The sequence below is a fragment of the Sceloporus occidentalis genome, unplaced genomic scaffold (genome assembly GCF_023333645.1).
Source record: "Sceloporus occidentalis isolate IW3139 unplaced genomic scaffold, rSceOcc1.0.p SCAF_6, whole genome shotgun sequence".
NCBI classification, from domain to species: domain Eukaryota; kingdom Metazoa; phylum Chordata; class Lepidosauria; order Squamata; family Phrynosomatidae; genus Sceloporus; species Sceloporus occidentalis.
The window spans coordinates 41,416,109-41,672,500 of record NW_028316986.1 but is presented as its reverse complement, the minus strand read 5'-3'; the positions used below and the strand labels follow the sequence as shown (position 1 = coordinate 41,672,500).

The following is a 256,392-nucleotide window of genomic DNA, read 5'->3' as shown; positions in this document are numbered from 1 at the left end:
AGCGCACAGCACCAAGGAGAGCATGTAGCAGAAGGCGGCAAAAGTGAAGGCCATGGCGGGAGAAAAGTCTTGTGGAAGAGGCAGCCTCTTAACCAGGTTCCAGGCAGGAAAGAGGGACCCCCTTTTGTTCCCCTTTCCAGAAGGGAAACCCAGGCAGAGTCACCTCAGAAAACTCTTCTTCCTCCTCTCTCTCTCTCTCTCAGCATCCCTCAGGCGCCTCCAGTTGGGAGTTGGGGCTTCTTGGAGGAGGGCTTTGAAGCCTTCAGGGGTCCATTTTGGGGGAGAACAGCAGCCCCTTCCCCCCTCAGAGAGAAGGGTCCCTTCTCTGAAGAGAACAGCCACAGATGCAGCAGGCGAAGCGTCAGGAACAAGCTCTTCTAGGACCTGGCCACAGAGCCTGGGAAAAAACACCCCAAAACTATGCTTCCCTAAAACTTTTTCGGCTCCAGGGAGAGAAGGAGGAGGAGGAGGAGGAGGAGGAAAGAAGCACTGGGGGGGGGGGGATGAGGGCGCCAAGGTGAGCCGCCTTGGGTCTCTTATGGAAGAAAGAAAGGCGGCATGCAAAGGAAAATTAAAATTAAATAAAATTTAAAATAAATTAAAAATAATTAAATTAAAATAAAGTGCAACAAAATGAAATAAAAGTAAAATAAAATATAAAATGAAATGAAATACAACCCGGTGCCCTCCTGCCCCACAGAGAGGAAGGAAGGAAGGAAGGAAGGAAGGAAGGAAGGAAGGAAGGAAGGAAGGAAGGGTGGTCCCTGCCCCCTCCCCAGCCCTGGGCAAAAGGGACGGGGCTCTGCCGAAAGGGGCCCCGGAGGAGAGGGGGCCTTGGGGCCAGGATGAAGAAGGGCACCCACCCACCCGCTCCCTCCTCCTCCTCCTCCTCCTCCTCCGTCCAGGGGCTCTGGTCCCCAACAAGCCTGGCTCCTGAGAGGCTTCACGGGGGCATCCTCTCCACCACAGAGCAAGGGGCAGGCAGGGCTCCTCTTCCCCGGCTTCTCTGCCCACTTGCACTGCTGCCAGGGGCTTAGAGCCCAGCGGAGGGTCTCCCCAGCCTCAGCCGGAGCAGGAGCCGGAGCAGAAGGAGAGCGAGAAGCCGCCGAGTGGCTCCTCCCGACAAACCCTCCTCCTCCTCCTCCTCCTCCTCTTCCTCGGCGTCGTCGTTGGGTGCCGCCTTTAAGTCCTCGCCCCCTTTATGGCCACCCTCAGGAGGGACCCCTTCCTGGGCAAGATTTCTTCAGAGAGACAGGGATGGAAAGAGACCCTGGAACGGGAGGAAAGAAAGAAAGAAAGAAAGAAAGAAAAAAAGAAAGAAGGCGGCAGCAGGAGCTTTCCCACACTCCAGTCTACTTCCATTTGGAGAGGAGGAGGAGGAGGAGGGTGGTGGTGGTGGTGATGATGTAGAGATCTTGTAGCGCTTTAGAGACTAAGTGAAAGAAAGAAGTGGGCAGCGTGAGCTTTCCGACACTGAAGTCCACTTCCTCAGGTGCTTTTGGAGAGGAAGAGGAGGAGGAGGAGGAGCAGATCCTGCAGCACTTTTGAGACTAAAGAAAGAAGTTGGCAGAGTGAGCTTTCCGACACTGAAGTCTATTTCCTCAGGAGCAGTTGATAGGATGATGATGATGATGATGATGATGATGATGATGATGATGATGATGATGATAGAGATCTTGTAGCCCCTTTGAGATTAACTGAAACGAAGAGGTTGGCAGCATGAGCTTCCGTAGGCTTCAGTCTACTTCCTCAGAGGCGTTTTGAGATGATGATGATGATGATGATGATGATGATGATGATGATGATGATGATGATGTAGAGAGACCTTGTGGCACCTTTTAGACTGACTGAAAGAAGTTAACAGCGTGAGCGTTGGTAGGCTTCAGTCTACTCCCTCAGATATATTTCAAAGTGTGTGTGTGGGGGGCTGCCATATCCATCCTCTGAGGCTGAGAGAGTGTTGGGTTTTTATGCTGGAGGAGGAATTCGAACCCTGGTCTCCAGAGCCCTGGCCCAAGGCTCAAACCAGGACTGGCTCCTTCCCTGGGCGCCAGGGGGTCCCTGCCATGCAGCTGAGAGGCGAGGAGCCTTGGCTTGAGGTGGTCTCTCTTCTGTCTCCACTCCTTTAAGGGTGGTTTCATGCAGCATCCCTTTTGGACCACCTTCGCTGGGAAAACTGTGCCCACGAATCAGCTCCCTGCTCCAGACTCTGAAAACCTCCTCAGATGCATTTGGAGATGATGATCATGATGATGGTGATGATGAAAAATATGTAGAGAGAGATCTTGTACCTTTGAGACTAACTGAAAGAAATGTAGACTTTGGTGGAAAAGGAGCTTACCCTTTTATTTAAAGACAGGATCAGAACGTTATTAGCATGCAGTAAAGGCTGGGTCATGGAAACTCATTGGCTGACCTTGGACAAGTCACACTCTCTCGGCCTCAGATGATGGCAATGACAAAGCCCCTCTGAAGAAACTCACCAAGAAACGACTTGAAGGCAGGCATCCACAGTAAAGGAACAACTGAGAGCCAGCATAGAACGGTGGCAGGGCAGAAATAATCCAGTTTGACCCTGCTTTAACTGCTACGGCTCCATGCTATGGGATTCTGGGAATGGTAGCTTTTGTCGTGGCAAGGTTTGTTCAGAGGAGGGTTGCCATTGCCTCCCCCTGAGGCTGAGAGAGTGTGACTTGCCCAAGGTCACCCAGTGAGTTTCATCTGTTATCTTTTCCTTTTAATATGTAGAGAGAACTTGAGGCACCTTTGAGACTAACTGGAAGAAAGAAGTTGGCAGCAGGAGCTTTCATAGAAAAGTCTACTTCCTTAGATGCATTTGGATATAATAATAATAATAACAGTAGCAATAATGTAGAGAGATCTTGTGGTACCTTTGAGACTAACTGGAAGAAAGAAGTTGGCAGTATGAGCTTTCATAGACTAAAGTCTTCTTCCTCAGATGCTTTTGGTCCAAATGCATCTGAGGAAGTAGACTGAAATCTACAAAAGCTCATGCTGCCAACTTCTTTCTTTCAGTTGGTCTCAAAAGTGCTACAAGGTCTCTACATTCTGATTCTACAGACTAACACCGCTATATTTTTGAATACTTCCCCTTTTAAGTCAACAGGCAGGCAGGCAACTTTCTTTCTGAGAGCCTACTACCATTCCCAGAATTCCATAGCATGGAGCTGTGGCAGTTAAAGCGGGGTCAAACCCCTTGAGGATGCAGCCAAACTCTGGAGAGCAGGGTTTGAATCCTGGTTCAGTTATGGAAATCCATTGGGCAACCTTGGGCAAGTCACAGTCTCTCAGCCTCAGAGGATGGCCATGCAAACCCCCCTCTGAAGAAATCTTGCCATGAAAAATCCATGATAGGGTCACCTTAAGTCAGAAAAGACTCGAAGGTACACAACAACCACCACAACACTCAAGGGACAGGACTAATAACTTGATGAAGCACCGAGCATTGTTAGCTTTGGAAGCCAGGCATAAAAGGCAATGTCTGAAGAGTGTGAATGTAAATAATAATCCATGTGTGACTTCTGTTTGTTTTATATTTAATTTTTTTTCAAGACTTTAGTGGAGAAGGACCAGAGGCAGAGGGATACACAAGGGCAACTTGTCCAAGCACCACTTCGGAGAAGAAACACCCCCTCTTTTCCTCAAGAGTCAAGAAGGGTTGGAAAACTGGCTTCTGAAAGATGCTTTTGGAAAGAGGCTCTCAGAAAGAAAATTGTCTCTCTGAGGAAAGGTAATAGAGGCTGTATCTGCACTGCAAAAATAATCTGGTTTCACACCGCTTAAACTGCCATGGCTCAATGCTATGGAATTCTAGGAACTGTAACTTGGTGAGACATTTAGCCTTCTCTGTCAGAGAGCCTTTGTGCCATAACTTAGAATCATAGAATCATGGAGTTGGAAGAGACCACAAGGACCATCCAGTCCAACCCCCAGCTCCCTAAGTCGTTCCTCATAGGACATGGTTTCCAGACCCTTCACCATTTTAGTCACCCTCCTTTGGACACACTCCAGTTTCTCAACATCCTTTTTGAATTGTGGTGCCCAGAACTGGACACAGTATTCCAAGTGAGGCTTGACCAAAGCAGAATAGAGTGACACAATTACTTCTCTTGATCTAGACACTATACTTTTATTGATGCAGCCTAAAATTGCACTGGCCTTTTTAGCTGACGCATCGCACTGTTGACTCATGTTCAACTTGTGGTCTACTTGGACTCCTTGATCCCTTTCACACATAGTCTCGTTCAGCCAGGTGTCCCCCATCCCATATCCATTCATTTTGTTTTTCTGCCCTAAGTGCAGTGCCTTACATTTCTATGTATTGAATTTCATTCTGTTAGCTTTGGCCCAACTTTCCCGTTTATTCAGGTCAACTTGAAGGCACACAACAACAACAGAGAGAGCAGTGTCAAAAGATGGGCCATTAATGGCAATGTGGGGTGAATGATCCTAAAATTGTTTGGATTTATGTGTATGTGTTCATGTTTCTCTCCCTCCCTCCCTGTTTTTATTTGTTTATTAATTTCTTCAGTTTTCTAGTTGTTCTCTAACTCAGACTCTCTGGGTGGCATAGGCAATAAACACAAGCACAATCAAACCAATAGCAAGACCAACAGTGTCAATTAAATGTAAAAGGAAAGTAACATTTTAAAAGCAGAAAGTAAATATCCAGACTTTTAAAACATTGCTGCCACTGCTTTTGATTTCCTTTTACATTTAATCGATCTCGCAGGCTTAAAGTGGACAGCGGACTTGGCAGAACTCATACAGCTGGCCCTCTATATCTTCACATTCCAAGTTAGTTTTTCAGACTGATTAACTCACATCAAATGACAAAAGATAACCTGGTTTCAAGAGCAAGTGTACCACAGTGGTTGGAGCACTGGATTATGACTCTGAAGACTAGGGTTCAAATCCTTGCTCAGCCCTAGGGGTCGTTCCCACTCGCTTATACACCGGTTTACAAATCGAATCCAAGGTGTATCGTTCCCACTCAATCCTGAATTAACTCTAGAACAGTTCTAGATTAACCCGCTATCGTTCCCACTGCGATTCGAATCTGATTCAAATCGTAACATTTAACCAGGCACAAAAAAATAGTAGGTTTTACCCCGGGTTACCCCTTGATCCGAGATAGGAATCGCGGTATTTAAATGGGAACGTTTCGGCGTCTGATTTGGGTTCCACAGGATGGGAGGAACAGCGCTCAAGGGGCTGGCCTGGGGTGTCACCCTCTTTGGTTTCTTTCTGCATTGCTGGCGCCATTTTCTTCCATTCACATAATAGCCTTTCCTCCGGTGGATTGCAACCTCCCCTCTGCTCCTCATGTGTGAGGAGAGCCATTGAACACCATTTTTAACTATTCTTTCTTTTTCACCTCTGCCTGAGCACCAGATGGGCTTTGGAGGACAGCCCAGAGATCAATGGGGCAGGCAAAGCGAATTTGGGGAACCGAGGCTCTTTCCAGAGGAACTATGGGATGGGTTTTGCAGGACATCCCCGCTTCATGGCTCCCAAGACAGCCCAGGGAGCAATCTTCCCCAAAGATTCTATCCCCATGGGGCGGCCAAAGCAAATTTGGGGAACCGAGGCTCTTTCCAGAGGAACTATGGGATGGTTGTGTTGTGTTTGTGAGACATTTATCCTCCTCTGCCAGAGAGTGCTGGTGCCATAATAAACTACCATTCCCAGGATTCCCTCTGAGTTATGGCAGTTAATATGGGGAGACACAGAAGAGGACGAATAAGCTCCTCTTGATTGGCTCTTTTAAAAAAACAAACACAAAATTTATAACGAATTAAAAACGGCCAGGTAGTGGGAACGCAGGTACAGGCTACATCGGTGTATGTTACTCTGAATTAATGTGACATCATGATGACGTCGCTTTGATTGACAGCGAAAACAAGTGAATGTGAACGAAAAAGTAACAAAACCGGTTTAAATATACACCGATTCATCCTTGAATGGGAACAAAACAGGGTCAATTACAGCGAATTAAAATAAAACGTTATGTAAATGGGAACGATACAAATAAAGCGATTTGAAAAGTGGAATAACACTCGCTTTATTTTGAATCGCTTTAAAACGAACCGCTGTATTTAAATTCGTTTTAAATCGCAAGTGGGAATGCCCCCCTAGAAACTAACCGAGTGACCTCAGGCAAGTAACACCCTCTTAGCCTCAGGAGAAGACAAAGGCAAACCCCTTCTGAACAAATCTTGCCAAGAAAACCCCAAGATTTGAAATATGATCTCTACCCCTGTTTGTGGCTGTGCAAATTACAATAAGCTTCACAGTCATGTAAGAATGTGACAAACACACTTGTATTCTTTGATATATTTGTCTTTTTTTACTTTTGAATGCCCTTTCCCCCTGGAAAACATGGAAGCAAAATTACAAACTATGCATTTTAGATAGACTATTAAAAGACTGCAAAACAATGAATCTTTGAAGAAAACACTCTCTGTCATTTGTACAGTATTGTGTTACATTTCCTCCAACACCTGAATATTTATAATCTACAGATGAATGTGGATGAAATAAAAACCCAGCAGATGGGTTGTGGATAATCTATGAAAAACATTCTGTTCTGAAGCGAATCTATGGTGCGAATACACAGAATACAGATGAAAGGTCTACAACATTGTAGAACAAATTATTTTTAAAATACATTTCCTGTTATTATTTGTTACATTTCTGAGCATTGCAATTTATTTGCTACAGTACATGATTCCTAAGCACTGGTTCTGTCAGCAGCTCTTCCAAAACGACATCAGAAATATTCTGTTATACTGGTGCTATGGCAATGCAGTGGGCAAATGGCCAGCGTAGCAGAAATGGTTTTCCTTTGTTCATTCACACAATTTATAAACTACCATTCATCCTGCAAATACTAGGGCAGTGTACAAGTATGGTTAATTTAAAAAAAAAAACACTACATCACAGTGACAAAACAGAGAAAGCAGAAAATACAATAGGGCAGATAAAATAAATCAGGGGCAATGGCTGGGTAAAGAAAAGGGGCTTGAGCAGGTGACAAAACAATTGCAATGTTGGCATCAGTTGCACCTCCTTGGGGAGGATAAGCCATATTAGTGCTCCTGCTGACATCTGGGCACAAAGCAAATTGTGGCTTTGCTTTCAAGGAAGCAAACAAGGCAGCCAAGGTATCTCCTTTAGAATTAGTGGCCCATAAGGTTTAATCTATGCAGATGTGATGCAAGGGCTAGAACTGTAATTGGTCCAGCCAGATGGAATCATTTTAGACAGTTGGAGAAATTTTCTATTTCATACAGTTGCAGATATCCTCGTCATCATTACATCTTTACTAAGGACTGAAACAACATGCAGGCATCTGACTAATATCTCCAATTGGTTTTGTTTGTTTTTCTCCTGTTTGGTTTGTAACATCTTGCCTGATGAAGAAGACCGTGGAGTTTCGAAAGAATGCAACAAGTATATTGTGCATTTCGGTTGGCCAGTAAAGGTATAACTGATGGATTTTTGTTTGTAGTTTCAGAAATTGTATCAGTCTTCTGAGACTGGAAAATTAATGGGCAATGGAGTGGTTAATACATCAATAGAACACTTATCTGTTTCTCTGGTCTAGCATCATGTACAACAGTCTGGGAAATGCTCTGAAGGTAAAAATGCCTCTCCCCTCCCCTGGTTGTATGACCCCTCTATAGGCTGTACCAGCTCCTCCATGTGAACCCACATAAACCTAGAAGTGATCACTTCTTTTGATCTTGATATCCCCGTAGTATGTGCATGTGCCTTTATACCTGGCTCTAGAGGGAAATCATTGCTCCTGAGGGCTTCCAAGAGCTGCAGTTTTCATTTGGATGGGAGGGGGAAATTGGGTCACTCATTCCCACCCTCAAAGTATAAACCACCTAACCTGGCTCCTGAGAATCAACAGAATTAATAACATTACCTTACACCATGCTACTCTTAAAATCTCATCTAATTTGGGAAGCAGCATGGATTCTCAAGTAGGGCTAAAAAAGAATCCCATCTGAAACCAAGGAGAGTTGTTGCTACCAATAACAATACTAGGGCTAGGTAAGATAATAGGCTTCTATACTCCTGTTTAAGAAGGAAAGTCAATACACTCCTGTTTCATTCCCAGCTTCACCTGTCCTCAGACCCATTCTCCATAAGGTTAGGGAAGATATCTCAACCCACCATTTCCATTGATGCTATTATTGTTATCATCATCATCATCATCATCATCATCATCATCTGTATGCTACCTTTTTCCAAGAAGGAACCAAAGATGGCTCACAACATTACATTTGGTTACATTAATTGTTGATTGCTGGTTTTTCTTAAACCATCCTCTCCACCATGTGAGCTAGAGCCCTTCATCAGAAAATGCCTTCCTAGTTCATTTCCAGGCACAATTCAAGGCTGGGGTATGATTCAAGGTGCTATTTGTTCTGGTTAAATAGAATTATTCTATATAAATAGAATAATATATGTGTTCACCTACCCACCACATTAATAAATGAAGGTCTTGTTCTGTATCCTTCTATTCTTAGAAGTCGCTGGCTGGACAGGACACTTGGCATAACCTTTACAGTAGCAGCCTCAAGGTTGTGGAACTGCCTTTGGTGGGAAATTAGTTAACTTTTTCTCTCTTGGCCTTCATGGTAGTAGTGAAGACATTTCTGTTTTGCCAGCAATTTGGTTTAATTATTGGCTTGTTGTTGTGGTTTGTGCTATTGCTTAATGTGTTTCATTTATTCAATCTGCTTTCAGGATTGTGAGTTTACTGTGTTTTTCGGTCTCTAGCAATCTGGTGGCCTCCAAATTTTTGGGGCTACATCTCCTGTCACCCCAGACAACATAGCAAATTGCTAGAGGTCACCAAGCTGAGGAAGGGCTGTGCACAGAGTTTTTGAAAAAGCTATAACTCACCTTGAGAGACTTTGGAGATTATCGCACTGCGTTCTGAGAACGTTCCTATCATCACGTGATGGGAACGTTCCTGGAACAGATATTACTGCATTAGTAAACTAGAACGTGATCAGAACGTGATCAGAACTGCATTTTACCGCACAGCGATTCCTGAAACCGTTCCGAGAACATATTCCACCAAGGCCGCCTCCGTCTCCTGATTGGCTGAAAGAATGACAGGCAGGGAGGCAGTGAAGCAGGCAGGCGAGCGACTGCAGTGAGGGAAGGGGTGTGTGTGAGAGAGAGAGGGGGGAAAGGAGGAGGGAGGGAAGAAGGAGGGATCGGGAGGAAGGCAGGGAGAAAGAGAAATGGAGAGAGATGAGCCTTGCAAGTTACATCCCAAACCTCCTTTGCAAGGCTGGGAAGAAGGAGGAGCTCCATGCAGGTCTCTTCAAGCCGAAGAAAAGCAAGTTGCCAGGGAGGGGACTGGGCCAAGGGCAGAGCCCCGGCAGCCATAGCAGCTCTTTAAACCGGTTAGAAAAGAAGAGTCCTCTGCTGTCATCCCAATTCCCCATTTTGGCTGCTTGTCAGCCTTTTGCCTCCTGTGTGTGTGCGCATGTAATGTGTGCCTTCATAGAATCATAGAATCATAGAGTTGGAAGAGACCACAAGGGCCATCCAGTCCAACCCCATTCTGCCATGCAGGAAATCACAATCAAAGCATCCCCAACAGATGGCCATCCAGCCTCTGCTTAAAGACCTCCAAGGAAGGAGACTCCACTACACTCTGAGGAAAGAGTGTGTTCCACTGTCGAACAGCCCTTACTCTCAGGAAGTTCCTCCTAATATTGAAGTGGGATCTCTTTTCCTGGAGCTTGCATCCATTGCTCCGGGTCCTAGTCTCTGGAGCAGCAGAAAACAAGCTTGCTCCCTCATCAATGTGACATCCTTTCAAATATTTAAACAGGGCTATCATATCACCTCTTAATCTTCTCTTCTCCAGGCTAAACATCCCCAGCTCCTTAAGTCGTTCCTTGTAGGGCATGGTTTCCAGACCTTTCACCATTTTAGTCGCCCTCCTTTGGACACGCTCCTTTTTGAATTGTGGTGCCCAGAACTGGACACAATATTCCAGGTGGGGCCTGTGAGCTTCCCTCCCCGCTTTAATTCTTGTCTGGCTCTTTGCTATGGAATTCTGGGAGTTGTTTGCTTGCTTTTGTGTGTTGCTCCAAACAGAGGAGCTTTTGTGGGTTCCTTCCTGGAGGGAAGGAGGAGAAGGTCATGGGCATCCCTGCCATCCTTGCCTCCTGCAGGCTGCCAGCACAGGAGCCCCGCTGGACATGACACTAGAGGCCCCCGCAGAAGCAGCCAGACCCTCTCCCTCTTGCTCTCTGCTCTGGCCCCCCTGTTTCCCTCTCTCTTTCTCTCTATTTCCCTTCTTTCCTCTTCTCTCACTTGTCCCAACTTTCCTCCCTTCCCTCCCTCCTTCTTTCCCCCCTCACACACACACACCTTCCCTCACTGCAGTCGCTCGCCTGCCTGCCTCCCTCCCTGCCTGTCATTCTTTCAGCCAATCAGGAGATGGAAGAATGAGAGAACGGATTTGAGAACAGATAAGAATATCGCACACACCTCTGTTGGAACGTTCTCATCACGTTTCAGCTCTCTGGGAACACATTCATATCTGTACCCTCCTGGAACACATTTGGAACACATTTAAGCGTTCTGAGAACCCGATTGGAACACATACGTGCGGTATACTCAAATGCGTTCCGTTCTCATCACGTGATGAGAACGGTCTCAGAACGCAGTGCGATAATCTCCTTTGTTTAAAAAGGTGAAGTATACATTTTTCTACAGTAATTAATGAAATGTGTGTCTATGGCTGCAACACTTTAACTGCCATGGCCCAATGCTATGGATTTCTGGGAATTATAGTTTGTTTTGGCACCAGAGCCCTCTAACAGAAAAGGCTGAACATCTCACAAAACCACAATTCCCAGAATTCCATAGCACTGGACCATGGTAGTTAAAGGGGCTAGTCACACCTACGTTTTTAGCATGGAGAGATTTGCATCTGTGAATCAATTCAAAATCTATTCACTGTTCCCACTACGTTTTCAGGCAGCAAATCTCTCCGTGGCATTTAAATCTCATCTGAAGTTCCCATTTGCCACCATTCCGGATCAAAATGGATCCTGAACGGTAGCTGTGTGATCCGAATTGATCAGATAGCTTACTCTATCGGAGATGCAGATCGGTGTGGTTCTAAAAACGAAAGAATCGCTAATGATTCCGGTACCAAATGCAGCAGTTTAAATGGGCATTTTGGTTGGCCCCACACACACACACACACACACAATCTGCACCGAATAGAATCAGTGCAAGTCTGAACTACAAGGAAATAACCCAGTTTCCAAAGCGGGTTATTTTGTAGTGTTAATGAGTCCCAAGTGGTGTCAAAATGAATTATTTCTGCAGTGCAGACACAGCCAACGTGTGTGTCTCTACATAGTTCCTAGACTATGAAACCTAGGAATATGAAACTAAGCAGCCAACGTTTGCTTTTATTTGCTTTTTTAAAAATAGATTAATTGTAGCTACTAAAAATGTTTATGGCCTGCAGTACTATTTCCAGCCACAAGAAGGCAAGCTTCCCTAAACGCCATAGAGAAATCACATTTGGGATACATTTGTCCCTCCATATTCACTAGGGTTAGGGGCACAAGTCCCCCATGAATATGGAAAAACCGCCGTATTTTTACCTGAGAGGACATCTCTCTAGGAATCTCTAGGTCCTCCAGCGCAACTCTGTGGCCAACATCCAACAGACACTGACCATAGAACTGTGCTGGAGGAGCTACAAATGTTTAGTAGAATCTTCTCTCTAGGAATCCCTAGGTCTTTCAGTGCAACTTTGAAAACTGACCACAGAGTTGCACTGGAAGACCTAGAGATTCCTAGAGAGAACATATTAATCAAATCTGTGAATAATCAAAGCCGCAAATATCAAAGCCGCAAATATGGAGGGATGAGTGTATTTATTTCTTCAGATGGCCTGCAGGTAACTCCATGTAATATTTCTCTACAAGGACCCAAACTCTTCAAACACAGAGGTGGGGAAGAGAGGAGAGGGAAGATCCTGGAACCTGGTAAGTGGAAAGTGTATTAGTACTGCAGTGGAGGAAGAGAAAGATCAGTGAGAAAGAAAAGAGTTGGAGTGGGGAGGGGATAGATGAGAAAGAACAAAGGGGGAGCACTGGCATTAAGAATGAGGAGTTTATGGATATCTGTGAAGCTGGGTATCTTTTCTAGTTTACAACAAATAACATTACTCATGATAGTGATAATAGGCACAATATATTGGCAGGTGTTAGGATGCTTAACAATGCCTATGCTGCATGATATACTGTATAACTGCTGTCTTTGTTAAGGAATTCTCTGTTGGTGAGGAACCACCAGTGACAGCAAACTTGGATTCTGAGGCTGTGCAACTTTCCCAACTCTGGTTGAGATCACTTGTGAAATATCCAGCCATGTTTGCAGTTTTCATTCATTATTCTCTAACCTGTTTCTGAGGCCAAATAAAGGAATGTTGGGTGCAATCCATACTGGATTATTTGAACATTACATACTCAGTTTAAAACGACATATGAAGAGGGAAATACATAGTTGTGCCTCACTCTATTCTTGCTTTCCTAACATGTAAGCAACAGGTCTGAAGATACAAACAAAAATCCATCAGTGATACCTTTTATTCGCCAACCGAAATGCACAGTATACTTGTTGCAAGCTTTCAAAGCTCCATGAGCTTCTTCATCAGGCAAGATGTTACAAACCAAACAGTAGGGGAAAAAACAATTGGAGATGTTAGTCAGATGTCTGCATGTTGTTTCAGTCCTAAGTAAAGATGTTATGATGGAGAAGATATCTTTTGCAGGCCGGCTCCTCCTCCTTCTGGCCATGTGACAATAAGGAGCTTTTCAAAGTCCAGGAAATTTAAAGTCCATTTGCTTCTCAACAGGGACCCCTCTTTGGCAATCCAATATGTCTCCATTCTAGTGAAGTCACAGGCCTCTTTGGAGTTTATTACACTATCGAGATCCTGCAGGAAAACAGGAATTAAACACAACATAATGCGAAGATAACCAGGAAATGCCCAAAGTTTATCACACGATGTCGTAGTTAACGTGAAATAAAGCAAAGTTAATCCACAGTTAAAGCAGAGGAAACCAGTAACTTTTTAAATTCGGAACAAACCGAATTTTAAAAGCTGCTGGTTTTCTCCGCTTTAACTGCAGATTAACTTCGTGTTATTTTGTTTTACCAGCAATTACTGTGATAAACCTTCCGAATTTGCAAGTTCTGTTTAAATTCGAATTTAACTTAACTCTTGTCTAATTCCTGTTTTCCTGATCTCGCTAGTGTGATAAACTCCTTTGTAATGATAATAATAATAATAATAATAATTATTATTATTATTATTTATATCCTGCCTCTCTGTGGAACACAACCGGGGTGGCTTACAGTTAAAATAATACAATTCCATATCCCAATATCCCACCCCTTTAAAATAGCAATTAAACAGTACACAGTTAAAACATACCTTAAAAGAAAACAATCAATCAACAAAGAGAACAATGGATTCCTCAAGAAGTCTCCATGTTTTTGCATCAGGAACATTTTGGTTTGTAACATCTTCCTGATGAAGATGCCCATGGAGCTTTAAACGCTTGCAACAAGTATACTGTGCATTTCGATTGGCGAATAACAGGTATCACTGGTGGGTTTTTGTTTGTATTTGTTAAATGGCCAACACAGCTACCCCTGAATGACATCTGAAGATAGTTCCTGTTCACATGGAAATCTCCACACAAGCAAAATCTCTGATTTTTAACACCTTTGCTCATACGGACATCTTCTACACAAACAAGAACTTCTCTACTTCAGACGTGTTACTTTCCATGTGATAAAAATGACAATGCAGGGAGTGTACCTTAGAGTTTCCGTGCTCACATCCTGGGTCAGTGGCTGAACAGGGCTGTAGTATTTTTAGTGCCAGTCATGGAAACATCACTTGATTAAATAACCTTATCCTATCCATCTCAAAACAGGGGCCCAAAACAGACGGGCCGAAAGTGCCGTGTCGGCGCCAAAATTAGGGTTGCAGAGCACGTGGCAACCGCACACTCTGGAACCCTAATATGTATGGATGGCACCATCTTTAGGTGGCGCTATCCATATGTGGTGCGCGTCGATGATGCCACATGCGTGCCATGTCCAAACAGCTCTGTGCCATCCCAGGCAGCTTACGGCAGCCTGGTATTGTTGCTGCAAGAAGCTCTGAGACGGAGCTCCTTTTGGGAGCAGACTATCCCGCAGTAACCGCATGGCTGCGGGAATGATCCTGAGGAGAAAGGAGCTGCCCCTTTCTCCTCTTTAGTGCCAGGGCGCAGTGGGTGCCTAAGGCGTAAGGGCACGCCTTTTGCAGGCCAAACCACTTCTCTTTGGCCTGGAAAAATGCCGGATTGGGGCCGCAAGGTTGCTGGTGAGGTTACCCTGGCCCCAATCCAGCACGAATAGGAGCAGCTGCAGGCCGCCCCTTCGGGGTGGTCTGTTCTACTCCAGGGATAAACAGATCTACCGCACCATATGCCTTTTACAATGGCAACTCTCATTCAATAAAAATCACTTACCAAGAAAGTTGCCCTCCTTAGAAACAAGCATAGCCGCTGCCACACTAGAAGAAGCAAGCATATCTGGTGTCTCATTTTATTTCTTACATAGCAGGTGCTCAGAGATAGAGAAAGATATTATGTTGCTTGAAGCAGAACAGCAAACAACACCTCACGCCCACTCACCCACAGCAAGGTACATGCTAACCAAAGGCAGCCATGTGGTTTAGGCACAGAAAGGAGAAAAATTACACAATAATATCTCCTGCTCCTTGGAAATAAAAATGTAATAATAAAGTAAACAACTTGTAATTGTTTTGGACATTATCTAAAACCTGCTCCCTCGAGTGGCTGCTTCAATCTGCCTAATGACAGGGCCAAGTCTGGTAGGTCCCCACACAGATGGGGAATACACCTCAAAATCTTTTGCAAGATCAGTATATTTTTCTCTGCACAGGACTGCAGTACACGTTAAAACAGCTCTGCCTGAGACCAAGAGATCTAAGGCGAAATAGGCAACAGCTGTCTACCCTTCTCCTTCACGTTACCTTCAGGACATGAAAAATACTTTAACAAAAAGGGCTAATGGAAAGATCCAAGTGGAATTTATTACTGTTGTGTTTTTTCACAATGCAAGCAAAAGTATAATAGCACTGAATCACTTATATATAACAATTACAAATACATGGATTCAGAAAAGTTACAAGATGAAGCTTTGATGCACATATGGCATTATCTGTCTTTGTTGTTGAATGAGATGGTTAAATTCCAAAATAACAAGACTTTGCATTAGCATATTTGTCTGTATTTAATTAAGCATTGTTCTGAAATGAACCAAACAGCTTGAAGATAAAAACTAGCTCATTTTACCTTTCAAAAAGAAGAGGAAGAGGAGCAGGAATCATAGAATCATAGAATCGGAGAGTTGGAAAAGACCACAAGGGCCATCCAGTCCAACCCCCTGCCATGCAGGAAATCTCAGTCAAAGCATCCCCGACAGATGGCCATCCAGCCTCTGCTTAAAGACCTCCAAGGAGGGAGACTCCACCATTCTCCAAGGGAGTATGTTCCACTGTCGGACAGCCCTTATTGTCAGGAAGTTCCTCCTAATTTTGAGGTGGAATCACTTTTCCTGTAGCTTGCATCCATTGTTCCGGGTCCTGTTCTCTGGAGCAGCAGAAAACAAGCTTTCTCCCTCCTCAATATGATATCCCTTCAAATATTTAAACAGTGCTATCATATCACCTCTTAACCTTTTCTCCAGGAGGAGGAAGAAGCTAAAGTTCCAGCCACCAAATCTTGTATCTGAATAAATGATTTAGAGATAGACGAGGGGGCCATTCCCACTGGGCATATAACATGACGTATATCGCTGCAATTCTGACTCGGAATTTTTTTCTGAGTCGTAATCGAATCTGACCCATCGTTCCCATTAAAAACGGATGCAAACAGACCCAGGGTTTTTTACCCCTGTTTTCATTCCCATTGGTATTTTCCCTGTGGTAATTTGAAGCGAGTTATTTTGCTCCCTGTTCCCCTTGCCCTTCTGGGACCTCTTTTTTTAAAGCAGTTGTAAATCAAGTGCCTAAGCACTTGTCGTCACAGCCAATCAGTCACTTAGGCACTTTTCCCCTCCGGGAAAGGAAGAAGGAGCCTCTATTCCCCTCAAATCTATTCTCTGGAAGAGAGAGAATCAGCCTCTATTCGCCCTAAACCCCTTTGTGTCCCAGGCTCTTCTGTGTCTCCCCAGACTCCCTCTGGAAGAGAGAAGGAGCCTCTATTCGCCCCAAACCTCTTTGCATCCCAGGCTCTTCTGTGTCTTCCCATAGTTCCTCTGGAAGAGAGAAGGAGCCTCTATTCTCCCCAAATCCCTTTGCATCCGAGGCTCTTCTGTGTCTTCCCATAGTTCCTCTGGAAGAGAGAAGGAGCCTCTATTCACCCCAAATCTCTTTGCATCCCAGGCTCTTCTGTGTCTTCCCATAGTTCCACTGGAAGAGAGAAGGAGCCTCTATTCACCCCAAACCCCTTTGCCTCCCTCATTCCTCCCTGGTCTGTCTGGGGGGCGATCAAGCAGGCATGTAATGCAAAGCCGATCTGCTGGTCAGGTGCTCAGGTGGAGGCAAAAAAAGAACAGTAAAAAATGGTGTTCAATGGGTCTCCTCACACATCGGTCTATGAATGTGGAGTAGGGGGGAGGTTGCAGGGGGCGTAATGTGTTTACTGTGTTTGGAGATCGATGTAGAGTGATTGCCTTACTCTGATTCCCACTCCACCGGTGGAAAGGCTATGTGAACAGGAGAAAATGGTGCCGGTAATGCAGGAAAGAGAACAAGCGGGTGACACCCCCAGGCCAGCCCCTTGAGCGCTGCTCCTTCCATTCCCAAGTTCCTGAATCAGACACCCTTGTCGTTCCCATTCATATGCCACGAATCAGACTCAGGAGGCACAGGAAAACTTGCTGAAAATGCGCTGTTAAATTAAACCAGTTTATCAACCACTGATTTGGGTTTTTTCAGGATAATTCAATCACATGGGAGTCAGATTTGAATTCCAATGGGAACGATGTCGGAGCGATGCGGATCGAATGCATGCTCAAATGGGAATGATGCACCAATGATTTGTGTCCTGATCCATGTTATAAGCCAGTGGGAATGGGGCCGAGGTAAACTAACATGATTTGGTTCCTTCCTCATGCCCCCCAAAATAATTAGGGATGGTCATGATAACCAACCATTATTTTAAATACATTTTATGTTACCAGGTAAGTGTTTAGCAAATGATTTTGTTAAATTTGTTATTTCACCATGTCTGAAATTTAATTTACACAAAGCCAGAAATAACCTTTTGTTTGTTTAAAAAGTGCCATACTGTGTTCCTTGAGAGGCAAAACCAGAGGCATAGAAAAGAGCTCATTTCCCAAGAACAGAAAGAGTGCTCTTAACCTGGGAGACTATCACATGATGGCCAATTCAGCAATAATCATGGCAATGAAGATAAAATGAAAATAAAAAGCAATACTAGCACTATTGTGCTCAGTGGTTTCACAGTCATGCAATTGCGCAATTAAAAATAATATCACAATGGTGTTTCACACACATCCATAAATGAATTGTTAGTATATCACAATTAATTGTTTTGTGCATGTGCCATTTTCCTGCAACTGCGCATGTCTCAAATCCTGTTCCATACAGAATAAAGACAGAAAAATAAAATGTATTACTGCAGCATATTGTTATCATCCAGTGTTAACTAAATTGTGCCCCATGGCTAGAGAAAAGACTGAAATTCACTGCAAAACTGAACCTGGCAATGAGAATGGATTGCAAGCACCACAGTGCATTCTGGGTATCTCTAGTTGCTTGTGCAATACCGGTAATGAAGTGTGATTGACTTTCACACTATTGAAGTCGTGCTTCATTCCTGCTATTGTGAATGCGTTCATGGGAATTCCTCATGAATGGTTTGTTGCTGGAGTACTGCAGATCATTCACGGGAGAACTCCCCAACGGTGTGACGCTGTGTGAAAAATATTCCTTGTAATCGCATGATTTAGCTGGGATTATGTTTTTGTGATAAAGAAGGTTTCAAATCTTCTCCTTCAATCCATACAGAAACCTTCACAGGCCTTCCCTCTCAGACATCAAAACTCCAACATGGTGCGGGACAGATGGGTCAGTATATGGTTCCTGAATGAATAAGGACAGGCTTTGGACTATATAAATGAACGTATTTTCTATTCCTAAACCCACACACTACAGCACAAGAGGTACTAAAAATGGGCAGAGGAAAATGGTAAAAGTGAGAGGGAAGCATGACAGTCCTTCCACCATGTAGGATTCGAACTATCTTTGCGGCTCTGAATGTTGAAGTTCTCTGGAAGAGTAAGACTGCTTTGCCCAAGTGGGGTATTTTTTGTGATTGGCTGTTGGGCTTCTTGCTTTAATAATTCCTTTAGTCCTTTAAGACTAAGAACTTCCTGAACTACAAATAAATTTGAGTGACACTGGCTAAATCTGAGAACTATAATAATTAAAAGCAGACACTGGAAACAGAAACTAGCTAACAGAAATAATTATTGTGAAGCATCAGGACAATTCATTTTTTAAAATAAGAAATCATAAAATACTCATCTAAGACATTGCTAAATATAGAATACTTTCCCCTATCTTGTTCTGAAAGTTTTAACCCACAATGGATTTTGCTAGTAAATGTCTGAATGTCTTCATAATTAAGGTTTAACTGCTTTACTTAGAGAAGTTCATACTCTCATGACACAGCAATCACAGGTATAGCATTTCTTTTCACAATGTACCAATATTATATAGTTTCCTGAGGCCATCATGAAGAGTTGTTGCCACTCAGAATTCAAAAGGAAATGTTGATTGGAAGATCAATGAAATATTCTTTGTGGAAAAATTAAAGCACTAAATATAATCATAACTATTCATTACCTGAATCAGGATAATGATACTTGTCAACATGAGAAGCTTCGATAGGCAGTAATATACCACTACTTGCAGAAATGTCACAGACATAAATATATATGTAGTGATTTGAGTTCCATTCCATCTAGAACTGTATAATGACATCCTTTATGCTACTTTACCCATTTAGATGGAAGCAATTTCATCTTCACATTATGTTCATATCCAGACTCTTCTCTTGGTCCAGTTACTGTTTAGCATTACAACTGACTGAACTGCATTGGTCTTAAACATCAACTAATTAAAAAGTAAAATATCTAATTTACTGGGTATGACAAAAATCTTTGAATAGTGTTTTTTGCATTCTGCACACAGTCAAGATCATTTGGAAGTCATAGAACAAACAGTCTGGACATGATATTAAGAACAGAGATTACTTATCTGAAGTCACCCTGTCCTTAAAATGTGAAAATTAAGCACTTTTTTATTTTATGGATTCATTCCATTAAGGTTTTGTAAAGTCACGGATTTATTACATATCCTATATTATTTCTATCTGGATTACATACTCTCTCAACAAACTAGTGGTTTTATATTTATTTAATTTTCTAAGGGAATATTTTGGTCAGCCCACTTATATATGTGTGGGCTGTCAGTGTTTCTTAATCTAATTTCATGTCCCCCTCCTTTCTAATCTCATTTTATTTTCACTCGCACATCCATCTTAATTAGCTGAATAATGATAATTTATTTATACCCTGCTCTTCAACCAAAAGGCTATCACCCATATATATATATATATATATATATATATATATATATATATGGAACCCGTTAGTGTCCTTTATTTGTGTTGAAAACATAGCCTCTAATTTTGAATGGTAATATGGTTGATTTAGTAATCTTGACATATAATATTGTGAGGCTAAAAAATAAGTTCAAAGTATATACATAAGATAGTAAGTGAGTCTAATCACGATTTTGGTTCTTTATTTACCTCCTCTTGAAGGGACTGTAGAGAACCTAGTTAAGCAAGGAGTGAAGGAAAAGAGAATTTGATTTGAATGTATTAAAGGTCAAAGCCTGGCAAATTTGTGTCTTGCTGTTCCTCTTGGAAGTCAATTTGTCTTGTTATATGTTAGTTCGTAATAGGTTAGTTTGTTAAATTGTCAATAATTAGTTATGTGTTTGTTACATGTTTGATTTTGTATTTTTGCTGTTATGTGTTTTTTATTCTTATCTATAAAATATTTGAATAAAGATTAATTTTATATATATATATATATATATATATATGAGAGAATGAATGATATATGAGCTATCCACCCATAGCTTAGAAATTTAGTATGTAGAAAGAGCTTGTAGCACCTTTGAGATTAACTAAAATAAATAAGTTGGCAGCACTCTACATAGGGCAAACAGGCCAGTCCATGCACCAAAGGATAAATGGATGTAAATCAGACATTAGAAATGGGAATACACAAAAACCAGTGGCAGAACATTTCAATCTCCCTAGGCATTCTATCTCAGACCTCAGAACCGGAGTTCTTGAACAAAAGAACTGCGAAGATAGATCGGAAAAAGAAACAGCAGAATTTGAATTTATCCATAAACTACAGTCCCTCAGCAATGGATTGAACAGGGGAAATGGCTTCCAATCCTGACTCACTACAACACATTTCCACACTATCTGACCCCCATCCTCAGGGGGGCATCCTACACACATCTATTCTCTCCACCTACAGGCTAGTTTCCAATGCCAAACTTGTCTTGCCTCTTCATTTCCATACACATTGGCCAGTTCACAATGTTTTTGTTCACTAATGACCATCGTTAAAACTGGACTTGCTACTTCATTTCCATACACACAAAGAATTTTGAATTTACAGTCTCACATACCAGAAGTATGTATATGTCTGTCCCTGGTTTCCACTATGCATCTGAGGAAGTAGACTAAAGTCTGAGAAAGCTCATGCTGTCAACTTCTTTTTTTCAGTTAGTCTCAAAGGTGCTACAAGATCTGTCTACATACTGATTCTACAGATAACATGGTTATATTTTTTAATTCTACCACTTAGAAATTTAGGGCAGTGTGAATTCATTTTGTAGAGGCTCACAGGCGAGCTATCCCCAGTGGTGCCTTCTCTGTTCATTGAACCACTTTGCTTTTGCTTTCACTTGGACCATATGCTCTTCTGGGTCTTAACTGCACTACTGCTAGAGAGAGAGAGAGCACAGTGCAAGTGAAAGATGCTGTTTCGTCCCCTCATAATTGTCAATGATTGCATTATTTGAAACAGGCTTGCTTGTTGAAAGGGATGCCATACAGACCTATAAGGCCAGGTCTAAAAGAATTACGCTGGGTGCAATACACTTCTAGTCTGAATTGAGATGCTTGTGATAACATTCAAAGCCCTAAAAGGTTTGGAACCTTGATTCCTGAAAAGCATCACTTCCTATATGTACCAGACTAAGGTCTGTTAAGTGGGCTCCTTTGTGTCCCACCAGCAAGATGAACAGACATCATAAGGATGTGAGAAAGGACTTTCGTCTCTGCTGTCATCCCACAAAAGAAAACCTTGCAACTATGATGGGGATAGGTCAAACTTTATTGCTGTGTTTACTGCAGATGCACTACTACAGCCTAACACTGAATATCTGTCTTTCTTCAGTGTTCTTTCATCATCCTCTCAATGTCAGTGTTGCAAAAAAAATTTCAATTAGACAGAAGACAAGAAATAGTGTGGCCTGGGCTGGGTTCCTGTAAAAAGACTTTTTTAAAAAGAGCTTTTTTGTCAAGGGCAGTTTGAGAGTTAGTGTGGTGTGGTGTTTTGAGCATATGACTCTAAAGACGAGGGTACATGGCTCTCTCAACCATGAAAGCAGTCTGGAGCAGGCATCCTGGACCTGGTGAGACATCACCATATGGTGTTTTTCTTTTGTTGAGCAGACAGGCGCACAAGTGGCCAGATGCACCATCAATACATCACACCAGTGAACTGTCACACATCCTATGAAGTGAAATGATGACAAACATGGCAGGTTGCCAATAATGCAATAGATGTAATAAAAACATAAACTGGCCAGTCCAACAGGAAACCATGCGGTGAAGGGGAGAAAGGAACATGTATGGGGAGGGGGGCTCCATGATTGTGCTTTGCCAATGTATCGCTGGGCACACCAGTGCACTGTACAGTTAGTGTATTGCTGGTGTGGCTGTGTGGCTCAGTCACACGTGGTGTCCAATGGGATGGCAGCTTGGTGGGACAAGAGAGGTGACTTGCAGTCACAGTGACTTAAGTGTTTGTGTGATTGTGCGCATTCATGAGAGGAAGGAGAAAAAAACTGACACGTCTTGATACCACACAGTGCAGACTGCCTATGGGTGTTCAGCCTGCCTTGGGAACTGGCGGTGTTTACAGTAGGATTCCAGCAGAATTGGGGCAACCCAGTAATGGTCCAATTTTTCCTCTCTGTCTGCTCAGCCTTAAGTCACTTGAAGGCATGGAACAATAACAAAACTCCTGTATATAGCTCTTCAGGCTGCAATGCTAAACACATTTACTTGAGTGTAACTCCAGTTTAACATAGTGGCACATTGCTGAATAAACACTCACAGAGCTACATTGTTAGCTGTTTTCCAACAGTCTGCTTTAGTACTTGAAATACACTCCCTGATGTAAGGTGCTCCTACAACTTTAATACCTGTGCAGTAGTGACATCTGACAGGTGTAGCATATCACATAGTTCTTAAATAATGGGTCTCCAATTTTTTATTGGACTGCAGTTCTCAACATCCCCAGTCAGCATAGTCCATGGTGAGAAATGCTAAAAGTTGCAATCCAATAATATCCAGAAGGATATTCCTCTCTTATAGGTTCACAAGCCTTCTCTTCATTGGTTTAGTCTGCCCACCTTATTTAGGATATCTATGAGGAGATTATTTTCTGTTGAACAATGTCTCCTAATTCAGAATGAAGAACCTGACTGAACTTCTTCTTCCTCGATTCCCAGTAATTGCTTAAAAGAGGATATAACATCATGTTTTTAGGTTCTTCTTTATAGTGTGCTAAGTATCAAGTGGCAAACCAACAAAGGACAACTAGTCCTTTTAGGTATGTCACATTAATCTGGCCAATCATTATTAATTGCTATTAATTTCAGGAACATCTGTGGAACAAAACATTTCTGCTTCAATTACTTTGATCTTTTGTTATGTGTCTGCTCCTACTAGTGGACCATTAAAATTGTTCTGATGGAAAAAGTAGAAATGGAGTCATTAATAACAGAATAATGAATTGTTTGGGTTGTTTTAGACAAAATAACATCTATAGGACCATAACAGCAGTCAAACAACATCTCGCTAGAGAAGAAAATGGTATGGCATGGTAAGAGAGAACATATGAGAACAGAGGTAGGAAACCCGTGGCTCCAAGGCCAAATTCATTCCTCCTGATGTCTCTGCTGAACTATGAAGGCTTCTCCAGATGGCCAGATTCACTTTCCCCATAATATCATTCTGTGGATTCCCATGTTTTTGTACTGAGTATTTTCTTCCATTCTAAAATGTTGAAATGCCTTTCCTAAACCTTAGTTACTGGAAAGAAGACCTTTATGTTCATGTAAGTGGGTATGTGGTTAAAAAGAGCCTGCATCTTTGTACTAAAGCTAAGTATAGGTGTAGATATACGAGCCCTGGTAGTGAAGTGGTTAAATGCTGGTACGGCCACCACAATGTTGTAAGTTCGATCCTAGAGGAGGGCTCCAAGGTCCACTCAGCCTTCCATCCTTTCAGAGATCGGTAAAATGAGTACCCAGGTTGTTGGGGCAACTGGCTTACACATTGTAGACTGCTTAGGGAGTGCTAGTTCACTGATAAGTGGTATAGAAATGTACTTGCTATTGCTATTGCTGTACCCTGGTGAATAAACAGAGAGAGAGAGAAATCTAAAAGGAAAACATGGATGTTTGATGACTGGCATCTAAATTTGAAAAAAATAATAATATGGTGATGATCTTTGTTCTTTAGGCAGGTTGGCCTTATTTACACAAGATATTGTTTTGAAGAGCAATTCTATATGTGTGTGCTAAGGCTCACTGCATGAAAAGGACCTTATTCTCAAATAAACTATACATAGACTTACAAATTCAGGTTAAAAATACTTGTAAAACATTAGTACTTTTAGACTGGATAAAGACAATACTTTTTTTAAACATAGTTGAGAAACATGGGTTCATCCTGCCTGTATATCTGTACTGTGGAATGCAGGAATTTGTTGTCTGCCAGCCACAGGTAGCTGGAGCCCACTAAAGTTTGAGGGGGCAGAGGGGACCCGTTGGTGGGGCCAAAACTGGTATGGGGGTTTTTTGAAAAGATTTTTGCAGTTAGTCCATTCCTGTTCTTTCTAGTGCATGCACCATTCTTTCACATCAATACACCACTTTCTTTTTCCTTCATGTTGGGGTTGGACCTGATGGTCCACAGGGCTCCTTCCAACTCTATGATTTTGTGCATGTGTGCATGTACATGCACATGCACACATATGCATGCATGCACAGACACACAGTACTTTGCAGGGGACTCCAATGTGGAAAGGATTAAACATTATTTTTATATGCACAGCATTGTCTTTCCCGCTTCTACCATTTATACTCACTCGCCGACCTAACTCCCACAAATACATCATTCACACCTGTTCTCTCTTACACAAAACAGTGCTTTGCAGATTCCCCTCAGCTTATCCAAGCACATCATTTTCTCACTCCTTCTCTCTGTCTCCCCACTACGAATTAAATCATTCCCTCACATACATAAAATTCTTTCTCACCTACCATTCACACTCCACAAATCATTCTTACACTCCATATTCCCTCTCATGTACACACAGACACTGCACAACAGACTGAGGGTAATCTTCATCCCCAACATGCTTCATTGAGGATAAAGACTCGAACTGTGTAATGGTCCAATCCATAATTCCCCTTGTAGTGCACTGGGCTGAGAACTTTTAAGTTCCCACCTCAGAACACCACAATGAGGATAAAAAGCAAAACCAGATGCACTTCATCTTCTTATCTATAGAGAGGTTCTGGTATCTCCAGTGCTGAGCTAGGCAGCAGCTCTCGTTTCTATGTTCAGTGACTAGCAGTAACTGGGGGTTTTGTTGTTGTTGTTCTTTGCTGGAGACCATGGCAAGCTAGATGATGTGGAGATTTTCTGTCTTGCATCTTCAGTACATCCAGGGAGGAGGGAACTTATCTGTGTATAGATGCTGCTGTTGCCACCACACTACTCACCTATTAGCTCCGGTCTGATGAGACAAGAACAGCTTAAGGTTTCTTATCTAAAAGAGGACCTTTCTTCTCATCTCATGATTCAACAACAGCTCATGATCCTACAATGGACCTCACTCCAACATTTTAGGGCCAAGTTACCTCACCCCAATCATAGACGCACCCACCTGCCTGCCATTATTGTTATGTTTGTACCATGTTCTTTGGTATAGAACTTTGCCAAACATTTTTTGAAAGACCAAGGTAAACCTAGTTCATCACCCATGATTACTGTGTCAAATAACTTTATCTCTTGTTACCTTTATTTGCCTGAGTTCCTCTCATGTAGGTAAGATAAAACACCTGAAATGGAAAATACAAAGTCTCAATGTTCACCTTTCAAAGGGAAATAAACAAATGAGTCTCCAGCTGGTAGGCTGCACAGACTAAATTATTTCAATTTGAATATGACAATGCACCAGGATCAATTTTAATTCTTGAACAGACCTAGCGGTTCCTGATAAGACTGCTGTGTGAATATTTGTGAAGATATTCAGAAAAACAAGCTAAGACAACAGTGGCATATAACAGGTTTGCAATTTATACCCAGGACCTCTCTGCTTCAAACAAATTTCAGTCACTTTCTGTTCTTGGATAATATAGTAGCCAAAGCCAAAAGAACACCACTCTCCTCAGCCTTTAATAGTTGTATACACTTTATGTGAAAGCTCCTCTTCTGAACAAATATTAAGTGCAGGAGTCCTATAATTGTTTGCATCTGTCCACCTTATTAAATAATATGGACACCAAAATAAAGAAAACATGAAGTAGAATACTGGCATGTTTATTTGCTTTATTGTCCTAAAACATTTAATAATGATCAAGGAAGGCATCTAATTATGTTTCCTATGTAGTTTAGCCTGATAGAGCCCCAGCTCACAATTATGTCAAAGCTAAGGACATAAATTGTATTCCTATTTTAACTAGAGAGATATGGACATTTCTTAGTTTCCCTCTTGAAAACATGTGAGACTTAAACGTTCATAACTCTGCATGTTCATGCCCTGATTTTCCACTTGGGATAGTCAAGTAAAAGAAAAGAGAGCAGAGTTCCTAATCTTTTAAGAATTGTATAAGAACTATTTGTGTGATACAGTTGTGAAAAGGTACATTTATTGAAATTCCCTCATCTATATAACTACAACAGGTGCAGCAGCCCTCCTCTTTTCCATTCAGCCACATTATAAAACCATTTAGTAGATTGGATAATTGCAATGTGCTATATGTGCTCTTTGGAGTGGTTTAGAAGCTGCAGTTTGGGCAAAATGCAGCTGCTTAGGATGCTTAATGGAACATCATACTGTGCACACCTTACATAATGCTGAAAGAAGTGCACCAGCAGAGTATTGGTCAGAACTTGGGAAGCTGACATGAGTCAACAGTGTGATGTGGCATCTTTAAAAAATGTGATTCTAGGCAGCATCAATATATAATATCTAGATTGAGGGGGAAGTAATAGTACCACTGTTCTGCTTTGGCCAGACCTCACTGCTAGAATACTGTGTCCATTTCTGGGTAGCACAATTCAAGAGTATGTGGACAAAATTGAACTTGTCCCGAGGAGGGTGACTAAAATGGTAAAGCATTTGGATACCATGACCTATGAGGAGGGCTTAGGGAGCTGGGTATATTTAGCCTGAAGAAGAGAAGATTAAGAGGCAATATGAGAGCCTTGTTTAAATATTTGAAGATATTCCATCTTGAGGATAGAACAAGCTTGTTTTCTGCTGTTCCAGAGGCTAGGACCTGGAGAAATGGATTCTCTGAAAGCGGATTCCACCTAAATATTGGGAAGAACTTCCTAACTTTAAGAGCTGTTTGAGAGTGGCATATGTGACTTGGAATGTAGTGGAGTATACCTCTCTCGAGCTTTTTAAAAAGAGGCTGGATGGCCATCTGTCAGGAATGTTTTGTGTATTTCTGCATGGCATGGGGTTGGACTGGATGGCTCTTGTGGTCTCTTCCAGTTCTAGGATTCTGAAACAGACTGGCATAATACACCGGCTTGGGGGTGGTGTGGGGGCATGGCATTTAGATTACACATACTCAGACACTGCCCCCAAGCTGGTGTCATGCCGCCTGCCTGACCAGACGGCAGGCAGCATTGTGGCACTCCGGTGGTGCAGAGTTTATATGCTGCATGCCATAGGAGCACCGAAAAGCCACCACTGCGTCAAGAAAGCCACCCTTTTTCCGGTGCAAAAAGAAGCAGCATTTTCCCGCTTCTTTTTGCATCAGGAAAAAAGACAGTTTGGGGCCATGGCATTTGGTTGCCTCAGCCCCAATCCGGTGCTCAAAGGGACAGCATCAAGCTGCCCCTATATGGCCATCTTTTTCAGCCCTAAGTTACTTTATAAAAAATAAATAAATAGTTCTGTAGTTACCAGGTCTTTAAAATTTACTAGTACAGCTATGATTTAAAATAGTTAATGTATATACTCATGTATAAGTCTAGAAATTTAGGTTAAAAAATTGACCCAAAAAACCTGAGTCGACTTATCCACCGGTCAATGCAACTACTGTATCTTAACACTTATTTAAAAGAAAGAACTATCCTCTAGTGAAAAGCAAGAGTATAATCTATCCTGGAAGCACCAATCCCCTCTACCCTCATCCATCCAGCCTTAAGAGTGAGCACAAAGAGTTATGTCTGCTGGGATTTTGTAAGTTCTTTGACATGTTTTGCTTCATCTTTTAGATCCTTTGCTATATGCCCCTAAGTTTCACCCTTGACTTATCCATGAGTCTTATCAAAATCCATAATTTTGGTCTCAAAACACTTTAGCACTTTGATTATAATTTCTGATTAATAATAAAGAAATCTTAATAGAAAAGGGTGAAAATCAATTTCTGAAATGTTGCATGAGTCTAGATGTGATGCATGATCATAGAATCATAGAATTGGAAGAGACCGCATGGGCCATCCAGTCCAACCCCTGCCATGCAGGAAATCCAAATCAAAGCATCCCTGACAGATGGCCATCTAGCCTCTGCTTAAAGACCTCCAAGGAAGGAGACTCCACTACACTCCGAGGGAATTTGTTCCACTGTCAAACAGCCCTTACTGTCAGGAAGTTCCTCCTAATATTGAGGTGGAATCTCTTTTCCTGTAACTTGCATCCATTGTTCCGGGTCCTGTTCTCTGGAGCAGCAGAAAACAAGTTAGCTCCCTCCTCAATATGATATCCCTTCAAGTATTTAAACAGGGCTATCATATCAGTGAATGGGAAAGGACACAAGGGAGAGGGGAAAGAGGGAAACTCAGGATAGTTCAAGAAAGAATTTGGATAGAATCCTGGGAATATGCAGGATAAATGAAAACATTGAAAACAAGAAGAAGGAAATAAGAAGAAAGAAATCTTGTAACAAACTTGCTTAGAGCAGCGAGATTAATTATAGCAAGAAGTTGGAAAACGAAAATAGATGTGGAACTGGAGGATTAGTATAAAGAAGTTTGACAAATAGTGATTAATGATAAATTAACATGTAAATTGAAAGTGAAAAAAAGGATTATGGAAAAGTAATGATTTTGATGAAATATGGGGGGGGGGGGGGATATTGAAAAAGTATTAAGAAAAGAAAGATGAAAAGTTACCTTCATGAGATGAATTAAAATTTTGGTTGGAATATATGGATGGGAATGGCTCCGGGGAAGGGGTGCACTGAGGTGATATTTAGTATAAAATAAGTACAGTGGTACCTCGGGATACGAAATACCCAGGTTACGAAATTTTCGGGATACGAAAAAATCCCATAGGGAATTATTGTTCCGCGTTACGAAAGTTTTTTCGGGTTACGAAAAAACTTTTGGTGCTTTTTTCGGCTTTTTCGCACCAAATCGCGGCTTTTCCCCATTAGCGCCTATGGTTTTTTCGGCTTACGAAGCCTTTCGGGTTACGAAAGCGGCCGCGGAACGAATTACTTTCGTAACCCGAGGCACCACTGTAAAGTGTAAAGGCATATATTTGTATGAAGAGTGTGTTATAATTTGTATTGTAAAATTTAAAAATACTAATAAAAAAAAAGAAAACAAGAAGAAGCAGAAACTTTCAATACTCCAGGAACATTTTCCCTTCTGTGAAAGAATATACACATATACATACATGAGAGAGAGAGAGAGAGAGAGAGAGAGAGAGAGAGAGAGAGATGTGGGAAATGAAATGTCTGGTGTTATAAGTACCTGTTTGAATTTTATTTTATCCTTCTGGGATCCAGTTTCAGCTTGAATACAGTGTTGTTCTGCTGTTTTATTCGTGTATGTAAGGCACTGTACATATAATGTGTGTGAGAGAGTGGGGGAGGGAGAGAAGGAGAGGGAGAAGGAGGGATACTTGTGAAAATGTGATTCTTTATGCATGGTAAATAAATAATGGAAGGTAAGTTTCCTTAACCTAAGTTAGAAATTTATTATTTTCTCTATGTTCCATTTATTTGATCTTCATATCTGAAGACAGATTAACACTTTTTGTGGTAGGTTCCATCAATATAAACACCTGTGTGTTGTTTGTAATTTCATTTTAGGGGGAGCAGGAGAGGGTTGTAACCTAGTGGTGCTAATTTTCCTAATTGTAGCCAAGAATTCTTTCATAAAGAACATTTGTGAAGATTATTTCCAATAACTAAATAAAACAGCTGTATTCTGCCATTCACTTTTTTGCATTAACTGCAGTTTTATAAATGGAGGGGGTTTTTTCCCAAAAAATATATATGCAGATTTGGTGCCCCCTGCTGTCCTTTTTAACCATCCAAGTGTTGATTGAAGTGAAAAGAAGATTGAGGATTTGAAGATAGAGTTCAGACTCCAAATATGAGTTGGAAATCTTTACAAAAATATAGGAATAAATTCTCACCAAGAAAATTTGTTTTCTCACCACCATTCAGCTGAAAATTGTCACAAAAAAGACAATCCATCTAGTTTTAATTAGAGATGGTTCCAAACAAAGGCATCTGGTGCTACCAATTGGAAGGTATTATATGTAACTATTTTTATTTTTCCTCGTTAATGAAAGTTTTCTGGCACAAAAAGACAGGGGCTGAAACTTTGACCTATAATTCCCAGACTCCTCCAGCCAGACAACTGCAGGGGGAAACTGTTTCCTTTCTTGCATACGCTGAACATGATCCAGACCTGGCCATACACCAAGAAAGCCCACTAAAATCACTGGCACTTAAATCTATAGAACTAACTTAAATCCCACATTGTTTTCAGCTCAATTATAAAATGTGGAGGGAAGTCTCCAAAGACAACTGTAAGTCCAGAAAGTCCTTCTCTATATGATTGGAAACCTGAGTCCTCTGCACATACATATAAGTTTATCACACGGAAGAAATCCCAGACAAAAACGAGATCTAAAAGCTGAAAAAAAACCTGCAAAAGGGGGTTGATTTTCACACACATTGTTGTTCAGGTGGTTTTAACCTGAATGGAAAGAAGACAAAAGCCACTCCTTTTTACTTTTGGGATTTTCCGAAGGTAAAAAGAAGTGGCTTTTTGTCTACTTTCCGTCTACTTTCCATTTGGATTAACACCACTTTAACAATGACGTCATGTGAAAATAAACCCACTTTTGCAGGTTTTTTCCAATTTAAACCCCCATTTCTGCACAGGATTTCCCTCATGTGATAAACTCCATAGAGTTGTCATATTCCACTTCCTCAAATCAGGCCATCAAATATGCATATTATGTAAATCATTCTATATTATATTCATTTGCATTCTAGTTATGTAAATTAAACACATTAATTGCTTCATTTTATTTCTTCCACAAAGTTTTAACCTTCATTCCATTTTGTGCAGTTACGCCCGATACAGACTAGTGCTATGTGCCGGCCTGGGGCCCATTTTAGGACTCAGAAGAGTGGAGTGTCCACACGCTCCCGAGCTGTATCATGCACCGTGGGCACCATTTTGGAAAGCCGCTACTCACAAACAGTGTGCAACGATGACGTGCCTCATGCGCTGCATCCAAACAGTGCGGTGCATGAGGGACGTCACTGTGCCACTGCAGGGCGCTATGGCACCTCAGCAATGGCTGAGAAAAAAGCCGCATTTCATGGCTCCTTTTCCCGGACACATCATTGCCACGATGCGCAGTCACCATGGCAATGATCCGTGGGAGAAAGGGGCGGCATCTCACTCCCCTTCTCGTATTCTCTCTCTTATTTCATTTCACACCCTGGGTGCATCCCTCCCTTGCCTCTTGCGCACCTGTTTTCACTGCTCGCTCTCATGTGCTTCCTACTCCCATTGCCTCAACTCATGACCTTACAGTGCTTTCCTTCCTTGCTTTCTAGACTCCTTCTCCCTTTGATCCTACTTTCTCCTCACATTCTTGAAATGCAGCCTTCTTTCACTTCTTGCACTCCATCACTGATCACTCCCCTTCCCTCTTATTCCCTCCTCTGTGTCACCTTCCACCCTCTCACTGAAGCCCTCCTTTCACTTTTTGCATTCCATCACTCACATTGTTCATTCTCCTTCCCTCTTATTCTCTGTGTCTCACCTTGCATCCTCTCAGTGAAGCCCTCCTTCCTTTCTTACACTCCATCACTCACCATGTTCACTCCCCTTTCCTCTTATTCCTTTCTTTGTCTCACCTTGCACCCTTTCAGTGAAACCCTCCCTCACCTCTTGCACTCCATCACTCACTTCCCTGCTACTGCCCCTAGCTTCTTCTCACACCCTCTTAATGCATCCCTCCATTGCTTCTTGCATTCCACTACTTGCACAGCTTACTCTTGTTTGCCGCCTATCCCCTTCCTTGCCTCACCTTGTACTTTCTGTGTGCCCTTCCACCACCCACGCTGCACATTCTCCCTTCTTCTCTGTGTGAAAGGTAGGGGGAAATTTGCTTCTTGCAGAAAAATTTAATAAACGAGTGCCCCCATGTATTTGCCTCATATTTTGGTTCCAACAATGGCAAGAAGAGACATACTCTTTTTGATGAAAACTGGCAGTCTGAACTGGATGATAGTCCCAATAGGCATCAAATGCCATGCCTAAAATCAGGGTAACATCTGTCCAAACTGGGGGTATGGCAACCTTATATCAACAGCTACAAATAGTGGGTCCTCAGTATTTGCAGACTTGCCATCCATAGATTTGAGCATCCATGGACAGCAAGCCCACGTTGTCCCCAATGGTGGTGCGTGCACATGGCCACACCACCATTAGGGACAACCCGTGTTGTTCCCAATGGTGGCATGCACTTGAAGCCACACAGCCATTAGGGACACCCCTACTTGTAGCACATGCATGTAGCCACACCTAAAGTCCTGTTGTCCATAGTGCTGGCATGACCACATGCAGGCACTGCCACTGGGGACAATGCAGGCTTGAGTATCCAGAAATGTTGGTACGGAAATGTCTGTGAAAGGGGGGCGGGCGGAATGGATCCCCTGCGGATACCAAAGTCCCACTGTATATGCACATTTTTACACACACAATAATGAACATGTATATAGGAAGTGGTAGAAACCAACATGTTGTCATTGATAGATCACTCTTTACCTCTCAGGCAAATCTCCCCTTTAAAAGGCTTTGATTAAAAACCTGTGGCCCTAAAGATTTCAGTTTCTTCCATCTCTAGCAACTGGAGATGATGGATAGAGCTCATGAGTGTCAGTTCAACAACATCTGGAGAAACACAAGTTCCCCAATCCTAGACTAGGATGAAGGGCTGAAAAGAGCTTGTACAGTGTGTTGTGCTCCTCTTATATATGCAGTACTGTACACAATAACATCATCTTGCCTTACATTTTGTGTCAAATACAAGAGAGAGTACCTTCAGGGACTTATTTAGTGTAGGTGATAACGTGAACAGTATTTCTAAAGGAATGCACAGAGAATTCAATTACTACACTTATTACTGTATGCCACAGTCCCCTAATATGATGCTTACTACAACAATACTGTCATATTAGAAAAGGCTCAGAAACACCTAAGGCCTTCTTAGGCATTACACTGTATTATAAGCAAGCTCCAAATAAAACAGTTTCCAGTTTACATTTTGTGGACAAAAGCATGTATACCTAACTACAACTCCACAACAGAAAGGGGAGGAAGCAGATTTAGATACATCTGAAACAATAAGGAGGAGTACTGTCTGGGTTTGCACACTTAGCAGTTATTTTGGCTGACCCCCCTCTCATCATATCAACCCCTAAAGACAATCCAGCTCCTGAATTTCTCATAATAGACCATACCTGCTGGTGGAATTCAAGCTGGAATTTTGTATTTCCCTTTCTTCCCTATTATCCCCTTCATCCATTCCAACTGTCTGCCTCATTTACTTGAAGTAGCACCCTTTTTAGATTGAAACCAACAAATGCTTAAAATGCTAACACCAAAGAAACACAAGACAGTCTCAAAAAGATGACTGTTCCTAACAAAGTAGGGGGTTTATCTGGTTATTTATAAATGGTTGTCATGATAATGGTTTCTCTTGTTATGGGGCTGTTAGATTTCACACAGTTTTGTTTTCAAAGAAGCATGAGTTTTGTTTTGTTCAAGAGATACCTACATGGTTTTCCCCGTGTTTGTTAGGAATGATGTTTAGAATGTGCCTCCACACCACTGCTTGTTTTCCTAAATTCATTCTGCCTGGGTCATGGGGTGTAAATTAATTAATTAATTAATTAATTAATTAACAAGCCAGCTGGGCTTGATGTTGTTTACTTGTTTTCTAAGAGATGCTGTTTCCCAGGGAGCAAGAATTTAGGTCCATAACACCTTGGTTTAGGTTATGGAATTCCAATTGGAAGCAAAATGGGAGGTGTATGGGAGATGAAAGGCATGTGGGTTTTTTTTTTTTTTTTTTTTTTTTGGTAGAGGTTATTATGTATTTGCCATATTTATTTAAAATATTTGTAAACTCCATAGAACCCAAGAGGGAAGTACAGAGAGAATGACAATATTTGCTTTGTTTTATTTTGCCCCAGTTTACTTGAGTATTATGTCACTTTCTGCTACACTTCCTGCAGCACACAATTAACAACATAAATTAAACTTTTGTTTTGTACAAAAACATCTTGTCAGTTAATACATTGCTCATACAGTCTTATAATGCAAAGTATATGATTAATTTAAATAGTACATTCGGTTCTGGAAATACATTGGATAACTATATTCATTATAAGGCCACTAGGTGTCATAATTTCTAACTATTCATTTTACCTTATTAAGACCATAAATAGCTGTATCCAGGGGTTGGAGTGTTAGCATTAAACATTGTTCTTAAATGCTGATATATAGGTAATAGAAATTAGGCCATTAGCTGGATGTTGCTAATATTAGACTGGGTAGAATTTAGTTGTGTGTTATAATGAAATAATTAATTGGTAATGTTTTTTTTTTAAAGACGATGGGATTTACAGAGAATGGAGGATTTATAGTTTTTGTGGGGTTTTCGGGCTATGTGGCTATTTTCAAGAAGAGTTTATTCCTGACATTTCGCCAGCATCTGTGGCTGGCATCTTCAGAGAAGATGCCAGCTACAGATGCTGGTGAAACATCAGGAATAAACTCTTCTCAAACATGGCCACATAGCCAAAAAAAACCACAAAACAATATGGATGCTGACCATGAAAGCATTTGACTTCACAATGGAGGATCTGGTTGTCATCATTGTTCCCTGGTGGCACATTTTATTTTTAGCGCTTTCAAAAATGCACATTTTGTTGTTCCTAAATTCTCTTCCTCACCATATGCTTGGATTACAAATTCCCAAATCTGAGTGATATCTAAGGGTTGTGGGAGTGGGTTGGGTAACATAGTCCCAAGCAAGAGCTCTAACAACCTGTTTATTTAAGTTAAGCTGCGACCTGTATCTCTTCCCTTTCTTTCCCCCAACATATATTTTATGCACCCATCTTTCAGTACTGTGGATTGTTTGAAACAAAAAAAGACTATTCACCAGTGATGTGTTTCATTGCAGTTAGTGGACACTCATCCACTGAAATGCTGAAGTGTGGTAAGAAATGTGTAGAAAGGACCATAGTAGAATCAAGGCTTCAGAATTCTTAGTGAGAAAAATTCTGAGTGTCTTGGGGATCTATATGTAGAGTTATCCCTCTATCCTACCTTTGCTACCCAATGTGAGGACCTTTCCTGTCATGTCACTATGATAGCAAATGTGGTAACCTTCTAGATGTCCTTGTAGTTCCTCTGCAAGACTTTTTTGTTTAATCCCACCACTTGACACCAGTACCGTTAAATAACTACTGCCATCACAGACACTGTGTGTACGAAGCTGAGCATTCCAATAATTCTTATGTAGCATTGGGAGAGATACAAGTCTCTCTCTCTGGCTTTTCTTTGCGAACGAAGATTCAGGAAGGACTCATCCCACGCTTTCTACAAGTGTGTTGATGACTAAAAAGGCCAATCCAAGATAAACAAGTCCGGTTGCAGAAAGCACAGCAGAAACTCTCCTTGGGTGATGTTTCTGGGTTGTGGTTCTTTCTGTGTTGTCGTTTCTCTTCGAGACTCATTTGGCGTGAGTTTTCAAAATAGGCTGCAGCATTGTGGATAGTGTGTCTCCATGCCTCCCAATGTGAGGCTAGGGAGGACCATTGTTGGTGATCGATTTGGCCAAGCCTGAGATGTTGTTTCAGGGAGTCCTTGTATCTCTTCTTTGGAGCGCCCCTCTTACGCTGACCCGTGGCAAGTTCACCGTAGAATACTATTTTGGGAGGCGATGTTCCTTCATCCTAGAAACATGTCCTGCCCAACGCAGCTGCATCCTCAATAGCATGGCCTCACAGCTAGTGATCCCTGCTTGCTCAAGGACAGCAACATTTGTCACATAGTCGGTCCTGTGTATATTTAGAATTGTGCATAAACAGCGCTGATGAAAGCATTCGAGGAGTCATAGATGTTGGCGATAGGTGACCCATGTTTCAGACCCATAAAGGAGAATAGACAGTACAATGGCTCTATACACATTGATTTTTGTGCTTCGCCTCAAGTGTTTGTTACTCCAAACTCTTTTGTAAAGCCTTCTGAATGCACTATATGCCTTTGCTAATCTGTGATTGATCTCTTTATCAATCTTGGCGTCTGAGGAGATGATGCTTCCCAGGTAGGTGAACTGCTGGACGGACTTAAGCACAGATTTGCCTACAATGATGTGGGGATGGTAGTGTTCTTCCTGTGGTGCAGGCTGGTAGAGAACTTCCGCTTTCTTCAGACTGACTTCCAGCCCCAATAGCTCTGCAGCTGTAGCAAAACAAGATGTTAGGCGCTGTAGAGCTGCTTCCATATGGGCAACAAGGGCAGCATCGTCAGTAAAAAGCAGCTCACTGACTAGATAGTTTAGAGTCTTAGTGTGGGCCCTCAGGCGGCTTAAGTTAAACAGGCTACCATCAGTACAGTAGCGTATATAAATGCCGTCTTCTTCTTTGAGATCTGCCGTAGCCCTATGGAGCATCATGCTGAAGAAGTTTGTAAAAAAAGTTGGAGCAAGAACACAACCTTGTTTCACACCATTAGTTATTAGAAAGGGCTCCGAGAGAGCGTCGCCATATCTGACTTGACCTTGCTGGCCTTCATGTAGCAGGATAATCATTTTGAGGAATTTGGGGGGGGCATCCTAGTCGTTCCAGGATCTGCCACAGACCTTTTCTACTCACAGTGTCGAAGGCTTTGGTGAGGTCACCAAATGTTACATAGAGTCCTTTGTTCTGCTCTCTACATTTCTCTTGCAGTTGTTTAAGGGCTGTAGTGCTCCTGTTAGCTCTAAAGCCACATTGGCTTTCAGGGAGAAGTTCTTCTGCAATAGCAGGAACTAATCTGTTCAGGAGTATCCTTGCAAGGATTTTCCAGCAATGGAGAGCAGTGTTATACCTCGATAGCTGGAGCAATCAGATTTTGCTCCTTTTTTCTTATACAGGGTGATGATGACTGCATCTCGGAGATCTGATGGCAGTTCACCTTTTTCCCAGCAACTCACAAGGAGTTCGTGGAATTTAGCATGACCTCCACGTTTCCAAGCTTCAGGTGGAATTCCATCAATCCCGGCTGCCTTACCTTTTTTCATCTGCTGTATGGCCTTAAGGGTTTCTTCCAAAGTGGGAGCTATGTCCAATTCATTTTTAATTGGTTGTTGTGTCATAGACGCCTCCTTGTCGTGGGGGAGAGGCTTGCGTGCCCTAATGAAATTGTGAGCTATGCTGGAGGTGGTGTAATAGCCACTGGCAGGGCCTCCCATGCTAGACAGGTCACAACCAAAGGGTCTGACCAAGAGTGCCAAAGGGCAGGATGGGCTCTCTAGCCTTATGGCAATCATCCTAGGAGAAGGAAAACTCTAATCCCAAACCCGGGCAGATGGTGCTCGTCTAACTTCATAAGGTCAACCATCTAAGAGAAGGAAACTCTAATCAAACCTATGACCTGAGGACCTTGCTGCCACCGTCCAAGCTTGCTAGGCCACAGCAGACGCACCTTTGGTTTAAAAGGTGAGGCCAGTTCTGTGCACACTGCGCTCCACCAGAAAAATCCACTGCACAGGCTCGAAGGAGACACAAGTATATACTACAAAAATAATATATATAATTATTTCCATAATTTCAACATAAAGTTCAAGATTATTTATTTAACACATCTAAATCGTGACTGACCTACATTAATTCTAATTCACCCCCTCTCTCTTTCATGTATCTAACTAACAAAGTCCTAACTGACTTGACTCTAACTAATCTTAACACTCACTACATCTCTAAATCGTATTCTGAACAGACTTGTATTTCTCACTCTCTGACTCTGCCTTACACACCAGCCTTTTTAAAATCCCATCAAACTTTCTGCCAATCACCAGTCACTCCAGACAGTCCATACTCTCAGTTATCCCAGCAGATATTCACCTTATAACACATACTTACACCCATAACCATGAATTACTTAGTTCTCTTAAAAATACATAATTTTTAACCAAAGTCCATAACATCACAGTGCAAACTTTTTTTTTGTATTATTGAATAATGTATTCCTCTACCTTCTGACTCACTTAAAATCAAGAACCATAATCTGCAAAATCAATGCTAGAGGATATTTTATGTGCAAGAGCCAGGAATCCAAAATTCAATTCCTACCATCCCCAGCTTCTAACATCCCCAGTACTTTTCCAGTCCTTCTCCTCCTGCTGCAACACAACGTACAAGCAGCTGAAACCTTTAATTGATTGTATCACAGGTGCTGTTCACCAACAAATTTACTTGTAAAGCCTTGTTGAGGAAGAGGAAACATATTTTCTAAGCATTGATGGTAGGTGCTGTTAATCAACAAATCAAATCTATAATCCTTGTTAGGGGAGAAAGATCAACTAGATAATTTTAATTCATTATTTCCAAGCTTTGGCTTGATGAGAAATGCTTTTACCTTTTCTTTGAGTACCAGTTATGTGTATTTTGTGAATGACTGCTATGTAATTTACTGTGTGCCAGAGACTGACATTTTGATCTAGTGAAAATGTCTATCTGAAAGAAAGAGGGATTTTAAAGAAGCAGTTTGCTTTTATCCATTAAAAGGACTCCCAAAGCGGTTTACAATACATTAATATAATAAGGAGAGAAACAGTCTCTGCCCTCTGGCTTAAAATCTAACACACATATCACAAAAGGGAAAAGGGTGTTGGGGAGAAGTTGGTATCAGTTCTTATAGCATTCTTTTACCAACCAGCTGGGAATGAAACTCATCAGGAAGTGGAGAGGCTGGACTCTTAGCACAGCAGATGGAGTAGCCTTGCTTCCATTCTTTCTCTCTACTCTGTGCAGCATAATGCAAAGGCTATTGTTTAGTGGCAGACGAGTGAAAACAGCAAAGCCAATGGACTGACCCAGCTTCCCATACATTTGGATTTTTTTTAAAAAAATGGATGTACTATATATTGTTCAAGAAATAATAGATTTTAATTCAAACAAAACCCAAACCTAAGCATTTAGGGTCTCCTTCCCTGGGATTTGTCTTCGTTCATTCTAAAAACTGGTGAAATTGATTGAGGGATTATTCAGACGGTAAAAATAATCCGGGATGAACCCAGGTTGAATCTTTGTTGTTCACATCTGCACCCGATTCAGTTTGCTGGGGAGGGGTGCTAAAAAAAACCACTTAACCCAGGATAATCGTTAACAGGGTTTGTTCCTGAGTTTTTTTGAAAGATTTGCATCGTTGGCAGTGTGAACAACAATGTGAATAGACCTAGGGCTGAACCCTGCAGAGCATGTCTGAACAACCGAACACAGAGAGATGCAAAGAGAGGCAGTTCCGATGGAAAAAACAGTGTGAATAACAAACCCGGAATGCTTAAGTTGGCTTGTTTGAATCATTGCACTGAAAAAAATCCCAAAGTCTAAATTACCGCTGAGTATAAGAAAAAAATAAATGCTAAATTCTGAATACTCATGATGAGTATTTTAGAATGCTACAGGAATTATTATTATTATTATTTTCTTATATCCCACCTTTCTCCCAATATAGGGACTCAAGACATCAAACAAATATCGAACAATACGATGTAAAAACAGCACAAGAATATTAAAATATATAAATATAAAATTTAAAACAATTAAACAATTTTAAGAGTTCAATCAGTTATAAGTTAAAATATAACATGTTAAAATGTAAACCGTTAAACTTTATATAGCACATTAAAAACCCAGTCCTTATCAGCTTAAAAGGCCTGACTACACAAAAACATCTTTCCCTGATGTCGGCCTCTCTAGGGAGGGAGTTCCAAAGCTTGGGAGCAGCCACTGAGAAGGCCCTCTCTCTTTCCCAGCAAACGTGGCTGAGAAGGTGGTGGGACAGAGAGAAAGACCTCTCTCAATGATCTTAATACTCTGGTGGGCTCATACAGGGATATACAGGAATACTGTATATGAGTAGCACTTCAGTGGTTTCACTTGTGAAAATGCCCTAAACTAGGAGCATAAATCATGAAGACCTCTAGATAATAGACTGCACACCCCAGCATCTCCAGCCAGCATAACCAATGGTGAAGAATGCTCCTGGGCTCATGCTTTCTACCCCTGTCCTAAGCAAATGATCCACACAGTAAGGATATATGTCCCGTGGTTATTAAATACATACTGTTTGGGAGTGAGGATAATTTTAAAGTGGAAAAAGGGGATGGGTTTCCTTCTACTCTTCACAATATATTTACTGAAGGTTTAGTAAAATTTTAAAATTGACACAGCGGAAACATTGGGGGAATGCAGCCATGTTTCTGAACAGAGCTTGGAGAGTTCAGCACACATGAGTTTCTTACTGATGCAAATGTTTCCAGAGTGTATTTATTTATATATTACATTTGTAAATTGGTTAAGATCTTCAAACAAACATAATACCAAGACCTGAAGTGTTTCTGTTAAATATGATTGCCTATGGAGAGAAATCAGAAAGAGGGAATACTATGATTTGTTATATGATTACAGTGACAAGATTATTATACACAATATATTGGAAACAAAAGAAAATTCCAAATTTGGAAGAGTGGGTAGAAAAACTAATCTTGCTGTGTCAGATAAAATTGACTCATTTGTTAAAAGAACTCGATTCAAGTGTGTATGAACTTGGCATAGTGATAAGACAGTGTAATTACTGGACTTTATGTTTAAATATGAATTCCTTTCTATACAATAGGGAAGTTTGTTAATAGAAGAGGAAGCTAGTTAGAGAGGAATAATTATATGCTAAAATTGTTGACTGCAGTTCAGGAAAGTGCTAGAAGTCATATGGGCAAGATAGGGGAGGGGTAGTGGAGTGATGTTATGTTAGATATTCTTATTTGTTCATATTAGTTAATTTTTCTTTCTTTTTCTCCCCCCCCCCCCCCATTACAATTCATTGCATATCAGTATTTTCTATTATTCCCTTTTTGTATTACACCCCGCCTTTGCCATATGCAGGGGATCCATTCCAGACCCCCTCTCGGGTAAGGCAAAAAGCACAGACCTCAAGTCTCATTTGTGTGAATGGCATGTACTCTCATGCGCTGTGTGGCATGGACGCATGTCCCATTCATTCTATGGGGGCTTGCCGTCTGCATGACCTTGAGTCTGCATATGGCACAGGTGACTTATCAATAAAAATAAAATAAAAATAAATTGGCTACCAACCAGAGTTCTCTGGGTAGTGTCCACTTTCTTTTCCTTTACCACCACCAAAAAACCCCTATTTATTTATTTATGCCATTTGTTTACTTTGACCCACCAAGGCCCCAAGGTCCTGTGTACTCATTACATAATGAATAAAAATGTTTAAATCTAAAAACCAATTAAAAACATTCCAAAAATAGTTTTGAAACCAGACAATTAAAAATAGTTTTTTAAAAAAACCAACCAGAGCAAAACACCTGTAATATAAGAAACAAAGGCCAAGCATAAAGTCTTCAATGCCTGCAGAAAACTCAGAAGTGATGGAGCCAGTGGGACCTCCTTCAGGAGGGAGTTCCACAATCAGGGTGTGCTGCTATAGATAAGAACAGGTTGCTTACCTATAACTGTGTTTTTTCAAGTGGTCATCTGTGCCCTCACACAAATGGGGCTTGTGTCTTTGCAGACTCCTATTTGAATGTTCTAGAATGGGAACTCCAACCCTTCCTGCCTACCATGCATCTCCAGTCCACCAAGCTACTGTCCCCTCAGTTTTAAAGTCGGCCATAAAATATAAAAAGGTAAAGCTATTCCCTATTGACAAGGTTGTCGTGTCAGACCATAAGGGCCAGCGCTCATCTCCGTTACTAAGCCGAAGAGCCAGCATTGTCAGAGACTACTCTGGTGGTCATGTGGCCATCATGACTGCACAGAACTCTATTATCTTCCCAATGAAGTGGTCCCTAATTTATCTACTTGCATTTGCATTCTTTCGAACTGTTAGGCTGGCAGAAGCTGGGACTAGTGATGGGAGCTCACCCCATCATGTGGCACCCGGGCCTTGAACTGCCAACCTGCTGATCTTGCAATCAACAGTGTCAGTGTCTTAGCCACTTGAGCCACTGCATCCCTATAAAATATACAGGGACCTAAAAGAGGGGAGATAGGGCAGGTTGTGTGAGAGCACAGATGGCCACTCAGAGAAGCACATTTACAGGTAAACAATCTGTTATTTTTTGTGATCTATGTGCCTCACACAAATGGATGACTGTGAAGGTTACCCAAGGCTGCTGGTCAGGTCAGTGAAGAACAGCAGAAAGCACAGCACATCCAAACCGAGCATTTGTCCTGGCTCCATAGTCCAGTCTCTAGTGATTTTACACAGGTCAGGCAGAGGAACAGCATGAAGAATAGCCATGAAAGTGGAAACAGCTCATGGAGTGCACCCTCAGGTTGACCAGGATGGGTTATGTTTGTATAGGCAAGACATATAGTCTGTACAACCCATTTTGAGAATTCTTGTGAATTAATTTGTTGTCCTTTCCTAGGTCCACCATAACAGATGAGCAATCTGTTGGAATGACAAAATGCAGCAGTATGCTGAATGCAATAGTGTCACTAAGGTTGGTGTCACTCCCTGATGGACCTGCTCTCATACCAGACCATACTGAATCCTTAGTCATTTTTTGTACTGTTACTCAAAAATTGTAAATCCCATATATCATTGAATGTAATGGCAATAGTAGTGATAATTACCAATATTGACCACACACACACAATGTTCACAAGATGCTTTGATTATAAAAGCCAGCATCAAAACTGTGTGACTAATGAATATGCAAGTGCTGGACATAGCCTTTCTTGTACATGAACAAGTCTATTACGGGGCCTTGAAAAAATATTGTAAGTTCTAAGCAGTCAGTTTCAAATTCCTTCAACCAGTCAGAATGAACTCAGAAAGAAAAAATAATAATTCCAGCCATATAAAATTTCTAGCCCAGACTATCATCAACCTGGAACTTTTCCAGTCCTGAGCAATAATGATTTATCTTACAAAACTGACATAAAGATAAATGAGATTTATTTTCAGTTAAGTATGTTATATAGGCGGGTTACAAACGGCCCTCAAGGGGCCGTTTTCCCGCCACCGCCATTTGCTGTGTAAGGAAGCCCCAGCGGCCAGACCGCGAGGCTTCCCTGCGCAGCGAAAAAGGAGCGCTGAAATGGCGCTCCTTTTCGGAACGCAGAAGTGGCGCTGCGAGGGGCGGAGCACGCCCTCGCGGCGTCACTTCCACTGCGACACGTCTGGAAGCACAGCGTCCAAGACGTCAAAATGGCGGCGCCCATGTGGATGGGCGCCGCTATAAAGTCCGCACTCCACACGTACTGGGAGGAAGGGCCGTCAGTAAGGTAAGAACCTTCCTAACCCTAATACGGCCCTTCCTAACCCTAGTATGCGCAGAGCGCGTACTTTATGGCAGTTTATAACCCGCCATAGTTGATTATTCATCTCTCTTACACACATAGACAGGTTTAAAAACAGAATCTTCCAAAGAAGGGTATAAGATAAACCCAATAAATAAATCCAGCTAAATGCACAGAATGGGAATCAAACACCATGCCGCTGGGCAGCAGTATGACACAACCCGAACTTTATTAAGCTCATGGGAAACAGGAGTCAGAAAATGTAAGCAGACTATCAAAGAGTCACACAAAGGCCACACTAGAACAGAGATGGGAATTGTGCAGCTCTCCAGATGTTGTTAGGCTGCAGTTCCCACCATTCCTCACCACTAGCATTGCAGGCTGGGTCTACTGGATTTGCAGTCCAATGACTTCTGGAAGCCCACAATGTTAGACTTGGGATGCACAGCCTAGTGCTAGCCTTAGAATGCATGAAGTAGGTGGCTGGCTTTTACTTGGTGTTTTATCTGAACCCCTCTCCCTCACTCTGCATGGATCTGAGGGGAAAGCCAGCTGTTCCTACCAAAAGAAAGAGGTGGGCAGCTGGCTTTTTCCTCACATCTGTGCAGGTAGAAGGATGGGGGCAGTGAGGAAACTCAGCAAGGAAAAGCTGGCGGCTGGGCTGCTGGCTGCTCCTTGCTGAGTTTCCTCCATGTCTCCTTTGGCAACCCCTCCCTCAACCCCATCTTTGGCTGCAACTGGCTCCCAAACCCCAGTGCCACCGCTTGCTTCTCTGTCACCATGGGCAGCAGCACTCCCCACTAGCCACAGCGGGCAAAGGGACCAACCAGTTGTCACACCCCGCTGAGGCACCACATAGTGCAGTCTGCACCCCACTAGTGATAACCTTGGCTGAAAAGGCCAGTGTTCACCATACATCCAGACAGTGGAAAGATCTTCCTAAAGGCGATGATGGTTGTGGGTAGAATGTAGAGAGGACAATGTTCTGACTTAGATGGAACTGAGAGACTACTTTGAGGAGAAAAGCAATATCAAGGCATAGGACTAGTTTGTGTCATTGAAAAATCAGAATCAGTGTCGAGCTAATAGCAGTGGGGATGGAAGAGACCAGTGCCAAGGGAAAATCCTGGAAATAAAAGGCAGTGCTATAATTCCTCTTTATTCATGGGATAATTGCAGGATATTTGCAATACCGTGTGATAATCTTTGCTAAATCGTGCAATACTGACAAGAGCATCTCGCTATGCTTCCATCTTTTTTCCCACTGTGATAAACTCCTTAGAAAAAAACTATCTGTAATGCATTATTCTCTTTGTCTCTCTTTATTCCCAGCTGTATTTTTAAAAATCTATTTTTAAAAGTGTAATTTTATAAATCTTAGTAAAATTAGTAACACTTATTCATTACACCTAACACATTGCGTTTAGTTTTAGTATTTTGTGTGTTTTTTAATTAAAAGGTAACTGAAAAGTAATGTGTTAATAACATGACTGTTTTTAAAATGAGTAATGCTAATGATTTATTAATTTAGAAATTAAAAAAACTGTTCAAAAATAAAGCTGCAATCCTGTTGGGGTGTTGCATCTTATGTCTATGGGAATTAGAATTGCAAAGTTGTGCAATGTTCATATCCAACAGAGTGCTGTTGTTACATTATTACATAGCATAGCTGGCAAAGTGTGTGATAAACAATAGTGCCCAATGCACGGAACCCATGTACAACAGAATTGATGCTCATTATTTCTGATGTGCACCCCATCAGACCTGTGCATCATATTTTGCTAGCTCTGCTACACAGTAGTATAACAACAGTCTTGGTGGTATCTCATCATTCATCCTCACAATTCAGTAACCAGATTTCTTAGTGCTTCTGCTATTTAGCTAGATATATGCAAAGTTACATTAGATTACATTAAAAGTCATATAAGATTCCGGTGCATATCTCCAAGATGTTTATATTGTGTGTGTCTGAGTGAGGGAAAGAGTGACTGAAATTAAATGCTAAAACAAAGTGCTGTTCCACAAAAACTATATTCATGGCAGCAAACATTACAGGAACTATTGAGCTAAAATAGTAATACAGATATTCTTATTCTTAAATGCTATTTTCATTTAAACTGGAAGCAGACTGTTTTATGTTTGCGTATGACCACACTGGACAAAACTTCTACCATCTTGAGCACAAAAATATGTCATGTATATTCCAAATAATAACACAACAAACAGGCAAGATTATGATGTGTGGGTGATTAAATTTAGTTGGAGGTTTGTGTCATGATTCTTACCATGGTGTCATCTGATGACTCATTTTTAACTTCCCTGCATTCATTCATTCGTTTATTTATTTATTTATTTATTTATTTATAGATTTATTTTTGAATTACTTTTCTGCCCTTCAGGGCCTCCAAAACAACATCCAATAAAATCACAATATTAAACTGAACAGAAACAAAACATTTTAAAAGGCTAAAAACAATTTTAAAAGCCAAAGGACTGAACATATACCCACTTCTACCATTTCAATGTCTGCCTAATGGCAGAGCATTGAAGATGGACCCATTTTGAGACATTTTGCTTTCAAAATTAATACTCTTAACAGAATGAGGCAAGTATAGAAGTAAACATATTTTTATTTTTATTTTATTTGCTTCTCTAGCTAGAATAAGGTGGGGAATAAACCTCTGAATATATACATACATGAAGAGAGCCGCACAATTATGTGTGAGTGACAAGGGAAGTCTGCATGCATGCCTGGGTGAGAGACGAATAGGAAAATAGTGAGTAGCTGGCCAATGCCAGCCCAATCATGTCCCCCCTGGACAACTATCCACAGGTAAATGTAACCTTGGAGGTAAAAGGTTTACCTGCAAACTTGATATTTGACTATGCACTCCAGGTTCAAATCCCACCACTTACTTTTCTCCATGTTGCTTCAAGATCAGCAAACTCAATATCATCATCCTGCTCTAGTTACTTCACTGAGCTGACAGCATAAAGACAAGTGATTGAAAGGTGTTCAGATACTATTGCCAAATTAAGTCACATACAACTTTCTTCTCTTGTGTGTGAGTGTGTATATCAAATTAGAATTAAACCTACATAGCTCTTTTATTCTCTATTGTACCAGTTTTATTTTGTGGCTCCTTCGATAATAAGTCTGTTGTCTCCTTGAATCTAGGAAACAATTACAATGCAAGAGCAGGTGCAAATATAAATAAAAAGAGTATTAGGATCATTATAATGCCAGGACAGGCCAATCCGGTTATAATTGGATCTAATTCATACCCATATAAATTGCAGCATGAATGAGTAGTACATGCATCATAGCAAAAGGGTGAGGCATATATCTATGTTTCTGAAAACATCTTCTTAAAAAATATTTGTGAAAATTTTCTTTCTAAGCAACTGTCCTGGTTCAGTATAAACAAGAAACAAACACCAGATAAAACTAAACACCCTTTCATATGATACAGTTATAGAACTATATTCCACTTTAACTACCATGGCATCCTAGGAAATCTTGGGATTTGAAATTTAGGGAGGGATACTGTGGGCCCTTGGTATCCCCTGGGGATTGGTTCCAGGATCCCTCATGAATCCCAAAATCCATGAATACTCAGATCCCATTATACGCCATGGTATCCCTTATATCAAACGGCAAAATCAAGGTCTGCTTTTTTGGAGATATATGTGGGTGTGGGTGTGTATACACACAGACACACGCACTGTGTGTGTGTGTGTGTGTGTGTGTGTGTGTTTTCAAGCTGTGAGTGGTTGAAAATGTGGATTAAGAATGCATGGATACAAAATTATTATTATTATTATTATTATTATTATTATTATTATTTTCCCATCTCTCCCAGATGGATTGAGGCGGGATTACAGTCCGCTAAAACACATACAGCAGTAATAAAATACATATAAAAATACATCAATAAAAATACAATTAATCTTAAAAGCTAACTCATCGTCAAGTGGTAATGCGGTAGATTCATAGAATGGTCTGAAGGTGTCTCTTACATAAGGTCAGATGGGTAAGCTCGCTGGAAGAGATCCGTCTTAAGTGCCCTCTTAAACACCTCCAAGGAGGTAATAAGACGGATCTCTTCCGGAAGACCGTTCCACAATTTCGGAGCAGCTGCTGTGAAGGCTCTCTGGGAAGTCAGTATGAGCCTAGTTGATTGATGTTCTAACACATTCTGCCCAGTTATTCTGAGAGTGCAGGGAGGATTGTGTAGGGAGAGGCATTCCCACCAGTAATTCGGGCCCAAGCCATATAGGTCTTTAAAGGTAATAACCAACACCTTGTATTGTGCCCGGAAGCTAATTGGCAACCAGTGAAGAGGTTTTAGGACAGATGTTATAGGGTAAAACCTGGACGAACCGGTGACCAATCTGGCTGCCGCATTTTGAACCAGTTGAAGCTTCCAAACTTGGTACAAGAGTAGCCCCATGTAGAGCACATTACAGAAATCAAGATGAGAGATTTCCAGTGCGTGTACCACTGCTTCCAAGTCTTTTTGGTCCAGGTAGGGGCGCAATTAGTGTATCAACCGAAGTTGGTACCAAGCACTCCTGGCCGTCGCATCCACCTGAGATGACAATTGTAGCGACGAGTCCAGGAGTACTCTGAAACTGCGAACTTCGTCCTTTAGGGGAAGTGTGACCCCGTCCAGGACTGGTTGACAAATCTCCATCCCCAGACTTCAGGTACCTATCGAAAGTACCTCCATTTTCTCTGGATTCAGCTTAAGTTTGTTTTCCCTCATCCAGCCCATTACCAACTCAAGGCAGACATCCAGAGGAGAGATGTCATCCTTAGTCACTGCAGCAGTCAGAGACATAGAGAAATAAATGTGGGTGTCATCAGCGTACTGATAATACAGCGCCCCATGTCTCCAGATGATCTTGCCCAATGGCTTCATGTAAATGTTAAACAGCATGGGGGACAGGATAGTGCCCTGAGGGATGCCAGATGTCAGCTCTCTTTTACAAGAGCAACTGTCCCCCAGCATCACCATCTGGAATCTGCCTGAGAGTGTGAGGAATGGATGGTTGTATGAGTGAAAAGTGGCACTAGAAGCCTGAGCAAAATGGAGATTCGCAATGCATGATATGGGAGTTACCTGGCAAGCGAAGCGAGGATTTTTGAACCTGCTGGTGAGGTGATGGTTCATCTATGAAAACCAAGATGTAGCTGCCAAGTGTTATCTATAAGGAAAGGACATTCCATCCAAGGGTTGGTACGAACTGCAAGAAGTTACAGAATGTTTGGACATGGACTGATATGTAGAGAACTCATCACTCAAGGAAATTTCTGTCCAAAGGCCAAAGGGCGGTGGACATTAGAAGTGGAGAAGCAGAAAGCCTTAAAAGAGAGAGCTTTCCAAACCAGAGGTGTGCTCCTGAATCCGCGGCAACAGGACTCCCACAGTCTTCATGTAGGGCAACTGATCAACGACTTCAGTGAAGTGCCACCATGTGTGTGAGTATTGTATGAATGGTGTGTGAGAGAGCTCTCTTGGTACTTGTATTTGTTATGTCTAGGTATCTCAATAAATGTTACACGCATAGTGTCTAAAACCAAATTTAGTGTCTCTTTGTCTGTATCAGCCCTACTCTGAATAAGTCCACTGGGAGGGAGATTTCCACCACATGCTCTCAGGCTAAACGGGATCACGGGAACTTCTAGGAATGACCATATAACACCGGTCTTGAAGTCCCTGCATTGGCTGCCTATTAGTTTCCGGGTAAAGTACAAGGTGTTTGTGATTACCTTTAAAGCTCTACATGGGTTGGGCCCAGAGTACTTGAGGGAATGCCTTCTTCCCTATTGTCCGTCCCGCACACTAAGGTCCTCTGGAAGAAATCTACTACAGCCAAAAAAATCTAGGCTAACATCTGTCTACTACTGCTCCTAAACTATGGAACGACCTGCCGGAGGAGATCCGTCACATTTCCACTCTGGCAGCTTTCAAGAAAGCACTCAAGACGGATCTCTTCCGGCAGGCCTTTCCAACTTAGTTACCCTTCCCAGATATAGATATTTGTCCCCTCATCTGTCTATTTCCCCCTGCCAATGTTTCTGCCTATTTTTTGTTTGATCAATGTTTTTAATGTTTTAAATGTTTTAATATTATTACTGTTTAATTCTGTTTTAGTACTGGGAATGGGGGGGGGGGGGGTAGGTCTAGGGTTTGATTTTTTAACTCTATTGTAATTTGTTGTATTTTATTGTTGTAACCCGCCCGGATTCTTCGTGATTGGGCGGGCTACAAATAAATCTATTATTATTATTATTATTATTATTATTAAACAGGTTGCCCTTAAGATCTGGGCATAACAAGAGGTAGGAACGTAGCCACTGCAGAGCAGAGCCAGGCGTTCCAGAAGGATACCATGGTCTATGGTATCAAAGGCCGCTGAGATGTCCACGAGCACCAACAGGGTCACACTTGAATTGGATACAGAGCTCTAGTGCCTCACTAAACTACAAACTTGAGGATTCCAAAGGATGCTGTCATGACAGTTAAAATGGAATCATAGAGCTAAAATTGTGAGTGATCTCCCATTCTGAAGGAAAAGTTTGTCTTTGGAATCATGCAAATGGGCCCAAAAGAGCAGTGTGCGGTTGCACCAGTACTGATCATACCAAGGCCTTAGCAACCACATGTACCTAGCCTCTATCCAGGCTGCTGCTACAGTCCTCAACCTGGCCACCAGCAAGGAGTGGCTTTTCGCTGCCCTTTTTGTGCCAGTTCTTCCAGATTGGGGCAGGCTCGGCACAACTTCTGGCCACATTTGGAGCCTGTATCATGTAAACGCCATGCCCCCAATGCGGCCCAAAGCTGGCACTTTTGGCCTGTCTTCTTCTGGCCCTTGTTTCAATGACAGATCCACAATACTAGTTGAGTTAAAATATTAGGAGAAATGTTCACAAATATAAACATTTTATATTTAAAAGGCTAAAATTCCTCAAACTGATAGTTTTAATTAAAGTGTTCAAGCTGTAGTGATTTGCATGATTAGGAACCTAAGAGTAATTATAAATAGCAACTTTAATAAACTTCCTCAATGTACTTTCATTTGTGGTAACTACATTAAATCTCATAGTCATCTGAGTAAATAATATTGTTTACCACAGTACCTTCTTTGATTTTTTTAAACTGGGAATTGCTTTCCACACAAAAATAGAGCTAAATTAGAACATGAGCAGGGTTAAATGGAAACCACATCCTTCTTTGCACACCTAGTTAGGAAAGAAAATATATTCAGAGGTAGACATGTTGGCTATACAGCAAAATACAACAAAATACAAAATCCAGAAAAGAGCAATATCTTTACTGGCCAACCAAAATACAGAAAATGCATCATGCAAGCCTTTGAAGTTTCACTGGCTGCTTCATCAGGCAAAGATGTTAAAAATCATACAGGGGAAAAAGTGAAGATGTTACAGGCCTATATTCTGTCTCACATGTCACTCTGTTGTCAGTTAAGATAGTACTGAACGATTTTGATGCAGGCAGAGGCCACTCCTTTTTGGCCATGTGAGGACCAAGAACAAAGGGCAATAAAAGACAGATAATAAAATTTCAGTTCCACTAGCAACAGAAAAGTAACTTCATTTGAGATCCAACTGTCCCTCTCCCTATAGCTTTTGGATCTAGTTAAGAAGTGGCTGATCCTGTATTACAGTGGAGGTATCTGTACTTCCTCTTCCTTATTTTCTTTCTGCCTCTGTTTTAACTATTTGGTGGATGTAAGATTTTGGCACTGCATGGGGTAGTAATTTGAGTGTTGAACTATGTATGATTCAGGAGAACAAGGTTCAGTTCCCAGTTGGGCATAAAACCCAATGGGTGACCTTGGAATAATCACATTCTCAGCTTTGGAGAAAGGGAATGGCAAACCCCCCTTAAACAAATCTTGCCAAGAAAACCTGATGATAAAAACCCAAGGCTTAGGGTCACTATAAGTCAGAAACAACTTGAAGGCACACAACAACAACAACATTTGTTATATCGTCAAACCATAACAGAACAATCAATCCTCCTTAGAAAAATCTTAACTCTTGATAAAGAGTAGGCCTCAAATAATAAGTAATACTTATGTAATGAATATATACTATATATACTGTACTCATATATATATATATATATATATATATATATATATATATATATTTTAATCAAAAAATCGACCCAAAAATCCTGAATTGACTTATCTACGGGTCAGTGTAAGTACTGTGTTTTAACTCTTATTTTAAAAAGAAAACCATCCCCTGGTGAAAGACAAGAGCGTAATCTGTCATGAAAGCACTGATCCCCTCTACTCTTTCATCCATCCAGCCTTTAGGGTAATACAAACAGTTATGCCTGCTAGAATTTTCTAAGTTCTTTGGTATCATTTTGCTATGTTCCATCCTTTGCATCCTTTGTTACAGCCCCCTAACTTTTATCCTCAACTTAAAGGGTCATGTCAAAATCAATACTTTGGACCCCCAAACCTGCCCTCAACTTATACATGAGATCAACTTATAGTCTAGTATCTACGGTAAATAGAGGCTATAGAGAATAAATATTTGTGAAATATCTGGGACAACAAAACCTAGTTTGCACTAATCATAGGTAAAGGTATTTCCCATTCACAAGGTGTTCAAGTAATGTCCGACTGTAGGGGGCAGTGCTCATCTCTGTTATTAAGCCGAAGAGCCAGTGTTGTCAGAGACTACTCTGTGGTCATGTGGCCAGCATAATTGCACAGAATGCTGTTTACCTTCCCACCAAAGTGGTACCTATTTATCTACTGCATTTACATGCTTTCAAACTGCTAGGTTGGCAGAAGCTGGGACTAGTGATGGGAACTCACCCCATCATGCAGCACCTGGCTCTCGAACTGCCAACCTGCCAATCTTGCAATCAACGGAGTCAGCATCTTAACCAGTATGCTTATACTACCAGCACTAATAATCCAGCATGCTTATACTTCTTATACCATAGACCAGTGATGGCGAACCTATGGCACGCGTACCAGAGGTGGCATTCAGAGCCCTCTCTGTGGGCACATGTGCCATCGTCCCAACACAGAGTTTGCCAGAGTTTGTTACTAGAAAGCCAGAGGGAAATGGCACTTTGCAATAAATAAGTGTGTTTTGGGTTGCAGTTTGGGCACTCAGCCTCGAAAAGGTTCACCATCACTGCCATAGACCATGGTATCCTTCTGGAATGCCTGGGGGATTTGAGAATCAGAGGCACTGTGCTTCAGTGGTTCTGCTTCTACCTCTTGGGCAAGTTCCAGATGGTGGTGCTTGGGAATAGCTGCTCGTCAAAAAAAGAACTGTTATATGGCATACCACAAGGTGCCATTCTATCCCCAATGCTATTCAACATCTATATGAAACTGCTGGGAGAGATTATCCAGAGGCATGGGTCGGGATGCTCTCAGTATGCTGATGATACCCAAATATATTTCTCTATGTCTTCAGATACAGCTTCAGCTAAGGATAGTGTGTCTCCTCTGAACGAATACCTGGAGGAGGTAATGGGCTGGAGGAGGAAAAACAAAGCTGAATCCAGACAAAAGTGCTTACTGTCAAAGGTCCTAACCTGGGTTTAGAGGTGTGTCAACCAGTCTTCGATGGGGTTATACTCCCCCTGAAAGACTGCGGTTCGCAGCCTGGGGAACTTTGTCCCTCCAAATGACAGCTCAGATGGATACAATGGCCAGAAGTGCTTACTATCAGCTTCAGCTGTTACGCCAGCTGCATCCCTACCTAAAGCTGGAGGACCTAAAGATGACAAAGCACATGCTGGTAACCCCAAGGCAGGACTTTTGCAATGCACTGTACATTGGGCTACCTCTGTACCACATTCGGAAACTGCAGTTAATTCAAAACATAGCAACAGATTGATTACTGAGACATCAGTGATCACATTACACCAATATTAAAACCACTCTACTGGCTGCCAGTTTTATTGGTTATTACCTTTAAGGCCCTACCTGGTTTAGATCCAGGTTACCTTCAGGATGCCTCCTCCCATATAACCTGCCTTGTACACTCAGGTCCTCTGGCGGACATTTATTCCACTCAGCCAGAATTAGGTTGGGAACGTCAGCAAGACTTTTTCTTCATCCACCCCTAGACCATGGAATGACCTGCCAGAAAAGACTTGACAGCTGCATATGCTGTCTGAATTTGAAAGCACATGGAAGTCTAGTCTCTTAGAGCAGGCTTATCCAGATTATATTTAAATTGTGAATTTTAAATGGCTAATTTTAGATGTGGATTGTTTTAATAGGTGCACATCTTATTTGTTCCTTTAAAATTATGTGTGTTTTAATCAATATGTTTTAGCTGCTGTTGTTTGTTAATTGTTATTGTCCCCCATCTCAATCCATAGGAGGAAGGTGGGTAAGAAATAAATATATTATTATTATTATTATTACATCCATTTATTTTTTTACTCTTTATGTATTTTGTTTCTTCTTTTTACAATCATACTTTAAAAATCCATTTAAAAAGAAAACTACTGTAGTATGTTTTTCCACAAAACATCATTTTTATCATTATCAGGAAAAGTACTGAGTTAACTACCTGTCTCTATGTAGACTTACCTTCAAACTTCTGATCCACAGTGCCAGAAAAAGTGAAAAAAAAATCTATTTCACATCTGCAGAGCACATCAGCTATTGAGCAGAACAGAAAACTGCTACAGGCATTTTGGAGACACTCATGCAGTCTACACGTGGATGCTGTTTATTGCTACCTACTGATATTACACAACAATATAATGACAGGAAGTAAGAAAAAAATATTGTTTTCTGTTGAAGCTGCTGGTATTATTTATGTAGGCTGCTGAGGTAATTATACTGTATAAAACTGAATTAGACAGGGCATGAGCGATAACACCCATACTTTGTAAAAAGCGTAATGGAATCTTTGTTAAAAAGAAGTATTGTAGTGCAATACAATGTGGCTTCAAAATTATTATAACTAAACAAAACTCACTCTGTATAGTTGGTTTCATATCGTGGAACTTCATTCCCTGCATTATTTGACCAATGATCTAAAACAAGAGAATGGTAGCAATATACAGTGGCAGAGTGGAGCCAGTGCTTGCAGGGTTTAAGCACCAGAACTTTTTTTTAGGCAGTAGAACAATGGTGGTATCTCTACTGTACTAAACTTCCTTGTTCCCTCTGAACTTAGCTGTAATCTTCATAGTAGCAGGATGCAAGTAGAGATAAAGTTATTGAGCAAAAATATATTTTGTGCCATCCTTTTTGAAATGCAAAATATTTGGGAGTGGCTTAGTTGTGAATGCACAATTCAGGTCCACCAACTTTTAAAAAAAGATCTGCTCCTGGTGAAAATTAAAACTGCTGGATCTAGTTTGTTGAAATGGTTCAGGACAATCCTCCAAGGTGGTATAGATATCTGAAAATGATAATGTGTGGCTGCATCTCAACATTTAGATAACTGGATATTTATAAGACAGACGTGCAGTGCAGGACACTCCAAGTTCACAAGACAAGAATTAAAGAATGTGAGAACAGAAAATATATTGTGGTTACCGATATACAAATACAATGTTATATAAGAGGATGAGACCCAGGATAAAAGATAAAACAAAATGTGGTTGTTTCAGTTACATGTTCAGTCCTTTATGGTGACCAGTCAAAAGACACTGGACAGCTATGGCCACTTCCTCTGCCCTCCTTGTTAGAAAAACTGATTATTACAAAGGAATATATTATGTATACTCATATATAAGTCTAGAGATTTTAATCAAAACACTGACTCCAAAAAACTGAGTTGACTTAAACACTGTTCAATAAAGGTACTGTACTTTAACTTTTTTTTTTAAAGGAGCCACTCCCTGGTGTGTAATATGTCCTAGAAGCATCTCTCAACCACCTAGCCTTTATTGTGGACAAAAACAGTTATGCCTGATGGAATTTTGTAAGATTTGTGGCATCATTTTCTTTTCCTTTGTCCTTTACATCCATTGTTATATGTTATTATAAATTTCACCATCGACTTATCTATGGGTCATATCAAAATCCATTATTTTGACCCCCAAACCTCCTAAAGTTGATACATTAGATCAACTTATACAGTGCGCCCGTGTTATATGTGGGTGTGGCTTATGCGGTTCCCAGCATATGTGCTGATAGAAGCCTCAGTGAGCCAGGAAGAAGTAATGGGGTGCGCCGCATGCATGAGCCCCATTACTTCTAATGGGGCTTGCGCATATGCGTTTTTCCCTTACGCGGGGAGTCTGCATTGCCATGGCTCAATGCTATTGAATTCTGGGATTTGTAGTTTGTTGTGGCACCAGAGCTCTCTGACAGAGATGGCTAAATATCTCACAAAACTATAAATCCCAGAATTCCATAGCATTGAGTCATGACCAGCTCCACCAGGGCTAGCCTGAAGAAAGAGGCTCCTCCCTCCTTAACTATCATCTTTCGGCCTGTGAGGGAGAGAGTAGGCTGGCCCAGCTCCACCAGGGCTAGCATGAAGAAAGGGGCTTCTCTCTCCATAGGAATGCCATATCCTGCCTGCAGACAGGACAGTCCCGTTTTTGGCGGTACCGGCCCGGTCCCAGCCCAGTTACCACCAAATCACGGCTTTGGGCCCGGACCCTGGGCCGAGCCCGCTCATGCAGTCATAAATGCGGCTGGCCGGCTGCTCATGCAACCAGCCCGCCAGCCACCACCTCCTCCGCCTCCTCCTCCGCCTCTGCGTGCTCCCCCCGCATGCTCCGGAGGCAGGCAGATACCCACCTCCTCCGCCACCTCTGCGCGCTCTGGCGGCAGGCAGGCAGCCACCCACCTCCTCTTCTGCCTCCTCCGTGCGCTTCCGTGTGACCACACCAGGCAGTTGCCTGGGCTGCGGCCGGAGACAGCACACACTCGCCCCACTTGCGCACCAGCGCGCAGGGCTATAAGGGGAGCTCGTCCCATTGACGCTTGATAGCCAGCATCAAGGAGGAGGTGGAGCCTTGGAGGAGGAGGTGAAGCGGAGGAGGACTCTGGGCCACAAGGAGGGGAAAGGGCTCTTTCCAAACGCATGGCACCAAGGAGGAAGAGGAGGAGGAGGAGGGTGCCCATTTCCTAAGTTTTTTTCTAAAGTGTACTTTTTGTGTATTTTTGTGCTTTTAATCTTAACAAGTCTGCCTTGTTGTGATAATGATAGTGATGATGATGACAATGGTGAAATTGATATCAATCAGTTTCTAAGGCAGGCGCTCATTGTTTCTCAAGCCGAGACAGTGTGACTTTCCAAAGTGTGCTTTTTGTATATTTTTGTGCTTTTAATCTTAACAAGTCTGCCTTGTTGTGACAATGATAGTGATGATGATGACGATGGTGATATTGATATCAGCAAGCCTCTGAGGCATGGCCAATGTAAGTTGCTCTGATTTTTATAAACTCATGTGCAGAGAAGAAAAATCAAAGTACCTTGACCAAGTACACACTTCTGAGAAGTACAGTTGGTGCAAGAAACCTGAAATAGCAAATCCACTTCTTGTTAAACCACCTTGACATGCTAGATATGCATAGCCATGTTAACCCATGTTCAGTGTGAAACCCAAGGCGTTTGGTTATGCAAAAAGCCTCTGAAATATGCAAGAGGCCATGTTAAATAAAGCCATGAATGCCCAAAAGTGCTGTTGTGTGTTTTGGAATGGGGGGGTGCTTGGCCAGAAAGGGAAGCACATTTCTGCCATCTGTCTAGGAATAATGCCAAAATGTCCTCCATTTTGAGCATGCCTAAGAAATATGCATTTATAGTAATGCTTTTTTAAATTATTAAATTTTTTTAGTTGTTTGCGTGTCCTTCATTTTAAAATATATCCTACATTTGGGGCTAAATTTTGTCCTACATTTGTCCTACTTTTTTACATTTGTCCCGGTTTGGAGGTTGACAGTTATGGCAACCCTATCCCTCCTTAACTGTCGTCTTTCGGCCTGTGAGGGAGAGAATAGGCTGGCCCAGCTCCACCAGGGCTAGCCTGAACAAAGAGGCTCCTCCCTCCTTAACTGTCATCTTTTGGCCTGTGAGGGAGAGAATAGGCTGGCCCAGCTCCATCAGGGCTAGCCTGAAGAAGAAGAGCCCTCCCTCCGGTCCATCTGCCTTGGTCCAGGCCTCAGAGGGAGAGAAGAATGCTGGACCTGATCCCCTCCCCCCCTCCCCATTCCCTTCTCCTTTTGTGTCGTGTCTTTTTAGATTGTAAGTCTGAGGACAGGGACCATCTATTATCCCCTGTTTTGTAAGCCGTCCGGATTCCCAGTGATTGGGCGGTATATAAATAAATCCTATTATTATTATTATGACAGTTAAAGCCGTGTATTCAAGATGTATTCAAGTCTTTTACTCCAAATCTCAAACAAGTGTCAAGATTCTACCTTCAAGTCTCAAGTCAGATCTCAGGTCCTTGCAAATTAATTTCAAGTCAAGTCTCAAGTTGAGTCTCAAGTCTGGGAGCCAACCTTAACAGAAAAAAGGAGCTAGGGATGGTGTGTAGGGGAGTGGAGTTTCAATAACCAGAAAATCAAGGAGATGTGCACAAAGGCCTTGGACAGACTATCTGAAAAGGGCAGCCTGCCAGCAGCCTTTTTTTCCCCCGGAGGGAAGCCACAGCCGCCAAACCGTGCAGCTTCTCTGCGGAGGAAAAAAGGCCGCTGCTCCCAAACCGTAGTTTGTACGGACACCGCCATGGTGGCGGCCTCCCGTCCCCATTAGTGTCGCCATGATGATGCAAGCACGACACCACGTCCGTATGTCGGGGTGCAATGGTTGCATCACTGACCCACCACAATATGCTAATCCGGGTTCTTTTTGGTGCAGAGGGAGCCTGCGCGGTTTGGCTGCTATGGGCTCCCTCAGGAGCAAAAACGAGCAGCTCCAGCTTGCCCTTTTGGGGCGGTCTGTCAAGCTCTTCAGTAATAATAGGGTTGTATTTATTATTCCATGAAACTTTGGCTCTATGTACACTGCAAAAGTAATGCAGCTTGACACTGCTTTAATTGCCATGGCTTAATGGTATGAAATTCTGGGAGTTGTAGTTTTGTGAGCTATTTAGCCTTCTCTGTCTCAGTGCTCTGGTGCCACAACAAACTACAAAACCCAGAATTCCATAGTATGGCACTAAAGTGGTGTCAAACTGCATTAATGTGGCAGTGTGGAAGAAGCCTTTGATGTTCCCTTTCACTCTTCCCCCCAGTCTAAACCATTAGAGCCTTTTGCAATGGCAAACCTCTTCTCAATAAATCTTGCCAAGAAAATCTTGGTATAGCATCACCATATGTTGGAGTCTACATAATAACAACAAACGGTTAGTAATTTGTAGCATGGGATGCAAATTTTAGTGTCCCAGGTAACTATTTGAAAATATACTTTTGTAGAATATGGCAACCTCTCTGTCCATCATAGTAATCTATATTAACATCAGGCTTTGTGTTTTATCTCTCTGGCATGGTCCACAATACTGATTTTAATTTCTAATCCCTTTAATGGATATGAGCTGAGATGCAAAAAAAAAAAAAAAGAAAGGAGTTCTTAACTGCCATATTGGTGTAATGTTTTGGGGGAGAGTTGGTTTCTCTGCAGAAAATCCACCTGTAGACCAATAAATAAACAACTGTTATTATTTTGTTGTGTGATATTAAAGCAGGTATCTAAAAGAAGGGTCATAACATTTTTCCAAAATTCAAGTGACAATATTTGGTCACACCAATAAAAAATGCAATTCTTGCCCTAGCACATACTTTTACAAGTGTTACAGCTATATGCCATATGTTGGTGAGAGAGTTTTAAGTATCTATAGAACAGATGTCTGGAATGTTATAATGATATCTTATGGCTATACTGCTTTTTGGTAATGGAAATACATTTCCATTTTTAAATGCATGACAGCCCTTTTTATAAACTGATCTGATAAATTTATGGAGTATAAGGTTAGCAATGACTACAAGTCATAACTGTTATATGTTACCTCCTATAAAAGAGGCAGTATACCTTTCAATATCAGTTGCTGGGGAACATACATGTGAAGATGCTATTTTGCTCAAGTGCTGTTTGTGGGTTTCCTACAGGCATTACAGTGGGCAACTATGGGAAAAGAAAGCTTGATATAGCATCACTATATGTCTTTGGTTTAATCCAGCATAACTGCTATTCATGCTAAGGCAACCTCCCCTTCTGCCTTGAAGAAAATTTCATTTTACTAGCCCTTGAAAAATGTATGTATTACCTATACAGTCAGCCCTCCATATCTACGGATTCTGCATCCAAGGATTCCACCATACAATTACTAAATAAAAATATTAATTCCTAAAAGCAAACTTTGAGTTTACCATTTTATAACAGGGACACCCTTTTACCATGCCACTGCATTTAATGGGACTTGAGCATCCACAGGTTTTGTTAGCCACAGCGGTCCTTGAACCAAAGCCCAGTAGAGACCAAGGGTCTACTGTATTTTGTTATTTGAAAGTTATGTACATCTCTTCTCCAATACTAAAGACCTGCTTATTAATATTCTTTTATTATAGTAAGACTTGCCATAAGGCTTGTCATTCCTTAGTGAAAATGAAATACTGAATTATAAGACAGGGTAGGGGCTGGGACCCTTTATGAAAACATTTTAGCCAACAGTTTTTGCACGCTTACAAATATGTTTCGTGACTTTGAAATTTAGGATGTATTTACAATCTAGCAATATATACATATCACATTCAGGCTTGAAATAACTTTCAGGCTGTAGCCATGTTAGCCTGTTCCAGCAAAAACAATAAAGACTTGTGACACATTCATTTTTGTTGTTGTGTGCCTTCACGTCATTTCCAACTTATGGCAACCCTAAAGCGAACCTATCATGGGGTTTTCTTGGCACATTTTTCAAAGGGAGTTTGCCATTGCCATCTTCTGAGGCTGAGAGTATATAACTTACCCAAGGTCACCCAGTGGGTTTACATGGCCAGGAATATTCTTTAAGGGAGGCCCTGCTGCCCAGAACATGAAGCATTCAGACCTTTAAAAAAGTGGACACCATGTCAAGCAAAAAGTTTTCAAATATGAAACAGCTGGCTGACAACAACAAAATCAGGGTGGCCAGACTGCCTCCTTTTCTAGGACCTGTCCTCCATTTCAGTCTTCTGTCCAGGACAAATTCCAAAATGTCCTCCATTTTGAGCATGATTAAGGAGCATGAAATTACATATATATCAGTGTTTCAAGCTTTTATTTGGTCACATCTTTCTTGAATTTCCCACATTTTACAATGCCTTGTCCTCCTTTGTGGTGAAGACATCTGGTCACCCCCAACAAAATGAATACGGTAGTTCTTTACATGCCCTTCATCATAATGAATGAGTAAGAAGCATGAATTTACATTCATATCACTGTTTCTTGTTTTATTTTGGTCATGTTCTTAAATGACCTCCATTTTGTAGCACCGTGTCATCCTTTGCAATCAAGACATCTGGTCACCCCAAACAAAATGACTAGTTCTTTATGTGCCCCATCATCATCATCATCTTGACTATGAAACATGAATTTACACACACACACACATTTGAGCTTTTCTTTGGTCACGTCCTCCATCATTTCTTGAACAATCTCCATTTTGTGGTGCCTTGTCCTCCTTGGCTGTGAGGACATCTGGCCACCCTGAAGGAAATGAATAGCTCCCCCTATGTGCCCCATTGTTGTTGTTGTTAGTCCATTATGACTAAGAAGTATGTATAGCATTTACGTTTCTATTAGTGTTTTTAGCTTTTCTTTGGTCAAGTCCTCAATTTTGTTTTCAGTGTCCCACATTTTACAGTGCCTTGTCCTCCTTGGTGGTGAGTTCTTCTTTATGTGCAACATTATTGTTGTTGTTGTTGTTATTAAAGGCACAGAGGCCCTCAGTGACCTAGTATTTATCTCTCCCCACCTCCCCCCAGCTGTCCTCCTATAAAGGCATCTGAGCTGAGCAAGTTTGGATCATAATAATATTAATCATAACAGCAACAATTATTATTATTATTATTATTATTATTATAGGCCCAGAGGCCCTCAGTGTCCCCTGGTGTTTACCTCTTCCCTCCAGCTCTCCGCTATACAGGCATATGAGCTCAGCAAGGGAGGATCATCATATTAATCATAATAATAAGAATAATAACAATTAATATTTAATTAGCATTATTATTATTACAAGTACTACTACTACTAAAGGCCTAGCGGTCTCCAGCCCTCCCCCCCCCCTTACATGGTCATTTGTATGAGCTCAGCAAGGTGGGATCATCATACTAATCATAATAATAATTACAATTATTTTAAAATAATCATTATTATCATTATTATTATTAAAGGCCCAGAGTCCCTGAGTGCCCTAGTGTTTACCTCTCCCTCCAGCTCTCCCATTATATGAGCATATGAGCTCCCATTATATGGGCATATGAGCTCATATCATCATCATCATCATTACTACCATTACCATTATTATTGTTAATAAAGGCCCGGAGGCCTCAGTGCCCTAGTATTTACCCCTTCCCTCCACCTCTCTTACTATATGGGCACATGAGCTAAGCAAGGTGGGATTCATCATCATCATCATCATAACGATAATAACAACCATCATAAGGAGACTCCGCCCTCCATAACTGCCATCCGCGGCCTGAGAGGGAGGTCACCAGGCAGATCCAGTTCCATCAGGGCCAGCCTGAAGGAAGGAGACTCCGCCCTCCATAACTGCCATCCGCCGGCCTGAGAGGGAGTTCACCAGGCAGGTCCAGCTCCATCAGGGCCAGCCTGAAGGAAGGAGACTCCGCCCTCCATAACTACTTTCTGCCGGCCTGAGAGGGAGGTCACCAGGCAGATCCAGTTCCATCAGGGCCAGCCTGAAGGAAGGAGACTCCGCCCTCCATAACTGCCATCCGCTGGCCTGAGAGGGAGTTCACCAGGCAGGTCCAGCTCCATCAGGACTAGCCTGGAAGAAGGAAGAGCCCTCCCTCCAATCCATCTGCCTTGGTCCAGGCCTCTGAGGGAGAAAAGAACCACTGGACCTCATCCCCTTTCCCTCCACCATTCCCTTTTCCTTTTGTTTCGTGTCTTTTAGATTGTAAGCCTGAGGGCAGGGAACTGTCTGGTTAAAAATAATTGTAAGCCGCCCTGAGAGCCATTAGGGCTGAAGGGCGGGGCATAAATACCTAAATAAATAAATAAACCATCATCATCCTCATCCTCATTGTTATTACCATTATTATTATTAAAGACCCAGAGGCCCTGGTGTTTACCTCTCCCCTCCAGCTCTCACTCTATATGGGCCTATGGTAGGAGCATCATCATCATCATCATCATCATCATGACAGTAACAATCATTATTATTATCATTATCATTATTATTGGCCCAAAGGCCTCAGTGCCCTGGTGTTTACTCTCCCCTCTACCTCTCCCCCATATGGGCCTATGAGCTCAGCAAGGTGGGATCATTATAACAACAACAACAATTATTATTGTTATTATTTAGTACCATTACCATTATAATATTATGATTATTATGATTATTATTAAAGGCCCAGAGGCCTCACTGTCCTGGAGTTTACCTCCCCCCCACCTCTCCCCCTGTATATCCACATGAGCTCAGCAAGGTGGGATCATCATAACAACAGTTATTATTGCTGTTATTATTGTCATTATTATTAGTAGTAGTAGCGTCATTGCCATTATATTGATGATGATGATGATGATGATGATGATGATGATGATGAAAGGCCCAGAGGCCTCAGTGCCCTGGTGTTTCCTCTCCCCTCCAGCTCCCCCTCTATATGGGCCTATATGAGCTCAGCAAGGTGTGATCCCCATCACCCCCACCATCACAATCACAATCACAATCACAACCGCCGTCAAGCTGAGCTCAGGGGCCCAGTGCGTGTGTGTGTGGTGTGTTGACAAAAGACAGCTGTTGTTGTTGTTGTCAGTGTTGCGGGTGTGTGCGCCCCATTCCCAGGAGGGCAGGTCCTGTGAGGGAGGCCCTCCCGCCTAGGCGCCCCTGAGGAGAGCGAGCCCCCAAGCCCTGCTCTCCTCCTCTTTCCCGGTGGCTCCGGGGAGGAGCGGAAGTGAGCGTCGGGGGCAGTGGAGGAATTTCCTGTGACGTCCCTCCCGGACTCCATTAGGGCTGCAGCTCGCAGGCAGAGAGAGAGAGAGAGGAGCCCAAGAAGAAAGCCCCGTCGCCCGAGGAGGAGGAGGGAGAAGAAGGGGCTCAGAGAGAGAGAGGCCTGGGAGGCCCGGGGAGGGGGCCTCTGGGGCGGCTTTGGCGGAGGGTTGAGAAGGAGAAGAAGGAGAGCCCCGCTCCTTCCTTCCTTCCTTCCTTCCTTCCTTCCTTCCTTCCTTCCTTCTTTCTTGCCTCCCTCCCTTCCTCCCTCCCTCCTTCCTTCCTTCTCCCTTCCCTCCCTCCTTCCCCAGCACCACGGCCGCTCTCGGCGAGGAAACTCTGGCCTCCGCTTCCTCCTCCTCCTCCGACTCGGACACCGGCGGCGGAGCCTCCCCGCCTCCGCGGAAGAAAGCCCGGGCGGCGGCGGCGGAGGGAGCAGGAGAGCCCGGGGCTTCGTCGGGAAGAGCAGGCCGCACCTCCTCCTCCTCCTCTTCCTCCTCCTCCTCCTCCTCCTCGCCGTCCTTCTCCGCCAACATCAGAGCCAGCACCAGCACTAGCACCAGCAACGCCATGCAGGCCAATGGGGCAGGAGCGGGGCAACAACAACAACCACAGCAGCAGCAGCAGCAACAGCCGCCATCTCCTCCTCCTCCGCCGCCGCCGCCGCCTCCAGACCAAGGTTGCCTCCTGGCCCAAAATGGAGAGGCCTCCTCGGCTGCCGGAGCGGAGCAGCAGCCCCTGTCCCACGCCAACGGGCTCCTCCTGCCCTCCTCGGCCGCCGGCAATGGCAGCAGCAGCGGCGGAGGCAGCGGGGTGGTCGTGGTCGGAGGGGGCCCCGGCGTCAACAACGGGGTCTCGGGCTCCTCCGAGATGATGGGCTCCGGAGGCAGCGCCCTCAAGAAGAAGAAGCGCCTCTCGCAGGCCGACGAGGACGTCATCCGGCTCATCGGGCAGCACCTCCATGGACTGGGCCTCAAGTAAGTGGGGGACCCGGAGGAGAAGGGAAAGGAGGCTGCGTCCGCACTGGAGGCTTAACGCGGGTTGGCACCGCTTTAACTCTCTGTCTGGCCCTCTGCTATGGAATTCTGGGAGTTGGAGTTTGTTGTGGGGCCCAGAGCGGTCCGCTCTGGGCCCCACAACAAACTCCAACTCCCAGAATTCCATAGCCTTAAGCCAGAAAGAGTTAAAGCGGTTCCAAACCGGGTTAAGTCTCCAGTGTGGACGCAGCCCGAGTTTCCTCTCTTCCTTGACACCTGCCCCCCTCCTTCTTCTTCCTAACCTTGTTATTTGGGGTGGGAATGCTTTTTCTGCGGGGAGGTTAAAGGCCTCTCTGGGTTTGGGCTCTTGAAGGAACAGCCCTGGCAGACTGGATCCACAGATAAAGATGGAAAGGTTGCTATGAGGAGATTGAAAGGCCTCTGGCTTTGGGCTCTTGGCAGTAATCGTAGCCCTGGCAGACTGGTTTGTTTCAGCAACAACAACAACAACAGCAATTCATTTCATTTGTCTGCCGCCTTTCTAAGGACCCAAGGTGGCTCCACAGATAAAAACATATATTTTTTTTAAAATCACAATAAAATGTGAAATAATAACTTTAGTGATGATGTTTATTATATTTGTTTCTTCCATCCGCATGTTGGCTTTCTCCCAGAAGGGACCCAAGATGGCTCCACAGATAAAACAGTATAAAATGACACAACTATAGCTATAATAGCACCAAAAATAATTGTTGTTCTTTCGTATCCGCCTCTCTCCGTGGATGGAGGCAGGGCACAACAACAATTAACAGACAAACAACATCAGTTAAACACACACACACAGCAGTTTAAGAGGACACACAATGCTGTACACGCATTAAAACAATCCACATTTAAAATTCATCGTTTAAAACCCACAATTAAAAAATCATCTGGATAACTAAGCCTGTCAGGAAGAGGAGGAATAGGCCTTCTAGGGCCTATTGAAAGCCCAAGGGGAAGAAGCCAACAATTTTATACTGTGTGTGTGTATATATATGTGTGTGTGTGTTGATCGGCCTTTCTCCCAAAGAAGGGGCTGTCCCTGTCACGGATTATTCTGCCATAGCCTAATATCAGAGAGAAAGACTGACAGGCAGAGATAAATCGAGTGAAGGAGGGGATGGAGGCAGTGAAACTAGGCCTATTTTCCAGGCCTAGTCTAGTGTTAACTTCCTACTGAGAAAACAGGTAGATCTTCAGCCATCCATGACAGTATGGAGGCCCAACAGCATATTATTAAAGCTGGATTGATAGAACTGATAAAAGAGGCCTTTGAAGACAATAGTGTATGGAAATCGCTTTGTCTAAGCCAGCCTAAAACACACACACACATCAGTACATTTGATGAAAAGAATAAATCGACATATAAACAGGGCTGTATTTGGCTGGTTTGTAAATTCTATATTTGGCCGGTTTGGGTTGACAAGTATGCTAAAAATTTAATTTTGGCCCAACTATGTCTCAGAGCATTCAGATATACTGTGTACTTAAAAAATTAATGTCAGATGTGTTGACTGTCTGTAGCTTGCAGCACTGCAGTACTTTGAGCTGAGTAATAGGCATGCAGCTGGACTGGGGGAGGGAGAGGGAGGGAGGGAGGGAAGCAAATAAATGCAGGACGCCAGTAATTGGAGTTAGCAAAACAAACCTGACATGGAACAATGTACCATAACACTGAGACTTTATGGTGGGTCTCTCTCTGTACATGCACAGCGTCTCCTTGGAAAACTAACACCCCCTCGTATGGTGAGAGCTTGTGTCAGGATGAGAATGGATTGGCTTTAATTAACCTAGAACACAAAATAAGTACACCAGTGACACAAGGCAAGTTTATAGCAGCAGCAAACAGCTCGTGACTTTTCATAGCATACATCATAGTAAATCTGCTATTTTTAGGTGTAAAAACTGGGGGGGAGGTGGAGGTTTTATAGATCGAGTGGCTTATTTTATTAAGTATTTAACCTAACAAACAATTAACACGAAAGCAGGAGAGTGTGTTGGTTGGTAGAATAACACAGCAGTTAACACATCGACTGATTAACTCTGGTGATACAAACAAATTCCAAAGGTAGTCCTATTTGTCAGCTGCTTTTTTTTAAGGAGTGGCTTGATAATAAAAACAACTATTTTTATAGCACAATGATTTTCCTTGATTATCAAAATAATTGAGGAAAGTGACTGTCTGTGTTTGACTGGGATTCACAGTCCCATCTGTAACTTGTGGATCTGAGGGCATGAGTTTGGATCCTGAGTTTCTGTACCCTGAACTGCTGGGATTGTTATGTGAAGTTCCAGATTTTTGTTTTTTTTCTTAAACTGAAAAAACGTTTTTCAAGCATTTTGGTCTGTGGCTACAATGGATGACTTCATCATATAAGATTGGTCAGTTATTTTTTTTCATACTGTACCTCTCTCCTGCAGCCAGACTGTTGATCTTCTCATGCAAGAGTCAGGATGTCGTTTAGAACATCCTTCTGCTACCAAGTTCCGCAATCATGTCATGGAAGGAGAATGGGATAAGGTAATGGAAGAGACACAGGACTGCCTAATTATATCTAGGGTTATGATCCTATGCACTGTTACTTGAAAATAAACCCCTTGAACTCAGTGAGACTTAATTCTGAGTAAACCTATAGGTCTGAGCTGCAGTTTTGTAGATTGTGGTGTATTTTGCGTGGTGTATTTTGCAATCTTTGGCTTACCTTTTTTTCTTCTCTTTTTGTTTTCAAAAACTGCTGCTTGTAGGCTGAGAACGACCTGAATGAACTTAAGCCTTTAGTACACTCTCCTCATGCAATTGTGGTAAGAGACTTTTGAACTTTTTCATCTGAAATAACTAGGAATGTTTATGTGTGTGTCTGTATATTTGTTGTTATTAGTTGGCATGCTGCATAAGTGGAATAATGCTCACCCATGCCACTAGGAAATGATTGAAATAAAAAGCCTCAAAATATTTAAAACTAGTGCTTAGTGCCAGAGATATTTATGTCTGAACTTCCTACTGTGATCAGCGCAAGGGGTTACGGGACTAACATTCTGTAGTGTGAACAAAATACATATATGTGTAAGTATTATGTGTATATTATATTGTAACCAAGAAATATGTATGATTTTCAGTTAAATGTTTTAATTTGTCCTTAAGTGTGAGAGTGATAACATTCTCATTGTGAAGCGGGTGATGTGTTTGAACAAATGTCATTGAAATGTAGTGACTAACAGTAAACAATACTGCTGTAGTTTCAGTATAGACATCTCAAACAGATCACTATCAGTAGTTTTCAATTTAATGAAAATAGATCTGTCTTGTGATACCTTGAGATCTTCTATTTTATATTCACATTGTAACTATTACACTTGCTGCACGCACATTTATGCGCACACATACAAGTGTAGACATATTGTGTATTAAAGTAAAGGTAACAAAAAACATCTCTTTACTACCTCCATATCTTTTATACATTCAGCTGCCCTATCATTACTGGTACATGTTTTTCCCCTCTAATTCATGGCACTGCTTTTGAAGTGGCTATCAAAACAGTACAGATTCAGCTGATGTCTACTTAGCTTTCTTCTGGTTGGTTTATTTGTCGTCAAAAGATTATTTTTCCTGTTCTCTTTTCCAACTCCCACTCACACCAGGCAGGAGGTGAAGTGTAGAAAACTAATGTTTTGTTAAACTTCAATTGCAGGCTGAAAGTATTTGCATTTTGTTCTTTTACTCGGGTCAAAGTCTGACTGTCCAAACCTTACCTTTCAAATAAATAGACTACTTTCTTCTTATGAGTGGATATCTGACAATAGAATAGCCAGCACATTTTAAAATATTAATAACTAACAGTAGGAAAGCGCCCCCCCCAAAAAAAAATTTGTTTTGCATATAAGTCTTGTTTGGAGCTCAGATTGGGAGATACCTTTGTAATCAGTTCAAAATGAACTGTTCATTAATGTAAAAGGCTGTTGCATGTACCCTTGCTATACTTCTGAAAATGAAAACAAAACTATTACCCAGGCAAATAGAAATTCATCTGTGTATCTTTAAAATATGAGCAGTAAGGGATAGATATGTTAAATTATGCTGCTTGGGCAGCTACCTGATTGTACTAACTCAGATGTTTTTGAGTTTGTTTGTTTTTTTAATCAGAACATTTGTAGAAAAGTTTGACAGCTTTCAAAATAATGATTTCAGAAATGGTTGACATGTTTTTGTTGAGAGTGTGGGCGGAGGATTTTAAAAGTGGCACCTTAGGAGGAGGGGAGTTGGTTAATTTTTAAAATCCTACTTTTGGAAACTATGGCACAAATCCAGTGCTAGTCCTAACTAGTGGACTCTCACTCAATCACTGGAATTAAGTGTTGTTTTACTAAGTTCCCATTGATACAGTGTCTTTATTTTACTTAGCATTAGGAATTGGCTTTTGGCCCATCTGTTTGATGTCACTTCAGTAAAGCATTTAGTAGCTTTAGGATTTCAGCTGAGACATTCAGGTCCATGATGGTCATTTCAGAAAAACTGCCTTTGAGATAAGGTGTAGAAGTAGGAGAATGAAGACCTCATTAGTCTACATGTCTGTTTTAATAATAGATACTTAAGACAGGCATCAAATTCAGCCTTTATGTTTGATTCCATTTTGTACATTCCCATCATAAAACTTTGCTAAATGGTGGCAGACCTCTAAAATAGTTGCTTTGGCAAATTGTGCAATTGGGTAGTATCTTCTTGATTATAATGAAATAGATTGTCTTTATTATCTTGGTTCTACACTGTGATATCATTTCTTTTTTTTTTATCAAGTTTGAAATGTACCCTCTATATTTTTTCTGACATATCTTGACAGTAAATTAAGATCTAAGCTTGATATTACTTCAAGAAGCATTGCTTATAAACTAAGAGAAAATTCCCCCAAATGCCCCAGAATAACAATAGAACACCTATTACTTTGAATGCCAAAATAAGAATCAATGCAGGAAAAAAGAGGCCTACATAATCATATCTCCTTGAAAAGCTAACTATAGACACTCTGCAGTCACCCCTCGTTTCTCGCGGACTTGGGATCCACGTTCTTGACAGAGGGGCGACCTCTGTTATCATCAATGGGGCGCATGCCCTCGCGGGGGGTGCTCCATTCAAGCCTATGGGGCTTGAGTACGCACAAGCCTCCATTTTCGGGGGGTCTGGAATGGATCCCCCGTGAAAACGGAGGGCCAACTGTATTCTTTTTCTCTTAAAAGATCCTAAGGGCAAATAATACTCCCATGGCACCTATAGTAAACTGTATGTTCTGCCTTTTCCTGCCTACTCATGATTAATACTGCAAGGGGGGGGGGGGGGCGGGAACCACAGTATTTCCAAAAGGTATTTAAGTCTGTTTTTATTAAAGCCTTAGGAAAGGAACTCTATAATTAGCTTGATTACAGAGAAGTCCACTACAGGTAGAGTCTCAGTTATTTGGAATTCCGAAATCTGAAATATTCGAAAACCCAAAACTTTTTGCCTGAGTGGCTGAGATAGTGACACCTTTGCTTCCTGATGGTTTATTGTATACAAACTTCATTTCATGCACAAAAATTATTTTAAAATATTGTATAAAATTACCTCCAGACTAGATTTATATGAAAGAAAAGATGAATTTTGTATTTAGACTTGGGTTCCATCTCCAAGATAACTTATTACATACATATATGGAAACATTGGTGTCCCCAACCCTGGTGTCACCCATTGTGGGATGTGTTCCAATGGGGGGTGGAAGTGGCAAAAAAGGGTGCACTGAGCCTTTTTCTGTGCTCTGGTGGTGTAGAGGACTCCTCATGAAGAGGATGCCATCATAGCAAGCCAGGAAAAGGTCACTGGGCCTTCTCCTTTGCTGTGGTGGTGGAGGTCTCCTTGTTAGGAGGCCTCTGCTGCAGCAAGGCTGGGAGAGGGTCTCTTGGTCTTCTCCCTTCTCCTTTGCTTTGATGAATGAGGTCTCCTAATGAGGAGGTGTCTGTTGCCACAGCAAAGATAGGAGGACTGAAGTGGGAGGAGGGCCCGACTGAGTGTCACGCCTCTACTGTGATGTCAGCTGCTGTGGCTCACACCCCTCAGTGATGCCACTGTATGCAAATAAAGGTGTTCCAAATCCAAAACAACCCAAAATACAAAGTATGTCTGGTCCAAAGCATTTCGAATAAGGAAGACTCAACCTGTACATACAAACAGTGTCCATAGGCTGCTCAAAATGTATCACTTAACAGGCTGTGCTCACTGATCAACATTATGTGGATTTGGGAAGAATTTAGGCTTATTTGGCACTGCAACTTATTCTTTGCATGTTTATTTAGAATTCCTACTGAAGCTTATGAAGCTTCTTCCAAGTAAGTATGCATAGGGTTACATCTTTAAATATTTAAGTCAGTGCTTTGGAGTGTGCCAAATGTTAAAACTATTATTCTGTTTATATTCTGTTTTGTAGATGGGCAACCACAGATAAACAAATTCCAGAAATTTTGAAGCCATAGGGGGAAATATATTTTTTTCTTTTTTGGGAAAGATGGAATGAAAATTTTCAGGAAGATTGAAAAATGGAATACTTGCGCTCTTTACCGATTGGAAGTCACTTTATTACTTTAGAAATATAAACTGTATTATGTTAATACAGTTTGTATAAGTTGGTTTGGCATAAAATTATGTTTAGTATATTAAAAGTATTAAGTTGAATAATAAATAAATTTAATTTTTCTTCAAATTTCTGTTGTTTTTTTAAACAAGTAGAACTGCAAGTTCCTGAACTGTAAGGAACTTTATCTGTGTATTAGGAGTAGGCAAAATAATTTTGTCTCTTCTAGTACTTCGTAGTGTCAAATAGATATAAAGCATTTTTTTCCTACACCAGATAACGAAGAACAGGAAAGCAACACCAGGAGAAAAAAAAAATCCATAATCCATTTTTTTCAGGGAAAAAGTATTGAGGAAAAAATGTGAAAAATCTTCTTTTTTTTTTCTTCATATCTTTCCTGGCCTTTTCATCTCTGTGTACCTAAAACACCATGCAGATATATTCACTGGACCTTAGGAAATCCTGTAACACAAGGAGACAGTGTACTTGTGATTGTACTAGTAGATAATCATAAGCAGTCAAGTGTAATCCTGAGTAGAGCCCATCACAAAAATAACATTAAACTATTGATACTTCCCCAATTAAAATATGTAGAGAAATCTTGTAGCACCTTTGAGATTAACTGAAAGAAAGAAGTTGGTAGCGTGAGATTGATACTACTTCCTCAGATGCATTCCTTTAATGCATTTATTTATTTAGGGAAGTACAGTCCTGATATTTTACAGCAGACCTCTCTTCTGATGTGTAGACCTCTTTGAACAGTGGGCTGCCCTAGCTAAAGGTGAGGGTTTCCCCTTTGACAATATCAATTCTTGTCTGACTGTAGTAGGTGATACTCATTTCTCTTACTAAGCCAAAGAGCCAGCGTTGTCAAAGACAACTCTGATCATGTGGCCCGCATGACTGTTGCACAGAATGCTGTTACCTTTCCACTGAAGTGGTACCCTTTTATCTACTTGCATTTTTACATGCTTTCGAACTGCTAGGTTAGCAGAAGCTGGGGTTAGTGATGGGAGCTCACTCTGTCATGCAGCACCTAGGCCTTGAACTGCCAGTCTTGCAATCATCAGAGTGAGCATCTTAACTGCTGAGCCACCACGTCTGTCTCAGATGCATTGAAGTTAAGACACTGAATGACTATTACAAGATCGGCAGTTCAAGACCCAAGTGCCACGTGACGGAGTGAGCTCCCATCACTAGTCCCAGCTTCTGCTAATTTAGCAGTTCGAAAGCATGTAAGAGTGCAAGTAGATACCACTTTGGTGGGAAGGTAACAGCATTCTGTGCAGTCGTGCTGGCCACATGACCATGGCATTGTCAAAAACAATAGCTCCCTCGGTTTAGTAACGGAGATTAGCACCATTCCCTACAGTTGGGCACAACTAGACAATCTGGCCAAGGGAAAACCTTTGCCTTTTTATTGGTGAAAATACTTGTTTCCTTGCAAGCTGACTAAATTGAAGCTGTTGTATTTTGGCTGTATCATGAGAAGACATGACTCACTAGAAAAGACAATAATGCTGTGTAAGTTAGAAGGCAGTAGGCAAAGAGGACGACTGCATTCCATATGGATAGTCAAGAAAACCATAGTGCTGAGTCTGGAAAATCTGAGCAGGGCTGTTGAGAATAGGGTAACTTGGAGGTCTCTCATTTATAGGGTCTCCATAGGTCGAAGTGGACTTTAAGACAGTTAACAACATCTGATGAGATGGCCATTAAGACTGTGGGGCTTCTGCCTGTACTAGTTTATTAAACAAATAACATCAATACCAGGAAAGATTCTGGAGCAGATCATTAAACAGAGAGTCTGTGAACATCTAGAAGGCAATGCCATAATCACAAAAAGTCAACATGGGTTTCAGAGGAACAAGTCATGCCAGACAAATCTGATCTCTTTCTTTGATAAAATTACCAGCTTGGTAGATGAGGGGAGTGCTGTGGATATAGTATATCTTGATTTCAGTAAGGCCTTTGACAAGGTTTCCCATGACATTCTTGCAAACAAGCTTGTAAAATGTGGGCTAGACAAAGTAACTGTTACATGGATTTGTAATTGGTTGACCGGACGAACCCAAAGGGTGCTCAACAATGGCTCTTTTTCAGTGGGGTCCCACAGGGCTCTGTCCTGGGCCCAGTGTTATTCAACATTTTTATCTGGATGACAGAATTGGGAGCATACTTATCAAATTTGCAGATGACACCAAATTAGGAGGAATAGCTAATACCCCAGAGGACAGGATCAAGATTCAAAATGATCTGAATAGACTAGAAAGCTGGGCCAAAGCTAACAAAATGAAATTCAACACAGAGAAATGTAAGGTACTGCACTTAGAGCAGAAAAATGAAATGCACAGATATAGGATGGAGGACACCTGGCTGAATGAAACTACATGTGAAAGGGATCTGGGAGTCCAAGTAGACCACAAGTTGAACATGAGTGAACAGTGCAATGCGGCAGCTAAAAAGGCCAATGCAATTTTAGGCTGCATCAATAAAAGTATAGTGTCTAGATCAAGAGAAGTAATAGTGCCACTGTATTCTGGTCTAGTCAGGCCCCACCTGGAATATTGTGTCCAGTTCTGGGCACCACAGTTCAAAAAGGACATTGAGAAACTGGAGCGTGTCCATAGGAGGGTGACTAAAATGGTGAAGTGTCTGGAAACCTTGCCCTATGAGGAACGACTCAGGGAGCTGGGGATATTTAGCCTGGAGAAGAGAAGGTTAAGAGGTGATATGATAGCCCTGTTTAAATATTTGAAAGGATGTCACATTGAGGAGGGAGCAAGCTTGTTTTCTGCTGCTCCAGAGAACAGGACCCGGAACAATGGATGCAAGCTACAGGAAAAGAGATTCCACCTGAACATTAGGAGGAACTTCCTGACAGTAAGGTCTGTTCGACAGTGGAATGCACTTCCTCGGAAGGTGATAGTCTCCTTCCTTGGAGATCTTTAAACAGAGGCTGGATGGCCATCTGTCAGGGATGCTTTGATTGGATTTCCTGCATGGGAGGGGGTTGGACTGGATGGCCCGTGCGGTCTCTTCCAACTCTATGATTCTATGATTCTATGAAATGCCTGTAAAGGAAAAGCAGTATGCAAAGGGCTGTCATAGTACCTTTGAGACTAGCAGATGCTACAAGATCCTTTTGCATACTGATTTTCTAGGCTAACACAGCTATGTCTTTGAATTCTGGAAATGCTAGATTTAGGGCTAATATTATATGGATTTGGAATTAGTCAGATAGGATGGGTGTGAATCCAGCTTGGAAATAAGTCATCCGTAAAGATCCATGAACATCATCCTCACTTGTAGGGAAGATTTTATTAACTGCTTGGGCTTCTTTGGTTATAGCAGTATTTCAGTTTTAAGTCATTAATTGGGGTTGGAAACTGAGAATGCCATTTTAGAATTAGAATAACAACATTTTAGGCCTGCAAAATATGTCACTGCGATCTGTGTTTTGTCATGGTTGAACTGAGGGTTTGCCCAAAGCCAGCTGAGTCCAGGCTTGAACTGAATTTTCCAAGGAAACTAACTGAACTGTAAATTTTACCATTATCAGTACCCCATAGGTAGTTAGTGTTCTTCCTTGTGCAGTTTGACATAGTACAGTGTAAGAATCTTTGCTTTTCCACAGTATATCCCTTTATTTCTTTGTATTCCCTTTTGTTCCCAAGAGCAAGGAAGGGGAAAGTGTGGCCTGTGGGTTACCTCAAAAATGTAAAATTCCTCCATTCCCCCAGAGGGTACTGGTGCATTTGGGTTTTTTTTTTTTTGGGGGGGGGTTGAATGTAATGCTCCAAGGTCCCCTGTGGGAGGCAATTTGGGCTCCTAAGCCCTAACAGTTATCCACCCATGCCCTAGATAAGCTGCTGTGTTTATGAAGCATACTGGAGAGGTGTGGGCTGAAGCCAGTTTTTGAAATGGGAATATTTTAAACTTCTTCTTTGAGAGAAGAGAGAGAGAGAGAGTACAATGAAAACATGTTCCATTACTCAAAGTTCATGGGGTATGTTTGTAGGTGAATTTTTTTTATGGGGGAAGTTTCCCTCTGACTTCAAAGGACAGACTTTCTTTTTGGTGTGTGGAAGTGTGTGAAGCCATCATTTCTGAACTCTTTTTATTTATCAGTGTTTATACCTAAACAGAACAGATGTGAACTAAAGAATCCTTCATAGGCTTCTTGTACTTTTCACTTTTTTCTCCCTTCATTTTGTTGTTTTATTGTGAGGTTATAGTTCACAGTTAGAATGATAGAGTTGGAAAGGACAGCATGGACTTTAGTGACTTCCAGTGTTTGAATGGCACACACACCTTTCCTATTTTATATTTTTAAGCTTATCATTTATCACACAAATGAGTTTTTGTTCATGAAACCTTAACAGTTTTGATCTGAAATTTTGGATACCTCACAAAACAGTACATTAAGAATATGCAAACTTGGCAGTTCTGCAGTATGTGTGTGTGTATATATATATATATATGCATGCTTAGATTTTTATAAGAGTCATTTTTAATGTTATGTTTTATATCATACCTCAGAAGTACAGCATGGGCAACTTTGGTGAGCCTGGTGTGTCTGTGAGAGCGGGGAGAAAGAGAGCTATTTAAAGGTGCATTGCTGGTCTTGGATCTTTCCAGGAGAGACATTTTATACTTTTTGCCTGGTGCTTCAGGATTGCACAGTGCTTATCTCTGCAGTAGTACTTGTAAAGTGATCATTTGTGTTTTAAATCATGTTTTATAATTGTGGGATGAGAGTTCCCTTTACACACAATCATTGTGTAATGCAATCATCACTCCCTTTTCTTTGTGCAGTCATACTGAAGGAAATTCTTCCTGCAGAAAGCAACTGTGAAAACCTCTAGAGCTGCTCACTGTAGTCCTACCAAAAGGTGGTAGTGGGTTGTCTTTTTTTAGCATCTTCTTGCTCATTTGTACTTGCTCAGTTGTTCTCAGTCTTCTGACTGTTGTATGAGAAGCAGATTAAGAATATACTCTGCAGCAACACACATTCAGACTCATTTAGAGTGCCTTGGGAAATTTCAGGGGTTGCCATGTTGCTCATGCAGTAAAATACAACAAAATCCAAAACCCACAAGCAGTGATGCCTTTATTGAGCTAATTCCAAATACATTATGCAAACTTTCAAAGCTGCATTGGTTTCTTCATCAGACAAAGATGTTAAAAATCATACAGGAGAAAAATAGTAATATTAGAGCCATAGGGCTACATTCTATATGAGATGTTGTCAGTTAAGATGTTATTGAGGGATTTCAGTACAGGTAGAGGGCACTCCCTTTATTGGCCATGTGAGGACTAGAGACAAAGAGCAATAAAAGACAGCTAATAAAATGTCAGCTCCATTAGCAATAGAAAACTTTTCTTGAGATCTTGCTTTCCGTGTCTCGTGTGAAACTAACTGCTCCTTTCTTCAGCAGAGAACATTGAATTGCTCAAGTCTCTGTACTGCTACATCTAGAAAAACATTTAGGTGCTGTATAGGTAAAACCTGCCAGTGAAAGGGGTTTACTTTTATTGGAGGTATAAAATCACAGAGAGTTAGAGAGAGCTGACTGTATATACAGTAGTTTTGACCAGTTGCTTTTGGACATGTAGAAATGTATGTGTGTTGCTTATGTGAAAGTTGTTTTATCACACTGGTTTATGCAGATTTTTGAATTTTTAGTATGGTAGGTTTTACCGTTCTGGGATAGATGCAAAGTTTCCCCCATCAAGGGAGCGGGGAATAGAGCCACCTCAGCTTGGTTCTTCAACTCATTGAAACCAGGAGTCAGGTAAGTTTGTGAGTCATGTGATGACATCAGCTGCTGTTGGTGAGGAATGTAGCCATGCGAGGCCCTCCCAAGCCCAGCACAGTATCAGATTTCCTGTTTTCTATTTTCTATATGTTTTCTAAACAAGTGTACATGTAAATTAATTGCTTTAATGATTAAAATAACATCTATTTGCAACTGAATGGAGCCTTTTATTCCGTCTAGGAGCACAATCTGTAACCTCTAGTTACCATACCTTTTTCACTACAAACTTATAGCTACACAGAGACAGGAAAGCCATTGTGAAATTGAAGATTTATGTGTGATTCTCTGTGCACATTCCTCTGTGTGAAAAAAAAAATACATCCAGGATCTTTGCTAGAGGGGAGTTCAGCCAGGCAGTCTCTTTGCTTGTCAGTAACCTGATTAAAGAATTCTTAGGGTGTATTTTTTAGTTGATCAGTTAAATGTGCAAAAAATTGCACATCAGAAAAGGCAATATTTGTGGAGCAAGTTTTTTAAAAATGTTGAGAATGCATGCATGCATCGTGATAATCATCTTCTGAGAACTATGAACCAGAACAGATCAGCTCTAAAAGCCAGCTTCCGGGCAGCTTGAGGACATGGCATTTATATGCCACCCCCACCCCGCAAGACATCTTGAAGCCACCCAGCTGTTTACAAGTGGGTGGCTTCAAGATCTTCCGGTATCACAGCGTTTATATGCAGCACAAATGGAGCGCCTTGCAGCCAGCTTCAAGCCGCTTCAGGGCATGAAAAGCTGGCTTTTTGCCGGACAGAAAAGGAGCAGATCTTTAATACTCCTTTTTTGACCGGGGAAAAGGTGGGTTGGGGCCATGGTGTGTGTTCACCACACCCCCAATCCATCTTCGAAAGGGGAGCTTGAAGCTGCCTCTTCTGTCCATCAAATATGCCCCTATAACTGTTCTCTTTTATATGATATTCTTTTAAAATGGCACATTAAAATATTATTTGGTTACCCACGTTGTGATCTAAATCAATTTACTTTTCCCAACCAGCATAGGCCCTTCTTTCATAAAAGAATGCAGCCGATTTAATTTTGAGTGATTATGGAAGTGTAGACCTGTTGAAGGCAGTAAGGGAGGAGAAACTGCATTATCAGTGGATTGACTCATGAAAGAAAGTTACAGCCCTGAATTTGCAAGAGCAGTTCTCTTATAACAAAATCTCTTTTGTAGAGTTGCCATAAGTTGATTTAATGGCATATGACAACAATGACAGACTCCAACATGTATGTACAGTCTGCCCTCTCCTTACATGGGGGATCCATTCTGGAACCCCCACACACACATAAGAGAAAGAAACACGGATGCTCAACTTGTGCCTATGGTGGCGCGTGGCACATGCGCCATATGCGCACGCACAATTGCTTCTTCCGGCGCATGGCGGCGCTCCTTCCAGCACGGCTTCCAGCATGTGCTGGAAGCTGCACAAGAGGCGCCTGTGTCTGACATGGGCGCACTGTATTATGGTTTTTAATAACTGACATTTATTCAACCTGTGTTTAGTCTAAATATTCTTTCCCCACTCTCTCACTCCATTTCATTTATGTACTTCTGATCTGGCTGTGGTTTCAGTGATAAACACAAATGCTGAATTCACAGCATTCTAACAACATGACTCTTATGATATGAGGGACTATTTATCTATGAACATTCTGAAAAGAGAAAATATGAAGCTTCAAACCTGTCTGGATGCTACACTGACAACCATTCCCACTCTCACATCTGATCTGGCAGATTGGGAATGTGCTCGACCTGATTCCAAACTTATGGAAGCTCCTGATTATTTAGTGGCAAGAGTTCATGTGAACATATTCAGAGGTTATTCACATTTCAGATGTTTTGCTGTGACATTGAAATAGGAGTAATGCTCATGAGCTTGGATCAGAGCGAACTCTTCCTTCTTCTTTGTGGTCTCTGTGAAGCACACAAATGGGTCATTCTGCGCCTGTGCCGCATTTTTGGATCTGACTGAAATTGCTAGGGAAGACTTTTTGGTGGTAGCTCTGCCCACCCTGTATATAGGCAGGATGTCTTCCCGCCCTTTCTCAGTTCCTTTTGTCCACCGTGTGAGCAGCTTAGGAACCACGCTTAGAATCGCTCTTTCCTTAGCTTTCGTTTCCGTTTCCTGTGTTTGCTCTGACTTTGTTTGACTGGGATTGTGATTTGGACTTGATTTTGGACTCTGATTAACGGTAACACTCAGACTTCTTGACAATTCTTTCTCTTCGTCCCTTGGCTTTGGTCTAAAGATGTCTACGCACTCTTTTAAAAAGTGCAGTAAACGTGGGATGAACATCCCGGCACTTGACGGACACTCCTTATGCCTCCTCTGCTTGGGCGAGGGCCATGTCCCTGCTTCCTGCCCTCACTGCATGGCCTTCACTCCACAGGAAGAATAGGCAGATACGCCCGAGATCCATGCTCTATGCGCAAATCTTGAAGCCTCCCTCCACCTCTAGAGCCTCTGTCAAGACTGCGGCCGCCAAGGGCAAGTTCCCATCTCTGGCCTCAGGGTTCACTGCCAAGGCTACTGCTGCCGGGGGCACTACTTCTTTGTCTCCTCTGAGGGTCCTTGCCAAGGCAACTGCTGCCAAGGGCAAACCCTCTCTGGAGGCTTCTGGGTCACCAACCCCAGACAAACGGAGGTCTTCGGACCAGGATGTGGCTGGCCACCCATCCTCACCAAAGAGGAAAAAGTCCTCAGACTCCAAACCGGAGAAGAGAAAGCACAAATCTCGGGACAAGTCCAAGGACTCATCCCATCACTCTGGAAAGTCCCTGTTTGGACTCCCACTCCGACCACCAGTCCCATACCGACACACCCGCCCAGCCCGCTGACACCGAACTGGGCTCAGTACAATGGGACCAACCAGCGCCTCAACCTCAGTTGTCTCCTCGTCCCGACTCCCAGGCCCGAACAGACACCTTTCTGGATTCCTTGTCTGAACCCTACCAACTTTCGGAGGGTGAAGAGGAACCTTCTCCTTTCACCCAGGTGGTGATACCGGACCGACTCTCCCAGACTTCGGAGGTCATTTGTTTCGAGGATGAACAGGACTATGATACATCCTCTGTCCTTGCAGAACCCCCCAGACTGGATGTTGTTTTTGACCAAGCCACAGGCACTTATATTTTGCCTCTGGATCCTTCTGAAGTCCACGGAGGCCATTTTGTTTCAATCTTCCAACCTGTTGAACCTCTCTTGCCTCCTCTAAGGTCATCGGCTCCATTCCACTTCAGTCTCACCTCACCTCAACTTCCCAAGTGGAACCAGTCCGACACATACAGTTGGCTTCTGCTGTCTCCCTGCAAATGCGCCCCTCGTTCCTGGTACCGGTAACCACTCAGGCCCTCTTGGCCCGCACCAGGACCAGGTCAGCTTCCACTGAATCTACAGACCACTCCATCTCCGACTATGTTCCGGCTCAACAGTCACAGGATCTCGCCTTTCTCGAGGCCCCCTCTCCTTCAGATGACATTTTTTTCCTTTTCAGAACAAATGATCCGGATGGACAGGGCCCTAAACATTGAGGTCCTTCATGCAGACTCTCAAGCTCTTGATCCCATTGATGAGAGGGTTCGGGACAAGGTCCCAACTCCGACCTCCATTGTATTTCTACCATCGATGTTCAGGATTGCAAAGAGTTCCTGGCCCACTTTGTCCACGGTCCAGCCTTCCACCAAAAAAATTTGACAATCTCTACCGTATCACACCCTCGGAAGAGATTTGCCTCTTTGAACACCCTCACCCTCACAGATTCGCTCAGCCCCGAAGACAGCTTTGCCCCCTAATGACAAAGGGGGCTGTAAGCTCGACACCATGGCACAGAAATCCTATGCCTCTGCGGTCCTGGACCTCAAAATCCAGAACTACTCAGTGTGTATGGCTGCCTACCAACAGCAGCTTTGGGAGAAAGCTCTTCCCTTGTATGAAGACCTCCCTAAGGACAAGAGATGGACGGCTATGCCATCCATGCAGAAGCTCATGCACTGGCCTCACACCAGATCTCAGCGGCCCGACACTCAGCTGACTGCACTTCCTGACAATTCTCGGGCTGCCTGGTCCTCTGACGCCATGCCTGGCTAAGGTCTTCGGACCTAATGCCTCAAGCCAAACAGGCCACCAAAGAGCTCCCCTTCGACGCCACAGGTCTGTTTAATAAGGACACTGATGAGAAGCTCGACTTCAAAAACAAAATAAAGAACATAGCCTGTAAATACGGTATGTCTTCTTCCTCCACTTCTCGCCCTCCTTTCTGTCAACACCGTTTGGGATGGCAAACACCTCCCTACCCCCCAACCAGGGCAGATCCAACCTGTCCGCAGACTACTATCAGCAGTGCTTCCCTCCCCAACAACAGGGGAAACACCAACAAAAACAAAAATACAAGCAACCCTTCCATAAGAAGGATGCAGAACAAGGCATGTGCCGCTTCTGAAGTTCCCCAGCGCACTTCGTTCTGTCAACTCCCTTTGAGGATCGCCTGGCCCACTTCCACCACTCTTGGGCCTCCATAACATCCGACTCCTGGGTGCTTTCCATCGTCTGTAGGGGTTATGCCCTGGAGCTCCAATCCTCTCCCCCAAGGGGCCTCATCTTACCACTCTACCTTCAGACACCTTTCTCAACAAAGTGCGCTCCTTGCTTCAGAAAGGGGCCATCAAGCCCGTCCCTGCTTCCCTGACCCGACATTACCTTTTCTCCAGATACTTCATTGTCTCGAAAGCCACAGGCGGCCTCCATCCCATCCTGGACTTGCGTTTTCTCAACTCCTTCATTGTCTATAAGCGTTTCCGCATGGTAACCTTGGCTTCCATCTTGCCTCTCCTGTAGAAGTCAGACTGGTTCACCACCTTAAATCTTTGGGATGCTTTTTTCCACATCAGCATCCGAGAGGACCACTGGGACCTCCTTGCCTTCTCTGTCAGCCCTAACTGCTTTTGGTATCGAGTACTGTACTGCCTTTTGGACTTTCCACTGCACTGAGACTTTTCACAAAGTGAATGGCAGTTGTAGCTGCATACCTCCTCCAACAAAGCATCATAATCTTTCCTTACCTTGACTATTGGTTGTTCGTGGCCCCGTCCAGACAGATGCTCACCTCCCATCTTGAGTTGGCACTCTCCCTCCTTCACCACTTGGTACTCATGATTAACAGAGAAAAGTCCACCCTCTGCCCAAACCAGCAAGTGTGCTTCATAGGGGCCACCTTGGACTCCATGACCTGCAGAGCATACCTTCCTCACGACAGATTCCTCAACCTCAGGTCTGCAATTCTTTGCTCCCTTGCCTTCCGGAGCATCACTGCACAAACAGCTCAGGTCGCCCTCAGCCACATGGCATCCACAGCATATGTCATGCCGTGAGCCCGCCTCCGGATGTGTCCCTTCCAGTCATGGCTCCTCTCAGTCTTCAACCCTGCCTTCGATGACCCACGGAAGTGGTTCACCATCCCACGGCCTGTCTGTTGCCCACTGTCTCCGCTGGTGGCTCAACCCACACAATGTCTTGGTGGGCATTCCCTTTGTGCCTCCACAACCACAGACCTCACTGACCACCGATGCCTCAAACACAGGCTGGGGAGCCCATTTCGACAACCTCTCTAGCTACAGGAGATGGTCTCCCAAAGAACACGAACTCCACATCAACTCTCTCGATATGTTGGCGGTACAGAAAGCATTGAAGGCCTTCGAGCCCTCTCTGCGGAACCAGGTCATCCTCCTCCTCACGGACAATACGACTGTGATGTATTACATCAACAAGCAGGGCAGTACCAGTTCGACTACTTTTCTCAACCTCACCCTTCAAATTTGGAACTGGTGCATCTGAAAACAGATCACCTTGCAAGCCATACACCTTCCTGGAGAGGAGAATGAGCTTGCAGACAAACTGAGCAGGACTCCAGATTCTTGTCACGAGTGGCAACTGAATCCTCAGGTTCCTCTCCACCTCTTCTCTCTGTGGGGAACACCAGATGTCAACCTTTTTGCCTCTCATCTCAACACTCATTGTGAGCACTTCTGTTCCACAATCCCTTCACCTCAGTCCCGAGGGGATGCCTTCCTCTTCCAGTGGTCAGGCAAAAAGTTCTACGCCTTCCCACCATTTCCTCTGATCACCAGAATGGTAGCAAAGCTACGAACAGACAGATCAGGCGCGATCCTGATCACCCCTTGGTGGCTGAGACAGCCGTCGCTCGCCCCCCTCCTTCATCTCTCCAACGACCAATTCCGGCCTCTGCCGCTCAGTCCTGATCTCCTGATCCTTCACGACGGTCGGGTTTGCCACCCCGACGTGGACACTCTCCATCTCGTGGTATGGTGGATCTTGATTCAGCTCTCAGTACCGGTCTGAGAAATCATCCTGGCTTCTTGAAAACCTTCCACCCAGCGTTCTTATGCCCTTAAGTGAGCTACATTTTTTACTTTCCTGTCTTCAACAAGGCTCACCTCTTTGGAAGTCAATGTCCATTGTTTTTGACTTCCTTCACCACCTCTCAGCATCTGGACTTTCCATTTTGTCCCTAAAATGCTACCTCGCAGTAGCATTTGTCCCCGCTACCAATTCTCTGGCCCCCCATCTTTCTTCACTGACTTGCTCGTGAAGGAATTCTTCAAGGGCCTTGCCAACCTAAGACTGCCGGCAGTGATCCCTATCCCGCTTGGGACCTCCAGCTCGTCTTGGCAGCACTCGCTACCTCACCCTTTGAACCTCTGGCTTCCTGTGACCTCAGGCTCCTCACCTCGAAGACAGCCTCCTTGGTAGCCATCACCTCAGCACGCCGGGCCAGTGAACTTTGTGCCCTCCGTACCGACTCCCCGTACCTGAAATTTTTTAAGGACAAGGTTATCCGTCTGGACATTTCCTTTCTGCCAAAGGTCATATCCACCTTTCATCTCAGTCAAGACATCATTCTCCCAACACTAGCCCTGAACTCGACCACTGACACCGAGCGTCGACTCCCTCAATGTCAGGCGGGCACTAGCTTTCTACTTCGAAAGGACTACGTCCTCTAGTTGTTCCCTCAGACTTTTTGTCTGCTACTCCAACCCCAAAATGGGGCTTCCAGTCACACCTCAACATTTCTTCAAATGGGTGACTTCCACAATCCTACTCTCTTATATGAGATTTTTGGGAAGACTCTGCCTGCTCAAATTTGAGCCCACTCCACCAGGGCGGTAGCTTCATCTTCAGATTTCTTCTCTGGAATTTCCTTGGAGGACATTTGCAAGGCTGCGGTATAGTCACAACCTCTGACCTTTATCAAGCACCACAGACTTGATACCAGACACCAACGTGAAGCAGCCTTTGGCAGAGCTGTTCTCCTTTCTGGAATGCATTAAGGTTATTTGGCAGCTGTCAAATAACTGACACTCACCCTGTTTTTCTGGTTTAATAATTTATTTATTGCCAGGACACTCCCTCCTCCACAGAGGAACAAGCTTGCCAGTCTAACCCATTTGTGTGCTTCGCAGAGACCACAAAGAAGAAGGACAGGTTGCTTACCTGTAACTATAGTTCTTCGAGTGCTCATCTACAAATCCACACAAATCCCACCCATCCTCCCCTCTGTCATGTCCTTCTCTCTTCTTTGTCTGCTCTTACAGCGGACCTTTTGGAACTGAGAAAGGATGAGAAGACATTCTGCCTATATAGAGGGTGGGTAGAGCTACCGCCAAAAAGTCTTCCCTAGTGATTCCAGTAGGATCTGGAAATGCTGTGCAGGCGCAGAATAACCCATTTGTGTGGATTTGCAGATGACCACTCAAAGAACTATAGTTACAGGTAAGCAACCTGTCCTTTTTTTCTGGCCAACTATGGCCCGTTCTACACGGGCCTTTAAGTACGTACTGTGTATGTACTAGGGTTGCCCAGAGGCATCTCTTCCAGATGCCTCCTACCCTAGTACGTACAGAGTATGTACAAAATGGCGGTGCCTATTCTACATGGGCGCCACCGTTAGGACGTCACGAACGCGCGTGGCTTGAAGTCCTGACATGACAAAAAAGAGATGTTTGAAAACTAGCCATAGAATTGAAGGCAGCTGCCATGGATATTGGACTGAATGCAGAGATAGGTTTGCCTCTCATTGAATAGTTCAAGTCACAAAAAGAGAAGAAGAAAATTCTTTCCTGGTGTAGTGTAGAGGTCTGGTCGGTTCTCAGGATCAGTGTGGGAATTGATGCAGTGGAAAATAAATCTGCAAAAATCTTTGCAGAACCTCCCCTATCTCTTTTACAAGTAGCTCCTTCTGTTAGATTGCTGGTCCTGGAACAAAGTGATTCTGGATAGCAATGTGATTAAGAAAAGTAGTTTTTCTATTCAGCAAATGTTTAAAACTCAAGAGGTAAAAGAAATAGGGTATTCTGATCTTTGTTTTGGTAGAGCAAAGTATGTAAGGTGTTGCCTTTTTGTTTCTGCTGATTCAGTACCTTAAAGTTGTTCATCACCAACAGCCATAGTGTAAACACTGTGAGAATGAAAAGGCTGGTGATTATGGTTCATATGTCACCAGTATATACTGTCTATAAGTCGACCTCGTGTATAAGTCGAGGTCAACTTTTGGGGCCAAAAATGTGGATTTTTATATGACCTGTGGGTATGTCGACGGTCGGACTTAAGGGGGCAGCCCAGCTGGGGAGAGGCTGCTGGCGGCCAGTCTCTCTTCCAAGCCTGTCCCCAACTGGGCTTTCCCCCACGGAGGAAGTCAAGTTGGGGAGAGGCTCCAGGGCGAGTGCTCACCCTTCCAAGCCTGCCCCCAACTGGACTTTCCCCCACAGAGGAAGCCCAGCTAGGGAGAGGCTCCAGGGAGAGTGCTCACCCTTGAAAGCCTGTCCCCAACTGAGCTTTCCCCTGTGGAGGAAGCCCAGATGGGGAGAGTCTGCAGGGCAATCACTTGCTCTGCCCAGGCTCTCCCCAACTGGGCTGCCACTTGCGGAGGCAGCCTGGTTGGGGAGAGGCTTGGTCAAAGGACCTATTGCCCTGTGCATAAGTTTACCCAGGATTTTGGGGTCTATTTTGGGGCAAAAATTTCTTGACTTATAGTCAGGTATATATGCTAAGTTGGAGAAGTTAGCTTTGCTCAATTATGCAGGTTTTTAAAATCTGGTGTTGTACATTAGCAGATTTTGAATAGAAATAGGGGATAGTGTCTTATTTCTAAAACTGAATTATTAGTGGGATGCTGTTGTCTGCTTTGAAAACTCAGAAGATTTGCAAATTGCATTTTTGCTTTTCTAGTTCAAACACATTGCAAACACATTTTTCATACAACCAGGAAAAAGGCTATACGCATGGACATCACCAGATGGTCAACACAAAAATCAAATAGATTATATAACTGGAAGTAAAAGATGGCGGAATTCTATACTGGTGGCCAAGTCTAGACCAGGTGCTGACTATGCACAGATCATGAATTACAGTCCTCATATCAAAAATAAGAATAAGACTCAAGAAAAAACAAAACCAGTGATCATACCAAAATATGATCTAAATAATACAGTGGACCCTTGTTATACGCTGGGGTTTGGTTCCAAGATCCCCTGTGTATAACAAAATCCGTGTGTGCTCAAGTCCCATTAAATATAATGACATAGCAAAATGGTGTCCCCTATAAAAATGGAAAATCAAGGTTTGATATTTGAAATTTATACTTTTTTGAACATTTTCAAACCGTGTATGCTTGAATCCATGTATAAGAAGGGCCGACTGTACCTCAGTAGAATTTACTGACAACATAAGAAACAGATTCACACTACTAAACATAATAGACCGAGAACCAGAGGAACTATGGCCTTGAAGCCAGGGACATAATAAAAGAAGAAATGCAGACATATGCTTTCAGTAAACAAAAAGAAAGAGGAAAAAAACATGGATGACAGAAAAAACACTACAAGCAATAAAAGAGGAGAAGAAAAAAAGGGAGCTAGGAACAAACTAAGAATGCAACAGTACAACAGCTTGTGCAGAAAGATAAAGAAAATTACTACAATGACTAATGCAGAGAAATAGAAGACAACAGCAAAAAGGGAAGAACAAGAGATCTATTTCACAAGATCTGGGAAATCAAAGGAAAATTCAAACCAAGGGCTGGGACACTCTGTGACAATAAAAATAAAATAATTCAAGACCAGGAGGGAATAAAAAGATGTTGAATGCAATACAAAGAAGAATTGTACAAAAGAGATGACAAAATGAAGGACACATGGAATGAAGAGTCATATGAAAATGAACCCCAAATTCTGAAAAGTGAGGTGGAAATTGCAGTGAAAATGAACCCCAAATTCTGAAAAGTGAGGTGGAAAATAAGAGAAATAGCGAAAAACAGATCACCAGGAACAGATGATATTCCAATTGAACTGTTGCAATCCACATTGACAGAGTCACCTCTAGTGCTAACAAATGTATGTCAACAGATATGGAAAACAAAACAATGGCCAGCAGATTGGAAGTGATTAATATACATCTCCATCCACAAAAAGGGAGACACAAGAGACTGCAGCAACTATAGGATCATAGCACTGATCTCCCATGCAAGCAAAATCTTGGTCAAAATTCTGCAAGATAGACTCCAACCATACATGGAGAGAGAAATCCCAGATGTTCAAGTGGGATTCAGGAAAGGAAAAGGCACTAGGTACCACATTGCAAACATAAGATGCCTAATGGAGCGCACCAAGGAATTCCAAAAGAAAATCAGCACGTGCTTTATAGACTATAGCAAAGCATTTGACTGCATAGATCATGAAAGGCTATGGAATGCCCTTGAAGACATGGGAGTGCCAACACATCTGATAGTCCTGATGAGGAATATGTACTCAGGACAAGAGGCTACTGTCAGAAGAGAACAGAACAAGGATAAACAGAATGATTCCCAATTGGCAAAGGGGTCAGACAAAGCTGTATCCTTTCACCCTGTCTGTTCAACTTATATGCAGAACATATTATAAGAAAAGCAGGCTTGGACACAGAAAACGGGGGAGTGAAAATAGGAGGAAGGAATATAAACAATCCAAGGTATGCAGATGACACCATAGTACTAGCAGAAAACCTAAGAGATCTGGAACACCTACTAAAGAAGATCAAAGAAGAAAGTGCAATGGTAGGTGTACTGTTAAATATAAAGAAAACAAAAATAATGGGCACCGAGGCCCTTTACAAGTTCAACCTAGACAATGAAGAAATAGAAATAGTAAAAATTCCCATTCCTGGGATCAAACATTGATAGAAATGGGCACTGCAGACAGAAGATCAGAGGAAGATGAAGAATGGGGAGGATGGCTGTGAAAGAACTAGAAATTATGCTAAAATGCAAAAATATGCAACTGAGCACAAAATCACATAAGCCATTGTATTCCCTATTACCCTGTATGGATGTGAGAGCTGGACAGTTAAGAAAGAAGATAGGAAGAAAAGCCATTCATTTGAGATGTGGTGCTGGAGAAGAGTGCTGAGGATCCCATGGACAGCCAAAAAAGACAAACAAATGGGTCCTAGAGAGATCAAGCCGGAAAGCTCCCTGGAAGCCAAGATGACCAAACCTAGGCTGTCATACTTCGGACACATCATGAGAAGGAAGGACCCCTCATTGAAAAAGACAAGAATGCTGGGAAAGGTGGAGGGAAGTAGGAAGAGAGGAAGGCCACATGCCAGATGGATGGACTCTGTTAAGGAGGTCACGGGTTTTATGGGGTTGCAGGAATTAAGCAGAGCTGTGGAGGACAGGTTTGTTTGTTTGTTTGTTTGTTTGTTTGTTTGTTTGTTTGTTTTTTGGAGATGTCTCATCCATAGGGTCTCCATGAGTTGAGATCAACTCGAGGGCAGCAACAAAAAAGTTCAATTCTGCTTTGTTTTATGATCAAATTTATTTTTATTACTCTCAACTAAACATGTGATCTCATGTTGCAATAGCAATTGTGGTGTAATCACAGCACTGCAGAGAATTTCCAGGGAGCAGACATGTAAGTCTGCAACAAGAAAAACAACTAAGAGTGTTATGACACCTTAAACATTACCATTTTATTTGACAGACATTGGTGAGTTACAGGCAGCTCACTTCATCTATTTGAATTTCATGGCTGTAATCCATGAAAGTTTATGCTAAATAAAATTTGTTAACCATTAAAGAGCCATAAAACTCTGCATTGTATTTGTAGACAATTATTTTCAACAATCAAAAGAATAATAGTGCATTCAGAAACTAGTTCCTTTTCACTGGAGAAGAAAATAAAATATATGTAATCACTCATACCCTCAGAGGCTGGCAATGGCATATCCCTTCTGAGGATATTTGCTAAGAAACCCCTGTGATAGGGTCGCCATAAGTCAGAAACAACTTGAATGCACACAACAGCAATAAATATACAATATATACTTACCTTTTTTTTTCCTTATTTATCCCTCCCTATTCTGATTAGTTTCCTTCTTGTCTAGACCTGGAGTGAGCAACTTCAGTTAGTTAGAAATCCTCCAGGAGGTTCATGGCAGTGGCATCACTAAGGAGGTGCCGGGGAGATGTGGGTGACACCCCTGCAGAGGACTAACAGTCAGCCCCCCACATCAGTGTCATTCTCCTCACAAGCTCACTTCCTCCAGAAGTCCCCTCCCACACAGAAATGCACACCCCCAAGTGACCCCAAGGACCATGATGCCACTGGTTCATGGACTGCCAAAAATGACCAGAAACGGAGCAAAAAAAGAGGTGGCTGCAAATCCATTTCTGGTTTTGAAAAAACATTTTTTAAAAAAATATTAAATAGGTCCTGTGAAGATTTTGAAGAGTGAATTGCTGTTGCTGGGGTCTTCCAAGCAAGGAAATTCACCCTTTCTCTTCCCATTGAAAAAGGATAGTCAAAAACAGCCTTGGGGACTGATGTGACCCTGTGGCTGTACATTGACCACTCCTAAACACTTTTGGGAACTGAGACTTGTGCTTTACTTGCTACTGGGTAATGTGCCATATGTTAATGGTGTTATGCTGTTGACAAACCACTACTGCCACTTGACCTTTCAACAACCAGTGCTGAATATTTTCCTCCCTTTCTCCCTTATCTCGCATTCGCAAACATGTTAGTATTTGGTCCATGGCTGTTAACAAGAGATGTTAAGTCCAAAATGTTTGAAGATTGCCAGTGATCACCTGTATTGCTTTCCACGAGCATTGCTGCTAAGTGATTTCTAAATGGAAATACTAATATTCTTTGCATTTCTTAGGTTGCACCTGCATGGCAGAAATAATCTGGTTTGACACCACTTTAACTTCCATGGTTTAGTGCTATGGAATTCTGGGAACTGTAGTTTTTTGTGGCACCATAGCAGATCTTTGGTGCCACAACAAATTACAGTTCCCGGAATTCCATAGCATTGAGCCATCACAATAAAAGAGTGTCAAACCAGATTATTTCTACTATGCAAATGTAGCCTAAGAAACTATATGATAAAATATTGATGTTAAGCATGTTCCTGTATCATGTTGCAACTTCTTTATTTATTGATTATACTGGATGGCATGCCTCTTCTGTGTAAATCTAGTTATTGTATTGATTATGCTAGTTTGTGTTCAGCATTACAGTTGTCCCTAGAATATTTCTTTGAAGTGATATATTTAAAACATATTTCTCTGTTTTTGGTGGGACTGGGATATTTTTAATGGGATTGTTTTGTTTTCATGATTATTATCTGCAATACTATCAATTTGTTTTGTGTTGTTGGGTTATATTTTAATCTGATTTATGAAAGCTATTTGCTTTAAACAGGGATAGTGGGATATCTGTCTGCTATTTAAAGTGTTGTGTAGAATTCTTAAAATGTGTTTGCATTTTTAAAAATGCAAAAATACATTTTGCAATTGTATAAAAAATCATTAAAACCAATTTATAAAATAATTTTGAAATGATAAATTGAGGGCATATTTAAGATCACCAAAGATATCTGGCAAGTTAGTGATCAGGAAAATCAAACAAAAGTAAGCTGACTATATACAAGGACCAAAAGGCCTGTGCCCCCCAAGTTTGGCGTTATACAGATGACATAGGCCAATAGCCACAGGCCAGGATCGACCAGACACAGATCTGAGTGTTCAGGCCTGACCCAAAAAGACCTTAATTCAATCTTTTTTAAACAACTGGTTGTATGATTGCGCATCCTCTTAACCTGCCTCCACTGCAGCATTATCACTGAAGGCCCCATTCACATTGGAGGGATGCACTTGGTTACATGGGTGAAGCCAGGTGTCCTTTTCTGCCCTTGCGGGTCACGGCAGGGGCCTTCAGAAGGAACATAGTGGCAGCAGATAATGGGGTTTACAGTGATTCCACAGTGTGGTGGCACATGTACATGTGAACACCCGCCTTTTGCCAGCCCAGGGACAGGAACGGGCTGGAACCACAGGTGGTTAGCCTGTGGTATCCTGCCTGTGTGTATAGGCCCATAACCTCAATGGGAAGACCTACCGCATGATGGATGCGACAGTAGAGAAGGTATCCTCTGCATTACACCAAATGGACCTTATTAAGTTGCAGTATGATAAACAAACCTCTCAGAACATAAAAACCAGGGCAGTCTAAACAAACTAGGACAGTCTTAAAAATAATCAAATGTAGCAGATTGAAAAGTACTTGATAGCTAATTGGCAGCCAATGTAAAATTTTCAATACAGGATAGCAATATACATTAGGGCTCACAAAGTAAATTAGCTGCCACATTCTGCCCTAGGAGTAGCTTCTGACCAAGACCGAGAAGATAATGTGAAGTTTCCCTCCTGAAGTGCATAAGCTTGCATTTGGATGGCTTCTAATGAGCATTGTGAAATCAGTTAATCTTTACAATGGTAAAGAGCTGTTCAAAACTTTCCTGTATTTATGAAAGCATACATATGCTTTCATAAACAAAAGTGAATGGTTTGTACTCTCTTGTTTAGGGCAAAGTTGAATGGTTTGTACTCTCTTGTTCAGACTGAAATGTTTTCTGAAATTTCAATCAGCCTTTTCTCTCCACCTGACCTGCTGTTTTTCTGTTACGTTAGAGGATGAAGTTTTTGCTGCTGCAGCAAAAGTATCTGGAATATCTGGAGGATGGTAAGGTTCTAGAGGCACTTCAAGTTCTACGTTGTGAATTGACACCACTGAAATACAACACAGAGCGCATCCATATCCTCAGTGGGTAAGTGCTTTTAATTGCAGTCCTGTGCACACATATTTGACATTAATTCTCATTGAACTCAGAGAGACTTACTTTTGGTCTGTGGTCTGAGACTACTTGCATTTTCTTGGACATAGTGTGGCCCTCTGGATGTCAGATTGCGTATCACAGCATTCCTCATGATTGGCTATGCTGGCTAGGGCTGATGGGGAATTGGCAATCCAGCAATATCTGGAGGGCCACACTTTATCATCCTAGTGTTAAGGAGGGGCTTGAAATCTGATGAATGACTTCATGCTGTCCTAACTACTTATAGCCATAACCCCACCATCCTTGCATGCTGAACTGATGAAGAAAAAAGGGAAAAAATACAGAATGCTGACTGAGAAGGGAAAATTTGGGGGAGAGATGGGAGGGGATGGAGCTGAGAATAGTTCCAGAGAGAAGAATGGAATATTATGGAAGACAGGATGACAGGCTGCAACTCTGAACAGGGGCTCTTCACTTTGGAAAATTTTGTTGCCTTGTCATCTTAAAAACAAAAATGCATAAGGAGAAAACTCCCATTGTAGAAGCATGAGAAGCACCTGATCTTCCTAAATTTACTCTGTTGGAGTACTCATTTTTTTAATGTGTGAGAGTAATTTGTTTTGTTAATTGAATTTTCCAGTTATAGTTAAGTAATTACTAATTATTTAATTAAATTAATAGCAACTAGTTAAAAGCCACATTAATTTTACTATTACCTGATTAATGTTCTGAAGTTGTTTAAATAGTTGTCAGTTAAATTCAAGAAAAAGTAGCAGTGTATCAAAATATAAAAATGCTGGTGATCAGAATTGGAATTTGCACCATGTGGATTTATTTGTTTGTTTTATTTTTTGCCCATTAGTCTATGCAAAGAAGTCATGCTATGTCAGATACTTAATAATAATATCATGTCCTTGAATTGTTATGGTTCCCTTTCCTGATTCCCCATGGTTACATTCTTCATCAACATCTTCAGATAGTTAATTGGGTATAGAGGATTACTGAAAAATAATTGGATGAGTGCTTTATCAAACATAAAAAATATGTTTTTTATTATTAAAATACTTTATTAAGACAAAAAAATATACATAAAACATATAGACCACAACACATAATTACATTATTACATAACCTTCCCTAACTTAAATACAATACAATCTTCAATATACATATTATTACACTAATCACTAATCATACAAACTCCTTCCATATACTTCTACCATCTCACATCTTCACATCTTCAGACACAAATTCACTCGAGCCAACTCATCCTAAACACGTACACACTAACTTCCTTCCTACCAGTAGTTAACTAAATCATGGCTAAGTGACTTCCTTCATTTGTTTCTACACAGTGGATCCTATCTCAAAAAAAAAAAAAAGGGGGGGGGGGAGCAGCAAGAAAACATCATCATCTTACTATCATTTTCTCCTGTTATTTTCCAAAAAATTAATTACGTTGTTCCATTCACTCAGAAATTGTTCTTCTGGTTTGTTTCTCAGTGCTTGTGTTAGTTTGTCTAACATCATTCCATCATACAATTTTAACTACCAATCTTGTTTCGCAGGGATGTCTTTACATTTCCATTTTTGAGCATAACAAACCCATGCTAGAGAGACCATATAAAAAACAATTTTTTCTTGATCTTTACCAATTGTATCATCAAATATTCCCAAGAGGAAAAATTCTGGTTTTAGTTGAATTTTAACATTCAAAATTTCATTAATAGAATTTTTGACCATTAGCCAGTAATCCTTAGCCCTTTACATGTCCATGGTCAAAAATTACATGGCCAAAAATTCTATTAATGAAACATAAAAAAAAAAAGATGTTTAAGCCATCCCTCTGAGTCCATTTGTGTTTCTTGTACTAGAGAAGAGTGTGTGGAAGCTGTTTTATTCAAGTGGTGTTGAAGTTTATGAAAGACTGTAATTCTGGAATATTTAATCCATGTATTTCTTTACTATGTGTGCAGATATCTGATGTGTAGTCATGCAGAAGACCTACGTGCAAAAGCAGAATGGGAAGGGAAAGGAACAACTTCCAGATCTAAACTTTTAGACAAGCTCCAAAGTAAGAAAAAACGTAATTTTCCAGAGGGTACGCAATGTCTGCTCATCCTAAATTTCCAATATGTTTTCACCTAAAGGACAAATCCAGAAAGTATAAGCATTGTTAGCAGTAAAAATAATGGTCTAATCCTGAATAATGGTGACTTAAGTGCCCCACAAAGACAAGGTAGAATTTACTGTGTGATATCCAATTAATCCATTATGGCTGCATCTGTACTGCAGAAATAATCACAGTTTGATATCACTTAACTGCCATGGCTCTATGCTAAGGAATTTTGGGAACTGTTGTTCAGTGAGACATTTAGCCTTCTATGTCAGATAGCTCTGGTGCTACAATAAGCTACAATTCCCAGAATTCCAGAGCATTGAGCCACTGCAGTTAAAGTGATGTCAAACTGGATTATTTCTGCAGTGCGAATGAGTCAGTGAAATGATTTTAGTGAGCAGAATGAGGGAGCAAGTCCTCTTCCCCACTGCTGCTGTTCCTCTGTGAGGAGTGTTGAAGTACCTCTGGAGATGGTTGCAGGAACATGGAGGCTCAAGTGTGGAGGATGTTGCCTCCATACTGTTTACACTTAATAAAATAAATAAAATAACTTGGGACTGACTTTGCTGGAGTACAAGCATTAGTTACAGAGTTGTAGTAACAAGATATTCCTAATTGTGTTGGTGTTAAACAATCTTGTGCCTCTTAGTATAGTAGTCAGAGAGGAGTTAAGGACATGATAAAATATTTTATTAGTATTTTGAAGTTATTGATAATTTGATTGCTCCTGTTAGATCTGATCAATTCCAATGTAAGATCACTGGATTTCATATGTTCTGTTGTATCATAAAAATGACCCAAGGTCAATATTAAGTGACTACACTGAAATAACCTTTTAATTTATTGAAGCTTACCTACCACCATCAGTGATGCTCCCTCCAAGGCGTCTCCAGAATCTACTGCGTCAGGCTGTAGAGCTACAACGGGACCGGTGCCTCTATCACAATACCAAACTAGATAATAATCTAGATTCTGTGTCGCTTCTCATAGACCATGTTTGCAGTAGGTAAGAGGACCTCTTAAATTTAAAGGACAGTATCAATGTCTTCTAACGCAACAGAATGTCCTTAAACAGATTTACAGACTGTTTTTAAAAGATCTACTCAGTTTGAGAGACTGACATTCAGGCAATGTAAATCTAAGGGCCTTACTAGTGCACAAAATTATTTATTTATTTCTATCTATTTTATTCTGCTCCTCAGCCAACAAGGCTTCTTTGGTGGTTTACATACAAGAAACCCATCTCTGGATCTTAGTAATTTTTTGTTATTTTTCTCTTATGCAAAAAGGAACTAATAAGATAACTTGAAAATTAAGAATATACCATAGAAACAAGGAGCTTGATTGAGAATTCCTATTCTGTTGACTTGCTTCATATGAATACAACCATACTTGAGGTAGATATCTGTGCTGGCTTAAGTAGAATAACTATGATTTTATCATATAACTATTTCTGTGCTTGTATTTTTAGGAAACAGTTCCCATGTTACACACAGCAGATACTTACAGAGCACTGTAATGAAGTGTGGTTCTGTAAATTTTCCAATGATGGCACTAAACTAGCAACGGGTTCCAAGGATACAACTGTTATTATATGGCAGGTTGATCCAGTAAGTGTGATGTTTCAGTTTTTGCAGTAAAATATAAAATTAGGCAATCAGTCTCAAGCCCTTAAGCTTTCATTTTTATTTTACTCCATGTTTTCCTAGGTAATGTGGTATATTTCTCCTTGCACCCATTTTGTGACTCAAACTTTATTCTCTTTGTTCAGTCAGTACCATTTAAAGGAAGCATTTCATTTGGAAATAACATCGGTTGGAATGGGAGATAATCTTGGTTAGACAATTTTTTGGAATCTTAAATTGGGGAAGTGGGATATTGGGGATGGGAAAGGGATTTTCTCCCACATAAAAAAACAGTGGACCTGTGTTTTTAAAAGGTTTTTAATATTTATTTATATTTATAATACAGAATAAGTAAGGTTTGTTAAAACCGTAGAGACATAGCTGAAATCAATGGTAGAAAGGACATTTTCAACAGCTTACTGATTCTCTGTAAAATGTTGTTATGGACTATGTAGCTTAATTGGGAGTATCCATTAGTTTTTCCATAAAAAAATTTTTCTTGACACTTGATTCCATTTCAGAATAATTGCTTATCTGTAAGAATGATATAAGTATAGTTTGAATTTTAGATTAAGATTCTGAAGACCAAGGTTCAATTCTTCTCTTGGCCATGGATATGCATTGGACAATTCATAATTCCCCAGCCTCAGAAGAAGGCAGTAGTGATCTCCCTCTGAAAAAATCTTGCCAAAACAACAACAACAAACAAACCGTGATAGGGGTTGCCATAATTCAGAAGGCATGCAACAACAACAAAATCTTAAATACTTAGTATTTCAATCTTATTCTTTCTGGCAACCTTCTCAGAAAATATTCAGAACTCAGTTTGACCTCCTCTTCCATAATAATTCTTCTGTGTTCCGTAATATATTTGGATAACTTGCTTTCTACTAATGATGGGCATAGTGTCTTGACAATGCATGCCTGACTGCCTCCCAGGGTGCCCTGATGCTGCGCGCTGCTCCAGGCGGCGGGTGTCATCATGATGTGCCTCCGGGGCTGCATCCAAATGACGCAGTGCTGAAGGGGCGCCATATAGCTGCGCTGCTGCGACCATGGTGCCCTTTTGAGAGCTCAATAAGGAGCCGCTTTTTTGGGTTCCTTTTTGCGCCCTCGGAAGGCTGGATTGGGGCCATGGCAACCTCTCTGATGAAGCTGTTTGTACAGCCCCTTAGACTACTTGTTTTGTCAAGTAGGCATAAAGTGAATGTGTATCCAACCCTGAGATAAGTGGAAATGAAAACAAGTGATTCCTAAATTCTGGTTTATAATCTGTTAGTTTCCTAAATTGCATGGAAATCTTGACAGTAACATAGATAATCAGAATTTTTATGTTTTCTTTTTGAAGGATACACACCAGCTAAAATTGCTGAAGACACTGGAAGGCCATGCATATGGTGTTTCTTACATTGCTTGGAGTCCAGATGACAGCTACCTTGTTGCCTGTGGCCCAGATGACTGCTCTGAGCTTTGGCTCTGGAATGTACAGGTAAGAGTTATTAGTATGAAAATGCAATGTTGATTTGCTTTGTTCAGTAGTGTAGTCACAGTAATCAGAACTGGGAATTTTGATTGGAGCTAGAGGTCTGAAAGCCACATGTGGCCATCTGAGTCTGTTTCCTAGGCTTTTGGAGCCCTCTATTGTTGTTGGGTTTTTTTGGGGGGGAACAATTTGCAAGCCCGTCTGTTTGCCCGTTCTGCACACTATAGGGTGCACGTGTGCCATGTTTTTCAACTTCTGGACTGTTTTATGCCTCGGGGGCTTTTCCTATACTAGAAGTGACTTTTCAGTTTACATTCAAAAAGGAGGTGAAGCAGACCAGCAGTTTGCAGTGGCCTCTGGCCGCTCCAACCCAGTTGGCCCCCAGTTGGCCGGGGACTGTGGCAGCTGCATGGGCCGCTCTGAAAGCAGGCCGCTGCCGAGGTCCCAAATGGGCTGCCAGCAAGGAGTGTGTTTTGTGAGCTATTTCTGGTGGCTTCTGCCTGCGCTGGGGGCATGTCATGTGCATGACATGGCTGCCAAAGTGGCTCTGCACCTTTTTGTCTGTTTTGGGCCAAGGGCTTACCCTGTTTTTAAAAAAGGCTATTCTTGAACCTAAAACAGCATAGTGTCTCCTACATGCATAATGGGTGTGCGTAGAAGAGGCATTTTGACTTTTGAAAACATGGGGAAAAATAGAGAAAATGGGGCTGTGGCTTTTCAAGGTCTGATGAGGAGTATATGTAGTCTTAGAACTTGGATAGCTGCCAGCCTCTGGAATGGAGACGGTCATCTGTTAAGAACATGAAACTGCCTATGTAGAAATGATAATAGTTTGTATTCCTCTGCATTTTCAACGGTATTCTGATAACGTCACCAGTTACATTCAGTGCCATCTATAGTTGCTTTTAATATTTTGTCTCTGCAAAAAACTGTCAGAACAGCAATCTTAATTGATCAATCTTACAAAATTAAATTTAGATAACAATACTGAAATTTTGCAAATGCTGCTGTATACATTGGGGGGGGGGACACGTTTACACCCCAAGATTCAATATGCTTTCCCCCCATATATCTCAGGTTTTTTGTTCTGTTGGTTGCATGTATAAAACTTGGGAAGGTGAATTTTGCAGAGGTGGCAAAAGCAAAATAAAGAGTAGTGTAATGATATATTGTTGTTGTGTGCCTTCAAATAATTTCTAACATATGATAATCCTAAAGCAAACCTATCATATATATTTTAAAATAATCTCAGAACAGAGCAGTGTTTTTATTGTAAGGCTGCAGGGGGGATATAAATTTGTGTATAACATTGCTTTAAATTGTTGATCATTTCATAAATTCCATTCTCTGGGCAGTCTGTAGGAACAATCCACAAACATGTGTTATTCCTCACGCACCGGGATATGTTTCAGGAATTCCAAGTTCAAAGTTCTCTTCAGTTATAACTGCCTATTCCTGCAGTTTCTTGTATTAGTTTTTAATTTTCCTGCCAAGCCAGTTAGACATGCTTAACAAACTTCCAAGTTGGGACAATAGGAATTTTTTAAAGAAAGATGGAAAATACTGAGAAACATGGAAGAATGTTAGAGAAAGGAGAGAAAAATCATGAATCAGTGGCTCAATCGGAAAAGCTAAAGAAAGCAGTCACAGAGGAACCGATAAGAGATATGGTTTCATTGACTACTACAAAGCAGATTTGCAGCTGTGATGAAGGAAAAGATTGTGATCCCTCATAAGGTCGCAAGCTAGAATACCTCTGAGATTAATAATGAAAATATTTTTTAAAGTATTTTCATATCCTTAAGTGGCAGTGAATAGGAAAGCATCATAAATGCACCGCTGATGAAGCAGAAAATTACTAGCTGCTAAAAAAAGGGTTATGGAGTGTAAAGAATCTGCATTTTAAAAATGTTTAAAAGGCAAAGAGCATCTTAAAAATGAACAAGACAAAATGTACCTGAAACACTGTTAAACAAGAGATTAGACAAGAGAAATTACCAACCGCCACTTCAAGCTGCCATACTGAAAGCAGGTGTTCTTTCAAAGGGGCAGGGCAGAGCAAGATAGCCTTACCAAGTAACCAGAGAGGGGAGATTATGGTCTGCCAGCACAAGGTTTTTCTAATTCATCACCGCACATTTTGAACAGCAGCTCTGAATTAACAAAGGAAAACAAGTAGAATCAGAATGAAATAACAGAACAGAGACAGTTAAAGGAAAATCAACCTAATTTTTTTCCAATTATGTTCAACAGATAATGATTGAGTATTAGCCATAACCACAGACTCCAACGTCAGCAAGTAGTTCTCAGTCAAATCTGCAAGAATTTATAGAAGAATAAGTAAATAGAGAATTAAATAGTATAATCCAGGCACAAATAACGGCTCCTTCAGGATTGGAAGAAGTATTAATGAATTTAAGCAATAGAAATTTAATAAATTTATTGAACAGTCCAGGATTAAATTTAATGAATTTTTTATCCAGTGATTTTAATCAAACAAATGGAAGTATTAATTATAATAAGGAAAAAGGTGGAAGAAAGAAAGGAAATATCCAGAGGCACAAGATTTGGAAGGATAGAAGGAGAATGCAGGAATAAAATGCACTTATAAATCTGAGCATTTAGAGAGAAAGGAATTAGTGACAGATTTAGACATAGAATTATCTGAAGAGGAGAGAGAGATGGAGCACTGGAATACACAGGGTAGTTCAGGAGAGAGTGGGACAGAAAGAAACTCTTCAGGGTTGTTTGATGTAGAAAATTTCAAGCATATACTAAAAAGGGTTGTACAAACTTTAGACTTGGATGATGATCAGCATGACATGCAACAGGATAAAAGCAGAGGGAGTAGGAGCAGTAAAGCAACAACAGCAATGAACAAGCCAGCACCAAAAGATGTAGAGTTACCACTGCCAGAAATGTTTAAAGAATTAATATGCTTGGAATGGGAATCTCCATTGTACGTTAAAAGGTTTTTGGCATATGGTCAGAGGCTTTACAGCTATTAAAAATGTGACATGGAGTACCATAAGGTCCCATGGTCGATGCTCCAATCTCTGCATTAATTTCCCACTCTGTAGCTCTTAACAAAAGAGATACAGCACTTAGAAGCATGAATGAGCATAGAATGGAGGCAGCTCTAAAGAGAGAACATGAGGCCTCCACATTAGCAATTTGATCTTTGTCACTTCAGTATTTGCAAAGGCTGCAGTGCTACAGTCTCAAATTATTTTAGAGGAATAAGACATTGAAGAACAGATTTAGGTAAGGCAATGTGCAAAGAATACAGAAAACACTGCAGTTTGGGTGCAGGTCATGACTTAGCAGCATTTGTGGCTCGTAGTATAACAGCAACAATAGCTAGCAGATCAGTGTCGTTAAGGCACTGGGAAGCTGACCAGAAATCAACGTCTAATCTGGCTTATATACCATTTACTGGGCAACTTCTCTTTGGAGAAAAGGCTCTAGATAAAATATTAATAGAATGTAAGGATAAAAACCAAGTTACGCCTTCACTTCTGAAGAGAAAAGCAGTCCTTTTTAAGCTCAAACTTAAACTCTATAGATGTACAGTCAGCCCTTCTTATACACAGATTACACGGATTCAACCATCCATAGTTTGAAAATGTTCAAAAAAAAGTATAAATTTCAAATATGCTAAGGAAAAGCTATATTTTAAAAATAAATAATAAAAAATAAAAAAGAAGAAAAAACAGAAAAAACAGAAAAAAGCATAATAGAAGTAATTTATATTTCTTTTCAGGAAGTAGAATTTTTGGAAGACAAGAGTTTCGGTTTGGTGGACCACAGTGGGGTAGAGCAAATGTCAACCAGAGGAGAATTTACAGTGCTGGATTCAAAAGAATCACCTGTCAGTTGGTGTTCCATTTACACCACAAGAGTGGAAAGTAGTAAAAACAGATGCAAATTTCTCCGTTGGGGAGCACAGCGCAAAGGCCATTATGGTCAGGGGAATTGGACAGGGGTGGATCTGAGAAGAAATATCAGTTATCTGGAGCTGAAGGCAGTTCGTTTAGCACTGCAGGCATTGGTACACAATAGTGGAACATTAAAATGTTCACATTTCAATTGACAATGGCCCAAAACAGATGCACTGGTGCGATTCATGCTAGGGCTACAGCAACTGCATGTGCCCAACCCCAATATGGGCTGCCACCACAGTTTTAAACCAGGCCAGCAAAAGGAGTGGTATTTTCTTGCTCCTTTTTGGCCCAGTTCCTTGGGGAAGATGCATGTCTGGCGCAGTCTCCCTCCACATTTGGAGCGTGTGTTATCTAACTGCTACTCCTCAAACATGGCTGGAAACTGCATTTTTTGGCCTGTCTGTTTCAGGTCAATATTACAGTGAGAGCCTGTATTCTCAGGCAAAGAGGATCCAAATCAATGATGCTAATGAGAGAGACAGATCGTATATTATGATGGGTGGAGATGTGAGACACTCAATAATTGCAGTCCATTTAAAGGGTACATTAAATACGTTGTGAGCCTTCAAGTTATTTCCAGTTTATGGAGACCCTAAGTTGAACCTATCACAGTTTTCTTGGCAAGTTCCATCAGAGGGGGTTTGCCATTACCATCCTCTGAAGTTGAGAGACTCTGACTTGCCCAAGGTTATCCAGTAGGATTCAAACCCTGCTGTCCAGAGTCATAGTCCAATGTTCAAACCACTATACCACACACAGGCAAATTATTAAAGCAGACACAAGAATTCTGCAGGGAGAGTGGTCCCTAAATCAGTAGATATTCAACCATTTCAAATGGACTTACTTGCTTCTGAAGTGAATTTCAAACTAAAAAGCTATTTTTCACTCAATGGCAACAAAGGCTCAGAAGGACACAATGCGTTGAATTGGACATGGCCTCGATAATATTTTGTGTTTCCTCTGATACCAATAATACAAAGAGTGTTGGCAAAAATCTGCATGGAAAAGGCCAAATTGATGCTGGTTGTTCCTTATTGGCCGAGACATCCATGGTTTCCACTATTGAGCAGAATGTCCATAAAGATTATTGGCATCTACTGAGTCACCCAGACCTTTTACACCAGGTTCCAATCCTACATTAAAACCTCAAGTGGTTGAGGCTGACTGCATGGATGTTGAAAGGAAAAATTTGAAACAGTATGGTTTCACAGATTTCAGTGATAGAAACGATGCTAATGCCTAATAGGCAATCCACACAGACCATATATAGCAGAACATGGAAAGTATTTTTTGACTTGGCATAAATTGCATGATATATAGTCACTGATGTGATTCAGTGAAGAGGCATATTAATCTTTCTAAAGGATGGGGTTCATAAAAGTTTATGGCCCAATATCTTAAAAAGGCAGGTGCCAGCTTTAGGTACAGTAATTAAACCAGAGGGTGAGGTACTGTCATCACATCCTCACATTAAAAGCTTCTTAAGGGAAGCAACTTTAAAAGCACTAACAACTTTACACGGATTTATGGCATGGAACTTATATTTAGAACTGAAAAGATTGACAATGCCACCATTTGAGTTGATTAAGGAAAGGTTTGCATGTATTCTGTAATTGTGCAAAATACTAACAAATCTGTTCTGAAGCAACAGAAATTCATCCATTTGTGTGATGGTTAATCTTAGCATGTTAGATATACACTGTTTGTTTACTTAGTTCCAGGGTAACTGGATCATAGTGAAAATTAGTCATGGTCTGGGTGGGAATGAATATTTTGTAACTCGGTTCAGACAATGTGATGCTGTGTATTGGTATATCTGGAAGCTGATGCCTCCTGCAGAGGAATGAGTATATTTTCCTGAAGCATTAGATGCACAGTTTAGGACTGGTGCTGGAGATGGAGTAACAGCTGGTCCAAAGTGCTTTTTACAACTGAAATTGTAAGGTCTATTTAAGGAAACCTCTAGAGAAGGATGACCTGTCCAGTGATATGAATATTTGTAACTTCCCACAAACCTCTGATTGTTCATTTTGTTCAGAAATGTCAATTAGCCCAAAATTACCTACTGTATATACTCATGTATAACTGTATAAATTTTAGTTAAAAAAACTGACCCAAAAATCTGAGTCAACTTACTCATGAGACACTTTAAGTACTACACTTTACCGTTTCTATACAGTGGGCCCTTGTTATACACTGAGGTTTGGTTCCAAGATCCCCCATGGATAACAAAATCTATGAATGTTCAAGTCCCATTAAATATAATGACATAGCAAAATGGTGTCCCTTATAAAAAATGGAAAATCAAGGTTTGATATTTGAAATTTATACTTTTTTTTAACGTTTTCAAACCGTGGATGCTTGAATCCGTGTATAAAAAAATCCATGTGTAAGAAGGGCCAACTGTATATAAAAAAGAAACCATCCCCTGGTGAAAGGCAAGAGCATAATCTGTCCCAGAAGCACTGAGCCCCTCTACTTTCTTATACATCTAGCCCTTAGCGTAAGCGCAAACATGATTGCTGGAATTTTGTAAGTTTTTTGGTATTGTTTTCTTTTGCTTGATCCTTTAGATCAGAGGTGGGGAACCTACAGCCTTCAGGGTTCTGGCAAACTACCATTTCCATCATGCCTCACCACCAGCCAAACTGAAGGAAGTTTTAGCAGTCTCTTGAAGGCTTCATTGTACCTCCTCCCTTTATGGTAATGCTACATATAGTGTCACCCTAAAAGGAGGAGGTACAATCAAGCCCTCATGATCCTGGCTAAAATTTCTTTCACCTTGGCTGGTGGTGAGGCATGATGGTTCCCCACCCTTGCTTTAGATCTCTAGTTCATGCCCATAAGTTTTACCATCCGTGCTTGCCCATTGGATTAATTCCATGTTCACTCTGTGGAAAGCAGTTGAGATACTTACTACATCAGCCTTTGATATTTTTTTTAACTGATTTAATTATAATTGTACTGATTATGAAATGTTGAAATCTGTCTTGAATAACAATGGCATAACTTAATGAATATTTTAAGTGTTGCTTTATTTATTTTTAAGCTCCTTGAGGAATTATTTTGGCTTCTATGACAAGATAGAATTTTAAATAAATATTACTACAGGTTGAGCTGTTCCAAAACTGAAATATCTTTCCATAGGTGGCTGAGATAGTGAATAATACCTTTGTTTTCTTATGATTCAATGTACACAAACTTTGTGTATTATTGTGTAAAATTGTCTAAATATTGTCTAAACTTCAGCCTACCAAGGTGTGTATGAAACATAAATGAATGTTGTGTTTTGATGTGGGTCCCATCTCCAAAGATAGCTCATTATATACGTATATCAAAGTGCAAGTACAGTCGGCCCTCCGCTTTCACGGACTTAGAGTCCGCATCCCTCACATTAATGGGCGGCAAACGGAGGGGGACAGAATGGGGCAAGTGCTGCCCTTCAAGCCAATTGGGCTTAAATATTGGCGATTTCCCATTTTCACTGGGGGGGGGGGTCCAGAATGGTCCCTGAGAAAACAGGCGGGCGACTATATTCCAAAATCCCAAAAAGATCCCGAACACCTCTGGTCCCAAGCATTTCATAAAAGGGAGACTCAACCTGTAAAAAAAAAACTGTTGTTAGGCAGTGAACAATATTGGAAAATGGCCATCAAGATCCAGCAAAACCAAGAGAAAGGTGACCCCCACTTCCACTCATGCATGCATCCCAAAAGCCAGCTCTGGAGGCTGGAAAACTTATAGAATTGTTTTTTGGGATGTGTGGAAGACTGAAAGGGAAAGGAGCAAAGAAAGTTTGACTGGGTGCTAGCAGAACTTTCTGTTTAGCCCAGTGATAACATACAAATTGATTGTGTATTTAAATATTTCTTTCTATGAAACTTTATCTACAGACGGGGGAACTGAGAACAAAGATGAGTCAGTCTCATGAAGACAGCTTAACAAGTGTGGCCTGGAATCCAGATGGAAAACGTTTTGTAACAGGAGGACAGCGTGGACAGTTCTACCAGTGTGTAAGTCCCCTTTGCTGTGTTTACAACATATATTATCAGTCTCTAGCACATAAGACTGTCACTGTTGATATGTGTCTGTATGAAAATATGTAGATAAGCTTCACTAGACTATTGTTTGTACTTTTTTCCTTTTTGGGAAACTCTAGGGATAAGCAACTGTTAAAAACTAATATTTGAGATAAAGTATATGTCTAGTTTAATAAAATATGAATCAATAGATTAATAAAGTGTTATCATTAGTTGATGCATACATACAAGTGCATAGTAGAGAAATGAATTTGATAGAGCTGAAAGGCCCTAAAATGTAAGAAAGATTGAGACCTGCTTTTAAAAAAAAAACCTTCCATAGGCGTGTCTTCTTTTAGATTTCCTAAATCAGTAGGATGAAAGCAGTCCAGACAGAGGGCAGTGTGATTAGTTTTGTATGTATTGTTTTACCTCATTAGGGTTATATCCAGTAAGGTTAATCTGCCAGCAGAATGGCACTTGAACGGACCCTGTGGAGTGGATTGAGGAGCCGCAGGCAGGGAGAAGGGTAAAGGAAAAATCTGTTGTGAGCAGAAGTCTGCTTGTGAAGTATCACAATTTGCAGATAGAATCAATTTTCTTGCTCTTTGTACAACATACTAATATCTGATTTCAGGAAAAAATGAATGCTTTCAATGTTTCTGGTTCTGCTGAATGAAAATTCATTTTCTTATTGTTTAATTCATGTTTTCTGTCTAGGATTTAGATGGTAATCTCCTCGATTCCTGGGAAGGAGTGAGAGTGCAATGCCTGTGGTGCTTGAGTGACGGGAAGACTGTTTTGGCATCAGACACACACCAGCGAATTCGAGGCTATAACTTTGAAGACCTTACTGACAGGAACATGTAATTACTTCTTAATATTCCACCACATCAACTCACCTTTTTGTAGTTTTCCAAACACTGAAACAGAGTTGGATGGTTTAATATTTCACATTACATATTTTCATGTGCCAGTGTTTTTTCTACAAAGACAGATACTGTTACAGACATGATTGGGAGCATTGGTATCTGAAGGCCCTAGTAATAAATGATGCAGAGATTGCAGTTAAATTATATTTAAATGCTTATATTGATTCAGAGTTATAACTCTAACATTGTTTTCATTTTCAGAGTACAAGAAGATCATCCAATTATGTCTTTTACGATTTCAAAAAATGGCCGGTTAGCTTTGTTAAATGTAGCAACTCAGGTAAGTGGGCAGGTTTTAATTTGCTTATATATTTGTATTTTAACTAGGGGAATACTGCTACTTTGAGAAAGATTGGCAAATGGAAGTCTTCAAAGTCATTTGCCTGTATGAACAAATCTTTTTCAGGTGGCCAGTTGCTCTTTGGCTAGGCTTCTTTTTACCTAGTTTACTTAGATAAAATAATTCTACCTAAAGACAAAGTTTATGTACTTCTGCTGTGTTTGCTAAATTCAGCAAACAATTGACCATGTTCCCTTACAGCTTTTTCTGAGTGAGAAGGCAAGGGGTTAAAGGGGAGAATTCAAGCCTGCACACCCTTTCTGTTGCACAACAGTGGATGCTGTGTTCAGGCTTACGTTATAACTTCTTTTCCCTATAAACCTGCAATTTAGAGCAAGCAAGCATCATTAGTGCTCTCCAGTGACCTCCCTTGGCTAACAAAGGAAGAATACTAAAATAATAAAGGGGGAAAACAGTTTTGAAGCACAGGAAGTTGGACACTGCTCCTTCCTGCTTTCTTCTGTTTCAAAATGGTACAAAGCAATGGGATGCAGAGCACAACAGTGTGATTGCCAAATTTCCTGCTTCATCACATTGCTTTGCCGCATTACCAGAGGATTGGGAGGCAAGGAGAAACAAAGTTTTGCTCTGAATCCGAATGGCACAGAACACCTCTTTAAAAATAATAGATTGCTGGAACCTTGTAAAGATTTTAGATAAAAGATGAGCCTCTTATGAACAGGCAGCACCTTTCCCCCACCCCCAATACTAATAATGTAAGCACAGAATGAGTTACATTCTCTGACCCTGTAATGTGTGATGCCACAAATAATCAGGTGAATAATGTAGCAATAAAACAGAACTGTTCTTAGTCATGCTATCAGTTGCAAAAGTAGTTGTTGTTTTTAATTCGGGAGTGCTATGAAATTTGTGGTTTTTGATTTTATGGTTTTGTGATCAATCTTGTTCATTTTGTTTATTTGTAAGCTTCCTAGAGTATATTTGTTATGATGTGGTATGTAAATACACAACATAAAACAAAAAAAGCTGTTTATAGCATATGAAAACAATTTGTTTAAAGTACCCTGATTTTAGTATCACTTGAGGGCATGATTTCCCAAATGTGTGTTATTTTCCCCAACTCAGTTAAGTCCTTTAGATTTCATAGAAAGGTAGACTACAGATCTCCGAGACTAAATGAAAACTTGATGAAGCAGAGTTTCTTTCAAATTGGCCTTTGAATAGATAACAATAGTTGGGATTTAAATTTGATACATTTAAAGAAATAATTGGATCAAATTATATGATTAAATGGCTTTCCTAATAATAGGCCTGTCTAAATAACCAATGTATCAACACATTTCTAGTGGTGGGAGAGAACAATAGACATAGAAGTTTGTCTAAAAGTTATGGAAGTCATGGAACAGAGTATTGCCCCCTCATCTCCACTTTTGGGAAGGGCCAAAGCTTAGTTGTAGAGTGCATTCTTTGCATGAAAGATATCCAGGTTCAATGATAACCCCAGGAAGGTCTGGGGAAGATCCCCATTTAAATCCTTGGTTCGCTGATGATACTGCCCATTTGTTTGAGTTCTCATCCTTGTTTATGTGTGTAGGAGGGAGGGTTGTTTTTGTTCCTCCTCCATCCTAAAATCATCACACATGATCCTTTAGGAAAGGCCTGTGCCCTCAGTTGAAAGAGGGAATTCCTGTCAGGTGTGTCTGCCCACTTGTCCAGTTCTCTCAGGGATCTCCAATAGAGGCTTCAGAAGTTGGGATCTACATCAGGGTGAAGTGGGTAGGACTGTTGGGTGAGAGGCCTTCTGCTCACATTAATTTGGATATAGCCCATTGTTTGTATTCTTGACATGAATTTCTATTTTGAAGTTGTTTGTTTTCTTTTTTATCTGCTCATGGTATTTCAGAAATCAAATTATAGAAAACTATTATGTAGTAATAAATTACTTTCACCATGGTCTTTGTCCTCAGGGAGTTCATTTATGGGATTTGCAAGACAGAGTTTTAGTGAGAAAGTACCAAGGTGTTACACAAGGTTTTTACACGATTCACTCATGTTTTGGAGGGCATAATGAAGACTTCATCGCTAGTGGCAGTGAAGGTAATACTGCTTTTCAGAGATATGTTGCACTGTGTGTATGTATTTTTATATATCATTCAAGTATATTCCTCATACATTAATGCATTTTAGAGATTTCTTACCCTCTACATTTTAATACAGTGAATGCTGCTTACAGCAATTTCATAGAAATAACTAATTGCTCACTATGTTTCCTTCACAGAATGGTGAACTGAATAGTAGGACGTATGATGTTTCTATTGATAACCCTACTGTAATTTGAGTAGATAAATGTGATATAATGTGATATAATGTGATGCTTTTTCTCAAATATCTTTCTGGTAAAGTAACAAACTTTATTTAATATAGGTTTGTTTGCCAAAGGTAGGTGTGGTCATTTCAGCCCAGATGAGTGCTGTCATCTTAGGTGTACAGTTGTCTCTCCACATTTGCAGGTTAAGCATTTATGTATTACTATATTAGCCAGCCACCTTTGCTGCTGCCGTACTCCACTTTTAACAGAGCTTTGGATAATACCGGTGTTTCTGGAGGAAATCAAATAGGTGGTGTGGCTGGACCCAGCCATGTATGTATTCCCTTGCTTGCTCAGGGTGGGGGAAGGGAATAAATGAAGAGGAAGAGTACATGCATTCCTTCACTCACACAAGGGGTGGGGAAGGGGATGAGAGAGTGTTAGGCAAGAGGGCATATGCTTGTTCCCTTTGGGGGGTCAGGGAGGGCGCATGTGTTTCCTTTTTCATGCACTCAGGTGGATGGGGGGAAGGGGATGGGATGGGCACCCCCTTTATTCCTCCTCCTACCTCCCAGTGTCATTCTTTGCCACCTAAGCGAGCAAGGCAAGGCATGGCATACACAGCTATGCCCAGTCACTCCACCAGTACACATACTTTTTTGTATGTTAAATGCAGTTTGGAGGGCCTACAGATAGTCACTTTTGTCCACATTTGCAGGGGTCCTGCACCACTGACCCCTGCAAAATTTGTGAGGGCCAACTATATGTTGAGAGAAAAAGGAGCCACATTGTGTAGCAGACCTAGCATGCCCAGCAATGTTTGACTGTGAGCAATCTGAAAGAATTGGTTTATCTTGTAGAAGGTTTGGTGTTTGTTTGTTTTTTAAATTACAAGTTGTGTCGAGTGGCTAGTTCAGGGAGTTTGTGGGGGTGTTTTAGTATTAAGAGTACTGGGTCATTCTTAGTTTCTCACTCTTGATTGGTAGTTGATTAAAGCAGAGTGGACAGTAGTATGCCTGTAGCTCACAAACTTCAAGCTAAGGTGACTTTGATCAGGAGAACAGTCAAAAGATGTGCTCTCCAAAGAAAATACCTTGAAGCAATATTTCTTCTTTACTTTTTAACAGGTGTGCAATTCACCTGAAAACAGCACCTTTATTGGATCTTGTATTGGACCATTGCTATTATAAATAGCCTTTATGCATGCATTTAACCTCTTCCCCTTTTCCAAATAGTATCTGGCCCAAGAGTTTGTCAACTTTAGTGAGTCTAAGTGTATTAGACTTACCTGTACACCACTCAGGACAACATGGACAAGTCACATAGTACATCCTACTGTTTGTTTGACATGAATGTGCAGATTAATTTATCCAGGTCAACTTAGAACAGCTTTTTATTTTTTTCATTTTCAGTGTCTAAAAACTACCCAGCTGTAGTTGAAGCTGATGGCACCTTATTTAGATTCGGACTGCCTGAGGCTCTTGCCTCTTTGCACTGAATTGTTGCAAATATGGCTGCTGTGAAAGTCTCTATGTACAAAAAAAGTAACAGATTTAAATGTCATAACCTCTTAAATGTAAAGGTATGTTCTCAGCTAGGTAGGCTTTTCACCTACCAGCCCCAAACATCAAAGTGTCTGCCATGGGAGTAAAGTTCACATCTAACTGTGTCAACATAAAGTGGCATAAAACGCTCTCCTGAGAATAAGTGCTGAGTGTTGTAACCTTAAGGTGAATACTGTGATGACTTTGAAGCTACACAGAGTGCATGTAATAGCTTTAAACTGAGAGATTAATATTAAAACTACATGCAGAAATATTTGATGTAATTTATATGTCTTGCTAGTTTTATTTTTAAAAATCCTCTGTGGATTGATTTAGACAGAAAGCAGTTATATCAAATTATTTAGCAAGTAGGTCATAATGTAATTTACAAGGATTGGGAACAGACTGTAACATTTTAGGTCTTAATTCATTTGTCAAAATTAAACATTAGAGAGTGCTAATATTTTAATGATTCCTGTACATCTTGAAGTTCTTGTAAATGTTTCCATCTGATTGAACATTTAAGTGCAAGCCACAAGCTTGTTGCTAAGATATTAGTATGTAGGAAAAATCTCACTGTATGCTAGTCTCAGTGATCCAATAATCAATAATGCATAATAATGCATAATTGTACATTTGACATGCAACTAGTCCTGTGTGATCTGCGGTTCAGATAAATGCATTCCCTACCGGTTTTGTTTTTGATGTCTGCTTAGATGCAGGAGTAGTGATGTCATAGACTTGCCTGTTTTGTGTTGCTCCTCCTCAGTTGTGTTCTTTTTTGCATTGTTCATTCTTATTTAATAGCACCAGAAGTGTCCACCTAAATAAAATACAACCTGGCAGTGTAATTCAGTCTTCATAACCTAGATATTGACTATTTTTTGTCCCAGAATACAGTAATAAAAACTACTATGACGGGACATGACAGTTCCAGGCCACTGTGGGCAATTTTATTTTTTTTACTTCTGGAGAGATCAGGATTAAGCATTGCATTACCTGTGCCTTATCATGCAATGGAGAATTTCTCAATAAAGAGAATGCAGCATTAATTGAATGTAAATCCTTGTTCAATGACAGTATGATCTCTGAGAATTCCCCATAGTACTCATAGGGAATGTCAGAAACTGAATAGCAAGGAACTGTTGGAGCCCAGGTCATGATTCCTGTCTTGGCATATGTAGAAGCCTTGAGAGAAAAAATACCACCCAAGACTACTTGTATTTGGATAACATAATGCCTGCTTTAAAATGCTCCATATAAATATATAAATATCTTCATGTTGTACATATAAATGTCTTCATAATGTAGAGAAGGTCATTATTGCTACTAATTTAGTGAGGTAAGGAAAACTTCTTGAAGAACTTCAGTTCTTGGATATGCATGGAATTTTAATATGGAAATGGTCAGTTCATGGATGATTGCCATATTTTCTGTAGGTAATTTGTTAAATTTTAGGTTAATTCATGTTTCTTCAAACCTATCTGTCTTAGATCATAAAGTATATATTTGGCACAAACGTAGTGAGCTGCCAATTGCGGAGCTGACGGGGCACACACGTACAGTCAACTGTGTGAGCTGGAACCCGCAAGTTCCATCCATGATGGCCAGCGCCTCTGATGATGGCACTGTTAGAATATGGGGACCAGCACCTTTTGTAGACAACCAGGATATTGAAGGTAAATAAAGTCTAATTTTTATGGTAAAGGAATCTTTATGAGATCAGTTATTTATGTATTTATCAATGATGAGTTCTCAGCCTGATGAGAGGTATCTAACAATGAGTTAACTGCTACTATCAAGGAAAGGGAATGTTTACGTAATCCAGATTTCCTCACTTGGTGCTGTGCAGCAAGCTGCTAGCAATGATCTCTTCCAGCACAATATATTTAGTTAACTCATGTACAAAATCCTAATGACAGCCTACACTTGTTTGCATTTTTCACCCTGGTTAGTGAAAAAGGCTTCAAGTATTATCATGGCCAAGTGGATCAAGGCAGGGGTATCCATGGTTTTTGAGCCACAATAACTGAGTTAGTTACTGTATATCACAACTCTTTTTACTATAACTGTGACCACATCCTCCACCTTTTTCCTTAGTCATTTCATAGATAAATGGAAGGGCACTAAGTTGTCCACACCAAACAAATTGATTAAGCATTACAGATTGGGTACCTTTGCCTTCACAAAGTCAGCCTTTGGGAAAAGGTGCTACAACATATTCCTCCTCATTACATTAGCCTCTCTTCATCCCACTTTACACATTTGATTGGTCTGTAGTGATTCCATATTTGAATACCTCCTGACTCTGACTCAAGAAATGAAACACTGTAGATTTAACTATGGTTTGGTGTGATAACAGAATCAAATCATAATCACTTAAGTGGTTGATTCATAATTGGTATGGTATTAGTTTTGCTGATGCCCTTCATCTTGTTCCCCAGCTATGATCAGTGTAGCAAGGAGTAACATTCTTGTCGATAAAATAGACTCCTTAAGTTACATATTCTCTCGTAAGGCTGGAAAGAAATCTGGCAATTTTGGATAGTAAACCCAACATTTTGAAGAAAGACCTGACAGAGACTACCTGAAGCAAACTAGTGGCTTGTGTGGGGGCTTAAGAGATTAACAAACCAGGAAGGAAGATCCATTTGAAACTGATAGTGCTTTAGCACTTCTCTTACGTTAAAACAAAAATTTGCTTAATTTATTAATTGCAGCTGTAGCTGTTATTTGAGGAGGAGAAGCTTCAATGGCTTCAGTTCACCTAGAACCATTGTATTGCCACTGGTTTGGCATCTCACACTATTAACTGCAATCCTAGCTGGCAGTTCTAAAACTGAAGAATTCTGTCTACATATACTACTCTTAACCAGGCCAAAAAAGAAGAAGAAGAAAGGCATTGCTTTTCTGTTACTGGTCAAAATATTTTTTCTTCACAATATTAGTTGTGAGTTTGTTTTCATTGTTCTTAAATGTGGCATAAAATGATACTAGATAATAAATTGTGAAAATCTGGACTATAGCAATCATCAGTGTATAGAAATGTGTACATTTCTCCCTACACATTTGCAGCCTTGAGATTCGTGGTTTCAATTATTCATGAGGTCAAGGCCTCCAGCTCCCCAAGACCCCTTCCCTCCTCGCTTCACCCCTGCGAAGGTAGCAGTCTTGCTGGGAAAGGGGCAGGGATCCAGTTAAAGTGACAGAAGGGTGGGGAAAAAGGAGCACATGCTCCTGCTCATCTTTCCCCACCCCCACCCCTTTAACTGGCTTCTGAGTGGGGTGGGTGAGTTATTCGTGGGTTTTCAACATTCACAGGACTCTCGTTCCCCTAAGCCCTGCGAGTGTGGAGGGAGAATTGTACTTTCTAATTTGAATACAGAGAGTAGAGTTTTGCTGTGCTCAGAGAATTTTTGCTTGATGTTAAATAGAAATGTTTTCTTAACAAAGAGTAAACAGAAAATGATATGTAACAAGAAATCTGAATTTTATTTAAACCTCCAATTTTAGGTTTAGTTTTAATAAGAATTTTAGTGGATATCTTAAATTTCCTGAATAAAAACATTCTTATGCAAGTCATACAAATTATGGAACATGTTTATAAAATGATTTGCCAGACTCTATTTGCTCACAGTTATGGTTTTCCTGCTCCTATGGCATCTTTCTAGCTTAAAACCTCAGGGATTGAAGTTGTATATTCATACGCAGGGGATCCTTTCTGGACCCCCCCCCCCGCCCCACGTATGGGGAAAAGTGTGTATGCTCAAGCCCCATAGGAAATAATGGGGCGCGTGCTTGCAGCGGCACAAGTATGTGCCTCATTATTTCTGCCTGGGCTTGCCTACCACATGAGCTCAAAGCTGCGGAAGGCAAGCCCGCCTATAAAGAGGGCTGACTGTATATTCTAGCTATTACTATAACATACTTCTGAGCCCCCTTGAAATGCTGTTGACATAATTGATATTGTAGTATGTATATTAATTTTTCTCCATCACTGCGAGGGAAGTGTCAGTTCAAGTTCTTGCTACTGTGGAATGGAAAGCCTTTTTTGTTGTTGTTGCCAATAACTTTCCCTCATTGCAAAAAGTTCCCTAGGATTAAACAGGAAGCTTAAAACTTGATAGTAGGTGCACATGACTATTGTAACTGTTCAGTTTCTGTGAATGGATTTATTTCTATGTGCCTTGTATAAATATGAATACATAAATGTGTATTCATATTTTCTCAATTACTTGTGGTTTTTGTTTTTTTTACATTACATCCTTTTTCCCCCTCTAGAAGAATGCAGTAGCATGGATAGTTGATGGTGAATTTGGAGCAGACGACTTCTGTTTAACTTAAATTTAGTCGTATTTTAAATGGCTTGGGATTTGGTGCAAACAAACATGATCGATAGCTGGACAGACATGCTCGTCATGAAAAAAAGAACCATTTCTGAAGCCCAACTGGGGCCAAACATTTTACCACCTTGCTTCATAGTAAACAGTTGAGATGAAGCACGTCGTTAGAACGTTGTTGGACACCATGTTGAAGTAACCCCCCCATCGGTTGTGAAGAACTGTGCTACATTCAGGCTAACCATTGAACTCCGTATATACATTTTTCCCTTCTGCCATTTTGTCAGGCAGACTACTGTTCTTGTTGCTCTTCTGTGTAATGAAGTTTAAATGCTTGTTTGGAAAACCTTTTATTTAACAGTTTAGAAGGCTTGATAGAAAGAGTGCTTAGTCTGAAGAGTACATGTTGGATAGGAAAGTATTTCCTTCTCTTGTTTCTCTGAGTCTCTCCGCCTTATTTAGCTTGAGATCTTTGCAGCTTGGTTCATGGATTCTAGCCTTGCTCGTTGCGCAGTATATCTAAACCCAGATGTTAAACCAGTGAATGACATGAAAAGCACTCTCAGTATCACACTTGACAAAAGGTTTTGTACTTTTCACATAGCTTGTTACCCTATAAAAAGGTTAACAGCACAATTTTTTAAAAAATAAATTATTTATAGCATTCAAATAACTTCATTTGTATACGTTTGGAATTTAAACCAGCTTAAAAAATGTCATCTACAAGTTAATGCAGTATAACTGGTGCTCCTCTGGAGTGTTGTGTAAGACCATTTGGCCGACAGAAGTTTTACACAGACTATATAAAGTATTATTTTAAAAAAGAAACTTGGTTTATCAACAAAAGAATTTGAGAGCTTTCAAAATTGCCAGCTAAACCACTTTAATGTAATTTCTGAAGTTAATAAATGAGAATTCCAAATTGGCCATATCTTGTGCAATGATTCTTATTTGAAATGTAAGATCTAAAATAAAGTTAGTATTTGTATTATTTTCAAAAATTACCATCTCTTGTGCATTAAAGATGTACACTACTGTACAAGCTTTCTAGTCTGCTCTTCTCCAGGATCCTTCTCTGAGTTGGTGCTTTCAGTTGCCTGGCATTAGGAATAGTCCCTTAATTTTCTGTCTGTACAAGAGACATAATAGAACTCAGAGAAAATGAACTTGGTATTTGCCCTAGCTGCTGATTTCAGAATTACTCCCTCTTGTTAAAGGGTGAAAATGCATGTAGGGTCATTCTTAAAAAGAACAATTCAGATAAATAGAACAGTAATGTGATGCCAGCTGAAAAAAGAACCAGTGATGGAAAGAGAATCTTGACTGTAAGAAAAGGAAGACCCAAGAAAGAACCATTTTAAAATGCATGTTTTATTTTGTTTTTAAATGTACAGATTCTGTTATGGAATCAAAAGTTAGTCACTGCACCTGTGTATACTCCTCTAACTTGCTACAAATTTCCTTTCAAGCCTTTTGATTTAATGAGATGCTCCTGATTGAATTTACTTAAATGTCACCAAAGTAGAAAAAAGTGGTATTCCATTAACTTCCCACACCAATTCAGTTTTCTCTTTGAACACAACCAGAATACTTGTTTCATAATCTAAATAGCTAGAAATGCAACAGAATGCCTTCCTGCCAGATCCTTTGATTGCTTTTGGAGCAGCAAAAAAATTTCTATCCATATTTTGGCTCTTATAAATTGGTCTCTTTCAGCTTATTTTATCAGTAACTTTACATTTGTTATAGTTGTCCATTCATGTGCATTCTGTTCATTTGATGTCAAGCTCTTTTATTTAAAGGCTTATTATAGCCTCCTTTTAAGTCTATATAACATTTTATTTTTGCAGATACTCCCATTCTATCTTGAAAATTTTTATAGCTGTTGTTGACATGGTGCTGCTATTGCTTATTAACTCAAAAACATCTTAGGAGATTGCAGTGGATCAAGTGTGCCCCTGTTTATTTTGAACAGCTGATAGAAATCAGATCTGGTGCTTGTATTGTAGTTAAGATTTTCACCACAGATCCAAAATCAGTGAATAAATTTTGAGATGTTTTCCTTTCCTTAAAATACATAACACTTGTGGAAAACTAGAGTACCAAAATGGAGATATCACTTTCTCCGTTATTCAGGCATTCCTGGATTATTGCTGTTATGTAAATGTATATATCTTTGTGTGAAACTGCATGAAAAACATGTTTTGAAACTGACACTTCTGAATTCAGTGGCACAGTGTGGGCTGAACTGCGTGAGGTAGTTTAATTCTCCTGCCTTGGTGCAGCATTTTATTGTAGATTACATTACACTGCACTAAATAAAACTAAATTAACATTACTACCATTCCTTATGGGTAGGCTAAATAGGTGAGCAGCCTAAATTTCTGTGATATCTGGATTAAAAAACACCATTACTGTATTTCACATAAGCCCCCAAAGGAGAGAAGGCATGGAATAGGTGTATCTGCAATATTCATTTTCATACACTGAAAATAATCTCTACTATTGGCTGTTAATACTGGAGCAACTCTAATTATTGGCCATATCTTACCCTGAACAGAGGAGATGACATATGGGAAAGGGATATGTTAGACTACATTTTGCCTTAGGTTTCTGTACCAGGTCAGTTCCAAAATATGCACACCAGCTAAAAATCACTACAATATTTCACCATCGTGCTTCTGAGTTTATCAGGTAAGTCATTTTAAAATAGGAGCACAAAGGGGGAAATTGAATTTATTTTGTACGTAGCCCTGAAAATAGCTTTATAAATATGTGGCTTACTTCCCTCACTTTGTTTTGGTTCTGAAATGAGGGGAGCATAATACAAATTTTAATATGAAGTAACAGGTGGAAAACTACTCAAATTTTGCCAATAATCTCATTCTGGCTTCAAAGCAGGTATTGTTGAATGTAATTTAATACTAGGAATTTAGTGCCATCTTAACTTTTTTAAAAAAATCTCCCACCTCAAAGGAAAAAATGGCTTTAAGTTAAAACTATTTTCTCATACCAGTCTTATGCTGGCAATAGATAAATTGGGGGATATAGGGATCTTGTTTTTGTTTTATTTTTTAAAGTTATCAGCAAAAGAATGTCTAGTCTGTAATTTTGGGGTAGGAACAGAAGGGAAAAAGAAACAATTTCCACTAAGACTTGGTGCCCTTAGTACCCCAAGCACACAAGTTGCCTCAATTTGATAAATTTCAAATAAACTGTTAAACTGGAGTATCAATCATATATATATGGTTAAAATGTATATTGCATTGGCTTGAGTCCATTTTCAGCTGCCATAGAACTGCTCATTTGACAAAACAATTAGTAGAATTTTGGAAACACTTTGACACTTTTTGAACAGGGTGGACTTAATTGATTTGTGCAGTGTTGTCTGCATTAGCTGCTCTAGTTGCTGGAATACAAACTAGAAACCCATTTCCTGTTTGTTGCTTTCAGATTATCTGAATTCAGCAAAGAGAGTGTATGTGTGTGGTATGAATGTATGTGCGTGAAACACAAAACAGTCATGGAACCAACTGTTCTAGGTACATGTCATGTTTTACTGCATAGTTTAAGTCATGTTGTGTGTATGTGAAGTGTCCTGACTTTTAAGATTTTGGTTGATACCAATATATTTTTATAAATTTGAAATTCAGCGTGCCCCATCTTTTAAGTGTTTCATTGTTAGGATAAATGTACTAGATTTAATTCTTAACACTTCTCAGCACAGATGGAAAAAGTTATCGGCTCCTTGAAAACGTATGAGGAAGAAGCAGATCCTCAAAGCATGTATGTACTTACAAACCAAGCTGTAGAGATCAAGAAAAGAACTTTTATTGTTCTCAAATTTCTAAATTGTCAAGATTTATATGGAGTTGTGGTGGAACTAGTTAACACTTAGAGCTTTTGGTATGTAATGACTATTTGCTATGGACTGATATTAAATGTTTCAAAGGATTGCGTTCTTTAACTTTCTGGATTTTTGTTACTCTCCTCTTGGATTATATTAAGTAGTTTAAAATTTTTCTTTACTCTATTACATTAAAACATAAGAACGTTGGGTCTCCATATTTATTTTCACTTGTTTTACTAATTATTTACAGAACACATTAACTTTTTATTTTATAAATATGTAGTATATTAAACATATCTCTTAAAATGTTCAATTCAAATTACATTGATTCCCGATTTTTTTGTTTTTATTGGGGTTTTTAAAAAATTACACTTTTCCATGTTGGTGCACAGCACTTAACAAATATTTGTATTCCCTTTCTTTCCAATTAAATAAACAGAATTAATAACTGGACTTGAATAGTCTTTAGCCTTCTCAACTTCAGTGCTATGCCTGCCCTTTCAGATTTCTCTTTCATAGGGACCAAGCAGTAGATGTTTTGCTTTGACTCCAAAAACGTTTTGTCTCAAAAGTAGAGCCTGCTGATCTGTGGTGCATCCAGCAGAAGTTTGTGGCTCATTGCTGGAGGGGAGAAGCTATGGCCTAGGATCCAGGTCCTCAGTGCTTTGCCTACACAGCTTGACACATATCCAGCACAAAGCAGACCATCAACCATGTACTGTGGTGGCCTGAGGCGTTGTTTCAAAGCTATTTGTTTTTACAGCCCTGGACAGATACCCACAATATGAAGTTTGCGGAGACCATAGCTGTGGTGGTTGCATTAAGACTAGTAGATCACAAAGTTCTGTTAGATTGGCTGTGAATCAAAACCACCACACAACATAGTACATTGGATTCAGTTTGGATTTTCTTGATCAGTATGTTCTTCAGACATGGTTGACACGTATAGTACAGCTGCTTCAAATGGAAGATTTTGTACCTACAGTAGAGATACGAAAGGTTGAAAATATATGCAGAGCGAGTCACTGATGGATATATGTTTACTCATTTGTTCCTTTTAATTTCCATGTGTAGACTCTCAAAAGTGCCGGGATTCCATTTATATACATTTTATACCCACACTGATAATGTATACTTGTATTTGATTTTCAGTTATTTTTAGTAGTAAAAATCACACTAACCCATCGCTACACCACAGATAATGTGTATTTGAGCACTAATAGCTGGAGAGAGCAACGCATACCTAGCCATGTGTACAGCTGCAAGTGTGGAGTAAGTTTGTAACTCAATAAGTGAACTGCTTGTGGAAGAAGCAAAAAAACAAAACAAAACCCAACATCTCCATTTTGTTCCTCCATCTAATCTGGTAAGTGTCATCCTGATTCTGCATTTGAAAGTCAAACATAAAACAGAATAAAAACTCTGTATAGTAAGCGAGCGAACAATCGAACTAGTTCCATGTAAATTAGCAGCTTCCAATGTTTCATAAAGAAGCAATTTCCAAAGGGCAGCTTATTATTTGAGACCATCTTAAAAGAAAATGAACTCAACCCAGCCCATTCAAGATAATTAAAACTTGAGCCATGCTTTTGCAAGAGGTCTTTGAATGTACAAGCAAATGTATAGATGTTACAGAAATCAGATGGCTCAAAGAATGGCTAGGACGCTTTCAGATACAGGTTGAAATACTGGAATGAGAAATAGAACTACCTGATTCTGCAACTGCTGTATATATATACTCATATATATGTCTCTAGAAATTTAGGTTAAAAAAAATTGATCCAAAAAAACAACTACACCTGAGTCGACTTATCCATGGGTCAATGTAGATATTGTATTTTAACTCCCATTTTTAAAAAACCTCTGGTGAAAGGCAAGTGTCATCTGCCCTGGAATCACTGAACCCCTCTATTTCCTCATCCATCCTGCCTTTAGTATGAGCACAGTTATGCCTGCTGGAATTTTGTAAGTTCTTTGGTATTGTTTACCTTTGCTTTCCCCTCAACTTATCCATGGGTCATATCAAAATCCATAATTTTGGGTAAAAACCTGCCCTTGATTTATACATGAGGTCAGCTTATAGTCAAGTATATACGGTATATTCCATAATGAGTTAATTTATTCCCCAAATCTTAACAATGAAGGGATAGTCATTGAGGATGGAGTAAGCTTGTTTTGTGCTCCTCCAAAGACTTGCGGGAGGGATGCAGATAGCCCAAACAGATGCCTGGCCCCAATGCAGCCAGATTCCACCCCTAAGATCCGCTTCTTTGGGGATGAAAAAAAGCTGCCCATTCCACCATAGAGCTGGCTTTTTCTTCACAAAAGCCGGCTTCTAGGTAAAGTGGTGTCTAAGCTCCACGTCTCCAAGAGCAAGAGAAGCCGGCCTGCATGTAATAGCTGATTCGGCTTCTATCCCACTTGGAGGCGTAATAATAATAATAGGATTTATTTATATGCCGCCCAATCACTGGGAATCCGGGCAGCTTACAACAGAGGAGATAATAGACGCTTCCCTGCCCTTAGGCTTACAATCCAAAAAAGACACGACACAAAAGGAGAATCGAATGGTTGGGGGGGGATCAGGTCCAGCATTCTTCTCTCCCTCTGAGGCCTGGACCAAGGCAGATGGACCACAGGGAGGGCTCTTCTTCAGGCTAGTCCTGGAGCTGGGCCTGCCTGGTGAACTCGCTCATAGGCCGGAAGATAGTTATGGAGGGAGGAGTCTCTTCTTCCGGGCTAGCCCTGATGGACTTGGGCCTGCCTGGTCAACTCCCTCATAGGCCGGCAGATGGCAGTTATGGAGGAAGGAGAGTCTCTTCTTCAGGCTAGCCCTGATGGAGCTGGGTCTGCCTGGTCAACTCCCTCATAGGCCGGAAGATAAGTTATGGAGGGAGGAACCTCTTCTTCCAGGCTAGCCCTGATGGACCTGGGCCTGCCTGGTCAACTCCCTTATAGGCCGGAAGATGGCAGTTATGGAGGGAGGAGAGTCTCTTCTTCAGGCTAGCCCTGATGGAGCTGGGCCTGCCTGGTCAATTCCCTCATAAGCCAGAGGATGGCAGTTATGGAGGCGTAGCGCATCTGAACACCACACCTCCAAGCCAGCCCCAACCTGGTTCAAACAGGCTATCTGTTCAGCCCTACCCTACAATTTCCTTTCCCTTCATTTTTTAAGATTTGGGGAGAAAATTAACTTATTATGGAACATACCATATATACTTGACTAAGCCAACCTCGTGTATATAAGTCAAGGGCAGGTTTTAAGTCAGACTTGGGACAACCATGACATGTATAGGAGATGACACTCTTATAGTGTTAAAGCTTTGTTTTAATCTTTTAATCCTTAAACTACTGCATAGCCTACAACTCTAAATTATGACTTTTGAAATATCTTTATCCTTCCTACTCAAATCTGAAATTCTCATTGCCAATGGATTGTTAGAATTCTCATGTTCCAAATGAGGCTTTACAAGTTTTCACTATATTATATCCACACCTATTTGCAAAAGGAAAGGACTTCTGCGATGCCACACAAACATCATTCTGATGACAGTTCCTTTGTGGTGCTGAAATGGGCTTTTCAAATCAGCAAAATATGTATGCACAAAAATATTAGTTGTAATTCTGTAATAGTACAGAATATGTACTATACACCATATACATCTACCTTTCTACATGAAGATACCAATATATGCATATCATTTTTTCCTTTTATACAAGCAGAAAAATTTCATGCACAAAAGTCTTTTTGATCCCATTTTCAAATGGCTTTATGAAGCACTTCTGAGATAACACCTGTTTTGTCAAAAAACTCTAAAATGTCAAAACTGGCTCTTATGACTGGCAGAGAAATTCTGTGTGGCAGAAGTGGAGAATACAAGGCAATAGCCCGAAAAACCCACAAAAAACTACAGTGTAGTAGGCTTTGCGCCTTTACTGGAACTTACTTTTTTTAAAAACTTGAAGGAGCGGGAAATGCCCCCTGCTCCCATTTTGGAGAATGGTGAAACAAGTAGGCTTTGGCTCCTACAGTTCTCCTGGAACACCCTTTTTTCCAATTTCAGATGTACGCCAGTTGTATACTTCTGCTTATAGAAGTATCTTTCTCTTCTGAAACCCTGAAATAACCTCTGTGATCGCGCACACAAGTATTAAAAGTGTTCGTAATGCCTTCCTTCCAAACTACCTATCCTCAAGTATTATGCAACAGACAATACTGTTGCTTACATTTAGTCATACATCTCTAACTGAAGCACAAGCAATGCTTTAAACACAGTGTAAGAAATTAACATGGGACAAATCTCAGTCAGGTTACTGTCCATGTCATCTAGTACTGTTTACTCTGTCAGGATGCAAAGGGATCCTGCATCACCTTTAGACTAACTGAAAGCTGGCAACACAAGTTTTCCATGGGCTTTGGTATTAGCTGTGATAAAAATAAAATGTGATTTGTTTGTCAAATGAAATTTGAGTGTAAATGTAAACAGAAGGAACTAATTGTATTCAGGAGGGTTACTGCTGCACTAAAGCCTAAACAATGGGTCAATGAATGTACTTGGTGCCTAAGGGCTAGTTCATGATCATTGTTGCAGTGACCTTTGGTTTGGACCAATGGATGGATTTTGTTTGTAACAGCTGCCTCCCTGTGAAATAACACAGATCAGGCTATACAGAATACAAGGACGCATATTCAACTGAAACTTATTGACAGCTATTGCTTCATCCAATTAGGTAAAATGGCCCTATTTCACTAGATAGCTGAGATTCTAAAGCAGTGATCCCCAAACTGTGTCCTTTAAGAGAATTGGATTTCAGCTTACAGATGACACAGCCAATAGTCTGGGATTCTGGGAGCTGAAGTCCAAAATCCCTTAAAAAGCATAGTTTGGGGCCCATTGATCTAAAGAATCACCTTACATAACATCCGAATGTGATACTGGATAGACCAATAGAGAACAAAAGGAACTAATCAATATTTCCAAAAACTCGATATCATGTTTTTTAAATATTTTATGTTAAAAAATACAGCAAAAATAGTTTTTGTTCAAAGAGGAAAAAATATACTGCATGACGACACCGGTCTAGGTTTACTTGAATGTTGCTCCTGGTTCCACAACATTTTCAATGGAGTGATAATTCAGAATTTGGCAACCATTAACAGCTCCAATTTGACGTCAGTCATTTATCAAAGCCAGGATCATACTGCAGAAAAAGTAGAAACAGCATTGGTGCACATAAAAGTATAATTTTCAACAAGACACCCTCATGTAACATGAATATTTTGCTAGCAATGTTTGTAGTTTCAGTTTGTTATCATTACTATGATAAGTCTTACTGAAGAACTGCAAATTGTGGCTCCAAGTGGTAGAATATTTTATTGTACAACCACCATCACATTAGCTCTTACCAAGTTCATTTCAGTCAAATAAGGGCTGAGGTTTAGAACTCCTTTATATCAAAGCTGCATGAAGCATCCCAAGAGCTTGACCAGTGATGGCAAACCTATGCCATGCGTGCCGGAAGTGGCACTTTGCGCCATTTCCTCAGGCACGGGGTGAAGGAGAAGACAGAAGAAGCACGTGCGTGCCCATTCCTCCCCCTCCCTGCCTTTTCCTGGCCTCCAACTGTCTCTCGGAGACAGCTGGAAGCCAGAAAAGGGCACTCTGGAGAAGGAGCATCTCTGGCTCCTCCTTGCAGCCTTCTCCCGGCCTCCAGCTGCCTCTTCAAGAGAACTAGAGGCTGGGAAAAGGGTGGGGACAGGAGGAGTGACAGGCGCGTGCCACTTGCTCCTCCCCAGGGAACTTTGCCGGCCTCCAACTGTCTCTCTCCAGAGACACCTGGAAGCAGGGAAAGATCCATGGGGAGGGAGGGAGGGGGCCTGCCCATCTCCCTCCCTCCCCACTTACCCTTCCTGCCCTCCAAGTGTCCCAAACGGTGCACTTGGAGGGCAGGAAAAGGTCCGTGGGAAGGGAGGCCTGGGCCCTGCCCATTCCTCTTCTTCCCCTTTTGCCTTTCCTCGCCCCCAAAGGGCTCTAGAGAGCCCTTTGGGGCGAAAAAAGGTCTGGGAAGAGGAGGACTGGGGCCGTGCCCATGGCTCCGCCCCCTCATGGGCCTTTCCTGACCCCCCCAGCTGTCTCTAAGAGACAGCTGGGGGCAGGGGAGAAGCCCAGCCCAGAGGGTGGAAGTCCCGCCCATGGAGGGTGGAATTCACAACCCCTCAGCCAGAAGCCCTGCCCCAGCATGCAACCCCATCCCGGGGGGACAGAAGCCCCGCCCCCTGGCACGCGAACCTAAAAAGGTTCACCATCACTGAGCTAGACAACCCCCCATGTATGCACAATAGATTTTTTGGGGGAGGGAAGAGAAATAGCATTTAGCAAATGTTGCAAAGATCCCGTTCTGATCTTTGTAAAGATCCTCTGATCTCTCAGAGGAAAATGTGTTAGTAAGGAATAACTTTACTGACCTTAAATTGCAAGACTCAAGACTTACCTATAAAGGTACACGAAAAAACAAAGAAGGTGAAAGCCAAGTTTAATCATGGCTTCCTTCATGTGTGATTTTAGCTGCCCTCGGTTATGGATCTCTGTGGGATCAAATACTCCCATGTTTCCACTCGGAACCATAATGTACCTGGAGAGGTTTAAAGGAGAAATGTCTCAATACGTATACTCTAGTGAAAAAGTGATACAGTTGAAGTTCAGTGCGCTAATAACTTGACTGACAAAGATTATCGAAGATATTTGGCTGTTTAGCCCACTATCAACTCTGGCAGTTGTGGCTTTCCAAGCAGGATTGTCTCCTAGCCGTACCTGAAGATCGCTGATATTCTCTGCTTGTCTTTTCATCTAAAGCTCAACCAGATGTAGCAATGCCTGGTTTCCAAAACCAGACAACATCAAGTAGTACTTGGGGTGGTAGGATGGACAAATTCAGTTGTTCCTAACCTTTTGGGGATGGAAATTCAAGGAGAAAAAACCTACTGAATTCCCTGACAAAGATTATCGAAGATATAAGATCATGACAGAAGTAGAGAAAGGAACACAAGCAAACAGGATGGAGGGGAATGGGCACAACAAAGCTTCACAGGGGCAATTTGGAAAAGAAAAATGATTTGACACCTGGGGGAAAGCTAGTTCCTTTTCAGGAGAGTTCAGTGCAACAGGAGGCAGAGATCACATAGAATGGATATGTAAGGAGAATACTACTGGATCAAACTACAGGTCTATTTAATCAGGGGCTCTATTCCTCCAGTGGCCAACCCAAAGGAAGCCCAGAAGCAGGATTTGAATAGAACCTTTCCACTTAGGCTTTCCAATAACTGGTAGTGTGTAAGATGGTACTCTTGGCAAAAGGTGTGGGGGGGAGGCACTGTGTAGAAGATCAACTCTGTTACCAGCAAAACATAAATCCATACACAGTAAATAAAAAAGCATGGCTGTTCAGGAAATGCTAAAATTTATGTGTAAGCCGTTCCCATCGCCTCAACTAAAAAGATACACTTGAACAATTTAAGAAACTACCAAAGTGTCATATCTTAAGATATTTACAAATATTTTCTAGTAAAGTTCTGAATCTGACTGAATACATTTAAATTAAAATGTACTTTTACTCAGTTTTTACCCCAGTAAATCAAACATTTAAAGTTCAAATGCTGTTAGCTACTATACAAGTTTTTGATATGTTTATATCATATCTAAAGGTATTGTGTTTTATTTATTTTTTTAGTTTGTTACTAAATCGAAGTTGAACCAAGTTTGTTAAACCAACATGCTAAATGAGATGCCAGTCAATTTAGAGTATTAGGAACATTTACGAATCAAATTTTTCAAGAAAACCTATATCCCATCCAAGGAACTGACTGCGCACTAGAGGAGATTCAGCAATGCTGCAGCCCCTCAGACTTTGCCACAATATTAATTAGGTCTTCAATAACAATTATATTTATTCCTCAAAAGTTCATTCAGTTCCAATTTAATTAAAAGAAAAACAGTTCTTCAAGGTATCCCAAGTACAATAGGTCAGTTATAAAACATGCTTGCTCAGCCTTCTGAGAAGCAAAGAACTGACTTTAACCAAGTTATGTCTTAACCATTCAACTACATGTTTTGAGATAGGGGTTGGGATTTCCTGCATGTGCAGCATAAAAGCAAAACTCCAAATTGTAGTGGTTCAGGCAGTTTGACAGGTTATGATGGATAAAAATGCAACCAATTCTCTTTCCTTATCTCCTTTCAATGAAAGTATTCTCATGCTTTGGATTTGGACTGTGTGGCCTGAACATTGACTACCTGGTGAGAGTTTACAAGTTCTCCTGCTCCCCCTGAGAGAGGGAAATGACCAAGAGAAATGATGCAAGACTCGGCCAGTGTGCTTAAAGCTTTCCTTCTCCATCCTCTCCCCAATAATAGGCTTTTAAATTATTTCTCAACCTATTGTATGTTGTCCTTGGACATTTTCTATATATTCATTAACGGCCAAATTCCAATATAAGGTCCCCACAAACTTTTTGTGCAGCTGAAATAACAATCTGTGCTAGTTAGGGAATACTAAGAATTTCTTTTCTAATAGAGCAGAATAGTTATTTAAATTAATTTTGTTACAGTATATTAAAAAACATGAGCTAATGGAACATATTTATCTGCAGTGGACTTAACTTTTGCAAAGTAAGCTGAAAGGGAGTCTGCTATTGGTTCCCTTCACATCAATATGAAGCATAGTAGTTTGTCCTCTTAGCAGCCAGTAAGAGCTGTTGCTTTGAGCCCTCATCCTCTCCAGCTTCACTTTTAAAAGAATGAGTGCTGCGTGGCAGAATTTAACACAATTAATGACTCCCCCCCCCTCAGAAAAGACCTTTCCTAGTGACATTTAAATTGAAGAAACTGTCACCTAAGAAAACTACAGGTTTCTTTGCAATCCAAGGCTTTTCTTAACCTTCCCTCCCAAAGGTACTGTAGGAGCGAGGGTACAATTTGCTCTTGTTCATTATAGGGCCCAGTAACACTAGATTGGCTTGGGATGCAAACAAGAACGGTATCCTATCCCTGCCACTGATGGCATTTTTAAACTGTAGTACTCAGGGATCCTATGGCCATGTTTCTGTCTTTTTGAAAGAGGAACTGTGATTTAACATTCTTTTGGATGGGAATGAGAAACAAAACACATCCCTTGAAAGTTATTTTGATTGCTTTAGGAAATATTGCTTTAGGAAATATTAAAAAGTTCTGTCTATACCACAAATAATTATGATGTCCATTATTAAATAATGTTGCCATCTAACTATTGTAGGAGGACCAGATGTTGTCCACTCTTGATCTTGAAGGTTATATGAACAGGTAGCAGATCATGTTCACAACTCTATTTGTACCAGAGACACGGCAAAAACATATTATTTAAAGCATGGTTGATCCTTTTCCTTGAAAAACATTTTCATAGCAAACATGCTCCTACATTCAGCTACAGTCTTCTCCAGAGTACCTGCAGAATGATGATAATAGTTTTCCTCAAGTTGTATTGTTTTACCAGTGTAAGGTCTATTATTGTTGATTTTCATTTGAGTTTACCTCTGGGTCCCTGAGATTTTTATCATGGAGCATATACCTCTACAGGGAGACTCACAAAGGGCGTCCAGCTTTTTTTCTCTCTCAATGAGTAGTTATAGCAACAGTAACTAGTAAGAAGATTAGAAGTGTACACATCACATCTCCAGCAGCCTCCTATATACCTATTTTTATTGGCAGTTTTCCTCTGGTGTATGCCATGCAGGGGTCTTAGTGGTATACTAGGTGCACTTATTGCAAATTATCAAAATGAAGGTAAACGACAACTTGCTGTTGGCATGGTGACCATGGAATTAAGGGTCATTTGTTCACCTTAAAGAGCAAGGACTCAGGTCAGATGGGAGTATGCCATAACAGTTCTCCTGGAATTTGTGGCCTTTGTTTTCTGTGAACATCCTGTTGTGCTGTCTACAGATGTTCCTGTCTGGAATTCATTTCTCAAGTCTGCTTTTCCCTTGTGGCACGGACACATTACAAAATGAGATGAAATTATTCAGGTGGAATGGTGGGAAAATCTGTGTCTTTTTTTATCAATAACTGTACTGTATCTCATTTATGTATCTGGTGTTCTGTTCTTTTTGCTGGTTACATGAAAGGGCACAACCACGAAGGGCAGCATTTGCTAAGCTGGAACTGAGAATTGGCACCCCTCCTTTCAGCTCCCCCCCCCCATTTTTTTGCAAACAAGAGACTATTGTCCCTATTCTCCTGTCTAGAAATCTTCACTTTAATGCCTCTGTTCCTGGGACCACCAATCGGTTTCTTTTCCTAGTGGAACAACCAGTTGCCTCCTGAGCTGTGGCTCTTATCATTCAGCATAAACACTGTTGTTCCAGTAGCAAGATCTGTTTTGAGTTTTTGCTATATGCAGCAGTATTGTACAAAAAGCTTTACCACTATTGAGGCCTTTAAAACAGAGGCTTGGATGGCCATCTGTCAGGTATGCTTTCATTGAGAGTTCCTGCATGGCAGAGGGTTGGACTGGATGGCCCTTGTGGTCTCTTCCAACTCTACGATTCTATGATTCTATGAAAATATCAAGATGGACTAAGTATTTTTTTTAGCTTTTTAAAAAATATTTTTAGCACATAGTACAGAAATGTCTCTTAAGAATCCAACATATATGTATTTGACTTTCAGATTTTCTAAGTGTGGTGGACTGCAGAAGAAATGTATGTAGTTATTTATATACATACATCCATCGGATTTGGGTGGTGGTGGTGAACGCTGAGGGAGAAAGTAGGCTGGCCCAGTACCATCAAGGGCTGGCCTGAAGAAAGAGGCTCCTCTCTCCCTGTCATCTTTCGGCCTCTGAGGGAGAAAGTAGGCTGGCCCAGTACCATCAAGGGCTGGCCTGAAGAAAGAGGCTCCTCCCTCCCTAACTGTCATCTTTCGGCCTCTGAGGGAGAGAGTAGACTGGCCCAGTTCCATCAGGGCTAGCCTGAAGAAGAAGAGCCCTCCCTCCGGTCCATCTGCCTTGGTCCAGGCCTCAGAGGGAGAGAAGAATGCTGGACCTGATCCCCTCCCCCCTCACCATTCCCTTCTCCTTTTGTGTCATGTCTTTTAGATTGTAAGCCTGTGGGCAGGGAACTGTCTGTTATCCCCTCTATTGTAAACCGCTCGGATTCCCAGTGATTGGGCGGTATATAAATAAAACCTATTATAATTATTATTATTATCCACTTTGCCATTAATAAAAATACAGCAATGGAGGGAAATGTGATGTATGTGCATAGGCTCACACAGAACCTTTCTAAGTAAAACCGTGCAAACACAATGTTTGGATCATCGCCAATGACTTGGTCAAAGAGAGCTTCAAAGGCTTTTCCCCCCATACAGGTAAGCTTACAGACATAAAAAGTATACTTGCCAATGTAATGCAAGCATGTATTATTCTGTGTAGCACTGTAGCTTTAGACATTGTAACTTTTGACCAAAAGCTTAAATATATCACAAACTGGAGCAAGTTTATGCAGCTAATTTTATAGCCTCTTAATACACATAAATGCTCTAATCACATATAAAAATTCTATTTGTCAGTGACTAGTTATATTAAGATTTAGAAAGGCATGCAAATCTCCCTCTGAAACAACAGCATCCACAGAGTTGATATCAGCATCAATTTGGATGTTTATCTGATTTATGATCATGGTTGCTGCTTCCACACATGGATCTCTGTATCTGGATGAGGGGACAAACAGGCTTCACAATACATGCAGCAATCAATATTCTGAAAAATTCTTAGCAAGAACACAACCAAATGATTAAAACATCGTGATGATTTACTTAGGAAAAAAAATGGTTGATTTCATAAATTATAGAACATGGCAGACAGTTTATAAGGTGTTAAAGACTTGCAACCTCCAGTTGCTCTTACCTATAGATATTCCAGGTCGCTACAGGTAAATTGAGGAGGAAGATGAACCAGTGCAGCGAAATAAGCATTAATACTGTGACAAGAGTATGGCCAATCAATTCTGGGATCACCCACTGGAAAAGAGAAGTTTTTTTAATAAGTAAAATTTTTTTACACAACAGCTGGTGGGATCCTGATTCCTACAAACTATTAAGAAAAAAGTGCCTAACACACAATTAAGAACACAGAACAATTTTCAACATGTGTTTCAAATGGTATTCCACAACTGGAATCATGTGACTAAGCATCTGAGCAGCTCTTCCAAGTTTAGGTACAAGGTGGGTTATGCAGACAGTAGTTGTCTGCCTTCAAACTGTTTCTGACATAGAGCAACCCTAAGGGAAACATATCAAGGGATTTTCTTAACAAAATTTGTTCAGTGAGGGCTTGCCATTGTCTTCCTCTGAGGCTCAGAGTTTATGACTTCCCCAAGGTCACCCAGTGGGTTTCAAATCACTACCCCATGATGGCTCTCTATACAAAAAGAAAAATAGTGGTATAAGATGCCTGGACTATGAGAGGAGATCCTCAGGGCCACATAGACTGGACAATTGAGAGGCCTCCATGAATGAGAGGTTACTGTATTGTGTTTAAGTCTAGAAATTTCAGGCAAAAACTGACCCAAAAACCTGGTCGACTTATCCATGAGTCAAAGTACTGTACCTTTACTCTTAATGGAAGAGGAACCATCCCCTTCTCTGAGTAGAGTGGCAAAAGGCCTTTCTGGATGCCTGGGTGAGAAAATGGCAGCATCCCCTAAGTTTTACCCTCATCTTATCCATGTGTCATATCAAATTCCCTAATTTTGGCCCCAAAACCTGTCTTCGAATTATACATTAGGACGACAGGCATGAGTATATACAGTATATTTCCCCCATTTCAATTTCATTCCTGTTTTATTTTAATAGATTTTGCATTAATGACAGCATTTTGAAGATCAGACTGTTAAATCTGCAAAGAGTTCCAGAAAACTCTAAAAATACATTTCGTCAAAGTTCTTATTAGAGGCTATTTTACAATTAATTTATTTACATGTACAGATCCACACATATATATTTATAAGCACAGCAAGTGTTTAACAGTATTTATTTCAACCACAGACAGTCTGTCTTACATATGGTAGGTTTTTTGGTCCCTCCAGAGCAATATACTCTCTCTCTCTCTCTCTCTCTCTCTCTCTCTCACACACACACACACACACACTATTCCAGAAGGCTCTCACTCTAGAGGGTATGGAAGGCATTTCCACCATGTTTACAGCCATGATCAAAAACAATTTTTGCAGTTTTTTTTAATTGTGCCAAAACGCTCCAAAATATCCTCTAGGTAGCATGGAGTGCATTTCTACCACATTTTGCAGGGCCCAGGAAAGACCTTTTTTGAAACCCAGAACATGGTGAAAATGCCCCCATACCCATTTGAAGTGTTTGAGGGCACCTGGAGAATCAGGTGTGGCCCTCCAAGATCTCCTCGGAGGCTGATGCGGCTCCCTAGCCTTCCACAGTTGCCCACTTAATTATGTTCAGTATGTTCATGCTATGTATTTTCAGAAGTTAAGTCTTATTGTGTTCTTTCAGACATATCACCAAGAAGTAAGCACAGGACTGCAGCCTGTGGTTGACTGTTATTCATAAGGCAAAAGGGACTTACCCAAATCACACAGCAAGTTCATTTTATTATAATTTAGATCTGGTTAAAATTTGGTCTCATATTCAATATACTACACTGTTTCTTTAAAAATGGCAACCATCTCACAGTTCATTATCTAATATTGTTGCTATATGGAAAAGAATGCATAATGGATGTCATTTCATAGTTATAAACAGTAGAACATAGTCACATCCAAATCTTACGCTGAAAGGAATGGCTTTACTTTTAACTCAGAAAATAGGAACTAAAACTTACTTTATTTAGTTTTGAGCAGCAAGATCTAGCATTAATGTAGTCACATTCCAAATCTGACAGGGTAATTATCTGAAGATCAAGATAAGGAAGTATTGTACTGTATTTCTACAACTCTATCCCATGGACAGAAATGCCTTGTTACTCTTGGGCAATAAAGCAGTTGGGAAATATCAGCAAAAGATTCTACTACCTATTGTAAAAAGGACTACAGCACACAATCTTTAAAATCCATACCTCTCCCCCACCTCTCAGTTTGAACTCAGTCCTACTGCATGTATCCAACAGCCAAAATCCTAGTATCCATACAACTAATGGTCTTTGTCACAAGTCATAACAAGTTGCAGGACACAAGCAGCAAGTTCAAGGGATCTGTTATCCTTTTCTTAAATGTCCTACATTTTATCCTACAATTGTCCTACATTTTGGTCTAAATTTTGTCCTACATTTTGTCCCGGTTTTTAGTAGAGAATTATGGCAACCATAGTTATCCTCCACTCAGTGTCGACCCTGACAGAAGCTGCATATCTGCAGAGTAGCTGTATATTCTCACAGTTTAAATGTACAACCACTGAAATACTGAACACTACTGATAGAATGAGCATACAAGAGCATATCCCCCCTTTTTCTCAGTCAAAAAAGAAAAAGAACCCACTTCCCATTATGTCTGTAATAAGTCTCCTCAACCCCCTCCTATCCTCTTCTATGCAACCAAGTTTTGGAAGCAATCTCTGGCTTTTTAACTAATCAGATTGCCATGACATTTGGGAAACTATCATTCATCTAAATTCTAGTCTCCTCCACTGCCCCCAAAACCTGTGGCTGAACTGGCAGTTTATCTTTGGTGTGGTGTTGGAGAAGCTACAAGTGACCTGTTAGGATGGACATACCAATTCCTGATGAATTTTGGATTGGCAATGATGATGATGAAATTAGAAGCACTCCTGAATGCTGTAGGGTACTTTTTTCTCATATGGAATGTTAGGATGAACAAGGACATCAACATGATTGCTCCAGACTGATTCCACAGAGCTTGGAGAATTCCCTGGTTTTCTGAGGAAATCAGTGCAACCAACTGTCCTGTTTTAAGGCAGACAAGCACCTAGAAAGGTAGATCTCCAGCCCTCAGAGACTCACCAGGAAAAAATCAGTCCAGTCCTAGTGTTACTAGTATTAGTAGGAGAAGTGCAATGCAAACACTCTGAAGTCAAACAAAGCAAATAGTGATGAACCCAGGCTGATACTGAGAAGGGAGTTGCTGGAGAGATTAGTCCAGTCAAGCCAAAGATCAAACAAGCTCAGCAGAAGCTATTGGAGAATGGCCTTGGCTGAGCTAATTTACAGCTAGCGGTAAATTAGCTCAGCTAGTCTCATTAACTAAGCATGGTTTTCTTAAGGTGGAGAAGAGTCTCTCTGATGTTTCTGCTCCCTTCATTTTAACTGTTGATGGACAACAGGGTACAGAGCCTCTGTCTCCTTCTCCAAATCTGCAAGAGGTGTCGGGAACCAGACTCTGCTTCTACCACTACAGGACTACCAGCCACCTCTGGCTCCTGCTGGAGGTTCTCATCCTGGCATCCCACTATTCTTTCTTCATCCAAGGAGGCCTCCTTCAGACAAGACATGCTAAAAGACAACTAGAACACAGGTAGTCTTGGTCTGAATCTGAACAAAAATGGGAAGAGTACATCAGTGTGCCTAACTGTAGGGCAGCAGCAAAGAAAGCTAACTTCTCTGCCACTGTAGCATCTTCAGTCAACTGCCCCATGGATTTCTTCCAGCTTAAGACCTACTGCACAAGCCAAGTCAGTTAAACTAGAGCAGAGGGGAACAATTCATCCTTCTAGCAAATTGGACTCTGCCATATTGCTGATTCTATGGAAGTGTTCACAACACCACTAGATCATGAGTTGTGGGATCAATCTCAGTCATACGTCCTGAGGCTACGGACTTGTCAGGGTTAAGCCAAGTATACAATTATTATTATTATTATTATTATTATTGTTGTTATTATTATTATTATTATTATTATTATTAGACTTCTTGACCCTGCAATTCTTGGCTGAAATCTAGAAAAACAATGGGTAGATGCAAGGAAATGGTAAGTGACATCTTACAGGAGGGCATTAATTTCATTGTGCTAAAGGAAACAGTGATGTATTTTCTTCTGAAGAGGCCCTCTCTGGAACCAGAAGTGAAAGAAAGATGTGAGTCAGAGAGACCATGAAGAATGAAATAATGAAGTTCAATCAGCTACATGAATTCCATGATAAATTGTCTAGACCCATTTCAGACTGATTTCAATCATGTCTGAGAGCAGAAATAGCCTTGATCACCCTGGATGATTACTTTTTCCAGACACAGATGATTAGTACTTCTAGTTTGATTCTCCACGATCTCTGTGGATTTTCACGTTATTAACCACTGTATCCTCCTGGAGTGGTTCAGTGGGTTGGTACAGTAGGCACTGTACTACAGTAGTTCCATCTCTTTTTTCAACCTCATTACAACAGAGTAGCACTGAAACTTCTGCTCAGCTCTATGGCAGTTACACTGTGGAGTTCAGCAACATTATGTTGTATATCTGCCTGCAAGATTCTGTCTTATATTTCGCAGTATTTAACATTAATGTAAAGGTATTGGAAGGTGTCATTTGAGGATCTGCAGTATAAGGTTCTCAATATGCAAATAACAGCACTATTTCTCTATTCTACCTGATTTGGGAAAGTATCTGTAAATTATGAACCTGTATCTAAGATCAGTTGTGGACTGGATGATGGCCAATAAACTGAAGTCAAATCCCCACAAGATGGAAGCTCTGATAGGTGTTTCCCAGGTCTGGAAATTAGTTAGACACCTTGCTGTGGGTGGTATAAAACTCCCCCAACAGAGGAGGTGCTTAGTTTAGTACTTGATACAAAGCTGTCACTAGACAGCCAGATGTCCTTTGTGCCAAGTAGTACAAGGAATGCTTATAATCAGCTGTTTTTGAGCTCACAGCTATGGTTATTTCTAGACAGGAATAATTTGGTCACAACAGTCCATGTTCTGATACCTTCCTGAGTGGACTACTGAAATGCACTATGTAGGACTTCATTTGATAACAATCTGGAGGCAGCAGATGGCACAGTGAATTGTTGTCAGGGCAACAGAGAAATAGGAATGACAAAACATATAATACTTATTCTAAAATTGCTGCATTGACTGCCACTGAGGCCACCAGACCCAATTTAAGGTGTAATTATTAATATACAAAGTCCTAAATAACTCAGCAGCCAGAACTATCTTTAAATAGTTTCCACATTATGGTAACCCTAAGGCAAATCTATCAAGGCAGAATTTGTTCAGAGTGGGTGCCCCTGCCTGACTCTGAGTTTGAGAATGTGTGACTTGTCCAAGTTTCACCTTATTGGTTTCCACGTTTGAGAATTTGAACCCTGGTCTACAAAGTCCTAGTCCAACATCCAAAACTACTATGCCACACTGGATCTCAATACTGATCTAACCACAATTTAAGATAAGCTAATCTGCGTTGGTGCCTGTGCTATGGAATAGTGTGGCCCATAGGGCTGCGACACATGGCCCAGCTTTCTCAGCAGTTGCACCCTGGTTATTGCACTCCCTTCCATTAGAGATCCAACTATCCCTCATGCTTTCATCTTTCATGCACCATTTAAAAACATATTTATTTGTATAAACATCTGGAGAACAAAATGCATCATGAATTTATCATTTTTCCTATCTGTCTTGTTTTTATCAGTAAATATCTGTAATGTGTAATTTATAATTTTAAATATTGATAATTCCTTACATATGTGAAGTTGAAGGCTTTCATAGCCAGCATCCATAATTTTTTGTGGGGTTTTTGGGCTATGTGGCCATGTTCTAGAAGAGTTTCTTCCGGACATTTCGCCAGCAGGGGCTTTCCCAGCAGATAATGATCACCAATCAGCAGACACTAATCCTCTTTTGCATTAGCCTCCTAGCCCGAGGCCTGCCATCGGCAATAGAACAATACACATGCAAATCACTCCTGCATTCCCAGGCTCACACAGTATATATATACCCAACTTTTTCCAGGCAAGCATTCTCTGAAGACGCCAGCCACAGATGCTGACGAAACGTCAGGAAGAAACTCTTCTAGAACATGGCCACATAGCCCGAAAAGCCCACAAAAAACCTTACATATCTATTAATTTTAGTTAATTCATTATACTAACCATGTATTTTATGAACGACTATTAGTTATATGCTTTATGGTGAATGTTGCTGTTCTTGCTGTGTGCCTTCAAGTCATTTCCAACTTACAGCAACCCCAAGGCGAACCTATCACAGGGTTTCTTGGCAAGTTTCTTCAGGGTTTGTCATTGCCATTCTCTGAGGCTCAGAGAATGACTCACCCAAGGTCACCCAGTGGGATTTGAACCCTGGTCTCCAGAGTCATAGTTCAACACTCAAACAATTAAACCACTTTGGGTAGAAATCAAACAAATAACTAAATCAGGAACTGAAATCACAATTTGATCCTGGATTTATCTCACTGATCATAGTTTAATAAACAACAACCCCAAGAGTTCAGATATCACAGTAAACTGTGTTTTAAAATCAGAATTTTGCCTGCTTGATTGCATACACTCACACACAGATCAAAACTCATCACACAGTAGGAAATTGTGGCATGCTTTTACAGCTGGACTATACCTTGGTATTTCCATGCTGAGCCAAACTACAACAAGTTTTAGAAATTGACACATATATGTGAAGTCAAAGGCTTTCATGGCCGGCATCCATAGCTTTTTGTGTTTTTTTGGGCTATGTGGCCATGTCCTAGAAGAACATGGCCACATAGCCCAAAAAACCCACAAAAATTATGAAACATATATGGGTTGCCATCAGCAACAAATATTCTACTGAACACTTTGAAGTTGTGATACAAAGGGCCTGAACAAACGGGCACCCAAGTACGTACTCTGTATATACTAGGGTTGCATGGGGGCGTCTCTTTTAGATGCTGCTTGTGTCTGAGTCATATCCTAGTGTTAAATGCATCTGCTTAGGAATGAATCCTGTTCGTTTGATTGTGATTTATTCCAGGTAAATGTTTCAAGAATTACAGCCTTATGTTTCATCACTTCAACTGCAGTGTAAAAACTTACATTCATTTATGACTTTTTTGCATTCAAAGGGCAGTTCTTTAAACATGGACTTTAGATTCTTTTGAAAGACTAAAGTACTACTGAGATTCCTTTTAAAAGGACTAGGACACAGGAATCTCAGTAATTAAATATATTACCCTCACCTCTCCTTCAGCCATGGCCAGCATGGTTCTCAGGAATCAGCATGGTTGGCCAAGTGCCACGGCTGGCCAACTCAGAGTCTGTGCTGCCCTCTAGTCAAGCCTTGTCCTGGCTGCCATAGCAGAATTACATGCAAGCAACCCACAAAATTCCATGTAAGCAGGTAAACATGTTAACAGAATAGGGATGGAGTACTCTGCCCCACTTCGGTGACCAGCATATAAACCAAGTAGGCTGCCAGATAAACCTCCTCTTTTCCACCCAGCGTGGGCACAGACTTCCTGCATCCTCAACAGAGGACTCATTTAAAATAAAGTGCTCAAGTCCCATTATAGACAATGGCATAGGAAAATGGAGTCCCTTATATAAAATGGCAAAATCAAGGGTTGCTTTTTAGAACTTTTTTATATATATCTTAAATATTTTCAAGCCATGGATGGTTAAACTTGTGGATAAAGAATCTGTGGCCATGCAGGGCTGACTGTATATTTGCATGCTAGTGATATATGGAGGGTTTCTTTATATGGTTCCTTTATTCTCTCCCTTGGCAAGGGGTCCAGGCAAGTGAGAGACAGCACAGCCTATTTTGAGAAGAACAAGATAAGTTCAATGATCCCTGTTATTGTTGCTAACCTCCTTCAAGTCGATCCTGACTCATGGTGACCCTATGGATGGGAAACCTCCAAGATTCCCTGCCCTCCACCACTCTGCTAAAGTCCTACAAAGTCATACCTATGACCTCCTTAACTGAGTCTATCCATCTAGTATGTGGTCTTCCTCTCTGTCTGCTACCCTCCACCTTTCCTACCATTATGTCTTTTCTGGTGAATCATGTCTTCTCATGATGTGGCTGAAGTATGACAGCCTCAGTTTAGTCATCTTGGCTTCCAGGGAGTGTTGAGACTTGATCTATTGAAGGACCCATTTATGTGCTTTTGGCCATCCACAATATCCTCAGCACTCTTCTCCAGCACTACATCTCAAACAAGTTCATGTTCTTCTTATCCACTTTCTTCATTGTCCAGCTCTCACATTCCTACACGGGGATGAAGAATACAATGGCTTGGACGATTCTGACTTTAGTGCTCATTGTATATCTTTACTCTTTAGCATCTTTTCTAGCTCTTTCATGGCTGTCCTTCCCACTCCTAGTTGTCTTATTTCTTGACTGCAGTCTCTTGCCAGAACAACATTTGATCCAAGGCCAAGGCAGGGGGAAATTTACTGCTGGTCGAAAGGAATTCCAGGGTGCTTTGTCAGTGGACTGAGCCCATTCCTATCCACTCCTCTATTTTTTCCCAGTTTGAACAATGGCTATTGTGAGTCATTTTGAATGGGTATCCAATGCTTTTTTACTGCCAATGCCACGCCCTAAGCCTCCTCTTCCACCCCCAAACACATACACTTGCCCCCAGCCTGGCCTCCCCTGGTAGCCCCTTCTTCCCCTCAGTTCTGCTCCATCAGTGCTTGGGAGGAGAAGGCTTCTCAGCCACAGGGTGACCAGATGTCCTCTTTTTCCAGGACATGCCCTACATTTCAACCTTCGGTACAGGAAGAATTTCAGAATGTCCTCCATTTTGAGCATGACTAGGAGGCATGAATTTATATTTCTCTGGGTGTTTTTAGCTTTTCTTTTGCCATGTCCACCATTTTGAGCATAGAATAGATTCATAGAATTAGAAGAGACCACAAGGGCCATCCAGTCCAACCCCATTCTGCCATGCAGGAACTCTCAATCAACGCATCCCCAACAGATGGCCATCCAGCCTCTGCTTAAAGACCTCCAAAGAAGGAGACTCCACCACTCTCTGAGGGAGTGTGTTCCACTGTTGAACAGCCCTTACTGCCAGGAAGTTCTTTCTGATGTTGAGGTGGAATCTCTTTTGCTGTAGCTTGCATCCATTGTTCTGGGTCCTATTCTCTGGGGCTGCAGAAAACAAGCTTGCTCCATCTTCAATGTGACATCCCTTCAAACCTTTAAACAAGGCTATCATATCACCTTCTAACTGTCTCTTCTCCAGGTTAAACATACCCAGAGGGCATGGTTTCCAGACCCTTGTGGTCTCTTCCAACTCGTCTTCCATTTTGAGCCGGAGTAGGAAGCACGGATTTATACTCTTATGAGTGTCTTTCACTTCTCACTTGCTATGTCTTCCATTTCCAACATGACTAGGAAAGCATGAATTTACATGTCTATGACCTTTTAGCTCTCCTTTTGCCATGTCCTCCATTCTGAGCAGGACTATGAATTTATACTCCTATGTTTGTTTTTAGCTTCCCTTTGGTCGTGTCCTCCATTTTGAGCAGAACTAGGAAGCCTGAATGTACATTCCTGTGAGTGTTTTTAGCTTTCCTTCTGCCCTGTCCTCCATTCTATGCACAGTTATGAATTTATACTCCTACGAGTGTCTTTTCACTTCTCATTTGCCCTGTCCTCCACTCTGAGCAGGACTATGAATTTACACTCCTATGAGGGTTTTCCAGTTCTCATTTGCCATGCCCTCCATTTTGAGCAGGGCTGGGAAGCACGAATTTCTATCCCTGTGAGCGTCTCCAGCTTCCCTCTGGTCCTGTCCTCCATTTCCCCTGGCTGTCCTCCCTTCTGTGGCAGCCGTTGTGCCGCCATTAACGTCCCCTTCCCAGCCCCGGCGCTCCCTTCTCCATCCTTGGGCCCCGACCCCCAGGAGCCTGGCTTCCCCCCGGGGCCCCATCCCTCCCTCCCTCCCTCCCTCCCTCCGCGACCCAGACTCTGGAGGATACGAAATACACGGAAAGGAAAATCAGGGCACAGCAATCAATGAGCGAAAAAACGAACACCACCGACTCCATCCCGCCGCCGAGACAGACGACGCCAGGCCCCTGCCGGCCACCGTAGCCCACCACGCCTCTCTCGGCCCTCGCCGGCCACCGTAGGCCCCAGCGGCAGCAACCGCCCCTCTTGCCCTCTCGCTTCCTGGGGTTTTATGGGTTTTCCTTTCAAGCGCCCGCCCGCCTATTTTTCTTGGCCTGCCGCAATGCGCTCTGGGAATTGTAGTCTTTCTTATCCCAGAGGCGCAAAGCCGATCATAGAATCATAGAGTTGGAAGAGACCACAAGGGCCATGCAGGAACTCTCAATCAAGATCTTGTAGCCCCTTTGAGACTCACTGAAAGAAAGAAGTTGGCAGCAGGAGCTTTCCTAGGCTTCCTCAGGAGGCCTCTCTACGTACTCATTAATTCTGCCACGATGGAAAGCACCAGATTTAGCCGAATGGAGTGGAAATTCATCGAGCTCTTCAAGAAACTTGCCCAGCTACAGACAGATATATATGTCTCTCCCTGGCTTCCACTCCACCAAATGCACCTGAGGAAGTGGACTTTAGCCTATGAAAACTCATGCTGCCAAAGTCTTTCCTTCAGTCAGTCTCCAAGGGGCTACAAGGTCTTTCTACATTATTATTATTATTATCATTATCATTATATCTAAATGCATTTGAGGAAGTAGACTGAAGTCTACCAAAGCTCCTGCTGCCAACTTCTCTCTTTCAGTTAGTCTCAAAGGAGCTATGAAATCTCTCTCTACTTATTACAGTATTATTAGTATGATGATGATGATGATGATGTCCAAAGGCCTCTGAGGAAGTAGACTGGAGTCTGTGAAAGGTCATGCTGCCAACCTCTTTCTTCCCGTCAGTCTCAAAGGTGTCACAAGGTCTCTCTGCATCATCCTCGTATCCAAAGACATCTGAGGAAGTAGGCTTTGGGTTTGTTTTTGGACTTCATCTCCCAGAAGCCCCAGCCAGTTTGGCCAAAGGTCAGGAATTCTGGGAGCTGAAGTCCACAGTAAATAAATAAAGATTATATACCTATCTCTGGGATGCTGTGTGGAGTTTTGGGCTCGATGGGTGTCTAAATCAACGCCTGTAGAAAAATCCTCACGGGGGCCTAGCAATCCAGGCTCCTCTCCTCCTCCTCCTTTTTCCCAGATGGACTGAGACATTCAGACTGTTGTGGCCCTCGCCCTGCTTCCTTTCAGGTGGTTTTTATCTGAGTAAAGTCAGGCGCTTCTGGGTCGGACCCTGAGGGCCTGCTCCTCCTCCTCCTCCTCCTCCTCCTCCGCGCGAGGAGCTCCGCTGAAGGCGCCATGAGGAGGAGCCGGGGCCAAGCCGTAGCCGGAGACCGGCGCCTGAAGGAGAGGGTCAAGCAGGTGCCGCCTTCCTTCTCGCTCTCGCTCTCTCTCTGTCCGCCCTTCCTTCCTTCCTTCCTTCCTTCCTTCCTTCCTTCCTTCCTTCCTTCCGTTTCTGTTAGAAAAAGGACATTGAGAAAGTGGAGCCATGTGTCCATAGGAGGGTGACTAAAATGGTGAAGTGTCTGGAAACCATGCCCTATGAGGAACGACTCAGGGAGCTGGGTCTGTTTAGCCTGGAGAAGAGAAGGTTAAGAGGTGATATGATAGCCCTGTTTATATATTTGAAAGGATGTCTTACTGAAGAGGGAGCAAGCTTGTTCTCTGCTGCTCCAGAGAACAGGACCCAGAACAATGGATGCAAGCTACAGGAAAAGAGATTCCACCTGAACATTAGGAGGAACTTCCTGACAGTAAGGGCTGTTCGACAGTGGAACACACTCCCTCGAAGTGTTGTGGAGTCTCCTTCCTTAGAGGTCTTTAAGCAGAGGCTAGATGGCCATCTATTGGGGATGCTTTGATTGGATTTCCTGCATGGCAGAATGGGGTTGGACTGGATGGCCCTTGGGGTCTCTTCCATGATTCTGTGATTCTGTGGCCTCAACTAGGAGCGAGGTTTGGGTCGAGCCCCAGTTTGTTGTTGTTATTATAACTTCTTTAATTTTTAAACTACTACTATTATTATTATTAAACTTTATATATGAAGCACTGTCAATTTGCACAGCGCTGAACACACTGAGTGTACAGGCTTTTAAAAAAAATTAAAACGTGCCTTAGGTGGACAATCCAAGAAAACAAAGAATAGCAATAATAATTGTTATCAATAATATTAAATAATAACAACAAATATAATAATAATGTAGCGATCTTATAGCTTCCTTAATAATAATAATATAACATAGAGATCTTGTACCTCCTTAATGATTATTATTAATAATAATAATAATGTAGAGAGATGTTGTAGCTCCTTAATAATACACTAATAATTAATAATAATGTAGAGAGATCTTGTAGCCCCTATTGTTGGTCGAATGGGGATTCGAACCTTGATCTCCAGAGTCTCAGTCCAAAATGGAAACCACTATGCCACACCGTTCTGTGCTTCCATGTCATTTCTGGCCTATGGTGATGTTTAAGGCAGTGAACCTATCATTAAAGTTAATATAATAAGTCATTTCTGACTTACGGCAATCCTAAAGCGAACCTGTTATGGGATTTTCTTGGCAGTGTTTGTTTAGAGGAGATTGTCCATTACCAAACAAGGATTTGAACCCTGGTCTCCAGAGTCATAGCCAAACTCTAAGCCATGCTGGCTCTGAAATGATTTATTTACAGCTGTGTTACGTGTTGTTGTGTACCTTCAAGTTATTTCCAACTTATGGCAACCCTAAGGACTTTTCCTGGCAAGATTTGTTCAGAGGGGGGTTGCCATGGCCTTCCCCTGAAGCTGAGAGCATATGACTTGCCCAGGGGCACCCAGTCGGTTTCATGAGCTCCAATATTCACCACAGCTTTGGAGGAAGAAAAACCTGTCTCTGTACATATTGAGGCTGCTTTTGCCTCAGTGGCGTGCCCCCAAATCATGAGCTGCCATGCACATCATATTGGGGTAAATTTAAGAGAGACAGCATGGTGTAGTGGTTTGAGTGTTGGACTAGGACTCTGGAGACCAGAGTTCAAGTCCCAATTCAGACATGGAAATCACTGGATGGCTTTGGGTGAGTCACACTCTCTCAGCCTCAGAGGATGCCAATTTTCAAACCCTCTTTGAAAAAAACTTGCCAAGAAAACCCTGTGATAGGTTCACCTTAGGGTCGCCATAAATCGGAAACAACTTGAAGTCCCACAGCAACAACAGTAATGGGTTTACTTCACAGCAGCAGATCTCAAACTTTGTTCCATTAGTGAGGTGTTGTTTGTCTTCAAGTTGTTTCCGATTTACGGTGACCCTAAGACAAACCTTTCATGGGATTTTCTTGCCAAGTTTCTTCAGAGAGGGTTTACCATTGGCATTATCTGAGACTGAGAGAGTGTGACTCACCCAAAGTCATCCAGGAGGATTTCATGGCCAAGTGGGGATTTGAACCCTGGTCTCCAGAGTCCAAATCCAGCTCTTAAAATGCTATGCCATGCTGGCTCTAGGTGTCTTCTAATCATTGGACAAGATGTCTGAGCCTCCTAGAATTTGAAGTCCAAAACATCTGGAGGACAAAAATTTGAATACCACTGCTCTGTACTGCTAGATTTTTGTTGTTGTTCTGCTGTCAGGTTGACTTATGAGGACCTTATGAATGAGGAATCGCCAAGTCAACCTGTCATCAACAGCCCTGCTCATATCTTGCAAACTCAAGAGCTGTGGCTTCTTTGATTCAGTCTTTAGCAGGCATAGGTTTAGCAAATAACTGCACCTGGCTGAGACACCAGGTGTAGGGGGGCAGTTTTATCTCTCTACCTAAGTGCTGTCCTTGAGGCATTCCTAAGATTTTTCCTCTGTAAGTAAATGGTTACTTTTTACTTCTAAGTGGAAGAGTAAAGTGCTGTGCTTGGGAATGTACTGTATTTGCTGTGAGGGTTAAACATATCTTCAGCCACGATCTTGGGCAGCCAACACAGTCCAGGTTTGAGAGGGTCCTTGTCAAAGAAATGTCTCTGAGTCCCCTTTTATGGCATTAGGCTGTGGGCTTGCAAACTAACTGCTGTGGCTTCCTTGACTGAGGCTGCTGCCACACTGCAGAAATATTGCAGTTTTACAACACTTTTAACTGCCATGTCTCAATGCTATGGAATCTTGGGATTTGTAGTTTGTTGTGGCAGCAGAGCTCACTGGCTGAGAAGGCTCAATATGTCACAGAACTACAAACCGAAAAAATCCATAGTATGGACCCATGGCAGTTGAAGTGGTGTCAAACTGTATTATTGATGCAGAGCAGTTTTGTTCTTTCTTTCACTCACACACATACATATTTACTCTCACACAGTCACACAGAAACATTCATTCTCATGGCAGTGATGGGATGCGTGGGGGAAGAAGTGGTGGCTTGGGATGAGCCCCACTAGAGGCCATGATCCACTGTGCTTCACCTCTCCCCTTCTCCTCCCTCAGGCAAAGGCGGCTGCTCCAAGCACCCTCTTTGACTTTTTATTCCCCTTCAGAACAGAAAAGGTTTGGGAAGGGAAGGAGAAGAAGGAGGGATCTGGGCCTCGGTCTCCCCACTCTTTAGCAGCTCTTGTGTGCTCCTGCTCTATTATTTGAGAACCACTAACTCAGTGGTTCCTAAACTTTAGTCTTCCAGATATTTTGGACGTCACCTCTCAGAATTCCTCACTGCTGGCCTAGCTGGCTAGGGCTTCTATGTGTTGAAGTCCAAAACACCTGGAGGACCAAAGTTTGGAAATCACTGCCTAACTTAACATGTACACATTCTCTCTCACTCTCTCTCTCTCTCTCTCTACACACACACACACACACACACACACACAGAGTATATATATGAGAAATTATGTGTATATATAGTATGTGAATAGAATACATTTTCAAGCCATTGTTTTTACATATATGCTCTTGAATGCATATATATTTGCTTAATCTAAATTATTTTGTTTATGCATTCTTTAAAATTGCAGTACCTGAGCAGTAATAAATGTGGCCAGTATGTTGACATTGGAATTTTAGCTGCAGATCTACAGAAAACATACAAGTGAGTAAGATATTTAATTCTTTTACTTTCTTTTTAGAGAGAGAGTGATAGTGGTTTGGTTTGCGTGCAGTGTTAAGTTATTGTGTCTAGCATTATGTGCTTGAGCATCAAGGCTCACATATTCCCCTATCCTCTAGTGTAGTTAGAAGTTTTTGCTTTCATTTTGAGCCAACTGCACTTACATACTGTGTCTGAATCTGGGCAAACTGTGATTAGATTTTCTCATGGTTTGTAAAAACAAGCCAAATTCACATCATGTTTGATTATCTTGGCTTCTTCCTTTAATTTATCACATGTAGACTAAATAAATCAGTACTGCTCACTGAAAATGGATGTGAAAACTTCTGCTCTCTTCCTTTTGACCACTGAGAAGAGGTGAAACCCCAGATTCACCGAAACTTGTTCTTTTTGTACCACATTAGAGTTTAATTTTGTATCTGAACACAGCCAGTGAAGAAATGGTGAAAGTGCCATGATACTGGGAATAACAGGTACAATTCAGACTACTGTACATTTCAGTATTGAACAGAGTAGCTCCCCCCTCCTCTTACCCACAATGGTTCTTGTATGCTGGCTCCCATCCCATGTACCTAGAATCTGAGGCCGGAAACAGACCAACCAAAAGGAGCAGTTTCCAGCCACTTCGAGGCATGGCAGGCAGATGATGCACGCCCCTGGATTGGCCAGAAGCCTCTCCAAGGCTGTCTGCAGCCACCGGCAAAAGGAATGCAGAACAAGCACTCCTGCTGATGGCTCATTTGAGATCACAGTGGCGGCCCACTTTGAGAGTGGACCATCCAGTCGCCACGGTCCCCAATCAATCGGGGTCCAATCGGGGTAGGAGACACTAGAGGCCAGTGGTCTGCTTTACCCCTGTTTTTACTCAGAAGTAATATCACCACATTCAGTATGGTCTACTTCCTAAGCACAAGGGTGGGTAAAGTATGGACCTCCACATGTTTTTTTTATTACAGTTCCCAACATTCCTTGCCATCTGTTATGCTGTTCTTGTTCTGATGGGAGATGTAGTCTAATGACATCTAGAGTTTACCCATCTCTGTTCTAGTATATGTATTTACTAGATTGAGGGTTCCCTTTTTTCTATTATAGATGTTGCTGTACAACTTTAGAATGGACAGGAAATGGGGAAAATGTACTTTAAAATCTTCAGCCAGCCTCTGTAGGAAGAGCTCTCACAGATGCATTCATCTCTAGCTGTAATATCTGGAATCACTACTGGCATTTGGGAGGGGGGTTTACAGAAGTTTCCTAACCTATCCCTTTTTGTTCTGCGTTCATCCATGCATTTCTTAAGAGATAAAAAAGAACCCTATACATCTCCAGTCATTCTTGTTTGAATGGTGAAGACTCTTGGGAACTGGCTAGGGATGGAGTTACTGAGGACCTACCTGACAAATTAGAACCTTTTAAACATATATATTTTATAAGCTAAAATAGATGGATAGATTTCAGACTTCCAGAAATAAATGTCCATGTATGATAAAATTGTCTCCCTGATAGTCTTTCATAGAGCAATCAAGTTTGTAGTCCTGTACTAATTTAGTTTGGAGCTCACTGAGCGTAATGGGATGTTCTTTTGAATTGACACATGTAGCAAAGGGGGCAGAAAGTGCCCCTTGGGCCAATATTATGGCCCCAAGGCCCCCAGCATCAAAATTGCTTTGGATTTATTTTGCTCTAAATGCCTACTGCGCCATGCGCCACTTTTTGACACCTCACTCCAGGTTATTTTAGGTCCAAGGTAAGTCTGTTTTAGAAAACAGGAATGATTTAGTATCTTTCTTGTTGTAAAAATGTCCTCTCTGGGACCTAAAATGGCATAGGGACTGCACTCAATGCCCCCGAAATGGCAAAACACTCCCTTATTCCCACACTGGGGTACAACATTTTTTTTGTGGTGGTTGCCACCCTGTAAGGCCTCAGACAATTGCCCACCCTGATGTGATCTTAAACATTTCTGAAGAGGTGGTTTAATGGCTGAGTGCTATGTGGCACATATTATTGCATTGTATTATATTATATTAGTTATAATATTTCTTTATTACAAGCTCATTCATATATCATATGTTTGTCTGCTTGAGTTTTAATAAATGTTTTAGTGCTGTTTTATCTATTGCTGTTTTGTAGAATATAGGATCATGCTAGCATCCACTTGCAATGATTCAGTTCAGGGCTTACTGAGATCCTGGTCCAAAACACACTGCAGAAATAATCTGGCCCTGTGCTAAGTAATTCTGGGAACTGTAGTTTTATGAGACATTTAACCTTCTCTGTCAGAGAGCTCTTGTGCCACTATAAACTACAATTCCCAGGATTCCCCAGCACTGAGCCAGGGCAGTTAAGCTCTCTCAAACTGGATTGTTTCTGCAGTGTTTTTTGGAGCACTGTTTCATTTCTTCTTTCTCCTGCTTACACAATTGCATGCTATTTCAAGGAGCGTTCTGAGACAAGACAGAAGTCCAGTATAAGTAATTGTCATATAAATATTGGATGTAGTCTGTCTTCAACTTTAACATTGGATAATTATGGGTTAGGCTGTTTTTTCCTATGGTGTTTGTATTATAGAAATTAAGCAAAACCTTAAGAGAAATGCTAAATTTTGTATTAAACAAAACCTTAAGAGAAATGCTAATTTTTAAAAATTAATTTTCAGTGCTGATTATGGACGAAGAAAAAGAAATGCTTTTAGAATACAGGTTGAGAAAGGTGAGTCTGCTATTATTATACTTGAAGGGAAATCATTACATCATGGCTTGTTTATGGTTAATCCAGACATACTTTAGATATTTACACTTACCTAACTAGATCTTGCTGATTTTAACCTTTAAGTTGCAGTTTTATTTAGGACAATGCATTTGAATTTGACTTTTCACCCAAATAAACATCAGTAAATTTATACTGTACATAGTATTTCTGGCATTTGCTTATACTAGGTGCCAAATGAAATTGTGAGGGAGTTGGACACAACTAGACAATCATATCAAAGGGGAAATCTTTACCTTTACTCTTGCACATTTTAGACTGGGGAACAGCTTGACCCTCTATATATTTTTGAATAAAAATCCCTCACTATTTGCTATACTTACTGGCTCTTTGGGGAGTTGAAATCCACAACTTCTGAAGGTCCAAAGGCTCCCCACCCATTTCTTACAGGATAACTGTTATTTTAGCCTGAATCCTGTTGATAATCTGAAAAGGACTATTGAGTCAATAGGATTCACATATGTGTTGACTTACCATTTAACAGTTGATTTAGTGAGTATACTCTTGTTGGAACTACCAACAAAATTCAGGTCTTTATCTGTATGCTTTCCCCCCCCCCCCCTTAGTTTTTGGAATCATCAATGATGAGTTGAAGGCTGAGGATTTGGCAGCTCTGGAAGATGAACACCTGGCCAAGAAAGCAAGACACAGAGAGGGAGACAAGTAAGCTTCTATATTTATGACAAATAAGTTTCAAGAACCATTACTTAAAAAAAAAAGATGGATAATACCCATGGGACAACTAGTTACAATTAACTCTACCTGCTGACAGAAGGTCTGTTAGTGCAGTCAGCACTCGGTATCTGCGGGGGATCCATTCCAGACATGCACGCACTCACCCCCCACAGATACTAAAATCCACAGATGCTCAAGAACACATTGTCTCCAATAGCGGCACATGCACACAGCCACACTGCCATTGGGGACAATGGAACTTAATGGTGGCACGGCTGCAGGCACGCATTGCCACAAGACAACAGGGGCTGTCCCTTATAGCAGTGCAACCACATGAATGTCCCACCATTGGGGACATCACTGGCTTACTGTTCACAGATGCTTGAATCTGCAGATGGCAAGACCATGGATACCGTGGGCCAATTGTAAAATAGGGAAAAGGATAATTCTTCATTTTCCTGCAGCTGCTCTCCCATCTGCCCTCAAAATCTACTCTTGAGTATTTTGGGGTAGCCTTGAAGATTTGGAGAGTTGAAGAGAGGAAAGTCCTCTTGTGTGAGTAGCTTCTCCAATATAAAGCATTTGAATGTATAATCCTGCCTTTCTTGTGCAGGTTTTTAACCTCTTTTTTCTTTTCATTTCAGAGCTAACAGTGTTTTGTTCCATTAGTTCTCTGCTGGGTCTTGGTAGCCACAGTTAGTCTAAGCTACATTATGATTATGCTTTGAATGGTTTTTATAAACTGTACTTTGAGTTGAATAACATTTTACTATATTAGCCAGACATCCTCCCAGTTGTAACTTCAGTGAATTTTTTGTAGAGTCAATTTTTTCAGATCTAATTTTTACAGTATACAGTGCGCCCTTCTTTTATGCGGGGGGCTCCTCCCCCCCCATGTAAAAGAAAAAGGGCTTACCCTCGAGCCCCATTACAAGTAATGGGGCTCGTGCTTATGGTGGTGCGCCGCAGCAGCGCACATGCGCCATGGGCGCACACACCATTATTTCTTCCAGTGCACAGCAGTGGAAGAAGCAACGTATAATGCGCCCACGTATGATGCGGGTGCACTTATATACTGAGCTCAATGTTATTAGTAGGTGAGAGGATTTATGTAAAGGCAGATTGGTTCCATTTTAAATAACTCATTTTAACATGCTGCCTTTATCATTCATAGTGTGAGGGCTTGATTCCAAGGGATATACTCAACCAGCTGAATGAATTGTTGTTATCTTCATGTGTTCTGCTAAACTCTGAATCTGTGGTTGTTAAACATCTTTTCTCTTTTTCCTAAAGTGATTCAGAAAGCTCCATGGATTCCTCTGACACAGACACAGACCTACCTGTAAGTGTGTTGCCTGTAGTAATTCTGATAAAGTGCACCTACTGTTATTTGTTCCTAATATTATTTACAGTTCTAAAATCAATATATACAAGAGCATATACACTTAAATCAGCCTTCTTTTTGAGGTGACCAGCCTTCTTTTTGAGGTAAGCTACAAGTGAGGCCCAATGACATTGTAAATGGAATTTGTCGCAGTTCATATGCTGCTCCTGCCATCTAGTGCCTTGGCATGGTTTTGCCTCTAAACCAGTGGCCTCTGATCAGCCCAGCTAGCTGTGAGTCCAACAAAATTTAAGATCACACATTCTCAAGGCCAGGGCCTGTGCTAAAGAGACAGACATGGGAATAGGTTTGATTCTGCCGTAATCGAGCCAGTGATTCTGCTATAATCAAGCTCCTGTCAACAGTGGGCCGTGGGCTCATGCTGCTTGTGCAACATATGGTATTTCTCCTGTTTGTTGTCCCATCTATGCCATATAGTTCCACTTGATCTGTAACTGTGTTACAACCAGCCTTATTATTTATTTATTTAGAGTATAATTAGCAAGCACTTATGAAAAAGTACTGGAGCCATTATTTGTGCCCGTATGTCTAATTCACACATATTCATTGTTAGTACCTTACTAGTGCTCAGTTGAAAGTACCCATGGAGAAACTATATGAATAGTTGGCTTTATCCCCAACTCTTCTCAAACCAAAGTGTCTGCTGAAAAATAGAAGCGATCCAGGCACACCATTCCTCCATGATGAATATTTTTCTGTCCCTGTATTTTCTGTCCCTGTATATAATCTTGCCTTCCAGTTTTAAAGAGACAGTGATGTTCAACAGGAGAGAGCAATGGGTAATTGCTGTGGCTTGCTACAATATGTGAATGGTGATAAAATGCAGAATAATGTCAGGATGCAAGATGGAAAACTGCTCCAGAAGAGAGCAGATGAGATTGCCTTAAAATGATCTAAAAGTAGATTTATACCTGCCTGCACCTAAGGTCATTCAATATAATGTACTCTGAAAGAAGTGAAAATAGTTTCCAAAGATGGAAGGGGGAATATGACTGAAACGGCTGGAAAAGCTTAGTCCCATGGAAACACCGCACAACCTAACAACAAGTGCATTGTGTGGCCAGACAAATGACTGGTGATTTGTTTTGAGGAAAAGGCAAGGTCTGTTGGTAAGGTGTTAATATAGGAAGTCATTGCAGTCCCATGTTGTCACAGTGGTACCTAACTCAACAAGATCTCTAAAGTTGTTGTTGGCTTAGCTTCTAGGGAGAGTTCAGGCTTGTGTTTCTTTTGGACCCATTCATTTATCTTTTTGTCAGTCCAGAATATCCACAGAAATCTCCTTCAACACTACATTTCAAATGAGTTGATTTGATTCCCTTTTTTTCAGGGAGATCTTTTTTTTATTAATGGTCTTCTGGTTTTGTCCTGCCTGGTTTTTATCTTGTTTGTCTTTCATTTACTCTTATAATTTTGTATGAATTGTCAATTTTGATTATTTTGGTTTGGAAACTATTGTGATTTCAATGTGTGCTTAAATTAACTAATGTACTGTCTGGTGTTGTTTGTTTGTAGTTCATGAATTGTATTTGTATATGCTTAGAAAAATAGTTAATTTTAAAAAGTCAAAATCTTCTGTTGACTTTTCTATGAATATTACATCTTTCAGACCTCAAATCACATGAACACATCTTTGTTGAACTTATACCGGAAAGGAAATTCAGACTCTCTTGCAGTATCTCCTACGAATGGGCTGACAGAGTCTAACACATCTTCACAAATGGTGATACCTGGATCAAACAGAGTTCCTCCACAAGTATCATCTGAGACCAGGATTTCAGAAGGTGGATGGTTTATTGATAAAAACCCAAGCAGAAAAGAGGAAAACTTTTTTATTGATCTTTGTGCAGAAGAAGAGAGTGATGGTGTTAAACAGATGGCTGAGGTAACCTTTTTAACATTAATATGACAATCTTAATCATTCCTGTCTTCTCTCAAAAACTCAGTCAGTAACAATTAATAATATCACACTTTTATATAAACTACATGGTTAGACAAGCTAATGTCTAAGTCTTTTACTAGCTAAATTTCATCACCAAAGCAGTTCAAATAGGTTAAAGTTCTTTTTTTTCAAACACAATGGGAATTAATAAATTATTTTACCATTTTCCCCCCATATGGAGAACAGTGATTTAGTAGCCAGACAAAGCTGTTCAGTACTCCTAAGATACTTTAAACCAGGTTTGAGGAAAGTGCAGCCCATGAGGCAACCCCCCTCCCAATATTTAACACTCTTTGGCTGGAAAATACCCAAATAAAACCCAAACCTGTTTGCATCCCCTTGTTCTCCACTAGCCCTCTACTCCCTCCCCACAAACTGAGAAAGTATGCCATGTTTCAGCTAATTCCCAGAACTGGAAGTGATACATTGTCAGATTTGGTGCTGTCAGGAGGAACCATGCAGCCTGAAGTGGGGAAGTGACCTCCCAACCCCTCTGCAGTTGTCCATCCCTGCTTTAAACTATAAGGGGATCAAGCAGTCCTCCCACCCCCAATAATATATCCATAGCTTTGTTATCTCAGGTTATTAAGCTGAGATATGATTATTCAAGTATGGCTGTAAAAACTAACTACGGCCCCATACAGACAGGCCAAAATAAAGCTGCTTCGGGTCATTTTGGAGGTATGCTATTTAAATGATGCATGCATCCTAAGATTACAGAAGCCGCACCAAAACCACATTCCAGTCCTTAGGACTGGAGCATGGCTTTGGCACGGGTTCTGGACTCTTAGGCTGCATCTATCATTTAAACAGCATACTTCCAAAGTGACCCAAAGCAGCTTTATTTTGGCCTGTCTGTATGGGGCCTACATTTGCACAGTTGTCCTTTTTCTTGCTGGGTAGCTTACCGCACAAATTATGTCAGCAGAATCCATTTTTTCTTCATTGTACAATTTGTGCTGTAGAATGCAAAAGACGTGTCTTTTTTGGAGACTCCAACAAAGAAGCAAAGGAGCAAGCAAAATAAAAGGAGGAAAGGAGAATTTCAAGATGTAGAAGAAGAAATAGAATCTGCTTTAAAGAAGCAGAAGGGTAAGGGTGATTTTTCTATATTTTTAATGAAAAGGATAATAGGCTTTCATTTTTATTACTGTATTTTATTGTGTCGTAAGCCGCCTTGATCCTGCGGGAGAGGAGGGATAAAAATAAAAATTATTATTATTATTATTATTATTATTATTATTATTATTACCATATATACTTGACTATAAGTCGACCTCATGTATAAGTCAAGGGCAGGTTTGGGGGCCAAAATTATGGATTTTGATATGACCCATGGATAAGTCAAGGGTAAAACTTAGGGGCCTGTAACAAAGGATAATGCAAAGGGAAATGATGCCAAAGGACTTTGAAAATTTCAGCAGACATTAATTGTTTGTGCTGATCCTAAAGGCTGGATAGATGAGAGAGTTCTTTTTGGTGCTCCCAGGATGGACTAAGATCTCATCTTTTACCACTCTATTTAAAGTACAGTACTTACATCAACCCATGGATAAGTCGAACCAGTTTTTTGGGGTCAATTTTTTGACTAAAATTTCTAGACTTATACATGAATATATACAGTATTACTTAGTTACAACATTTTAAAAGAACATTACTGATTCTGCCAGCATTTTTGTACATACAATACTTTGTTCTGCTCAGTCCTTTCTGAAATGGTTGTTTTTTATGGCCCAAAACAGACAGGCCAAAAGCACCACCTTCAGGCTATGTTGGGGGCATGGTGTTTAGATGTCACATGCTCCGAGCACGAGCCACACCGAGCCTGCACCAGGCTAGAAGAGCTGGGCCAAAAAGGAGTGGGTATAATCCGCTCCTTCAGGCAGCCAAGTACAGTGACCGCAGCAGTGAGCCAAATTAGGACCGGTACTGGGCAGTCACCACAGTTCCCTGTGCAGCAGTCTTTTTGGCCCATCTGCTTTGGGCCTATATGGTGGTTGGGAATAGAACAGCTTTTTCATGTAATTACGTGAACTTTTCTTGCAGTTAAACCAAAAAGAGTGGAGCTTCAGACCTCTTCAGTGAAATTTGAGGATGTAGGAGGCAATGATGAGACTCTGAAGGTTAGATTTAACTCTCTGACTAGATAAACTGAACTCTCTGACTAGATAAATTAAAATGATAAACAGTATATCAACTCAGTGAAAGCTACAAGTATTTACATGGAAACCAAGAGTTGCTTGTTATTGAATTACTGGGTTTTATATCTTAAGGCCTAAATCCATTTGTTAATCCCAGCTAAAGCTGACAGTTTGATGTAGCAGATCCAAAGTGAGTGTTATTTTTCCAAGTTTGCATTGATTAAATAGATCAGCTGTAGTTGGAACAAACAACTGTATTTAGACCTAACTTCACAAATCATATTTATAATAACCAGTACTGTTTTGTGACTATGCTAAGGGACATTATTTTCAGTACTGATACAATCCATGTTCAGCAGTAAACTCTACAAACCTGTTTACTTTCATGATTCTAGTTTTGCCAGTTGTATGAGGTAGGCACTAAAGGCCTGCTCTCTAAGGGACTCAACAGACTGGCCATTAAGGCTGGCCTGGGGCGGAGTCGTGGCACGGTGTCCATATAACACATTCCCTGACTCCGCTCCAGCCCGACGTAATGCTGCGCGCACTCCACATGGCGTGCGGCGTCATGGTGCTCCTCTGGCACTGTGTCTACATGACACAGCACCAAAGGAACACAGAAAAGCTGTGCGCCGGCGGCTATGGTACCCTTTACGGGGCGCAAAAAGGAGAGATCGGGGCCGTGGCATGTAGTTGCCGTGGCCCCGATCAGGCGATAATAGGGCCAGTCTGTCGAGCCCCTAAGTCATAATCAGTACTTTTTTGGCTGTTCAATTTGCTATGCACATTGTTCATTACCCTTCAAGCATATTTTGAAAGGATATATTTTAAGGAATAGAAATATTGTTTGTTCTAAAATGAAGTCTTTCATTTTACAGAAGTTGTATTCTGGTCCCCATATTACTTTCCATGCAGTGCCTGCCTTTGTATTGAAGGCCAGCAACACTAATAACATTGACTAATTATTTTTTCACATCAACATTATTCCTGTTCAGTGTTTTACAAATTTTATAATTCGACCAACTTTGCAATTTTTACCATAGGAAGTATGCAAGATGCTGATACACATCCGTCATCCTGAAGTGTACAACCACTTAGGAGCTGTTCCACCTCGAGGATTTCTCTTACATGGCCCACCAGGGTGTGGAAAAACATTGCTAGCACAGGCAATCGCTGGGGTGAGATGATTTGACATATATGTTTCTTTTTCTGCCTGAAACAATACATGGTTTAGAAACTAAAAGAGTAAATGATGACTGCTGATCTATATAGGGTCAGAATCTAGTGTAGAGGCTCCTGGCTCACCCATGCCACCTGTAGGCTACAGAGAGGAATTTCTTCTGTCATCTTGAATTAGCTTTGGAAAAGCTGGCATTTGTAGGGAGTCTGTCTAAGTGTGCTTTCCTCCCATGTAAAGAAGGGGAAAGATGAGTGAAGTCTGTTGCTGGAGAAAATGCCAAGTGAGAAACTCTTGGGGGTGGAGAAGCAAGGTCATGCCCATTGACACAATCCATCCTCTAGAGACTAGCTTCTCTTGTGTATATTTGTGCATTCAAGTCACCTGTCGACTTTGGATAGCTCTATGAAATTCATAGGGTTCCCTATTAAAATCATATGCATCTTTGGGTTTCTAAAATACTGTTGTTACCAGTAAATCTGGCATTCAACATATTATTAATTTCTTTGTAAAATCATAAAATCAAGCCTACATCAAAAAACAAAACAACTACAGTATGAGCAGCATTCTGAGTTCCTGATCTTTCAGGAATATAGAGGGAAACATTTTAGAATGTTTCATCTCTTGCTGCATTTCTTCTTGTGCTGCTCAGTTCTTGTCTGCTCCTCAAGACCTAAAAGTGGAGTCTTGTTAGCAAGTTTTATCTTCTTTTACCTTCCAATAGTGCAAATCTCTCCTTGCTGGTTATCCTGTTCCTGGCATGATGGAAATCACTTTGCTCTGGATAAAAGACTGCAAAATATTGTGTCGCTTTCAGCAATTGCCTGCTGAAACAAGATGTGATATTACTCTTCCCACTCCGTCCCCCTCCAGTTCAGCCCTGTGCTATAGAGGCCTCTTTTACACTTCTGAAACTTAAGTATTTTTCTTAATACAATCTTATGGGATTCTGTTTTGTTCTAGGAACTTGAACTCCCGATCCTTAAAGTAGCTGCTACTGAGATTGTGTCAGGAGTTTCTGGTGAATCAGAACAGAAGCTTCGGGAGCTCTTTGATCAAGCTGTGGTGAGAGTGCAAGCTAAACCATAAAATCTCATGTGCTTTTCATTTTATTTCTGCTTGTCCCAAATGGCATTTTTATTTGCCGATACAGGGAAGTTGAGTGTTTCTCCTATCTTGGCATGTAACTGTCACTCAAGGATAGCTGTGGTCTTCAGACATGCAGCAGTGTGAAGTACCTTGCTTTTGATGGCACCAGGTGGGACAGATTAAAGAGGTGATATATGGAAGAAGGAAATCATGTCTGAACAGTGTAAGAAGGATTTTTCTAAGTATTCGTCAAACACCAATTTAGTGTAGTATTTCACATGTAGAAATGACCATGTTCAAGTCTTCACTGAGCCATGAAACTCATTGGATGATTTTGGATCAGTCTCTCCCTCTCAAGAGACCGAGAGTGGTTTGGTAGTTTGAGTGTTTAGTGTTAGGTCTCTGGGAAACCAGGGTTTTAATCCCTGCTCAGCCATGGAAACCCACTGGGTGACCTTGAGCAACTCACACTCTCTCAGTCTCAGAGGAGGCAGTTGTAAGCCTCTGAATAAATCTTGCCAAAAAAACACCATGATAGGGTTGTCTTAGGGTTGCCATAAGTTGGAAACGATCTGAAGGCAGGCAACAACATATTCTCTTTCTTGGTCAGGCACACCTTACAGGGTTGTTATGTCCCTGCAGTCCCTGTAGTATACTCTCAAAGAGAATCCAAAAATGTAGGTAGTTCTGTTGATCATTATCATTAAATCAATTTGTAACATTTCTAATGTCTGTTAGCTAGTGGGTCTTAATTGCCCCTTCAGCCTACTCCAAATTACTTCACATTGCAGTAAGAATAGTCAACCACAGAATATCAGTGGAAAAATCTGTTCCTCTCAGCTTCTGAAAAGAATACTGCTAAGCTTAGAGGAAAAAAGGAAGCATAAGCAGATTGGGTAACTAATGACAACTTTGTTCCTAGTAATCAAAAAGCCTTGGTGGTTTGATTCTGTGTCTGATTCTCAGGTTTCATTCAAACACCTCTACAGGCATTTTTGAACAATGGCATTCTTGCTAGAACTGATTAATTTATATTTAAACTAGAGGTGGACAAGGTGTGGCCTACAGGCTGAATGCAGCTCCCAGGACTGTTTTTGTGGCCCCCAAAACTTTGATCTAAATATCCCAAAGGCAGCAAGCAGATCCTACCTCATCTTGGAAACTAAGCAAAGTCAACCCTGATTAGTACTTGGATGAGAGACGACTGCCAATGAATATCAGGTGCTATAGGCTATATTTTAGAGGAAGGGGCAAAACCACCTTGACTCAGAAAGATGTACTCCTTGTCTAAGAAAACCCTGTGAAATTCATGGGTTCTCCATAGGCTGACAGGTAACATGTAAGCATATTCACATACACAAAATTTTTGGTAAAAAATGTTTTGTCCCCCAATGTCCTTTAGTGTACATGGGGGCATTTTCACCTTTTTGAATGCTCTTGTGCCAATTTAGCTGTAGGAGAGGACCTTTTTTTAAACAGGAAGTGAACATTAACTGATGCCTGCTCACTTCCTGTTGTTTAAAAGGCTTCTCCTAGGCAAGGACCACACTGAGCTAAAAGATCCAATTGCAGCTTTCTTTGTTACTGTGATTCTACCTGTGTGGATTTCTTCAGAAATTGAAATTTGGCGATGGAGGGTTGGTAAATAAAGAATTCTCACACTCTGCATATGAAGAATTTGAAATTCATTAATTTCCTAATACCATATGTATCCCCAAGGGAAAAAATCTTGTTCTCGTGTTACTTTGTTGCTGTTGCTGAGTGGAAGCAACCTGCTTCTGGAATCTCTTTATATTTATCCTTTCAGTGTTATATTTTTAATCTCATTCTGTTTCTTGCTCTTACTAGTCTTAACGCCAGTCTGACCATATGATATCAATGCCCGATTGTACAGAGGCACCCTTGAAATGAGTTCATCATGTTGGTAGGGGAAAAGTAATGAACTTTCTCCCCACATCCTTCTCCCAAATCTGTTTTAGATAGTTGTAGACATCAATTCAGGGAAGTCCACCTTGGGCAGACCTCTTTCCCCAATGTAGAGTTCTCAATGGCCAGATTGTTCATAAAATATGTGACTGGATGAAACCTAATTCAAGCAGCTGACACCTTGTAAAAATGTAATAAAGTGGAGAGTTTTTATATCATTTCTGTGCCAGTACTGATGTATTTTTCCCTTATTTGTTAGGCCAATGCCCCATGCCTTCTTTTCTTAGATGAGATTGATGCAATCACGCCCAAGAGGGAAATAGCCTCAAAAGATATGGAACGGAGAATTGTAGCCCAGCTTCTGACTTGCATGGATGGTTAGTTTTTCTACCCAAACACTATTAGTAAATTGCTTTATCAAATCTATTTTTTAAAAATCAGATTTTGGTTATTTGTTTGCATTTAAGGGAACTTGTTAATTTTATGTCTTGCCAGGGAACATGCTATACATATGTTTGCCAAATCTCTTTTTATAGTGCAAGTTCCAGAAATGATTTTTTTTTCAGATAGTAAAAGCAGAGCACACATAAATGAATAGTCCAATGGCACCTTAAAATTTAATTTATTATAGCAAGAGTTTTCATGGACCATAGTTCCTTTTGTCAGATGCATGTTTCTTGACAGATATATCAGATTAATAGGGTTCTGTCAGAAGAAAACAAAATGTGTTACGAAAGGTCAAGCTGTACAAAACAAAGCTATTACTGTGTCAAAGTATTGTGCATGATCACAGATTCCAGTCAGATAAATACAAGGTTCAATCAGTATGGTTTTGATGAGCTTTTTTTATACTAGCAGTTGCTTGTGATGATGAGGCATCATAACATTGAGTGTTTTCTGCAGCTGTTCCTGCAGCTCTCTCATTGACTACTCCCAGTAGGAGAAGAATGATGAATTTCCTGCCAAGTGGCAACATGTGTGGGAAGGTTCAGCTGTGAACAATGTGGCGGTGCACAATGCTCAACTGATCCTTCTGGCAGCAGGAATGGCTTTAAAAAAAGAAGCTTTTTTATTTGTTGTGTTATTTGAATAGGGACTCAGGTTCTGTCTAACTTATTTCACCCCCTTCTCCCCGCCACTCCTTTCCCCAAGCCAGGCAAACAACCCAAAAAGTTAGAATTCCCACAGACTGTGGTAGACATCACATCTTTCAACTGTGTTCCAAATAGCCCCACCTTTTCTTGATTGCCTGTGCTTTGAGATAAGCAGGCACTTTGCATCCCTATGGCCTCTTTGGAAGCACTTAAAAACTTGAGCTGGATCTATGAAGTGTTTTTCTTTTCATATGTTTGCCTTTTCATAGAGGATAAGATTGGGTCTCATACGATGTGGTGGTTGAGAGGTGGATACTTGGAGATCCTTGATTTAACTCCTACTTTTACTTAGACTTACTAGGGGGCTTTAGGCAAGTAGCAGTCTTTTCCAGTCTCTGATTTACAGTATGGCTCATTCTTATTGATGTTAATGTAACTGCAAAGGTAACATAGGGAGTCAGCAACATATAGTGGTTTGAGCCTAGGACTAGGACTTTGAAAATTGGGATTCAGATCCATGCTTCGGCCATGGAAACCCACTGAGAGTGATCTTGGGGTGAGTCACACTCTCTCCAGAAAACCCTATTATAGAGTTGCTGCAAGTTGGAAACAACTTGAAGGCACACAGCCACAAAAGGTAACAGAAATTGTGACTATATAAAGCTTTGACTACTCAACAGTGCTAAAATAATACTGAGTAGTATTAGCCTGGAAACAATCAGTGTTTTTGTATTATATTTAGATTGTTATGAACTATTTAATTATTATTTATTTTATCCATTCATAGCCCATGTTTTTCCAGTAAGGGGACTCAAGTCTGTTTACAATTTAAGAACCATAGAGATTAAAAACTATATAAAAACATCAGTAAAATAGAAATGATATATTAAGTAATATAATATAAATTAATACAATAGAAATAATATAATATAAATTATAAATATGTTATTTTCAAATAAGTAAATATAAAATATAAATATAAAAGTTACCTAGAAACAATTTAATTTTCAGTACAGTTATAAATTGGAAATGACATTAATGCATGCAAAAGCAACAAATGTCAAAACAATTAAAATTCATTAAAAGGCCATGTAAAAACCAATGCAACGAAACAGCACAGCAAATCATTCAAAGCTTATCACAAATCAGTTTCTGAAAGCTTGACAGAATTAGAAAGTTTTTACTTATTAGTGCACAGAGAGCAAGGAGGGAGCCATCTTAGCCTTCCTAGGGAGGTTGGGAGCAGCCATCAAGAAGGCCCTCTCCCTTGTTCCAGACAGACAGGGGCAACAGGATATTGGAATGGAGAGAAGTATCTCTCCTGAGGATCATGGCGTTCTAGCATGCTCACTTAGGGAGATATGGTCCTTCAAATAGTGTGGACCCAAGCCTTATAGGACCTTTCCCCAGCACATGACTCAGGGCAGGTTTGTGAAACCTCCAAGTATTTTGGCCTTGTACTCCCAGAATCCTCATTCAGCATAGCCAGTGGTAAGGATGTACCCTATAGCTGTTGTAGTCTATTTGAAGTGCCAAAGTATTTGAAGTGCCAAAGGTTCCCCATCCCTGATTTAAGGAGAAGGTAACATGTTATATGTATTTCTTATGTAGCCCGCCATATATTGTGTGACTAAAAGACAGCTATGGCACTCATGCTGTTCTGCACAGTGTGCACTATAACAGTAAATATAGCAGTAAATATTGTCCAGCCTAACCACAGCATAAACAGTGATGTTCTGATACAAAGGACAGTCTGTCTCATTAGCTGCATATGTGTGTGTTTGTTTTTTTCTTTTGTTCCACAGACCTGAATAATCTGGCTGTTGCTACTCAGGTACTGGTAATTGGCGCAACCAACAGACCTGACTCGTTGGATCCAGCCCTGAGACGTGCAGGAAGATTTGACCGAGAAATTTGTTTGGGGATTCCAGATGAAGCAGCCAGAAAAAAGTCTGTCAGCTTTTTTTTCTATATATATATATATGCTACGGGTTTATGCAAGGAAGCTTTTGAGCTCAGGAACTGGGCAGCTAAAATGTGGACCACTCACAATTTAGCTGCCCAATTCCTGAGCTCAAAAGCTTCCCTGCGTAAACCCGTAGCATCTGTGTTTCTGGCACAACTGCTATGGGGAGTGCTTGCTGATGGGGCATGAGTTCTAGAGCCTCTTCTGAGGATGTGTACAGTTCATCAATTCATTCCATATATTCACTTACTACATAATAGTGGTTTCTTCTCCCCTGAGTCAGGTTTTACTGATAAAATGTTTCAGGGTGTGATTCAGTGCCCTGTTACTAGGATGTACTGCTACGTTTTGCCCAAGTGTCTGAACTATTGGTGCCTGTAAAGAGAGAACAGACTATTTTTCTTTCCTTACCCACTTGTTGGGCCATTGAGTAGACCATATCACATGCTAGAGGTATTTGGTATGCATTTGTTGCCAGAGCCTGTGCTGGTCCACTGAAGGTGAAGGCCACTGATATGTAATTTCTAGCCATAAAGTAGATGTGAATGAAGCCCTCAGTCCAGTTCACAGATCTTGTCTGTCTTCATTTTAATAGATCCTGTTTCTCCTGGGCAGAGCAGAAAACATCTGAGTGTCTCGATGGTCCAACATATGACTTTCCTTACTTGTAAATTCTCTTTGTCTGCTGCAATATTTGTTTCAGAGAAAGCAGAGGTGGTAGATTGTTTTTGATTCAACAAGTGTATTCCTGTTAACAACTTTCCAGAGCTTTTTTGTCAGAATTGAGCAATCTTCTACTCCCATTTGCCTTGTGCACCGTTTAGGTTTGAGAGGACATTCTACTGAAACCACCTAAACTTTGTAAAAGTTTCATTGCCTGCTGAAGAATCAAGGTGTTTGTGAGGTGAGGGAGGGTTAACCCTGTCCTCATCAGCTGCAGTCACACAAACACACACACACACCAAATTGCTTGGTACAATGTGGCAGGTAGCCGTTTTAAAAAGTCTTTTATTTACTCAAATGGGCAGGTTTTTTTGCAGACTAATTGGTGTGTTGGCCCAAAGGAGGTGGAAAGTATAGGCTGTTTCAGGACATGGAGCTTGTGTACCCTTTAATTCACACATAACGATAGATAGTTATTAATGTAAGTGATGTTGACATCCACATAACAAATTAATTAGTAATACTATCAGGTATGTTAAAATGTATTCTTTATGTTTGAATGAGCATTTCAGTAGATAATCAAATAAAAATAGTTTGCTAGTCAATGACACCCATAACCACAAAGTGTAAAACTGGAAATGAATAAATCTTTTCTCTAGTGGCAGTCATATGACCTGATATCACTCAGATATTCTAATTTTGAGTGCAGTACTGATAATGTTTTGCAAACAGAGTCTCAGCATGATATTCATCAGTTACTTTCAGCAATGGTCTGAAAGGGAGCAAGGCTATCAGTGTGATCCAGTGCCCTGAAAAACCAGTTTCTGTTTACATAAAAAGGCTGTATGTGTAGAGGATGCTCTCCTCATCACATGATGCTCTCCTCATCACATGGAGAAAACAAGATAACCTATTCCCTCTCGTTAATTCAGGTTAAATCTGTCCTGAATGCCAGAATAATTACTGTTATTATTGTCTCTGCTGATTTGCTTCTTTGTTTGTGGCCTTATCTCATTCTCTCTTCTGTAGTAGGCCCTGAGAAGATACATTCAATAACTGGTGCTTTTGAAGACTAAAATGTTTATGAAGACCTTTATTTTATCCTCAGAATTCTGAAGACACTGTGTCGAAAACTTAGACTCCGAGAATCCTTTGACTTTGGTCACTTGGCTCATATGACTCCAGGCTATGTCGGTGCTGATCTCATGGCGCTTTGCCGTGAGGCAGCAATGTGTGCAGTGAATAGAGTCCTTGTTAAACTGGATGGGGAGAAACGTGAAGTAATGAGAAATGAAGAAAGAACATCTGGTCAAGATATGAGGAGGAGTATAGAATTGCTTGCAGGAGAAGATACTGAAGAGGCAGATCTGCCCACTAAAGTATATACATATTTGATTGTAGTTTACTTTAACTCACTTCATTATTTCTCTCTTTGGTTGTATAAAGTAGATTCCCCTTTCTAAGAGCAAAAACTATAAGGATTTGCTGAAAAATAAATAAATTAAAAACCACCAGTATAATTTTACATTTATTGTTGCCAGTTAAAATGTCACAAAGTAATGAGGAAACTTTTGAGTTCTGCAGAACTCATCTGTGGAAACACCCTGCAGAAATAATCTTGTTTGAGACCACTTTAACTGCCCTGACTTAGTGCTAGGGAATCCTGGGAATTGTAGTTTATTCTGACACCAGAGCTTTCTGACAGAGAAGACTAAATGTTTCACAAAACTACAGTACCCAGAATTCCTTAGCATTGAGCCAGGGCGGTTAAAGCAGTCTGATTTGGAACTCTGTGTAGGGTAGGAAACGTCATATGCTTCCCTGAACTCCTTGGAGGAAAAGTGAAATAAGATGTAGTGGTAGTAACAATGGGATAGGAATGAATAGTCTCTGTACTTGGTAACATTCTAAAGTTGGAGCACAAGTCCCTTTCCTCATGTATTCTTGTTCTTAACTACCCTTGTCAACCTCGACTTGTGGCAACCCTGTGGATGAGGCATCTCCAAGACACCCCTGTCCTCCATTGCTTTGGTCAGGTCCTACAAGCTCATGCCCATGACCTCTCTGAATCCAACCATCTAGTTTGTAGTCTTTCTCTCTTTCTACTGCCCTCTACTTTTCCTGGCATCATTGTCTTTTCCTGTGATTCATGCCTTCTCGTGATGTGGCCAAAGAACAACAACCTCCGTTTAGTCATCTTGGGGCCCATACAGACAGGCCAAGATAAAGCTGTTTTGGGTCACTTTGGACGTATGCTGTTTAAATGATGCATCCATCCTAAGAGTCCAGAAGCCATGCCAAAGCCATGCTCTAGTCCTAATAACTGGAGTGCAGCTTTGGCGCAGCTTCTGGCCTCTTAAGATTCATGTGTCATTTAAACAGCATACCAAAGTGATCCAAAGCAGCTTTATTTTGGCCTGTCTGTACGGGCCCTTGATTTCCAGGGACTGCTTGGGCTTAATCTGTTTCAGACTATTTGTTTGTCTGCTTGGCTGTTCATGGTATTCTCAGCACTCTTCTTCAGCACCACATCTGAAATTAGTTGATATAATAATTCCCTGACTGTTTCACTTTCCTTGTTATCTAGGTTGAATTCTTGTAGATCTTCTGTGGCCATTATTTTTGTTGAACCTAATGTTCCTTATATTACACTATAATTTATATTTTTGTACTGCAGTTATTGGGATGAGGAAATCAAGATAAATATGTCCCCAATATTTTCACAACCCATTAAACTAATAACCCAACTTTTGAAAATGAGCAGATAAATAAAATTAATATGTCAGTATTCATTCTTGGAGCCAGCGTGGTGTAGGGGTTTGAGTGTTGGACTAAGACTATGGAGACCAGAGTTCAAATCCCTACTCTGCCATGGAAACTCACTAGGCAACCTTCAGACACAACTTGAAGGCACACAACAAAATTTATTCTTGACCATGAGAGCCACTGTGGTGCAGTGGTTTGAGTGTTGGAATGGGACTCTGGGAGGCCAGGGTTTGAAACCTCACTCAGCCTTAGAAACCCACTGGGTGACTTTAGGCAAGTCACCCATTCTCAGCTTGAGAAAACAGTGATGGCAAACCAACCCCCTGTGAACAAATATTGCCAAGAAAACTCCACAATAGGGTTGCCAAAAGTCAAAAACAACTTGATAGCATACGCCAACAACACATTCTTAACAAATGCATGCTGGCATCTATTAAGCGTATTGGTCCAAATATGTTTTAACTGAATGCCTTTTCTTCAATATGTTTTTCTCCACCTTTAAACTTTAGGCTTCCTCCCACCACCTCCTAGTTGTAAATATTTTTGTATTTTTTCCTTCTTACTCTTCTCCTCTTCAGGATGAATTGCAGAGGCTGCTCCAGTTACTAAAGGAACTAGATCCCCTGGGGGAGGATAAGTTGCAAAAGCTGTCAATAGAGATGAATGACTTCATTGTTGCACTCTCTTCAGTGCAACCTTCTGCAAAGAGGGAAGGCTTCGTTACAGTCCCCAATGTGACGTGGGCAGACATTGGAGCCCTGGAGGACATTCGGGAGGAGCTCACCTTGGCAATACTGGTAGGAATGGAGATTTCTATAAAATGCTTTTAATACATGCAGAGCTACAGTCTCTTCCAGAGATTAAGCAAAGTCTTGGTGCTGACAGCAATTCTAAACTGGCATTTTGTATTGTTTACTTCAAAGTGTATGAAGCAATAACTCTTTTCCTTGACTTCATCTGCAAAGTAGTCAGCAAACAACAAATTCTTTGTACTTGGAAATCAGAACTAAGTGAATTGAATTGTAGCTCTAAAATTGAGAACATGTTTGGATACATCTTTCATTTGGACAGCTCAGTAATCATAATATGACACATACATTTTCAACTGTTCAGAACTCTCAGGCATGTTCAGCATACCATCTAGGCTTCTATTTTATTTATTTATTTCATACACCATCTCCTCCTATGTTAATACTACTAAGGAGCCTGTCTGTTCCTCCTAGGATGGAGACAGTTCCAAACAAGAGCTGGAATTTAAAGGTGGAGTCTATCTGTGTTTGTTGGTTCATCTTAGCAGACCTAGGAACAGCCTCCAAATGCTGTCGGAAACCATTACAGCACTTGGTAGAGGCTATCTTCACTGTCTGCAACCTCCTCTAACATTTTGTCTTTAAAGTAGAAATGGAGAGTCCATTATTTAAATGTATTACTTAGTTATTTAAATACAAACAAACAGTGGATATTCCCTGCCCTTCCTTTTGGAAGTCAGGGGTGGGAGCTTTATTTACCACCTAACCTGGTTAAGAGTTTGTTCCTGACATGGATTTTGACATGAACTAAGGATGCCAGTGCAAGAAATGTATTTTAATGATTGTACATATTTAATTTATATCCCAGTGTGAGACCCATGGCAGCTTAGAGTATGCCTTAAAACAAAACAGAACTCTGGCAAAGATTTTACAGTGCACTCCACAGTTTGATAATTAGGAGCCAATCTCATGATTTATTTATTATAATGATTGCTGCACCACACCAGAAAACCAGCCATTGCTTGGTGCTCCCTAATCATCTCTCCTAAAAACTGTCCCTCCAAATGGAAAGCTTCTTTTGTTACTTTTTATAATAGAATGGTTGCTGTGATGTATAGGAATGTCATCTCTCTCTTTCAAGACATTCTGTCAGCTGTTGATTTTTGCATGTTTGAATCTTATGTAGATTGCTTGGAAAATCTTCATTAAAGCTCCATAGAGTGCAGTGAGGGTAAGAGGAGATCTTTGATATATACCTAAATATAGTACATGAGTTTCAAGAACTCTTTTGTGGACACTTCCAAAGGTAAGGCTGTAGCAGAGGGTCAGATACAGAGCCATTCTATTAGCTGTGCTTGGAAGAACAGCTCCATTTGGCTCCTCCTTTCCCTGAATTTTTCCCATTACAGATAGTTACAGTAAAAACGAATAGGTAAATTTAAGAGCTGGTGCATGGGTTTGCTTGTTTTCCTGCTGCCTCCTCATCCTTTTGTTTTGTTTTGTTTCATAGCTTTAGGTAGTAAACCCATGGGCAGGAGTTCTTTTCTCATGTAAGCTTCTCTGTGGATGTTTTTGCCTGAAATGCTTTCAAAAAATAAGCAACAGATAAATGGACAGAATGGCTTCAGCAGATGTTTATTGAACCTGTTTCCTAAGAGCTTGCAGCCAAGGTCTTCAAGATCTTGACTTGAAGGTCTTTTCCTTATTCTTCAGCCAGTTTCACAATCAGTTTCCAAAAACAATGTTGTTATGCCCCCCTGCCCTTAAGAAATCAGGAGATCTCGGCCTTCTCTAGTTCCTGGCTTTCTTCCTGCTATCTGAGTAATCAAATGCACTTGACTTGATGACAATATTCATACTGCTCAACTGCATGTGAGTAACTATACATACCATGTGCCACGTATATGTGCTTTTAAACCCAAAGGCAAACTATGAGAGGTTGCTTTTCAAAGATCTCTTTGCTTCTAAATTACCTTTTCCTTGACAGTCCTACAACATGCTTATTTTTAAGCTTTATTTCACCTGCTTAAGTATTTGTCATGAAGCTTGTTTAAGTTGTTCTGTAAGTAATTACCACAATGATTGAGATGACAAGGAGTGCTAACAACCTAGTTGTCTTTGACTTACTTTGGGTGACTTAATTGGCAGGTTTGTGGGGGGCATTTTAATTTAAGGAGCCCTCTCATGTCACTTTCAGAATCCTTCATCTCTACAATGATATGTTGACAGTTGCCAAAAATTAGTTGTTTTTTCTAGTTTTACCTATGTGGGGTACCTCTTCTTTTTACAGGCACCAGTACGGAATCCTGAGCAGTTCCAAACCCTTGGCCTCACAGCTCCAGCTGGCATACTCCTTGCTGGCCCTCCAGGTTGTGGCAAAACATTACTTGCTAAGGTAATTTTGCCTGCCTTGCCAAATTTTGGCTAACTTGTTATTAAGCTCCATTCAAAGTGCTAGTACTTACTGGCTGAGGATTCTGTAAGCTGAAGTCCAAATAACATCTTCATGCTCTTTTTATCTTTCTTAACCTTATGATTTGATGTTCATTGTATTTTGCTGTATTACTGCTGTTAGTTTTGTCATCTCTGTGTGACCCAATTTATAAAATTGACTGCCATAATTTGTGATGACAGCCACTGATATACCATAGTTGGCTTTAGAAGAAGTATGACAAATATGACAGTGTTGTTGCCTATCAGCATGACGGGTATATACAACTTTTTCCCCCTCTGGCATAATATGCTGAAGTAAGATAAGATGAATGGCAAGATTGTTGAGGTATGGAGCAGCATTGAAAATGTTCAGATGTGGCAGAGAAGCTAATGGACACTGTCAGGGATTTGAAGGGTTAAAACACAGCACACAGGGAAATGCTTGATGTGTGTGTGTTTGGCCATGAGCATTCAGCAGAAGGACAAGGTTGATTAGCACAGCTGATGCTCATTGGCTCAAGGACACTTCAGTGTCTAGGTGCACGTAGCCATGGATGATGAAACCATGTGTCTGGATTGCACAGGGGACACATGACATGGTTACACACAGGAACTCACTGGGTTTGGGAGACCACATGGTCTGGAGTCTATATAAACCCAGGGGTTGCAAGGGATAGCTTGTGGGTTTGTAGTAGGAGTTGGTTTGGTATGCGTTGCGGAGTTTGGAGAGATCTGTATTTGTATTATAGCACTGTGAATAAAGAGCACTTCGGGAGACTTTGCTTCTCTGGTGGTTTATCAGAAGAAGTCTGGTATCGGTTTGCTGTGTGTCCCCGGAGGTTCCTGCATTGCTTCAGTTCCTGGAAGACATCCAGTTGCTGTTATCTCAACTGCTTTTGGAGCCACGCTTCAGCTTCTAAAATTGCTAGCTCTGCTACAAAGGTCTGATTTAACCCCAGGACTCGTTTGAGTTGCTGACAGTGGTTGTTGGACCCCAGCAGTTGCGCTGACAGACACTCACTGCCCTTAACCAGAAATTGGTTGGACAGTCAATTGAAAGGCTGATAGAAAAGTGTGGCTTACAGAGTGCAAAAGCTGTTAGAAGCCCAATGACTCCTGGCTATGCCAGTTGTGAGTCATCAGACGATTTTGACAACCCAGAGTTGTTCAGAAGTATAGTGGGCAGCTTGTTGTTTATTGCCAACAATACAAGACCAGATACTTCTTTTGTAGTTGGTGTGTTAAGTAGAAAGGTTTCCAATCCGAAGGTAATTGATTGGTCTGCATTGAAACGTGTTGGAGTATTTGAAAGGCAGTAAAAGCAGAAAGCTAGTCATTCAGGGAAGCATGGAACAGCTAGAGTGTTTTGCTGACAGCTCTTTTGCATCTAAATTGGCAGATATAAAATCAGTTACAGACCTGGTTGTGAAGTTTGCTAGTACACCAATAATTTGGAGAAGCAGAAAGCAAAATTGTGTTGCTTTGAGCAAAACAGAAGCAGAGTTTGCGGCATTATCAGAGATGACAGGGGAAGTGCAGTGGATCAGGCAGTAGCTAGAAGATCTGGGAAAGAAATGCACAACACAAACATTGGCATTTGAAGATTCACAAGCCTGCATTGCCATGACAGAGGCTGAAAATCTCAAATGTCTCACAAAGTACATAGGGGTAAGGTACCAAAACGTCAGAGAGATGATCTAGAATGGAATCCTAAGGTTGGTATAGATAGGTGCTTTACAGACCGCCCAAAAAGGGCGGTCTGCCGGCGCCACTGGTTGCTGCGTCCGGGAACTGCAGCGGACAAACCGCGCGATTCCCGGACGCAACAAAAAAGAAGCCCCAAAATGGGGCTTCTTCTTGCAGCGTGGAAATGGCGCCGCAAGTCACTAATGGCGCACTTGCACTGTCATTTCTGCTGCGTGACGTGCAGACGCTAGGTGTCCGCGATGTCAAGATGGTGGCACCCGTGTAGAACGGGTGCCGCCATTTTGTACGCGCTCAGCGCATACTGGGGTTAGGGGTGTCTGGAAAGGACTCCCCTTTTTAACCGTAGTACATGCCGAGCACGTACTTTACGCGCGACTGTAACGCACCATAGATACCAGGGACAGTATAGCTGATGTCCTCACAAAAGCACTGCCAGTGGAGAGACATGAACAGCTTACTTGTCTGATTGGTATGGTACCTTAACAACAGAAGTCTGACACACTGAAATAACACACATCTGTACATTTTGGAGGGGAATGTTGAGGTATGGAGCAGCATTGAAAATGTTCAGATGTGGCAAAGAAGCTAATGGACACTCACTGCCCTTAACCAGGAATTGGTTGCAGCTGTGGATCTAGACAGCAGGTGATTGTCCAAGGTCACAGAGTGTGCCAGAGAGCAGCATGTAGCACTTCTCTAAATATGATGTGTCATTTGGAATGGTGGACAGTAATCCAGGTAACACAGGAAATTGTACAGGAAGGGGTTGAGCTAGATTGCCACATGGCAAAAGTGTATATAAGCTCAAATCATCATTGTACAGTGTGGGTTTGTAGTAGGAGGAGTTTGTCTGTGTAGCTTTGTTCTCGTGTGTGTTTGCAACAAGAATAAACAGTGCCTCTTTGGAGAAAAGCCAGCCTACGGTGCTTTAAACTAGCATCTGTTTTTCCTGGCAAAGCTCCAGTCTGCCAGTTTGTCTATCTACTCACAAGCTTCCAAGATTAATCTGCATTTATCTCTGTATATTTTCCCAACAAAGATATCCAAAGCAAACAAAAAGTAGCTCTTCAAGCATAAAGTGGGTAGAAATTTTAGCTACAATATATAATAATTAATGCTAGACTGAAAAAAAATTTAGCCAGGATAGTCTATCAGCAGCTATTGACTGTCATGGCCAGAGCTTGGAAACATTATTTTTTGAACTACAGTTCCCCTGACTGTCATGGTTAATAGCAACTCTTGCCAAAGTAATCTGGTGTTTGCAGTCCAACAAAAAATAATGCTTTCAAGCTATAGTGATGGTTATATTGAATTGTTCTGTTTAAAGCTATGTACTAGTTGTGGATGTGTTAACACCAAAGGCAGGGGAACCATGGCAGGAGATGGCTGTGTTTCTCATATCCTGTTTTGTGGGGCAAAAGTTAGACTCTTGGCCTGATCAGACAGGGCTCCTCTTAGGTTCTTAAATTGCTGAAGATTAAAGAGAATAGAATTTCCCTTTTATTTTGTTGCCATTTCATAGTGCCACATTGGCCCCAAATGTATACAGACAGTACTTCTTTATTCCAAGTGCATGATATCCTCTTGTAACCTTAAATTTCTTGACAGGATGCCATTTCCTTCTGAATTTCCTACTTGACAGGATGCAATATCCTACTGATCAGTGCAAAATCCAGTTTTAATTCCAACTAATGTTGTTGTTAGCTGCCTTTGAGTTAACCTTGACTCATGGTGACTGTAAATGAGACATCTCCAAGCCCCGCTATCCTCTACCTCTCTACTCAGGCTGCCTATAGAAAACTTTCATGTGTTGACCTGAATCCTAAAATTCAAGAAATTACAATGCAGAGAAGTGCAATGTTTTATAAATATTATCCCAACATAAGAATCTAGGGTTTCCTGATTGTTGTCTTAAAATTTGGATTGAATATTATGTATGCTGTGTTCCATCACTAATGTTATCATGAAAATGTACTGTAAATTATCATAGTGATAGCATTCAAAGATATTGCCATGTTAGTCTGTAGAATCAGTACGTAGGAAGATCTTGTAGCACCTCTTACAAGATCTACAAGATCTCTCTACGTGTAAATGATCATAGTTGGGGTTTCAGATGATGAACAACTGGTGCTTGCACTTTCATTGGAGGTCATGCCCTGTGTTACACAATAACTTGGATATAGTGAATGAGTACATAGGATAGTGCATTTTTCACAGTAGTGATGCCCCACTTTGTGGAATTCGTTGAACTCATTGAATGTCCCATGATCATATAGACCAACTTGCAGATGCTAGGTAAAGATATTTCAATGACCTTTTGGACTGAGTGGCAACATACTTTATATGTGCTATCTTCTCCCTGCCCCTGTCTTGGCTGCTGTTTTTTTAAATTTTGCTGCTTGGTGATTTCATTTGTAATATTTATGGGGAAATTGTAATTCTATGGGAGAACACATGCTTTGCATACAAAATGTCCCAGCTCAGCCCCTGCCTAGGATTAGGAAAGACCACTGGAAAGGCCAAAACCCTGGAAAGTCAATACCAGTCAATGTATACTATATAGAGCTAGGTGGGTCTGTAGCCAAGGGACCATCTTGTGTTCCATAGTATGATTTGTTTGTTTCTATCATTTTATTGTTAGTTCTTGAGAGGGGCTTTGTGGCTGGAAATACACATGTAAGTTTAAAAATAATGTAGTATATTTGTGATGATCCCTGAGGGCAAAGCCCTGTGCGTGACTATTACTCTCAGGGGATCCCTTTAAAAAAAAAAAACTTTTCGCTGCCACCACCCAGTGAATGAACACCTCCCCCCACACACACTGGGACTTGTGAGGGATAGAGAGAGAGAGATCTAGTTTCCTTTCTTGCTAACCCAGAGCAATCAGTAGCCGAGTTAAGGCGCGTGTACAGGAGCAGAGAGATAGCAGATGCTTTTTAAGAAAGAAGTTTATTTTAAAAAAGGGATAGAATAGGATAGAAAGAATTTATATCACTCTTGCAAAGCCCCCTTGCCTTGCAGGTCAAAGAACATAGTTATAGAGTTCATTCCACACAAGCCATTGTTGAAAATAACAAAAGACCTAAACGCACTAAGCTAACACGTTCCTAACTACTCACACTGTGATGGGATTTGCAGTCCTTTTGGGTTCCTGGATGCAGGGAGGGCCCCTTGCCTCTCAACCTGCATTCCCCTGAGTCTGTGTCTTCCAGACTCCAAGAGACACCATCTGGTTCCCCCCAGGAGAGAGCAAAGGGAGAGACAAAGAACCGCATGGCCGCAAAGGGCCTTTTAAAGATTTCCCATAGAAAGTTCTTGAATCTCGCGGTCCTACTCTCTGATTGGTCAGTTAGACCTTACATCAGCTATGATGCCACAGCTCATTAGCATGTGATGTCATCTCTCATTAGCATGTACCTCCTCCCAGATTAACCCTTTGTAGTTCATGAGAAGTCCTCAGGTGACTGGAGGACCAGTCATCACAATATTGCTTATATTCTCTTTTTTTCTTGGTAGGCTGTAGCAAATGAGTCCGGGCTGAATTTCATTTCTGTGAAAGGTCCTGAACTATTGAATATGGTGAGTTCTCTTTTTACTGCTCAATTATCTGATTAAGTTTGAGTTTATTAAAATGTTAGAGTGCATCATTTATGTAACAAAAATAACACAGTAAAATGTCTATTTTTCTCACTCTTGTTAAAGTTGTCCTTGCCTGCAGTGGAAATGACACATTTAATTTAGTCATTAAATTTTGCCTCAGTTTCACAATCTGTTAGTTGTGGCTCAGGATATAGTGCAAAAAAATATTTAAAATCCTACTTTCTACCTCAAGTAAGATTAGGGGAGAGGTTTGTGTGAGTGCAAGATTTACTTCTCATTTCATTATGGACAATATTTTCAGAGTTCTGAAGCAATCCTTTGGATAAGCATATCAGTAACCCAGCTTTATTTTGCCTATCTGTAAAAACAGAGATTCAGTGAAAAAAAAATGTTTTGTAAAATTCCTGTTTCAGTATGTTGGGGAAAGTGAGCGTGCAGTACGTCAGGTTTTTCAGCGTGCAAGGAATTCAGCACCATGTGTCATATTCTTTGATGAAGTTGATGCTTTGTGTCCACGGAGATCAGACCGCGAGGTGAGTTTAAAACCACTTCTGTCAGTCACTTAAGTGAGATGTAGGATAGGAAGAATATAAATGACTGTATTGTATCTGCTTTCTAAATAGCCCTGCAATTTAGGTTGCTGTTCCTATTATAGAGATGAGAAGCTCAGAGCTGTGTAACTAATCTGTGACACATTTGGGAATTTTTAGATTCAAATCCATCACTTGGTACACTGTACCACACAGGCTTGTTCATCTTCTGCTTTAAAGAACAATAATATACATGGAAAACTACCGTAGCTTCACTGCATATTGATACTACATTGAGAATTCTTCTAACCTGAAACAATCAAACCAAAAATGTAGCAAAATAATTTATAAGGTATGGATGGAGGTTTCAATGAAAAAATTGAGGGGCTGAAGGGACTGCGGTCCCATTAATAATAATAATGATAATAATGATAATAATAATACATTTTATTTATAGCCCGCCTCTTCCTGCGGATCAAGGCAGCTTATAGCAAATAAGAGTAACAATAAAATATGATATACAATTAAAATCCAGATTTCTAATTAATCCCCTATCCCAACCTCCCTCTCAATCATAAAAATTAACAAATTAAAAGCAATAACAGTATAAAATAAACAGAATATAAAATACTAATTAAAAGAAAACCCACAAAAAAATTCTCCTAAGGCCTTCACAAAAACTATGCCACTGAATTGCTCCATCAAATTTTAGCTGCCCAAGGTCATTAAGGCAACCCGAAAATGCTTGTTTTGAAATGGTTTTTTCCTGATGATTTGCCTCTGATAATCAGCAGTGCTACTGAATTCCAGGAATGGTTATGAGTGGTAGTGAATACTTGAGTCAGGGACATATTGGTCCCCAAACTCTCTGGAGTTGCTTACTATAAATGGAACAAGTGCTTTCGTCTTTCTTGCTTGCGTAGCTGCATGGTTTCAAACAAACTTGATCATGAAGAGAGCTGACAGTTCCCAGGAAAGTATGATTATCAGGGTCAGATCAAACGAGGGTTATAAATCACACTTTGAAGTTGACTTAAGATACCAGCTTCTGAGCCTGCTGTCTATAATTTCCTGGTTCAGGCATCACAGAAAGCTATATGGGAATTTATCCAGGAAATATTAAATTGTATCATGCCATAAATAAAAGCAGTACCAGGGATAGAGCATGGGACAGGTCAAATATATGTCTTGGCTTTAAAATCTAGTATGTAAGTACATCCAAACCAGGTCTCTCCTTTCTTACCTTCGGCCTCTTTTTGCAAAGAAAAATAATGACAAAACAAAAGTAAGAAACAATGCAAAAGGTAGCAGCAATACATTGCAACAATTTTTTTCTTCAGTGTACTATCATTTTTGCATAGTTTAGTATCCTTTTTGATTAGTCATAGTTTTGAAAGGAAACTAAATTGTTTAGAATATAAAGACTTCCAATGCATTATTTATAAAACAATAATTAGACAAGGTATAATACAGAATAAGTAAAGAGATAGTAGAGGAATACCTTGTTAATCTAAATGAATTTAAGTCTCCAGGACCAGATGAACTACATCCAAGAGTATTAAAAGAACTGGCAAATGTAATATTGGAGCCATTGGCAATAATCTTTGAGAACGCCTGGAGAACAGGAGAAGTCCCAGCAAACTGAAGGAGGGCAAACGTTGTTCCCATCTTCAAAAAGGGAAAAAAAGAGGATCCCAACAATTATCGTCCAGTTAGTCTGACATCAATACCAGGAAAGATTCTGGAGCAGATCATTAAACAAAGAGTCTGTGAACATCTAGAAAGCAATACCATAATCACAAAAAGCTTTGGTCAGGCCTCACCTGGAATATTGTGCCCATTTCTGGGCGCCACAATTTAAAAAGGATGTTGAAAAACTGGAACGTGTCCAAAGGAGGGCAAATAAAATGGTGAAGGGTCTGGAAACCATGTCCTATGAGGAACAACTTAGGGAGCTGGGGATGTTTAGCCTGGAGAAGAGAAGGTTAAGAGGTGATATGATAGCCCTGTTAAAATATTTGAAGGGATGTCATATTGAGGAGGGAGCTAGCTTGTTTTCTGCTGTTCCAGAGAACAGGACCCGAAGCAATGGATGCAAGCTACAGGAAAAGAGATGCCACCTCAACATTAGGAGGAACTTCCTGACAGTAAGGGCTGTCCGACAGTGGAACAGACTTGCTCAGAGTGTCGTGGAATCTCCCTCCTTGGAGGTCTTTAAACAGAGGCTGGATGGCCATCTGTCGGGGATGCTTTGATTTGGATTTCCTGCATGGCAGGAGGTTGGCCTGGATGGCCCTTGCGGTCCCTTCCAACTCTATGATTCTATGATTCTAGTAAATCTAAGTGCCAGCACATTTAGTAAGTAATAATTATAATTATTATATGCATTACATCAGGGTTTATGTTCACATACTTTTCAACATAATAATAATGGGAAATCCTCCTACATTCTAAATTTGGACATAACTTTAATTTTAATTCTTGATGTTATGAAACAAGTTCCTAAAAGTGTTTGTCAAAATACAAAATAAATAAAATATCCGTTCTCATGTCCATGAGATTCTTAACACCCCTTTAGAATCATAGAAAAGTCATTTTAGGTGCAGTTAACTGTGTTCACTTTTAATTATACTGTACATCACTCTGCTTAAGTATAATCCTGTCCATGAGAAGAGTCAGTTGAAGTCATGATTAATACTTGCATTGTTCTCAAGGATGTATGTGGGAGGTTTATTTATCTAAAGATGGGCCAGATAAGATTGAAACACAACTTTGGCATCTTTAAGTGCTTTCAGGTGTTACTAAATCAGATAGCTGTTTGAATCATTTCCACCAACAGGTTCTCCTCCCTGGTATTGCATTGTAATCCTGAAGGCTCTATATCAGCTGAAATTCAGTTTATATTTGTTTTGTAGTATCTTTTTTTTTCCTCTTAGAATTTTATGATCTGATGGGCTTGAAATTCTTACAGTTAATCTTACAGTGAGGTGACATTGGGCCTAACCAGCCACACATTTTCCTCTTGCAAGGCCACCTCACTTTATTGTTTTTTGCCTTTCCAGCATGCATGCATCAAGCTATCAACCAATAGCTGTTACTGTTGACTGGTCAATCTAAACCACCTTGCACTCTGATTGGATGCTTCTCCATCCAATCCCCTTTCCCCCTTTGCTGCCCCAGTGAGAAAGAGAGGGAATTTTAAATGTGGAAACACACACATGAGTCAGAGAAAGAAATAATAAAACCATTTTAATAGTCTTTTCTTTATGGACATGTCCAACTATGAGATCAGCAGTGAGGGATCAAATCAGGCTACCATTTCCCTCCCCCCACCAACAAAACAAAAACAAACAGCTTCATTTATATACCACTTCATATCGAACTAGCAGTGTCTAAGCAGTTTACAACTGTAAGCTAATTGCCCCCAACAATCTGGGTACTCATTTTAGCGACCTTGGAAGGATGCAAGTTGAGTCAAGCTTGAGCCCTTTTTCTGGTTTTGAACTCGCAACCTTATGGTTTGTGAGTGAGTGGATGTAGTACAGGCATTTAACCACTGCGCCACCAGGGCTCCTAACACCATCGTGTCATCTTCGTTTTTATTTCAAGGAATGGAGTGCATGTATACTTGGTGGCATCACTGGTGGCGTGCAGAGGGGTGACACCATATCGGTCCTCCTCCTGTGGGGGAGGAAGGGGCATAGTGGCAGGGAGTGAAACCCAGCCTCCAGCATGGCTGGGTCCATCTAGGGGGCTGCCCAGCTTCCGGCTCTTCACGGCTGCCACTTTCTTGCTCGCTCCTTGTCAAGCCAGCGTGGCCAGTGTGATGGTGGCTACTGCAGCTGTGGCTGCTCCCGTTGCCTGGGCATGACCACCCTGTCAGCTTGCTGTTCTTACTGGACTTGGTCCTCACCCATGGCTGTTGCAGTGAGTGGCAGTAGCAGTAGCAGAGAAAATTTTCCTATGAAGGAGGTGGTGGCGGTTCTTCTGCAGACCAAAACAGTTCCCTCTCAGAGCTTGCCAGGGAGGAAGCCATGGAGGCAGTCTACTCCTCCTCGCTAGTGGACTGTTGCTGCCACCCTACTCACAAGTAGAACTTTGTGGTTGCGCCCTACTCATGAGTAAGCCCCAACCACTGCCCCCTTTGTGGAGAGGAAGGAGAAGGTCAGCAGGCTTTGTGCTATGCCCCCTGGCAGCCTCTCCCCTGCATTGGGTGATACCAGGGGTGGTGTGTATTCCCTCTCCTCTCTGATCATTTGCTCACTTATGCAGAGATATCATGCACTCAGTCCCCCACATCCTCCCCCCACATACGTCTGCATGAGCAAGTGAACAAATGATCATGGAAGGGAGCATGTGAAATCTCTACACAAGTGAGTGAACAAATAATTGGAGAGCAGAGTACAAAGAGTAAAAGCAAGTGCAGCACTCGGGAAGAGGGGAAGAAGTGTGAGAAGATATCCCCTCACCGCTGATCTCATGGTGAACATGCAGTGAAGTAATAAAACATGGTGATATAAACCAGGCTTGCTACACCCAACCAGTCCCACACACCAAAAACTCTTCCTACCCCTTCTTCCACTCTGAAACCACCTCAGAGCACCAGCTATACCCAGGAAAATGGAGATTTTTAGAAGATTTGGGGTAAAGGATGACTTTTTAGATAATAGATTAAAGCCCTCTGGACCACATTCCCTGCAGCTTTCCTACAAATTGTCAAAAATGTATGCCCAGCTTGTGGCCACTACAAGGTGAAGCCACATTTTTTCGTCAGTGTAGACAAGCCCCAAGGCTATGAAAAACATCAGCCTTCAGATGTGTTGATGTGGTAAATTTTTGTTGTGTTTGTCATTTCACTGCATTCTCACTCTTTCAGTCAGGTGCCAGTGTACGTGTAGTGAACCAGTTGCTGACAGAGATGGATGGCCTGGAATCTCGTCGTCAGGTTTTTATTATGGCAGCCACAAACAGGCCAGGTAAGAACAATTAAACAATTGGAGCTAGTCTTGGGAGCATCACATGAGTTGTTACTCTGTTGCGTGGTCATGTATTTGCCCATAATAGAGGCCATTGGAGATTCAGCCATTGGAAATGTTATGTCAGTACAGAAATAGAAGTGCTCCAGTGTTTTATTTGTAGTAATGTGAAATGTATCGTATTGGGTTTCCTAAATTATCTTCCTTGTCTGTGCTCAGTAGTGAGGTTGTAGGGATGAGGTAAATAGAAGAGGTTTATTTCAACAAGGTGTTATTTTAAAAACATACTGACATGTGTTTTAAGATGTTCAATTATATAGCAAGGGATGAGTTGTGGCCAGTGATACTCCTCAGTCTGGCCCATATCACTCTCTTGGGCCACACAAGTTCCTCCAGGACAGATGTCATCCCCATTGTGGAATGCTGGATGATGAGGTTTAAAAATGTGAAGTGAATTGGTCAGTTACTGGTTTCCAAATCTTCTTGTTTTCTGAGGCCATGTACATTCCACTGTTACTCTAACCAAAAGTATTTCTGGAGAACCTTCTCTAGAGTGAAGTCAAAGGTTTTCACTGTCGGCATCCATAGTTTTTTGTAGGTTTTTCAGGTTATGTGGCCATGTTCTGGAAGAGTTTATTCCTGATGTTTTGCCAGCATCTGTGGCTGGCATCTTCAGAGAATGCTGGCATAGAAGTGAGTGGGGTATATATAATGTGTGATCCTTTGGTTGAGAGGAAGTGATTTAAGTGTTAATCTGTGTGTTGGTCTGTAGTTGAATGGTAAGGCCTCAGGGTGTCTATTTAATTAGTGATCTGTTGTCTGCTGGGAAAACCCCTGACCCTGGGTGGTTTCCATTTGCACTTACTGGGTCTTGATTAATAGTCTGTAACCCCACTTCAATCCACTGGGAGAGGCGGAGAAACACAAATAAATGTTTTTATTATTATTATTATTATTATTATTATTATGGTGTTTTTCAGGATTGGTAGCCAAACTTTGGTGTGGTACAGACCTCCCAAAAAGGGAGGCCTGCCGGCGCCTGTTTTTCCTCTGCAGGGAAACTGCAGCCGCCAAACCGCATGGCTTCCCTGCAGAGGAAAAAGAACGTGTGACTCCTTTGATGTGTGGTAAAAAATACCTTCCCTTTGGGTGGTTGTTTATCTTCACTCCTGTGGATTTTTCTGAGTCTGGCAGCCCTTCTGATGTCTGAGCTGTAGAGCCCAGTCTAAGTGCTTCAATTATCTTTGAAGAACCAACACACAGATTAACATGTAAATCACTTCCTCTGAACCAAGGGTCACACAGTATATATACCCCATTAACTTCTATGCCAGCATTCTCTGAAGATGCCAGCCACAGATACTGGCGAAACGTCAGGAATAAACTCTTCCAGATCACGACCACATAGCCCGAAAAAACCCACAAAAAAACCCTCTGGAGTCTTCATTGCCTTGCTAGTTCTTCCACAATTTAATATTGACTCCTTCCTTCATTCTCTTCCCTTAAACTATACTGTTTTCTCCTTCCTTGTTTGTGTTCCTTAGAGGTGAAATGTTTAAATATTTGAAAGGATGTCATATTGAGGATGGAGTAAGTTTGTTTTATACTGCTCTGTTCTGCTAAGACATGGAACAATGGATGCGAACTACAGAACAAGAGATTCAACCTCAAGCTCAGGAAAAAACCTCCTGACAGTAAGAGCTGTTCAACAGTGGAACACGCTCCCTCGGAGTGTGGTGGAGTCTCCTTCTTTGGAGGTTTTTAAACAGGCTGGATGGCCATCAGGAATGCTTTGATTATGTATGCCTGCATGGCAGGGGTTGGACTAGGTGGGCCTTGATGTCTCTTCCACTATTCTAGATTCTATGATCTGCTTAGACTATGGCTGAGCAAATGTGATTGTTTTTGTGTCCTTTGCAGCCTTATCACCCCCCAAAATAGTCCAGTCATGCCCCAAGAAGCTGCCAAAAGTTAAGCTATTTCAACCTGAGCTTTTTGGGGAGGGAATATTTTGAAAACTAGAACTGACTAGAAGTAGCTTCAGCCTTTTTTTTTTAAAAGAAAAAAGGTTCCCAGGGTCTACAAGCTGGGAAATGGACTAAAGTGGACGATGCAGGGCATGTGTATCAGATGCCTTCCCTGATGGTGTTTTGATAACTCTGTGTCCAACCCACTTGTCCCAGATAGTTTGAGTATGAGTCTAAGGTAGCACATTATCACATGCATACGTCTTTTTGGCCACAATTAAATGTCTTGCTGCATTCTTCCTTTATTATGTCCGTGACTTCTGACCATAGTTTTTCTGGTTCCCAGTCAATTATACTTAACAACACAAAGCAGTATTGTGTACATTTGTTATTTAAATGGGCCATAATCTACTGAATCTCACCTTCCTCTGCAACAGTTATAATATTTCATGGATCTTTTTCTGCTTTGTCCTAGCCCCTTTCTGACTTGTTCCATTGGTGGTTTGTCTGAGCTTCATTTGCTGTCTCCTTCTGAGACCTCCATGGTTTGAAATGGGTTTGGGCTCCACCATATTACTGAAGGATTGAAAAATCTGGTGTGTGCACTCTGATAGGCCTGGCTATATGTCTGAGGCTTGGCTGAAGAACAATGTATAGGTATTAAGAAATAACACAATGTGAAGGCCATAGGCACTGGCTCTGTCACCCCCCCCCCCTTTTTTTTTTTTTTTTACTATTGTAGTCCTGACCCATGTTGCCTAATACATACCTAACCAGATACCTAAACTCATGTCCAGCTACTAAGAAGTGAATTAAGAGCTTCCATCTTCTTCTTTAACCTGAACAACAATAACTAATAAGTAACATTTAAAGACTGTATTTAACAAATAACAAATATGGTAACAATTAAATACAGCAACATTTAATTGAAGAAAAAAGGAATGGCTGGTTGAAGTTGTTGATATAAAGGAATTGTACTGAGGTGACCCTCTGCCATTAGGCAGATGGATTTGAAGTCCTTGTTGGCCAAACATTAATAGTACAGTGCACCTGCTCTGTATACGGACGCACTATACATGGCTTCAAGCTTACGCTGAAGCCGTGTGACAAGTAAACAAATGTTGTGTGCGCCTATGGCAGGCACACCGCACCACAAGAACACACCCCATTGTTTGCAATGGGGCGCAAGCATACACAAAAGGGCCCACTTTTCAGTAGTATAGTAAAGCTGAATTTTTATTACTGCCATTGATACATTTTTGAATTATCTTAGTTGGGAAAAGGTTAGCTTGTTGAGAAAATTTAGAAATGGCTGAAAACAGACTAGACAAGTGAATTTTCCTGTTATTAACCTGCTTCCATAGTCTGTGTGGTTATTGTAGAAGGGAGGGAGAGATAGGTCATACTTGCACGTTTTGATGTTCCTTGTTTGCTTCTGCACTAGTACATAACCTTGGGAGTGCATCTTCTATCAGCCTTAGAATCATAGAATCGTAGAGTTGGAAGAGACCACAAGGGCCATCCAGTCCAACCCCCTGCCATGCAGGAAATCACAATCAAAGCATCCCCGACAGATAGCCATCCAGCCTCTTTTTAAAGACCTCCAAGGAGGGAGATTCCCCTACACTCTGAGGAAGTTTGTTCCACTGTCGAACAGCCCTTACTGTCAGGAAGTTCCTCCTAATGTTGAGGTGGAATCTCTTTTCCTGCAGCTTGCATCCATTGCTCCGGGTCCTAGTCTCTGGAGCAGCAGAAAACAAGCTTGCTCCCTCCTCAATATGACACCCCTTCAAATATTTAAACAGGGCTATCATATCACCTCTTAGCCTTCTCTTCTCCAGGCTAAACATCCCCAGCTCCCTGAGTCATTCCTCATAGGCCATGGTTTCCAGACCTTTCACCATTTTAGTCGCTCTCCTTTGGACACGCTCCAGTTTCTCAATGTCCTTTTTTAATTGTGGTGCCCAGAACTGGACACAGTATTCAAGGTGGGGCCTGACCAAAGCAGAATAGAGTGCCACTGTTACTTCCCTGAATCTAGACACTATACTTCTATTGATGCAGCCTAAAATCGCATTGGCCTTGTTAGCTGCCACATCACACTGTTGACTCATGTTCAACTTGTGGTCTACTTGGACTCCTAGATCCCTTTCACACGTAGTTTCATTCAGCCGGGTGTCCCCCGTCCTATATCTGTGCTTTTCATTTTTCCGCCCTAAGTGCAGTACCTTACATTTCTCCGTGTTGAAATTCATTTTGTTAGCTTTGGCCCAGTTTTCTAGTCTGTTCAGGACATTTTGAATCTTGATCCTGTCCTCTGGAGTATTAGCTACTCCTCCTATTTTGGTGTCATCTGCAAATTTGATAAGTATTCCCCCAATTTTGTCCTCCAAGTCATTGATAAAGATGTTGAATAGAACTGGCCCGAGGACAGAGCCTTGTGGGACCCCACTGGTCACTTCTCTCCAGGATGAAAAGGAGCCATTGTTGAGCACCCTTTGCGTTCGGTCAGTCAACCAATTACAAATCCATGTAACAGTTGCCTTGTCTAGCCCACATTTTACAAGCTTGTTTGCAAGAATATTGTGGGGAACTTTGTCAAAGGCCTTACTGAAATCAAGATATACTATATCCACAGCATTCCCTTCATCTAACAAGCTGGTAATTTTATCAAAGAAAGAGATAAGGTTTGTCTGGCATGACTTGTTTCCTCTGAAACCCATGTTGACCTTTTGTAATTATGGCATTGCTTTCTAGATGTTCACAGACTCTCTGTTTAATGATCTGCTCCAGAATCTTTCCTAGAACTGATGTCAGACTAACTGAACGATAATTGTTCGGATCCTCTTTTTCCCCTTTTTGAAGATGGGGACAACGTTTCCCCTCCTCCAGTCTGCTGGGATCTCTCCTGTTTTCCAGGAGTTTTCAAAGATTATTGCCAATGGCTCCGATATTACATTTGCCAGCTCTTATAATACCCTTGGATGTAGTTCATCTGGTCCTGGAGACTTAAATTCATTTAGATTAACAAGGTATTCCTCTACTATCTCTTTACTTATTCTGTGCTGAAATTCCCCTATTCTGTCTTCTGCTCCATTATCCTCAGGTTGAGCACTCTTTTCCTTTTCTGAGAAGACTGAGGCAAAGAAGGTGTTGAGTAATTCTGCCTTTTCTCTGTCTTCTGTTAGCATTTTGCCATCTTCTCCACGCAGTGGCCCTACCGTTTCCTTCTTCTTCCTTTTGCTGCGGACATATCCAAAAAAGCCCTTTTTGTTGTTCTTAACCTCTCTAGCAAGCCTGAGCTCATGCTGCGCTTTAGCTTTTCTGACTTTATCTCTACACAGGCTCGCTATTTGTTTGAATTCCTCTTTGGTGATTTCCCCATTTTTCCATTTCTTATACATGTCCCTTTTTAATTTTAGCTCAGTTGAAAGTTCTTTAGTCATCCATCCTGGTTTCTTGAGACATCTCCCATTTTTCTTCCTCACTGGAACTGTTTGAAATTGTGCCTTCAGTATCTCCCTTTTTAGAAACTCCCATCCATCTTGAACTCCCTTCTCTTTTAGTATTGTTGACCATGGGATCACACTCAGTATTTCTTTAAGTTTACTAAAATTGGCTTTCATAAAGTCTAGAATGCGTGTCTGACTAAGCCTGGCTTCTCCTTTCCATTGTATAACAAACTCCAGGAGAACATGGTCACTTCCACCTAAGGATCCCACCACTTGCACTCCATTAACTAGGTCATCCCTATTGGTTAGGATCAGATCCAAAATAGCTGACCCCCTTGTTGCTTCTTCCACCTTTTGGACAATGAAGTTATCTCCAAGGCAAGTGAGGAATTTGCTAGAACTTGAGGATTTGGCTGAGTTTGCCTTCCAGCAAATATCAGGATAGTTGATCCATCACTACTACATCTCTCCTTTCTGAATGTGTGGTCATCTGTTCTTGAAAGACATCATCCAATTCCCCAGTCTGACTTGGGGGTCTGTAGTAGACTCCCACAATAACATCCTTGTTGTTTCCCTGCCCTTTAATTTTTATCCAGACGCTCTCCACCTGGCTTCCATGATTGATGTCCTGGATCTCTTCACTGGTGTAAATATCTCTGACATATAGTGCTATTCCTCCTCCTTTCCTGTTTGGCCTATTTCTCTTAAAAAGGTTATATCCCTCTATTTCTACATTCCAATCACGAGACTCATCCCACCAGGTTTCAGCCTTGCCCAGGGGGTGCATATCAGCCCAGGTTCCCCATACAACTAGCTGTGGGGATTCAGTTGGGTCATGAACTGGGAATAGTCTGAGTAGAATGACTGTGAGGGAGTGCTGGGCCCCATCAGCAAAAGGATGCTTCTCTGCTGTGTACCATCTGTTGCATCATTTACCACCTGTGAAGCTTATCTTATAGCACTAATGTGTCAGTCAGTGTTCATTACCAAAAGAAACATGTAGGGAAGTGAGTTCCAGCACAGAACAAGAATGATAGAGTGAGATGTGAAAAGGAGTGAAAAGACTAGGCCTTCAAGATTGCAAGATAAAATTGCTGTTGAGAACCAAACCAAGTAGAGGAGATCTGCTAAGGAGGTAGTGGGAATTCTTAACTTTAGATATATAGATGGGCTTCAGGGAGTCCATGAACCACATGCAAAGAAAATTGATGTTACTTTGTAAATGCATTTTTTTCCCATGATTGGGGATGAGGTTCCATAGCTTTTCACCTGATTTTCAAAGTATATAACCTCAGAAAGGTGGGAGGAAAACACATTGTGCTAAGGACAACCAATCAAACATATCAGAAAGATTTGAGACAAATCAGTTGATAACAGATTTATACAAAAAACAGAACATGCTTATAATTAACAAACCTAGGGCAGTTCCTAGAAATAATGAACCTAGAAACAGTTCAAAATAGTGAAGGGAGCTGGATGGCACCTCTTCCCTTTAGAAAAGACCGACCAATTTTGCCTAACAACTGTCAACTTGCTGGAAAAAGGCTTTTTGCTTTGAGAAACAGAATGCTCAAAGATCTCACTTTAAAGGAACAGATTGTGCAGTTCATTGAAGATTTTTTTTGTAAGCAATTATGCTGAAAGAGTTCCTTTGTGCACTGAACCCCAAGAATAATGGTTCCTGCCATACCATAAGGTAACTCACCCACAAAAGCCAGAAAAGATTGACAGCATGCAAGCTGTGTTACATTGTCCCAACGTGATGGTCTGTGTCGGCCGGGAGCCCTTCAAGCCAATGGTGAAGGAGAACCCCAGGAAACACTCTTCAGAGAAATTGCCTGGCCTGGCTTCCCGATCCAGCAGCAATAGCAAAGGCGAAAACCGAGAAATGAACTTCGGACTGAAAACCAAAAAGAGTGTGATGCAAGGTTTTCCTGGTCATCAGGAAAATCCTCCACAAATGGCCTAACGACATCCTCGGAGAATGGTGTTCCATTTCTACGCAACTGTCCGCACTCTAAAGCTGGGGAGTTGGCCCATTCCCTAGTCAATGATGACATAGAGAAGAAGGCGCATGTGAATAAGGATGACAGTTTCTCTGTTGAGATGAAAGTCCGCTTCTGTCTGCTCAGTGATGAGACTCTCCAGTGGTCTATGCAGATCAAGAAGTCCAACCTGATGAATAAAATACCCTGTGAAGAACTAAGCATCAACCACGACAATGGATTGGAATCAACAGAGAACCCAGAGGTTAACTCAGAGCTGGATGACTCTTTCTATCCCTGTGACGCTGACTCTTACATGTCCAATCTTGATGAGTCTGAGAATGATGAGGCTCGTTGCCACAAATGTGGCAAGCTGTGCAAAGACTATGACATTTGGAAGAATCCCATGCACACTTCTCAGAAAGAAGAGCAGGGAGTGAAGAGCACATGGTACACCCATTCTTCATGCTCGAGCACTTCATCTCACTGGAGAATCATCCCCAAAAGGGTAGCCTCCGTTGACATTATCCGTATCTCATCCAGTGGATAGGAATATTTTAAACGTGTGGTGCGAGAGTCTTCTCATTATTCAAAAGCTGTAGAGAATATTGTGGAATACCATTCGGTCAAAAACTGCTGCTGTCAACATGGTTGTGACCTAGACCAACACAAACCAAAGGGAGTCTCCTGAAGAAATGGATGCCATAGCCAACTTGGCCCGTTCACAAAATGAAGAGGAAACCACTGTAGAGGGAGGAGGAGATGAAGGCAAAGGTAGCCGACCTGGGAGCAGCAAATCGAAATCATCTCAATGATCAGCAGATAGACATGTAGCTCTTTTGGTAATTAGACACTACCATGAAAGGCCACCATAAGAACTATAAGCAAATACAAAGTGGTCAAGTATCTAAGACCTTTGTCAGAATTAGTTACCCTGTTCAGTGTTAGATACAACATTTGATTTGATGTATAAATGGATAAGATAGGCCATAAGGTTGCAAAATTTCGTTGAAATTTTGAGCGGGGAGTGTGATGTCCAGCCAGGACTGTTTGAATCTCCCCCTGCATTTTCTTTCATATTGGTTCAGGCCATGGTATGTTTTAGTGTAGGAAATGTTCATTGTATTAGTTGTGGGAGGAGCTGTAGGATCGATCCCCTGCATTTTTCCAGGTTTGGTTTGCCCCTTCCCAGCATGCTCTGTTGTAGCTAGAGGCTTTTAGTTTGGAGCAGGCTTTGCTGTGAGCAGGCAGAGAGCTGTCTTTTGGTGGCAAACAGGCCCAGACAGCCGGAAAGGGCATTTCTTACACGTTAGCCGATTTTAGTTACCAAGAATAAGTTAGTCAAATCAGTTACCAGAAATTAGTTACCTACTTCAAGACAAAGAATTCAGGAGCTGAAAGACCCTGCACCAGCTCCATTGAGAGGAGATCAAACCAAGATCAGACCCAGAAAGATAACACCCTGGAGATTGCTGAAAGTCTGTAAAGTATCTTTTATTTCAAGTTATCTAGAGCTGGGGAGGAGAAAACTTTTTTTTTTGTTCTTCAGATTAAACTTTCCCCTTTTTGAACTTTACATTCAGCATCAGAGCCTTTTTGGGTAGAAGAGTTTGATCTCACCAAGGTACCGGCGTTGCACACCCAAACCTGCCACTACCTTTAGTTGGGTGTGTCTTCACAGGAGGTCTTAATTGAAATGAAGGGTTTGGATGCAAGAGGCCTTCTCTTCTACCAGTGCAGATCTGTATTTCTTCTTCATGATGTGCAAGTATTTCTTGTTCTTCATGGTCAAGTCATCTTGGAGAATATTGACTTTGTTCACTTTCAAGACTGAGAATGAGTGTATCTCAAAAGGATTTCAGGATAGGAGCAAATGGCTCAGTGGATTGGTAATCTTACTCAAGTGAAAGGCATGTCTGTATGTTTGTGCATGTTTAGCCTGCCTTTTCCCTTTTTGTTGCACTGATGGAAGAATGATGTAGCAGCACTGGCAAGACAGAAATTGAGCAGAACGTACCTGTAGGCTGTCTGTTGTGGTTACCTCATATCTGACTTTAAAAAAAAACAGGTGAGGCTGCTCATTAGAACAATATTCAGCAGTATAAAATTTATCCTTTCATGATACTGTTCTGAAAAATGTAGCAGAAGCATTCTGGTTTCTTGTACTATCACCATGCCATGATTCTTATCTTTTGCTTAACAAGTAGATAGCAATTTGATTGAGAGTTCCTGCATGGCAGGGGGTTAAACTGGATGGACCTTGTGGTCTCTTCCAACTCTAGGATTCTATGATTCTATTATTCTAATACTTTGGACAATTTTAATTTAGCCAAAAAGTACTGTTGCTATCTAAAAGGGAGAACAACATTTGAGAGACCAAAAGTTTAGGACCATTTAGCATAAAGTAAATGCACCAGTTGACTCATGGTAGCTAAAGGACAGAGCGTAATAGGCTATTTCAAACATAAATTACTTATTAAGAAACAAGAACGACACCTCTTGAATTTAGGAGTCACATGTTTGCCTTTTATGGTTATTTTAAAAACTTGTATTTACCAACCCATACTTTAGATTAAACACAGTATAGAGTCTTAACACAAAACTTTGTTCCATCTAAAATTAAAGCAGATATTTCTGATCTCCTTCCAACGATGCCATAAGGTAGAATGTGTGAGTTCAAGGATTGCATCAACTCATCCACCTAATATTGCATGCATAAACACATAATTTAGCAATCAAGGAGAAAGGTATTTACATAATTGTCTCAGTGTATAAAATATATACAAATTTGGTAAGCTATGCTGCTAGAGGTGCTGTTCATTTCTTTCAAAATTTAGTTTTTCATTTATAACATTCCTGTTACATACCTTCTGGGTATACTTTATTGCCCTTCTCTTCTTTTAGTTTTATATCCAAAGTCTGAATAATACAATTTTCCATCAGATATTATTGATCCAGCGATGCTGCGCCCAGGAAGATTGGATAAAACGCTGTATGTAGGTCTGCCGCCACCTATGGATCGTGTTGCCATTTTAAAGACTATCACTAAAGTAAGAATTGGGGGGGGGGGAGCATTGTGTACTCACGTTGCCTTTGAATATTTTGTTTAGTGGGCCCTTGGTATCTACTGGAATTTGGCTCCAGGACCCCCCCCCCCCCCTCCAATAGATACCAAAAACTATGAGTGTTCAAGTTCGATTATATATAATGGTGTAGCAAAATGCCATCCCTTTTAAAAAATGGCAAAATCAAGATTTGATTTTTGAAATAAAAACAATCAAGCTCTTTATTTCTCTTCCATCTTAATGTTCCTTGTGAATATTTTGTCTACAATTAAGTATCAAGTAGGCATGAATTATAAAATTATATTTTTCTTTTAAGCTTAGATTAGGCTTCAAACATGTATAGCTCTGTAATCAATACATTTTGATCTGGAAGAAGAAATATGAAATAATAGATTTCTGGAATTTCAGATTGAAAGAAAATATTGGCGCATTTTATTATATGTAATAACAGCTGCGAGGATGAACTGGAAAAGCAAAAACATACCAAGCATAGACGAGTGGTTGCTGAAATTATCAGATATCATAGAGATGGACAAACTTACAGCTCTTCTAAACAACAAAGATAAAAAAACAAGTGGAGGATGAATGGTCTCCGATAGTTACATTTTGTTCACAAAGGTGGAAATAAAGGATAGCGGTGTAGAAGACGAGAAGTGTAAGTGAACTGATAAGATCCAGGCAAACTTTTAGTATGGTAGAAATGTTATTAATGTAACTTGTTTAATGCTTATAGTGATAATTATAGATATTTAATGTAGAACATAACAATAAAATATATTTGATAAGTGGAAAAAATAATAAGACTCTTAAATAACATGATGTATCAGGACCAGTTATAGAGAATACATTGGGAAGTTATATTTTGTATTTGCTTGTTTTGGATTATTGTGATTACAATAATCCCTTTTTTATACATAATGTAGAAGCGGCTTTTTATATATATATTTGATATGAAAAGTAAAGTAAAAAAATAGATTTCTGTCTCATAGAAAAAGTAATGTTTGCATATAAAAGGGAAGACATAAAGATGATACAGTACAAAAGTTATTTGCTGAACATCTTCTCACAAGTTCCAGTAAACTAGAGGATTGGATTTTATAACATTTTTAATACTCTTCTCAGTGGTTCACATGTAACCAGTCAGGACTTAAATGTCTTAGATGCATCTCCTCTCTTTAAATGAGGTGTGGAAAATGTGCTGCATTCTACTGTGTTAAAATGTAAATCCCAGCAACATTAGCCATTCCCCCTAGTCATGAATGTTGCCAGTTGATGTCCAACAACATCTGGAGAGCCACACAGTTTCCAACTCAGTTTTATTTGGTAAAGTAGATTAATTCACTTGTTTCAAATGCAAACTACAGAATGATGCCCACTGTCTGCACAGATAAAACACAAGGTGAATACAAATAAGTATCAATGTGTTCAATAGAACATATTCCAAAATAGATGTGTACATAAAGTTTACAACCAAGGATTCTTAACTTTCTCAAATTTAAAAGTGGGGAGAGTGAGAGATCAGACACTATAGCGCACACACAGCCAGGAAGATGCCCCTATACTCTTTACATCTAAGTACAAAATTGACTATATAAAGCAGATCTCCATTTTAAGAAAAAGGAAAGAAAAGGCCTTCCCCTATTGATCTTAGCATTCAGGCTGGCTTGTAGAATGCACTTGCGTCATACGCGGCTTTCAGCATATGCTTAAAGCCACGCGGGAAAAGGGGTGGCACATCCCATAGGGAACAATGGAGTGCATGCCCATGGCGTGTGCAAGCCGCCACGTGCACAAGCCCCATGCATTTAAATGGGGCTCAAGTCTAGGCGGAATTTGCTTTACGCGGGAGAGTCCGGAACAGATCCCCCGCATAAAATAAGGGCGCACAGTATAGGAAATATGGTCATTCAGATAATTTGGATCCAAGCCACTTAGGGATTTATAGGTCAAAACTGACATGTTGAATTATGCCCATAAACAAACATCTGTGCAACTGTTTAAACAGGGGAGTCACATGATCCCTGTAGTCAATCCAGTCAACAGCCTGGCTGCAGCATTTAGAACCCACTGAAGTTTTCAAAGGCAACCCCACATAGAGCACATAACAGCCATGTTCCCCGGTGTGTGGAGGGGGGATTCAGGAGGCAGGGCCAAAAGGCTACTCCTCACACCTCACTGCCACAATGTGTAGAATGGTGTCACGGCACCAAGATGGGGGGTGTTCTGCCCTTTCAGAAGCCCCCTCCCCAGCCTTTGAGTCCCGTGTGGCCATGGCTGCGCAAGACCTGGAAGGCAACCAGCACCATCCCTGTCCTTCCAAGTCCCATGTGGCGATGGCTGCGCAGGACCTGGAAGGCAGATAATAATAATAATAGGTTTTATTTTTTTATATACCGCCCAATCACTGGGAATCCGAGCGGTTTACAACAGAGGGGATAATACAGCGCGCTCGCGCCATACGCAGGCGTGCCATACGCAGCCTTGAGCATATGCGCTCAAGCTGCGGGGCGGAAGGGGCGGCGCGTCCCATTCAATTGAATGGGTGCGCGTGCCCGTTGCGCCCCGCGCCGCCCCGCACGAGCCCCATTGTTTCCAATGGGGCTCGAGCATAGGCGGAATTCGCCTTACGCGGAGGGATCCGGAACGGATCCCCCACGTAAGGCGAGGACGGACTGTAGACAGTTTCCTGCCCTCAGGCTTACAATCTAAAAGACACGACACAAAAGGAGAAGGGAATGGTGAGGGAGGGAGGGATCAGGTCCAGCATTCTTCTCTCCCTCTGAGGTCTGGACCAAGGCAGATGGACCGGAGGGAGGGCTCTTCTTCTTCAGGGTAGCCCTTGGTGGAGCTGGGCCAGCCTATTCTCTCCCTCACAGGCCGAAAGATGACAGTTATGGAGGGAGGGCACTCTATCTTCAGGCTAGCCCCTGATGATGCTGGGCCAGCCTATTCTCTCCCTCACCGGCCGAAAGATAACAGTTATGGAGGGAGGAGCCTCTATCTTCAGGCTAGCCCCTGATGACGCTGGGCCAGCCTGTTCTCTCCCTCACCGGGATGCCCACTCCCCCAGGGTATACTATTACCCCCCAGTGAAACTCCCCTCTATGGTGTCACCCGGTGTGGTCCACACCACCTCATCCCTCCTAATGATGCCACTGCCTTAGAATAGTCCAAATGGGATGTAATCAAGTGTCACGGTAGCCAGATCCAACTTCTTCATGATGTCATCCTTACAGTCTATTGTAATTCCTTCCAATGGTATTAGGATTTTAAGTATTGCCTGAAACAATACCTGCATGCATACCAAGTCAGATATTGTAATGCCTAGTCATGCAAATTATTGTTATTTGGAAGTCCTCAGTCCAACATTCTGACCACAGCACCATTATTATCCTGTATTGTTATCTCCATTCATGAATGGCGCAAGGATATGTAAGTACAGCTATAATAGTAGCATTTATTAGCCAATGTGGAGGTATTCTGCAAACTGCATCGTGACTTCTACCACATTATGAGGTTTCTTCAGGATCACCTACAACTGCTATCATTACTGTTGGGCACTCTGTTGTTATTTTCCTTTTCCATGTGAATGATAACACTCTGTTCCTTGTATCCACAACTAAATGATCATCCAACGTACAGCTTCTTTAGCCAGGATTTAGCACTACATTCACAAGCTGAAACAAGCCACATGAAGTCATAGGCTGTGCACATTTATCCCGTTTTTCCCATCTGGCTGTGAGTTCATTTGTTTAACTAATCAAAGTTTATTTCAAACTAACAAAATAATTCAGGTTTTAAAGTTGGTTTGTGTTATGCCACAGTGTACAGTTCAAACTTAACAACAACTCAGATCTGCAGCAAAGAACTGCTGCCAGATTGTTAACTGGGACTGGCTACAGGGAGCACACACTGACTGACCTTGTTACAATAGCTCCATTGGCTGCCAGTCTGTTTCTTGGCACAATTTAGTGTGCTGGTCATGACCTGTGCAGCTCTTGTCCAGGTTATTTGAAGGACCATATTTTCCCATAGAACCTGCCCTTGTTTTGAGATCTTCTCTGGAAGCCTGTCCCTCTGTCCCTGCCTGACAGGCGCACCCAGTGGGAAGGTGGGAAAGGGCCTTTTCTGTGGCTTCTCCCAGACTCTGGAACTCTCTTCCCAGAACAGTTAGACTGGCATCCTCAACTGTCTTTCCACAGGCAGATGAAGGACTATTTCTTCCAGCATGTCTTTAAGAGTTGTATTTTGGATAGAACGATGGGCCTGGTATTAAGTGTTGGGATTTTTTTTCATTCATGTTTATTTTTTACTTTAATGGTTTGTGCTTTTCAATTTTTTAATTATTTGGTAGTTTAATTGCTCTTCAACCTTGGTATACTGTGAACTTTTCTATGTTTGCTTTAATTGTTATATGATGCCTTCAGTCTCAAACTGGGAAATTGGGGATGGGGGGGGGGAGGATATGAATGAATATAATAAGCCAGCATGGTGTAATGTTTTGGATGGTGGACTATGACTCTGGAAACCAGGGTTTAATTTCTTGCTTGATCATGAAACCCACTGGGTGACCTTGGGTAAGTCACATGCTCTCAGCCTCAGGGGCAAACCTCAGTGGTAAACTTCTTCTGACCAAATTTTGCCAAGAAAACCCCATGATAGGTTCACCTTAGGTTCACCATCAGTTGAAACCACTTGAAAGCACACAGCAACAACAGCAACAACGAAGAGTCTTCCAACTATATGGCAGGAAGAGAGAATAAAGAATGCAAGCTTGAGGCTTTGTTTGGATTGATCTTACATGCAAATAGTACTGAGTCCGGGCCATACTCATTCATGCCATCAGGATCTAGTATGTAGTAATGTTTAGATTAGTTTTCTCTGCTTTTGGTCTTGTAGATATTTTTGAACTTCAGCTCCCAAGATCTTTGATCATTGTCTGTGGTGGCTGGAGCTTGAGTGTTGCATTCTAAAACCTAGGGAGGACCAATTGTTGAGTCACTCTGGCTTAGATGACAATAAGCATATTAATTTTGTGAAGCTTTGGGTTTTTCCCCCTACAGCATGTTTTTTCTTGTTTAAACCCAGTTTCAAAAACACCTAGAGGACATTGGATGATTACAAAACTAGTGAGTCATTTCACAAAACCCAGCTTTCCAGTGCAACCAGTTACAAGAAAACTTTAAATTTAACCTTCTAATCTGAATCCAAGAGTTAGGCATTGAAAGCTAACTAGCTATCAGTGCCATAGCCTAGCCAGCTTGTAGTACTCTGAAACTTAAACATTGTTTGGCAATAAAAGAACAGGAACTATAGTAAACTGATGATGAACATGCAGTTTGGATACCAGAAAACTGTGGACTGAATACTACCTTGAAATGTTCAGTGGATAATAACATGGGATGCCCCCATGTCTCTAAACCAGATTGTTTTACTTTTAGCTGCCCATGTGTTAGACTTTAGCTCCAATGGTCAGGGATGCTGGGAACTGCAGTCCAAAATATCTGGAGCACCAAAGATTGAAAGCCACTGATTTAAACTGCTTCTTTCTTATCACTTTCTATAGGATGGAACCCGACCCCCGCTTGACACTGATGTGGACCTTGAAGAAATTGCGTGCAATCCTTGCTGTGATTGTTATACGTGAGTTATAAATCACCACCTCCGATTATTTTTCATTGCTTTCTGTTAGAATTTTTTTTACTTTTAGTTAGTATTCTTCTGTGGTTTTGCTTTTTCATTAGTGAAAAGTTAAACATATTGCTGCATGTTCTTAGCTTTTTGCATTTTTTCCACATTAATATCTTCTACACACATAAAATCTCTCTGTTCAAGGAAGTGTAAAAAAACCCTAAATTTATCCATAAGATTCAGCCATGTTTTATGTTCCCTGAGAGAGGGAAAAGAATATATCTAGTTATATAACTACACACAACTATTCTTCCTAGTGTTCCAGGACCCCCCGTGGATATCAAAATCCATGGATGTTCAAGTCCCATTAAATATAATGGCCACTGAAGGAGGTGTCTCTTATAAAAATGGCAACATCAACATTCGCTTCTTGGATTTTTTAAAAAAATATTTTCAAGATGTGAATGTTTCAATCTGTGGATAGGGAAGACTGGCTATGTATTAAATAGGCTGGAGAACTGGCTCAGAGGTCATGGAATTGGTTGGTGCCTCTGTACAACAAGGCCCCAGCATGCCTAAAGAAGGCCATTATAAGGCCTCTACTGGAGAAAAAAACATTTCCTGGATTCCACCATATTGGATAAGTATTGGCCAGTCTCCAGTATTTCATTTTTGGGGAAGATAGTAGAGCATTTGGTCAGTTCTGAGTTCCAGGATTCTCAGTTTTAGATTCATTTCATTCTGGCTTCAGGCTTGGTTGTGAGATGAAGCTCCTACTTTTTTCTTTTCCCCAAGAGTACACATTTCTGCAATTACCAGGAATGCATTTGCATAATTACATCTGATGCTCCAGCTGCAGCCAAGGTTGGAAATGTCTGATCTGGCCATTGTGATGCATGCCTTAGTTACATCATATTTAGATGACTTCATATGCTCGATGTGGAGCAGACTTTGAAAGGTGCTCAGCAACTTTAATTAGCTGGGAAAGGTGCAGCCAGATTATTAACTAGAACTGGCTACAGAAAGCATATAACCTGCACATTGCAACAGATCCACTGATTGCTGATCCTTTTCCATGCACATTTCAAAGTGCTAGTTATGACCTATAAACCCTTATGTGCTATATAAGATCCATGCTGTCTTATCTTCCAATATGAGCCTGCTTGTCCTGTAAGGCCTTCTCTCAGTCCCACGACCTTCATAGGCTGGTGTGATGGGAACTCAGGAAAGGGCCTTCTCTGTGACTGCTCCCAAGCTTTGGAACTCCATCCCCAGGGAAGCTAGGATGATTTCCATCTTGCTGTCCTTACATCAGCAGGTGAAAAAATTTCAGTTCTCACATTGTAATGAGAACTGACTGTCAGCACTGTTAACAGTGAGCTTTTTGTTGACTTTTATTTTTGTCTTTTGATGGATTTGCTTTGAATGATTTTAATTGTAAAGATAGCTTGAATTATAGCAATAATTTCATGTATGTTTTTACTTTTGTATTTCTTTTTATCAGTATTTGGCCGAGATCCTACATCAAGAGGCATGTGTATCACTTAGCTAAGTCTCCATAGCATCATCTCCCAGTGCTACTAAAAAAAAACAACAACCACCTTGTAAGTGAAGAAGCCTTCCTCTTAAACACAGCCATTTCTGTGTTGTCAGGGATTGGTGAGAGGGAGAGATGTGTTCAGCTATTTTCTTGTATCTGGGTATGCTGCTACTGGCATCTGCAGATTTCTGGGAATGCTTGCAAGCTCTATGCAGATGATGTCCTTACAGCACATTCAGCTACAAGAAAATAGCTGAATGTATCCCTCTCATCCTCCCCTGTCCAAAAACATGGAAATGGCTTTGTTGGGAGGAGCTGTACTGCTTATAAGGTGAATTGGTTGAGGATTTTGCCATTGCATTATCAGGATAGAATTCCAGCCTTTGCAACAACTGTAAAAGTTTGTTGCAGTGGCATAAGTCCAATTTAAATCATCAGAATTCCTTAACAGGATGTCAACCTTTGTAAGCTACCTTGAGTCTCATTTGGGGTGGAGTAATGAGATATGAATGAATGATAACAGTTGTCAGCATCATCTGCCCATCCTAAGGATAGTGTTTTAAATACCTACAGATTGATGTTAAAGCTCTGTAGAGGAAAGTCTTAATGAAACTGCGCTCTTTATATTGGTCAACATAAATTCTACTGCTGCTGTTGTTGTTGCTTTTACATTATTCATTTTTGTGAGGAATTGTATTCCAAAATGACTGTCTGTATGTTTGTATTTTGATAGGGGAGCAGATCTTTCTGCCCTAGTGCGGGAAGCTTCTCTTTGTGCCCTGAAACAGGAAATGGCAATGTTCAGTGCTACAAACACGAAAGGTAAAGAGGAAAAAATTAAATTCAGTCAGTTTCTAAAGATAGAGTGGAGTAAATCAAAAGGGTAGGAAAGGGGTTTATGTTGCATGATTTTTCAGTGTTGTGATGGAGATACAACTTTAGTTTTCATGTATCTTGTCTTCAACAACTGCATAACACTCCAGCATTTAAAGAATTAAGTTTTCCATCTTTTCATGGCCTCTATTCACATTCTTACTGTTTCTAGATGCTTATTCCTTATCTATATCCAGCTATCACATGTTTCTCAGAGCACCTAAATTATTCAAGAAATCTGTTTAAGACTGACATACATGCTAATTTAAGTGGCAAGTTGATAGGTTTAAAGCTTTGCCAAGGATCAGCAGGAAGGCAAGCAGTGGATCATAGCTAACAAAGTAGTCTGTAAAGCAAGAAGGAGACAGATTGTTTAGAGTGTAAGGAAATGGCTCTTTTTAAGCTTGGTAAGTCATGAAACCTCATATCCTAATTGCATCTTTGGCCCTTAAGTGAAGTAGCAAAGCTGCCTGAATGATACATAGTTTTTGTAAGTAAACTCATAATAGAGGGCTATAGCCCAGAGTTCTCTTAAATGTTAAACCCAGTTTTGTTTGCATAAGTTAATTAAAGCATAGTTGAAATTGTGAGATTAGCAACTATATTAACTTGGATGACTTTTTAAATTTGAAATCTGTCTTCATTCAAGTAGCAGAAGGTTCTTTAAAAGTGCATATGTGCCTTGATGTTTTTAGAAGGGAGTAGTGTACATTACTCATGTATAAGTTTAGAAATTTTAGTTAAAAATTGACCCCAAAAAACTGGGTTGACTTATCCAGGGTCAATGTAAGTACTTTAACGCTCATCAAAAAAGGAGCCATGCCCTGATAAAAGGTGAGAGCACCAAGAAGCATTAACTCTCTCTACTATCTCATCCATCCAGCTTTAGGGTGAGATGCCTGTCAAAAAATTTTAAGATCAATTGCATCATTTTCCTTTGCTTCATCCTTTACATCCTTTTTTACTACCCTTGACCATGGGTCATATCAAAATCCATAATTCTGGCCCCAAAACCTGCCCTCAACTTATACATGAGATTGACTTACAGTCAAGAATGTACGGTACCAATAAAATTTCATCTTTATTCTCAAAACACTTAAAAGGAAAATGCAAACAGTCCTTATGCCAAAAGTTGTCTCTGAAGAAACTATAATCTCAGTTTTAAAATGTGGTAAGCAGTGCTATCAATAGAAGTTTTCTTTTATATAACTGCATTGCTTGTTTGCTGACTAGCAAGAATGAAAAATGCAACCAGATATTTGGAAAATAGACTTTTAAAATAGCAAAGTAACTATTTGAAAAGCACCAGTCTGACTCAAAACAGTCACATCACAATCAGCTAATTTCTAAACCTTCTTGGAGGTATCATAAAAATGGCCTTAAGTGTGTAACTCAGCTATATAAATGTCTCTTTTTGTTTGCAGGCTTTATAGTGAAACCAAAAATCAGTGGACTTTAGAAATGGAATTGCATTCACTTAGATGCTTTTCCTAGAATGTCTAGTATGTAATATTTACCTCTCATACTGACAGCATTATAAATAATTCAGGAAGCAGCAGAAGTTAATACTTACCTTTCTTTTAATTGGGGTCTACTTAAACTACCAAATGAAGGCATTCAGTGCTAATTCAGGTCCCCCAAATTTTAAAGTTGAGAAGTAAAAGAAACCAATTTTAGCTTCTCTTGAGTTCTGTCTTCTCCCTTTGATCTGACAGGCATGAATGGGGATCTCTAATACAAATTTAGTATACTCATAATTGCTAACATACTCTTGATTATTTTCATTTTGTTGTAACTTCCCAATTGTTTCTGTGGCAGTCTGTAGAAAAATCTGACACCTTTGTAGAAGGCAGATGAGATCAGTAGACTTAAAAATAAAAATAAACATCTGTCACTGTTCTGACTCTTGGAGTCTTTAGCATCTTATTGTCATTACAAGATATGCAGATGACACCATAATACTAGCAGAAAATAACAGACTTGGAACAACTACTAAGGAAAGTCAAAGAAGAAAGAGCAAAGGGAGGTTTAACACTGAATATTAAGAAAACTAAAATAGTGACCATGAAAGATATTCACAAATTCAATATAGATTAAGAGGAAATTGAAATTATCAAAGACTTCCTAGATCTTGAATCATTCGTTGACCAGAATGTAAATTATAGTAAGAAATCAGGAGAAGACTAGGACTAGGAAGAGCAGAGACCAACGATAACTAAAAAGACAAATTAATGGGTACAAGAGCAGATCGGATCGATAGAAATAGTGGAAGACCATACACCAGATGAATAGACTTAATAACAGAAGACACAGCCTAAGTCTACAGGAACTGAACAGGTCCATTGGATATGGAGAGTCTTGGAGATGCCTCATTTGCAGGATTGCCAGAGGTTGAAGTACATTTAAGTTAACAACAAACAACATCATCATTATTGTTATCATATATTTATATAGCTGTTTGTCGTTGTGTGCCTTCAAGATATTTCTGACATACGGCAACCCTAAAGGTTGTCACAGGGTTTTCCTGGCAAATTTCTTCAGAGAGGATTTGCCATCACCACCCATTGAGGCTGAGAAAATGTGACTTACCCAAGGTCACCCAGTAGGTTTCCATGGTCATGTGGGGATTCGGAACCTGGTCTCCAGAGTCATAGTCCAACACTCAAACCACTATGACATGTACTTGGTGCTTTACAAGTAAAAGAATAGCAAAACAGTTCCCTGCCCTCGGGCATACAATCTAAATAAGATACGTGGAAAAGAGAATTGCAGCGGGGAAAGGGATTAAGTCGTACACATACTGCCACTTCGTCTCCCCCTCTGAGGCCAGGGCAGTGGCAGTTGGGATCAAAGGAGGGACTTTCATCTGCCTTGGGGCCTATGCATGGAGGAGCTGTGCCTGCCTCTTCCTCCCTCCTAGACCAGGGCAGTGGCAGCCTTGAAGCCTGTAGCATTCCTGCAATAGAAGCTGACAGATAAATGCTGTGAGACGTTCCAGACTTGGCGGCAGACTCTGCCCTTCTGACCTCAAGAAATTAAAACAAAAGCAAACCAAGGAATAAGTTCTCAGTTTTCCTGCTTGCACTATTAAGAACACCTCAGTGGACTATAACAGGCATCCAAGCCCTGTTTCTTACAATTTAATTGGGGTGATACTGGAGTAGTGTAGTGTAGTGAAGCAATGTAGCATAGATTTTTGCACTAGGCCCACAAGGAGTAGAGCAATAAAGGCAAAACAGAGGTCCTTTGTGTTGTGGAGGGTCTCATTCTTCACTGCCATTCAGGACCAATACTGGCTGAATATACGTATGGGAAAATGTTAGCAGGGGGTTGAATTGCATGGTCCCTGTGGTCTTTTCCAACTCTATGAATGTCTGAAAGTGGGCAAATTATCCTAATAATAATAATAATAATAAAAAATTATGTATGTTTCCCCGTGTCTCCCGGTGGATCGAAGCAGGGTTACAGACAAGTGTTTACATCAAAATTCAATTAAAAGCAGCTAAAAAAAGAAAATATCCAATGTCAGACAATAACAATAGCATCAACAAGCAAGGCAGGGATCATACACAGACAGGGCATGTCATTCATATCAGGGGGGTATTCATATCAGGTGGGGTATGCTCGGCTGAAAAGCTCGGTTTTAACTGCTTTTCTAAATGTTTCTAACGAGGCCGCCGAGCAGATCTCAGGAAGACTATTCCAAAGTCTCGGAGCCGTTGATGAGAATGCTCTTTGCAAAGTAGCAACAAATTTAAAGGTTGCTGTTTCCAGTAGGTTCTTACCCGATGTTCTAAGAGTGCGGGCGGATTATATAGGGAGATGCGGTCCCGTAAGTAACTTGGGCCCAAGCCATGTAGGGCTTTATAGGTAATAACCAATACCTTGTACTGTGCCCAGAAGCAAATAGGGAGCCAGTGAAGATCTTATAATAATAATAATAATAAATTTTTATTTATATACCGCCCTGTGGCGAACCAATCCGGGCGGTTTACAGCATTAAAATAACATACAGCATAAAAACAGTTTATTTCCCTCCCCCCTTAAAAAGTAATTAAACAACATATCTAATTTAAAACCACAATAACTAGTTAAATAACAATAAATTAAACAAAATAATACCAACCAATAAACCACTGCAACTTCAGTTCTAAAGAAAAGGGGGCTTTGGAGACATTACTGAGGAGGGGGAAATCCTAAGATCCTGAGGCCGGGATATTTCAGTCTGGGAAGGCCTGCCTGAAGAGATCCGTCTTGACAGCCTTTTTGAAGCTGTCCAAAGATGTTAATTGACGGATCTCATCCGGCAGGCCGTTCCAGAGCCTAGGGGCGACAACAGAGAAAGCCCTCCGGGAGGTCGCCGCAAGCCTCGATTTTTGAGGCTGCAACAAGTTCCTCCCAGAGGACCGGAGAGCGCGGGGAGGATTGTATGGGAAGAGGCGGTCTCTGAGATAGCTTGGGCCCAAGCCATTTAGGGTGTATTTTCAGCCATTTCAGCCATTTCAGCCAAAACGGCCCAAGCCATTTTCAGATAGGTGTAATACGGTTGAACCTTGATGAACTGATGACCAATCTGGCTGCCATATTTTGCACTAACTGAAGCTTTCCGAGCTTGGTACAAGGGTAGCCCCATGTAAAGCGCATTACAGAAATCTAGACGAGAGGTTACCAGAGTGTGTACCACCGTTTCAAGGTCCCTTCGGTCTAGGTAGGGTCGCAGTTGGCGTATCAACCGAAGTTGATAGCAAGCAGTTCTGGCCGTCGCATCTACCTGAGATGTCAATTGCAGAGACGAGTCCAGAAGTACTCCTAAACTGCAAACTTCATCCTTCAGGGGAAGTGTGACCCCATCCAGGACAGGTGGGCAAATTTCCTTCCTTAGACCCGAGGAACCTATCACAAGTACTTCCGTTTTCTCTGGATTCAGTCCGAGTTTGTTTTCCCTCATCCAGCCCATTACCGACTCCAGGCAGGCATTCAGAGGAGAGATGCCATCCTTAGTCCCTGTATCAGTCGGAGACATAGAGAAACATATTTGGGTGTCATCAGCGTACTGATAACACCGCGCCCCATGTCTCCGGATGATCTCTCCCAGTGGTTTCATGTAAATGTTGAACAGCATGGGGGACAGAATAGCTCCTTGAGGGACACCAGATGTCAGTTCCCTCTTAGAGAAGCAAGTGTCCCCCAGCTTCACCATCTGGAATATGTCTGAGAGGTAGGATCAGAACCACTGGAGCGCAGTGCCCCCGATACCCAGCTCCCTCAGGCACTCCAGAAGGATACAGTGGTCAATGGTATTGAAAGCCGCTGAGATGTCCAAGAGCACTAACAAGGCCACACTTACCCTGTCGATGCCCAGACAGAGATTATTGACTAAGGCAACCATGGCAGTCTCAACTCCGTATCCCGCCCTGAAGCCGGATTGAAATGGGTCCAGATAATCAGTTTCATCCAAGACTGCTTGGAGTTGGAAGGTGACTGCTCTCTCGGTTACCTTAGATATTTATTCTCATAATTCATGTAATTCAATGCTAAGACCAAATTTAATGGAATTCTTAGTTTTCATCTCTGAGCAGAACAGATCTAGAAAGTGACCTGCTAAGTTGTATGAATTTCCCCAAGATTCTGATCCTAATCTTGCCTATTTTAATGCATCAAAATCCCCATAAATACCTGTGTTATGCTTTGTTAAAAGGTGACTAAGTGGTATGATGTTGTTACCATATTGTCTTGGCCATGGGTATCCAGTCTAGATTTTAGGGTGGCTACAGCCTCCTGCCCCTAATTTTGGTCAGGTCACCATGGAGATAGGTGAAAGTGAAACACTAAGATAGTAGGCCATCTTGTTAAAAGACAAGTAAGTGATTATGTTGCTATTGGCTTTTATTTTATTAGCTCAAGTTTCATTTCAGTGAAATTATCATATCTGGAGTCAGCTTCACCTGTTATACTATATTCTTCACAGGAGAAATTAAGATTGCCAAAAAACACTTTGAAGAGGCTTTTAAGAAAGTGAAATCTTCTGTTTCAAAACAGGTAGGTTTTCAGTGATTGACATAAATTATGAATGCAATAGCAGACTGAGAAGGAATGTATGCTGAGGTTTTCAGGATTGCTAAAAGTCACGTTTTCAAGAGTTGGGGTGACACGACAATTTCTGGGCAGTAGCAACATTTTAAAGATTCTTCTTTGTTTATCAACTACAATGCAATTACATTATGGAAGCTTTACATATCCTGGATACTTCCCATGGGTGATGTCACTGCCTGTGTATGGGCAGAAATAAAGAATGGAGTCTCCAAGGAGCATATTAGGGGGGGGGGGGGGATATCGTGTTCAACTGAACAAATCTCACTTTTCAAGTGAGACTTGAGTTCTCATCTCATGACACATTGGTCTGTCATATCATCTACCTGCTCTGAGCTCTCAGAATTGGTGCCTTGATATTGTAGCATTCTGACACACACATTATACTTTCTCTACTATGTGAGCATGATAATTATTTAGTATGTAGGTGTGATTACATATAGTTGGCCTCCCTTTGAGTAACTTTATTGTAAGATTTTGTTAGCCTTCGAATCAGACCCATTTGTACAAGTGCCTTTTAAGTTTGCTTCATTTATTCACCTTCAGATACTAAAGATATAAAGAAAACAATGGAACAGAAGTTTATACTATGACTTTACCTATATATAGTCTCCACATTGTAAAGGGGGAAAAAAGGTCCTTTGTTTCAAGAAACATTTCCCACAGGCAAAATTGCAGCACGAATGTCCAACAGCAATGTTAGTTAAAATTATTGGGAAGTACTAGCGCTCCCCCCCCCCCCGGATTTATTCCCCCCCCCCCCCCGGATTTATTATTTGAGGCATGGAAAACTTTCCCGCTATATTTCATTGTGGTGTTAGCCAAACAAGTCTCTGAAGACACAATAGGGGAATACATGTAGTATCATTTCAGCAAGCAGGATTGTACTGGCAAAGTACAATTTGTATTGTTTATTGCCTTAAATATTTTTGTCCCCAACCTGACTCATGTTAGTTTTAACAACTAATCTTATGCACACTTAGTAAATTGTGCTGCAATCTCTGGGACTTCAGATCTGAATAGGCATAGGTGGGATTAGGCTGAATTTTTTAATGAAATCTCTGGAGCAGTTCTGGCTGTATCCCATTAATTTCAATGTGAGTTAATATTGCAGTGGATTTCAACCCTTTTGATCTCATGGCACATTGACAAGTGCTAAAATTGTCCATGCACAGCATCAGTTTTTTAAGGACCCAGTCTAAAAAACAAGTATTAAGACTGTGTTTAACGTTCAGTAACTAAAACGAAAGAAGCAGAAAATAAGAGTTTGGCTGTGGAGTAACCAATCATTAGCCATGTTAGAAGGCGAGACAACCTAGCGCCTTTCTCCGCATGATGCTTGCTCACTCATGCCCTCTATCCTACCCATTTTTGTTACTGAGACCAAGAATAGCTCTTGAAGTAAGCTTCAGGCATGCCTGAGTGGGTGAGATGAGCTTCTGCCCTTTTTCCCACCCACTTTCCCAAGTGCAAGTTGCCGTCTCATCTCACCTAAATATTTCTCATGTGAAACCCTCAGTTGGTTTTACTCCCCACTTGTCATTCATCACCCATCTCCCTTCGCTCACAGAGAGGCAATCGCCATCCCCCCTGGCACAGTGCCCATTCCGCCCCTCTGCTGAGAACTGCTAAGGCAGAGGTGAAATGGAAACATCTTAGAGAAAGGAACAGGGCGAGTGGGTAGCCATCTCCTCAGCAGCCGCACTCCTTTTCCCTCCCACCCCTCAGTTCGAATGCACACACACACATGCTATATAAACATCTCTTTATCTGTAAAGCAGATATTAAAACTGCACAAATCTCACTACTCTTTATAAAAACTCAAACAGTCCAGTGGTTTTTAACTTGTGTAGCACTTCCTGTCATTTATTTGTGGCTCACTGGCACGGCACATGCAGCTGCTGACATATTTTATAGACAATGCATCCTTTACTTCAGCTTGAAAGTTTTTATTTGTGTATAATTACTTGGGGAAAAAATTATGAACAGGGCTTCCAGTAATTAGATTACTTGGAAGAGTATTTGTCTGCAAGCCTCTTCCACTCTTGCCCAAACAAGTCTGAGCTGGTGGAACAGCAGTGCCTGCAGAGCTACCTTCATGATGTGGTTTGGGATGGGAAAGTCTGGATGACATGTAGAAACATGGATCATCTTCATACAACCATTTTGACTTCTTGTAAGGCTTTTATTTTCATTTTCTCTGTGACAGAGTTAGCACAAAGCCAAATTGTAAGATTGTTTTTTTCTTCTCTTCATTGGCATCATTAGGACCAAGTAATGTATGAAGAACTGCGCCAGTCACTCAACAGATGATAGATAATTGATGAGAAAAGAGAGAGATGTTATTTCCCATGAAGTAGTCTCCTGGCAGCTGTTTGTGAAGCAGAACCCATTTCATTTAACCACTAATCTTTCCACTGCTGGACTCTTCTCCAAAATGAATGCCTTTTTTTCTTTTGTACGTATGGTGGAAACATACTTCTTCAGAGTTAATATTAAAACTTTTTCATTGTGATGTGCTAAAACATTTCATTGTTTTCAGTTTATAAATAAACTAAGATATTTAAACACAAACCAGCAAGGCAACAGTTGCTATAGTAGATGTGGCTACCACTGAAGAACATTTTACTGTATAGTGAAGTGTTTCAGAAGACCATAAGATCCTGGGGTTGCTGTTTTTCCCCTTCAAGCCCTAATCAAACAGGAAACTAGAGGGCATTACAATGTATTGAGTACAAAATGAAACTGCAAGAAATTGTATTGCACAAACCAAATAGGAAACTTCTTTATTTCACTGTGGGAAACGTAAGTAATTTAAACAGTTGACAGGATAAAGAATAAAGCTGAAGATACTGAAAATGAGCCTGAAGAATAAAGTAAATGACACAACCAGCAAGACAGTAATTTTATTAAACCTTTTTCAAAACACTGGAAGAATTGTACATCTGTACATCTCAGAAGCACTCTTCAGGCACAGCTATTCAGACTGATTTAGTAACTGAGCATTTGTACCTGGAGATGCTTCTGCATAGGACCAGAATAGGAGTGAAGAGTAAGAAAACAACTGAAGAAACTAGCCATTTTTGAACTATTTGAGAAAAGGCATATCTGCTCAAAACATCCAAATAAACTTGTTTGACAATATGTTGAGAAAATTCATGGACATTAATTTTGAAATAGCATGTTTGCCATTTCAAGATATTAATTTCCGGAATGATTAAAATCAATTTTAGCTATTCAGGGTTTTAAAGATACTACCTACTTTGAAATGAAATCCAAGTTGAAGGCACATTGTATTACTAATTTTGACCCTCTTATAAACTGCTGCCCCCACCAAAGAATTAATTGTAGAGGACATTTTTTCATATAATGGAACACTATATTATAGCTTGGTATTGATGTTCAAAGATTTAAATTGCCCTTTCTTGGCAACATCAATTGCTTTAGTTTAAATTAATTAAATACTTGTGAACCTATGTTTAGCTCTACTATGCTGTAGTTCTGGACCTTCATTCAACACCATCTTTGGACAGCCTATTTTCCCTTATTTCTTAAGTTGGGGTAGAACCCACAAGAATAAGTTATGGACATCAGTGAGGATGGAAGGGCTATTTGAATTGCAGCCTAAGGTACAAAACTAAAAGACAGATAAGGTTATGTTAAATATTTAACTTTTGGCAGCACAGCTTGCTTATCTAGCTTCTATTTGAACATTTCTGCTCTCAAGATCACATGTAATGCTAAACCTTTAAGGGACAGTGTTTAAGGCTACTCCCTTTCCACATGCAAAGAGAAACTAATAGAAAATAGGTCTTAACAAATAGTTAATCCAAAGAAAACTCTTTCAAACCTTTAATAGCGGACAAGTGAGAAAACTAGTAAGAAGCATTGACCTAAAAGTCCACTTTTGTGTTTCAACCATGATTTTAGGAATATCCCAGACTATTAGTGCAGTTAATTTAAGATATGATTTTCTTGAAGTGCCTGAGAATTTTGCTACAACAGTTTACTTATGTTCTTTTTTAGGATATAGGGATTTTATAGTTTCATGGTTGATCTTTTACACATTTATAAACTTGCTACCCACTGTCAAGAGCTAACACTCCAACATTTCTCCTACTTAAGAAAGCACTGTCTGTACCAAACTTCAGGACACCCAGCACCTGTTTGACAATAATCTTCACATTTCCAATATACAGACTCAGAGAAGAGGCAACATAAAACTATTTCCAGATTTTTCCAGACATGCCAAATTTAATTTAATGTAGAGAATGTGCACTTGAGAAGAACATGCACTCGAGAGCTGGCATTTCATGCTCCATAAATCTATTTTGGGCAGCATGCCTCAAGGGCTTGGTATGTATTTTGCAAATGAAAACGAGTTATTACGCATTACTATTACAGCTAGCACCTGGATTCACCAACACCTGGATTCCAGCTTTGAAGGAGCTGCAGTCATGAATTTTGTTCACCTACTCTGAACTGAAAACATTCTGCTATTTTAACTAGATGTTATTTTAGAAATTAATGCTTTGTTAGAAAGTCCAGCTAAGACAGTGTTGTCATTTGTGGATAGCATGTTTAAACACGTTTGTGGAGTTTGTATATGCTTAAAGATTTGAAGAAGAAAACAGTTTTTGAGTGAACTACTAAACACATTATGTAACATTAATACTAATATAAGCATGAAACATTTAAACAGTAAACCAAAATGCAAAACAGGAATATCACAGTTCTGGAAATGTTTTAATTCTTCAGAGATCTTGTTCTAGAGTGTACCAACATATATCCGTATTTCAGCCTAGGTCAAGATATTGAGCTAATACATATTTGTCAAGCAATACCTTGTACCAGCTACTATAAAATCACATCACTTGTGTTTGGAGAGGTAATTTTTTTTTTTTGCTGATAGTTCATTCCTGTTTTACTTCTCCTTTAAGGTGCCTTTTCATCCGTGAGTAGGGGCTGATAGTATCATCCATCACAAAGTCATAAAGCACTTTTATCCAGGAGTTATACTGTGGCAGGTGGTCATAGTATTCAGGGGCCATTTTCTTCAGCTGCAAGGCAGGGGAAAAAATGAAACATTTCAAAACAATTCAGGACATCACATCTCCATATTTAATCCTGGGCACCAGCAAAGAAAGTTGCATGTCACAAGAACAAGTTAGAAAATATCTAAGATTATTGGTATATGAGACAGGGATCCTAATCCAGAATAAGAGTTTACACCACCTGAATATGTGGCTTTATTCAATAATCCTTTACTAGGTTACTTGTTTTACCTAGTACTTCACCTATTATCGGTCTCCTTTAGCAACATAAGCCTGTGTTTTTTTTCTTTACCTGCATTTTGCCAAAAGTGGCAACAGCTGGATTTTATATTTTGCTAAATGGGAGGCAGGAACCAAACACTCTGTTTCTTTATTCCAGCAGTCCTGCGACAACCTGAAATATACACAGAACCTAGCAGAAACTAGTCTGGCTGTCTCCTACCTCCTCCCACAATCCATTTTGATACCATGTCATGTTATTAAATAACCATTCCATTTGAATACCAATTTAACATCAATGCCCTTCTCCTCTGTGTTTGGTTACTACTGTGTCAGCATAATGTATATTGATCTAATAAGGATTATAAGTATGCATTTTAAAAAAATGTAATGTGAAGTTTGTCATGAAGCGGAAAAATTCCCAACTTCAGACAAGCCTAGAACACTGGTTTATGAACATGAGGTGAAAGTTCAAGCTCAACTCTGAACCCAGTCTTTGACTAATCGATCTGATTTCTATTCTACCGTTCTTCCAGAACTGGAATGAACACTGCTTACAATGTAATATTTTGTTTACTGGATAAACAATAGCCTCAGCCACATCTGGTTGACTTCATGACAGGGATGGGGTAATAATGGCCCACGGGCCACAGGCAACCCTCAAAGCCCCGACCACCACCCCATTCTTTCAAAAAAACATCCCTGAATAACAAATTACTCATTTTAGAGCAGTAGTATGCCATTTTAACACCCCAGCCCTAAGTCAGCAAACAGGCAGACATCCTGAAAGGGGAAAATGAAAGTAGACATCCAGTCCCTTCTAGACTGAATTTTAGGCAACTTTTTGGTATAATGTTCATATGGCATATGACAACTTAAACTATTTCAAGGAAAGTACAACCAGTTTAGTCATCTAACTTTAACTCAAGGGTGCCCAACTGCTTGTGGCCAAGAGCCATATCAAATACATTTTGTGTTTTAAACTTTAAGAAAATGTTATGTCTAATAGTACCTACTGTCTTATGTCCTCTGCAGCTACAGAACCACAAAACTATTTCAGACTGTAACCCTATGCTCTCTGGGAAGTTAACAAAAAGCAGGATAGAAATAAAAGTTTTATTTATTTATTAGATGCCTTCAAAGTTTTTTGATTCCACTGTCAGAGGAAAGAGTCGATATTCAGGGGAGTTTCAAATTTTGGTGCTCCAAAAGGGAGAAGGTGAATACAGAGTCCACAGTTCTCTGGGTCTCCAAACCCATACCAAGACTGGCTCCTGTTCCACATTATTAACCCTGGAGCTGGCAAAGATAAAATCTTGCTCTCTGGTTCCAATAAAGAATTGTGGAGTTTTCCTCTTTTTAATGGTCCTGGGAAGAGGCAAAATGCCACTCCTCCCTTTCTTTTGCCCTTCCTGGCTCATGCTTTTTACCTCAGAATTTCCAGCAGTGGCACTCTGCAGTCCAAGGCAGGGTTGCTCTGCCTAAATTAAATATACAGAGGGTGTGAAGTACTGTGTTACCCAATCTGAAGCAAATAATTACATCTGATGTATTGATGCAATTCCAAACAATTGCATTGTTAGCCCTTACCAAAGCATGGATGAATTAGAACGCATATTATTTTAATCAATTTCACAATTTTCCAAGTGTACCTGCCCTCTACATCTATAAATCATAGAACAGAATCTAAATGGTGGTAGCAGTCTGCTTGACTAGAGGCAAACATGATCACTCCAGATGGGCAAGGAATTAGCTAGTTACAAAAATTGGAAAATATGCACTATTATGTACTTACCAGTGGAAGGCTTGTTCCAGGAACATTAGGAAAATCATGGTGTTCATTATGGTAGCCAACATTGAATGTAAGCTTATTGAGTGGCCCATAGTAGGAATATGTTTCATGTCCCTTTAAAAACATGTAATGTTCAGCTATGAAATGTCCTGAAATAGGATGCAAACCCAACCCTAGTATTGCTCCTGCTATCAAATAGAAAAGTGATTTTACTCCCAGGACATAGTATACCATAGCATCAAAAACAAACTGAATTGACAAATTGATGATTTCAAGTCGTGAGATTGGTTTAGGATTAATAGAGAGAGGTCTAATGGCATAAAACAAGGGCTGAAGAATAATCCAAAAGAGCTTCCGAATACGGGTGCAGAAAAACCATCCTTCAAAATCTGTAGGAATGTCCACATCAATCCCATCGCCACCAAGATAACGATGATGATCCATGTGGTATCTCTTGAAAGATATCGAGTATGGGAAGCCAAGTGGGAGATTGGCAAACATTCCAAACCATCGATTCCATGAAGCTTTAGAATTGCCAAAGGCACTGTTGTGAGCAATCTCGTGAATAGCCAGAGTCATGGAATGATCAAGGCAACTGCCAAACACATAGGACCAAAATACAACCCACTTCCAGTCCAAATCTTTAACCAGGTAAAGAGCAACCAGCTGTGCAAACACCATCAGTAGAACTAGCCAGATTACATTATAGTCTGGTTTCATCAAGGTTTTTATTTCTGGATGTTTACCTGTAGAGAGATAGAAAGATAAAAATGTCAGATAAGTATCAACTGGTGGGAAAGTTCTTCAAAGTGCCAGGCATAACTTTTCCTCATATTTGGATTTTGCTTTCTATAGGAGCCCATTGACATACTGGAAGCTTTATGATACCCTACAAAGTAATACCAAAGCTACTGGGATATAGTGGAGGAACAACTGCACTGTCACAGTGCAGTGACATTTATGTTATTCATACCAGATAATAATTCTTGGGCTAAGTATGAGTGAGCATTTCTCCTAAAACAGCACCAAAATACAACCCTCAAAATACGATTCCCCATTCCTCTAAATAAAGGTGGACACTCTGCAGTCCTAGAGGTCAGTAAACCCCATTTTCATCAAGTCCAGCCAACTTCAAATATATGTACAATTAGAAGACTTAGATCTATGCTATTCCCTCATTATCATTCAATTTAATTTTCAACAATTTGCTCTTGATCAGAGCAGAACATTTATTATTCAGTAACAAATAGTGCTATGAGATATGTCAGCTCCCACAGGGTAACTTTTAATACAAGTCAATATGGTTGGCTGCAGCACGCCCAGGCAACAACTAACAAAAAAAAGCAAGTGTGTCAATCTGAAGATGAACTACTAAGGATTGTAATTTAGCTCTATGACATTTAGTATTTCCTATCATTGCTAGCTAGGATAGGAAAAGATTGCAGACACAAGCAATGTGGGGCTAAAGTTTCTTAATTCTGCACTGAAACAAATCCAGTTTTTAAATGCAAAAGTATCATATCCATATGCTAGAATAAAATGAAGGAATGACTAGCTTGCATATTAGATTATTTTAATTGAGGGTGTTTAACTTCCTTAGAGAAAGAGAAAGAGTGAAGAGATTAATGGTACTAATGCTACTTCTAAAAGTATGCTGTTCTAAGTGAAACCTCAAGGGCACTTCATTTTGATAATGGTGCAAATGAGAAGCCTTTGGCTATCTAGATATCTGGATGGTCAACTCTGAGAGGTTCTATGCAACATGGTCAATTGTAGGGGATTATAACAGTCATAGGTCCAAAACACACTGCAGAAATAATCCAGTTTGTCACCGCTTTAACTGCCCTGGCTCAGTGTTAGGGAATCCTGGTGGTTGTAGTTTATTGTGGCCCCAGAGCTCTCTGACAGAGAAGGCTAAATGTCTCATAAAACTACAGTTCCCAGAATTCCCTAGCATTGAGCCAGGGAAGTTAAAGCGGTCTCAAATTGGGTTATTTCTACAGTGGTAATAATAAATAAATAAATAATTTATATTGTCCCGCCTCTCCCTACAGACCGAGGCAGGGTTACAACCCAATAAAAATATACAATACAGTCAATAAAATACAACAATTCCACTAGCTAAATCACTGGGAGGACTAAAAGCTCCCCATCGACTGCTATGGTGAGGACTAATTCCTATCTCTCAATAAGTGTTTCAGCAAACAACTTAGTATGGAAGAATTCTCTATACTGTATATGTTCCTGAAATCTCTTCTATGTAAGTAGGCAGAATATTTGCTTTCCCTCCTCCTAGAAATCAAGTCTCAATTTCCATTTGGAGAAGAAAGCCAGGAGAACTAGAGAACAGGAAGCTTCTGGCAACTTGCTAGCAAACCATTTTTAAAAGTGGGCTAAGCACAAGACCACACTTCTGCTTTGCTTTTCAGGACAAGGCGACTAGGAATGTAGATACCGAAGAAAAATAGGTGCATGATCACAGTATTACGCAGTGAAGTCAGAGTTTGTCCCTTGCATAGCCAATGCCAAAGGATTATTGTATCTCAACACAAGGTAACTCTGGAGTCCCTCTGGTGAAGCAATCTAGGCGAATATGCATCTCAGAACATGCATCTTTGTTACCTTGACTAGTCTTCCTCTACAATGCACAGCTGCAGGCAATGCTGGGACAGCCAACTCTTTCCTCACAAATAAGTTACAAGCTTTATAAATAATATCAAAATAAGTATGCCTCTTAATGCTAACATGGTATGGTGGAAATCTATTGCACTTTTCTATTCGGCTGGCATGTTGCAATGTTGACTTAACAGATACTTCAGCTAATTCCACATGAATAAGGGCATTACATGGTTTATGCCTAAGTGCTCTTACTAATGCTAATGACATTGTAAGAAACCTTGCTAAGATGCATAAAGTTTACAAAAAATTTATGGGTCACCATACCAAAAAAGCTTGGGAATCACTATTCTAAGGCACCTTCTGAGGATACAAGTGTCCAGTTCTGGGCACCACAATTCAAAAAAGATGTTGACAAGCTGGAGTGTGTCCAGAGAAGAGCAGCCAAAACGGTGAAGGGTTTGGAAACCATGCCTTATGAGGAAAGACTGGGTATGTTTAGCCTGGAGAAGAGAAGGTTAAAAAGTGATATGATAGCCCTGTTTAAATATCTGAAGGGATGTCATGTTGAGGATGAAGCAAGCTTGTTTTCTGCCGCTCCAGAGACTAGGAGATGGAGCAATGGATGCAAACTACAGGAAAAGAGATTCTACAATATTAAGAGGAACCTCCTGACAGTAAGAGCTGATCGACAGTGGAAAACACCCCCTTGGACTGTGGTGGCGACCCCACCTTCTTTGGAGGTCTTTAAACAGGCTGGATGGCCATCTTTTGGGGGTGCTTCGATTGTGAGTTCCTGCATGGCAGGGGGTTGGACTGGGTGGCCCTTGTGGTCCTTCCAACTCTATGATTCTAAGTGGATGATATCTAACCCATGTCCCATATTAAGACCACCTACTCATGTATATGTCTGAGAAAACAACTGGCAGAACTACCTCTGAGCATTCCTCACCTAACAAAAACCTATGAAATTCATGGGGTCACCTTAAGTTGACAGACAACTTGAAGGCACATACATAGAACATAAAACTGTACTTGCACTTTATTGGTATAAGGTTTAAGTTCTGTCCTACACCACTTTGACTTAAGTCAGTTAATTATTTAATTAATGAATTGTGTTTTGTATCTTAATATGAGAGTTGGCGTAGTGGTTTGAGCATTGGACTGCCACTCTGGAGTCCAGGGTTTGATTCCCTGCTCTGCCATGTGAACTCACTGGGTAAGTCACATGCTCTCGGCCTCAAGGAAAGGCAAAGACAAACCGCCTCTGAATAAACCTTGCCAAGAAAGCCCCATGATAGGGTCATAAATCAGAAATAACTTGAAGGCACACAACACACACACATGCTGTACCCTGCCTGAAGCCTTGAGGAGAGGCCGGAAAGAAAGAAAAATTGTTATTATTATCATTATTTATAAATATAAATGCAACTTATGATGTACCTCTGAATCCTGAAGCATGTCAAGATGCCCGTACTAGGCCATAAAAATCAATGGGGGAAGTACTGTAATTTGAAAGCCACGGATCTGGTCCAGGCAGGGTGACCACTCATCCTCCTTTTCTAGGACATGTCCTCCATTTCGCCCTTCTGTTCAGGAGAAATTCCAAAATGTCTCCCTTTTGAGTATGACTGAGAAGCATGAATTTACATTTCTAACAGTGTTTTTCAGCTCTCCTTTTACCACATCCTCCATTCTGAACATGACTAGGAGGCATGAATTTACATTTCTATGAATGTTTTTAGCTTCCCTTTCATTATGTCCTCCACTTTTGGGCGTGACTATGAAACATGAATTTACAGAGTATTTTTAGTTTCCCTTTTATCATGTCCTCCATTTTGAGCATGACTAGGAGGCATGAATTTACATTTCTGTGAGTGTTTTTAGCTTTTCTTTGGTCATATCCTTTTTCTCCTTTTTTGGATCATCCTCCGTTTTGCGGCGTCTGGTCTCACCCTGAGTCTGGGCTGCAACCGGATGGGCTTAAACCTTTGCAGGATGATGATTACAAACCCTGGAGAAAAGGTCCTCAGTCCAAGAAGGCGAAGGTGACGGTGCCACTTGGAAGCAACAGCAGTAAGCTTCAATTGAGACAGGATCTGGAAAGACACGGCGTGGGGGGAATGGGGTGGGGCAGATGGTAGGAGCCGCAGTGAAGGAAGGGAAGGAAGGAAGGAGGGAGAAAGGAAGGAGAAGCTTCTAATAACGGGTTCTCCCCGCTGGTGGCCCAGCCCTTTCTTTGCCTGTGACTCACGCCGCCTCCTGAGTCTTCCAGCTGTTTGCCCTCCTCACAGAGTGGTCAGATGTCCTCACAGCAAAGGAGGACAAGGCACCGCAAAATGGAGGACCTTCAAGAAACAATGGAAGACATGACCAAGACAAAGCACGAAACACTCATAGGAATGTAAAACTCTTGCTTCTGAGTCATGCTCAAAAGGGAAGGCATTTTGGAAACACTCCTGGAGAGAAGGGCAGGATGTGTTCTGGAAAAGGAGGATGGCTGGTCACTCTGTCCCTAAAGTCTCACTATTATTCCTATTATTATTATTATTATTATTATTATGTGTTCACCGCAAAAGAGGGCAAGGCACCACAAAATGGAAGACATTCAAGAAAAATGGGGGATAGGACCAAATAAAAGCTAAAAACACTTCTATAAGTCCATGATTCTGAGTCATGCTCGAAAGGAAGGACATTTTGGAATCCCTGCTGGAGAGAAGAAGGCTGGAAAAGGGCACAGAGAAGAAAATGTAAGACGTGAGAAAATAAAAGCTAACAACAGTAGAAATATAAACTCATTCTTCTAAGACATGTTCAAAACGGAGTACATTTGGGATTCCTGATAGTCAGGAAAAGGCTGGAATGTAGGACTGGCCCTGGAAAAGGAAGACCTCTGGGAATGTAGGCCATGTCCTAGAAAAGGAGGGTCTGTGCTCACCCTGGGAATGCAGGGCATGCCCCAGAAATGTCCTAAACAGGACCATCTCTGGTCACCCTGGAAATGTCACCAGGAGTCCCTCTGGCCCCCCTGGGGATGTAGGACATGTCCTGAAACAAGAGAACCTATGGCTACCCTGGGGATGTAGGACATGTCCTGAAACAAGAGAACCTATGGCTACCCTGGGGATGTAGGCCAGGAGGCCTTGGAAAAGGAGGGCCGTCACCCTAAGACACGTCCTAAAACCAGAGGAGCTCTGGCCATCCTAGAAATGTAGGACATGTCCTGGGAAAGGGGGGCCACTGGCCACCCTGGGAATGCAGGGTATATCCTAGAACAACCTCTGGTCGCCCTGGAAGTGCAGGACGTGTGTCCTGGAAAAGGAGGGCGGCTGGTCCCCGTCCCTCTGAGCGCAGGGCCCCCTCCTCCTCCTCCTCTTTCCCTTCCCGGCGCCTTGAAAGCGGACGTGAGGGCGCCCTCTGCCAAGCCCTCGGGGCTTCGAGGGAGAGGGAGGGATGGAGGGAGGGAGAGAGGCGCAGGAAGGGCTCCTGGATCTGGAGTGAGGGAAGGAGGGCGAAGGAGGGGCCGCATGGCGCACTCCACTCACTCAAGATCTCCTTGCGCCGGTCCGCGTGCGGCTGGTCCGTATAGACCCACTCGAAGTCCTCCCGCGCCACGCTGTTGCCCATGGCTGAGCAGGGGAAGGCCGGCCGCTCGCACGCTTCTCCCGGAGAACCTCCTCGCGCTCCGCTGTCTCTCCGCCGAATGCGGCGTTCGCAGAATCCGCGGCGCTCCTCCGGCGTTCGGAAAGGAAGGGGGCGCGGCCTCCTGTAGCCACGCCCCTCCCGGCGAAAATGATTGGCTGCGGCCTCCCGTGACGTCACGGAAAGCAGTGAGCGGTTTTTGAAGGGGGGAGAAATAGGAGGAGGAGGGTTGGAAGGTTTAAAAATAAGGCCGTTTTTAGCCCCCCCAGAAGACACCCCGCCCTTCCCGAAAACCAGCCTTCAGCCTTTGTTTGTTTGTTTCATTTTTGTATGTCGCCTTTTCCCCCCAAAAGGGACCCAAGGCGCCTCACAAGATAAAACACCTTAAAACACATTTTTTAAAAAAATTAAAAAGAAACAATTTAAAACAATACAGTTAAAGGCGGTATACAACTGAGATTAAAAACATACAAAAGTTAAAACGCATAATCTTAATGCAGCTGACACAGATTTAAAAAAAAGACACCACTGCCATGATTTTTACAAAGCCCACTTGAAGGGAAAAAATGTAAGCTGCTTTGGGCCCCAATCTTCGGAGAAAAATAAATATAACAATAATAATAATAATAATAATAATAATAATAATAATGGGGCCCAAGGTGGGTCACAAATGAAAGCTATGGTGACACTATCATAGCAACAGCAATAGCGGCTTAATTTATATACCGCTTCATACTGAACTAAGTGTCTAAGAAGTGGTTTACAACTGTAAGATATCATGGGGTTATCTTGGCAAGGTTTCTTCAGAGGCGGTTTGCCATTGCCATCCTCTGAAGCTGAGAGAGAGTGACTTGCCCAGTGGGTTTCCACGGCCGAGTCAGGATTCAAACCCTGGTCCCCCAGTGCCTTGGTCCAACGCTCAAGCCACTAGGCCACACTGGCTCTCTAAATATTAATATTACCCACGATTTTGTATTACTCTGAGGTAACTTGCCAAGAAAACTCAATGGAAGGGTCACCACATAAGTCCCAAATGACTTGGAGCCACACAACAACAACATATCTGAAGCTTTGCAATACTGTTATACCCAAACATAAAAAATAAATATGAATATTGTGACGTCGAAGGCTTTCATGGCCAGCATCCATAGTTGTTTGTGGATTTTTGGGGCTATGTGGCCCTGTTCTAGAAGAGTTTATTTCTGACATTTCGCCAGCATCTGTGGCTTTGGCATCTTGAGAGAAATATTACCTACGATTTATCTTTTATGTTGGAGTATAACAGTATTGTTGATTTACAGATATGTGTTGTTGTTGTGTGACTGCAAGTCATTTTTGACTTATGGCGACCCTGCCATGGAGTTTCCTTGGCAAGTTACCTCAGAGTGGCATTTGCCATGGCCATCCTCTGAGGCTGAGGGAGTGTGCCATGGCCAAAGTCACCCGGTGTGTTTTTATGCTCCTGCGGGGATTATAATCCTGTGAGCCGCCTTGAGTCCCTTCTTTGAGAAAGGCGGCATACAAATTAAATAAATAAAGTGCACAACACTCTGCAGAAACAATCCAGTTTGAGAGTGCTTTAACTGCCCTGTTGGCTCAATGCTAGGGAATCCTGAGAACTGTAGTTCTGGGAGGCATTTAGCTTTCTCTGTCAGAGAGAGCTCTAGTGCCACAATAAGCTACAGTTCCCAGGATTCCCCAGCACTGAACCAGGGCAGTTAAAGCACTCTCAAACTGGATTGTTTCTGCAGTGTACTTTTGGACCTAAATAAAATAAACTCTGGTCTCCAGAGTTGAAGACCCAGGGTTCGAGTCTCAGCTCAGACATATAAAACCATGAGCTTGGGCAAGTCACACTCTCTCAGCCTCAGAGGACGGCAATGGGGGGAAAAACTCTGAACAAATCTTGTCACGAAAAGCTCATGACAGGGTCGCCATAAATCAGAAACGACTTGACATCACACAACATAATACATATCTGATATAATATAGGAATATTATATAAGATACATATCTTTCTGGCTCTTTGCTATGGAATTCTGGGAGTTGGAGTTTGTTGTGGGCCCACCAACTTCCAGAATTCCATAGTAGAGCCAGACAAAGAGTTAAAGCAGTGTACAAAACGGGTTATTTCTCCAGTGTGGTTGCAGCTGAGGGGATTTCTTCGACCATTTTGAAAAATATGCCCCGGGAGGAGGAAAAAGAAAGGCCTTTGGGTGTGGATTCTTGCCTTCATCTTGTCATGCCACAGAGGCCGCCCCTGGCAATGCAGCAGAAAGCCATTTTCTCCAGGGTTTTGTTTTGCTTTGCTTTTTTACCTGCTCCTCCTCAGCCAGCCTTACTGAAAAATCAATAGGATTTCCCAAGTAAGGCCCAATGCAGAATTCACCCAGTTCGAGGCTGCTTTAACTGGCCTGGCTCAGTGCTAGGGAATCCTGGGAACTGTATGTAGAGGGAGCTTTTGTGGCATCTTTGAGACTGACTGAAACAAAGAAGTTGGAAGCATGACCTTTTGTAGACTTCAGTCTACTTCCTCAGATGCATTTGGATATAATTATAATTATTAATGATGATGTAGAGAGGCCTTGTGGCACCTTTGAGACTAACTGAAAGAAAGAGGTTAGCAGCATGAGCTTTGCTAGCGTTCAGTCTATTTCCTCTGATGCAACTGGATATAATAATAATAATAATAGTAATAATAATAATACTGTAATAATAATATTGAAACTCTTTAGAGAGAGATCTTGTAGCCCCATTGAGACCAGCTGAAAGAAAGAAGTTGGCAGCATGAGCTTTGGTAGACTTCATCTCTACTTCCTCAGACGCATTTGGATATAATACTAATAATAATGATATTGATGATGTATTGTAGAGAGATCTTGTCCAGTGTTGCCAATTTTGCGACTTTCACGCGAAAACGGGGACTTTTCAGAGCTTTTCGTGTGATTTTCGCGCCTGGCTCTAATTCAGTGCCTTTTCCATGACTTTGGCCCTTTCAGCTCCAGACTGCTGGAGTGTAACAGTTTTCAGCCAATCAGAGAGAGGGCTGGAGAAAAAACTCTCTCTCTCTCTCTCTCTCTCTCAATGACTCCGAGAGCGAGGACCGAGCAAGAGCAAACCAACCAACTGCTTGTAACCCCTTTGAGACTAACTGTAAGGAAGAAGTTGGCAGACATGAGCTTTCTTCAGTCTGCTTCCTCAGATGCATATGAGAAAGTAGACTTAAGTCTACAACACCTCATGCAGCCAACTTCTTTCAGTTAATCTCAGAGGTGCTAGATATAACATGCATATATCCATACAGTCAATTTATCCTATCTATTATACATATTCCAATATCTGTTCTTCTCTTTCCTTATTATTCTTCATGACCCCATGAATTTCATAGAGTTTCTTAGGCAAGGAATATTCAGAGGTGGTTTTGCCGTTCCCCCCTCTGAAATGTAGCCTAGAACACCAGGTGTTCATTTATGGTCTCCTATCAAAGTAAAGATGCCACAAGGTCTCTCCTCCGCCTCCTCATCATCATCTCCAAATGCATCTAAGGAAGTAGACTTGTCTATGAATGCTCATGCTGCCAACTTCTTTCTTTCAGTTAGTCTCAAAGATGCCACAAGGTCTCTCTACATTATCAAAGTACTAATCAAAGCTGACCCTACTTAGGTTTGAATATCTGATGCAATTGAGTGCCTTTAGAGTATTTAGGCCTACAGCACATTGTACTCACTTAATAATCCTAATATTTTTCCAGTTTCCTCTGCAGAGTGGCCACCTTCCCCACTTCAAAAGAGGAAAAGACAACATAGGCCTGTTACAGACTGCCAAAATAAAGCTGCTTCGGGTCTCTTTGGAGGTATGCTGTTTAAATGATGCATGCATCCTAAGAATCTGGAAGCTGCACCAAAGCTGCACTCGAGTGCTTAGGAATGGAGTGTGGCTTTGGAGCGACCTCCGGACTCTTAGGACCCATGCATCATTTAAATAGCATACCTCCAAAGAGACCCGAAGCAGCTTTATTTTGGCAGTTTGTAACAGGCCTTACTGTTTTCTTAATTTTTTATCCCAGCTGTGGGGGTCAAAGTGTCTTCCAAACTTTAAAATCTATCATACCAGCAGGAGTAAGAGAAAACAAAAGCAGCCCAAGTATCTCAACCTTGTCCTTCAAGTAATCACAAGATTCAAACAATGGAGAGTCACAGGAGGAGTTACTTGTGGGACTGGGATGTTACTCTGTGTTATTAATTCAAAGAAAACTGTGTTGGAAATACTGAGGGGGGAAATTAGAATGTTTCTGGCTAAAATCATGAATTGACAAAGAAAGAAAGAAAGAAAGAAAGAAAGAAAGAACTCAACAACACACAAACAGCAACTTTAAGATGAGTTAATAGAACAAAGTACATTCTTACCTCGGGTTACGAAATTAATCCGTTCCGCCGCCATTTTCGTAACCCGGAAGTCTTCGTAAGCCGAGAAAGCCATAGGCGCTAATGGAGAGAAGCCGCGATTTGGTGCGAAATAGCGCCGAAAAGCACCAAAAGGTTATTCGTAACCCGGAATAACCTTCGTAACCCGGAAATATTTTTTTTTTTTCGTAACCCGAAAATTTCGTATCCCGGCGCATTCGTATCCCGAGGTAAGAGTGTAATATTTTTATAGGCCATGATGAGGTTAATGAGAGTGAAGAGAAAAAATATCTTTGGAGATGACATAGCCAGGGGTAGCTGTGTTGACCATATAGCAAAGTACAATAACATCCAAAATCCACAAAAAAACCTGATACCTTTATTAGGCCAACCAGAATATGTAAAATACATATTGCAAACTTTCAAAGTGCCACTGGCTTCTTCATCAGGCTAAGGTGTTAAAAATCATACAGGAGAAAATAAAAGCATGACCATGTTAGCTACAGGCTTGGATTTTGTCAAGATACTGCTGCCGCCGTGGCTTCTGCTGTTGTTCTCATGTAAGATGGTATGGAGAGATATCCAAGCAGGCAGGCCATTTTGCATACAAAGTCCAGTAAACAAACTGTAAATTGTATTAGCAACACACAAAGTTACTTCCTCTAAGATCCAGGTTGCTTCCTGAGACTACCAGCCCCTTTCCTTGTAGACAAGTCATTACAGACAACTGTCACCCACACACATCAAGCCAAAATATACAGGAGGGAGAAACAAAGATCCTACACCTTTAATAGAAGTGTAAGTACAGAAGTGTCTCCTGAAATTTACCTAATTGTTTAGTCCCTTGCCTCTAGTTACTGAAAGAAATGTGATGCCCCAAACTGTTATACCACCATACAACTTGAGAATTGCACTCCAACAATCTGTGACTTTTTCCAGGAGCCCCAGAGAGAGAGTGACCTGTCAGTTCCAACTGACCCATGGAATCAATTGGGAATAAAAGGAAAATGCAGCGCAGGCATTCTGGCTGTAGCATCCTCATACACTAATAATAATAATAATAATAATAATAATAATAATCCAGAGGCAAGAGGAAATAAAGCACAAGCAAGCACACAGACATGTCACCCAAAAAATCATGTGCATAAATTGTCAGAAATAAAAGAGGCTCCTTCTGCTGCAGCTGGATTTTCCTACATCCCCTGGCTTAGCCCGGCAGCCCAATTTCCCTTGGCAATCCTCCTCCTCCTCTTTCCTTCCAACCCTCCCCTCCCAAGCTGCCCTGGCTCCTTCATCCTCCTCCTCCTGCTCCATTAGAGAATGCCCTCCATGGCTCCCTTCTTCCCACGGCTCCTTCCTCCTCTTCCTCCTCCTCCATCACTTTCTCCACTCCCCCCCTCCCTCTTACAGCCCTTTGCAGCCCAAAAGTCACCCTGATTTCCCCTTTTGCCTCCTCTCAGCCTCCAGTCCTTCGGCTCTTTCCTCCTCCTCCTCCTCCTCCTCCTCCTCCTCCTCCTCCTCCTCTTCCTCCCCCTCCCCTCAGATGAGGGGAGGGAATGCTCTGACCTCTGCCCACCCTCTGACCCTAATCCCTCCCTGAATTTGCCCCGATCATGATCGAGGGCAAGTTCATATTTCACGGAACCCGGGTCTTTTGAGAAAAGACGGATTTTAGCCCGATTCTGGATACCCCGGGGTAAGGGGCATTTCCTTGTGCAAGCCTCGACCTGGATTGTGACAGAATCGGGCCCAATATGAACTTCACATGCAAATTTCGACTCCTGAACCGGGTTAAAAGGTAGTATGAATGGGCTGAATGAGGTATCAAGTATTAGAAACAGAATACTCCATATGTTCTAGGTCTGTGAGAGACAGCTGATTGGGATATTCCTGTCTATGTATGAGGTATTGATTTCTGCTTTTTTGCCATACTTATTTGATATTATATATATAAAATGTATGTCAGACCCTAAATATAGGAATGAACTGTCAGAATCCACCTTCAGTCAAGCCTTCAGGGTGTATTCTGTCAGATAGATAGATAGAGAGATAGATGGATAGATAGATAGATAGATAGATAGATAGATAGCCTTCAGGGTGTATTCTGTCAGATAGATAGATAGAGAGATAGATGGATAGATAGATAGATAGATAGATAGATAGATAGATAGATAGATAGCATTCAAGGTGTATGTTGCCAGATAGATAGATAGCATTCAGGGTGTATGCTGCCAGATAGATAGATAGATAGATAGATAGATAGATAGATAGCGATAGATAGGTAAACAGACAGATAGACAGACAGGCAGACAGACAGATAGAGGGATGGATAGATGGATATAGATAGATTGATAGATAGATAGTAACGTGAAGAATAAAGGGGGATGCCGCCATGGGGACTAAGCCGGATGGTCACGTAGAGCATGCTCACATAGGGCCTGGCAGTCGGGCAGTTTATGAGGGGTTGTTGAGAATCTGAAACCCAACCTGTATACAGCTTTAGATCTCTAGTTGGTAGAAGAGACAAGAACCAAATGCTCAAACCCCCCCCCTCCTTCCTTCCTACAGATCAAAGGGAGGAATGCTACATCAAAGGCAGGAGAGTAGGGTATCGACTCAAAGGGGAGGGTTTGGGGGATTTTAAAGTTCTGACTCTATTGGGGACCCTCAGTTTCGACAAAGACGTGGCAAGAATAGTTAATCCCAAGTCCTCCAATAAACTTTGCTGTACTATCTGAAGGTTGTTGTGGATTTTTGGGTCAGAGTATTTCCGAAGTCTCACAGTTTGTCGAAACACCTATCTTCATGACGTCCAAGGAATCCCCGCCACTGGAAAGGATGCCAGCTGCTTCAGGAGAGATCTCAGATTGGGAGAAATCTCTAGAGGCCGGTGAGCAGTGGGGAGCCAAGCCCAAACAAAGGGGCGAGGGAGTCGGGATGCCGGAGGATCTGTGGTTCCCACTCCCGGAGGACGAGAAGAAACGCCGCAGAGCAGGCAGAGTAACGGCTTGGGACCAAGCCGTGGGAGAGGCCATGCTGAGGGCGCCAAGGTAGGAGAACCTGGCAGATGAGGTGGCTGGCCTTAAGGCAGATTTGAGGGAACTAAAATCCCTGATGTCTCAACTGACGACCAGAGAGTTGGAGAAAAGGGAGACTTACTCCACTCCCAAACCGGAGACGGAGTCGCTCGGCGAGGGTTTGGAGGAGGCGAGCGATGGGGAGGCAGAGACTACCTCGCGACCCCCCTCGTGTCAAGGCAGACTGAGCGCGGTCCCGAGAAGGGGGAGAGGGGAAGCCGAGGCGTTGAGGGAGCTCCTGGCGAGCAAACTGGAAGCCAAATTTAATGGGGATCCCGAGCAGCTCCCATTCTTCCTGGCCCAGGTGGCAGGGCATATGAGAACCCGAGGAGATTACTTCCCAGACGAAGGCGAAAAGGTGCGCTGCATGGCTGGCAGGCTGGAAGGCCAGGCGGCCCAGTGGCTGGTGCAGCTGTACGACTGCAGGGCACCGGAACTTCAGAACCTGGCGGCCTTCATGACGGCGTTGAGGGCACGATTTGAAGACCCCTTCCGAGTAGACCATGCCAAAACTAAATTCATGATTCTGCAGCAAGGCAAGCGGTCAGTGGCCGAGTATGTGTTGGAATTTAGAAGCGTGGCCGCACAGATCCCAGATTTCCCAGAGCCCATGCTGGTGCGTCAGTTTCAGGACAGACTCAACTCCGAACTGCTAGAGTGGGTGATGATGCGAGGCAACCCAGCGGGGCTGCAGGAGTGGATGCGGTGGGCCGGGGAGGCTGAAACCACCAAGGAGAGGGTGCGATTGGCCAAGCAGCGGGCTGCTCTCCAACAGGGTAAGGCCCTGGTTAAACCATCCGGAGGAGGCGCCCAGACCCATCAAAAATCTATGAGGGAGACGGAGAGACAGCGTAGGATGAGGCTGGGGCTCTGCTTGGCTTGTGGAATGAAGGGGCATCTCATCGCAAAGTGCCCAGAAAAGGCTGGCGACAAAGCAACTCGCAAGGCGCCGCTGAGCTCCGGAGGAGGAGCGAGGAGAGAGAATGCGGGGCAAGCCACCCACCCGGGGACTGGAACTTCGCGCTTGGAGGCGCACCCGAAGGATGCAGACCAGGACAGGAGCGTCCCAAACGGGGTGAGTGGGGGAGTGCCCATTTATTTCTTGGAGGTAAAACTTGGGCACAAGCGCAAAGGAACTATGGGAACTTTGCTGGCAGCCCTGGACTCGGGCTGCACTAGGTGCTTAATGAGTCCAAAAATAGTGCAGGCTTGGGAAATTAAACAAGAGCCTCTGCCTGAGGAGATCCCTTTCATGCAGATGGATGGCTCCATGATGGGGGGGGGGGGTGCCCAGCAGGACACAGACAGAACTCTTAACTTTGAAAATTGCTGGACACCAGGAACCCATACAGTTTGTAATCGGAGCGACCCAGGGCTGGGACTTGGTGCTAGGCATAGATTGGCTGGCGCTTCATAACCCTGATATTAACTGGAAGAATAAGCTGCTGACTTTTAATGACCCAGGATGCGAGCAGCATCTGCGGCTGAAAGGACACTCGTCCGCCGAGATTAACCAAGCCTTGACAGTAAAAATGAGGGAGCCCTGCGCCATGAGCGCAGAAACAGGGCTCCAACCTCCATTAGGATTCCCGGAGGTATACCGAGATCTGAGGGAGGTTTTTGAAGAAAAGGAATGCGATGCGCTGCCCCCCCACAGAGACACCGACTGCGCGATAGAATTGAACCCAGGGGTTGCCCCACCCAAACCAAAGATGTATCCCATGACACCCCGGGAAATGAGCACACTCAAGGAATTTATTGAGAAAAACCTGGCCAGGGGGTTTATTCGCCCTTCCAGCTCGCCTTTTGGGGCTCCAGTATTTTTCAGGGAAAAGAAGGATGGAACTCTGAGACTAGTAACGGACTATAAAAACCTGAATGCCAATAAGCACCTGCAGTAAGTATCCACTTCCCCTGATGAAGGATATGCTGAGCTGGCTATCCACAGGGAAAGTGTTCACTAAATTGGATTTGCGGGATGCTTACTTTAGAGTAAGAATCAAGGAAGGAGATGAGTACAAAACAGCATTCCACTGTCCTTTGGGGGCGTTTGAATATTTGGTTCTTCCTTTTGGACTTTCGGGAGGACCTTTGTGCTTCATGAAGCTGATACACGAAGTCCTGCATGATCTACTTTTTGAAGGAGTGTTAGTGTACCTAGATGACATTTTGATATATTCTCAGGACCTGAATAGCCATGTGCAGCTTGTCAGAAAAGTGTTGAAGAGGCTGCTGGACCACAAACTGTATGTGAAACTGTCCAAATGCCACTTCCACACAGATAAACTTGATTTCCTGGGCTACAGGGTCTCTACCCAGGGTCTGCACATGGACCCACATAAGGTCAAGGATGTTCTGAATTGGCCTGAGCCCAAAACGCGCAAGCAGGTGCAGAGGTTCCTGGGGTTTGCAAACTTCTATAGACAATTTATCCCTGATTTTGCTCAAGTGGCTCTGCCTATTACTAATCTGTTAAAAACCTCCACCGGGGAAGGGAGAAAGAGGCGAGGGCAGAGTTCCCCTGGGACGGAAAAACCCAAGCCCTCTACCAAGATTCATTGGACCCAGGAGTGCACCAAGGCGTTTGAGACTTTGAAGCAGTTGTTTAGCTCAGAGCCAATACTTAAGCACCCCGACCCCGAACTGCCGTTCGTAGTGCAGGTGGACGCCTCTGATGCGGCAGTGGGGGCAGTGTTGTTGCAACGGGATGAGGGGGGTCAGCTCAGACCTTGTGCCTACTCGTCCAAGAAGTTTGATTCGACGCAATTAAATTGGCCATGCTGGGAAAAGGAATCGTATGCTATTAAGTGGGCTTTAGAAACTTGGAGGCAATTTCTGGAGGGGGCTGCCCACCCCTTCGAAGTATGGACGGATCACAGGAACTTAGAGGCACTGCAGACTCTTAGGCAGTTAAGCCCAAAACAGCGTCGATGGGCTAAAGAATTTTTTAAATTCAATTTCATCATAAAGTTCATCCCAGGGAGGGAGAATGGGTTGGCTGATGGCCTTTCACGGATGCACGGACCTGGGGAGAAGAAGGAGTTGGACAAACAGGCGCTGTTCACCACACAACAACTGGGGCTAGGAGTGACCACACGAACCCAGACAAAAAAGGAACAAGAGCGGGCACCCTCAGGCTTAGACCCGCTGCTACTAGAGATCAGCCACGCCTACGAGGGGGACCAAGGATTTAATAGTTTGAGGAGTGAATTACAACAAGCGGAACATGGACTGTGGGGGAAGGGCAATAAAATATATGTGCCGGAGGATTTAAGGGCTAAGGTGATGGCAGCCTGCCATGATGTTAAAGCGGCGGGTCATTGGGGGTTTGTGAAAACTTGGCACACGCTACGAAGCAAATATTGGTGGCCAGGTGTGCGAAAGGAAGTGGAGAACTATGTACAAAGCTGTGTGGTTTGCGCCAGAGCTAAGCCCAACACAGGGAAGCCTAGTGGGTTGTTGAGGCCGTTGGAAACTCCCAATCGACCCTGGCAACACATAGGTATGGATTTCATCACAGACTTACCCGACAGCAAGGGCAGAGACACCATTTGGGTGATTGCGGACTTATTCTCCAAGCAAGTGCATTATGTGGGGTGTAAGGGGGTGCCCAGTGCGCCACGGTTGGCAGACTTGTTTATAGAAAATGTGTACCGTCTACATTGTTTGCCCGATAAGATAGTCTCCGATAGGGGGGGGACCTTCATTTCTCAATTCTGGAGGTGCTTACAGGACAAATTGGGGGTGCAGTTAGCGCTGAGCACAGCTTTTCACCCAGCCACAGATGGTCAGGTGGAACGCACTAACCAGTGCGTGGAACGATATTTAAGATGCTATGTAAACCACCTCCAGGACAATTGGATGGATTTGTTGCCTCACGCGGAGGTGGCATTTAACATGGCGGTACATTCCAGTACGGGAGTGTCGCCATTTCAGGCTGTGTATGGCTACGAGCCAAGGGTAATTCCCCAACTAGCCCCAGCTCCAGAGGATCCAGTATCGGTGGGGAATTGGAGCCAACTATTAAGAGACAATTGGGGAAAGATTGAGGATGCTCTCAAGCAAGCTAAGTTAGACTACAAAAGGTTCGCAGACCAACATCGAAAACCAAGTTGGGATATTAAAGTGGGGGACAAAGTGTTCCTGTCTACAAAAAACTTGAAGTGCCGACTACCTTGCAAAAAATTGGGACCTAAATTTGTGGGTCCTTTTGAGGTCAAGAGGCTGATCACAGAAGTGACGGCCGAGTTAGACCTTCCCAAAATGTATAGACATTTACACAATGTTTTCCATTTCAGTTTGCTGAAACCAGCGATTCCGAGGAGTAATGAAGACGGAGAGAAGATGGAACCATTGCCTTTGCTGATTGGGGGAGAAGAACACTTTGAAATTGTAAAAGTTTTGGACTCTAGAATGATGCGGGGGCAGTTAGAGTATTTGGTGCAATGGAAACATTTCCCTGTCGACATGGCTGAATGGGTGAATGTAAAAGATGTAAATGCTGACAAGTTGGTTAAAGAGTTTCATTTGGCTTATCCTGACAAGCCAAGGGGGGGGGGGGGAGATAAAGCTTGGGGAGGCAGACTGTCAGAATCCACCTTCAGTCAAGCCTTCAGGGTGTATTCTGTCAGATAGATAGATAGATAGAGAGATAGATGGATAGATAGATAGATAGATAGATAGAGAGAGAGAGAGAGAGAGAGAGATAGATAGATAGATAGCCTTCAGGGTGTATTCTGTCAGATAGAGAGATAGATGGATAGATAGATAGATAGATAGATAGATAGATAGATAGATAGATAGCATTCAGGGTGTATGCTGCCAGATAGATAGATAGATAGATAGATAGATAGATAGATAGCATTCAGGGTGTATGCTGCCAGATAGATAGATAGATAGATAGATAGATAGATAGATAGATAGCGATAGATAGGTAAACAGACAGATAGACAGACAGGCAGACAGACAGATAGAGGGATGGATAGATGGATATAGATAGATTGATAGATAGATAGTAACGTGAAGAATAAGGGGGGATGCTGCCATGGGGACTAAGCCGGTGAAGTACAGTGGTTCTGCCCATGGATATAAAAGAAGTTGGGAGGCTGTCATTTCTTTGCTAGGCCATGGGTGACACACACTCTGACCCGGTCTTGTTGTTTTGCAAATCAACAATAAAAACTTGTTCTTATTTTAATCCTCTAACTCTTGTTTGGACATTGGGTATTTACTGAACAAGAGGGAGTATTTGCCTTTTTCTAGGCAATAAGAACTGCTAACTAGAGCTAACAGAATCAGTACCTTTGAGAATACAAGATCTCTCTCTGTACTACAGCTAGCAGGTCAACATGCCTGTTTAATAGCATGGTATACTCCTGTGGTGTTTACTTTATAGTTATTTATTACATCTATAGGTATTAATTTTACTGTCATCTTTTGGAACAGGAAAAAGTCCTCTTCCCTGGCACTGCTGCTCCAGGAAGGGAGCCATTGAATGATTGTCACAAATTCTCATAAGCCAGCCACTAAAGATGAGTACACTTATTCTATACCTTTCATCTTGCTTCTATTAACAGGTATTGCTGGACTGCAACTCGCATCAATCCTAGCCAGTATTTGTTGTTAACTGCTTTTGAGTGGATTTCAACTCATGGCATCCCTGTGAATGAGATACCTCCAAGACTCCCTGTTCTCAACTGCTCTACCCTGGTCTTGGAGGTTCAGGGCCATGGGCTCCTTGATGGCCAGTAGTAAAAGATAATGGGAGTTGTAGTCCAACAACATCTGATGAGGCAGAATTGTCCATATCTGTTATAGCATCTCCCAGCTGTCTTTGGAGGTGCAGCTCATGATGGGGAACATGTGTCCTCCAATACAATTTTGAGACCCTGGGGCCCCCAGCCTTTCCTTTAACAATGGGAATTAAAAAAATAACTGCAAATGGCATTACTGTATTTTTGGCCCATTCTGGGCTGCCAATTTATGATTTATTATTCATTAAATAAAGGCCTCTCCTTGGCCTAAAACAGCTCATCCCTCTGTCATGTGGAGATGGTTGTCAAAATCATGTTTGGAATAAAAGAGGGGATGCAGTCAGGATCACGGTAGTTGCCCACCCCTGTTTAAAAGCATGGAAGTTGCTTGACATAAGGGCCCTTAAATAGTCAACTACATATTATCTTCCCTTATGCTTGCCCTATTTCTAATATCTTTCCTTATTTTTTATTTTGTTACTTTAATGTATTAGGATTAGACAGTTGTTTCATTCGATTTTCCTATTTGGCCATTTCAGAAACACTTTTCCCACAGTGCTATGCCATTTTCTCCAAGTCTTTCTCAAAACTTTGCTAAACATAACAGAGAAATATTCCTGATCTTTGACCCCAGACAGCAGCGGCTTTAATGGAACTCTCAGGTAGATTACAGTTAGAGAGGTTCTTTCATTGAAAATCTCCAGGTAAGAGCTTCATACTGTTGTAGATTTATAGAAAAATGTTACAGAGCTTTGGTGTCAGATGTAAAGTTACTATACTGTAAACCTGTAAGGAAGAAAAAAAGTTAGACGAATGTAACCAGTATGCAGAGATTAATTACAAACATTGAGGGATTACCTTGAATTTGAATTAGGTAATCCATGAAAGACAAACAGCTGAGGCTAATAGAGAGAGGAAAAAATGCAGACTTGCAGGGAAAAAAGATTACTGAAAAGCTTAGAATGGTTGCTTTTCTTTTAATAAATAAAGATAGTGGCTGGATATCAGCTACTTATGTTCTCCTGGCCCAACTCACCAAAACCAACCTTTCTAAGATTTAAAGACCTGATGGAAAATAATTCAGCTATGCTTTGATCACCAGTAAAATGGGTCTCCATCTATGAAGCTGATGCCTGGTAAAGTAGGATAGTGATGGGGAGTTATTATTATAGCAATAGTGTCAACATTATGACTATGTAGCATTGTTAATATGAAGTAAGTGTGGTTGTGTGTGTATGTGCATGCATGCATGCATGCACACCTTCAAATTATAGAATCATAGATCCAAAACACACTGCAGAAATAATCCAGTTTGAGACTGCTTGAACTACATTGGCTCAATTCTAGGGAATTCTGGGGACTGTAGTTTTGTGAGACACTTAGCCTTCATGTCAGAGCTCCAGTGCCATAATAGACTATAATTCCCAGGATCCCCTAGCACTGACCCAAGGCAGTTAAAGTGGCCTCAAAGTGGAATATTTCTGTAGTGTTTTGGACCACAGAATCATAGAGTAGCTGATATAGAATTCTGGACATTATTCTTACCGTTGATATGATCATTCTAATATAATGTGTCAGTTCATAGAATCATAAAATGCATTTTAGCAGCTCAGTTAGGGCATTCTGAATTAACTTGCCATTTTTGCATATAAGAGAGAAACAACTTAAAATATTTAACATATATTTGTTCTGCAGCATATATGCTTTCTGAATCTTCTTATGCTGTGTTCCATTTTACTGTCTCTGCAGTAAGTCATAGTTACAAAACATTTCCTTCCTCTTTCCTGATTTTCAGTTTCAAGGACACTAACTAAAAGGCACAGTTCATGTCATGTAGCACAATTCACTTCATGTAAAACACACAATTCACTTCATGCATATACTTAGTGTATGTGAAATAATTGTGAATATTAAACAGTTCATGCAATTAAAAGGCACAGTTCACTTCATATATCATATATCAGATACACAAAGTGAACTGTGCTTTTTAATTAGTGTCCTTGAAACTGGAAATCAGGAAAAAGGTTTCTTATTCTAAGTAGAAATAATTTTTAGAGACCCAATCATTATGCTTTTAGTGTAATGAGGGAAGCAAGAATTTTGACAACAGAAATTATTTTCAGTAGCAGGATGCAGAACAGAGACACAAGTAAAACATGCAGTGAAGTACAGTCCGTCCTCGCCTTACACGGGGGATCTGTTCCGGATCCCTCCGTGTAAGGCGAATTCCGCCTATGCTCGAGCCCCATTGGAAACAATGGGGCTCATGCGCGGTGGCGCGGGCGCACGCGGGGTGCAACGGGCGTGCACGCCCATTCAATTGAATGGGATGCACTGCCCCTTCCGCCCCGCGCGCGCGCTGCGGCTTGAGCGCATACGCTCAAGTCCACGTATGGCGTGCCCCGCGTATGGTGCGGGCGCACTGTATACAGTGATCACTCCACATTTGCTGGTGTTAGGGGTGAAGGACCTCCATGAATGTGGAAAAACTGCAAATAAAAAAATACTATTCTTTTTAACTAAGAGAACATCTGTCTAGGAATCTCCAGGTTCTCCAGTGCAATTCTATGGTCAACATCTGCCAGAGGCTGATCACGGAATCATGCTGGAGGACATACAAATGCCTAGAGAAGTGTTTTCTCTAGGAACTTCTAGGTTCTCCAGCACAGCTATATGGTCAACCTCCAGCAGAGTTGCCCTGGATGACCTAAAGATTTCTAGAGAGAATTTGTTAATCCAAACCACAAATAATAAAAACCACAAAAGTAAAAGCCACAAACATGGAAAGCCAACTGTAGTGTGTTCCTTTTCAAAGTTCCAGCCAGTCAGTCATGCCCTTTTCCTGCATATTTTATGCCAATCATCCTCTTCTGTTTTCTATTTTTCTTCTTCCCATCAATAGGATAGAGCTCCTTCACCACTGCTCATGCACATTCCACAGTAATCTTTTCTGAAGCCATGTAACCTGCACCAATCACTGAGTGGTAAATTTCCTAAAGTTTCCCTGGAGATTATGTTGCAGTTAGATCTGAGGTATTAATTTCTATGGAAAGCACTAAAGAACTCCATGTAGTACTACCCTTTGCAGGGCAGTTGAATTTTTCAAATAGTTGGGAGGGAGAAGAAGGGAAAGAGTGTTTTGCTTTCTCTTCCCTTTGGGAATGAGAATGAACAGAGATAAAGAAGAGGTAACAAGGAGCAGATAGTTTAAAAAAACAGTAGGGATTGAGGCTGAATTTATTTTATTGACATCCATTAATGTAACCATGGCATTAGAGAACAAGTTTGGTGTATTGGTTTGAGCATTGGACTAGGAATCTAGAGACAAAAGTTTGAATCTTGACTTGGCCATGGAAACCCACTGGCTGACCTTGAGTTAGTCACACTCTCTCAGCCTCTGAGGATGGCAATGGCAAACCCCCGCTGAAGAAACTTGCCAAGAAAACCCCATGATAAATAATAATAATAAATAAAAGTTTTATTTTTATACCGCCCTTCTTCAAATCAGGGCGGTGTACAACAAAGTTAACAATACAAAGATACTTACAAACAAGTGCAATATAAAGAAACCCGGATCACAATAGAAATCTAAACAAGTTAAAAACATTACAACCTCATGCTGGCCTGATGCTGGCAGAGGGAAGGGGGGGGGGAGTGGGTACACATTCTGGGGGGAAGTATTCAGGGGTAGGCTTGTTTGAATAGATAGGTTTTCAACCCCTTCTTAAATTGGGGTAGGGAGGTGGCTGCGCGGAGCTCCGTGGGCAGCGAGTTCCAGAGGCTGGGGGCCGAGATCGTAAAGGCCCTCCTGGAGGTAGAAACTAACCTGGCCTCTGGAACTCTTAAGAGTTGCTGCCCTGATGATCTGAGGGTGCGGGGCGGATTATATGGGGAGAGGCGGTCCATCAGATACCCTGGGCCCAAGCCATTTAGGGCTTTGTAGGTAACGACCAACACCTTGTATTGCGCCCGGAAGCGAATAGGCAGCCAGTGCAGGTCTTTAAGCACTGGAGTTATATGACTGGCCCTAGATGTATTAGTGACCAGTCGAGCTGCCATATTCTGCACTAATTGTAGCTTCCGGGTATGGTACAAGGGTTGCCCCATGTAGAGCGCGTTGCAGAAATCCAAGCGAGAGGTTACCAGAGCATGTACAACAGTTTCAAGGTCCCTCCGGCCCAGGTAGGGACGCAGCTGGCGTATCTGCCGAAGCTGATAACAGGTGCTCCTGACTGTCGCATCCACTTGAGATGTAAGGTGGAGCGACGAGTCAAGGAGCACCCCCAGACTGCGTACCGAGTCCTTCACGGGGAGCGTGACCCCGTTCAGGACGGGTGGAATTACCGCCGTCCCCGGGCCAGGAGAACCTATCACAAGTACTTCCGTTTTCTCTGGATTCAGGCTGAGTCTGTTTTCCCTCATCCAGCCCATTACCGACTCCAGACAGGCCACAAGAGGAGAGATGCCATCCCCAGTCACTGCATCAGTCAGAGACATAGAGAAGACTATTTGGGTGTCATCAGCGTACTGTTAACCCTGCGCCCCATGTCTCCGGATGATCTCTCCCAGCGGTTTCATGTAAATGTTAAATAGCAAGGGGGACAAATTGGCTCCTTGAGGGACCCCAGATGTAAGGGCCCTCTTATCGGAGCACGCGTCCCCCAGCTGCACCATCTGGAACCTCCCAGAGAGGTAGGATCGGAACCACTGGAGCGCAGTGCCCCCAATTCCCACCTCCGCCAGGCGCTCCAGAAGGATACCATGGTCTATGGTATCGAAAGCCGCTGAGATGTCCAAGAGCACTAACAGGGACACGCTACCCCTGTCCATGCCCAGACGGAGATCATCGACCAAGGCGACCATAGCAGTCTCAACCCCGTAACCCGCCCGAAAGCCAGTTTGAAATGGGTCTAGATAATCCGCTTCATCCAGGATCGATTGAAGCTGGAGAGCAACCGCCCTCTCGATCACCTTCCCCAAAAATGGCAGTAGCGAAACTGGCCAATAATTGTTATGCAACAGGGGGTCAAGGGAGGGCTTTTTTAACAAAGGTTTTACTATGGCCAATTTCAATTTAGATGGAAATTGCCCATTCCTCAAGGATGTATTAATAATCCGGTGTAACAGTGAAGTCACAACCGCCCCCCCCTGTGCCGCTAGCCATGAGGGACAGGGATCGAGAGAGCAAGTCGTCTTCCTAACACTTCGAAGGAGCCTGTCCACATCCTCGGTACTAACAGACTCAAACTGATCCAGTATAACTGAGTCCACGGAAGCTCTGGATACCTCTGCTCTAGGTTCTGCTCTAATGCTGGCTTCAAGACCTTCGCTTATCCGAGACGTTTTATCCGCGAAGAAGTTGTTAAATTGGTCACAGCAGGCCTTCGAAGATTCAAGGATCTGGTTCGGGGCAGGAGGGAGCTGAGTTAGCTCCCTCACCACCCTGAACAACTCTGCTGGACGCGACTCCGCGGACGCGATACGAGCACCATAGAACGAATTCTTAGCTGCCCGTATCGCCTCTCCATAGTCCTCCAAAAGGTGGTTTAGGAGAGCCTTGTCGGCTAAGCGTAGCTGTTTCCGCCAGCGATGCTCTAGCCGTCGTAGGACCCACTTCCTCGCCCGGAGATCTTCTGTATACCAAGGCTTTCGTTTGGAAGCAGGCCTGAGAGGGCGCTTGGGAGCGATACTGTGTATAGCCCTAGAAAGACCGGTATCCCAGATACCAGTCAGGGCATCAACAGAGTCGCCGTCATTTCCAACCATATGCCCCTCTAGGGCTTCCTGGAACCTTTTGGGTTCCATCAGCCTTCGAGGGTGGACCATTCGAATAGGTTCGCCACCCCCGGGAGGGATCTGGGTAGAAGCCTTGATCTTTGCCTCCACCAGGAAATGATCCGTCCATGACAAGGGGGAAATTTTAGATATTTCCACCCACGGATTTTCCATGTCCGTACAAAAGACCATATCGAGTGTATTACCCGCAGAATGCGTCGGACCCGAGACCAGTTGAGACAGGCCCATGGAAGTCATGGTATCCATGAATTCCCGAGCCGCACCAGATGGAACATGGTTGGCCACGAAGGGGATGTTGAAGTCACCCAGGACAAGTAGCCTGGGTGTCTCCAGCATCAGCTCCGAGACCAACTGTGTCAGCTCGTTAAGGGAGTCTGTTAGTGCACGAGGTGGCTGGTACACCAACAGAATCCCTAGACTGTCCCTGGCCTTCAGGGTCAAGTAAATACACTCGATGTAGGAAGTTTGGCGAACATGGTTCCTGGAGAGAGACAAGGTGTTCTTATGGATCAAAGCGACACCCCCCCCCCCCCCGCCCACCTAACCTGGTCTGGTCCTTCACTGAGTACCCGGCTGGCAGGGCCTGAACCCACACAGCTTCCCCTTCAGGCCCAAGCCAGGTCTCAGTAATGCAAGCCAGGTCACAGTTGTTATCCTCCAGCATATCATGGACAATGTGGGACTTGTTCTTAATGGACCTGGCATTGCACAGGTTTGTGGTATGGTTGGAATGACCCTCAGGTCCTTTTGGTTAGGAGAGGGATTGGAAGGAGAGATAGATATTAAACATCGATCTCGCCTTCCCCTGTAACGCCAATCCACACTCCTACCGCCATACCTTCCCCTGCCCCACACTACCTCAATAGGAGCCCCGCGCTTATCTAGATGTTTATCCCCCACCTCCCCAACCAAGACATATCCCCCATCTGTGCCCTCCTTCTCTCCCCATGATGCAGCAATGATAGAAAGGGAAAGATACAACAATCATTCCCAGCTGCTTATTGACCCGCAAAACAAAAGAAAACAGCAGACCCCTCCCCGCCCCACAGCACACAGTCCGCCTCACGCTGAGCGCTCGTTCCTGATGGTATGGGGGCTGGCGCTGGCGTTTCCCTGGGGGCCGGCAGGCCGGCCTTTAGAGGAAGCCGCTCCCACCGGCTCCTCCCCCTTTTGGAAGCACCGCACCAGGCGGCAAAACAGAGTCCTCCTCTGCTCTGGGCACTTGAGCGCTGGTTTCCTGGTGGTGTGGGGGCTGGCGCCGGCGTTTCCCTGGGGGCTGGCGGGCCGGCCTTTAGAGGAAGCCGCTCCCACCGGCTCCTCCCCCTTTTGGAAGCGCCGCACCAGGCGGCAAAACAGATAGGGTCGCCAAGTTGGAAACAACTTGAAGACACAACAACAACAACCATAGCCTTGATCAATGAGCTATCCAATATCTCCCCTGCTTGGCCAGGGGGTGTGCTGGAGAGGTTCCTTCTTACCCCACTATCCTCTAATATCTGCCTTTTTCTTTTCAGTAAGAATTATGTGGCTCTCTAGAAGTAGTTCTGCCCAAGCCACCTTAGCCATTTGTGAAGAATGCTGGGAGTTGCAGTCCAATAACATCTGGAGTTCTGCATAAATCCTACCCCTAGTCTATAGGCACACTTTTAGAACTTGGAAATACAGTATTAGTTGGGAGAAAGACAACTCTAAGAAGCCCACTGCCAACATGATTAGTTGGGAATTGTAGTTTAAAAAACAATACTTTTCCAAGTCCCATTCTTTTTTTCTTTTTCCATCCACCATCTCTTCCCCCTCAGAGAGCATTTTTGAATGTGCAGTTTTTTTTCTCTGAGCCATTTTGATGAGCACTACAGGCATCAAGTATTGTTGGTGTTCTTGTATTTACATCCCACCTTTTCCCCAGATCTGGGACACTTGGAGGCATACAAGGTTTAAGGAAGTACAGGTGAAATTCCATATAATTAAAACATTAAAGTATGTAATTAAACTAGAACTAGAATTAAAAGCAATTTAAAAACACACCCATTAAAAACAGCTGCAGCAACAAATAAGGGCAATACAGCACTTTATTAAAAGCCCTTTCCCCATCAGCAGTTAGTTCTTAAAGGCCTATTGGGGGGTGCCTGTCTCCAGAGTAACACCACAAAGGGTGCCAGGTTAGCCTCTCTAGGGAGAGAGTTTCAAAGCTTGGGAGCAGCTACCAAGAAAGGTCATACCTTGTGTTACAAATTATCTGTGCAGGCGGTGAAATAGAAAGAAGAGCTTCTCAAGTTCTCAGGGCACAAGGGACTTTCATATGGGAAAATATGATCCTTCAGATAACATAGATATCTGAATAGATACCCGGACACCAAAAAAGCCTAATTTGTTTACCCCTAATTCTGCTGTTATTATTGTTTATCTGTTTGCTTATTATTTTAAATTATGTTTTAAATTGTAAGTTGTTTAATTGTATTTTGGGGGTGGGTTGGGATTGTGGGATATGGGAATGTATGTTTTAATCCTGTAAACTGCCCCAGTTGTGTTGCACAGAGGGGCGGGATTATTATTATTATTATTATTAGATGCAGGCATCATAATTCATAGAATCATAGAATAATAGAGTTGGAAGAGACCGCAAGGGCCATCCAGTCCAACCCCCTGCCATGCAGGGAATCCAAATCAAAGCATCCCCGACAGATGGCCATCCAGCCTCTGTTTAAAGACCTCCAAGGAGGGAGATTCCCCTACACTCTGAGGAAGTGTGTTCCACTGTCAGACAGCTCTTACTGTCAGGAAGTTCTTCCTAATGTTGAGGTGGAATCTCTTTTCCTGTAGCTTGCATCCGTTGTTCTGGGTCCTAGTCTCTGGAGCAGCAGAAAACAAACTTGCTCCCTCCTCAATATGACATCCCTTCAAATATTTAAACAGGGCTATCATATCACCTCTTAACCTTTGCTTCTCCATGCTAAACATTCCCAGCTCCCTAAGTCATTCCTTGTAGGGCATGGCTTCCAGACCCTTCACCATTTTAGTCACTCTCCTTTGGACATGCTCCAGTTTCCCCACATCCTTTTAAAATTGTGGTGCCCAGAACTGGACACAATATTCCAGGTGGGGCCTGACCAGAGCAGAATATAGTGGCACTAGTACTTCTCTTGATCTAGACACTATACTTTTATTGATCCAGCCTAAAATTGCATTGGCCTTTTTAGCTGCTGTGTCTCACGTTGACTCATGTTCAACTTGTGCTCTACTTGGACTCCCAGATCCCTTTCACATGTAGTTTCATTCAGCCAGGTGTCGCCCATCCTATATCTGTGCATTTCATTTTTACGCTCTAAGTGCAGTACCTTACATTTCTCCATGTTAAATTTCATTTTGTTCACTTTGGCCCAGCTTTCTAGTCTATTCAGGTCATCTTGAATTTTGATCCTGTCCTCTGGGGTATTAGCTACTCCCCCTAGTTTGGTGTCATCTGCAAATTTGATAAGTATTCCCCCAATTTTGTCCTCCAAGTCATTGATAAAGATGTTGAATAGCACTGGACCCAGGACAGAGCCCTGTGGGACCCCACTGGTCACTTCTCTCCAGGATGAAAAGGAGCCATTGTTGAGCACCCTTTGGGTTCAGTCAGTCAACCAATTACAAATCCATGTAACTGTTGCCTTGTCTAGCCCACATTTTACAAGCTTGTTTGCAAGAATGTCATGGGAGGCCTTACTGAAATCAAGATATACTATATCCACAGCATTCCCTTCATCTACCAAGCTGGTAATTTTATCAGAAAAAGAGAACAGGTTTGTCTGGCATGACTTGTTTCTCTGAAACCCATGTTGACCTTTTGTAATTATGGCATTGCTTTCTAGATGTTCACAGACTCTCTGTTTAATGATCTGCTCTAGAATCTTTCCCAGTATAGATGTCAGAGTAACTGGACGATAATTGTTGGGATCCTCTTTTTTTCCCTTTTTGAAGATGGGGACAATGTTTGCCCTCCTCCAGTCTGCTGGGACTTCTCCTATTCTCCAGGAGTTCTCAAAGATTATTGCCAATGGCTCCGATATTACATTTGCCAGCTCTTATAATACCCTTGGATGTAGTTCATCTGGTCCTGGAGACTTAAATTCATTTAGATTAACAAGGTATTCCTCTACTATCTCTACTTATTCTGTGCTGAAATTCCCCTATTCTGTCTTCTGCTCCATTATCCTCAGGTTGAGCACTCTTTTCCTTTTCTGAGAAGACTGAGGCAAAGAAGGTGTTGAGTAATTCTGCCTTTTCTCTGTCTTCTGTTAGCATTTTGCCAAGTTCTCCACGCAGTGGCCCTACCATTACCTTCTTCTTCCTTTTGCTGCGGACATATCCAAAAAGACCTTTTTATTGTTTTTAACCTCTCTAGCAAGCCTGAGTTCATTCTGCGCTTTAGCTTTTCTGACTTTACCCCTACATGTGCTTGCTATTTGTTTGAATTCTTCTTTGGTGATTTCCCCATTTTTCCATTTCTTATACATGCTCTGTTTAAAAGTTAGCTCAGTTGAAAGTTCCTTAGTCATCCATCCTGGTTTTTTGAGACACCTCCCATTTTTCTTCCTCACTGGAACTGTTTGAAATTGTGCCTTCAGTATCTCCCTTTTGATAAAGTCCCATCCGTCTTGAACTCCCTTATCTTTTAGTATTCCTGACCATGGGATCATCCCCAGGATTTCTAAACCCCATGGTCAGGAATACTAAAAGATAAGGGAGTTCAAGATGGATGGAACTTTATCAAAAGGGAGGCACAATTTCAAACAGCACTTTATTATAATTCATAACCAGCATATTGAACTATGCCTGGAATTGTACATGTACTTCTTATATGTTACTGTTGTGTGCCTTCAAGTTATTTCCAGCTCATGGTGATGCTAAGATATCACAGGGTTTCTGGGGCTGAAGGTGTGTGACTCACCCAATGTAGTTTATCAGACAAGGGAAATTGGAAGTATAATCCAATGGCAATCCGAACGCAATTATGGGGTTTAACGTTATTGTGTGATAGACTACCACATGCAATTTCGGACAATGGGAAGTCAGTCCGAATGCAATCATGGGGTTTCATGTTATTGTGTGATAGACTACCACATGCAATTTCGGGCAATGGCAAGCTATTTTCAGGCAATGGGAAGTCAGTTCGAACGCAATTCAAATTCACGTAAATTCGCTGAACTAGCAAATTCACGTGAATGCATTCTGGCCCCCACTTTCTTTTCATTTGAAATTAAGAGAAATTCCTCCTGTGTGATAAACTCCAATGTCACCTAGGGGATTTCCATGACAGAGCAGGGAATTGAATCCTGATTCCCAGAGTCATAGTTCAGTGCTCAAAATACTGCACCATGCTGGTTTTCGCTCCTTATATACTAATATTAAAATGCCAAGAAAATAAGTAAATATAACATGGAGTAGAAACATGTTTTACCTCTAACTTTGCAGTATTGAAGGGCCATTCATACTTCTGACCTGAAAATCAAATATTGAGAATAATTTTAATTCTTTTAAAGCCTTTTGACTTTGCAAGTGTAGCTTCAAGGAGGTGGAGGGGAAATGTTTTGGTCTGCTGCCTGAAATTCTAATATGTCTACTGTGGACAAAGAAGTAATTAATCTTCGCATACCCTCTGAAGGAACAGTAGGAAGGAGAAAGAACACAAAGTGAGATATTATTATGTACATGCATTCTTGGGAAATCATAATTCCGTGCAGAAAATCAGTACGTAATTGCTAAGCACTTAGTGCACCAGAAACAGTCAACTGGGAAGGGATTAATAGACCCAAAAGAATAAGCTCTTTCTTTGCTACTAAGCAACGATGAAGAGGACAGGAGAAAGAAGGCTGTGAAAATACTTCCTGATAGGCATCCAGTGTAACAACACAGTGGAGAAAGGCAATTGTTCAATAGTTATTGTTAGGTGCCTTCATTGTTTTCAAGGTTTTCTTGGCAAGTTTCCTCAGAGGCAGTTTGCCATTGCCATTTTCTGAAGCTAGAGACTGTGACTTGCCCTGGGTCACCCAGTAGGTTTCATGCCTGAGTGGTAATTCAAATCCTATTTTCCAGAATCATAGTCCAGTGCTCAAACCACTTCTCCATACTGGCTTCAGAACATGAATTACCTGCAGAAGGTTTCAGTTTCAGTCTCTGGCATTTTCAGGTAGGACAGTGGGGAAGATCTCTCTCTAAAAACCTAGAGCACCTCTGCCAGTCAGGGACTCTCATCTTTCTGGATCCTATTACATCATATCCCACTGCCACAACTGCCCCTTAAAACCACTCAATATTACATCCAAAGTTTATATCCACAAAAGGTAATGCGAAAATAAAAACCAATTTGCCATAAAGGTGCTGCTATATTTCTTCTTCTTTGCACCCTCTTCCTTCCTCCTTTTTATATTGTTTAGAATAAAGATTCGTGTTTGTGCAGGTTGAAAAGAGCAAGCTGAATCAAAATACAAGAATTTGGTCAAGGCTTGTCTGGACTTTAAAATCAGAGCTGAACTCTTCCTGTTACTGGTACGTGGGGGGAGAGGGGGATGTATCACAGCAAACTTTTCTTTTTCTCCCTTGAAGATTATCTTTATGACTGAACTGCTTCCATGTTGAGAAAGCAGTTATAGTGGCAGCTATTTAATAACAGTATACTGAAGAACATGTATCCTTCGAGCCTGTGCAATGAGTTTTTCTGGTGGAGCTCAGCATGCGCAGAACTGGCCTCACCCTTTAAACCAGAGGTTCGTCTGCTGAGGGGCGCCCCAAAGAAGAGATACAAGGACTCCCTGAAACAACATCTCAGGCTCGCCAAATTGATCACCAACAATGGTCTGCCCTGGCCTCGCATCGGAAGGCATGGAGACGCACTATCCACGATGCTGCAGCCTTTTTTGAAAGCTCACGCCAAACGAGTCTCAAAGAGAAACGACAACGCAGAAAGAACCACAACCCGGAAACATCACCCAAGGAAACTTTCTGCTGTGCCTTCTGCAACCGGACTTGTTTATCTCTGATTGGCCTTTTTAGTCATCAACGTGCTTGTAGAAAGCATGGGATGAGTCCTTCCTGAATCTTCGTTTGTGAAGTAAAGCCAGACTGAAGAAGAAAAGGATTGTTCATAATATTAAAATGATATGGTAACACTATAATTGTTCAGTTTTTTTCCTGGTGCACTCCTATGCACTTTTAACAGTTGCACTTGCATCAAAGGAGGCAATTAAAAAACAATGCAGGAGGGCTGACAAAAAAAGGGCCTGAACAGACAGGCCAAAATAAAGCTGCTTTGGGTCACTTTGGAAGTATGCTGTTTAAATGCTGAATGTGTCCTAAGAGGCCAGAAGCTGCACCAAAGATTTCCGAAACTGAGCTCCTTCCGGGGCCGCAGAAAGGGCACACTATGCGCCCTCGCGCGGCCCCACTACGTCACAACCGCGCCGCCCCGTTTAGAGGCGGTGCAGTCATGACGTAGTAATGGCGGTGGCCGTGTGGAACGGCCACCGCCATTTTGTGCGCACTCCGCGCATCCTAGGGTTGGGGGCATCCGGAAAGGGCGCCCCTTTGTAACCCTAGCACACGCAGAGCACGCGCTTTTAGGCCCATCTGTAATGGGCCAAAGTTTCTATTATCATTACAAGATATCTTTATGCATGCCCTTGTTTTCCAAGCAGTTAAAAGTTTGTGGGACAGAGTGCTTAGGAAACCTACTATTGTGTTTTTTTGTGGGTTTTTTTTTATTTAATTTTTGCATTTGTTTACAGCCACACAGGTTGGCCACAGGTAGAGGCTCAAACACTCCAACATTGCTTACACATCAGATCTGGTGTCAGATCTTCACAGTCCAAAACTCAAGCATTTCTCATTAATTATCAGCCTGCTTCATACCAGGTCCTAAATACTCTAAAGGCACCAGATTCTGTCTGATCTTTTAAACTAAGCAAGTCAGCCCTGGTGAGTACTTGGATGGGAGATGCCAAGGAATACCAGGTGCTGTAAGCTATATTTAGAAGGAATCAACTAGCAAAGCTACCTTGTATTCTTTGCCTGAGAAAGAATAGAGTTGCCATAAAACAAAAGGTAACTTGAAGGTGCATACACACATGCACACATATGCTGCTTCAAACAACAATCTTCTTTTTCCTTTACCAGACAACTAGATCACACCCTAATGAACAAAAAGGGGGAGGAAGTATGTTCCTTTCAAATATTTCCTAACCATTGTTAATCAAAGAACAACCAATCAATCAATCTATTTAGTCTGCAAGGCAACAAGTCATCTCTAGTTTGAAAACAAAAGTAACCCTTCCAAGTCCTACCCTGGGCTGTTAAAGCAACATTTTCTCCAAAACCCAGATCCCTGGAAGACATCCAATTGGTTGTTGGTTGTTGTGTGCCTTTAAGTTTATGATGATTCTAAGGTGACTCTATCATGGGAAGGAGGGGTTGTTCTTGGCAAGATTTGTTCAGAGGGGGTTTGCCCTTGCCTTCATCTGAGGCTGAGAGAGTGTGACTTGCCCAAGGACAGTGGGTTTCCATAAACTAGTGGGGATTCAAACTCTAGTCTCCAGAGTTGTTCTACAATGCTCAAAACACACTGGCTCACATCCAATCTAGCCCCTAGCAAACTACTATGCTCGCAGGTAAAAAGCAGCAATAAATGAAGTGCATTACAGTGAGTTTGCTGACAAATAATAGCTTCATAAAACAATGCATCCCAGCATGCCCCTACTTTTCCATAGTGATGAGATTGCATTTTCCTGTGAGCTGGGTGTCTATGGTGATGGCACCATTGCTGCTAGTAGGATCTCTAAGGTCGCACAGGCTTTTGCTTAGGATCCAGAATAAATGTGCCAAAATCCACAGGGTGACAGCAGTGGGGAGGGGGACACCAGTAGAGGATTTCTCAGAAACAATGGCAATAGGATTTTAGATAACTCTGATTAGTGCTTTGCAAACGAAAGTACTGATAAGCCATTCCTGAATACCTTTTACCTAAAAAAAAAATATGATGAGGCAATCCAAAACCAAATGAGAAATAGTACCAGAAGATAAGACTCCCAGGTTGCAAGACCCTCAGACAGCTGAGGAAGGGCATAGGGCAAAGACAAATAGAAATGTGTTTACTGATGCAATTGCACTCCAGCTGAAAGGGCATTCAGCTGCTGACATGCTCAGAGGTCCAATGCTGCACAATACATAGAACAGGAATATGCAATATGAGAAGCATGAATCCAGAGAAAATAGAAATTTTAAACAAGAAATGTAATGTAAAAATAGTACAATGCTTGTCATGACTGAGTGCAAAGGGACAAGAAGGGGACACTTTCAATCGGATAATTAAATAATGTTTTACTCTGGAAATTCTAAATTAAGAAGAAATGGGGTGACATTAACAGTGAGGCAAGATGTAATAAATGCAGTGAGGGAACATAATGCAAAATCTCATTGAATGATATCAATCAAACCTATTACTATAACCCTAATCCAGATTTATGTTCCAGCTACTGATGCAGAAAAAGAAATCAAAAGATTCTGTGATGGCACCCAGGAGGAAATGGATGCACATCCAAACAAGACGTATTAATATCCATAGGCAATTGGAATGTACAACCAGGAAACAGAACAGAACCAAAAACTGTCAAGAGGTTTTAGTCTGGCATCAAGTAATTAAACTGGAGGGCAATTTAGCAACTTATTACATTTTCTGAGACCTACAGTTAGTGAATTGCAAAAACATTACTCAGGCAATACAGATAATAGTGTGCGTGGATGTCACTAGGTGACCAACATAGAAATAAAATCAAATTAGTATAGAAATAAACTATCTAATTGAAAGTATAAGGGAGAAGCTCCATTTTCTCTGCTGAAACAAGACCATGGGTATATGGTGACACATACTGTGAACTGCTAACATTAAAAATTATAATAAAGCTAAAAACATAAACTAGAGCACTAGAGTGCCACAACAAACTACACTTCCCAGAATTCCATAGCATGAAGCCATTGCAGTTAAAGTGGTGCCAAACTGGATTATTGCTGCAGTGCGTATGCCATCTAGATCAATCACAGTGCCAACATACAATCTAAAAAAAAAAATGCCTGTGGAATAAAAGACCCTGTAAAGAACAGTTTTGATTATTAAGCCTAAGTGACCAAAACCAGAAACACGTTGGGCTGAAACCAAGGATTTACCAGGGGAAAATGCAAAAACAAACGAATCACTATCTTATTATAAAGAAAGAAAAGCCCCTTTGTATGACTCAGTAATCTCTTCAAACAATTATGGACAGGTGAGAATGAAAAGCAAAGACAAGACAAATAGGGTCAGAATCTTTAATTAAACATTTTCTGTCAAGGCAGAATTGACAAAGCCTTAGTATTTGAGGAACAGGGAATATGTGACATCCCATATCCCGTTCCGTGCAGCTTAGATCATTCCTCACCATTGGCCATGTTGGTTAGGACTGGTGAGAGCTTCTGTCCAACAGCATCTGGTGAGCCACACATTCCCTACTCTTGTCCTAACAGAAATAGGTTGTTGCCTGAAAAGATCTGAATGCTTGCATCATTTTTGAAGTAGGTAGGGAATATATCACCTTTCAGTACAAAGATGCATTTATGAACCCCTAAATTACAAATTCTTTTTCACAAGATTTCGGAGGCTTACATCTAATTGTTAGTCCCAACTAGAATAGACCCATTTAATCAGTCAGTCCTTATTTAAATTCCATTGGTTCAGTTAGTTTACTGTATTTGGGCACTAACTGTTGGATTAGGCCAGAAACTGCTTCACATATAAAAAGAACAAAAAGTAATAGCATACTTTAAAAAGTTAGGCTGCAGTCCCTTGCATGCTAGTGAGTGGGACCAATTCTGAATAAATGTGCATAGATTGTGCTGCACCATATTTACTGCAAAAGAATACACTTGACCTCCGTATTCACTGGGGTTAGGGACACAAGACCCCATGAATATGAAAAAACTGCAAATCACAAAAACACCATGTTTTTACCTCAGAGGACACCTCTCTAGATCCTCCAGTGCAACTCTGTGGTAAACGTCTGACAGACACTGACCACAGAACTACAAATGCCTAGTAGAGTATTCCCTCTAGGAATCTCGAGGTCTTTCATTACAACTTTTAGTTAAAGTTGACCACAGAGTTGCATTGGAGGACCCAAATATTCCTAGAGAGAACATATTAATCAAATCCATGAATAATCAAATCCACAAATATCAAAGCCGCAAATATGGAGGCATGAATGTAATTTATTATTCATTAGAGGAACTGATTGCTAATCACAGCAGGAGGAGATGAGTGTGGTAGAGCAAAGAAACATATGTACTCCATCGTTATACTTTGGAGAAAACAGTATGCATTATTAATATAAAACCTCTTGTTTTCTGTGTTTCACAGGGAGAGAATTGTAGCTCTTTTTACACTAAACATCAGTATGTTTATGGTATTTTAAAAAAAACAGGCCTGGTTGTACTGTACTATTGGCACAGTGAGATGTCAGAAGTAGCATCAAAGGTTAAAACCTGGAATTGTCTCATCACCATCATTGCTCAGTTGCCAGTCTGGTCAAGTTCTGAACACGGAGTTGTAGGTAGGTACAGCCTTGTTACTTCTCAAACAGCAAAACATCCTGGTCTGGCCCTGCTTTTTTCCTTTAGAACTTGGAAATATAGAATCATAGAATCGTAGAGTTGGAAGAGACCACAAGGGCCATCCAGTCCAACCCCCTGCCGTGCAGGAAATCACAATCAAAGCATCCCCGACAGATGGCCATCCAACCTCTGAAGACCTCTAAGGAAGGAGACTCCACTACACTTGGAGGGAGTTTGTTCCACTGTCGAACAGCCCTTACTGTCAGGAAGTTCCCCCTAATGTTGAGGTGGAATCTCTTTTCCTGTAGCTTGCATCCATTGCTCCGGGTCCTAGTCTCTGGAGCAGCAGAAAACAAGCTTGCTCCCTCCTCAATATGACATCCCTTCAAGTATTTAAACAGGGCTATCCTATCACCTCTTAACCATCTCTTCTCCATGCTAAACATCCCCAGCTCCCTAAGTTGTTCCTCGTAGGGCATGGCTTCCAGACCCTTCACCATTTTAGTCGCTCTCCTTTGGACATGCTCCAGTTTTTCCACATCCTTTTTAAATTGTGGTGCCCAGAACTTGACACAATATTCCAGGTGGAGCCTATAGTCATAACATATATTAGTTAATTGATGTTCTCCGAGGTCATGTCTTATTGACAGAGCTTTTCATCTACTGATCTGACAGAGCTATTTAGCTTAAGCAAGATGAATGCATTATGTGCCCTGCTTAGAACATGCCCTGACACCTAACTGATATGTCTCAATATCATGCATGGGGGAAAAAACAGAGGCCTAGATGCCATAGAAAGACTGTGGAGCAGAACGTTCTACTGGCATAGTAATGTAGGATTGTTGCTGTTTATCATTTCACATAATATAATCCCCATTTGGAAGCTGCAGCTTCCACTCATTCAGTTAAATCCTCAAAGTCTCATTATACAAGTGGCCAGTATGTCCCTGCTCTCACCAAGTCCTTCATGAAAGCAGTTTGTATCAATAAAATCCTGTCTACAGTGTTCCCTGGCCTCAATTGCCACTGCATCCACAAACAGCCCACACTGTGTTCTACCTGAGGTTGCTCAAACAAGCTTTCAAGTTAGTTTAGTTATTCTTTCTCTCTTTCCTCCTGCATTCCCCAGCATGTCCTCCAAATATGCTCCAGAAGGATCCTCAACTCTTTTGATCAAATGTGGTGTGCGTGCCAGGAGCTGGATAATATTATACAATTCACCAATCATGACCATTGTGCTGAAGCCAAATACAGACACCCCCCCCTAGGGTTGCCATAAGCCGGCTGGGGGCGGGACAATCCCGGGTTTTGACCACTAGGGGGCGTCCCTGCACAGTTTCCTCCTTGTCCCGGGTGGATGAGGTTGCCTTTGCTGGCCCTTGCAGAGCTGCGCGCAGGGCTAATGAGGAGGACTTCCTCCTCCTGAGGCTGGGTCCTCCAGGCCTGAGCCTGTGAGGGCTGGCAGGGGGCGGGGCTGTTCCAGCCCCAGTCTGCCCCCATTGGCCAGCCAGACTCAGGAGGAGGAGTTCCTCCTCTGTTGGGCTGGGCTGCAGCCAGAGGGGAAAGGAAAGGGCCATTTCCTTTGCCCTTTTTTGGTGCCAGGGGGGAGGAGGAGGAGGAGGAGGAGGATGAAGAGGAGGAGAAGGAGAAGGAGAAGGAGGAAGTACTGTATGTGTTTTTTAAACTGTATTTTTAAAGTGCATTTTAAGCTGTATTTTTAAACTGTATTTTTAAAGTGCATTTTAAGCTGTATTTTTAAACTGTATTTTAAAGTGCATTTTTAAGGTGTATTTTTAAACTGTATTTTTAAAGTGCATTTTAAGCTGTATTTTTTAAACTGTATTTTTAAAGTGCATTTTTAAGCTGTATTTTTAAAGTTCATTTTAAGCTGTATTTTTAAAGTGCATTTTAAGCTGTATTTTTTAAACTGTATTTTTAAAGTGCATTTTAAGCTGTATTTTTAAACTGCATTTTTAAAGTGCATTTTAAGCTGTATTTTTAAACTGTATTTTTAAAGTGCATTTTAAGCTGTGTTTTTTAAACTGTATTTTAAAGTGCATTTTAAAGCTGTATTTTTAAAGTGCATTTTTAAGGTGTATTTTTAAACTGTATTTTAAAGTGCATTTTAAGCTGTATTTTTAAAGTGCATTTTAAGCTGTATTTTTTAAACTGTATTTTTAAAGTGCATTTTTAAGCTGTATTTTTAAACTGTATTTTTAAAGTGCATTTTAAGCTGTATTTTTTAAACTGTATTTTAAAGTGCATTTTAAGCTGTATTTTTTAAACTGTATTTTTAAAGTGCATTTTTAAGCTGTATTTTTAAACTGTATTTTTAAAGTGCATTTTAAGCTGTATTTTTTAAACTGTATTTTAAAGTGCATTTTAAAGCTGTATTTTTAAAGTGCATTTTTAAGGTGTATTTTTAAACTGTATTTTTAAAGTGCATTTTTAAGGTGTATTTTTTAAACTGTATTTTTAAAGTGCATTTTAAAGTGCCTTTTCTGTGTATTTTTGATGCTTTTAATGCTAACAATTGTCCCTTGCTTCGACAAGGATAGTGTGGTGATGATGTGATTTGAGTCAGCTTCTGAAGTTGAGAGAGTGTCACCTTCCAAAGTGTGGTTTTGGTGTATTTTTTGTGCTTTTAATGCTAACAAGTCTCCCTTGTTGTGACAATGATGGTGATGATGATGATGATGGTGATGGTGATATTGATATCAGCAAGCCTCTCAGGCATGGCCAATGTTAGCTGCTCTGATTTTTACAAACTCATGTGCAGTGAAAAAAAATCAAAGTCCCTTGACTAAGTACACACTTCTGAGAAGTAGAGTTGGTGCAAGAAACCTGAAACGGCAAATCCACTTCTTGTGAAACCACCTTGACATGTTCAATATGCATAGCCATGTTAAACCATGCTAAGTGTTAAACTCAAGGGGTTTGATTATGGAATAAGCCTCTGAACTATGCAAGAGGCCATGTTAAGTAAAGCCATGGGAAGTGCCCAAATGTGCTGTTGTGTGTGTTTTGGAATGGAGGGGGGTGGTTTGGGCAGAAAAGGAAGTCCATTTCTGCCATCTGACTAGGAATAATGCCCAAATGTCCTCCATTTTGATCATGCGTAAGAAACATGCATTTATATTAACATTTTTAAAAAGCATCAATTTTTTCCGCATGTCCTCCATTTTTATAAAATGTGCCCTACATTTGAAAAGGTTGTCCTACATTTGCCCTACATTTGTCCCGGTTTGGAGGTCCTGACTTATGGCAACCCTACCCCCCCCTCCCTTGCTTGCTTTGCCTGTCTTTCCACTGGCCAGTCTGATGGGTGGCTTTGGTCACGGAACATTGTGAAAAGGCTATGAAACATTCACCATTCTTCCCTGTGCAGTTATGTAACTGAATCAATTTACAGCCACAGCATGATATATTGCTATCAACCTTCTTTTATTAATGAGAACAATGATGTCCAACCTAATCCCAGTATGGCAATTCAGAAACCTGCATTACTGATGTATTACACTGCAATTTTGTGGGTCCCCCACATTTCTGAGTGTATGGTATATTTCTGTTGAATTAAATATTAATCTCTATTGTTTGAACTGCTTTAAATTTTTTGAAATGTTTTCAAACAAATAACTTCTTGAAGGAATGTTTACTTACGATTTTCAAGTTTCTCTTTAGTTATTTGTCAATGGCTATTTTAATGTGGTGTTCACATCTTATATTCGTCTACCTCCCACCCAGAACACAGTGTTCCACAGTTCAGTCATACTGGTTTTTAATAGGCACGGTCTCCAATTTATTACATTATTTTAATAACCTTAGTGACTTGCTTAATATTTATTTTGTTTTAGGATTTATGATTGCTCCTTGGAAGTACAGGATGCAAGCAATATTGGTACATGCCTTTCTTTTTAATTACACTAATTAAGGCAGTTTTTCTGCTACAGCATGCAAAGCTTGGGAACACTAGATGACAAACCACACAGTCACTACATTAGTCAAACATCCCACAAAGGTATACTTAAATGAGCAAGCTAGAGTGTTGGCAGGAAACAGGATCCAGTCCTGAAACTGGGTTCAAGCACTAGTTGGATATACCTTGCAGTGCAGTGCTCTATTCTCTACCTGACTCATGGATTGAAAACATAAGCTAGGGTCCTATTGAGTCATTTTATTAGTATAATAGAATCCTAGAGTTGGAAGAGACCACAAGGGCCATCCAGTCCAACCCCATGCCATGCAGGAACTCTCAATCAAAGCATACCCGACAGGTGGCCATCCAGCCTCTGTTTAAAGACTTCCAAAGAAGGAGACTCCACATAATGGTCCATTTTTGCTAGTGAATTATCTTCCTCTGAACGAGTGTTTTAGTCATATTTTTAATTTGCACATTACTGTGTTTTACTGGCAACCTTTTCTAACTATGTTGAAAGACATGTTGTATCCAAACCTGAAAAAATATCATATAGAAACCAATCAAACAAACAATATTGGTGAGAAAAAGATGAAGAAGCTACCAGATGTCATGGCCAGCCAAGAGCCGGACTCAGAGGATGAGGAGGAGGATGTAGCTCCTCTAGTGCAAGGGGAAACTGAGGCTACACCAGGTGCTATTCCTGCTCTGCCAGATCCCAGCTGTGACCTCTCAGCCCCAGAGGAGGAGGCTCAGCCAGGTCCTAGTGCTGGAGGGATTCCTGCTGAGATTCAGCAGCCTAGTGGTGACTCTGGGGAAGAGCTAAGCCTTGAGGTGCCTTCCTTTAAGCAACGCAGGGCTGAGAGTGCTTGCGTGTGTTGGTTCAGGAGAATTGTTGAGAGACAACTGGCAAACAAGCCTCAGCTGGCACCAAGAAGAGTCTCCTACTTAACCACCTGGGAGAGCCTGACTTGGTGCCAGAGTTTATTGTAGTATCCTTCTGTGTGATTACTGTCAGCACTGGCTCCTTGCTCCCTGGAACCCTTGTTTGCCTTGAACCCTTGACTTTGGAACGGACTGGACTCTTGTTACCTTCTGGCTGCCCTGACCTTGGACTGAACTGACTTCTGTGGACTCTGAAATCCTGACCTTGGCTTTGTTACTGGTGTGCTCTTTGTGGGCTAACTGAAAGGTCTGTAGTCTGCCTTTTAGCTCCTTTTTTGTTAAACAATCCTTATCAGTCAGTGTTTGTTTAGACTTGTGCTGGCTGTAGTCCAGGACAATTTCCTTATAAAATGTTAAGGTACAAATATACATCAGTACACAAACCAAAATATGTACATTAATCAAACAAAATATTTTTATTCCTATACTGTGTTGAGTGGGGGTGCGTGCAACATCCACATGTCAATAAAAAGTCTGAGAACCATTGGATTAGCTGGTATGTGTCCATGTTTCAATTTGGTAGTGTTAAGCCTTTCTTCCCTTTGTAGGATCACCCACCCAAAATTCTTATGGTGGTTATTTTCATTTCTCCCATTATTTAAATTTGAATTGTTCCAGCTCAGGGCCATTTCTATCTTTAGAGAGATTGGGACAGCTACTTGAGGCAGCAGACTCCAAATGTGACAGAGTACTGGCACAGTATAGGGAGACTTCTGTCTGTAGTACACGGCCTGCCTTGTCACTCATCAATTAGCCAGTGGCCCTCCGGTGCATTGCAGAAGCCTGTCTGTCACCACTACTGACATAAGGTTCAGCTGTTAGTCTAATCAACTTCTGTATGTGGAAATGAAGGATGTGCTATATTGACCTTTCCCCAGCAACATTTCTTAATTTACTTGGGCGCTCCATCTTTACATTGCCTGCATCTAAATATTTTTATTATTTTTGCATTAATTTTGTTGTTGTTATCCACCCTCAAGTTGATCTTGACCCATGGCAACCCTGTAAATGGATATCTCTAATCTCCAAGACTGCCTGCTCTCCACTGCTGTTCCTGCAAATTCATACCCATGACCTCTTTTATAGAGTCCATCCATCTAGCATGCACCCTTCCTCTCTTTCAGCTTCCCTCCACCTTTCCTAGCATTATTGTTTTTCCCATTGAGTCATGCCTTCTCATGATGTGGTCTCGAGTCACAAGACTGCAAACTTGACAGCATGGGATCTTCTGGCAGCAACTATTGTACTCTGCCAACTTTGGGGCATTTGGCTTCATACTGAGAAGGAACAGATTGGGTCTTAAATTAAGAGACTTTATGGCTGCAACAAAGAACTGAAATGTTACTGCTTTATTTTATTGCCTTTGTTCCTGTCATTTCTCTGTTTCTCTTTTGATGGAAGGCAGAATTGGAACCTTTGTTTAAATACTCTATAAAATTGTAAACAAGATGCAGATCTGTCACTTATGACTCCAGCCTTGTCACTTTTCTTGCCTTGCATGATTTTTGTACCAGCTTTGCCTGATGAAGGCTGTAGGCTTCAAAAGCCAGCTTTTTGTTTCTTTTTGGTGCCTTACAGTGGGCATAGCAAATGTATCACAAGTGTGCATTTTGTGTAATGGGCAACACAGCTATTGCTGCATTTTGTAAAATCAGGAAATTTCCTTTGGGGCTTACTTCTTTTATATTTTGCAAATGTTGCTGTTCTGCTTTTGTTGCATCAGTGTGATTGTCAAAGAAAGAACATCCCCTGCAAATCCTACAAGTTACTTTTAATGATTGAGGTATCCATTCATCCTGTTATGTTACACCCATCCAAGGCATAAACAACTGACATATGTACAAGGCCAGATGAAAGTGGTGGAGACTTGGAGCAATTCCAAAAATGGCCATTTTCACATACAAGTTAAAGACACTCCACTGGAAGGCCTACTTTGGAGTATAATGATTTGTGGGTAATGAGATGGCTCTCATCAGGACCAGAGCAGTGACTGAGGGAGATCTCTCCATCTCATTATGGAAGCAACGAGCTCCAGTCAACCAATGAAAGTGCAATGCAGAGTTCTTTCTCGGAACAGAGCGCTACAGACAGATGGCAGCCCAAAGGATGCAGAAAGAACAGGAAAAATAAGGATACTGTGTGGCATATTACACAGCAACTGGGAGATGACAGCAGAACAAACTCTCCAGTGCCACCTTTTCTGTCTGTCTCTGGATGGCCATACAGCAGTTGAGACATGAATGAGGGGGCTGTTCTGGGCATCCTCCTTACCCTTCTCTCTGCTGGTGGCTACATCTTGGAAGCAATGAGTAAAATGTGCCACGTGTGTCTTCTTCATGACTATGCAATTTGAAAATGGAGCCAAGGCAATAGGTAAATATTACTAAGTGTTATGCAGGGTGAAGGAAGAGAGAACTACAGCTCCTCCCTCCCCAGGAGCATTACTCTCTTTATACAACATCACAGTACATGCAGAGTTAGGGCCCTTAGGCATTTTTAAAAAAAACTGTACCCATTGATAATCCAGATCTTACCTATGGACAGTATTGAGAAACTACAAGTCTGCAAGCAGCCAGGCATTTTTAATTCAAAAGATCACAACCTATCTTATTTGTCAGTGATTCGAATAAAATATCATTGCATGTATGAGCATTAGAGAAAAGGATGAACTTTTAGATTTAAAAACTTGGCACTCTAGCATCCCATCACATCAGCCTGGAAGATGGCATCTAACATGAGCCATCCAATTTGGAAGCTCAGTCTCCTGCATACCGTAACTGGATTCTTGCATACAGAGCTGCTGAAAGAAGCAAAAGTTGAAGTGCTCTACTTAGTTATGTGTCAGTCATTACAAAATATAATGCTTTCTTGTACAGTCCTCAGTAGTTAAGTTTGCAATCTGATACTTTTTACTGCCACACAGCTAAGGTGACCTCCTGTTGTCTACCAATCACCTCCCATAGGAGGATGGTACTTTAAGTACAGTATGTCCTTTTGAAGAAGTGTGTGCGCTAAATGCATCAGATCTGATCTGAACTTGAAAACGAAGCAGGGTCAGCCCTAGTTAGTATTTGGATGGGATACCGCCAACAAATACCAGGTGCTATAGGATATATTTCAAAGGAAGGGACTGGCAAAGCCATCTCTGATTATTACTTAAGAAAATCCTATGAAATTCATGAAATAGCTATAAGTCAACAAGCAAGTTGAAGGCAGGCAGGCATATCTTACCAACCAGTTATGTCAAACAACCTTTAATGTGTGATTTATACATGCATGTGACTGTTGTAGAGGAAAGTATTATTTATTAATTTAGAGTATTTATACTCTGTTCTTCAGTTACAAGGGCTCTCGGGTATCTTTTTTAATTTTTTAAAGAACAAGCCATATTGACTTGAACAGGTTTTATCCTGCTCCCCTCTCCCCCCTTGCTCTTTC

The 256,392-nt window shown here is 41.5% G+C and overlaps 5 protein-coding genes and 1 long non-coding RNA gene across 15 annotated transcripts in view; 3 read left to right on the top strand and 3 right to left on the bottom strand.

Moving 5' to 3' along the window:
* Positions 1 to 1,139, bottom strand: part of LOC149310661 (protein cornichon homolog 3-like) — a 98,402-nt gene extending 97,263 nt beyond the window's left edge. For both annotated transcript variants that reach the window (XM_089529411.1, XM_089529412.1), the window contains exon 1: positions 1 to 1,139. This exon is cut by the window's left edge and continues 27 nt beyond it. In XM_089529411.1, the coding sequence (XP_089385537.1) occupies positions 1 to 54 (54 nt within the window). In that variant the 5' untranslated portion in view covers positions 55 to 1,139.
* Positions 1,140 to 64,010: 62,871 nt separating this feature from the next.
* LOC149310660 (WD repeat-containing protein 26) lies at positions 64,011 to 119,318 on the top strand. The gene is made up of 14 exons (XM_089529409.1): positions 64,011 to 64,772; positions 67,236 to 67,335; positions 67,560 to 67,616; positions 92,255 to 92,391; positions 94,377 to 94,474; positions 95,369 to 95,525; positions 95,991 to 96,129; positions 97,493 to 97,633; positions 105,465 to 105,584; positions 106,311 to 106,456; positions 106,724 to 106,802; positions 108,791 to 108,920; positions 112,169 to 112,354; positions 114,957 to 119,318. Exons 1-14 carry the CDS (start codon positions 64,366 to 64,368, stop codon positions 114,980 to 114,982), a joined length of 1,923 nt encoding a protein of 640 aa, XP_089385535.1. The 5' UTR covers positions 64,011 to 64,365; the 3' UTR covers positions 114,983 to 119,318.
* A 4,539-nt stretch (positions 119,319 to 123,857) lies between these two features.
* On the bottom strand, positions 123,858 to 142,063 carry CNIH4 (cornichon family member 4). 3 transcript variants are annotated; one of them, XM_089529406.1, is made up of 5 exons: positions 140,801 to 140,985; positions 132,747 to 132,815; positions 130,803 to 130,915; positions 125,358 to 125,498; positions 123,858 to 124,067 (listed from the first exon to the last, which is right to left on the bottom strand). In XM_089529406.1, exons 1-5 carry the CDS (start codon positions 140,867 to 140,869, stop codon positions 124,040 to 124,042), a joined length of 420 nt encoding a protein of 139 aa, XP_089385532.1. In that variant the 5' UTR covers positions 140,870 to 140,985; the 3' UTR covers positions 123,858 to 124,039. The 3 variants fall into 3 exon arrangements, with proteins under 3 accessions (XP_089385532.1, XP_089385533.1, XP_089385534.1); XM_089529407.1 differs by lacking the exons at positions 132,747 to 132,815; positions 140,801 to 140,985 and adding an exon at positions 141,885 to 142,063; XM_089529408.1 differs by lacking the exon at positions 132,747 to 132,815 and having other exon boundaries at positions 140,856 to 140,985.
* Positions 142,064 to 142,128: 65 nt separating this feature from the next.
* NVL (nuclear VCP like) lies at positions 142,129 to 206,702 on the top strand. Of its 5 annotated transcripts, XM_089529400.1 has the most exons (23): positions 142,129 to 142,225; positions 145,829 to 145,902; positions 148,577 to 148,629; positions 149,253 to 149,349; positions 150,655 to 150,703; positions 152,376 to 152,651; positions 153,674 to 153,800; positions 154,755 to 154,831; positions 155,893 to 156,027; positions 156,990 to 157,091; positions 159,301 to 159,418; positions 161,941 to 162,085; positions 163,873 to 164,143; positions 166,109 to 166,327; positions 168,570 to 168,674; positions 173,936 to 173,998; positions 174,433 to 174,552; positions 179,426 to 179,525; positions 189,873 to 189,979; positions 195,561 to 195,637; positions 197,899 to 197,987; positions 204,007 to 204,077; positions 206,397 to 206,702. In XM_089529400.1, the coding sequence occupies exons 1-23, from the start codon at positions 142,163 to 142,165 to the stop codon at positions 206,439 to 206,441; spliced, it is 2,583 nt and encodes an 860-aa protein (XP_089385526.1). In that variant the 5' UTR covers positions 142,129 to 142,162; the 3' UTR covers positions 206,442 to 206,702. The 5 variants fall into 5 exon arrangements, 3 of the variants coding, with proteins under 3 accessions (XP_089385526.1, XP_089385528.1, XP_089385529.1); XR_016281696.1 differs by lacking the exon at positions 197,899 to 197,987 and having other exon boundaries at positions 206,397 to 206,424; XR_016281695.1 differs by lacking the exons at positions 197,899 to 197,987; positions 204,007 to 204,077; positions 206,397 to 206,702 and adding an exon at positions 190,403 to 190,649.
* Positions 206,703 to 206,883: 181 nt separating this feature from the next.
* On the bottom strand, positions 206,884 to 217,582 carry LOC149310657 (sphingolipid delta(4)-desaturase DES1). Of its 2 annotated transcripts, XM_089529405.1 has the most exons (4): positions 217,355 to 217,439; positions 215,253 to 215,398; positions 211,197 to 211,939; positions 206,884 to 209,188 (listed from the first exon to the last, which is right to left on the bottom strand). In XM_089529405.1, the coding sequence occupies exons 3-4, from the start codon at positions 211,911 to 211,913 to the stop codon at positions 209,042 to 209,044; spliced, it is 864 nt and encodes a 287-aa protein (XP_089385531.1). In that variant the 5' UTR covers positions 211,914 to 211,939; positions 215,253 to 215,398; positions 217,355 to 217,439; the 3' UTR covers positions 206,884 to 209,041. The 2 variants fall into 2 exon arrangements, with proteins under 2 accessions (XP_089385531.1, XP_089385530.1); XM_089529404.1 differs by lacking the exon at positions 215,253 to 215,398 and having other exon boundaries at positions 217,355 to 217,582.
* Positions 217,583 to 222,116: 4,534 nt separating this feature from the next.
* On the top strand, positions 222,117 to 243,620 carry LOC149310656 (uncharacterized). Of its 2 annotated transcripts, none has more exons than XR_016281693.1 (4): positions 222,117 to 222,652; positions 230,377 to 231,388; positions 233,587 to 233,717; positions 242,920 to 243,620. It is a non-coding gene; the product is annotated as an uncharacterized LOC149310656 (long non-coding RNA). The 2 variants fall into 2 exon arrangements; XR_016281694.1 differs by having other exon boundaries at positions 242,897 to 243,620.
* The last annotated feature ends 12,772 nt before the right edge of the window (positions 243,621 to 256,392 follow it).

Excerpts from the sequence above, each read along its gene's own strand:
- LOC149310660 (XM_089529409.1), top strand. The coding sequence starts at position 64,366 with ATGCAGGCCAATGGGGCAGGAGCGGGGCAACAACAACAACCACAGCAG. Across the intron at positions 94,475-95,368 it reads ACTTTTAGACAAGCTCCAAA|CTTACCTACCACCATCAGTG; the intron begins GTAAGAAAAAAC and ends AATTTATTGAAG. Across the intron at positions 106,457-106,723 it reads GACCTTACTGACAGGAACAT|AGTACAAGAAGATCATCCAA; the intron begins GTAATTACTTCT and ends TTTCATTTTCAG.
- CNIH4 (XM_089529406.1), bottom strand. The coding sequence starts at position 140,869 with ATGGAGTCGGTGGTGTTCGTTTTTTCGCTCATTGATTGCTGTGCCCTG. Across the intron at positions 130,916-132,746 it reads GCTGCTCAAAACTAAATAAA|TGGGTGATCCCAGAATTGAT; the intron begins GTAAGTTTTAGT and ends TCTCTTTTCCAG. Across the intron at positions 125,499-130,802 it reads GCGACCTGGAATATCTATAG|GTACATTATGGTTCCGAGTG; the intron begins GTAAGAGCAACT and ends AAACCTCTCCAG.
- NVL (XM_089529400.1), top strand. The coding sequence starts at position 142,163 with ATGAGGAGGAGCCGGGGCCAAGCCGTAGCCGGAGACCGGCGCCTGAAG. Across the intron at positions 157,092-159,300 it reads AGCTCTTTGATCAAGCTGTG|GCCAATGCCCCATGCCTTCT; the intron begins GTGAGAGTGCAA and ends CTTATTTGTTAG. Across the intron at positions 166,328-168,569 it reads AGCTCACCTTGGCAATACTG|GCACCAGTACGGAATCCTGA; the intron begins GTAGGAATGGAG and ends TTCTTTTTACAG.
- LOC149310657 (XM_089529404.1), bottom strand. The coding sequence starts at position 217,436 with ATGGGCAACAGCGTGGCGCGGGAGGACTTCGAGTGGGTCTATACGGAC. Across the intron at positions 211,940-217,354 it reads CCGGCGCAAGGAGATCTTGA|GTAAACATCCAGAAATAAAA; the intron begins GTGAGTGGAGTG and ends ATCTCTCTACAG. Across the intron at positions 209,189-211,196 it reads CTGGAACAAGCCTTCCACTG|CTGAAGAAAATGGCCCCTGA; the intron begins GTAAGTACATAA and ends CCTGCCTTGCAG.